Here is a 288,358-nt window from a genome sequence, read left to right as displayed (position 1 = left end):
GCAAGAGAAAGGGAAAGGACAACCTCCACTCCTTGGCGGACACGGAGGGGAACATTGTAACAAAGGATGAGGAAAAGGTAGAGATACTTAACACCTTCTTTGCCTCAGGTTTTACTAGAAGGACAGAACGTCTTCCTGACAGCTGACCTGCACAGCTGGCAGAAGGAGCCAGAGAGGTGCACAGTTTCCCTATGTTCCATGAGGAGATGGTTGGAACTCTCCTCAGCAGCCTGGAGCCCCACAAGTCCATGGGACCAGATGGGATCCATCCTAGGGTGCTGAGAGAGCTGGCAGATGAGCTGGCATTTCCATCATTTTCCAGCAGTCCTGGCTCACTGGAGAAGTCCCAGAAGACTGGAAGCTGGTGGATGTGAGGAGGCCTGTGGATGTGGTCTACCTGGACTTCAGCAAGGCCTTTGACACTGTCCCCCATAGCAAACTCCTGGCCAAGCTGTCAGCCCATGGATTGGATGGGAGCACACTGCGATGGGTTAGGAACTGGCTGGAGGCTGAGCCCAGAGAGTGGTGGTGAATGGTGTCACATCCAGCTGGCAACCAGTCACTAGTGGTGTGCCCCAAGAATCAGTGCTGGGCCCTGTGCTCTTTAACATCTTTATTGATGATCTGGATGAGGGCATTGAGCCCATCATCAGTAAATTTGCTGATGACATCAAGCTGAGGGCAGGAGTTGATCTGCTGGAGGGTAGAGAAGCTCTGCAGAGGGACCTTGACAGGCTGGACAGATGGGCAGAGTCCAACGGCATGAGATTTAACACATCCAAGTTCCAGGTTCTGCACATCGGCCACAACAACTCCATGCAGAGCTACAGGCTGGGGTCAGAGTGGCTGGAGAGCAGCCAGGTAGAGAGGGACCTGGGGGTGCTGGTTGATGGTAGGCTGAACATGAGCCAGCAGTGTGCCCAGGCAGCCAAGAGGGCCAATGGCATCCTGGCCTGCATCAAGAACAGTGTGGCCAGCAGGAGCAGGGCGGTCATTCTGCCCCTGTATACTGCACTGGTTAGGCCGCGCCTCGAGTACTGTGTCCAGTTCTGGGCCCCTCAGTTTAGGAAGGATGTTGACTTGCTGGAGCATGTCCAGAGAAGAGCAACGAAGTTGGTGAGGGGTTTGGAACACAAGCCCTATGAGGAGAGACTGAGGGAGCTGGGATTGCTTAGCCTGGAGAAGAGGAGACTCAGGGGTGACCTTATCGCTCTCTACAACTACCTGAAGGGAGGTTGTAGACAGGCGGATGATGGTCTCTTCTCCCAGGCGGACAGTACCAGAATAAGAGGACACAGTCTCAGGCTGCGCCAGGGGAGGTTTAGGTTGGATGTTAGGAAGAAGTTCTATACAGAAAGAGTGACTGCCCATTGGAATGGGCTGTCCAAGGAGATGGTGGAGTTGCCATCATTGGAGGTTTTCAGGAGGAGACTTGATGGGGTGCTTGGTGCCATGGTTTAGTTGTCCTGAAGGGAACCTGCTTCCATGCTAAGCCCAGGTTCCATTATTCCCTCTTCCCTGCTGTGAAGAGAGGAGACAGTACCCCAACGCTGCCATCCAACTCGACTAGGAACCAGTCCAGCAGCAACCGTCTGCCAGGACCCCCACCTTGCAACAAACAACAGCTACAGAATATCGTCCATGTGCTTTCCATCCACTAGCACTCAGTTCAAAGTATCCGCGTCTAGCAGAGTAAGCGCTGACGCATAGAAAGATTGTAATATTGCTGTGTATAGCCAGAAGCCGCCCGCGGCCCGCCGAGTCGCCATCTAGTGGCCAAGTGGCGGAACTGCACCCATTGTCATATAAATATAGAAATCGTCTGTAACTACTTCAATTAAATCCTAATCATAACACTAAGCCACTTGTGGAATGTATTTCACGAACATGCACTAGAACATGTATATAAGTTGGTGATTGATTGGTTATTAATGGTTTTATAATTAATAAAATAATATTTTCATAATATTTCAAATTAATAAATTTAATAACCTCTTCACCACAGGGACCTATAAATATCATCCTGTCCACCTCCCCTGCTATGGGCAGGGATATCTTCTACTAGACTAAGTAGACCCATCTAACCTTGCTTTGAGTGTTTCTAGCAAGGTGGCATCCACAACCTCTGTGGGAAACCTGTGCCAGTGTGTTACTACCCTCATAGTAAAAAATTTCTTCTTTGTATCTGATCTAAATCTAATCTCTTTTAGTTCAAAACCATAACCTTTTGTCCTGTCACTACAGGTCCTGGTAAAAAATGTATAGAGTGATTAACAAATTTCTAATAAATAGCAATTCTTTTTGAAACTGATAGACTATAATTTCTATTCTGAATAACAAGAATGCTTTACCACCTTCTATTTTATTTTCTTCTTCCCCCAGTAACTAATCTGAAATGGTTGGTATTTTAGTTTCCCAATAATCAGTAATACTTGGGGTTTTTTTTTAATTGCTGTATGGAAAAACTATCTAACATGTATTTCCTCTCTACAGTGTCAGAATGATCTCACACTATGTTTCTGATTAGATAGATGCAATATAGCACTCTACTGTGTTTTTCCACAGCTAGTATTTCACTTATTTAGGGGGTGTGTGTACGCTAAGAAGTTTTTGTTGTCCCCTTTATTCTGTTATACAATATATTTTGGACTATGTGGAGACAAAGAAGTTACATTCCTGAGCTTCCTGTACTTATCCATTAATTTTTCATTTTGCAAGCAATAATATTACTCTAACTTTTTCAGTCACTAAATCCTCTGAGGCTGAGCCCTAGACTTATTATATGGAGCTATGATGGGCAGTTTTGCCAATGCATCAGGTGGGATTCTTGGTAGTTTAACTGTTGTGGACAAAGACACAATACAAGTTCTGCCGATTAAGATAGAAAGTGTGAAGTACACTGCATTTCTAAACACTGTGTTCTAACTAAGAGTAAAAGTAAATATGTGAAAAAAATTGGACTATATTTTGGTAGAAAATGAAAGTGAATACATAAAACATTGACTAAAATAACTGGAAATTCCTGAGTGCAGTTTATTATTCCGTAGGTCATTAATTGGGTAAAAAAACCCACACTTCATGCTCAAACCATTTATTTTTCATGTCTTGTAATAAGCAAGCACTAAGCACAGTTCGCTGTGTGATAGATTTCCTTCAACAAAGTTTAGCGTCCCTCAGTCCTGACTTGTTGACAGAGTTCCATCGAGAAATTTATCAACAAGGGCCAATGACAGAGAGGTCACAACTACAGATACATCTCATGCATTTTTATATAGAATAATTGTCCTCTGAAAAGTAAACAGCTGCAAACATATAGGAAACTCTGAGCAAATATTAATTTACCTAGAATAAAGACTAGACATTAGCAGTCACCAGTAGCTTTATCTCTTGAACCAGAATCTAATTCTTCAATATGAATAGAAAAAGAAAGTTTGAAAGTATTATTTTACTGAAGTGATTATATAAGATATTGTAGAAGAGAATAGACATGTACATGTTTATGTACAAGTGTGTGTCTGTATGATAATATAGTAGACATGTACACACGTACCCCCATATGCACAATATATGCATAACTATTTTTTAAAGCAGACACTTCTGGAGAATCTATTGTTAGAGCACATAATCAAAACCTGGGGACTGACCAAATATTGATAACATCTGAACTTAAGCCACAAACTGTATTGCAGAAATGGAGAGGAGGACCTAGAATTTACCCAAAGGTTTCTATGTAGCTCCTGCTTCAGCCTGTCTTCTGATGCAGCCTTCCTCAGTCATCAGTGAGAACCTGAGAAGAATGCAGGAATATTGGTTGTAAAAGTTATTTTCAAAACAAATGTACATAGAATAGAATTAACCAGGTTGGAAAAGACCTTTGAGATCATCAAGTCCAACCCATCATCCAACACCATCTTATCAATTAAACCATAGTACCAAGTGCCTCATCCAGTCTCTTAAACACCTCCAGTGATGGTGACTCCACCACCTCCCTGGGCAGCTCATTCCAATGGCCAATCAGTCTTTCTCTCTGTGAAGAACTTCTTCCTAACATCCAGCCTAAACCTCCCCTGGAGCAGCTTGAGACTGTGTCCTCTTGTTCTGTTGCTGGTTGCCTTGCAGAAGAGACCAAGCCCCACCTGGCTACAACCTCCCTTCAGGTAGTTGTACAGAGCAATGAGGTCTCCTCTGAGCCTCTTCTTCAAGCTAAGCAACCCCAACTCCCTCAGCCTCTCCTCACAGGGCTTGTGCTCCAAACCCCACACCAGCTTTGTTGCCCTTCTCTGGACATGTTCCAGCAACTCAACAACTTTTCTAAACTGAGGGGCCCAGAACTGGACACAGGACTCAAGGTATGGCCTAACCAGTGCAGTGTACAGGGGGAGAATGACTTCTCTGCTCCTGCTGGACACATTGTTCCTGATACAGGCCAGGATGCCATTGGCCTTCTTGGCCACCTAGGCACACTGCTGGCTCTCATTCAGCCTACTATCAAACAGTACCCCCAGGTCTCTTTCTGCCTGGCCACTCTCCAGTCACTCTGATCCTGTATATTGACTCATGCAGTATGCAAAATTTGAGGGTGACTAATTTAGCCTAGTAACAGGCACAAAAGTTATAGTAGCAGTGTACCATTGTGATATTATTTTCATTACAAAGGGAAATTTATTGTAACATTGTTATTTCTACTGAATTCTTGTCCACAGTGACTTGACTGGCCTAAATGTTACATGTCTTAAACTTAGACAGCCTCCAGACATCTAAGCTAGGGCAGATGAATACTACCTGTGACTGGGAAGCTCAGCTTTGTAAGCAATAGACATGAACACAGTTACTTCCAGAATTAAACTCTATCTTATATGAGGTAGCTGGGATAAGCTATTTTATATTCCTATCTATAGAAAAAGCTGAGCAACTAGTTTAGACAAGATATTCAGCTACTAGATGTTGCAATAATGTTATCCTTAATTTGCTTTTTATCCCTGGCTTGTATTGTATTAGCTATTCTTTCACTTAGACTCAGTGAATGTAGTTCACATATCAGCTGTAACCAGGTTTGTGATGGATTGCAGCCATTAATATCGTCTAGCATAGAACTATAAGCACAAACACATGCACGTGTTATACTTTGGTTCGTTAATCTAAGTGGTTCAAGGAAAGCATTTGGTTATCTAGGTTTCATAATACAATTAATTGATGTACTGTTCTGCATCATGTGGCTTTGAAGGTTTCCATGTATAGACGACGGAGATTGGAGTCAATACAGCTGACCAATATGATCTAGTATTGTTCCTTTATTGTTCCAGTATTGTAGGTCTATAGTGCGCGTATAGCACAGTAAAGTAAAGCAAAGAAGAAGAAGGGAAAGGAAAGGTAGAAGTGCATATCAAGGGAACTTCTACAACTTATATAAACTTGGAGAGCCTTGTTGGCATAGCTTCATTGGCAACTTACGAGTGACCACACATCACACTATTATAGATTATTGGTCCAACTACTAATGGCACGCGAGGTTTGTTAATGCAGGTGCATGTCCTGTTGTCCCAAGATAACTTTCTGTGTTTATAGCTACCAGTGTCTTATTTTAGTTACATGCTGCAGGCACAGCACTGCTTTGCTACACTGCTAGCTGGCTCTGCACTTATGCTGAGCCTAGCCTACCACCATGTCAGGCTCTAGGCCTACATTGCCAGATTGCTCACATTGCTTGTCGCTGGCATTGCCACAGACAAGATGCAATACTGAAAAACAAGAATGAAAGTTAATTTCACAATTACATCATCTATAACTAAATATTATATACCCTTGAACCTAAGTTCACAATTTGCCTGGAATTTTTGTTTGTTTGTTCTCTTGCATTTGTTGTTATTGTTTGTTTGTTTGTAATGCTAGTGTGGAGTAAATCTTACCCTTTCCAAGATGATAATCAAAAGAGATTGGAAAGCAAGAAGCATGAATTTTGAGTGTTTGTATCCCATCTGGTGTTTATTCTGGTTTTTTTTGCATTCTGTATATAGTGCCTGATACCTTGTCAGGCACTTTTATACATAGCATAGGTGTATAAAGATCTGCAGGTGTTGCATATTTCACAGTCCTCCTTCAAGCCTATTCAAGACTTGACTACTTGTGATTAATTCTTTTATTTTGGTTTTTGTTTACCTTCACAGAACATTTCTTAGATTTCAGAACATTTCTTCCCTTTTTGAACACCTCCAGGCATGGTGACTCCACCACCTCCCTGGGCAGCCCATTCCAATGGCTAACAACTCTCTCTGTGAAGAACTTTCTCCTCACCTCAAGCTTGGTAACAAACTCAAGTTTGATGTCTGTAAGTACACGCAGAACAGATGGATGTGTGGACCCCTAGAATGTAAGGATTTTGAGGATTCACAGATTCATAGGTTCATAGAATGGTTTGGGTTGGAAGGGACCTTAAAGATCATCTAGCATTGCTTGGGATACATGAATAGCAGTTACACAACCCAGATATAGGAAAGGACATAATGGAGAAATAACAAGGACTATGACTCTCAAGCCGCTGATTGACAAGCTACTGAGGGGCTCAGCTAGAACTTTGTAAGTAACATGAGGGAGGATAATGGGATTATTATGGGTTTCAAGAGAAAGAACAAACCTGCAATGGGGTATTTTACATTATTTATCAGATTTTGTAAAGCTTACAGAACACTTTAAGGGGATTCTGGGAATATTCAGGTGCAAGGCCATGGCTGGGGTAAAAAAAGAGGCATCAAAGTTATGCCTACAAGCATAGATGGCGAGGAAGAAGTGATTGACACTTCTCTGGCTAAACCCTGCATCTGATCATCTATTTTCAAATTTTATTCTTTACAAATTTTTGTATGATATTGCCATCTGTTCTCCATGTGATATGTGTTGGGGGATGATTTGTGAGTGAAAAAGATGGACTAGCCAATGTATGGGAAGTCACATCTGGACAGGACCTGAGGTCTGATCCAATGTCAAGGCAAGGGTCCCAGGGTCTGGACATGGATATCAGAGTTCACAGTATCACAGTGTTACAGTATCACAGTATTACAGTATCACCAAGGTTGGAAGAGACCTCAAAGATCATTGAGTCCAACCTGTCACCAGAGACCTCATGACTAGGCCATGGCACCAAGTGCCACGTCCAGTCTCCTCTTGAACACCTCCAGGGATGGCGACTCCACCACCTCACTGGGCAGCCCATTCCAATGACGAATGACTCTCTTGGTGAAGAACTTTCTCCTCACCTTCCCCTGGCAGAGCTTGAGACTGTGTCCTCTTGTTCTGGTGCTGGTTGCCTGGGAGAAGAGACCAACCCCTTCCTGGCTACAACCACCCTTCAGGTAGTTGTAGAGAGCAATGAGGTCTCCCCTTAGCCTCCTCCTCTCCAGGCTAAACAATCCCAGCTCCCTCAGCCTCTCCTCATAGGGCTTGTGCTCAAGGCCTCTCACCAGCCTCATTGCCCTTCTCTGGACACATTAAAGCCCATACTAGTGTTTGAGTGGTTATGCAAATCAAGAGAGTGTGGGTACATGCATGTTTCACTAGTTAGCTTCAAACCTGATGAGACACTCAGAAGGAAGAAGCCTTGTTTGTCTGTGCTTATGAGTATGTGAGCACTGCTGGTATTTGTGTGAGTGATGGGAAAAGGCCATGCTGTCCATTTTGCCATGTGCAACCAGTCACATGCCAGTTGTGCCTCTGTCTTTGGGACACACATACCATCTTGCTAAATGAGAACAGAAGCAAAGAGACTGAGATGAGAAATCTCCTGGATCTACAAGTCTTAATTCAGCCTGCCCTTAGCAAAGCCATCTCCGTTTCACTTCTATGAAGGTTATCTGCAAAATATGTCACAATGCTACTTACTCAAGGAAGGGCAATAACTTCTTTCTAAAGGTAATTGAATTTCTGCTCTCTCAAGTGCTGGGGAACAGGCTAGACAAAATAATCACCTGATATAAGTCCCTCCTGTGTAGACATTTCATTTATTTCTTCCATCTGATCTATCCCACAGCAAAATAACTCAAATGAATCCCTAGAGCAAGCTCCTATTGTCTTGATGTCTCCTCGACAAGAGTAAATATTTGGTGGTATTTGAGAGTTATAGGGGAGGGCTAGAAAAATACTGTTTAAATACATATTAACATAATTGTTGTTTTCTTTAACATTTTAACTCAATAGTTTTACCTCTAGTTCACAAAGGATCAAATAACCCAAATTGTGCAGTGACAAAAGCTTTTTCACAGGATTTATTAAGCTTTATCTTGGTATTTGAATACTAAGATTTGCCAATACAGAGACAGCAAAAGTCATTCAGTACTCCTGTCCCTAGGCTTTGCCGTTACTGTTCACTCTCTAAAATATTTGGGCTTCTGCATAATGTGGAATCACATTGTCTGTTCAAGAGCACTAAATGTCAATGTGCATGTATCTGTGTATCACAGAATCATAGAATTTTTAGAGTTGGAAGGAATCTCAAAGATCATCTAGTTCCAACCCCCGTGCCATGGGCAGGGACACCTCACACTAGTTAAAGTTGCTCAGAGCCACATCCAGCCTGGCCTTGAAACCCTCCAGGGATGGGGCTTCTACCACCTCCCTGGGCAACTTGTTCCAGTGTCTCACCACCCTCATGGTGAAAAACTTCTTCCTAACATCCAATCTGAATCTACCCATTGCTAGTTTTTTCCATTCCCCCTAGTCCGACACCCTAAAAAGTCCCTCAGCAGCTTTCTTTTAGGTCCCCTTAAGATACTGGAAGGCCACAATAAGGTCTCCTCGGAGCCTTCTCTTCTCCAGACTGAATAGCCTCAACTCTCTCAGTCTGTCCTCATAGAAAAGGTGTTCCAGCCCTCTAATCACCCTCGTGGCCCTTCTCTGGACACACTCCAGCATGTCCATATCCTTCTTGTAACAGGGGCTCCAGAACTGGACACAGTACTCCAGGTGGGGTCTCACCAGAGCAGAGTAGAGGGGAAGATTCACCTTCCTTGACCTGCTAGCTATCCACTAGTACAAACCCAGCAAACTTCTATGTTTTAACATTCAGCCTTACTAATATGATCAGGTTATCAATACATTTAAAGTTAACGAACCAATTATTCCTTTAGCAAGAAGCACACACACTCATTTTACTGTGTATGTAACTGCTCGCTGTCACTAGCCACTGTATTGTTGTTTGCACCTCTAAATTAGTCTTGGACAATTATTAATAAGATCTCAAGAAGCATTTGCATTGAGGCTTTCTAAAACTGGTTTATACTCTCAGGACATGGAAAGTCTTGCTGAAGAGCATTTTTGTTGATTCAATGTATATCTGTTCATGGTCTGATGTTATAGAAGTTTCAGTAAACTAATAGCATTATATAAAAATTTCTGCAATAACCACAACTAGGAGTTAGTGTTTGCCTAATAGAATATTCCTTAACCTGGATAAATACAGACAGACTTATCATTATGCTTATAAAAGCATGAGATTGACAGCTAAATTCTTGGTTTGTTGAAGATGAAAGAAGCCACAAGAGCATACAAACTGTACCACAAATTCATGTTCCAGAAATATTTCACAGCTTAGTATTATACAAAGAACTTACAAAGAATTTGTTGGTTGGTTGTTTTGGGGTTTTTCTTGGTTGTTTTTTGTTGGGGGTTTGGGTTTGCTTATTTATTGTTCTTTCCTTTTGTTGCATTATACAAATAGAAAATTATGTTTTCTTTCAACTGAGTCAAGTTCTGCCATTCCTGTTACTCCTTACAGAAAGAAGCCAGAGCACCCTTGGTACTGGCAAGTGAATTCTGCAGCCAGAAGTTTTTTAAGCAGCAATTGCAACAATAAAATTACCACATGTGAAATAAACATGATGCAGTGGTAACATAGGTATTTGATCCTCTGAGCAGATCAGATAATCTGGTTCTACATACACCTCTGTTTGTGGCAGCTGTATTCAAAACTATTTGGAAATAATGTTTCATCCTATGTATCAACATAGAATAGAATAGAATAGAATAGAATAGAATAGAATAGAATAGAATAGAATAGAATAGAATAGAATAGAATAGAATAGAATAGAATAGAATAGAATAGAATAGAATTAACCAGGTTGGAAAAGACCTTCAAGATCATCAAGTCCAACCCATCATCCAACACCATCTAATCAACTAAACCATGGCACCAAGTGCCTCATCCAGTCTCTTCCTAAACACCTCCAATGATGGTGACTCCACCACCTCCCTGGGCAGCACATTCCAATGGCAAATCACTCTTTCTGTGAAGAACTTCTTCCTAACATCCAGCCTAAAGCTCCCCTGGTGCAGCTTGAGACTGTGTCCTCTTGTTCTGTTGGTGGTTGCCTGGGTTGCTTCAAGCTTTATACCGCACAGACACAAAATGATTCAAATGCTGCGCCAGGGGAAGTTCAGGCTGGAGGTCAGGAGGAAGTTTTACACGGAGAGAGTGATTGCCCATTGGAATGGGCTGCCTGGGGAGGTGGTGGAGTCGCCGTCACTGGAGGTGTTCAGGAGGAGACTTGACGGGGTGCTTGGTTACATGGGTTAGTTGATTGGGTGGTGTTGGGTGATAGGTTGGACGCGATGATCTTGAAGGTCTCTTCCAACCTGGTTTATTCTATTCTATTCTATTCAGTGTGGTTTTGCACAGATGTTGCATTGCTCTCCCATAGACAACAAGCCATTGTCAGGATTTTTCATCAAATATGGCCTAAATATGTATATCAGTAGAGAGTTATATGTGAGGATTATGCAAGGAAGAATGTTGTATGACATGAAATCACACAGAGCGCTTGTTTTAAAGCTAACTATAGGCAAGCAGTCTGCATGAAATTTGTGTCTATGCTACCACCCACACAGTTCACTTGCAGCTGACCACCATCATTAGGCTGTTAGTGGGTGCTTTCTCTTAGTTCCTTGTGCTGAAGACACTTTAATCAACACAAATTTGGTCTCTTTAAAATGTGTGAATAGCAAGTCATCTTTATTCCAGGTCATTTAGACTAACAGAAATTACAGAGTACTTGTAACAGCACTTCTGTAACGAGATCTGATAGAGAGACGAAACTCAAGCAGAAGGAAAAGGTAGAGTAGAACTATACTAGCAATGGTAACCTTTTCTCTTAATACAGCTGAATTGCAAAGAGGCTATTTATCCACAGGATAGAAGTACAAATAGCAGGTATACAACACCAGAAGTGGGCAAGTGATTCTGGTTGTGACAGGTTAGGAAATAAATGTCAATAGCAATGCAATTCAGAGATCAGCAATGATATAAAGCACTGAATAATGAGACTCAAGAAGAAGCTGAATCATGAAGAGTTCCAGTATTTTCACCAGAATCTGTACTCCCTTGCTATGAGCACATATTGCATTATTAGATAGAGCCAGCTCAGCAAGATGTCAAGGGTGGAGAAAGTCATAGCTGTGTTTTAGTGTGGGAGTGACAGACATAGGTTTAACTGTACCAGATGGGCAAAACTATAGCATCTGAATAGTTCAAGAGTGGATTCGTTGTAAAACTTGTGATGTGAATGGTTGCAGGCAGGCTCTCCTGGTGGAAAGCCTTCTGGATCTGCACCAGAAGTGAGGAAATGAGCCAGCGCTGGATGTTTAAGCCAACATCAGCAGGTCTCTCAGGACTCAGCTGTCTGCTCATCCCACTCTCAGTCAACAATAAAATGTTTCATAAATAACTGTCTAAGGAGTACAGGTATCTTCTGTCTGTGGACTGTTCTTGATTACTCTGCACTAGGATATGTGTGACTTTGGTTTATTGGAAGAGTGTTTCAGTACTGAGGTCTTTGCAAGAAACAATTAGCCATGCTGGAGCTACACATAACTTACACTGTTAAACCATTAAAATAATATAATGTCTCATTTTGCTGTAATATTCCAAGTCGAATCAAAAGGAAAAATAAGGGGGTTTTAATTGTCAATGATACACATTCATTTAACAAAATAAAGGTGATTAGAGACACTTGAATCACTTCTGCAAAAAAAAAAATCAGGTCAGAGTATTTCTTAAGTTCTTAATTTCTTTGTTATTTTTCTATGGTCTTCTCTCAGAAGTGCAGATAACATCAGCAGTGAACACCTCCAGGGCTTAGCACTGCAACAGTGCCTCCAACTCAGTGCTACTGAGTGAAAATCCTACGCTCCACAGACATCCAGATTCTGTTGAGTTTTTTCCCCCCTGCCTTTCATGGAACATATGTGGGGGGTTTTCTTCTCTTTTTAAAACTTTTTGGTGCTAAACTTTTAGTTTTCATGGAAAGAAAACTCACATGGGGCTTATTTAAGAATACACAAAACCCCAAAACCACTGGTGAGTCAATTTGATAAAACATACACTTTTTGCTATTGTGGTTGGTATGGAATTATCCATCAATCTAAGCTCAACTTTGAGTCAATAGAAAGCGCCAAGAAAAATTTCAGAGTGTCCTCATAACTCAGAGCATTTAGATTCCCCAACAAGACAGGCAGATGTGTTCACTGAAGTAAGCTTTGATTCAAGGGGTTATTTGAGTATTCTTTAATCAGTGACCCCTTAAACTTCTTTGCTTTACCTGTTAGTTCTGGGGTTCATGGCACCTTAAATGTGTGAAGAATAAAGTTTGTGCCCACTGATGTACAATGCCTTCTTTCTGTCTTCCTAATGATAAAGAATTACCATGACTTTGTAGCCAAATAAGACAGATTTATTGCTGCCTCTCTGCTGGTGAGGTTGAAGGCAGTTGGATTATACAAATAGAGCTTGTTTTCAGTCTTGACCCTGGAAACTAGGCAGAAAATGCTAGAGAAAAATCAGCTGCACAGAATGGCTAGGAATTGCAATTTACAGAGATGTTGCTGTTTGGTTACTTTATTGCTAGTAGTGTTTGCTTCAGCTTTTTAGCTCATCAGACACTGTGTGCTAGTATCTGAATGGTTGTAAGAATAATCTGTGGAACACAATATAATTTTTGAGTACATGGCTAAAGCTGGATTTTTGTTGTTACTGTTTGGTTAAGATTTATTTGTATTTGTAGTAGCCAAGAGCCCAACAAATTCTCAGAATAAACTGCATGGACCTCACTATACCAACTGCCCATGGCTTAAGCAAAGTGTTACAGCCTTTCACTGGCATTCATTTCTGCCAGGAAAATGATGATACACTGCCAGTATAATGTGCAGATGTTAGTAATCACGAATTCAGTGCTGGACATAAAGAGATACAAAGAGAGAAATGCCAGAGATTGGCCAGCAATGTTGTGTGTGGCCAGAATTTTCCACTGAGTTCACTTGCGTAACGCAGTACTGTTTGTGCACCTTCTGTCCAGACATACTCAAACATACTAGGGAGTAACTTTCCGATCAGATGTTACCTGTTGTCCATCTGCTATCCCAAGTGTCATATGTCCTCTGTAAAATTGACTAATATTTGCTTATGAATCATTATTTTTAGTGTATGCAGGGTACACTGCTTTGCAAAATAATAAACATCCAGTAAAGGTGGTATCCATATCACCTAACCTTAGGCTCCGGAAAGACTGATGCTTAGCCTAGGCTGCAATGCCAGTTCTCACTAGAGTCAAAAGAAAGCTAGCCATCTCCAGAAGTTTCATCAGTTTCTGAGACAGACCTAGAACAGTGATAGTGAACACTTTCCTGTGACCACTTTCCTCTGTTAACAGAGAGTACCAAATATCACTGGTTTAGGTGCTAGATTGTGGTTTAGATGATACAAACCTGCAAAAAAGATTAATATTCATCTGACTAAAGATTGTTGTCTATAACCTCAGGCTCTTTTTATAATCTTTCCGTAGAAACATGTGCAATGCATCTCATTTTAGGATTAGATGTCTGAAACAAGTGAGCTAAATCACATACTGGAGCTGTACCTTGATGTTGTTGAGATGTATCCCACTACAAGTAATACTCTTTAGAGAAGATTTAATAATGATGCCTTTAAATAAAGACAGCTTATCAGTTAGACTTGTGTGCTGTGAATATGATTACTTTTCCCTGTTCTGGACAGATAGTACCTGAAGAAATAATCTTCAGACGCAAATACTTGTTCTCTAATTTCTTGTTAATTGTATTAGAGACTCAATATTAAGGTACTAATCAGCCTAAAGTTCACTGACAATTCCCATTCATTTAAATCGAGTCATGAAAGCAATGCAAGTTGCTAGAGAACATTTTGTGTGTTTGGTTTTGTCTGGGTGGAAGGCAGTTCTGTGGTTATTTGTTTGGTTTTGGTGGATTTTTTTTGTTTGCTTGATGTTGGTTTTGTTTGTGTGCTTTTTGGTCTGGTTTGTGTTTGATTTTGGTTGTGGTTGTTTGTGATTGTTTTATGTTTTGTTTTTCCATTTTCTTTTCCAGAAGAAGAAATGCATATTGCTATTGGGGTTCTTTAGATCTCAAATGTATGAAGACCTAGGTTTAAATCTGTGAGATCACAGCCTGTTTGTGTTTCCATAACAGTGTACCATTACCCTGAGCTTGTGGATAGAAACAGGAGCAGGAATTAGATCAGGAAAATAAATCATATGAGAAGGGTGCTTATTTGCTTGCTTTATTTTTTTCAAGAGATGTCATCTAACTTTAAGGTAGAAAACTCATATTTTGTCACTTAGTCAAGATGACTAATTGCTAAAGTGGCCAGCATTCAGGAATTGTCACCAAAAGTCAGTGTTTCATAAACAATTCTATCAAAAACAAACAAACAAAACCCAAAACCCAACCATTATCTTCTTCTATGTAAAAAGCATTTTTTTTCTTCAGTTAGTCAAGAGTGAATTCTTTACATTTCCTCTCTCCATGCATCCTCGGAGGATATAAACTTGTAGATCCCATCAACTACAACATGGCTATGTAGCTCAACTTAGTGCATCTCACAGAATCACAGAATTACCAAGGTTGGAAGAGACCTCAATGATCATCAAGTCCAACCTGTCACCACAGACCTCATGACTAAACCATGGCACCAAGTGCCATGTCCAATCCCCTCTTGAACACCTCCAGGGATGGTGACTCCACCACCTCCCTGGGCAGCACATTCCAATGGCTAACAACTCTCTCAGTGAAGAACTTTCTCCTCACCTCAAGCCTAAACTTCCCCTGGCACAGCTTGAGACTGTGTCCTTTTGTTCTGGTGCTGGTTGCCTGGGAGAAGAGACCAACTCCCACCTGGCTACAATCTCCCTTCAAGTAGTTGTAGACAGCAATAAGGTCTCCCAGAAGCCTCTTGCTTGTAGGCCTCAAAACCCTCAAAAAGAAAGCCAAGGGGTGCTATCAGAGTCATAATAAATCAGGGAAAGATTCTCATTGGCTCTGAAGGACCTGTGTTAACTCTCTAACCCAAAATCATAAGAAGATTGCTACATTTCTTTTTAAACTCATTGGGGTAGCATATTTGTTATTTAGATTAATGAAAAAGTAATAACATCACTCTCTCCCATGTCTTTGTGTCTAAGCTTACCTCCTCCCAAAAACCTAAATGAAATAAAACAAAGGGAAACTTTCTCTTGTCCAAGCATTAAGAGGGATAAAAGCTAATATGTCTGTCAGCCTGGCAAGTAATAGCAGCTGCACTAGAGACAGTTGACCACCAAATGGTATCCTAGCAACATACAGTAGCATTGTCGTATGTAGTGCTATCAAGCCAAATTTATCCTTTTCAATATCTTAGCTTCAAGAGAGCGAGGATGAATACAGAGCAAAGGATGAAAATGGTGCCTATGAGAAAGACAACATGGGGTTGCAATTTAAGCAGAGGTTACATGGAATGTCTGTGTAAAATGGATAAAGAGCATTGCATTTTCGTGCCAAGGAAAGATACCTACCAGTGGTAAGGCACTTTCAGACATTTATGATTCAGTTTACTTTCAGAATAATCATCCTGTGTATATTTTATCTTGGAATATATGACTTCTCTTTAATTCTATTTAAATGTCCCCATTTAACTGGGGAAGGACAAGGGGAAATATATTTTAATTACTCATAATTTCTTGAATCTCTAGGCAAATCCACCTATACATTTTGACTTTCAAAAGCAATTGTAGCTTTCATTGTTTCTAATATTAATTTCAATAATTGCAGCCCTGCTGATAAACTCAAAATTGAGCAATTTCCTCTCTTTAGACCATAAATTTTCTTCTGTTTTCCTGTTATATTTAAAGCCATTGATCCTACACGGTCCATATAATTTACCAATGTGCATAACAATCATGACTGCAAATAGCCTTGCCAAAGAGGGAACGAATGAACTTATGTACAGATTAATTACAGGATATAGCCATTCTTCAGTCTGGAACAAAGATTAGAAGAACTCAGTAAGCATCTAGGCTTTACAAGCCTGAAGAGGTGGATTCTCCTGTATACCTGAATACTTTCACTGATATGGGGACACCTGACTTCAAGTGGGAGTTTGGCTAAGTTCAGCAAGACTACTGGTGATACAGACAGAATTAAAAGCAGGTAGGACAGGAGTTTTTGTAAAAGTTACTCCTGCAAACATGACCTCACATTGAATATTCAACTCTCCCTTCAGTAGCAAATGTACTGCCAAGTAAGCAAGCCTTGCAAATACCAGGACAGTGAGCCAAGCTACTGATCACTGATCATCAATCACTTCTAGTCTAAACGCTATCCTTGCAGAGCATACACACCCCAGGGAATGGATTTACAAAGCTATGTTTTATGATACGCTGAACATTTTCACCAAAAGATCTTTGTGAAAGGGTTTCTGCATGTCATAGAGGGCTTTTTGGAGACTTAACCGGGGGGAAGAAAAAGAAAAAGTGACTTTTTTAAAATTATGCAATTTTAAGAATGGCATAATTGAAACAAGTTTTTAATCCAATATTCTGTATCTCCCTTAATTTGTATTTTGAATTCCTTTCAGTGATATTGTTTGGAACAGGCTATTTAACTTCTTGCCTTTTGTTATTTAAGCAAATGACAGCAATCCCCTTTCCTCTCCAGCTATGCTGGCAGTCTCTAGTGCCCAGTTGTAGTACTTCTTCATCACATTAGTTGATATCTTCTTTAGCTTCCAAGGAGAGAGTCTGCCCATAGGCATATTTTAACCTACTAGAATAATTTATCCCACTCTATCCAGTTCCAAGGTTACCTTCTACTCTGCCCCCAAATGTCTGTGCATTCATGTAGCCAATTACAGGGGAAAGTAATGTAATCACCCAAACAACAGACACATTTGCTTCTTGTAATCTGGCTCCCCTATGCAGACTGTATAATTCTGATTAGCATTCCCTGAGCAATATATCAAAAGAATACTGGACAAGAAAGAGCTTGAGAGCTGACAGGAAAGCTGCCCTCTGTTAGCCTGCAGCCACATTGGCTTGGAGCAGTAACATATGCTTTGAATATGTGTCTGTGAAGCAAATATGTCTTCAGAAGCTTAGGCTATATCAACAGGACAACAGCTCAGACCCTAGATACAGTCCATAAGACAAGCTATAACCTTCTGTGTATACATGAGTACATATGCAGAGATATTAAACATTTCTCTACCCTACCAAAGCAAGAGTGCATCTCAAAGGGTTGTGTGGATTTCTCAGCGTATTTTCTGCTCTAATTTATTTCACTAGTCTGATCTCTGGGAACCTAAGGGCAGAGTAATCTTCTTCACAAGAAGAATAAGAATACCATCGTCAGTAAGAAGCTAAAACAACTCTCTGTTTTACCTTTTTCTTTACAAAATACCAGATGAAACAGGTAAGTCTCTGGAACTATTGGGCAATACAAATGGAGAAAAATTGAACAGAATTGATAGAATGGAATCAGAGTAAGGCTGTGAGATTTTACTTGACACTAAATTAATGTTCCAGGGATATTAACAACTTGGCAGCTAACTGAGTAGAGCTACTTCAGAGAAATCATATCAAAAAAAGTGCTGGAGCAATCTAGCTTTGTTGCTTAGTTCAGGAATTTATGAAGGGATTACATGATCTGTTTTCTTGTGATTTGGAAGGTTATTTCCATTTCTAGAATTCCATTTTCACCTAAATTTCTTTTAATTTCTGAGCACATAATTGACACAAGACAAATTCCCATAGAATTTGGTGGCATTTCTTAAGCATTTTAACTGAGAATTTTTAAGATGGCAAAGAAGCACATTTCCTTCAAGACTGCCTTTTTTTTTTTCTATATCATGTGTCAGGAAACCAAAACTAGTACAATTTTAGCTGTAATTCTAGTTTGCTTGGCAAAGGAAGTTCCACACATTGACAGCAGGCCTTCTGCCATCTGTGTTAAGTGGGTGCATTGCAAGCACCTGGAGCTACAAGGAACACTTTTGGTTTCAATTCTTTCTTGTAAAACAGATGGGAAAAAGCACAGCTAGTAGTGTTATGCTGTGTTTAAGTATGAGAATACCATAATCTAATCTCACTTTTGCCTTTCAGCCAGATACCTATATATTTGTACTCTGATTCACAGATTCCATTGGGGTTGTAAGGGACCATCAAAGGCAGGAGCAGGGAAGTCATTCTTCCCCTGTACTCTGGAATGGAATAGAATAGAATAGAATAGAATAGAATAGAATAGAATAGAATAGAATAGAATAGAATAGAATAGAATAGAATAGAATAGAATAGAATAGGACCAGGTTGGAAGAGACCTTCAAGATCATCGCGTCCAACCTATCATCCAACACCACCCAACCAACTAAACCATGCAACCAAGCACCCTGTCAAGTCTCCTCCTGAACACCTCCAGAGATGGTGACTCCATCACCTCCCTGGGCAGCCCATTCCAATGGGCAATCACTCTCTCTGTGTAAAACTTCCCCCTGACCTCCAGCCTGAACCTCCCCTAGTGCAGCCTGAGACTGTGTCCTCTTGTTCTGGTGCTGGTTGCCTGGGAGAAGAGACCAACCTCTGCCTGTCTACAACTCCCCTTCAGCACTGGCTAGGCCACATTTGAGTACTGTGTCCAGCTCTGGACCCCTCAGTTTAAGAAAGATGTTGACTTGCTGAAATGTGTCCAGAGACGAGCAACAAAGCTGGTGAGGGGTCTGGAGCACAAGCCCTATGAGGAGAGGCTGAGGGATCTGGGGTTGTTTATCCTGGAGGAGACTCAGGGGAGACCTTATTGCTGTCTACAACTACCTGAAAGGAGCTTGTAGCCAGGTGGGGGTCAGTCTCTTCATCTAGGCAACCAGCACCAGAACAAGAGGACACAGTCTCAAGCCACACCAGGGGAGGTATAGGCTTGATGTTGGGAAGAAAATCTTCACAGAGTGATTTGCCATTGGAAAGGGCTGCCTGAGGAGGTGGTGGAGTCACTGTCCCTGGAAATATTTGAAAAAAAGACTGCAAAAAAGAAAGACTGGATGAGGCACTTAGTGCCATGGTTTAGTTGATTAGATAGTGTTGGGTGATAGGTTGGTCTTGTTGATCTCAAAGGTCTTTTCCAGCTTGGTTAATTCTGTGTAATTCTATAATCTTGTCCAACCACTCTGCAATGGGTAGGGATACCTCCAACTAAATCAGGCTCCCCAGGACTGCATTGAGTCTCATCTTGAATGTCGCCATGGACTGGCCCTCAATGGCATCCCTGGACAGCATATTCCAGTATTTTCCAAAACTCATTCTAAAGAACTTCTCCTTATGTCCAACCTAAGTCTACCCTGCTCTGGTTTAAAACCATTGTCCCTCATACTATCTCTACACGCCCTTCTAAATCAATCTTCCCCAACTCCCAGGATTTAACCAGCAGAAGCATGTCAATGCTCAGACTATGTTGTTATGTGCTATCAGCAAACATCAGGAAAGAGGCTACAGTGACCTAGTACTTATGCAATGGCAGTACCCCCTCCCCACCACGCGCAGAAATAACGACTCAGACAAACGGATTGCAAAAGTGATGGAAAGTTTAAATAGAACAGTGAGTGCGTGCAAGAACTAGAAATACAGTGACAAGAGAGAGAGATCCAAAACAGACCCAGAGAGATCCCATTCCCACCTGAGGGTGCACCCAAACCCCCAGGGCTCCTCCTTCCCCCCGCCACTGCTAGGCTAGTCTCAGCTGGCCAGATCTGAGACTGCCCATCCCCCCCATGGCCTTGGGCCTAACCAGGCCCATGGCCGGGAGATCTCTTCCCCAGTTACCAGGTGGCGAGGAGGAAGGAAAGAGGAAGTGCCAGACCCCGCTGTGAGACTTATAGTGGTGCAAGGGATCATGGTAGGAAATAACCTAATTTCCTGTGTCCACCCACTGGGCTGGACTTCTGGACACAGGAAACACCCCTGTAGCAGAGGGCACCCAGCCCAAACTACGACAGAGGAGATTATAGTTTTATGAATGGTAAGCTCTAGTTTAAAAAGCATTTTAAGGGGAATGCAAGAAATCATGCTCTGTGAATATGTGGGACAAATAGGAGGATTCACAGATAGACAAATTCAAATGCCAAAAAGGTTCAATTAGCCTTGCAAAGCCTTTTGTACACATTGCTGTAGGATTTTTCCTTAAAAAAAAACCCAAACAGATAAAATTTTATAAAGCCCTGTTTTCACAAAGCATTGAAGAGGAATTAAAGTGCCTCTAATTAGGATTCTTAAATTGAAAAGAGCAATCCAGAAAAATCTTGCCCAACACACTTAAGCACTTGTGATTCTGTATGCGTCTAAGGGTTTCTGAGTGAATGTTCCTAACTCAGCTATCTATGTGCATGTAGTAAGCTAGGTTGGTCTCTTCTTCCAGGCAACCAGCACCATACAAGAGGACACAGTCTCAAGCTGTGCCAAGGGAGGATTAGTCTGGATGTTAGGAAGAAATTCTTCATAGAGAGAGTGATTGCCCATTGGAATGGGCTGCCCAGGGAGGTAGTGGAGTTGCCATCATTGGGGATGTTTAGGAGGAGACTTAATGGGGTGCTTGGTGCCATGATTTAGTTGATCAGATGGTGTTGGATGATAGGTTGGACTTGATGATTTCGAAGGTCTTTTCCAACCTGGTCTGATCTATTCTATACTATTCTATTCTATACTATTCTATTCTATTCTATTCTATTCTATTCTATTCTATTCTATTCTATTCTATTCTATTCTATTCTATTCTTCTGAAATAACAATAATCAGTTTGGGACACAAAAAAAATTGCAGTATTAGCAGCTTTGAGTAGACAAAATTATTAGATGTGCTCAAATCCATCCTAACAGAACTAGACTTATTTTGGGTCTCATCGTTTTGCAAAGAGGAGAGGAAATATAGAGGTGATCTTGAAGTTTTTCCTGGAAGAAGTAGCTTGATCTGCAAATGATGGCTAGAATTTCATCTGAGAGGAGAGGAGGAAGTTTGCTTTTCCTGGATTATTTCTATCTTTGCAGTCTAGTCATTGGCTCAAGTAAAATGCACAAGTGCTCCTTGTACTACACATATGTCGGGAAAGATGCAACACTGAGTTGTGAAACCAGTAAATTTCAAGCCTTTACAGTCTGATCATGTCTTAAAAATACAGTTCTTTGGGACAGTTGCTCTACAAGCAAGTAATCATCCAAAGCATGTCATGGCACAGAAAATGGATTCAGGCTCTGAGTTCTAGATTCACAAGGTTTTTTGCTGCATCTTTGAGGCAAATGTTTACATTAATGTAACAAAGTATATCAAATATAGTGTCATACTTGAAATTTCCTAGTGACTTAACTAAGCACCCCATAAGATGGCTATTTTAAATTCCATTGCAGGAGTAAAGGGATTCCTTCATTTTTAACTGCATGGTGCTTTTCACTGATGGGAAGATGAGCATGCAAATTTTATTGGTCACAGCAGTGAACACTGCAATATTTAAGTCATTGGTTCTTTTTATGTCAGTGATATGGAGACAAGACTTCCCACTGCAAAGCAAGTTGACTTATTTTCCCCTTTTTCTTTCCATTCACTGTTCACTAATTTCTTCAATAAGAATAATAAATTGAGTTCTATAGATCTCAGTTTGATTTCCAACCTCCTGAGTAGTTCAAGTGTTCACATGACCAGTGGAAATAGTGTTCAAAGAGTTACCTTATTGATGGATGCAGAGCCAAATTATTCCTTATTGTATGGGAATAAGTATTCTTGTCATAGGATTGTATTATTAGCTTTGGCTGAAGGAAACACTTAGAAGTGTTGATCAAGCATGTTCTTGTATCTGGCAGCAATAAACACAGAATCACAGAATGCTGGTTTAGAAGGGACCCAGAGGATCATCTGTTCCAACATTTCTAGTTAATAGTATAGTTAAAATGACAAGGCCCAGCACCCCAATCAAGATGAGTATTAAAGTGTAGGGGAATCCATTGCTTCCCTTGGGGGATTATTCCAATGTCTAACTGTTCTCATGGTGAAAAGTTTTCTTCTGGAGTACAAGCAGAATGTACCCAGGAGTAACTTGTAGCTGTTATCCCTTGATTTTTTTCATGTGACTCCTTGTGAAAAGGAGGTCTCTACCCTCCTGGTAGCCATCATTTACTTACCAGAATATGGTAATAAGGTCTCCTTTAAACCTTCTCTTCTCAAGGATGAATGAACTCAATTCTCCCAGCCTTTACCCATATGGCAAATCCTCCAGTATTCTAATCATTCTTGTGGCCCTTCTGTGGACATTTTTCAGCCTGTCTGCATCTTTTTTTTTTGTCAGCAGGGACCAAAGCTGCATGCAGTACTCCAGGTGTGGTCTGACAAGCACTCCCAATCTGTGATCTGAAGACCACAGGCTCTGTGGAACTATACTTTAAAAAAATAATTGAAAATTATATAAAGATGATAAGTTGGTTGTGAAAACTTCAGTAAAGTTTATAGTAGCTCGTGGGAAAGAAGAGAGAATGACTACTTTACATCATTGCTATAAGACATTAACAACTCCTGGGTTCAGCTAGGACAGGGTTAATTTTCTTCACAGGGATCTGGGAGGGATAGCTCTCTGAAACATCTCATAGGGTATTCAATAACATAAACATCACCCTCATTATATAAAGAGGGGGCTGTCTGGGCAGGGACAGTGGCTGCCCAGCATCTGAGTTGGGCGAGCATGGCACATTTTATATTTTTCACCTTATACATTACTGCTTTATTATTATTTTTATTCCAGTTATTCATTCACTTATTGCTGGGCCTGAAACCATCGCACAGATGAAGTTTTGATTCATTCCAGGTAAACTGGACAATAATTGACATTCATTCAAGAGAATCCATGAACTAATAAACTTCATAAACTAATAAAACTCTCATTCTAGCCATCTCAACTATATATAGAGATATATTTATACCTAAAAATGTCAAAAATTAAGCACTTCTGTAGTACTTAAAACTGCTAATGATCAAAATCTACTAAGTGGAATGCCTTGATACATCTCCAAACTCATTATTTCTCAAAGATGTCAGGACGGTGGGCTGGACAGATGAAGCAAACATGGCTTCATCTGGATTATTTTCCAATCCAGTTTTGTGGAATAAGAGATAAACACAACAACAATCAATAGATAGGAAGAAATTAAAACGTGTACAAAACACTTCCTACTTTTTGGTACTCGGTTTTCCCAAAATGGGAGGAAGAAGAAGAAAAAAATCCCAAGTAATAATGTTTCAGCTTTCCTTCAGAGTCATTAATGAGGAGCCAGGGATTTTCTAAGTTAAGAATTCTGTGGCATAAGTAGGTGGCAATTGCACAGTAACACCTGGGATTTTAAAAGCTCTTAGCTATTGAGCTACTGACTTAAGAAATGAGAAATACAGTTATACTTGAGAAGGGTGGTCTACTTACTGTTGTATTTAGGCTTTGAAAATTACATTGTTAAATGTACTGCAACCTGTGTTTGTAAGGATGTAAACTACATCATGGATGATCATAGAATCACAGAACCATAGAATCCATAAGGTTGGAAGAGACCTCAGAGATCATCAAGTGCAACCTGTCACCACAGACCTCATGACTTCTAAACCATGACACCAAGTGCCATGTCCAATTCCCTCTTGAACACCTCCAGGGATGGTGACTCAACCACCTCCCTGGGCAGCACATTCCAATGGCTAACAACTCTCTCTGTGAAGAACTTTCTCCTTACCTAGAGCCTAAACTTGCCCTGGCACAGCTTCAGATAGATTAAACACAACATTATTTATAAATGAATTAATTTTTTTTTCAGAAGTACAGTAATTGATAATCCTAACATTATTTTAAAGATGAATTTGCAATACACATGGCGGAACAGAGAAAACCATTAAATAGTAGAATTGGAGTTTATTAATGTTAAAAATATAAATGTGGAGTAGTAATTCACTAAGGGGAATTTAACTTTTTTTTAAAAGCACTGAATTCAGCCTTTGAGAGGTTATTTCATAATCACTGTGGTCATGAAAGAAGACTTCCATAAAAATAATCAAAAATCAGCTGATGTGAAGAGAAATCATTGCTTTAAATCACTGAATCATAGAATCAGTCAGGGTTGGAAGGGACCACAGGGATCATCTAGTTCCAATCCCCCTGCCATGGGCAGGGACATCCCACACTAGATCAGGCTGGCCAGAGCCTCATCCACCCTGCTCTTAAACACCTCCAGGGATGGGGCCCAGACCATCGCCCTGGACAACCCATTCCAGGGCTTCATCACTCTCATGGTGAAGAACTTCCTCCTCACATCCAGCCTGAATCTCCCCACCTCCAGCTTCATTCCATTCCCCCTAGTCCTATCACTACCTGATATTCTGAGAAGTTCCTCCCCAGCCTTTTTGTAGGCCCCCTTCAGATACTGGAAGGCCACAATAAAGTCACCTTGGAGCCTTCTTTTCTCTAGACTGAACAGCCCCAACTCCTTCAGTCCGTCCTCATAGGAGCGGTGCTCCAGCCCTCTGCTCATCCTCATGGTCCTTCTCTGGACTCGTTCCAGCATGTCCATATCCCTCAGTTTCATATCCCACCTCTCTGTATGTACTTAAGAAAAAACAGAGATGCAGTATTCTTCCTGTGCAACAAAGAGAGATTAATATTTATGAATTATGACTCAGATTAAGATTTATGTATTCCTTCCACAAAAAGTAGTCTTACTGAATAACCACCTCTCCTGCAGCTGCCTTTTACTTGGAAGGAGACAGAATTTATAAATATATATTGTGCAGTGGGCACACTAAGCTTTAAAATGTACCTGCTGATGACTGAGTGGCAGCGAATGGCAATTACTATGTTTCTAAATAGAGTTTCTCTCAGGAATAATCTAGTCTTCAAAAAAATTGAAAATAGCAATGACAGGAAAATTTTAGGAAGTTTAATGTCATTTTATAATTTTGCTTCTTATTATTATTAAGTACTCATTTATCATCACTGTTGTTATTACAATTATTATTGAATATTTCTGGGGAAAAAAAATTACAACAAAAACCCCAAACAGCAAAGCTAAAACCAGAGGACAGGGCAAAATAATGGACTTTTTAAATAAAATAGCCTGTTGCCTCTTATTTCTGCTGCTGATTTCTGTGACTTTCTGTGCATTCTTCAGTGTTCCTTCAAGAAGAATATTTAGCTGGTAATAACAAATGTTTAATAAATCACATTTTGGTTTATATAGTTTATTACCTGTTGCATTTTTAATGTATTTTCATTATTTATCATGTATATGCACCCCTCAAAAAAATCAGGAAAAAACTTTGAGTATACACCATCTGTGAAAACGAAGCCAGGTTAAAGCAAGATAAAGATAACACTTTTGTGATCAGTAATGTTTTGAAAATAGTGCTGTTTCTATCATTGGAGGAGGCTCAGGGCAGAACTTATTGCTGTCTACAGCTACCTGAAGGGAGGTTGTAGCCAGGAGGGAGCTTGTCTCTTCTCCCAGGCAAACATCAACACAACAAGAGGACACAGTCTCAAGCTGCGCCAGGGGAGGTTTGGGCTAGATGTTAGGAAGAAGTTCTTCCCAGAAAGAGTGATTGGCCATTGGAATGGGCTGCCCAGGGAGGTGGTGGAGTCACCATCACTGGAGGTTTCATAGTTTCATAGTTTCATTCAGGGTTGGAAGGGACCACAAGGATCATCTAGTTCCAACCCCCCTGCCATGGGCAGGGACACCCCACACTAGATCAGGCTGGACAGAGCCTCATCCAGCCTGCTCTTAAACACCCCCAGGGACGGGGCCTCGACCACCTCCCTGGACAACCCATTCCAGGGTTTCACCACTCTCATGGTGAAGAACCTCCTCCTCACATCCAGCCTGAATCTCCCCACCTCCAGCTTCATTCCATTCCCCCTAGTCCTATCACTACCTGATATCCTGAGAAGTCCTTCCCCTGCCTTCCTGTAGGCCCCCTTCAGATACTGGAAGGCGACAATTAGGTCACCTCGGAGCCTTCTCTTCTGCAGACTGTACAGCCCCAACTCCTTCAGTCTGTCCTCATAGGAGAGGTGCTCCAGCCCTCTGATCATCCTGGTGGCCCTTCTCTGGACACGTTCCAGCACCTCCACATCCCTCTTGTAATAGGGGCTCCAGAACTGGACACAGTACTCCAGGTGGGGTCTCACCAGGGCTGAGTAGAGGGGGAGGATCACCTCCCTCGACCTGCTAGCCACACTTCTCCTGATGCAGCCCAGGATCTGATTGGCTTTGCGGGCTGCAAGTGCACACTGAGAGCTCATGTTGAGCTTTTTGTCCACCAGCACCCCCAAGTCTCTCTCCTCAGGGCTATCCTCCAGCCAGTCACTGCCCAGCCTGTATTTGTGCCTGGGATTGCCTCGACCCAGATGCAGGACCCTGCACTTGCTCTTATTGAACTTCATGAGGTTGGCCTGTGCCCACCTCTCCAGCCTGTCAAGGTCCCTCTGGATGGCCTCCCTTCCCTCCAGCGTGTCTGCTGCACCACACAGCTTGGTGTCATCAGCAAACTTGCTGAGGGTGCACTCAATGCCACTGTCCATGTCCCCCACAAAGATGTTGAATAAGATAGGTCCCAGGACTGATCCCTGAGGGACTCCACTTGTCACTGGCCTCCACTGGGACATGGAGCCATTGACAGCCACTCTTTGGGTGCGGCCATCAAGCCAGTTCCTTATCCATCTAGTGGTCCACCAATCAAACCCATGTGTCACCAGTTTGGAGACCAGGATGTGGTGTGGGACAGTGTCGAAGGCTTTGCTCAGGTCCAGGTAAACGACATCAGTTGCTCGCCCCTCATCTATTAATTTTGTCACCTGCTCATAGAAGGCCACCAGGTTGGTCAGGCAGGATTTGCCCTTGGCAAAGCCATGCTGACTGTTCCCAATCACCTCTTCACTATTCTTTTGAGCGAGTAGTGACTCCAGGAGGATCTGTTCCATGATCTTTCCAGGCACAGAGGTGAGACTGACTGGCCTGTAGTTCCCTGGTTCCTCCTTCTTGCCCTTTTTGAAGATGGGGGCAATGTTTCCCCTTTTCCAGTCTGTGGGGACTTCACCAGACTGCCAGGACTTTTGAAATATAATAGAGAGGGGTTTAGCAACCTCATCTGCCAGTTCTCTCAGCACCCGTGGGTGTAACCCGTCGGGTCCCATGGACTTGAACACTTTCAGGTTCTTCAGATGATCACGAACCTGATCTGCACTTACAATGGGCAGTTCTTCCTCCCTGTCCCTGGCTTTGACTTCCATAACATCAGGAGTGTGGCTAGAGGCCCTTGCAGTGAAGACTGAGGTAAAGAAGTTATTAAGTACCTCAGCCTTTTCCTCATCACAGGTGACCATGTCACCATTTTCTTTTCTGAGGGGGCCCACACCTTCCCTAGTCTTCTTCTTCCCATTAATATACCTGTAAAAGTTCTTAGTATTCCCTTTAATCTCCCTGGCTAGATTCAACTCAAACTCTGCTTTGGCTTTCCTAACCAGGACTCTTGCTGCTCGGGCAGCTTCCTTGTATTCCCCCTGTTCTACCTGTCCTTCCCTCCACTTCCTGTAGAGTTTCCTTTTAAGTAATAGTGTGTCCAGTAGCTCCTTGCCCATCCAGGCAGGCCTCCTAGCATTCTTACCTGCTTTTCTCTTTGTTGGTACACAGAGCTCCTGGACACAGAGGAGGTGGTCCTTGAATACTGACCAGCTGTCCTGGGTCCCTCTTCCCTCCAGGGCTTTGTTCCAGGACACTTTGGCTAGCAGATCCCTGAAGCCATCAAAATCTGCATGCCTAAAGTCTAGGGTCATGAGCTTGGAATACTTCCTCCTGATTGCCCTGAGGATGTTAAATTCAACTGCTTCATGGTCACTGCAGCCAAGGCCGTCTATGAGCCTCACATTGCTTACCAGCCCTTCCCTGTTGGTGAGAACAAGGTCCAGCATAGCACCATTTCTTGTTGGTTCCTCCACCATTTGGAGGAGGAAGTTGTCTTCTATGCAGTCCAGGAACATCCTGGATTGCTGGTGCCTTGCTGTGTTGTCCCTCCAGCAGATGTCCGGGTGGTTGAAATCACCCATGAGGACCAGGGCTTGTGACCTGGAAGCTGCTTCTATTTGCCTATGGAGGGCCTCATCTGCTTGGATCTGCTGGTCAGGTGGCCTGTAGGAGACCCCCACAGTAATATCTTCTTCCCCTGTCCTGCCTTTAATTTTGACCCATACACTCTCAACTAGCTTATCATCCCTCCCCAGTTGGAGCTCCACTGATTCCAACTGGCTATTGACATAGAGGGCAACACCTCCTCCTCTCCTTCCCTGCCTATCCTTCCTAAAGAGTTTATACCCATCTATGCCTACATCCCAGTCATGGGATTCATCCCACCAAGTTTCAGTAACAGCCACTATGTCGTGGCATCCCAGCAGCACAGTGGCACTTAACTCATCCTGTTTATTGCCCAAGCTGCGCGCATTAGCATAGAAGCACTTCAGCTGGGCTGGCCCTGTCCTCCTCTTGTGACAAATCCCCTCGGTTTCCACAGAATGTCCTGGTGGATCATTCGTGGCTTGCCTCAGGGTAGCAAGTTGAGAGCCCTTACCAGCTCTCCTTCTCTCTACTGCTGGTGAGCTGCCCCTCTGTTTGTCACCAGCCAGCAGGAGACTATTAACCCCTTCCCCCTTCAAATCTAGTTTAGGAAGAGACTGGATGGGGTACTTAGTGCCATGGTTTACTTGATTAGATAGTATTGGATGATAGGTTGGACTTGATGATCTCAAAGGTCTCTTCCAACCTGGTCTATTCTATTCTATTCTATTCTATTCTATTCTATTCTATTCTATTCTATTCTATTCTATTCTATTCTATTCTATTCTATTCTATTCTACTTTTGTTAATATCTGTATAGGATATACAGGATATATAAATCTTATAAAATAAGTATTGGGTTAAATTCTAGTCAGAATTCAGTCAGAATTTAGTCTGGTTTATGGTTTGGAGATTTTTTGTGCATAGCATATAAATGTGTGGTGCAAATCATCACAATATAGTATAAACTCTTGCAAAACACTGTTCTTTTCTTTCCTTTGCCTTTTAGAAAACAGAAATTGTAGCTTTGAGAATCCTGATCTTCTTTCACGCAGTATTGCCTATTACTGTGGCCAAGTGGTAGGACTCAAGAGTAAGAAGCGAAACTGAAGTTGTCATCCTAAATAGTGTGTCAGTATGTCAATTAGTTCTGAAATACTGTGAGTCAGGATGCATCTGTCTGTAATTGAGAGTGCATTTCGAGTAGCTCAAGATCTGACTTTTTCAAACTGACATTTTATGCAATATAGCTCTTCAATACAACTTTTTATCTGTGTAAGAGGGGAAATATTTCTGGAGAATTATTGCATTTGAAATTGATATTGGGTGTCCTCTCAGTTTTTAAAGACATCCTACTTCAAAATATGCAGTAAATCACCAGATAACAAAAAGGGGTTTTGGGTTTGGTTTGGTTTGGTGGGGTGGGTTTGTTTGTTTTTGTTTTGTTTTGTTTCTAATTTTTCCCAAATCGTGGTTTTCTATCAAAGAAGTTTTTTTTTCCCCTTCATCATTCCAACATTTTAATGTTGTCAAATAAAATAATGCTATTGTGATATAATGTCTAATGAAAATTAGAGGGGGAAATAGAGCTCTTTAGGAAAAATTAGGAAACTAACTAAAATGGGATAGCTAAATATTTTGCCTAACGCACTGCAACAGTAAAGGATCTTCATAATCTCTTATAAACTCACAATTTGCTGCAGCTTTTGTAGTCAGCAACATATTATCAACCCATATCTAGAACAGAACAGTTGGGATATTGTAGAGTAGGTTACCCAGATTCAGGGGTCTGACAGTTTACTTTCTCCCACAGTGAAAACCATCAGTTACAGATGAAGAATATCCAACTGCTTTCAGCAGCCAAACTGTTGCTTGGGGTTTTTTGGCACAGTAATAGAATTGAAACATGATTTTAAAACCCTTTGAAATAAGCATTCTGTTAAAACAAAATGAAACCAAACAAGCAAAAAAGCCCACAAGTTTAAACACTTAAATGGAAAATAAATAAACAAACCCAAAACACACAAGCAACCCTGTAAATATCTTTGCTTTAGATTTTTCCTCATTATTCCATATGAACTTTAGTTTCTTTTCCTTCCTCATTCCTGACAACATTAACTAGAAAAGAAGCTTTCCATTTGCCTAATAACTTCAAGATTTCAGAATTTAGTTTGATTTCACATTTAAATAAAAATGAGGCTTCCCAATTTTTATGTGATTAAACCTAAAGAAGTGTTGAAAGTCGATAGTTTAACCACTTATTGTTCTGTAAGTAATTCACTCTGTAAATTAATATTTCTTTAAAGATGTTAATAATCAGACTCTCATTTGAGATGTGGAACCTGAACTCTTGGTATTAATTTAAAAGTGAATTTCTTACATTCTAAGATTTGCATCCTGGCCTGCATCAGGAACAGTGTAGCCAGCAGCAGCAGGGAGGTCATTCTGCCCCTGTACACTGCACTGGTTAGGCCACACCTTGAGTCCTGTGTCCAGTTCTGGGCCCCTCAGTTTAGGAAAGATGTTCAGTTGCTGGAACATGTCCAGAGAAGGGCAACAAAGTTGGTGAGGGGTTTGGAACACAAGCCCTATGACGAGAGGCTGAGGGAGCTGGGGTTGTTTATCCTGGAGAAGAGGAGGCTCAGGGGAGACCTTCTTGCTCTCTACAACTTCCTGAAGGGAGGTTGTAGCCAGGTTGGGGCTGGTCTCTTCTCCCAGGCAACCAGCACCAGAACAAGGGGACACAGTCTCAAGCTATGCCAGGGGAGGTTTAGGCTGGATGTCAGGAAGAAATTCTTCATAGAGAGAGTGATTGACCATTGGAATGGGCTGCCCAGGGAGGTGGTGGAGTCACCATCATTGGAGGTGTTTAGGAGGAGACTTGATAGGGTCCTTGGTTGCATGGTTTAGTTGATTAGATGGTGTTGGATGATAGGTTGGACACAATGATCTCAAAGGTCTCTTCCAACCTGGTTTAGTCTAGTCTAGTCTATCCTAAATCCATATTGCTAGGATACATCCCACATATCTGACCAATGAAATTAATTTAGAATACTCTCTTGTTTTCCTTTTTACACCCAACTGTGGATTTATTTGCACTTCTTCACTCTCCTGCTTGAAAACTGCAGCTAATTATAAAGGCATAGCCTGAAACTGTCATAAGTATGAATGTTATTGATTATCTGGTCAATATTTAGCAAAATATTTTTTTCTGTTCACTCCTATATATTTTTTTTTTTTTCAGTAAATGAGAAGAGAGAATTTCCCCAGATGAAAAAGAATATCATTGCATTGTCATTTTATCTGATAAATAAATAGACATAACACATGTAGCTCTCTTTTTCAGAGGAGTAAATTGAGGGTATGTGGAATTCAAGCCACTGCATAGTGAGGAAAACCCAAGGATATTTTACTATCATCCATTTGTTTTCTAGGTGTATAAAAAATAAATAATCAAATAAATAAATACATACATACACACATTTTAAAAAATATCTAAAATACATGAAAAAAAAAGAGTGTCAACAACAGCACCTGAGGGAATCAGAGACATCTTTATTTATAATGGATATATTCTTAGAAAGCCTAGGAGATCAAATTCAAAACAGAGATATACAGTTTCACAATACCAGTGAACATAGAGATAGTTTAATAAACATATTCAGTGTTGCAACTTAAGTGTTAAATGTCTTTCAGTGTCTGTTCCTTCTGCAAAGGCCTAATCTGAATTTAGCTTACAGGAATTTATGTAATATGTATATGGTGACATAGTGTCATAGTTGTATCTGCTTTTCCCTAGTCCTGTATGTTATCTATTATCCTAATGCATAGGGGAGGAGAAATATGAATAGGAATTTTTCACCTCTTTTTATCCTTTGTTATGGTAGGGCCAAACGACCCCAGCACAAACCCAGGCAGACAGTAAGGTGTTCCACTCTCTCCCCTCCTTCCTGCAGGGGAACACAGGAAAAGGAGCAAAGGGGACAGCAACATGCATGTCTGGTAAACAACCCTGTATCTATGGTAAGGGCATCTGTTCTGGCCACAGCCTGGCAGAACCCCTTCCCATTGGGTAACTAGGTGCTGGTTTCAGTGCCCTATTGGCCCAATCGATCTTGGGCAAGATTTATATACAGGCTGATTTCTAGTTGCCTGTTCCTTGCTCAAGCCTTTCTTAGCCTTGCTCATGCCTTGTGTGCTTGAGCCTGCTTGGATCTTGTCTAGCTTGAAATTGCCTCAAGTTGCACATCCTTGAGTTGCCCAGTCCAGCGCCTGGGATAAAGCCACGAGCATACACAGATGCCTCCATTGTAACATGGGTGAGGGTTGCAGTCATTGCTATTCTGACTGCACGTATGCCCTTCCCATCCTTCTTTGCAGATGCAAGAAAAGGAATCTCCACTGCCAACACATGTTCCTCCATTCATGCCAGGGTTTGGAACACAGCTGCTGTTTTTTTGTGGTGTTGCAAGTGCTTCCTACCCATTCTGGAGCACATGAACAGCGGAATGTATCTCCATCATCATAGCACGTTCCACCATTGCTACGAGTATTTGCATTACACTGGTACTCATGTGAATGGCAAGTTTTGCCTTTCCAGTCATTCTTACACTCACAATAGAAGTCACCACAAACTACAAGAGAAGCCATGAGCTTAGGATTCAGAGCCAAGCCTGCTTCCCCTTGCAACCAGGATTTTGCTGTGCCTCAGTTTCCCCAGGACAAAGCAAGTGCCCATCACAAGAAGAATCATTAACAAGCTTCTGCTAAAGCCAGACCACCTATCAACAACCTCATGGCATTCCTGTCAGCAACCAGCCATGCCTGGTACATGAGCACTCCAAAGCCTCTCATACACAGCAGCAGCACTCCCTACTTGGGTACAAGCAGTAGTGAGTAATTAATTCACTGCCTCTTTGGCATAATGATTCTTGTCGAGTCTCCCCCCCACTGTGGTCAAGCATCATTTCACTCCCAGGGTATTTATCTGCTATATTCCTCCCTGTTAAATTGTTAATATTGCCCAAATACTTCACAGTCCCATTGTAAGTATATTCTAACCATACATAGAATCTTTTGATATGTTTGGCAATTTTCATATTAACAAAAGGTTATTAATATTTTTATTAATGTTGCCATATCATTTACAAACAAAGGAAATATTATATCCTTCCAACACCCTTAAAATACACTTCTTTGTAGTTTTGCTAGTAGTCACAGTAAATTGTTTTGGTTTCAGTGATTCACGACAGCCAGCATGGCTTTACTAGGAGAAAATCCTCTCTGACCAACCTAGTGACTTTCTGTGATAAAGTGACTATGTCAGTGGATAACAGATGACCTATGGATGTGATCCATCTGGATTTCTGCAATGCTTTTGACACAGTCCCCCACAACATCCTGCTCACCAAGTTGAAGAGACACAGATATGATGGGTGGACTGTGCGATGGATAAGGAATTGACTGAATGGTTGCATCCAGAGGGTAGTGTTCAATGGCTTGAAGCTCAGATGGAGAGGAGTGACAAGTGCTGTCCCTCAGGGGTCTGTACTGGGACCTGTACTTGTTAAATATTTTTGTCAACGACACCGACAGTGTCAACGACATAGTACCATCACCAGTTTTGCAGATGACACCAAGCTGAGTGGTGTTGTCAATACACCAGAGAGAATGGATGTCATCCAGAGGGACCTGGGCCAGTTGGAGAGGTGTGTTCAGGTGAAGTTCATGAGCTTCAGCAAGAGCAAGGGCAGGGATCTGCACCTAGGCATGAATAATCCTCACTATCACTACAGACTGGGAAATGAGGTGATATAAAGCAGCCCTGTGGGAAAGGACTTGGAGGTGCTGATGGATGAGAAGCTGGGTGTGAGCAGGCAGTGTGCACTTGCAGCCCAGAAGGCCAATCACATCCTGGGCTGCATCAAAAGATTCATTGCCAGCAGATCCAGAGAGGTGACTCTGCCACTTTGCTCTGGTGAGACCTCACCTGGAGTACTGTGCACAGGTCTGGAGCCCTCAATACAGGAAGGACCCAGAACTGATGAAGCAGGTTGTGTCTCTGGACCGAGACACAGGTCCAGAGGAAGGCCATGCAAATGATGAGGGGGTTGGAGCACCTCTGCTATGAAAACAGGCTGAGGGAGCTGGGGTTGTTCAGCCTGGAAAATAGAAGGCTCTGGGGAGACCTAATAGCAGCCTTCCTGTACCTGAAGGGGGTCTACAAGAAGAATGGAGAGAGACTGTTTACAAAGGTCTGTAGTGACAGGATAAGGGGCAATGGCTTCAAAGTAGAGAAGAGTAAATTTAGCTTTAATGTTTGCAACAAGTTGAGGGTGGTGGAACACTGGGACAGGTTGCCCGGGAACGTAATTGAGGCCCCATCCCTGTAGATATTCAAGCTGAGGCTCAACAGGGATCTGGGCAACCTGCTCTAGTTGAGAATGCCCCTGCTTACTGCAGAGGGGGTTGGACTTTGGAGGTCCCTTCCAACCCAGACCATTCTATGATTGTTAGATCACATAGCTGCAGAACATGTCCAGTTTAGAAAAATGCTGACTACATCCTTAAACCTCTTGGTGGGTAAGAGGAGAAAAGATGTGTATGCTTTCAAAGAGACGGTGAAAAAGCACTTGGTATAAATTTGGACACACACTCTTAATCCTAAATATTTTTCTTTTTGTAATAATTCTTATACTAAGATATTCTTCTCTTATGCATACATGCATTTATTACAATGAATGTAATAGAACTTGCACAGATTCATATGAAAGCATTTCTTTGTTTAATTCTCACTGTAAAAACACCCTAGAAGGAGTCAAGTGCAGGGTCCTGCATCTGGGTCGAGGCAATCCCAGGCACAAATACAGGCTGGGCAGTGACTGGCTGGAAAGTAGCCCCGAAGAGAGAGACTTGGGGGTGCTGGTGGACAAAAAGCTCAACATGAGCTCTCAATGTGCACTTGCAGCCCGCAAAGCCAATCAGATCCTGGGCTGCATCAGGAGAAGTGTGGCTAGCAGGTCGAGGGAGGTGATCCTCCCCCTCTACTCAGCCCTGGTGAGACCCCACCTGGAGTACTGTGTCCAGTTCTGGAGCCCCTATTACAAGAGGGATGTGGAGGTGCTGGAACGTGTCCAGAGAAGGGCCACAAGGATGATCAGAGGGCTGGAGCACCTCTCCTATGAGGACAGACTGAGGGAGTTGGGGCTGTTCAGTCTGGAGAAGAGAAGGCTCCAAGGTGACCTAATTGTCTCCTTCCAGTATCTGAAAGGGGCCTACAGGAAGGCTGGGGAAGGACTTCTCAGGATCTCAGGTAGTGATAGGACTAGGGGGAATGGAATGAAGCTGGAGGTGGGGAGATTCAGGCTAGATGTGAGGAGGAGGTTCTTCACCCTGAGAGTGGTGAAACCCTGGAATGGATTGTCCAGGGAGGTGGTCGAGGCCCCGTCCCTGGGGGTGTTTAAGAGCAGGCTGGATGAGGCTCTGTCCAGCCTGATCTAGTGTGGGGTGTCCCTGCCCATGGCAGGGGGGTTGGAACTAGATGATCCTTGTGGTCCCTTCCAACCCTGAATGAAACTATGAAACTATGAAACTATGAAACTATGAAATTATTCATACTTCTCACTAGTAGAAATTAGGTGCATTGCTTAATGCAAACATATTTAACTGTATGAACTGGAAATAAACAGTCAAATGTTAACCAGTTTTCAAACCTGTCTAGTGTTGAATTCCTCTTTATGCAGTAAAGGAGGTTAAAGAAAATTCACACACTTACTAAGGAACCTGTCTTCTAAAACATTATGCAAACATCTTTTGATTAGCCTCTTCCTCCCCCCTTCAGTCTCATTAATAGGGTCATCACTCTTCATCTATGAGGCTGGCATGTCTTCAAACACAGCAGAGTTTACTTACCCAAGCATTTAAATTCTTATCCCCTTTTTGTGAAAGAATAACTTCTTCATAAAAGAGTTAGAAGCCAAATATTTTGATTAGTTAAAGAAATCACTTATTCTACCCTCAAAACAAGGAAAAAAAAAGCATGGGACAGTTTTTGCAAAAGCTAGTAGACCTAATTATTTAAGTAATGAATAAAGTGGATCCATATTTTTGCTTCACTCTAGATTTCTGGCACAGCAAGTATGGATGGAGCTTGAATCTGCTGCATGCTATTTTCCAACATTAACATGAAAAGTATAATAAACCCACTGTTGGCTCCCATGCTGTGTAAGCCATAGCTCTACAGAAGCATGGGGAAACTACAAGGGAGGTTCAGACTGGATGTTAGGAAGAAATTCTACACAGAGACAGTGGTTGCCCATTGGTATGTGCTGCCCAGGGAGGTGGTGGAGTCCCCATCATTGGAGGTTTTTAGGAAGAGACTTGATAGGGTGCTTGGTTGCATGGTTTAGTTGATTAGGTGGGTTGGATGATAGGTTGGATGTGATGATCTTGAAGGTCTCTTCCAGCCTGGTCTGGTCTAGTCTGGTCTGTTCTATTCTATTCTATTCTATTCTATTCTATTCTATTCTATTCTATTCTATTCTATTCTATTCTATTCTATTCTATTCTATTCTATTCTACAAAGCTTCAGGCACTGCTCATCTGAAACATGTCTACTTGCTCCACATAGCCTTTCATTATAACAAATAAAATACTGTGTACTACTTTGACTTTCTTAAGAAAGTTTACTTACTAAAAATAAGTCCTGGATTCTGGTTTTACCTCTAGCAGCTCTGTTATAAGGAACTGTAAACCATCATACCTTGGAAGTGTATCATATCTTGCAAAGACTTCTTAGCTCTTGCAAATTACTTTTTTAACCAGTACACATAAGCTGCCAGCACTGTTCTGTACTAGCTGAAACTCCTATTAGATATTATTTGGGGTAGACATAATATAACTGAACACAAGCTCTGGATATCCCCAGCTGTCTCTCTCACCCCTCACTAACTTCAGAATATGAGGACTATCCATGCAGTATATACCCATTTTTCATCACCGTGTCAGTGGCCTGTCCAAAGTACAAATTGAATAAAGATTGTAATACAGCTGAGTCACATTTCAGCAACTCAGGAGCTGTTCTTAGTGTTCTGGACATGTACTTTGACCATTACAACCCTAAATCAAGCACTAACTGTCACTACTGGCTCTTGCCAATCATTGTAACTCAACGGTAACTGGTCTTTAATTCAAAAAGATAAATTCAACATCTTTTGTTTCCTTCACATTAACATCTAATAATTACTACGAGTTATTCAGTGGCAGCCTGTCGTATTGACCATACAGCTTTGTACAAGTATTTTGCAATGGCTGTAGTGCACTGACAATAAATCTTTTATTTGTGAATGTCTTGGGGCTTTTTAACTAATTCTAAACAATAACCACACAAAAAAAAAGTGGAAAGAAAATTTTCAGAGTAATAACATAAAGTAAGGATTAAACACATTCAAATTTACCATAAGTATGCATTGGGTTATTTTGGTTGGTTGGTTGGTTTCATGGTTTGTTTATTTTTGTGGGGTTTTCTGTTTTATTTTATTTTTGGGGATTGGTTTTGTTTTGGGGGTTGGTATTATTTGGGGGTTGGTTTTGCTTTGCTTTTCTTTGGTTTGGTTTAGTTTTGAATGAGTAGATACAACATACAAAAAGAAAAGTATACTACAAGAAAAAAACTGGCTTCCTGCTGAACCAAGGAATCTTTTCTCTGGCATCTCTTACATTTAAATACTGTTCCTTAACTAAACTAAGTATTATATTAGTGAAATATTGCAGCCTCCAAGGATTATCCTGGCAGGCTCTTCCCAGAACAATCCCCAAAACTCAATAGCTTAGTTTAGTTTTAAGCAGCTAATTAAAGCAATGAATTTAGCAGTGTACATTCACTTTGCAGGCGGTGGAAACAACAAGGAATTCATGGTGGGCAGAACAACCTTTGCAAAGGACTACTTTATTTCTCCACAAACATATTAGGTACAGGATGAGAACAATTATTTCATAAGCAATTATTTTGAATGCTTAATGTTAGCCGTGATATCTTCACACAGGGAATAAACACAAGGAACAAAGATCCTCTCTCATCAGACAGTTCTTAGACTATGTTTTTTAGAATGGAATGGAATGGAATGGAATGGAATGGAATGGAATGGAATGGAATAGAATAGAATAGAATAGAATAGAATAGAATAGAATAGAATAGAATAGAATAGAATAGAATAGAATAGACCAGCTTGTAAAAAGACCTTAGAGATCATCTGTCCAGCCTATCATCAAACACCACCTAATCAACTAAAATATGCAACCAAGGACCCTTTCAAGTCTCCTCCTAAATACCTCCAATGATGGTGATTCCACCACCTCCCTGGGCAGCACATTCCAATGGCCAATCACTCTCTCTGTGTAGAATTTCTTCCTAGCCTCCAGCCTAAACCTCCCCTGGTGCAGCTTGAGACTGTGTCCTCTTGTTCTGGCCCTGCTTGCCTGGGAGAAGAGACTAACCCCCACCTGGCTGCAACCTCCCTTCAGGTAGGTGTAGAGAGCAAGAAGGTCTCCCCTGAGCCTCCCCTTCTCCAGGCTAAGCAACCCCAGATCCCTCAGTCTCTCCTGAAAGGGCTTGTGTTCCAAACCCCTCACCAACTTTGTTACCCTTCTCTAGACACGTTCCAGCAAGTCAACATCCTTCCTAAACTGAGGGGCCCAGAACTGAACACAGTACTCAAGGTGTGGCCTAACCAGTGCAGTAATACCTATCCTACTGAGATGTCTTTCTGATTACTTGTAGAGACAGTTAAAATCTAAAGAAAAAATTGTTAGAATCATGCATTATTGTTGTCTTGGTGACATCAAAAACAAAGAAATACAGGTTCTACTTAACCCACCTTAAATCTTTTCCCTAAGAATGTTTCCAGGTGTTTTTATCACTGCAGAGCTTTCTGTTAGCTGAACAGGCTGGTTAAATAAATATCTTATTGTAAAAAAGTACTCGGTGACTTTGTTGCTATACACAAAGTTTTCTCTAGGATTGCTTTTATTGCTTTTATGGTGAATCCACAGATTATCCCTTACAAAAATGCATTAAGAATTGAACAGTATAAGACTCAGCATTCTATCAAACAGTAAAAATTTAATATGGATCAAGTTAAATACAATCTATGCTATACGAATCAAAAGCTTTGTCTACTTAAATAAAGGCAGGTATTTTGATCAGAAAAGTTCAGACAAAAATCCCTGTCTAAATTTTGTGGTTCAGATAAAAGACCCTTAACTGTTAGTAAATTAAGAGACTCTAGTGGGTCTTTTTCACTGTGTAATATGTGGTCAGGGTCCTTTCTTAGAAGGCCAACATGCAGCCCACTAGTTCCAACTGTGACACAGCCGATCTGAATTTGTGATTTTTGCCATAACTAAATGGTGGCTTACAAAACACTTGCAGCAAAAGACTTTTGAATACTTTTTGAAATCTCATTTCCTTCCATGAGGCTCTTGAGTGTGTCCAGAGAAGGGCAACGAGTCTGGGGAGAGGCCTCGACCACAAGCCCTATGAGGAGAGGCTGAAGGAGCTGGGATTAGCCTGGAGAAGAGGAGGTTCAGGGGAGACCTTATTACTGTCTACAGCTACCTGAAGGGTGGTTGTAGCCAAAAGGGGGTTGGTCTCTTCTCACAGGCAACCAGCACCAGAACAAGAGGACACAGTCTCAAGCTGCACCAGGGGAAGTTTAGGCTTGAGGTGAGGAGAAAGTTCTTCACAGAGAGAGTTGTTAGCCATTGAAATGTGTTGCCCAGGGGAGTGGTGGAGTCACCATCCCTGGAGGTGTTCAAGAGGGGATTGGACGTAGCACTTGGTATCATGGTCTAGCAGTCATGAGGTGTTGGGTGACAGGTTGCACTTGATGATTTTTGAGTTCTTTTCCAACCTTGTTGATTCTATGATTCTATGATTCCTGAAACTGAAGCACCATTCATTCAGTAAAATAAAGTCTAGCCAGCAAAAGGAATCCTGGCTCTGTAGGCTAATTTTGACACATTTAGCTGAGAGCAGAGACCTGAGGCTTCTCCTCTATTTGGCAGTGCCTACATTTTGGAGCAGCTTGGGACAATTGGATTGGGTCTTCAGAGCAAAATAATTGCACAAACTATAAACATTTCCATGACATTACATGAGGCCGGATCTATTCCAGTGGCGTGCATTGAACATTCACAAGCTATTCTCCAGCAGCCTATCTTCCATTTTGGTTTAATCCTAAAATTAATCTAGTTTATTAACCTTCTCATGCTGCACAATAAATACACCCCAATGTGTGGAAACTGGGAAAATAAAAACCCATTCCTGATCTGCACTAAAACACTTATACAGAAGATTATTTGTACATTCATAATAGACAGTTAATGAATAAAAAACAAAACAAACAACCAAAAACCCACCCAAACAACCCAATCTAAGGAAAAAATGTCATGATGCTTTTCCAAGACTTAGAAGTGAAAAATTCTTCAGACTGTTTCATAGAGATACTCCCATGCTGTCCTGAGAGACATATGCACCTATGCAGACCAGTATGCTTTACTAATGAACAGATTATTAACTGTATAAGCACTGTATAAGCTATGCTGTAGAGGGCTCATGAAACTTAGGTAGAAAACCAAGCCTTCAAGAAGATGTCTGATTTAGGATTATTAAAGAGCTGGACATCAGAATGCCTTAGTTAAATACGTGCTTTAACAAATCACCTTACTTGCATTAAGGACACACAAAGTCAGACCTCTGTAGACTTCTCTCCCACTAAGATTTCAGTCAGAGAACTTTACAGGACCTGACCTCGTCTAATAGTAAGGCACAGTTATTGAAAAACCATAGGCTTTCCTGTGTATGAAGACCTTGAGAAACTTATACTCAGACCTTCTGTAAAAGCAGTAAACTACCACACAAGATGCTGCAAAAGTAGCTTCACATAAAACACCTCTGTAATGTAGCCTATAGGTCACATTGGTATTGAATATGAACAGAGACTATTAGTAGATGCTTCTTGTTTTGTAAATTATTCATATCTCAATTTTAAGAGATTTTTTTTAATGTTACTGAAATCTTCCTGCCCTGGAGCAAGTTTCATAATACCATATGTTAATATACTTGCCTGGCATGTTTGGCCTGAGTTTAATCTGGCTCGGGTCACAAGTGAAATTAGTTTAATGGTCTCAAATTAGCCTTTAGTAGGCATTTTTCCATATCACAAAAATACTATTGTACATAATTCAGTGGTAATATTCAATTGTAGAGTACTATTCTCCAAGGGACCAAAAAATGGAACAGAAGGGACAATGTAGAGTAAATTTGCATTTGGCAATATGATATTTAGATCAAGCCAATGCAAATGATTTCTTACTTTCATGAGAATCATTATTCAGCAAATCAATTAACACAGTGAAGATGTCTAAATAAATGACATGTCACTCTTCAATAGATCAAACAACAGGAAAATAGTGGTTTACACTATCATGTCATTTTGGACACTGACAGTCTGAGATGGATTTTGATTCATCTTATTTATGGCACTACCCAGAAATGGTGAGCAAGTAGTGAGTAATTGTAAGTAGTGATTGTATGGGAAATAAACACTTTTGTTTGTTTATTTTGAAGTATGATGATAATTCAAACACAAAACAACTAGGCAAGCCCTAATTAGAGGTTCAAATAAAAACAACATCATCCACATCATTCAACTACAGATAGTTAAATTCAATTAAATAATTTGCTGACCTGCAAGTGAGGAGCTTTATCTAGTATAATAATGAAAAAGGGAAAAGGCATTAACCCAGACAGCAGTAGAGATAGATAATGCACAGAGAGTTTCTTGAGGATTTCCCTTCATAGAGAAATGCCAGGTGAGTGGAAACACCCACCAGAGGCTGGCAAGTCTCCTGGAGCAGGCTGACCAGGCATGGGTGTTACTAGGGCAACAGTTAACACAGCTACACAGTTAAAAGAAGCCCTCAGGGAGTTCATCGTTCTGATCACTGTGCACTGAGCAAGCAAATAAGGAGTGGGAGGTCAGCCAGAGTGTGACACAGCAGTTCACACAGAACAGTGAACAGGGAAAGTACTGAAGTCTGATCAGCTCAACCAAGGAGTGATGGTAGACTTGCTTCCACCAAGTCTGATACAGCTTCACAGACAGAGCTCTGGAGGAAACAATGCAGCCATCCAAGCATCAGGTTGCAGCATGTGCCCCACTCTCATGCCATTGTTAGGTGGCAGTAGTGGGTACATCTGACCGAGGTGTGCCCAGGCAAAGGAGCTCCTCCACTTAGTGAGGAAGCTCTGGTAGGAGGGAATTAGGTTGAGAACGATCATGGAATGTGAGAGACAGATAGACCTATGTGACGACAAAGACACAAGGGTTATTGAAGGGTTAGTGACCACCTGATGAACAGACATGTGAGAATTAAGACTTCTTCCTGAAAAAGAGGTGGTGGGACCATTAACCCAACTGAAGCACATTTACAGTAATGCATGCAGTATGGGAAACTAACAGGAGGAGCTGTAAGTCATTATGTGGCAGGAGAACTATAATATAGTGGCCATCACAGAAATGTAGTGAGATGTCTCCTGACTGGAATGCTTCAATCAATGGCTACAAATTCTTCATAAGGATTAGATAAAGGAGAGGCAGTGGGTTGGCCCTGCATGTTAGGGAGTGTTTTGTCTTGAGCTTGACTATAGTGACAATAAACTTGAATATTTATGGGTAAGAATCAGTGGGAAGGCGAACAAGGCAGATATCCTGTGGGAATCTGTTATAAATCACCCAGCCTGAATGAAAGGACAGGGAAAATATTCTTTAGGCATCTGAGAGAAGTCTCACAATCACTAGTCCTTGTTCTCATGGAGGACTTCAACTTCTCTGATGTCTACTGGAAATACAGAGAGGGAGCAAACCTAGAGGTTCCTAGAGTGTGTAGAGGATAACTTTCTGACACAGCTGGTGATAGAGCCAGGCACAGTGGATGCCCTAATGGTTCTGCTGTTTGTAAACAGAGAAGAATTTGTGGATGATGTACTGGTTGGGGGCATGTCGTTCCATAAATGCATTGATCAAAATCCTACCTTTCAGATTCATACATAAGTGAAACTGTAAGGTTTGCCTCACAGCTGGTTTTGCTTTGGTCTTGCAACACAAAGATCAATATATATGCACATATACTTACATGTATGTACTTGCACACGTACACATCATAACAACTACTGTGTCCAGTTCTGGGCCCCTCAGTTTAAGAAGGACACTGAGATACTTGAACGTGTCCAGAGAAGGGCAACAAGACTGGGGAGAGGCCTCGAGCACATGCCCAATAAGGAGAGGTTGAGGGAGCTGGGATTGTTTTGCCTGCAGAAGAGGAGGCTCAGGGGAGATCTTATTGCTGTCTACAACTACCCGAAGGGAGGTTGTAGCCAGAAGGGGGTTGATCTCTTCTCCCAGGCAACCAGCACCAGAACAAGAGGACACAGTCTCAGGTTGCACCACGGGAAGTTTAGGCTCAAGGTGAGGAGAAAGTTCTGCACAGAGAGAGTTGTTAGTCATTGGAATGGACTGCCCAGGGATGTGGTGAGTTGCTGTCCCTGGAGGTATTCAAGAGGGGATTGGACATGGTACTTGGTGCCACAGTCTAGCAGTCATGAGGTGTTGGGTGACAGGTTGGACTTGATGATCTTTGAAGTTTTTTCCAACCTTGTTGATTCTATGATTCTATTCTCTGATTCTATGAACTATGTAAAATTAAAGCTAATGTCTTGAATGAGGAATACTCCCTCAATGAAGATTTAACAGATTAAATATTTTACAAGCAACATTTCAAGGTGTTGATTGTCCATTATGTGGCTAGATTGTTTTGGTTTTGTTTTTTTTTATTGGCTTGGTTTATTAAACTTTCAAGTGGGAAAAAATTTACCCAATAACATAGTGGAACATAAAGAAGTAACCGCAAGCACGGAATAATTAAGAAATCAATAAACAATTCAGCATTTCTTTGGTGTTCAAATGACCTTCCTGAATTAGAAAGTAAGGCAGTGTATGTGATATGAAATCTTTAGCTAGCTAATGTACCAAGTAAATTTGAGTTGGCTGGTAAATCTTGATTTAACTGTCTTAACTGCTTTGATAGGTTAACTCTAAATATCACTGAATCAGTCAGACCTTAGTCCAGCAAAGAAAACAAACCCAAATGACACCACTTACAAAGTAATAACCATGCAGAGAAAATATTACTGAGTTGTGGGAGATAGGTAGTAAGAGGGTGTCCTGTAGTCATAAAATCATAGAATCGATAAGGTTGGAAAAGACCTCAATCATCATCAAGTCCAACCTGTCACCCAACACCTAATGGCTACTAAACCATGGCTTCAAGTGCCACATCCAATCCCTTTTTGAACACCTCCAGGGATGGTGACTCCACCACCTCTCTGGGCAGCCCATTCCAATGTCTAACAACTTTCTCTGTGAAGAACTTTCTCCTCACCTCAAGCCTAAACTTCCCCTGACACAGTTTGAGACTGTGTCCTCTTGTTCTGGTGCTGGCTACCTGGGAGAATAATGATGCTACTTCTTTTCAAAGTCCATTATTTAACCTCTACTGCAGAATACAGAGTTCAGACAATGCCTAAGGAAAGCCAGCAATGACTTCAGGTTGGGATTGTTTATTTATTTATTATTAGAAGTATCATCTATTTCAGTGTTCACATGAACCACTAGAAAGATCTCATTTCTGGGCCTGAGAAGGGTGGGAAGGAATATGCCAGACCTGCCTTTGTCCTGCAGCAAGAATGGAGTGGCCTCGCTGGAGTCAGTCAAGTCACAGTCTAAGAAAGGCTCAAACATGAAGTTACCACTGAGGAGGGTGGAATGGGAGGTTACAGGTTTGGGTGTTGTGGGTTTTTTGGGTGGTTTTTGGTTTGGTTTTGTTTGGTTTGTTTGTTTGTTTGTATTGCACCAAATGACCAGTCTCTTTATCAGAGGTGCTTTACATGCAACAGTACACTGTAGATGGGTAAATACACAATAGCTGAAAACTAATTTTTCTGACTAGGGCCAAAGATGTCTGCCACTACTGAATGAATATTCTCCTCTCACGAAATCTACCTGCAGCAATCTTTTTAGGGTCATTCTGCAGAGCAGATTTACTGCCTCCTTGCTTATATATTCCATTGCAAATATAGTCCAGATATTCTTCTGTAGTTAGGCATAATATTACAGATTCAGCTCAAGGACTCTGAGACTTTATGAATTGCTGAGTGCCTTTGGCATGCGGGCACTCTCAGTTCTTCACAGAACAAACCTAGCTCCCTAGGAGTATAAATGAAATCACACTAAATGCCTCACCATGTATACAATGTCTGTCATTCACTCTATGTATCAGCTCTTTAAATGAGTCGATGCTCCTCATACACAAAAATAATCTTTTTGAGATGGTGGCAATAGATTTTTCCAAGATAAAAGGGTAGCAGTGAGAGTCTGTGTTCACCTTTTATCTGCCCTTTTCGTGCTGGCTGTGTTGATGAGGTCTGCAAAGCAGTCTGAATTGAAAGTTGGCTTGATAATTTGTATCTTACTCTCTTACCTATCATTATAGTTCATCATTATCTTCTAAAAGATTTTCCATTGCCTCTGAAACAAGTGAAGTCAGCACTCTCTCCCTCCTTGGGAAGCAGTACAGCTGTCAGTATACCAATCTGCCCACAACATGTTGCATCCATTTAACAGTTTGGAGGAAGAACTAAATGGATTTAACTGTTCTTGGTTAAGTTTAAGTTTATTTTTATGTTAGTCAAAGCATTAACAACTTGAGTAATAAATGAGTAAATGGAAAATATTACTAAAAAGTGATATTTCATGAATTTAATAATGAGAATCATCTTGATTTCTAAGGATATTACATTTATGATCAGCTCTAGGAATAGCAAAGATAATCCTGTATTTTTTCTGCCTTCTGAAGTCAGTCAAATATTCTAGCACACAGATGCTTCAGACAATAGAGCAAACAGAGGCAAAATGGATTATCTAAAGCATACCTGTTTGGCCTAGGAAATCTGAGTACAAAACATGGCTGTGAGCTACTCATTACTGAGAAATCCCTAATGGTTCACTGATTACATAATCAATTTCAGTATAAATTGATTGTATAAGTAACAGGCCCCCAAACCTACATGTTATTTACACCTTTTATTCAGTATCCTTTAAAATTAACCCAAATATTAATAAAAGTCATAAATCAAGAGCTCAGAAGTCAATGAGTTCTCTGCTCATTGCAGAGAAATAGCTAGAAGCCATTAGAAAGCTAACACAAATTTACTTAAGCCTAAAACACTGATATCATCTTGAAGCTTGCTGAAGAATTATTGTGAATTTATTTAAACTCAAGTTCAATGCTGAGAACATTGGTGTTCTGTGGAAAGAAAATCTTTAATTCTTATGATTGTCACCTAAAAGATAAGAATTTTGACAACATATCAAAACAAACTTGCTTGTAAATGACAAAGTCTGGACCATGCATCAGATGCAATAACTGGAGAGACACGTCTGTGAAAATTGGCTAGCAGTTCTTTCCAACTATGCACAGAAAGAAAATCCCAACACTAGTGCAAGTGTATGAGCTGTGTACTCAGGCGGTCAGTTCATAAACAATCTGTTTTGTTGGCAATATAAATAACAGCATAGCAATAAAACAGGAGGGGAAAAAAAAGTATAACAAAGCCAAACTGCAGTGGAAGATGAGCTTCTGACTTAGCAGTATTTGGATAGAATAATGTAAACATGAACACTCCAGTTTCTCTTCAGTGTCAGAAATTTCCAGCCTTGCCCTGTTTTATACTTCCACCTTTTGACCACATAATGAGGTTGACTGGAGCAAATTACACTTGACAGAGAATTTTCTCTGACTTTGGAAAATAAAGAAAATATTATATTATCCACGGTGACCCATAAAAATCTTTGATTCTGGCTTTTGACCTAAACTTTTTGATACAAAGAGTAACGCATTAGGAACACTGATGAACAGGAAAATAATGGTATAGGTTAGTACTGCTATTGAGTAAGATACTGGCTGATGTTAATTAGATCTACGATGACATTTTCTACACTGATGAGCTCCAACTCCCATGAAACAAATGTCCATGGACTTTGTTACTGCATTCACAGTCAATGTCCAGCTCTCCCCCCTTGATTGCCAAGGCACTCCACACATCCTCTGCCACAGCTCAGATGTATTCACATGGACAGATCACTGTTTATCTCTTTCCCAATAGGCAACTGAACCTGGAAGCTCCAAATAAAAAATGTCTTTGATTTTTGAACATGGCAGCTAGTCAACCTCCACCTTAAGCCTTTGAGCCTTTTTTTGCCCACTCAGATTCTATTGTCATTAATTTCCAGGACAAACACTCAGACTGTAGCTCTGCATTGACCGTTCCCATTCAGCTAGTATCGGTTTTAAGCCAGTTCTGACATTGTAATGTTTGTTTTCACTAAAGAAGAGAAAAAAAATGAAAGGTTCAGATTTCCATTAAAGTATTCTTTCTTCTCAGAGTCACTGCTCCTCCTGCTTTAAGAGGAAAAGGTTACATAAAGAAATATTGGAAGTGTAGCAATAAAATTACAGAATAAGTAGGCATTTTAAGAAATAAATAATTGTGTAGATTGGTATTAGCAATCTTACCACAGATCTTGAAGAGCTGATAATTTCTAGCAATCATTTTTCACTCATCTTTCAATAAATAGCCATAATTCACATTTAGGTTGTAAGTGTCACCCTAAAGAAGCCAAAGATGCCAAAGAAAAACAACAACAACAAAAAAAAAAAAACCTCCCATAAGATCCTGCATAGGCAGGCAACTGACAGGATGTTATTCCCTCCTGAAGAAATGAAGTGTTTCAAGATAGAACAGCAGACATCCCAATGGCTATGAAAATGGTTGTGACTTTTTCAGATAGAATAGAATAGAATTAGAATAGAATAGAATTAACCAGGTTGGAAGAGACCTCTGAGATCATCGAGTCCAACCTATCATCCTGTGGCAATCATAGCAATAAGTAGTGTGAGAAATCTGACGATATAAGCTTAGAGCTTGATATAGTGGTAGGCCACACTTAGCATAAGTGTAGAAGTAACTAGCAGTTTAGCAAAATAGTGCTGTGCTAGCAGCAGGTAACTAAAACAAAGTACTGGTAGCTATAAACACAGAGAATTATCTTGGAATAACAGGATGCATACGTTGATCAACAACTTCATGTGATATTAGTAGTTCAACCAATAATGTATAACAGTAGGGCATGTGGACAATTGTGGGGAACCAATGAAGTTATGCTAACCATGCTCTGTGAGACTGTGTGTCTATATAAGCTGTAGAGGTTCCTTAATTAAACTGAACAATACTTAGATCGTATTGGTCATCCGTATTGATTCCGAATTCTGTCGTCAAATCATCCAACACCATCTAATCAACAAAACCAGGGCACCAAGCGCCCCACCCAGTCTCTTCCTAAAAACCTCCAGTGATGGTGGCTCCACCACCTCCCTGGACAGCCCATTCCAATGGCCAATCACTCTTTCTGTGAAGAACTTCTTCCTAATATCCAGCCTAAACCTCCCCTGGTGCAGCTTGAGACTGTGACCCCTTGTTCTGGCGCTGGTTGCCTGGGAGAAGAGACTAACCCCCACCTGGCTACAACCTCCCTTCGGGTAGGTGTAAAGAGCAAGAAGGTCTCCCCTGAGCCTCCTCCTCTCCAGGCTAAGCAACCCCAGCTCCCTCAGCTTCTTCTCATAGGGCTTGTACTCCAAACCCCTCACCAGTTTTGTTGACATTTTCTGGACATGTTCCAGCAACTCAACATCCTTCCCAAACTGAGGGGCCCAGAACTGGACACAATACTCGAGGTGTGGCCTAACCAGTGCAGTGTACAGTGGCAGAATGACCTCCCTGCTCCTGCTGGCCACACTGTTCCTGATACAGGCCAGGATGCCATTGGCCTTCTGGGCCTCCTGGGCACACTGCAGGCTCATGTTCAGCCTACTATCAACTAGCACCCCTAGGTCCCATTCTGCCTGCCCACCCTCCAGCCACTCTGACCCCAGCCTGCAGCACTGCATGAGGTTGTTGTGGCCAATACTTGCAGCAGACAATATCTTTGTTATCAGATCCTTGGAGTAGCAGTTCTGCTTTACACCATTATTGTAATAGCCTGTTTGCCATAAAAGGATTAAAGTCAGAGATTTCTTTTCTTGTAGTATTTGACACTTACAGTACCTGTGGTATTTTAGGTATTTAAGTATTCTAAATCTGAACTTTAGCACAGCAAGAGGATGTACTTCTTAGGTGGCTCAATATTTCTGAGAGGCAATAGTTTATTTTCAGTGAACTCATTGTTCATGCTTAAGTTAAGAACTTTGTCATTGATCACAACTACTTTTAGACATAAACCAGGGTTTAAATAATGAAAAGTCAAAGAACATCATGATCTGTTAATAGCAATGCAATTAATTTGCATCTCTCTTCATGAAAATGAATCAAAACTGCAAATTGCTTTCTGGACTATTGAACAAACTAGTTCTCACTTTTGGCAGGCAGTAAGAAAGTATTACAAAATACCATGTCCCACACAGACAGAACTTTCACAGAAACACAGTGGAGAGAAGGGAGAGTGTAAAGACATATCTGATAGCTGTCAGAACTACTGGTTCTTCTGTAAGACCAGAGAACAAAAAAAATGGTGAGAAGCATTTTTGCTATCAGTTCTAGCAAAGAGCAATTCTCATTCATGTCATCTGCTTTTGCTGTGAGGGTTGCTCTCAGAATGCAGCCATGGGGAGGCACATTTTGATCAAGTCCTCCACTTTCCCTTTCAAAGTGAATGAGATAACGTGTCTGTGGAACAGCACCTTTTAATCAGGTCAGCTGGATTCCATTGAAATGAAGTACAATGCAGCTGTAAGTTAGTATTTCCCTAAAACAGGTGTACACTTTTCCCTTTGAAATTGGGAACACAACCCTCTTCCCTTTATCTTAAACTAGGCTTCATCAGAACTGTGCTTAGCATTATCTTTTACTTTTTTGCCCTTTTTTCACATTTTCTTTCAGTGCAAAGGAGATTCATATATGTGCCAAAAAATACTTTTATCTAGCACAAGTCAAATGAGTTATGGGCAATTTTTTTTTCCAAGGGGGAAAGCAGATTGAAAGTTAAATCAACTTCTTGCCTCATTTGCCCATATATTTATTTTCTATTTTATACCTGAACTTGAAAGAAAACACAGTAGAGAATTGTGTTATCAAGTAGATAATCACAGTATCACAGTATCACTTAGGTTGGAAAGGACCTCGAGGATCATCAAGTCCAACCTATCAACACAGACCCCATGACTAGACCATGGCATAATAATCAGTAGATACTTGAGGAAAAAAAAATAGACTTATGAATTGATGTTAACCCTTACACAGACCAATGCTCTCTGTTGCTATTCAGTAAATGCTGTATTATTTGCTGTGTTCCTCCTCTCCCTTCCACATACACAGCATAAAAGATTAATTAACTGTGGCTGATGCATTTGTGAATAGTATAATGATCATGGAGTGTAGCATACAGGTTTTGGAAGTCTGTTTAGGAATAAGAGAGTAGTAGCTACTGAGAGAAAACAAATCAAAATCCAGAGATGTCTACAGGGTTTGACAAAACTAGGGGGGGGAAAGGAAGCATGGTCACACTCTGTCGTAGTATCTTTTAGATCTGATTTTTTGAGATTCCCTTTTAGGAAATGGAAATAGGATGGACCTTTCAGATGTTACGGAGCTAAACTCAAGTGTTGTGATTTGTGTCTTACAAGGAAGTTGCACATGAAGTATTTCCCTGTGTGCACAAAGAATGGCTTAACTGCACAGTTGATGATTTCTGCAGTCCTTCAGGTATGAAACACAAGACTAGTACCAGCAACACAGGCTGAGGCTTGGGACTGAATAAACAAAGGAGTAGGAACAAGTGTGTACCATTTTCATTGTCATATGAAGGGCAGATGAGTAATTTCAATCACCTTGCAGCAGATTTGCCGGAGTTTCAAAACCCCAGCAGCAGAAAATGGTTCTTTACCTAAGAAATGTAACAGCATGAGAGTTTTATCTCGAGAGCTATAAACTCCAGTTGTGCTTCCACTTAAATTTATGGCTGAAAGTTTAGAGACTAATAGAAGGGAAAACATGAGAGTCTCAAACTTAAATTAGAGAGCTGGCCTTCACAGCTGGGAGTTCAGAAAAATTTCTATTCCACAACCACAGCAATGACATATAAGATACTCTTGTACAGAATACTCATCATCTCATTAATCAGAAACTTAAAGTAAGCAAGCTATTGCAAAAAAAAAAAAAGTAATGAAATAAGTCAGTGGTGTGCATTGTAATGTGTTTTTTTTCAAATCTTCACTAAGATTATTGAAAAATGAGAAAGCAGAACTAATTCAAAGAAAGCATAAAAGAGCTGAATGGTTGATTCCTCCTTTCTGTACCATTCCCAGGTGAAAGAACACTATGGGTGGACATTGGTAAGATCGTCTTGAGAAATAGGTGTATTTTATAATACATGTATCTCTGGAGCCTGGAAAGCTCACACATTCACTACTGCCCATGAAACTATGTTTTCAGTTAAATGGGAAGATCTGCTGAACATATTTTATTAAAAGAAAGGAGGAGGGATGGGAGTGAGAGTGTATTAAAAAAGAAATAAATGGCCTCTAGTGAAAATGTAGAGCTGGGGGCTTTCTTACAGGAGTATAAGACCTTAGAAACATATATTAGGCAGTGCTTTAGCCCATACATGTGCTCTTAGCTTCATTCAGATAGGTGGTGGGGTCACCATCATTGGAGGTGTTTAGGAGGAGACTTGATAGGGTGCTTGGTCACATGGTTTAGTTGATTAGGTGGTGTTGGATAATAGGTTGGACTGGATGATCTTGAAGGTCTCTTCCAACCTGGTCTGGTCTATTCTATTCTATTCTATTCTATTCTATTCTATTCTATTCTATTCTATTCTATTCTATTCTATTAATGGGGAAACATAACGAGATACCAGTTGTACATACCCACAACCAATCCACAGGTGATAGCTGTCAGTTTTAAAACTCTGTTTGCCTTGAAGCAGGGTTTAGAAAAGAATAGTTATTTTACTATGAATCTTGTACTGGAATTTTGTACAGTAAATTAGCATTATTTCTTGGGGATTTTTAATATAAGATAGGCTCTCTATACTTTTTAATTTTTGTAAGACTCTTTGTTTACTTTGCCTTCACTGCACCTCTGAGGCTCAAATGCTATGACTGTCCTTTGAAGCTTCTCTCCCAATATAAATTATTTTACCACACAAGAGTAAGAAGTAAGTAGAAACTCAAAATGAAAACTATTTAGCAGAAGATATCTAAACGATAATAGTTGGGAAGAAAATAGGTAAAATTAAATGTAAAATATATGAGGCTCCAAATCAGCCTTGTTCCTGAGAAGCAAGAATAAGTTTGGTCAAAGAAAAACAAAACAAAACAACCACACAAACTACTGGTAATAAAACAAAAGGGTTTCATTATAAAACAGCAGATTTACCTATTTGATCTTCACACAAAATTTTCAGCTAGCAGCTCTAGTCTCTTACAGTTAATGGGAAGAAATAGGTAATTCTGGAGGGCAATGCAACTAGCATATTTTAAATGCATATCTAAAGATTAAATGAATTGTTATCTCTGTGTGCAGATTTTTCTTAATCAGTTATAGAGGAAGTCTGCAGGGCTAGCTCAAATTTAGGTGTCTAATGACAAAATTAAGTGGAAAATATAGTATAAAATTCTGTCAGAATACACTTTAGAGGATTGTAGAGTATACTAAGTAGATATCTAGACTAAAACACAATGACTCTGGGGATCTGATTTCAAAATCTACTGTGATATGAAATTTCACTGTGTGATGAGTTTCTGCCTGGTGGTGTTTTCCTAACAAGAAATGGAGCTACCGGTGTGCCTCCTGTAAGAAACTTTGAGAAAGTATTTCCAAGTCAGACTGACCTCTGGCCAAGGGTGAGCCAGTCAGCAGCTCTTTGATAACAGACTCAAGAGGGAAGATCTGTTGGGTGACTTGTTTTGTTTTGGGAGCTTCTTTTGGTGTGGAAGTTATTTGTTTTGAAGAGTAGGACCTGAGAGAGACAATCATGTGGACACAAAAGTCAGTGAGAAAGGAGCAAAGAAGGTATGTAAGAACAACCATTCTCCTTTGGCTTGAGGCAAGATGGCAGGCTGAGCCCTTGCAGCCTTCAGAGATCAACAGTGGAGAAGAATCCCTTTTGCAGCCCATGGAGGACTCCATGCTGCAGCAGGGAACTAATCCTGAGTTTATGAGTCTGAAGGAAGCTCATTCTGCATCTGTCTCTTGCTGGGAGAATTAACAACAACAAAAGGGACCCACACTGGTGGGAGAAGTTTGTGGAGGACAGTTTTTCTACGGGAGGGACCTGGAGCAGGGGAGGACTGTGAGGAGACCTCCCTCTGATGAATGAAGAGCAGCAGAAACAACACAGGACAGACTGCTTGACCACAACCCCCATTCTCTGTCCTGTCCCATTCCACTGGTGTGTAGCTGGTAAAGAGCTTGGCCTAAAAACAAGGAGGGATAGGGGGAAGCTGTAGTTATAGATCTGGTTATATTTATCACTGTCCTAGTCTGATTCAGTTAGTGAACTGGTGGGTTTTAGCTAAATTTACTTGCTCATGAGTGATCCCGCCCTATGTTTTGTATGGACCCTTGAGCCTTTTGTGATATTTTTAACTCTCCACCCCACTGGATGGTGTTAGGAGTGAGTGGAGCCCTTAGCAACCTGATCTAGTTTAAAGTGTCACTGCTCACTGCAGGCAGCAGCACAAGGTGATTATTTGATGGTCTCTTACAACCCAACACATGCTATGATTCTGAGTGAGCAGCTGTGTGGCTCTTTGTTGTCAGCTGGGTGGGCTCAAGCCACAACAATCCAATTTGGACACACACTGGCTTCAAGTAAAGGACAAGTAAAACTCGATTTCAAAAGACATTCAGAAACATCCTTTCAACTGAGAGTAGAAATTGGTTCTGAGTCCTACTATAATTAGTCCTTAGCTAAGGACTTACCCAGTCCTTACCTAAGTGTATTTCACACTTTTCTTCCCTACTCACAGATTGTCTTACATTCAAGTCCTCTGCTTTATACATTTTGACTGCTCCCACTCCACTATATCATAGCCTATTCTCTTGCCCCTCCCTTTCTTCTTTACTTGTTTGTTTGTTCTTTTAATATTATTTTGTTTCTGTTCCTATTTATTTAGTTAGTTCTTTTTAAAACTTACTAATTTCCAAATCAGTTTAAGGGAAGCCAAATAACTTTAACTTGGATTTACTCCAACAATTCCATCATCTCTTAATCACATAATTCCACTAAGGCCTTTATCTTACTTTTTTTTTAATCTGTGCAGTAAAAAGCCTTCACATAGATGTACACACCATGCAGGCACAGATAGTTTTAAAATACCATCACTTATGCAGTCATTAGATTTTTCACTTTAAATATGAAAGCAACAGAAATTTGAAGTATATCTTTAAAAACAAGCTACTTTCAGGACTTATTTTAGTACTTCAACGCCAACTCCATTGCATCCAAAGACCCTTTCCAGTTCAATTTGAGGACAGACTACACAGATGCACACAGGAGCGTCTTTTTTTCCCTCCAGAAAGCGAACCTGCAGTGCAGTGGGACCAAGTAGGCAAAAAAATAATGGAATGTAATTTATTTCTGGGTGAGAGTCCAAAGATGGACAAACATAAATCTGTTAGCTGCACTGCAACCAATCTGCTCACTGCAAAACAGCAAAGGAGCTTTTCAAATACCTATAGTTGCTTCGTCTATTTCTATGGGAATTTCAGGAAACACAAAGGAGTCAACTTCCAATAAAATTCTACTTTCTACCCTCTTCACTTTTCTGCATGATTTCTTCTTTTGAAAGAAAAAGTTGCTAATAGCTGATAAACTGGCAATTCCTGTTACTTTTTTCAAAAGAATGAATTTTGTTGTAACAGAGTGAACAGTAAAGATCCTTCCCACACATATGCTTTAGCTTGTCTGATCTTTTCATATTAATTGGATTTGTCCCAGTACTCTAACACACAGGGAGCAAAGGGCAGATCCCCCAGTACACCACAATATCACATAGCAATAACAGAAGACAGGCAAGATATATCACATAGAAGTGTATTTTGAATTATTGTTTATTAGATTTTAAGAATGTCTGTTAAGAAATAAAGATTTTCACATGAAGTAGTGCTTAATAAAGTGACAATTTGCTGCACTGTAATGTCCTCTCTTTATTCACTTAAAACTACAGCACTCAAAAATCAGATGAAGTTAAGATTCCCATAAAAAGAGCAGTTCAACATTTGAATGTAGCGATCCTAGATTACTTGCCTGAGACTTCCAGAAGATATGTCAAATAGCAACAGCTGTAATATGTCTTTTCATGAATCAACAGCCATATATCACTAAGCTCATTTCACACAGACCAAAGCAATTCAGTGCCTTCTGAGGTCTAGATTGAAACAGTCACCTAGAAAAGAAGAATACTATAGCCCAATTTGGTACCACTGAACCCACAGACATTCAGTCAAGAAATTTTTGCACTGAATTGTTAGATCTAGCCAAGAATAGTTATTCACCAAGATATAACAGTGAAGACATCTAGCCTGGGGATCAAGCCCCAAAACTGAGAGCACTTTTTCATTAATTACTCTGTTTTTATGGTTTTGACACAGTTTCATATTTTATGGCATGACAGAACAGTGATTACAAGGTTCCTATGAAGTTATTATACGTAGTATATACAATAGGTTTATTTTCACAGAATCACAGAATCACAGAATCACCAAGGTTGGAAGAGACCTCAAAGATCATCAAGTCACCACAGACCTCATGACTACTAAACCATGGCACCAAGTGCCATGTCCAATTCCCTCTTGAACACCTCCAGAGGTAGTGACTCCACCAGCTCCCTGGGCAGTCCATTCCAATGGCTAACAACTCTTTCAGTGAAGAACTTTCTCCTCACCCCGAGCCTAAACTTCCCCTGGCACAGCTTGAGACTGTATCCTCTTGTAATTGCTAGTCTTAATTTTTTAATATAATTACATTTCTTTCTATTCAGATAAACAGCTTTCACCAGTCTTCCTGCATGGGCTTTGTAATCAGTGTAATATCTCATACTTCTTAAACCTAGGAAACATATAGAAGTCTCTATCTTCAAGGGTGACTAGGTAAGGATAAATAGGGACATTCTCCTCATTTATCTTCATGAGAACCTCCTAAGAGATCAGAGTTCCTAATTCCTCAGTCTGCAGCTTCAAACTCAGTAGTAATGTCTGAAATATGGATATACTTTAGCAAAATGCTTTGCAATAGCTTGAATGTTTTATCTTTGAACATATGGTTAATATGTCTTTGGACTTCAAGTTCCAGAGCAGGATGATTTATTTAGTTAGTTAGCTCAATAAAACATTCAAAGGGCAAGTCTATGCTTATCATGGGTAGGCATTTTGTGGAGATTGACATGATCCCTAGGTTTTCAATTCTCAAATTTACTTTATGTTAGACACAGGTGTATAAGAACTGCAATTTCTGTATGCCCCAAGAGAACTAATTATGTGTTAAGAAGAATGTGCATTTTACTATGTAGCATACAGCATAGAAGAATTACCATGCATCAGGCTTTTGAGAGACAGAACTTTAAGCAGGTAATAGATATAGTTGTGCATGGGTTTATTCTAAAGTGAACTCCCTTGAAAGCTTATCAAAACTTTTTTTTTTCTTTCATTTAAATATATTTTCTTCATAGTTTAGAGTTTTGCTTCTCAAAATACTCTGAATCCAGCTGCCATATAAAGTCCTTTACAAAAATCTCAAACCTCAGCAGACAATTCTTTTGTTCCTTTTACAAGCTGTGGTGGGCTATGCCCATCCTGGAAAAAAAAAACCAAACCACAGAGTGGGGAGGGCTCATGAGAGCTTTTTTGCCCTCCCTAGGCGGGGGTGTTTTCTCCCCTAGGAAACTGACTTGGTCTGTTCCACTTCCCCCCACTCCTTGTCCAGCAGGGGTATAAGAGGGAGGAGAATTGCAGCCATTGTCCTCTTTCCTGCTGCTTCCACACTTTGCAAAGGACTGGTGCTGTATGTCATAAGTTTTTTTTCCCTTTTCTTCTCCTTCTCCAATCCATCCTTGTTCCTTACCCTTGTGAACCCTGCGTGTCATTGTTACATATATATATATGTATATATATGTCTATATGTATATACACTGTTTATATATATGTGTGGATATATATATACACTGTTCAAAGAAAATCCTTTGCCTCTCCACTTCCAAGCCGAACCCAAATTATTTCTTGGTGGATTCACTCCCCTCCCTTTCTTCTCTCTCTCTGATGGGGAGAAGGGGATTCTCAGCCTTGCCCTCATCTGAGCTTTTAAGCCCCAGTTAAGGCTCAAACCACCACACAAGCAAAGTTAGCCAAAGGTTAATTTTACAAGAAGTCACAGTATCACAGTCACAGTATCACAGTATCACTTAGGTTGGAAAGGACCTCGAGGATCATCGAGTCCAACCTATCAACACAGACCCCATGACTAGACCATGGCACCAAGTGCCACGTCCAATCCCCTCTTGAACGCCTCCAGGGTCAATGACTCAATCACCTCCCTGGGCAACCCGTTCCAATGACGAATGACTCGCTCGGTGAAGAACTTCCTCCTCACCTCGAGTCTGAACCTCCCCAGGCACAGCTTGAGACTGTGTCCCCTTGTTCTGGTGCTGGTTGCCTGGGAGAAGAGGCCAACCCCTTCCTGGCTACAACCACCCTTCAGGTAGTTGTAGAGGGCAATGAGGTCACCCCTGAGCCTCCTCTTCTCCAGGCTAAACAATCCCAGCTCCCTCAGCCTCTCCTCATAGGGCTTGTGTTCAAGGCCTCTCCCCAGCCTTGTTGCCCTTCTCTGGACACGTTCAGGAGTTTCAATGTCTTTCTTAAACTGAGGGGCCCAGAACTGGCCACAGTACTCAAGGTGCGGCCTAACCAAAGCAGAGTACAGGGGCACTATGACCTCCCTGCTCCTCCTGGCCACACTATTCCTAATGCAGGCCAGGATGCCATTGGCCCTCTTGGCCACCTGGGCACACTGTTGGATCATTTTCAGGTGGCTGTCGATCAGCACACCCAGGTCCCTCTCTGTTTGGGAGCTCTCCAGCCACTTCGACCCCAGCCTATAGCTCTGCATGGGATTGCCGTAGCCAAAGTGCAGCACGCGGCACTTGGACTTGTTGAATGACATCCCATTGGACTCTGCCCATCTGTCCAGCCTGTCGAGGTCCCTCTGCAGTTCCTTTCTACAGCTCTTTGCTGTAAAGCCAGTGTCCAATGATGCTGAGAGAGACTGACTGGCTGTCTGGAATGTCTTCATGTAGAAAATTAGTACGAAATTATATGTTACAGTAACTGACATGAAAACTTAACATTGACTGTATTTGCAGCTGGTTGACCTTAGCTGGATGCCAAGTGCCCACCAAGCTATTCTATCACTCCTCTCCTCAGCAGGATCGGGTGGGGGAGAGAAAACAAATGGAAAAAAACCCAAACACTTACAGGTCAAGGTAGAAGCACTTTAATAATGTAAGAGCAAAGGCTGTGCATGGAAACAAAGGAAAACAATAGATTTATTCTCTACTTCTCTCACATTTGAGTTAAGATCCTGATGTGTGCCTGTCTCAAAGCCCCAGGATTCCTACTGAAACTGTTTGATGAAATTAGCATTTGCCTCTCTTCCAGTGCCTAAATAAGAATTTGCACTGACAGAAATTCAGGAAGTTGAAATAATTGATAGATTTAATTTATTAAAGGACATATTCAACTGTTTCATGATCCCCAGTGATAAATGCACTAACTGCAAGTGATCAGGTTTGAGTTAATAAATCCTGGGTAATGTCTGACAAAGTCAGAGATGCAAATCTTTGCAGTAGAGCTAGTATATAATAGAAGTGGTAATGCTAGAAAAGTAAAACCTTACAGTGAATGTGCACTTCTTATCAAGAAGGCATCCCACTCTTGGATGGAGGAAAAAGATCACAGAACATTGACAGTCCTCATCTCTGCTAAATCCAGTTTTTCCCTGTAAGAGAGGTGTTCCTCTTGTGTTTTATTATATCTTAACCCTGACTGCCTCTATCTTCTAGGTGATGTTTAACATGTTTTGGGTGAAGAGTTGAGAAATGTTATATTTAACATGTAGTTTTGCCTCAGTTTTGCCTGCTATACAACATTTTGAACTGATTGGCAGGATTTTAATAGCTGATGTGCCATTGGGCTGTGCAGTTTTCAAAAGGGGAATTTGTAGGGGAAGATGAGCTGTGCCAGGGGAGGTTGAGGCTGGATATTAAGAAAAAGTTATTCACAGAAAGAGTGATTGGCCGTTGGAATGGGCTGCTCAGGGAGGTGGTGGAGTCACCATCATTGGAAGTATTTGGGAAGAGACTGGATGGGGCACTTGGTACCATGGTTTAGTTGATTAGATGGTGTTGGATGATAGGTTGGACTCTATGATCTCAAAGGCCTTTTCCAACCGGGTTAATTCTATTCTATTCTATTCTATTCTATTCTATTCTATTCTATTCTATTCTATTCTATTCTATTCTAGAGCCCACACCTCAGTCTCTTTCTTATCTCTCATCTTCTCCCCCCCTGTTCATTAATGGGATTTGAGGCAGTGACAAGCACCTACTTCTGCTCCTGTCTTCAGGGCAATTAGTTTCTTTTGTTCTAGCAGCATATTGTTTAGATCTCCACCACAGCATCATGTCTCCCTCTCTCTCATTTCCTCTAATTTTGGATACTACCTTTTGAATTATTCCTGCCCTTCAGATTACAAATACAAACTCAGAGCATTGCTTCATTCAGCAAAGGTTTTGGTAGTTAACAGCTCGGTGGTTCATGAATAACTTAATCTAATTAACCTGGTTATTTCTAAGGTTTATAGCTTGTTTACCTGTTGGTTAGCTTCGTTGTGAAGCCAAGGAGGTCCATCTTGCCACCCATGGTGGCATTGCTGTTTGTTTTCATGTGTATAAGGGTTTTCCAGTTTGTTCCTCGATATTCCAAGTCCTGATTTTTTTAGACTTCTATTCCACTGTTTATTAGCATCCTGTTGCGTGTAATTAACCTATCATCAACCAGGCAAACAAACCTGGTTCAAATTGGCTCAGAAAAATACCTTTCAATATTTAATAAATCATATTCATATGTTATCATATTTCCATCTTATCAATCTGATAAAAAACTATATCAGTAATGGGCTTCAAAATATGATTGTAGGTTTTTTTAATTTATTCTAGCCTTGGCCATCTTATCTTCAAAAGACACCCTCCTTCATACATTTGGCAAGCCCACTTCTTGGATCTTTATTCCCAGAGATAACACAAGTGTCTGCTCTTTGTAAGCATCTCAACCTTTCTACCAAAGTGCACTAAATTAGTCTGCATTCCAGTCCCATAATAAACTAGACAGTTATCCCACAACTTCCCCTTGGTGGGTAATGTCTAGCCACTTCCCAGGAAGTAGAATGTAGTGGTTGCTCTGGAGGACAAACATATGAACAAATACCCTCAGCTCTCTTCTTTCTCCTAGCTTTTATTGAGAAGCAGACACCATATTGTATGGAATATTCCTTTGGTGACTTTGGATTAGTGTGGGAAACAGGAGTTGGAAGATGGTGGGCATGTTAGACTGACCTTCAGACTCTGGGAAAATGTAGTGATAATGGGAAACTGCATTGCAGACATATAAGAAAAGCAGGTTGGGAATCCACCTGCAAGAGTAAGAGGAGTGTGATTAATAAACAGATGATTATGAAAGTTGGTAGGATGTGGGAAGGGAAGTAAATCGTGTAAACATCTAATAAATTTGAGCTTGAGACAGCCTTGATGCTGCGGGAGTATAGTCAAAATACTTGTGTGTTGTCAACACATTTCTAGCTACTACTACAAAGCACAGCACTATGAGGGCTGCCATGGGAAAAATTAACTGCATCTAAATCAGACCAAATAAAATACTGACATCAATGTAATGGTTTAATACAAGGACTGACCTGCCTGCTCCCCCCAACATGAAAGCGAGGGGAAGAGTAACACACAAAATTCAGGGTTGAGAGATAAGAGCTTAATACAGCATATCATAATCACAATGCACAATTACCTTAGCTAATAATCTAATGAATCTAGTAATACAATGCATGATTGCCTTAGTCTATGTGCAGAAGCACAGTGAACTACAGGGGGAAAAAACAGCATAAAACAGAAAAAACCCAAAACACCAAAACCAGTGAGCTACCCAATTCCCACACATTTCACCTCCATGCCTGCAGGAAAAGCCAATCAATACCCAAGCCCCAGAACACAGAAGCAGCAACTGGACCAGGAAGTCTCCCATGTTGCAATCTGAACTTCAAGCCCCGTAACACTTTGCTCCAGACAGCGCTTTCATTTCTGAAGCTGTCATCATGGCAACATGATATGAATAATGGCAGCATGATATGAATAACAGCAGCAGATTCAACTCAACCCATGATAATCAATCACTGTTTTAAATAAGTATTAATCTAAATAAGTATAATTACAGTTGTAGTTTCAGTAACCAGTGTTATATACCACTGAATTTGCCAGGCAGTCCTTTTCCATTGTATTTTGCACTGATATGTGTGTAAGATCATATTTTTTTTTACCTGCAAGGAAGATCCGAATTATAGAGCTTAGAAAGATGGGGCTGCTTTCTCCAAAAGTCTGTGAGAGATGTGGAGATGGCATGTATCACAGTATCAGTATCACAGTATCACTTAGGTTGGAAAGGACCTCGAGGATCATCGAGTCCAACCCCATGACTAGACCATGGCACCAAGTGCCACGTCCAATCTCCCCTTGAACGCCTCCAGGGTCGATGACTCAACCACCTCCCTGGGCAACCCGTTCCAATAACGAATGACTCGCTCGGTGAAGAACTTCCTCCTCACCTCGAGTCTAAACCTCCCCAGGCGCAGCTTGAGACTGTGTCCCCTTGTTCTGGTGCTGGTTGCCTGGGAGAAGAGGCCAACCCCTTCCTGGCTACAACCACCCTTCAGGTAGTTGTAGAGGGCAATGAGGTCTCCCCTGAGCCTCCTCTTCTCCAGGCTAAACAATCCCAGCTCCCTCAGCCTCTCCTCACAGGGCTTGTGTTCAAGGCCTCTCACCAGCCTTGTTGCCCTTCTCTGGACACGCTCAAGTGTTTCGATGTCCTTCTTAAACTAAGGGGCCCAGAACTGGACACAGTACTCAAGGTGCGACCAGGATGCCCAGGATGGAAACAAAAATGCATAATATGGTCCATAGCAGTGAAGCCCCATAAAGGAAAAAACCCACATCAGTCTAAAAACATTATGCTTGTCAGAAAATGTTTTTGTGCAAACTGATTCAGAGTAAGAGTGGTTTTTTTTTTCCTTATCTTATCTACTCTCCATAAAAACCACTTAACTGCATCATGGTCAGGTAATTCATTTTTTATGATAAAAACCCATCCTTGAGTCAGAGGTTAAGGTGTTGTAAGAACAGATACAAACCTGGATATGCTAGAGAATAGGAAAATGTTTTATGATTTTTGAAATGCACATGAGGTGATCTTGTGGCCAAGAAGGCCAATGCCCTTCTGGGGTGTATTAGAAGGGGTGTGCTTAGAAGCCTGAGAGAGGTTCTCCCGCCCCTCTATTCTGCCTTGGTGAGGCCGCAACTGGAATATTGTGTCCAGTTTTGGGCCATTCAGTTCAAGGAGGACAGGGAACTGCTTGAAAGAGTCCAGCGCAGAGCCACAAAATTGATTAAGGGAGTGGAACATCTTCCTTAAGAGGAGAGACTGAGGGAGCTGGGGCTCTTTAGTTTGGGGAGGAGGAGACTAAGGGATGACCTAACTAATGTTTATAAATATGTAAAGAGTACCAAGAGGATGGAGTCAGGCTCTTCTCAGTGATGCCTAATGCCAGGACAAGGGGCAATGGGTGGAAATGGAGGCATAGGAAGTTCCATGCAAACATGAGGAACAACTGGTTCACTGTGAGAGTGATGGAACACTGGAGCAGGCTGCCCAGGGGGGTTGTGGAGTTCCTCTCTCTGGAGATATTCAAAACCCACATGGATGCATTCCTGTGTGATCTGGCATAGGTTATCCTGCTTTGGCAGGGGGGTTGGACTAGATGATATTTTGAAGTCCCTTCCAGCCCCTAACATTCTGTGATGCTGTGATTTTCATAGTTTCATAGTTTCATAGTTTCATTCAGGGTTGGAAGGGACCACAAGGATCATCTAGTTCCAACCCCCCTGCCATGGGCAGGGACACCCCACACTACATCAGGCTGGACAGAGCCTCATCCAGCCTGCTCTTAAACACCCCCAGGGACGGGGCCTCGACCACCTCCCTGGACAACCCATTCCAGGGTTTCACCACTCTCATGGTGAAGAACCTCCTCCTCACATCTAGCCTGAATCTCCCCACCTCCAGCTTCATTCCATTCCCCCTAGTCCTATCACTACCTGATATCCTGAGAAGTCCTTCCCCAGCCTTCCTGTAGGCCCCTTTCAGATACTGGAAGGCCACAATTAGGTCACCTCGGAGCCTTCTCTTCTGCAGACTGTACAGCCCCAACTCCTTCAGTCTGTCCTCATAGGAGAGGTGCTCCAGCCCTCTGATCATCCTTGTGGCCCTTCTCTGGACACGTTCCAGCACCTCCACATCCCTCTTGTAATAGGGGCTCCAGAACTGGACACAGTACTCCAGGTGGGGTCTCACCAGGGCTGAGTAGAGGGGGAGGATCACCTCCCTCGACCTGCTAGCCACACTTCTCCTGATGCAGCCCAGGATCTGATTGGCTTTGCGGGCTGCAAGTGCACACTGAGAGCTCATGTTGAGCTTTTTGTCCACCAGCACCCCCAAGTCTCTCTCTTCAGGGCTACTTTCCAGCCAGATTTTGTGATTCTGTGATGAGGATGGAGAAATGAAGGAAAAATTGGAATCTAGTTCTTGGTGTGGCAGAAACACTGAAAGATTTTCATGTCATTCAAACATGTTCTTTGCTTCCATGCCAATGTATTCTTGTTTCCTGTCTGAAAGGCTTTCTCATTCTCCATATACAACTCTGTGCAACCACAAGTCCACCATCTGAGTCTATGGCCTTCTACAGAGGGCCTAGTATCTCTTTCTATCCCTTTCCCATAAACCCAAGGTTTAGCCCTCAGTGTGGTTTGTTTTTATTTATTTATTTAGTTATGTTTTTAGTGCTCTAGGTTCACTTATTAACTGATCTAGCTCGAATTTTCTTGCTAGCCAGTTATAAGTGTACTGAGGAACATTGAATACTACCATAAAGTCTATACAATGAGGCTTACTTGTGTCTGCTGTTGATTGGAAATTGTTCATTCTAATGCTTCTCCTAAAATCAGGAGCTGAAGCCACGAAATTTCACTTTTAAATACTTTATTTCACCTGCTTTAACCAATCTATTCTTCTCTTGAACATACAAAACAGAGCATTTTCCTAGGAGTAAAAGAATGCAAGTCATGCATATGACAACAATTTCCCTGGAAATTTTCTTGGACCATAGCTCTTTATCTCATTTTCCATATCTGTCAGGATGGATGTATAAAGAACAAATGTACCTGTGGCTTTTCACAGCCCTGCTCTCTCTCCTGGAAAACACCCTTCACAATCTGTCTTCAGTCTATGAGGCTGTGAAGTCCTAGTGTTTAGAAATGGTGTAATTGAAAAGATCTCTTCAAAAAGTTCTCACTCAATTCTGTAGAAAAGTGACCCATTACCTTTGTGCTACTCCACCTGGAAGGCATGTCTCTATCTCTACCACCAGTCCTAGTAGTCTGTTGCCCTTTGACAAATGGCAGCTTCTGATGTTGAAGGTTCAAACTATGCTACAACTGTAGCTAGGACTACAATAGCCTTTGGGGCACTTATTCCAGCAGTTTCCTGGAGTTCAATTTATGCTGCATTAAAGAAGTAAAAATGTAAGATCCTTTAACTGAATCCCAGGAATGAACACCATCTCTGCAAGGAAGGACACCATTTCCTCTCTTTTTCTTCTACAAAGTCAGTCATGCAGCCAATCAAGAGTTTTCATCACTGACAAGTTTTCAAGCCCCTGCACAAGTTTACTGTTTTGTTGTTGGTGGCTTTGTTGTTGTTTTATCCTTTTCAATATACATGTAGTTATAAAACAAAGCAAGTGCTCTCACCTGGGTTTGTAACTATATCTAATATGAGTAAACTTTGGAAGGCTTAGCCCCTAATTCATCAGTAGATACTGGGAATGTGCTTCTCTGTGATTCTGCAATTTTTGCTCTCACCTTATTCCACTTATACAAGACATATTTGAATCAGTTTCTTGCTGTGTCAGGGCAATAAGCAAATGTCTTCAGAGAAAACCTAAACCATCTTCTGAATCTTTTGAGGATTAGAAAGACTAGTAAAATGACATTTTATTCGTGTTTAACCCCCATAAGTGATTTTGATCTTTCATGGTGGATTTGCTTAAGTGAGCCTGAGTCACATCTCAAGCTGTACATCATTCTGCAGTTTCACAGTGCAAGGGCTGATGCCAACATTTTCTCCACCCTCAGTGCACACAGATTTTCATCTACAGCCTTTTATTCTTGAGTCACAGGTTCAAACCAAAACAAATGTTTAAACAAAAGTATATAGATCTGAGTTATGTGGGATTCCTGATACCAAGCTGCCTATTGTGATGCAAAAGGAAACCGCTTAAAAAATACCTGTAGCCACTGAACATGCAGGCCAAATTAATTGTTTGGCCAGCATGATAGTGTTCAAAATACTGAAACTGGTATATTATAGATATTGTGGCAAAGTAGAAAAGTCCAGTTTATAAAAGGGAGAGCTAATGTAACAATTCCTATAAAATAATTCTATTAGAAGATTTTTGATTCTTTTTTTGTGTTTATGAGTTAATTAAGAACTAGAATTACTTTTTCTCCATACATCCGTAGGTAGTGATCTGACACACAATTTCTAAGAGTAGTTAATTGTGAGCCATTTGTCAAGTACTTGAAATTCAAAATAGGGATCATATTCAATTGAAGTTGTGTTGACACTGCTGGTTTTGCATGATGGAAATGTGAATCAGGTTAGTGAACTCACTTTACATGACTATTATCTTCTATTACCTTACTATTATCTATCTATCTATCTATCTATCTATCTATCTGCATATATGTGTATATATATATATATAAAACTTTCCAGTAGAATAGAATAGAATAGAATAGAATAGAATAGAATAGAATAGAATAGAATAGAATAGAATAGAATAGAATAGAATAGAATAGAATAGAATAGAATAGAATAGAACAGAACAGAACAGGTTGGAAGAGACCTTCGAGATCATCACGTCCAACCCACCATCCAACACCACCTACTCGACTAAACCATGCAACCAAACACCCTATCAAGTCTCCTCCCTAAACACCTCCAATGATGGTGACTCAACCACCTCCCCAGGCAGCCCATTCCAATGGGCAACCACTCTCTCTGTGTAGAATTTCTTCCTAACATCCAGTCTGAACCTCCCCTGGTGCAGCTTGAGACTGTGTCCTCTTGTTCTGGTGCTGGTTGCCTGGGACAAGAGACCAGCCCCCACCTGTCATACTTACAGATAGTGAAGACATGTTACAAAGAGAAAAACATAGACACTACTGAAGCCAGTCTGTTTCTTAAAGCAGTGTTACTGTATTAAAGTTCTGGTTTACTTTTTTCAGCTGCAGTTTCACTCATACTTCACGCAATTCTGGTCAGAGATGCAGAAATCCAAAAGCATCTGAAAACAGAAAGAGAAAAAGGGACAACCAACAGCACAAACATTTTTTCTAACACCTTGTATATCAACATTTCATTCCAGCATTCTAACATTATAATTCACATTTTGTGGCTAATTTGATATTTTTAAATGTTTCTGGGTTTAAATCTTAATGTCTTCCAATGTCAAGAAATTAGGTGCTCAGCAAATAGACTCTTCTGAATGAAGACTGGTGCTAATTCCTTCTCTGCATTCCTTCGAGGATAAGAAGATGGGCTTCAACCACTCTGTTCAGTTCCAGACTTCTAAATTTAGGAGATCACACTTTTAACTGCTATATGAAGTTGATGACATTCATACCGTAATCCATTAGAGGCTGAGCTGAACCATCAAATCCATTTTGATTTTAATCCCAAGCACTTCAAATCCATAAGGGAAATTTAAATAAATTATGTCAGTCAAGACCTGCAACTCCTCAAGTGTTTTTAAGTGATCTCAAACCCCCCAAAAATTTAGGAAGAACACATGATGTTTTTATCAGGTAAGAATTAATCTTCCTAGCTGGTTGAAATGCATTGCAGCATTATATGTTTTGTAAGTTTTTGCAGTTCTTTATACAACATCTAATCACTATTCAGCTTCTTTATTGTTTGCCACTATTGATTTTTTTCTTCTGTAAACATAGAGTATTTTTGGTTAACATTTTGCACTATTATCCCTAATTACACTCTTCTTTTCAGCATGCAATTATTCTATGCATAAATGCAAATATAGTTTTCTGACATTTAACTTCATGCACTAGTGAAATTAAAGCAATTATTTACTTACAGTAGTATGGTACACATTATGCCAGGAAATCTAAATCACACTCAAGTTCAAAGGTTAACAGTAGATTAGAAGTATCTCTTCAATGTGCAGCATTGGAGAGTAATTCAAGGTGGCACTGTACACTCCTGTAATGTTGCTTAATGATTGTGAGGCAATCATTTATATAGAATTTAAAAGTCCAAATGTAAGATCACCCAGGGCAAAAGAAACTGAACGGTTAACAGGGAGGTAGAATAGAATAGAATAGAATAGAATAGAATAGAATAGAATAGAATAGAATAGAATAGAATAGAATAGAATAGAATAGAATAGATCAGGTTGGAAGAGACCCTCAAGATCATTGTGTCCAACCTATCATCCAGCACCATCTAATGAACTAAAACTTGGCACCAAGCACCCTATCAAGTCTCTTTCTAAACACCTCCAATGATGGCAACTCTACCACCTCCCCAGGCAGCCAATTCCAACGGCCAATCAGTCTCTCTGTATAGAATTTCTTTGTAACATCTAGTCTAAACGTCCCCTGACGCAGCTTGAGACTGTGTCCTCTTGTTCTGGTGCTGGTTGCCTGGGAGAAGAGACCAACCCCCACCTGGCTACAACCTCTCTTCAGGTAGTTGTAAGACAGCAAGAAGGTCTCCTCGGAGCCTCCTCTTCTCCAGGATAAGCAACCCCAGCTCCCTCAGCCTCTCCTCATAGGGCTTGTGCTCCAAACCCCTCAAAAACTTTGTTGCCCTTCTCTGGACATGTTCCAGCAAGTCAACATCTTTCCTAAACAGAGGGGCCCAGAACTGGACACAGGACTCAAGGTGTGGCCTAACCAGTGCAGTGTACAGTGGCAGAATGACCTCCTTGCTCCTGCTGGCCACACTGCTTAATTATCCTTTGCTGAAGGTCTGAGTTTGTTGTTACAAACACTGAAGGATCATTCAGAACAAGTGAAGGTCACTGGAATTCAGAACTACATATACCTGTTAAAATGTTTTTTAGGCACTTTATCATATTTAAGAGTATTTTTATGCTCCCAAATGGCTACCAGTGCTAGATTTATGATCTGGAAATTCCAGGATTCTCAAAGCCATCTACAGAAAATAAAAAAAGAGTTTAAGCATAAATCATCTGTAAATCAGTGGCATATTTGTGTTCCTGTTTCCCCTCTTTCTTTGGATTTTAACTGCACTGAGCTCTTAAAGATAGTTCAAAGTTTTTTAGAACTTCTTTTCCCCCCCCAACAACTTTTCTATTAGTCTAATTTATTTAAATTGAGCTGCTCCCTTTCCATTCACTAGTTTATAATTCTGCAGAGATAAAGGGTCATAACCCTGGCAGATTAATTTATCTCCAATTAGTCTTACTGAGAGAACAAACAAATAAACAAGACCAAACAAAAATCAGTGCAAGCAAAAGCTGATGAGTTCACACACATGAAAACTGAAAGTACTTTTCTAACTTGTCTGAAGTGGATGTTCAAGATGAAGCAAAGAAGTGCAAGCAAGGTGAGTTACTGCATTGTCTGGGGTATTGTTATGTTAATTTTCTGCCTTGGTATACCAGGAATTTAACTCAGTAGTTAGCTCCAGTGGCACCAGCTACTCTAAAAAGTAGTACACCTAACTCCTCCTTTCCACTCTCATCTTTACAATGAGAGGAAGAAGAGAGCATATATTAGAATTTAGTTCAAAAGTAATAGCTACAGCCCTCATCTCCCTGAGTTCATCAAAAGCTCTAAGAACTCTCAGTTCAATAGAAGTGTGTGCAAATAAAGTAGTTCACTCGCATTTCAACTGGACAACAGTCTTTACTGTATAAATCCCCAAGTAGATTCCCCTTCTGCAGCCTCTCAGCCTCCATGGCACTATGAAAAGTTGTGGTACCTTAAGGAGATATCATTATTTCTTTTATGCTAACAGTGCCTCTTGGTTTTTCAGAATATATTGAGCTGAACAGTAGGAAGAAACAGAAGCAATTGTGTTTATGCTAATAAATTAAATTAATCCACACAAGTCTCCCCTCCTCTAGGATTTGGTCATGTCTTCCACTGAATTTGAAAATGAAGTCCCTCAAATGATGTATTGTGATATTTATGATAGATCTATATTTGGGAGTTAGCAGAGACCTGGGATTATTCTGAAATTGAGAATGCAGGCCTTTAAACGGTGTAGCATGAGATGTTTATGCTGGGTTCGTATCTGGAAGTTAGCAGAGACGTGATTATTCTCACTAAGCAGTTTAGTCATAGTCAGAGAGGTTTAGAGAGTAAGAACTTAGCAGTTTAGACTTGAACATTTCCAAGGCATTTATCCTTATTTCTAGTAAACACTCAAACACAGCTTTAAGTTACTAGCCTAAGATATACCTTCTCTTGGGCTATGACAAGTGAGATGAAACTCTCTCAAAGGAGAAGGTGCATCTTCCCAAGGAGTGATATGGCATACCTTAGTTTGGGAGACTGTATAAGGAGAACTCACAATAGACTGTGACAGCCAAACATGATCCATTAAGTGAGTATGGTCCTGAAGAAAAGCAGACTAAATGCATTTGGCAAAGTCTTGGAAATGACAGAATGGGGTCTCTTGAGACGTTGTCATTAAGGAAAAAGTGGAAGAAGATTATCTGATGTCTTAAAACTGTTTTCACCATGGAGATTCCACCTCTCATGAATTCATAGAATTATTTCATTAGACACAATTTATTTGTTTCTTTTCAATTTCTCACAATGGAAGGCAGTCTAATTAGTAATACTAGTTAAAGCCTCAAATATCTCTCTCATTCTTATAATTGTAATTTCAGTGAGAAAACTTAAATTAAAAACTTTATTACCTCAATATTTTTTTATTTGGCACAAACTGATAGACAAATGTAGAAGCCAGGGAAGGCAGAAACAAATCCCACCAAAGAATTCTAAAGCCTTCTCTCAATAGTGTTTTTGTTTGTTAGAATAGGATAGGATAGGATAGGATAGGATAGGATAGGATAGGATAGGATAGGATAGGATAGGATAGGATAGAATAGAATAGAATAGAATAGAACAGAACTGAACTAGACCAGGTTAGAAGATATCTTTGAGATCATTGCGTCCAACATATTATCCAACCCATCTAATCAAATAAACCATGCAACCAAGCACCCTATCAAGTCTCCTCCTAAACACCTCCAATGATGGGGACTCCAAAACCTCCCTGGGCAGCACATTCCATTGGCCAATCACTCTCTCTCTGTAGAATTTCTTCCTAACATCCAGCCTAAACCTCCCCTGGTGCAGCTTGAGACTGTGTTCTCTTGTTCTGGTGCTGGTTTCCTGGGACAAGAGACCAACCTCTACCTGTCTACAACCTCCCTTTAAGTAGTTGTAGAGAGCAAGAAGGTCACCCCTGAGCCTCCTCCTCTCCAGGCTAAGCAGCCCCAGCTCCTTCAGCCTCTCCTCATAGGGCTTATGTTCCAAACCGCTCGCCAGCTGTGTTGCCCTTCTCTGGACACGTTCCAGCAACTCAACATCCTTACTAAACTGAGGGGCCCAGAACTGGACATTGTACTCACAGTGTGGCCTAAACAGTGCAGTGTACAGGGTTGTTTTATTTTCCCTCATGAAAAATTCTAAGCAAATTAGTTAAAATTGCTGAATATCTTCACGAGACTCTCCCACCTTCAACAGCCTCAATATTTAATAGGAAAACAGAATTGTTCATTTTGTAACCCTGAACAGAGAAGTATTAATATGAATTACACAACTATATTTAGAAGGCAAGAATCTGGTAGTTTTGCCATGGTAAACTGTCAGTTTAAGGCCAGATTTTTCAACTGAAATATATATATTTTCAAGGTACTAGGAATCCATCTGCCTTGCCTGTAGTGGTAAAGAGCAACACAAGGAACATTAGAGTGGCAATCCAAATATCTACTTTCTGAGCTCGTCACTGACCAAAAGGAAATATTGGAAGCCAAGACAAGAGCAAGATCTGAGATCTCACTTGTTTCTGGAAATTACTTTCAAGACCTATGACCCAAAAGCCTCTTCAGAAGTTACCACACAGTGACTGGACCAAAGAACAATCTAGTGGCCTATTAAGACTGCCTCTTAGGAAATTACACTCTTTTTAACTTCTGTATCTTGCCTCACTGATTTTTTTTGTGTGTTACTTTTGTATTCAAAAATAAATTTATAAAATGCCTTAACAATCTTGGTATCTGAGGGCAAAAGCTAGGACCTTAAGCCTGGGACTTCTCAGGATCTCAGGTAGTGATAGGAGTAGGGGGAATGGAATGAAGCTGGAGGTGGGGAGATTCAGGCTGGACGTGAGGAGGAGGTTCTTCCCCATGAGAGTGGTGAAGCCCTGGAATGGGTTGTCCAGGGAGGTGATTGAGGCCCCATCCCTGGAGGTGTTTAAGACCAGGCTGGATGAGGCTGTGGCCAGCCTGATCTAGTGTGGGGTGTCCCAGCCTATGGCAGGGGGGTTGGAACTAGATGATCCTTGTGGTCCCTTCCAACCCTGACTGAATCTATGATTCTATGAATTACATTTTCACTGTTGTTGAAGAAATGTCCTCTGCTAAATTTCTGTGGGAAGTACATATCTGTTGGTGCATGGTTAAGTATGTCTGTAAGTTCCTTCCATATTTATTCTCTCAATCAAAAGATCACACAGGGTGGAGTTAATTTAATTAACTACAGACTCCCTATGCTACCTGAGATGTGCACTCTCAGCTTGTAAATTTCTGTGGGAAGTGCATATCTATTGGTGCATGGTAGGTATGTCTGTAAGTTCCTTCCATGTTTAATCTCTCAATCAAAAGATCACACAGGGTGGAGTTAATTTAATTAAATACAGGCTCCCTATGCTACCTGGGATGTGCACACTCAGCTTGTGTGCTGAAGAATTCTGGTGAGCCACATCTGTCTGTATCAAATAGGATTTGTTTGGTTGAAGGAAGATGTCTACATTTGAACTGACCTTCATGAGCTTCCTTATATAACCTTTAGGAAAAAAATGGGCAGTTCAAAAGCCTAACTCATGACATTCTAAGGTATACAGGTAGATCATCACAATCTACCAGACTAGCCAAATACTTTTGTTTGTTGTTTAGCTGTTTCTTTCTTCCCCAAACTATGTTTAAGAAGCCATATATTGCAGACTTGTGCATCTTTACAGTGTGCATGCCTACATCTGTAAATGGGACAAACGTCTGTAAATGGGACAAACATCTGCAAATGGGACAAACTCTAGCCCTGGCTCTTGGATCTGGTTCTTCAGCAGGAGGATGATGAATGTCCAAGTTTGTGTGTGTGCACAAGATGTCTAGCAATCTGTGGAATCGAGCCAGTCTTTAATTGATAGACAAGGTACAATGTAATCTAATCTAAACCAACATATTTTTGTGAAGGGCCTCTTGCATCTTTGATTAAAAGTGTACTGCTTTTCATTTGTAAGGTGATCTGCATTACACTCCCCTCCAAACAGCATTGAAGAAATGAGGCTTTAAGAGTCAGTAATCACTTTTAAATCTATTAATTGCAGGTCATGGAACCAGCAGATGTTGACAGCTTTCTCAGAGACATTACAGGAAATTGTGCAAAATTATGGAATTTCTAAGTGGTTTTACTGAAAAGAATAAATATATAATTGAAGTGCTATTAAAACTCAGATGTTCCATCTTTTTATTTCACAGATATTATGACCTTGCTGATTCTCATTTGCTTGGAGATACTTGAGCTCACAAACCATGGCTTGCAATAGCCACTCAGAAATCATTATTCTCTTTTATGTTAAACTAGTTTACACATAAAGACACTAAGACACATTTGGAAGTGGAAAATGGCCAGCTAAGGCCAGCAAAGATGCATGAGATGGCTGAGATATATGGCAGAATTCACATGTAATGAATATTCAAAAGATTAAGCTCTTCAGTTATGAAAAAAAGAAACACTGAAAGGGTACTGAACGAGGTTTTAGATACAATATAAAACAGACAGTCTATTCAAAATATACAGCATGGTATAATTAAGTAAAAAAAGTAATACCCTGTTATATGTATCCAGTGTTTTATAAAACAGGCTTCTACACCAAACAGCCTCAAGAAACAGAGAACGGAGTTTGTACTGCAGGGATGTGGGGGTACTGGTTGATAGTAGGCTGAACATGAGCCAGCAGTGTGCCCAGGCAGCCAAGAGGGACAATGGCGTCCTGGCCTGTGTCAGGAACAATGTGGCCAGCAGGAGCAGGGAGGTCATTCTGCTCCTGCACTCAGCACTGGCTAGGCCACACCTGGAGTACTATGTTCAGTTCTGGGCCTCTCAGTTTAAAGAAGATGTTGAATTGCTGGAATATGTCCAGAGAAGGGCAACAAAGCTGGTGAGGAGTTTGGAGCACAAGCTCTATGAGGAGAGGCTGAGGGAGCTGGGGTTCCTTAGCCTGGAGAAGAGGAGGCTCAGAGGAGACCTTATTGGTGTCTACAACTACCTGAAGGGAGGTTGTAGACAGGCAGAGTTTGGTCTGTTCTCCCAGGCAACCAGCACCAGAACAAGAGGACACAGTCTCAAGCTGTGCCAAGGGAGGTTTAGGCTGGAGGTTAGGAAGAAATTCTACACAGAGAGAGTGATTGCCCATTGGAATGGGCTGCCCGGGGAGGTGGTGGAGTCCCCATCATTGGAGATGTTTAGGAGGAGACTTAATAGGGTGCTTGGTTGCATGGTTTAGTTGATAAGGTGGGTTGGATAATAGGTTGGATGCGATGATCTTGAAGGTCTCTTCCAACCTGGTCTGGTCTGGTCTGGTCTGGTCTATTCTATTCTATTCTATTCTATTCTATTCTATTCATTTGTGACTGTAGTAGTTAAGAAAATTGTAGGGCTAATCAGATCTCTTGTTGTAGGATATGATCTAATATCATGCTATAGTCAGGGAGGAATTAATTGTGCCCTGCATAAACTCTAATTTAATGCATCTGGTTGCATGTCCTATGGAGGAAGTTTCTGCTAAAACATTAAGTGAAGGCAGTATTAGAATCTCTCCTCTGCACAATGACTGTGATCCAGAAAAAAACAGTCTTAGCAGTGACATCTACATTTTGTTATGGGTAAGACTGTTAAACACATTAGTGAGCATAATAAAGTAATTATTTTTCCTTGGAAACCTCACTATTTCACTTGTTTTACTATTTTAATTGTTAAGAGAAATTGTTTTCATTTTACTTTGTTTGACTTTTATGCCTTAAATTTAGACTTTTACATAAAATCTGTAGAAAATGCAAAGCAATCTGTAATAAAATGCAAAGCAGCTATGGAGAAGCAACACAAAAGAAGAAAGATGTCAGGCCTGTGCACATTTTTTACCTTATGCCCATTGTAAAAACAATTATTTCCCGGTGTTTCTTATTAATACAGTAATAGGAACTGTAATTTCAATCATATGTACAAAAACCTAGAAACAGAATTGGTGCTGAACAGTAGGAATCCTACACACTTTTTCTTTGATTAAATCACATTGCAAGTCAGCTTCCAGAAATCCAAGTTTATTTAACCTCTTAATTCTTTAAAGTTATCAAACTTATAACCATTCTTAGCTTAGCCTGGAGAAAAGGAGGCCCAGGGCAGACCTTACTGCTCTCTACAACTACTTAAAGGGAGGTTGTAGCCAGGTGGGGGTTGGTCTCTCCTCCTAGGCAACCAGCACCAGAACAAGATGGCACAGTCTCAAGCTGTGCCAGGGAAGGTTGAGGCTGGATGTTAGGAAGAAGTTCTTCACAGAAAGAGTGATTGCCCATTGGAATGTGCTGCCCAGGGAGGTGGTGGAGTCACCATCACTGGAGGTGTTTAGGAAGAGACTGGATGGGGTGCTTGGTGCCATGGTTTAGTTGATTAGATAGTGTTGGGTCATAGGTTGGACTGGATGATCTCAAAGGCCTTTTCCAACCTGGTTAATTCTATTCCATGCTATTCTATTCTATTCTATTCTATTCTATTCTATTCTATTCTATTCTATTCTATTCTATTAACAGAAAGACCAATAGCAAGAATGTCCTTAAACACTGGCCCTGACTGCACCTGTCAGACATTCATTCTATTGTCTTCTCTGCTAAGAAGATAAAGTCATCAGACCATAGAGCCTATCAATCATATAATTCCAACCATGTCTTTTACATAAACATTTGTAAAGAAATGTGCTATTTTTATTTCATTGAAGTTCAGCAATAATGTTTTTTTGTTTGTTTTTTAATGAGTATCATTACCATGGAAGAAAAGTTAAAATTATATCCTTACAGAAAATTTTGTGGTCTGTGAAGGTAGAACTATCATTTAGGCAACTATATAAAAGTCTTTGCTTTGCGAAGTAATTCAGTAGTTACTATGCTTGAAAACACTCTGTGTCATTTAGGCAAGATATGTAGAAAAGATAGTGAGTCAATCTGGGACTTCTCTTTTGCAAGAAGAAGCATGAGGAACAGAATATATGTGTGCAAAACACATTGCTTTTTCAGAATCGCTTCATATATATGGATCTGTTTAAAACCACAGGGAGAAAGTTTATCCCAGACCAGCTTCAACTCAGACTTACTTGCCATATACCGAGCATCTGGGGATGAAAATATTTCTGTGGAAGAAGCAGCTCTACCTCAGCAGTAAGGCTCTTGGTTATAAAACATTTTTTTTATTTTCTCCTTGAGGACAGGGTGGTTGGAGAGGGAATTTCTGTTTCTTCCAAATGTACACTCAAATTAAGTGGTGATAGACAAGTTTATATGAACGTAGGTAGACTGGAGTAGCTAATGCGACTCCATTTACAGTTTGTGGGACTACTGATCACAGTGGGGTCACAGTGTGGCTGAATGTAACATTATAGCCACCTCCACAAAAAAAAAATGTAGCATCACAAGAACATGCAGAAAGAATGAGGGAAGGCAGAAAGATCAAATCGATCAAAATCTAAATGAACTAATTAAATGAGAATAGCCTTGACATAAAAGGTCTCAGGGGAGACCTTATTGTTGTCTACAATTACCTGAAGGGTGGTTGTAGCCAGGAGGGGGTTGGTCTCTTCTCCCAGGCAACCAGCACCAGAACAAGAGGACACAGTCTCAAGTTGCAAGAGGGGCAGCTTAGGCTCGAGGTGAGGAGAAAGTTCTTCACAGAGAGAGTTGTTAGCCAATGGAATTGGCTGCCCAGGGAGGTGGTGGAATCACCATCCCTGGAGGTGTTCAAGAGGGGATTGGACATGGCACTTGGTGCCATGGTTTAGTAGTCATGAGGTGTTGGGTGACAGGTTGGACTTGATGATCTTTGAGGTCTCTTCCAACCTTATTGATTCTATGATTCTATGAAAAGGGAAATTTTCACCTAAAATTCGGAATGGATAAAGAGATACAGGAGTCACACAGTATCACAGTATCACAGTATCACTTAGGTTGGAAAGGACCTCGAGGATCATCAAGTCCAACCTATCAACACAGACTCCATGACTAGACCATGGCACCAAGTGCCACGTCCAATCTCCGCTTGAACGTCTCCAGGGTTGATGACTCAACCACCTCCCTGGGCAACCATTCCAATGACGAATTACTTGCTCGGTGAAGAACTTCCTCCTCACCTCGAGTCTAAACCTCCCCTGGTGCAGCTTGAGACTGTGTCTAAAGAGTCTAAAGAGAGGTGCTGCTGTTATTTCAGATACTCTACATTATTTTATTTGGCTTCCTGACACCCCTCCAAAAGATGTGAGTCACATTTAGAGCCTGTGTCATACCTGCCACTCCTGTGTGAACATTTTATGCACTGTAAGTCATCGAAAAAGACACCAAACACCTGTGTTAGGCACCTGAATTACCTTTCAGATTTCTGTGCAGTGCCCTGGAGAACATGCAGTCAAAATACATTGAGCAAAAAAAAAAAAAAAATCTATCTACATTTAATGTGGAGTTCAGTAAGTAAGGCTGCATCTAAATTGCTTGGTAAGAGTCTCTGTGGAAGGCTGGCAAGTTCTTGTCCCCTTATCATTCAAATCAGAGACCGGTTAGCAGCACAGAGTGGCAGCTTTCACACCTGAGTTCCCTTTCCATAAAAGAAATTGTTCATTTTTTCCAAAGGAATACATTACTAAATTTAAGCTCTTGCCAGGGAAAGTTTGGGCAAAATGTCTTTTTTCTTCATACTAAGAATGTGGCAACTCATAATCCAGTCCAATTTTTAAGAAAACTGTAGGAAAAAGGTGAGCAATAAGACTTGCCTGTGTGTAACATGCATGAAATTGGTATTCATTATCCCAGACTGTCTGTTGCACAAAAAGACACTGATCTAATATGTGTCAGGCCATAATACAGAGAATGGAAGATTGCTTGCACTTTCCTCTTCATGGCTGCTTTCGCTGTACTTTCAATCAGATTTTCTGGCAGCAACTTAAGCAGCAATAAAAGTATAACACAAATTTCTCTCCATTTCAAACTGTTACAATAACAGATTAAAATTCCACACTTTGTCAGCAGTCAAATAAAGCATATAAAGCTAGGTAGTGAAAACACTGCAGGACATGTGAACATTAGACTGAATAAAGTATAAAATATGTAATCTAAATAAAGGTAATTCATTGGCTATGTGTAGCATGCATTTTATCATTCATTTTATTTTTTTTAGATAAATCACAAATTTCAACACATTTATCAACATGTAATTGAAAAAAAAAGAAAACCAAATAAAACAAATAAGAAATCACAAAAATTAAATTAAGGCTGTTATATATTGATAGCAAAAGTTGATTTATGGATTTAGCATAGGATGCTAAAACAGAATAGAACAGAGCAGACTAGACTAGACTAGACTAGAATAGACCAAGTTGGAAAAGCCCTTTGAGATCATCAAGGCCAATCTATCATCCAACACTATCTAATCAAAAATGTATCAAGAAATAGTAAACCAAATAATAATTAATCCAATTAATATTGTAAGGTACTACATTTATTCTAAATGTTTAGTGTTACTCTTGCATCCCAACAGAAAACTGTGCTTCCTTTGCATGTCTTCATTAATCAGTAGATTATGTTGATTTATGCTGATGAAAGCAAATAAAGAATATTAATTACAAGTCCAGTAGTATGCAACCATCAATAAAATATAGGTATACAAATAACTATTGAATTACTTAAATGTCAATGCCGTTAAAAGTTCCTTTCCTATATGTTGAGATTTAGATTAGACATTACGAAGTTCTTTACTATGAGGGTGGTGAGACACTGAAATGGGTTATCCAGAGGAGCTGTAGACATCTGATCCCTGGAACTGCTTAAGACCAGGCAACCAGCACCAGAACAAGGGGACACAGTCTCAAGCTGCGCCCGGGGAGGTTTAGACTCGAGGTGAGGAGGAAGTTCTTCACTGAGCGAGTCATTCGTCATTGGAATGGGTTGCCCAGGGAGGTGGTTGAGTCACCATCCCTGGAGGCGTTCAAGAGGAGACTGGACGTGGCACTTGGTGCCATGGTCTAGTCATGGGGTCTGTGTTGATAGGTTGGACTCGATGATCCTCGAGGTCCTTTCCAACCTAAGTGATACTGTGATACTGTGATACCAGGCTTGATGAGGCTTTGAGCAACCTGGCCTGGAGGTGTCTTGGAACTAGATGATCTTTAAGGTCCTTTCCAAATCAAGCCATTCTATGATTCTACAATGATTCTGTGATATTTTAATGGTAAACTTTTCTTTATTTGTTCAAAATGCAGATGTAAAATATCACAGGAAAACAACTGAGGGGAATAAAAATAAAAATGGAAAAAAAGACTTAAGCCAAAACCTAAACTGCTTCTAATTTATATTGAAATCCTCTAATGGTACAAATACAGATAAAGTGTAATCCCCTTCTTGATTTACAATCAATTTTTGTGTTATCCTCGCAAAATGATAAAAGAATAATAATCATTGTGTCCTATAAATCATAATGGTCTTTTAAGCTCCTTTCTCTGTGATAGTGTTTATCTCATGGGCTGCAGAAAAATAATTTATAACCTGAAAAACTTTATTCTTGACATGCTCAAATCCTTCCTCAGAGAACAGTTCCTGTTAGGACAAGACCTATATTAAAGTAATGGAATGAATTTTCTAACCCTGGTAATAGGGCAAGCTGGGGAATGAGAATTCTGGTTTGCAAAAACTTGTAATTTAAAATATGTTTATACTTTAAAGTGAGCTAAAAGATAGATACTTTTCAGGGGAGGTGGGGAGTGGGGATGGATGTTGTTTATACTAAACAAAAATGTGCCAAAATGTATGGGTTTTTTTTGAAGGAGAAAGGTTCAGTTATACCTCCTTGTTTCTCTCCCTCTCTTTCACATCTTGGTTTCTGCCTCTTCATAATTATTTTCTCATAAACGACTGGAAAGGTTAGGAAATAAAAATCTAATTCTGAAAAGTTCCCCACTCTTCCCCCCCCCCCCCCCCCCCCCAAATGTGAACAGCTCATATAAAAGAATGGACTGAGAAAAAATACACCAAGATGAAAAAGTTCTGATTAGTGTATCAAGCTTAGTGTATCCAGCTTAGCATATCCAAAGAGGCTGGGGTCAGAGTGGCTGGAGAGTGGCCAAGCAGAAAGGGACCTGGGGGTACTGGTTGATAGTAGGATGAACATGAGACATCAGTGTGCACAGGTGGCCAAGAAAGCCAGTGACATCCTGGCCTGTATCAGGAAGAGTGTGGCCAGCAGGAGCAGGGAGGTCATTCTACCCCTAGACTCAGCACTGCATAGGCCACACCTGGAGTCCTGTGTCCAGTTCTGGGCCCCTCAGTTTAGGAAGGATGTTGAGTTGCTGGAACGTGTCCAGAGAAGGGCAACAAAGTTGGGGAGGGGTTTGGAACACAAGCCCTATGAGGAGAGGCTGAGGGAGCTGGAGTTGCTTAGCCTGGAGAAGAGGAGGCTCATGAGAGACCTTCTTGATGTCTACAACTACTTGAAGGGAGGTTGTAGCCAGGTGGGGATTGGTCTCTTCTCCCAGGCAACCAGCACCAGAACAAGAGGACACAGTCTCAAGCTGCACCAGGGAAGGTGTAGGCTGGATGTTAGGAAGAAGTTCTTCACAGAAAGAGTGATTTGTCATTAGAATGGTCTGCCCAGGGAGGTGGTGGAGTCACCATCACTGGAGGTGTTTAGGAGGAGACTGGATGGGGTGCTCGGTGCCATAGTTTAGTTGATTTGACGGTGTTGGGTGACAGGTTGGACTCGATGATCTTGAAGGTCTCTTCCAACCTGGTTGATTCTATTCTATTCTATTCTATTCTATTCTATTCTATTCTATTCTATTCTATTCTATTCTATTCTATTCTATTCTACATGCAAACAGTAGAAAGATTTTAAATAAAACTTTTATGTAATCTATACTATTTCAAGTTCAAAAACAAACAAGCAGACAAAAAATTTCAGAATCACTTAATATAAAGTAACCTAATGATCACATGGGTACTAGAAGATTAATTCTTTGCTACTTATCAGCTGAAACCATTCATTTTGTGAAGCCTTCAGTTCTTTCAAAAGTTCAGGGTACCAGATTGTTCAGTCTAAATAACATTTCAGGTTTCATTTAGGACACTATTTCACAACTTCTCTTTTGCACTAAAAAATAACACCTGAGACATACTGAGTACTTCAGCTACTTCAGTTCTTAAATATTACAGCAGGTAGGACTGACACAGAATGGGCAAGCAGCGCTTCCACTAGATTCCAACGTCTTTTGATAAACAACAACACACAATCTGTCTCTTGTTGTTTAGCCGAAACCTTTGGACTCAATTCAGTGGTTTGTTTCTGACAATGCACCATGCAAATCCCTTAGTTTGTTTCTCAACTGAAGCCATCTATTGGCAATTCCTTTCTTAAGATGGAAATATTTGTTGCCTGGGAGAAGAGACCAACCGCCACCTAGCTGCAACCTCCTTTCAGATAGTTGTAGACAGCAAGAAGGTCTCCCCTGAGTCTCCTCTTCTCCAGGCTAAGCAACCCCAGCTCCCTCAGCCTCTCCTCATAGGGCTTGTGCTCCCAACCCCTCCCCAGCTTTGTTGCCCTTCTCTGGACACCTTCCAGCAACTCAACATCTTTCCTAAACTGAGAGGCCCAGAACTGGACACAGGACTCAAGGTGTGGCCTAACCAGTACTGAATTCAGGGGCAGAATGACCTCCCTGCTCCTGCTGTCCACACTGTTCCTGATGCAGGCCAGGATGCTATTGGCCTTCCTGGCCAGAGGATGCAGTCTCAAGCTGTGCCAGGGGAAGTTTAGGCTGGATGTTAGGAAGAAGTTCTTCATAGAAAGAGTAATTTGCTATTGGAATGGGCTGTCCAGGAAGGTGGTGGAGTCACCATCACTGGAGGTGTTTAGGAAGAGACTGGATGGGTGCTTGGTGCCGTGGTTTAGTTGATTATGTAGTGTTGGATGATAGGTTGGACTCGATGATCTCAAAGGTCTCTTTCAACCTGGTTTGATTTGTTCTATTCTATTCTATTCCATTCCATTCCATTCCATTCCATTCCATTCCATTCCATTCCATTCCATTCCATTCCATTCCATTCCATTCCATTCCGTTTCTATGATACCAAGGTTTACTCGGAAAAACAGCACTTTAAAATGATCCAATATTTATGTGTAATATGAAGTTTCTTTGAATGTCTTTTCTCTGTGTTCATACCAAATTGTGGCAGAAGGATTCCATTTTTTATCAAAAATGTTCCCTGAGGTATTTATGAGGAGCTAACAAGATTTTTTTCATATTCTTCATGCCGAAATTTTGAAGTATATATAATCACGTCTCTGCTTTCCTTTGAAATTGCAGAAGCTTGTTTTTGTTTATGACCTGTCTCAACTCTGTATAACAGACTGTCCAGGCTGCACAACACTTTGTTTTTGAGTCTGTTTAGATGATGTAGTGTTATCTGCAGTTGTTTGTTTATTTGTGTTTCATCTTCAGGAGAATCTGGTTTCCAAGAGACAGCTTTGTCCTGATAAAACCATCTTATTAGAGTTTAGCATTGCTATCTGAGTTTCTTGTGCTTTCATTTTCTTTGTACCACAGAAAACTAAAGTAAGGTTGGTTCAGCCTCAACATTGTTTTAGTGTTATGTATAAAATGTTTCTTGTTATTTGCAAGCTTGGTAATTTAGAATATTGCTACAGAGAATATTTTTGGAAAGTTAGATATTTCCTCTAATGCTTCACTTGTAGTACGTGTTTACATATTTATGCTTAAAACTATTGTTCAACTGTTAGTAAAATTAATTCTAGTCTTAATACTAATACTGATTAATACTAATGATGATACTAATTGATGCTAATTAATATTAATCAAGTTAATAATAATCCATCTTACAAAAAAAAATAAGACTAAACCAATAAACTATCTTTTTTTTCAGACTTATTTTAGATTTACTCTTTCTTTATGGTTTGTGCAATGACAGGATGCACACTGGGGGGGGGGGGGAAATATAAATAACCCTTTATCTAAAGGGGTATTTATACCCCTTTATCTAAAAAAGCCTCAGGATGAAGTTCAAATATTTAAGAAATTAGAATAGAATAGAATAAACCAGGTTGGAAGAGACCTTCAAGATCATCGCGTCCAATCTATCATCCAACACCACCTAATCAACTAACCCATGTAACCAAGCACCCTGTCAAGTCTCCTCCTGAACACCTCCAGTGACGGCGACTCCATCACCTCCCCAGGCAGTCCATTCCAATGGGCAATCACTCTCTCTGTGTAAAACTTCAGCCTGAACTTCCCCTGGTGCAGCCTGAGACTGTGTCCTCTTGTTCTGCTGCTGGCTGCCTGGGAGAAGAGACCAACCTCTGCCTGTCTACAACCTCCCTTCAGGTAGTTGTAGAGAGCAATAAGGTCACCCCTGAGTCTCCTCTCCAGGCTGAGCAGCCCCAGCTCCCTCAGTCTCTCCTCATAGGGCTTGTGTTCCAAGCCCCTCACCAACTTTGTTGCCCTTCTCTGGACTCGTTCCAGCAAGTCAACATCCTTCCTAAACTGAGGGGCCCAGAACTGGACACAGTAAGTTACTTGTCCAGACCTGGTGAAATTTACTGTGTACTTCAGCCTGGTGAAGCTACAGAAAATATTAGCCCAGGACATGAAAGTTTCCAGATGAAGAGGACAAAAACAAAGCTCATCTATAAGAAGGAATAGCCAGAATATTATAGGGCTACCATCACACTTTCAAACACAGAAGATTGCTGGGACAGACTGTCTGTTGGTAAAGATACAGAGGCTAAGTAACAGTCAATAGACATTTGTAAAGAATTAATTGCTGTCATTCAAAGGAAACTTCAATCTGTAGTAGGGAAGAGTAAGTTATGTTGTGATGTACAGTAATGTAAGTATCATATATAACACAGCCACACATCATGTTCTCACTACATGAGTAAAAATCATCTAGCTCATAATATTGTGAACTGAATATACAATTAACTGAAAATCATACTGCAAAAAAGCATGATGGTGTAGAGTCAAAATAGAAAGCCATCTATAGTGGTGTTTCATGGAAATCTCTTCAGATTAAATGATATATTTTGACACATGTGAGGTCATGTGAATAGCCACTGTCCACAACAACCAATGAAATGTAAGCCCTGATTTAGCTGCCCACATACAGGTCCTTAGTGTCATCTGAAGTTACCCAATGTGTCTGAAAGAGCCAGGTGGGACTACCAGGAATGACACAACGAGAAATTTGTGCTTTCCTGAAATGGCACCATCTACAGGTCACTGATTAAATCCCAATGTAGTCTGAAGAATTACTCTTTTGACAATGTGTACATGCCTGTTAAGAAGAAATTCTTCATAGAGAGAGTGATTGCCCATTGGAATGGGCTGCCTGGGGAGGTGGTGGAGTTGCCATCATTGGGGATGTTTAGGAGGAGACTTGATAGGGTGCTTGGTGCCATGGTTTAGTTGATCAGATGGTGTTGGATGATGGGTTGGATGTAATGATCTCGAAGGTCTCTTCCAACCTGGTCTGGTCTATTCTATTCTATTCTATTCTATTCTATTCTATTCTATTCTATTCTATTCTATTCTATTCTATGGGTAGCCACAGCCAGACAAACATCACTTCACAGTTTTCTATTTTTATTAGTTTGACAGAGTAAGAATCTAAATATCTTTGGAGGGAGCATGGGGGTTACAGGTCTTCCACATTTTACAGAAGTAATCACAGGTGCACAGAGATTTTCAAACCAAGCAAAAGAAGAAATAACAAAAGTTAAATCTATAAAAAAAACATATTTGATCAGGACAGTCCTAACTTAGGATTTCTTGAAGATTAATGGCATGGTGAGAGTAGCTGCAAAAATACACTTTGAATGGCTTAATTGGATACACTCAGAGAATGACAACTGCAAATGTACGGTTACAAACATGGCTCTGAAAATATTAAAGATAAGAAAGAACAAGAGAGTATTTTCCACTTTAAATTTTGTTTACAAGCATTTACATTAAACAGTGCCCAAGCTGGGAAAAGTATTAGCTTTTACTTTCTCACTTCCTAATGGTTTTAGGGTCCGTCATCATTTCTTCTTCTCATTAGATTCACAAGGTTTTTTTGGATGTCTGTAACACCAGTGCTGTCCACAGTGTACTGAGGGCACATTTCTGTACATGGAAAACTGATGGGAGTTTACAGTTCTGCACTGAGACATTAACATCAGATCATTACAGGGATTTGCTCTCAGGTCTATCAGTGTGTGGTGAAGCAAACATCTTGTCATTGTGTCTGAAGAAGTCACATTCAGAGGTAAGTCTATTCTTGTGTTTTGAGGAGCATACTTAGGGAACTAGGTGCTCTGTTTCAGAACTCCACACTCATAAAATTAGCCCAACAAATACCAACTGCACTTTGGGTCAAGTTCTGTGACTCTGATGGATGTTTTCCACATTAACCCTTGGTTGTGACAGTTTATCACTGTTTTCTCGTGATCAATAACTCTTCTTCTCCTGTCAAGTGCCTTCACTCCTATATCTTCCCTCCAGGTTGCCTCAGACAGGGTCTTTAAAATGGCCACAAATCAGTTCTGAGTGGTTCAGTTAATATTCCTTCTTCCTCAAATGCAAAATTCAACTTCCTTTTCTAGACTGAGTCAGAGAATCTGTATGTTCTGGAAAAAAAAAAATAGCTGAAACATGAGCTGACATGATGAAGATCATCATGGAATCATTGTCAAGGATGCAATGACTACTTTTACAAATTCCTGGGTGCAAAAATATCGTGCCATATACCAAAAATTTTATTATAACTACCCAGACCACAACTGGAACTAGAGCTCCACCTTATATGAGCTTGTACCACTTTTCAAATTCCTATGTGTAACATTCAGTATTCCTACAGTTCAGATGAGACTTAGGATTATCTGTGTATTTTTAGAGACCTTGATGCTTCTTTTGAAAGACTATGTTTAGAATCACTTTGGGATCTTGATTTTGAGGGAACTATCATTCTTTGGGACTAATTTGTTTTCCCTCATGCCAAAGAACAACATGGTATGCACAAGAATACTTTTGCTTTTTCAGACCTGTAACTGTCATTTGTGTTCTTTATGGAATCATCATCTACCTCAGAAGAAAGATCCTTTCTGAACCAATAGCTTCACAGTCTGTCTCTGTCTCTTGTAAGTATTTGCTAAACTGTAGATGCTAAGGAATGTAGGCTCACTGTGCTGAGCATCTGCCAGGAGCAATTTGGCATACAGTCAGGATGAGACTGCTACAGAGGCAACATCAACAGACAAAACAACTTCTGTAGTAAATGTGCAGTCCTTGCCTTATTTATATGCTGTGTATCTCTATGTGAACTTTACAAGCAATCTGACAAGCAGAAGTAGAGAGACTTTTCCGTATTGTCGGTTGTGATTTTTTTCCTCCAGCAAATCTTAGGGGATCGTCCTGCACAGTTTATTCTAAGTACCACGCTTCTGTCTTCCTGTGCAGATAAAAGGGAAAACTTTAATGTGTTTGTCTCTAAAGACACTGTGGAGCATTCCAGTTAAATCCAAAGGTAGTCCTCGTCTCGGGATAAGCAAAGTATAAGATGCTGTAAAGCATTTCCAGCAAGTTTATGGTGTAGTGAACACACCCTTTTGTTGTGTTTAAAAAAATCATAGAATCATAGAATCAATAAGGTTGGAAAAGACCTCAGAGATCATCAAGTCCAACCTGTCATCCAACAACTCATGACTAACTAAACCATGGCTTCAAGTGCCACATCCAATCCCCTCTTTCAACACCTCCAGGAATAGGGACTCCACCACCTCCCTGGGCAGCACATTCCAATGGCTAACAACTCTATCTGTGAAGCACTTTCTCCTCACCTCGAGCCTAAACCTCCCCTGGTGCAGCTTGAGACTGTGTCCTCTTGTTCTGGTGCTGGTTGCCTGGGAGAAGAGACCAACCCCCACCTGGCTACAACCTTTCTTCAGGTTGTTGTAGAGAGCAATACGGTCTCCCCTGAGCCTCCTCTTCTCCAGGCTAAACAACCTCAGCTCCCTCAGCCTCTTCATCATAGGGCTTGCACTCAAGATCTCTCCCCAGCCTTGTTGCCCTTCTCTGGACACTTTCAGAATTAGACAGAGGACTCAAGGTGTGGCCTAACCAGTGCTGAAGTACAGGGTCACAATGACTTCCCTTCTCCTGCTGGCAAAAAAGCACATTCAAATACTATGGCTGAATTCAGCTACTGAGTGTAGGCTTTTCCACACAATTAATATCAAATAGGCATTTATTCTAACATTGATCATCATCTACAATCAAAGTCTAACTTTTCACAAACCAAAATGTTTTAGAAAATGCTTTCCTTCTGTAAACATAGTGACCATTCTCTGTGTCTTTATTTAAATATTTCTCCCACATCTGGAAATTTCTCTTTCAGCTGATCCAAGAAAAAGGGCATATCAGTTTAACATAAAATATTAAACAGAATTTTCAATGTAAAAATAAAATAGTAATTACCTGACTATTGTTTCTACCCCTGGTCTGGCTAATTAGCAGAGGAATGTTTCTGCTATGCTACTTTCCTAGACTACAATTTTTGAATTGCCTTTAGAAGTTGACATCAGCTCTTTCCTGTGAAAGGTAAAGAGCAAAAGTAGCTAGTCATTAGAGAGGTCTGGCATCTGATTCTTTATTCTGCAGGAAGATCTGGTATGAAAATGAAAGAAAACTACAAAAGTGGAGGTTTTGGTTGTGTTGCTTGTTTTTCTGCTGTTGTTGTTTTGAGTTTTGGTTTCGGTTTTGTGTTTTTCTTTTTTTTTTTTTTTTTTAAATTAGAATAGAATAATGTTAACCAGGCTGGAAAAGACCTTTGAGATCATCAAGTCCAACCTATCATCCAACACTATCTAATCAATTAAATCATGGCACCAAGTGCCCCATCCAGTCTCTTCCTAAACACCTCCAGTGATAGTGACTCCACCACCTCCCTGGGCAGCACATTCCAATGGCCAATCACTCTTTCTATGAAGAACTTCTTCCTAACATCCAGCCTAAACCTCCCCTGGTGCAGCTTGAGACTGTGTCCTCTTATTGTGGTGCTGGTTTCTTGGGAGAACAGCCCAAACCCCACCTGGCTACAGCCTCCCTTCAGGTAGTTGTAGAGAGCAATGAGGTCTCCCCTGAGCCTCCTCTTCTCCAGGGTAAGCAACCCCAACTCCCTCAGCCTCTCCTCGTAGGGCTTGCCATCTGGTTTTTTGGGGGAGGCTTTTTTGTTTCATTGTTGCTTTGTTTTTTTCCCCTGCAGAGCCATTAATTTGTATCTCAGTGTGATTTAACTGAAATGGATTCTACGAGTATATCTAGGGTCCTTCCTGGAGCTCTTCTGAAGATTTACAACATTTCTTACCAACAGTTTAGACAACACATTAGAATTAAAGACAGTTGTCTAAATCTACACATTAAAATGTCAGCAAACTAAGTGCCAAATACCAAAAGGTATTGCTGTATCTATCAGTCAAGACTATAATTTGACATTAAGTAAAAGTAAGACAGCATGATGCCTCACTCTTCTCAAATCAACTCCTGGCCCATAACACACTTCTGAAACCCCTTCTGCACAGCCCACTTAGGCACATATGTCCTCTTCCCCCATCTGCTCAATATTTCACCACTACCTCCGATGTCTGTGTGTCTAACAGCATGATTGGATTTTCCACATTTATCATTTATTCTCCTACTCTTTTTTTTTTTTTTTCCCCAAATGCAGTTAGTTGTAAATTTCAAGCTCTGAAACTCTGTTTGTCATGCTTTAATGATAGCTTAGATGCTTGAGCCTATGCAAGGCAAGAACCTTCACAGATATTGGTTTGCTGGACAACTGCCATCCATCCAAATTTCAGTCCTAAACATAACTAACAGAGGGCAAAGTTCATCTTGCTAATAAGAGGTAATGGAGTCTCATATCTTTATACAAGCTCTCAAATATGCTCATAAATTACAAGAAAAATACATTATTTTATTTCCTTACAGGGGTTTTTTAATGACTTAATGGGGTGAAAAAGAAGGCTAAGTATGGTCTGTGAAAGCAATTGTAATAATTCCTGAAGGAACTTGAAACTAAAATCTGTATGTACAGCTGAATCCATTTTTCTCCTCGTAAAATACACAGACACATTTCCTATTAGAGGCTTGTTCCAGAGGTTAAGGTATATTGAATGAAAGTCCTTCTCAAAAACAAGGTAAAGAAGTTAAGAAAAAAAATCAATAAAAAGGTAAGGACCAAAGTAATGCAAAATTTTGCTTTGACCCGGCAGACAGACCCTTAAAGAAAAGAAATGGAAATTGGCAATCCCTTTATTTATAATTCTGTGAACTAGAAAGAAAACCAACCAAACAATAACACACCACACCCCCAACCCCCCCCCCCCAACCCCCCCAAAACATGACAAACCAAACACATAACTACTCGTTCCAGGCTCCATTTTAATAAGTTGTGTAGGGTGGAAGGCAGAATTGGAGAAGGGCAATACAGGATGTTATGAAATAGGGAAGTGGGCTGGAATGAAAATGCAGCCACTTAAGTGCTGCATGAGTGATGGATCTGACTTACCCCTTCACCAGTTGAAAGCATCTGTGACACTTTCAGGATAATTTCTTGCACTTGAAGCGCCATTGTGGAGAGGAATGCAGTTGTAGCGAAGATGGAAAGGGCAGGTCAAAGTAGTTTCCCATATCTCCTGAAATATTCACAAATTCCTGGTCATTGTGAGACTGAGAAAGAGCTGCTGTCACAGCCCTGAAGGGGGAGAAAAAGGGACTCCTGGCCTACAGCAAGCTATGCCAGAGACAGGGAAAACTGGTAGGGAAAGATAAGAGGAGAGCAGATGTTTAACACTCAGTGCTAGAGAGGAAATCTATACTGTGGCTGTTGAAATGGAGAGATCCCCTGTGAGAACCATGCCTCAGAAAGCAGTTGCCAAGTCAAATAGCCATTAAATCTCAGCAGAAACAAACATCATCACACTATGCAGTGTCTCTTTAGTAGACCCAACAGCAGTTCACACTGGGCTAGTATCAATTGTACCGTACTAAGCCTGGACAAAAACACAGGTCAGAGTGACAAAAGCATGCATTTTTAATTAGGCAGTTTGAAATTAAGTAAAAAAATGTACTGGAAAAAATGAATGAAAAGGCTGGAAAGCTAGTTTGTGAATTGAACATATGCTCTTTTTTATGGGTAACAACTTAGTACTCTGTTTTGGTGTACAACACAGTCTTCACATTGCTCTGAGAAGCATTTAAATGACATTGGACCTTTACTAGTGCAATGTCTTCCAGTTTGGGATTGTGGGGATTCCAGTCCCTGCTCATTTGCTCCTGAATATCTGTGCAAGAGCATATGACATGATTTCGCAGACCTGATTCTATCAGAAAGTTATGGAAATGAGATAAGCATAATGTTTCATTCCACAGAAGTCACTGGTTATATATTTCGTTCAGAGAGAGAAAAGAGTGCTATTCCAAGGCACACAGGTGACTCATTTCTCTCTTGTAATCAACAACCAATATGGAGTAGTAGGAGGGCAAGCCACTACTGCATCAATTCAGTTACAAGAACAGAACAGTGAAAGAGGAGGCTCAGGTTTTGGACTGTGCAGGCAAGTTGTAATAGCTGCTGATGCTGCTGATACTACAACATGTCTTCAAAGACTGTTAAACTCCTATGTGCAAAATACATTAACCAGTTGCAAAAAAAAATTCATGCTTAAAGAGCAAAACATCACCAAAACCAAATCTCAAATCTACCCTTTCTCTTCCTTAATAATCCAGAGTTTTCATACTCTCTGCCTGTAAATTAAAGTCTCTACCCTGCTTCTTCTAACTAGTGCTTCCTACTAATCAGTTGTAGGGAAGAAGAAGGTAGAGTCCTACTGATACCAGTTCTGAACTGCTATTGCAGACAATCCCTTTTTTTTCCATGACTGGCTAATAAGTGGAGGCATTAAGGTCCCTTTCTCAAGCAGGAAACAGGAAGGTGATAAAGGATACTTCTTGAAATGCTGTGACTGTAACTGTGGACCATCATAGCAGATGGCTTGGTGTAGGCCATTTATTCCTGCTAATTTCTGATAAGCTGTCACAGACAAAGTTGTATAAGAAGATCCAGGGTTGAGAAACCAACCAGATCTCGCTGTGACTGGCTTCAGAAGTAGGAATCAGAATGACTAATAGCTCTGTGATTGACAGATTTGAGAAAAATTGTCCTAGGGGTAAGAGACAAATGGAATTGGAGAAGTGTTAATGATAAAATAATAGAGAAATTATAGTTCCTTTGAGATAGGAACAAGGAACTGACGAATTGCTGATGAAGGACAGGAAGGGGCTGACAGACCTTGGAGAAAAGAGACATAATACGGAATTTATAGATATCCTTTGGGTGCATATTATGCTAAGGGCAAACCATGTATTGCTGATTGAGGCTACACATATTTTAAGGAGCCAATACATTACTTGGTTTGAATATAAAGGACATATTCTGGGGAAAAAAGATTGCATGAATAGCATATAATATAAAAGTAACTGTAATTGGGGTAGATGCATGACTAAGGGCAAAGTGAGAACAAGCACTGAAAATGCCAAGGCCCAGAGCCAACAAAATATTTATGCTTTCAACTTACGACTGCTAACATTGGATGGTAAAAGCTCTCACAGCAGGTAAGGTCATAAATCATTTGTTGATTCTAAGCCTAAGGCTGTTATATGTAATCCAATTATTTAAAAAGTAAGGTTTAGCAAACATATTTGCTAATTTTCAAAATGTAGTTATTAGTATCAAAGACTGAGATAACAGTGCTCAGCCTGGAGAAGTGATGGCTTTGAAAAGAGCTAACAGCAGCCCTCCCTTACCTATAGGGAAGTTAATGAAGAAGATGGAGCCAGGCTCTTCACAGTTGTGCAAGGTGGGAGGACAAGAAAGAGTGGGCATAAATTGAAACAAGAAAGGTTCAGGATGGATATCAGGAAAAGCTTTCTCATGATAAGACAGCCAAGTGGAGAAACAGGTTGTTGCACATCTATCCCTGGAAGTCTTTGAGATTCAACTAGCTAAAGTCCTGAGTAACCTGGTCTGGCACCAGAACTGACCCTAGCTTGAGCGGAAGATTGGAATAAATGGCTTCCTGAGATGTCTTCCAAACTCAGTTATGTTATGATCTTATGATTCCTGGAAAAGATTTCACCACTTCAGTGTGTAATTGCTGCCTTATTTTACCTGGGAACAATGATAATTATATATATTTTTATATATATCCTGATGATATGTGGTTATGTGTATCTGCCCCTGCTTAGGTCTGTGCTTTCATGACATGTCCTGTTTAATAATCTTTAGAATAGACTAGAATAGACTAGAATAGACTAGACTAGACTAGACTAGACTAGAATAGAATAGAATTAACCAGGTTGGAAAAGACCTTTGCAATCATCGAGTCCAATCTATCATCCATTTAGGATATGAAGGGACATAAAAGAAAGAGAAAAACTATGAAATGTTTTTCAGTAAACCTGTATTGCCTTGAGTGCAATAACAACAGAAGTAAAGAAAGTTCAGAATGGATTAAAAAGTTAATAATGATATAGAATGAAGCTCCAGATTTATAAAATGTTTCACGTTCATGTGAAGAACACAGAAGACTGAAGAATTAAATTGGCATGTATTGCAGTATTACTAATGTCAATGACTAAGTAATCTCTTACCAAAATAGTAAGCCTCTAAGATGCTGAAGATCAAAGACTCCTGAAGGACCCTAGGTTAGTAAGCAAGAATTTTCTGGACTATTTTCCCACACACAGCTTCTAAGTCCATCTAATCTGCACATTTAAAGAGCCAATATGATGTCTGCAAGTTGACAACTTGGGCTTTATGTGGTATAAATTAAAAAGAGGAATAATGTCAATGATTGTGTCATGTCACCACGAGCAACAGCTGGTCATGAATAAAACATAGAAACATAGAATCAATAAGGTTGGAAAAGACCTCAGAGATCATCAAGTCCAACCTGTCACCCAACATCTCATGACTAATTAAGCAATGGCTTCAAGTGCCACATCCAATCCCCTCTTGAACACCTCCAGGGATGAGGACTCCACCACCTCCCTGGGCAGCACATTCCAGTGGCCAACAACTCTTTCTGTGAAGAACTCCCTCTTCACTTTGAGCCTAAAATTCCCATGGCACAGCTTGAGACTGTGCCCTCTTGTTCTGGTGCTGGTTGCCTGGGAGAAGAGAACTCGATGATCCTCGAGGTCCTTTCCAACCTAAGCGATACTGTGATACTGTGATAACCCTCTCCTGGCTACAGTCTCCCTTCAGGTAGTTGTAGAGAGCAATAAGGTCTCCCCTGAGCCTCCTCTTCTCCAGGCTAAACAACCTTAGCTCCCTCAGCCTCTCCTCATAGAGCTTGTGCTCAAGACCTCTCCCCAGCCTCATTGCACTTCTCGGGACACATTCAAGTGTCTCAATATCCTTCTGAAATCAAGGGCCCCAGAACTGGACACAGTACTCAGGGTGTGGCCTAACCAGTACTGAGTACAGGGCCAGAATGACTTCCCTGATCCACACTATTTCTGATGCAGGCCAGGATGCCATTGGCCTCCTTGACCACCTGGCAAGAACATAGGTGTTTCATATGCATAATAATCGAAAACCAGATTTATTTATTTATTTATTTATTTTAGCAAAGAGTGAGTATTACTTATGTTGTGTCATATACTATGGAAATGCTTGAATACCTGCATTATAAAAATATTCTCTCATTTTTCCCAAATTTAATTGTTTGTTTATTTTTTTAAAGACACAAACTTCTTTTTTTGTCCTCATATACTTCAGTATTAAATATTTCCGTTGTAATTTATATCACTAATATCATCATTAATGAATTATCATGTCATGTCCTGGATTCTAGGCCAAACAGATATTGGTCAGTGGAGATGTAGGCAAAAATAAAGATATTGCCTTCAAATATTGATTGCCAATCATTTGTTCATGAGCAAAAATATTTGAGAGAGGTTGCTGAGCAGGGTGTTGGGCACTATAGATGGAAAACCTCACAATAATGAACCAGACATCTACTCTTCTTCTGTGCAATTTCTAAAGCAAATCAACACCAGATCTTCCTCCTGATCAGTCTTGTACAAAAAAAACCCATCAAACCCTCACTTAAAAAAAGAGAATAAAAACACCAACAAAAATATCATTAGCACATAAAATCACTGAAGAAAAAGTTTAAAAATACCAGTGACAAAGGTAGGATTTAACAAAGTTGACAGATGGACAGTGAAATACCTATGAATGTTTCTAGAGTACATAGAATATTTGTTACAAAATCAAGGAATCTGAATTTCAAATCCAGTGGGTTGCCCAAGCAACCAGCCCTCTATAGCCAAACAAGTGAAATCTACAAATCTAGGAGTCTATGAAAAATAACATTATCTGATACTATCACATGAAGTTTTTTTCCTCTATTTCCTAGTGCAACAATGATAAAAGAAAACAAACAAACAAAACAAAACAAAATAAACCCCAAACACAAAATGCAGCTGAGGTGTTTTAGAGCCCTCAATTCTGAATCTGAACCAGCTATCCCAAAGAGTAGTAGAGAAATGAAGTGGAATCACAGAATCATAGAATCAATAAGGTTGGAAAAGACCTCAAATATCATCAAGTCCAACCTGTCACCCAAGACCTCATGACTACTAAACCATGGCACCAAGTGCAATGTCCAATCCCCTCTTGAACACCTCCAGTGATGGTGACTCCACCATCTCCCTTGGCAGCACATTCCAATGCCTAACAACTCTCTCTGTGAAGAACTTTCTCCTCACTTCGAGTCTAAACTTCCCTTGGCTCAGCTTGAGACTATGTCCTTTTGTTCTGGTGCTGGTTGCCTGGGAGAAGAGACCAACCCCCTCCTGGCTGCAACCACCCTTCAGGTAGTTTTAGACAGCAATAAGGTCTCCCCTGAGCCTCCTCTTCTCCAGGCTAAACAAGGACCAAGTATGTGGAACAGTTCTGGTTCTGACTCTTCTAACTTGTTTACCTTCTTCTACTTCACTACTGTCAGTGTTTGTTACTCTGAAAATCTCTATGGGTAAAGAGAAGGCATGTTTTATATGGATATAAACCCAGGAACATATTGTTAGTATAACAGAAATCTTTACAGAGTAATCACTTTTAGTGCAGATTTAATTGTTACTCGACAAAAAAATGCATAATAATAATGAAATTAAGATTGCTGCATATGCACTTTGTTTCTATCCCTTTTTCTGGCATTATGCTTGCTTTTGCCCTGCTTCCTGAAGTCTTAGGCTCAGTGTTTTATTTCTTGGAGGATGTGTGGGGGAGTTGTTGTGGTGACTTGTCATCATCTGGAGTCCTTCACTGGAAGGAATATGATGTTTACATTGCTGGCTTCTTCCTCACTCTAGGGTTCACTTAGGGTCATTTTTATGTTTGCTAAGCTACTTTAACATCTCTGATGTTTTTTTCTGGTCTGCAACTATATTCAAATTTGCTGTATGCGATACTCTTTATTTATAAGTAGGGATTGCTACAGTTTTTTTTTTTCCCATCCCTAAACTCAGTTTTGCCCAAATCTGAGTTTCTGTAACTGACCAGCAGGAAAAAAAAAAAAAGAAATTATTGTGCAACATTTCGGAGCTTTTAAACTGTGATTGTAAAATATCTGGGAGGTTTGCCAGACTCCGTCAAAAGAAGAACACAGCATTTTCTCATCACTAATAACATGACCCGAAGTCACGTTGAAGATTGTAAGGTCAATTTCCCTCTTTAACTGAAAAAAAGAAGAAACAAGAAAATAGGAGAACAGATGTGGGTAGCTGCTTCTGTATTTATAAATTGCATGACAGCTGGGTTAGGCTATATGATCCCCAGTTTCTGTGCATTTAAGGTGTTCTTATTGAATCACTCATACTAATCAGATAAAAGTGTTAAAGTGCATTCTTAAAGTATTATGCAACAGAGATGATGTGGCCATTCCTAGGGTACATTTAAAGTGGAACATTTTTCTTCATTAAATATGTTCAAGATAAGTTTACCAAGTGGAATGCAGATTTCGAGGAGAACTCTCTGAGTTTGAATCAGCACCTCTGAATTGACACAGAAGGCAAGCATGGAATGATAAAATTAGTGCATTTTAAATAAAAGCTGTAAATTACTTCAAGTCTTAATTAAAATTACCTTCTACTGGACATTTGTTTATTTTGTGGGGTTTGGGTTGTTTGTGGTGGGTTCTTTTTTAGTTTAGTGTTACTGTGTAACTGACACCTTGATAACATTTATTGCATTATTTTAGCAGCCTATAACTCTAGAAATGGGAATTTTTACATATACAGAAATTCTTACTCCATCTGATTTCATATATTAAGCTGTTTTCTCAGATCAGTTCATGATACTGACTCATCATGTCTATGTGCTGAAGCATGATTTGCACAGGGTACACACCACTATTTTTGGCTACTATTTCTTTACATTAAAATGCCAACCATCTGTTTATGGAAGACAGCATCTAGGCACCTCTTTCCTTTATATCCCAGCATTATATTTGGAATCCCTTATTGGGAGAAGCATTTAAATCACATTCCATCTCTTTATACTGAGTAATTCATTTCATCTAACCTACGTTATTGACATTAGACATTAACCTACTGAGCCTTGACCTACGAGAAGCAAAAGGAACCTCATGGGTGCAGTTTATTTGAAGCATCTTAAATGTCTATCACAGAATAAGACAAATCTTTGATGATGCTTTCTGTCTTGACATAAGGAGAGTCTAGGTGAATAGTTAGACTTAAAAGATTAACTTCTAACACTTACATTGAAGTACTGAGCAAGAGCTTAGAAGAGAGGTCTCAATTAACCAAGACTGAGAGCTAAACCCTTTCCTAATCTTCAACAAGCACAGCCAAGCATTTGCTCCAAAGTTGTTTCTTCAACCTACGCTATGAATATATCAATTATTTCAGAAAGGTATTTTGACAAATAAGGTAAAATACTATTGATATTTACCAAACAGCAAGGGACAGAGAGTTAGGTGGCTGTTCAGAAGAGGTAAAGAGAAAAATAAGGGAAGTACAATGAATCAGTTTTAGCATACAGTATTCTTTTTCCTCTGAATTTTAGAAAAATTGGCAAGATAAGTTAAAGCAGCCCTCAGGCAGCTTAAACTTGTGCAATCAGCCTTTACACAGCAGATTGTCCTAAGTCTCTCCAGCCTTGGCAATTCTACAAGGGTCACATTTATGTGTGGGTGACCTGCTTCCGAATGAAGACTGAAATGCCTAGAATTTAGACTAGAAAAAAAACCATACACTTGTTTTACACTACTCTGCACAATATAGTACTCATCTTTTGGTAAGGTGCATTTTAATAATGAGTGGTTGTTTATTATGGTCAGTGCAAGGAAACGACTCTCATGCCACAAACATCAAAGTTCCCAGGTGCAGCACCATGAGCACAGAACCCCTGAGCTGACCAAGGGTCAGAGCTTTGCTCCCTTACTCCATCTCAGTAGCTACAGCTTCTACGGGTAATTGAGAGCAATGAGACTTCCTTGGGTGCCTTGGTTAAGACCAGCAGTGGCATTTCCTCCTACTGCAGCCCTGTCAGCCTCCCAGCTGTGCTACGTCAGCTTTACATTCCTTTCAGGGCCTCTGGGTACTGCAGTAAATATTGAGCATTAAGGGATATAACACGCTGCAAAGTCTAACAGTGTTCATGCGTCACTAATTACCATAATGAGCAACTCGCAACACATCAGCCAAGATGAATTTGCATTGATTGTTTTTTTCTTGTTCTCCAGTTAGAATAGGAAGAATTCCCATGACTCTGCACTTAACCTTGAGGGCTTCTGCTGCTGCTTTTGTGTGTAGATATTCTTTAAAGATGCACATAAGATGGATGAATAAACAGAGATTTAAACTCAGAAATGTCTCCTAATAGGCCTTCCTACTGAATGTATACATAAATTGTGGTTGTGACTACCAGAGAAAGAAATGTTGAAATTTCATCTGATCTCAGTTGGCAGAGGCACACTGAAGAGCAGCTGCTGTTTTCACACTCTGCCCCTAATTCACTGTAAGGCCTTGCTGCATCTTATCTATTGATTTTAGACACTTCTGTTGCTGGCTACAAATACTGACTCATGAAGCCTGGATCCTGCTCCACTAATACAGGGTTAATATTAAAATTACTTGAAGATTAAATGTTCCTGAAGTACTACTATTAGCTAGAATAAATTCTAAACAACAGGGTGTTTTGTTGAAACCTGTCTCCTGTGCTGAACCCACATTTACTGAAGACAAAGCAACAAAGAAGGTTTCCAGAGCATGAGACATTATACTGAAAGGACTCCCAGGTCATTGATTCCTATCCTCTGCTCTAACAAGCATTTCCTACATCCTATAATTCCATTCAAAAATGTATTAACCTCCACTTTAAAGCCACTTAAGTTGTTTCCCTCTGTTATTCTTATTGGAAGGCAGTTCCAGACAGGTGGAAGGTGGCTAGACAGTTGTATTGATCTCTAAATTCCCTGGAAATTCTATTTATAAAATGTTAAGTATTTTGCTAAAGATTTCCAAGTGGGTGTTTCTGATTGCTCAATACATAACAATTGTTCTGCTAATAACAATCCTCTATGTGTTTCATTTACAATGATCCATTTTATTTTCCTTGTCATAACGGCTTATTGCCATTTCATGTAGCTGCTACATGCACTTTATGATTGTTCCCTTGTATTTTAAAGATAATTGACTCTGTCCTTTGAAATGCCAAGCACCTTATCTGTGATTCCAGTGAAAGAGTCTTGAGCAATACCCAAAGGTAAGCACTGTACCCAAGGACCTTGTTTCAGGTAGGCATGATTCTTTTTTAGTCACGTATTTATTTGAAGTGCTCTGTCCCTGTGCATAGATCTGATTAATACAAAGTATTCAGTGCAGCATTTCTAAGATCATCATGTGTGTGGCTCTACCCTACTTGAAAAATTATACCACCCCACTTTTTACAAGTTTTTACCTGTAACTGTGAAGGCCACATTCTGTTTTCAGTTATCTGAGTTTAAATCTGAATTAAAGTGTGAAAAATACACTACTCTAGAATTAATTTCTGTTTAAAGAGAAGTAAAATGTAGCTTGAACATAAGAGGGAAATTAAATACCATGTAGAACAGCAGTGGGTTCATCTCCTGTTACAACACTTCCTGTCGTGACTCATTTGAATTTGCTCATCAGCTCTAAAGTGTAGCTACAGTGACAACAGAGAGCTTCATTGCAGCATCCCTATGAAAGTGGATTCTCACTGTCCCATTGCATCTTTGCCTTAAGAATCAAAATGGAGACAACATTTGGTCTGGTCTCATGTTTGAAGGAAGCAATACTCTTAGGCACATAACACTTTTTGAGAGAAAATGAAAGTCAAGAATGCTATTTGGAACAAAAAAAAAACCTCAAACCTACATATCAGACTTGTGTGGGTACATTCTGCATCTCAGTGGTGTATAGAATACCTGATGATTTTCACTATTCCCTCTCTATATCTGTCTCTGACACTGCTACCATGATGCATTATTCGGGGAAAACCTGACTCCTTTGAAGTTAATGGAAAAAAGCCTTCCCACTTTAATGTGAGTTATTATATTTCAGTAAGGTTGCATGGATTGAATCTTTGAGCTACCACCATGTGCTGTCCCTTGACTCAAAAAGGACTCTGCAAGCATGCAGATATCCATGTTATTATATCCTGCTGAAGGATATGAACATTTTACTTTAAAAACAGACTTTAAAAAAATAACAGCTGGTAATATATCACATTGGATTGCTGTCAGATCATTCACATAGTACAAATTAATAGTTGCACCAAGGAACACCTTTGGATCTTTGCATGAAAGATGATGTGTTTAAATGCAAAGTATTAAAATTCATCTCTGCATGGAATTTTTTGAAGAAAAAATAAAAGGTGAGCAATTCCACTTAATTAGCCAACTAACAAAAAAATTAAACATGCTTAACAACCTCTCAATGGAAAACAATATTATGCTTAGATTACAGTCAAGATAATAGTAGAATGACTGACTCACATTAATAATGACTGGAAATCTGATTACCACAAAGGATCATGCTGCCTTCATACACTTCACGTACCTTTCCTTTTATCTTCTTATTACAGCATCACATTCCTCCCTCTCTGCAGAAGGTATACAGCATTCTCAGTTTCCAGTGCCTTAAAACTGCTGCTTTGATATTATAATGTGAGTGATGGGTCTCAAATCAGGTTTATTGTTTCAAAGAAGGAACTACATACAAGGACAACTGTTTTTAATAATATTATTTACAAGGTGCTAAAGTGTAATTTGTTAGTTGTCAAAACAGTGTGAATTACGTTCTCATTTCATGTGAAATATAATTAGCTAATACTTTCCAAAGGATATGCAAGCAGAAGAGGTACCTCGTATTTTTAGCTTGGTTGCAAATGTCATCATTTTGTTCATTTGCTCCATCCCTCAGAATATAGACTAGACTAGACTAGACTAGACTAGACTAGACTAGAATAGAATAGAATAGAATAGAATAGAATAGGACCAGGTTGGAAGAGACCTTCAAGATCATCGCGTCCAACCTATCATCCAACACCACCTAATCAACTAAACCATGCAACCAAGCACCCTATCAAGTCTCCTCCTGAAAACCTCCAGTGATGGTGACTCCAACACCTCCTTGGGCAGCCAATTCCAATGGGCAATCATTCTCTCTGTGTAGAACTTCCTCCTAACCTCCAGCCTAAACCTCCCCTGGCGCAGCTTGAGAATGTGTCCTCTTGTTCTGGTGCTGGTTTCCCAGGAGAAGAGACCAACCTCTGCCTGTCTACAACCTCCCTTAAGGAAGTTGTAGAGAGCAGTAAGTTCACCCCTGAGTCTCCCCTTCTCCAGGCTAAGCAACCCTAGCTCCCTCAGTCTCTCCTCATAGGGCTTGTGTTCCAAACCCCTCACCAACTTTCTTGCCCTTCTCTAGACACGCTCCAGCAAGTCAACCTCCTTCCTAAACTGAGGGGCCCATAACTGGACACAGTACTCGAGGTGCAGCCTAATCAGTGCAGCTTACAGGGGCAGAATGACCTCCCTGCTCCTGCTGGCCATACTGTTCCTGATGCTGGCCAGGATGCCATTTGAAAGTTTAAGCTACGTCTTCAGTAGGCTCAAAAGAAATCCATTATAAAGAAGTAACATTTCCTCAGCTTCAAGGGTGTTTATGTTCTGTGTATGTACATATCCATAAAGATCTTTTAAATGAAAGAATTGTGAATTAGATTGCATTCAATTAAAAAAAAATGCAAAAAGGCATTTTTATGTTTATATTGTAAAACACAGTTTGTTGTTTTATTTTTTTCCCCAAACAATTTATGCATGACACATTATAAATACATTTTTCTCGGCTAACTGAACAGTTTACAGCTTATTTAGTTAGAACATTGACATACATTATATTTATGCCCTTGCTTTATCTTCAGAGACTCTACAGGCTTATAGTACAAATAAGCCCTACCTCAAAGAGTTTAAAATAAAATGACAGGATGAGAAAGATAGGTGAAATAAAAAGTAGAAAGGGAAGGATAACAGGACAACTTGATGACACACACCATTTTCTAGTAGAGAAAAGTTGAGGGCACAACTTGTATCATCAAATCAGGCTACATCGACTCTTCTAACCTCAACCACCCCAGGGAGGGATGCTTGGCAATCAGCCTCAGAAGCAGTCTCCTCTAGGGTAGATTAACTGTATTTGCTTGAGCAGTTCTTGGCTTTAGATCCTTTCAGGGCCCTGTATAGTTTATACAAGGGTCCATTTGTAAATATATATATGTATATATAAAAATGTATATATATTTGTCAATCTCGCTGTGTGTCTGTGTATATATGTGTGTATATGTATTTATTTATTGATTAAAGGATTGAGAAAAGCACTTTGAAATCCTATGACAACTGTGCTGGAGCACACCTGAAAGGTTTTTTTTAGATCATGAAAATGTGTTCATATGTCACATATCTGAGGGGGTGAGTAAAGACACAGGGGAGTTTAGGAAGGTCCCCAGCCTGGTAGATAATCTAGATGATTTAGTGTGAGATGTCCCTGCCCATGACAGGGGTTGGAACTGGATGATCTTTGAGGTCCCTTCCAACCCTGACAATTCTGTGTGATTCTGTGTAATAATAATTAAGGACTGCTCCAGTGCTGGGGAAGAAAAAAAAACTCTCCTCTGTGATGCCTATTGAAAGCATTTGTTGAATTGTGCAATCCACTGAACCATGCTGGATTTTAATTTAGGAGGGAAGTGTTGGGATCAGAAGAAAATGAACAATATAACAATTATAAACCATGGACAGTCAGTACACAAAGACCAAAACTGAGCTTGAAAGAGAAATTGCTTGACACCCAAATAGCACTAATGAGCCCCAAGAAACCCACTGAAATCAGGCATTTCTATAAGGGTCTACCAATAATTTATACACTAAATATTACAAATAAAATGCCTTTTAAAAAGATGTGCATAACTCATCTCACCTAGACTAAAATGTCTAATAATCTTTAAATCTATATTTTGTATTTTTATAGCTTTAAAACCTGATTTAACAAGTGGCAGGACTTGAGGAAATGGTTTCAAGATGTGCCAGTGGATGTTCAGGCTGGATGCTAGGAAATCCTCCTTCACAGAGAGGGATTATCAACCACTGGAATGGTCTGCCTGGGGCAGTGGTGGAGTCACCCTCCCTGGAGGTGTTTAGGCAGCATGTGGGCTTAGCACTCAGGGACATGGTTTAGTATTGACCCTTCAGTGTTGGGTAGAAGGTTGGACTACATGATCTTTGAGGTCTCTTCCAACCAGATGTTTTCCATGATTCTGTATATGCCTTTCAGATTACAGAGCACGTGTAGATGTAAAACAAGAAAGGGAAGCCACCACATCAGCTGCCTAGATATGGTCAATATATAGCTATGATTACAAGAATCATGGAGGAAGGAAATGAAACAAGGGGAAACCTTATACTGCACTTTAAAGGTCAGAACATAGATCTGACAGGCAATAATTATAAAACCCAACCTTGTTTATTTATGAACATTAGATTTCAACGGGCTGAGTGCTGAAGCAATCTATGGAAAAGAAGCTAAAAGCCAATCTTGTGTTCAAAGTGCCTAGGATGACAAAAATAAGAATGCATATGCAGGTTTCTTGTCCCTTACTTCTCTCCTGATCCCATGGCGCTTCTATTCTTGAGCACAAATATACAATCAGCTTAAGGCAAGGCAGTCACAGATTCACAGATTGCATTGGGTCAGAAGGGCCATCTTGTCTAATCCCCTTGCAGTGAGCAGGGACACCTCCAACTAGATCAGGCTGTCCAGGGCCACATCGAGTCTGATCTTCAGTGCCTCCAGGGACAGGGCACCAACCATATCCCTGGGCAACCTATTCCTGTATTTTACCACTCTCATTGTAAACAACTTCTTCCTTATGTCAAACCTAAATCTACCCTGCTACAGTTTAAAACCATTGTTTCTTGTCCTGTTGCTACAAGCCCTTCTAAATAATCCTTCCCCAGCCTTCCTGTAGGTCCCCTTCAGATATTGAGGTGTCCCCAGAGCCTTCTCTTCTCCAGGCTGAACAGCCCCAATTCTTCAGCCTGTCTTCACAGGAGAGGTGCTCCAGCCCTCTGATCATCTTTGTGGCCCTCCTCTGGATCTACTTCAGCAGGTCCAGGTCTTGCTTGTGTTGGGGGCCCCAGAGCTGGATATAATACTCCAGGGGATCTCTAAATTCATCACTTAGGTGCTTTTGTTCTGAGACGCAATGTTAGAGGTCTCCTAAACAAGACAGAAGATTTGCTTCTTGGAAAAGTGATTTAACCATTAGGACGTGGTACAAAAGCATCTACATCTGTGACTGCTGTGATCTGAACTTTGCCAGACTAAATATTAGCTACGGATCTTGGGCAGAAAGGATATGCTATCTGTGATGGTAACTCTTGGCATGTGTAGTGACAAGATATTAAATTGAAAAAAAAAAAATCTCAAATTGAGAAATTTCAGTGCCTGTCATCCTGCCATTTCCTGAGACTGAAACATCAGAGGTCTACCTAGGTTATTCTTTAGATTCCTGAATACCTTTAAAGATATTACTTTCAGTTACTTTGTGCCTCAGTTTTCTTTTGGGCTTTTTGTGGTTTTTTTTTTGTTGGTTTTTTTTTTTTCCTGTTTCAATAACAGGAAAATTCCCTGGAAACATAAAAGAATTCATATTTGTAAACTCCATGTAGTACAGACCAAACAAGAACCTAGGAAAAAAAAAAAAAAAGTTAAAATCTGAATGAAATTATATTTACCATATTCCTTTTTCTCCATTTATGAAAGCAGAGTTTATGATAAGAACAAGCAAACAGAGCTTTCTGTAAAATCACTTACTGCCTAAAATAATGAGGAAGTTTTTCGATCATACTAAACATATTACTGAAATAATTAGAATAGAATAGAATAGAATAGAATAGAATAGAATAGAATAGAATAGACCAGACCGGGTTGGAAGAGACCTTCAAGATCATCGCATCCAACCTATCATCCAACACCACCTAATCAACCAAACCATGCAACCAAGCACCCTATCAAGTCTCCTCCTAAAGACCTCTAATGATGGTGACTCCACCACCTCCCTGGGCAGCCCATTCCAATGGGCAATCACTCTCTCTGTGTAGAATTTCTTCCTAACATCCAGTCTGAACCTCCCCTGGTGCAGCTTGAGACTGTGTCCTCTTGTTCTGGTGCTGGTTGCCTGGGAAAAGAGACCAGCCCCCTCCTGGCTACAACCTCCCTTCAGGTTGTTGTAGAGAGCAGTAAGGTCTCCCCTGAGCTCCCTCTTCTCCAGGCTAAGCAATTCCAGCTCCCTCAGCCTCTCTTCATAGGGCTCTCACCGATTTTGTTGCCCTTCTCTAGACACATTCCAGCAAGTCACTATCTTTCCTAAACCGAGGGGCCCAGAATTCTGGCAAGAGACATTTTCTATTTGTTACATGAAATATTGTGTGTTCAAGTTGCACATCAGGGCTTGCAGAGCTGTTGCATGTAACTTTTCAGTACCATTCTGTCTAACATTTTAATCTACTTTTGTTAATCCTTTGTTGCAAATCTACCTGTTTTCTTCTGAGTCTCTAGTCAAATTTTTGTGGGTCTAGTTTCATTCCAAGTAAGTTCATTGTGCTTGAAGATACATATGTTAATACTTGTTTAAAATAAACTGGAGAGATTCAGCCATGCACAATTGTCCACTATACAATACACTGTGAAAATGAATCATAGAATCATACAATTGCTTTATTTGGAAAAGAGCTTTAAGACCAAGTTCAACTGTTAACCTAGCACTGCCAAGCCTGCCACTAAACCATGACCATAAGCACCACATCTATATGTCTTTCAGATATCTCCAGGGATGGCAACTCAACCACTTCCCTGGGCAGCCTGTTACAGTGATTTCCAACCCTTTCTGTGAAAAAAAAAAATAAATCCCTAATATCCAATCTAAACCTCACTTGGTGCCATGTAAGGCCATTTCCTCTCGTCCAACCAGTTTTTACACAGGAGAAGAGACCAACCCTCCTCTCACTACAACCTCCTTTAATGTAGTTGGAAAGAGTGATAAAGTCTCTTCTTAGACTTCTTTTCTCCAGGCTAAACAAACCATTTGCCTCAGATGTTCCTCTTAAGTCTTGTGATCCAGATCTCTCACCATCTTTGTTGCCCTTTTCTGGATGTGCTCCAGCATCTCAGTGCCATTTTAGTAGTGAGGGGCTCAAAACTGAATATAGTATTTGCAATGTGGCCTCACCAGTGCCAAGTACATAGGACAATCACTTCCCTAGTCCTGCTGGCCACACTACTTCTGACACAGGCAAGGATGCTCTTGGCCTTCTTGGCCAGCTGGACACACTGTTGGCTCATGTTCAACCTGCTGTTAGCCAACACGTCCAGGTCCTTTTTCTGCTAGGCAGCTTTCCAGCCACTCTCCCCCATGCAGGCTGCAGCTTTGCATGGGGTTATGGCTCAAGTGCAGGACTTGGCACTTGGCTTTGTTGAACGTCATACTGTTGGCCTTCACCAGATCCCTCCAAATAGCCTTCCTGTCCTCCAGCAGATCAACACTCCTGCCCTACTAGGTGTTGTCTGCAAACTTGCTGAGGGCCATTCAATACCCTGATCTAGATAATCGAAATATATATTAAAGAGAACTAGACCTCAGTACTGAGCCCTGGTGGTCATCACTTGAGACAGGCCACCAATTAGATTTGAAGACAGGCAGAAGACTAGATAACTGATAAAATAGATTCCAAATGGAAAATCTCAAATGAATGTTAAAGGATACCAAGCATGTCTACCAATTAAAAAAAAAAAAGAAACAGGAAGAAAACTTTTCTGGTTTCACATAGTCTGTATATACTAACTCATAGTGATAATCTGGAGGGAAAATTAGAATAGAATAGAATAGAATAGAATAGAATAGAATAGAATAGAATAGAATAGAATAGAATAGAATAGACCAGACCAGGTTGGAAAAGGCCTTTGAGATCATCAAACCCCTCACCAGCTTTGTTGCTCTTCTATGGACATCTGCCAGCAGCTAAACATTTTTGCTAAACTGAGGGGCCCAGAACTGGACACAGGACTCAAGGTGTGGCCTAACCAGTGCTGAGTCCAGGGGCAGAATGACTTCCTTGCTCCTGCTGGCCACACTATTTCTGATGCAGGCCAGGATACCATTGGCATTCTTGGCCACCTGGGCACACTGCTGGCTCATGTTCAGCCTACTGTCAACCACTACCCCAGGTCCCTTTTTGCCTGGCTGCTCTCCAGCCACTCTGACCCCATCCTGTAGCACTGCATGGGGTTGTTGTGGCCAATGTGTAGAACCCGGCACTTAGATGTGCTATACCTCATTCTGTTGGACTCTGCCCATCTGTCCAGCCTCTCAAGGTCCTTCTGCAGAGCTCTTCTACCCTCTAACAGATCAATACCTGCCCCCAGCTTGGTGTCATCTGCAAATACACTGATGATGGACTCACTCTCCTCATCTAGATCATCAATAAAGCTATTGAACAGGATGTGGCCCAGCACTGATCCCTGGGGTACACCACTAGTGACTTGCTGCCAGCTATATGTATTTCTGAGGTGGAAGGTCAGCTGACAAGCTTTTATATATCACTCAGTATTTTACTGTTATATTCCTATATAGGAGAAACTTCGTAATGGAAAAGCTACTTTATGTTAGTTGGTGGAATCTAGAAAAAAAATATATTCATACATCCCTGTCTTCTATTTTTTCATAACATAGAAGCATCTGATTTTCACCCTACATTTCATAAACTCTTCCGTTATAAACTATGAGCTGAATTTCTCATGCGATGATATTGTTATCACACAGAGAGTGCGACACTAAAATGTGACTGCTGATGCATTAGCTGCAACTGCTATTTATTTAATAATTTTAAAGATATTTTTTTTTAAAAGCAAGAAAGCATTGGCACCCCTACATAGGGACAGAACCGTAATCTTAACAAGGTATCACCCCTTTACAGCTGTTATTGTTTTAATCTTTTGTAAGCAAACACGAGTTAACCTGATTGCTGACCAGGTGCAGTCAATAGCTAAGGATGATAATATCCCAGTCCTAACACACTGACTCTCTGCCAAGGCATGATGCACTGCTAAATGTGGGGCACTGCAAATCTAAAGTAGGAGCAAAGGTCATGGATTAGAATGAATTAAGCAAACATGGATTAAGAAAGATCAATGAGCAGGGACACAGACTCATCAGGCTCTGTTTAGATAATCTGCTTGTTCCCCACTAACATTTTCTTCTAATGTTATAGCTGAAGAAAATGTACTCTTGTCAGCTCCTGAGAAACTATCAGTAAATCACACAGACAAGATAGTAACCTGAAATGCAAAAACCCTGCCAAGGACTGATATTGACCCTGCTCCCCAAATAACAAGTACCGTGAGTTAAAAGACAGGTCTGCAATACCAGATGACGAAACCATCAGATCAGTTGCTCTAGCTCAGTCAGTGTGTTACTGAGGAAGAGCACAGAGAAGCAACAAATGATACTGCAGTAAACTGTGGAAAAGGGCAACAGGAAAAATCAGAAGGGCATTCTCCAATGTTGTGCATTACTAGTGATGACAGAAATGTTGGCAGAAGAGACTTGTCATTTCAGAAGAAGTGGCTTGTAGAAAAATACAATCCTACAAAACTGATCAGAGAAAGCTCTCAGGGTCACAAAAGCTGTGGGAGAAAGTTGAAATGAGTAAAAGTACCCATAAACCACACATGACAAGTGTGAGCAGAACTATTAGGACATTTACTGACTAAAAGAAGTCTCATAAAGAATTGAATCTGTCAGTCGGTAGGGAAAACAATGTCCTGACTCATGTGCATAAGGTCAAAGTTGCTGGAAAAATAACAAGTCTTACGAAATCTCCCACATGAAGATATGCTAAAAAGAAAATATAATAGATATTATGCTACAGAAACCACCTCAGAAGTGATGGCACGAACATGTCTCACCCTGTTAGACCTCATATGATCTCAGATCCTAAACTCAAGCCACTTTTGCTTCCTTAAGTGACACCTAGACAATGATTATTCTGTAAAATTTAGAAATAGAAGAAACTCCCATAATCAACTTCCTTTTTTCTCTGGCACTGTAGTATTTTTCTTAGTGGCACATCTTATCTGAGTTGCTACACTAGCTGGGCACTCTGAGCTGGGTTAGGAACTGGCTGGATGGCCGAGCCCAGAGACTGGTGGTGAATGGTGTCACATCCAGCTGGCGGCCAGTCAGTAGTGGAGTCCCCCAGGGATCAGTGCTGGGCCCTGTGCTCTTTAACATCTTTATTGATGATCTGGATGAGGGCATTGAGTCTATCATCAGTAAATTTGCTGATGACACCAAGCTGGGGACAGGAGTTGATCTGCTAGAGGGTAGAGAGGCTTTGCAGAGAGACCTCGACAGGCTGGACACATGGGCAGAGTCCAAGGGCATGAGATTTAACACATCCAAGTGCTAGGTTCTGCACATTGGCCACAACAACCCCATGCAGTGCTACAGGCTGGGGTCAGAGTGGCTGGAGAGCAGCCAGGCAGAGAGGGACCTGGGGGTGCTGGTTGATGGTAGGATGAACATGAGCCTGCAGTGTGCCCAGGTGGCCAGGAGGGCCAATGGCTTCCTGGCCTGCATTAAGAACAGTGTGGCCAGCAGGAGCAGAGAGGTCATTCTGCCCCTGTACACTGCACTGGTTAGGCCACACCTCGAGTACTGTGTCCAGTTATGGGCCCCTCAGTTTAGGAAGGATGTTGACTTGCTGGAACGAGTCCAGAGAAGGGCAACGAAGTTAGTGAGGGGCTTGGAACACAAGCCCTATGAGGAGAGACTGAGGGAGCTGGGGCTGCTCAGCCTGGAGAGGAGGAGACTCAGGGGTGACCTTATCACCCTCTACAACTACCTGAAGGGGGGTTGTAAACAGGCAGAGGTTGGTCTCTTCTCCCAGGCAGCCAGCACCAGAACAAGAGGACACAGTCTCAGGCTGCGCCAGGGGAAGTTCAGGCTGGAGGTCAGGAGGAAGTTTTACACAGAGAGAGTGATTGCCCATTGGAATGGGCTGCCCGGGGAGGTGGTGGAGTCGCCGTCACTGGAGGTGTTCAGGAGGAGACTTGACAGGGTGCTTGGTTACATGGGTTAGTTGATTAGGTGGTGTCGGGTGATAGGTTGGACGCAATGATCTTGAAGGTCTCTTCCAACCTGGTTTATTCTATTCTATTCTATTCTATTCTATTCTATTCTATTCTATTCTATTCTATTCTATTCTATTCTATTCTATTCTATTCTATATCACAAAGGTGTTCAACTGTTGTACAGATACACCACTAAGGTTTTTCTCCTAAGTAAAAGTGTATAGCCAGAAACACTACCAATACAATTAGGATAAGAGTTGACTTCTCACAATGTAACTGGTGGGAAAATATTTACTTTCTTGTCAGGGAAGAAGATCTTATAATCTGCAAACATAAAAAGAAAATTAATTATATTATTTAACTTCCAGTCATCTGTTTATGATTCCTTAGGACATGGATGATTCCAGCACATAAATGAAGTACAGGACATATGAAGAAATTAAAATGAGAAAACAATGTCAAAGTACATTCATTATTCACATAGTGAATAAAGAGCTGAATTTGCCCCTTATAGACTGTTAGATTAGAAAGTCACCCATATTAAAAGGAATAAGTAATGTAATGATTCATTTTTGCCTCATGGCTTGTTTTTGTATTTTTCCAGATAGCAAAACCAAACCAAACCAAGACCAACCAACAACAACATAAACAGAAAACCAAACCAACCAACCAACCAAAACCAACCAACCAAACAAACAAAAAAACCCCACCAAACAACAAACACTAATCATAAACAAACAAGCAGAAAATCCAAACTTCTTAAATGCGTTTTGTTTTCTCAGTTTTCCACATTTTGGTTTCCAGGAAGACATAGGAAATTATTAATTCAGTACTGGATCTGAAATCAGTGGAGTGTAAATATTTCCATAAAACAGCAGGTCAAATCAGGTATAGGATTCACTCTATCCCACCATGAGTATGTGGAACAGGTATGTCTATAGTGATCCTTTCTCCTGGCATAATCTTGCAGCAATGAAGGCTCCAGACTTCTGTGTTCAACAGAAGATAGAACAGAATAGAACAGAATAGAATAGAATAGAATAGAATAGAATAGAATAGAATAGAATAGAATAGAATAGAATAGAATAGAATAGAATAGAATAGAATAGAAATAGAAATTAACCAGGTTGGAAAAGACCTTTGAGATCATCAAGTCCAACCTATCATCCAACTCTATCTAATCAACTAAACCATGGCACCAAGTGCCCCATCCACTCTCTTCCTAAACACCTCCAGTGATGGTGACTCCACCACCTCCCTGGGCAGCCCATTCAAATGGGCAATCACTCTTTCTGTGAAGAACTTCTTCCTAACATCCAGCCTAAACCTCCCCTGTTGCAGCTTGAGACTGTGACCCCTTGTTCTGGTGCTGGTTGCCTGGGAAAAGAGACCCACCCCCACCTGGCTACAACCTCCCTTCAGGGAGTTGTAGACAGCAATAAGGTTTTCTTCAGTCCTCAAATTACAATTTTGGCTTCTGCAACATCTTGTACCAGCGAGTTCCACAATTTAATTACAGGTGTGATATGACAAAGTATTTCCTTTATTATATCAAAACTGCTTCAAAACATGAAACCTGTGCAGAGCGCTCTCTAGATTTTGTGTTGCAAGAAATAATGGACAGTTAACCATTCATCTGTGATTAAAAAAACCCAAATTATCATCCTTCAAATAACTTGAGCTAACTGGTTTCTCCTCATTAACACTCAGAACAGAGTACACTTTAAAAATATGTAAATTTAGAAAAATTGTATTTGTGTGGAAATCACACTACTCTGAAAGGGGAGGGGAACCAAAAATTCTAGCAGTTATTTGGTGACAGGTTGAGGGGGGGATTTTTTGGGAAACTTTAACCATTTTCACAAGTAGATTTTACACTACATAACCCTGGGAACGTTCCAAGATATATGCAGTTTTGAAGTGCATTCTGTTAACGTAAGTGCCGAACGATTCCCAAAAGTACAAAGTTCATAATGTGTATGATTACAAATTCCTTTTGCAATCTGTGTACTGACTTATTCACTCCCTGATATTTAAGGGAACTTACTGAGGGAATATAAGTGTTATTACAGTGAGTGACGTACCATATGGCAATCAGGATCAGCTGCAGCTTTGCACACTATTGTCATTTTCCCTCTTGTGCTACAGTTTTACGTGACGCAGTGTTTTTCTGTGATTGTTCAACATTGTACCATTTAAGGCTTCCATATTAGAAAATGTCATTTTAGGGGGTTGCAGCTGAACCTACTCACCATAAGTCTGCTTTTATTTCACAGATGTCTATCACACTGTCACCACGCAGGTGCACGCAAAAATGTCTCTGCGCCTCGGCTTCTAGTGTAAATTAAAATGCACTAATGCTTCTAAGAAAAATGTACTATGCAAGATGAAGAAATGGCAGCCAGAAAAAAAAGTAAATGCTGTTAAATGTCACTTTATGATACAACATGGACATGCAAATGCAAATAACCTTATAGGGTGATAACATTTGCACGCTCACTAAAATGTAATGTTCAAATGACAGTGTAAGGGCCAGGCTCAGTGGGAGTAAAGGCCCTCTCCAGGGTAAAAGAAAAAAAATATAAATTTCCATAATTATAGGAAAAATGTTTGATTTTTTTCCCTCTGCTTTTGTTCAATTGTCATCAATGAAAGCTTTCTAAAGTTGAATTCAGCTGGAGGTTATTTTCTGTCTTCAGTGGAGTTACAGCTGCTTTAAATCACAGAACGGAGTCATGGAATCATTTAGTTTGGAAGACTTTTAAGATCATTTAGTCCAACTGTAAACCTAGCACTGTCAAGTCCACCACTACACCATGGCCCTCAAAGGATATCTATGCATTTTTTTTAAAGACCTCCAGGGATGGTGGCACATTTCTTTGCAGCCTGTTGCAGCGCCTCTCAACTCTTCTGCTGGAGAAAGTTTTTCTAATAAACAATCTAAACCTCCCCTGGCACATTTGAGGACCATATTGTTAATAAAAACATTTTCAATGTACAGCAACAAATAGATTCACAGCCAGTGTTGTTTCTATGTTCAAAAGGACCTTTTGGATTTGACATCTTGAAAATTAAAGAATGGGTAGACATGAAAACAACAGATAAATTAAAATGTGAAGCAAAGGACAAAGCCAAAATACAACTAAAGTTTTAATTAAATAGATGACCATAATTTGTTTACCATTTTGGAGTGCATGTCAATATAGTTCCATAAATATAATCCTGTATTCTGACATCATGTTGGTTTTGCAGAGCTACAATATTTCCAGCAGAGTTACAATAAAATTAGTGTCTTGTTCATTGTTAAATTAATTGAGATTAGATGTGGCCTAATACTTTGGGTAAATACTTCTCTGATCAGTCATTCTGAAATTGCAGTAACAAAACATGGATTTGTTGCAGCCAAAATAACAGAAAACATTGAAACTGTCTTATAACATTGTAACTGTGTTACAGATGGCAGAGTTGCTGAATGCCTTCTTTGCCTCAGTCTTTACTCCTAAAACCAGCCTTCAGAAACATCAGTCTCTGTAAGCAATAGAGAAGACCTGGATGAGGGGATTGAGAGGGCCCTCAGCAAGTTCGCTGATGATACTAAACTGTAGGGGTGGCTGACAGCTCGTTAGGCTGTGCAGCCATCCAACAAGATCTGGACAGGCTGGAGAGCTGGGTGCAGGCAAACCTCATGAAGTTCAATAAGGACAAGTGCAGGTTCCTGCATGTGGGGAGGAATAACAACATGCACCAGTACAGGTTAGGGGTTTCCTGCTGGAAATCTGCTCCATGGAGAAAGACCTTGGAGTTCTGGTGGACAGCAAATTCTCCATGGGACAACAATATGCCCTTATGGCCAAGAGGGCCAATGGTATCCTGGGGTGCATCAAGAAAAGTGTGTCCATCAGGTCTAGGGAGGTTCTCCTCCCCTCTACTCTGCTCTGGTGAGATCACACCTGGAATACTGTGTCCAGTTTTGGGCTCCACAATTCAAGAGATAGGGACCTACTGGCAAGAATCCAACAGAGAGCCACGAGGATGATTAGGGGACTTGAAAGAGAGACTGAAATCCCTGGAGCTACTTAGTCTTGAGAAGAGAAGACTGAGATGGGATCTCATCAACTTGTACAAATATCTGAGGGGTGGGTGTCAAGTGGAGAGGCCAGTCCCTTTTCAGTGGTGCACAGTAATAAGACAAGAAACAATGGGTACAAGCTTGAACACAGAAGATTTCACCTCAGCCTCTTTACAGTGAGGGTGACGCAGCACTGGAGCAGGCTGCCCAGGTTGTGGAGTCTCCTCTGGAGACATTGAAAACCCATCTGGGTGCATTCCTGTATGAACTACCCTACGTGATCCTGCTTTGGCAGGGGGGTTGGACTCAATGATCTCTGGAGGTCCCTTCCAACCACTAATGTACTGTGATACTGTGATAAATGCAGCCTGAAGTTAGTGTTTTAAATTTAGGCCTTTACTACCTGATTTTTCTTGTTTTATCAGAAATGGAAGACAAAGCAGCCTGGTATCACAGTGTTCCCTCATTAATATATGTATTTCATGTCTTATTTAATCTCCTTTAAGTACTCATTTACCAGACTATTTACTATGACTGCACTTGGTTAATAACTAGCAAACAGCACTGGTATATATGCTTAAAATACATATCTTATTTTTTTCTTTTGCATGCAACAAATATGATTATTATAAATCTTCATTGGCAGTAGAGAGTTTTCTCTAATTAATTACACATAATTTTTTTCCCACTTGCATATCTGAAATCTGTTAAAGAAAAAGGTTTTAAAACTGTTTTTAGTCAGAATTCTGTAAATTTTGTAGAGTTGTTGTCACTTTCTTCTGTACATGATTTTATATTAGTTTCCTATTGAAAGATTTGCATTTAAATACCAGCAGCTGTCAAGACTTATGGCTTAAGATATTGGCATAAATATAATGGCAAAGTCTCTTACAATTGAACGAGGTTGGTTATAAACTGTACTTTCCTCTTGAAGATTTTAGTTCCATTGGTTAGCTTACTTGTGATTTATGAAGGAAACAGAAACAATTTCTCTTTACAAGCTTTACTCTCACATTTGTAATGCCAGCTGCAGTTACTGTCCCAGCTGACACAGAAAAGGGTAATTCTTTTTTGTTCACTATGATTATATGATTCTCTGATTCTGCAAAACTTACAGAAGTTGGGAAAAAAAAAAAAAAAAGGAAAAAGAGCTACAGAACAAAAAAGGTAAATGTCATTCTTAAGAAAACAAAGACTTTGTGTTGATTTTAACCGGGATAGATTCAGTTTTCTTCATCTAGGATGGGGCTATGATTTGAATTTGTACAACAAACATTGTTCATAAGGCAAGAACGTTTTTGTTATTGCTGAGCATCATCCACATGGAGTCAATGCTTTTCAAGCAATCCCACTGGCAAGTAGTTGGGAGTGCAAAAGAAGTTGGGAAGGAACACAGCCAGGACAGTTGAACACAACTGATCAAAGGGATATTCACCATACGACATCATATTTGCCATATAAAACTAGAAGAACAAAGGGGGGGATGTTTGGAGTGATGGCATTTGTCTTCCCAAGTAACCTCTTTGAGTCATGGAGCCCTGCTTCCCGGGAAATGTCCAAACATGTGCCTGCTGATGAGAAGTGGTGAATTAATTCCTTGTTTTGCTTTGCTTGTGCATGAGGCTTTTTGTTGGGTGTTTTGGGTGTTTTTTTACCTATTAAACCCTCTTCATCTCAGCTTACAAGTTTTCTTACTTTTCCCTTTCTGGTTTGCTTCACTATATCAACGGAGGAGAGTGAGTGAGCAGCTGTGTGGGGATTAGTGGTTTAACTAAGGTTAAGGGTGGTTGTAGCCAGGAAGGGGTTGGCCTCTTCTCCCAGGCAACCAGCACCAGAACAAGGGGACACAGTCTCAAGCTGCGCCAGGGGAGGTTTAGACTCGAGGTGAGGAGGAAGTTCTTCACCGAGCGAGTCATTCGTCATTGGAACGGGTTGCCCAGGGAGGTGGTTGAGTCATCGACCCTGGAGGCGTTTAAGGGGAGATTGGATGTGGCACATGGTGCCATGGTCTAGTCATGGGGTCTGTGTTGATAGGTTGGACTTGATGATCCTCGAGGTCCTTTCCAACCTAAGTGATACTGTGATACTGTGATACTGTAACTCCAAACCACCACTGTCTTAAAACAATGTGATGACAGAGGGCTACAAAACCAGCAAATACAGTGATATGCCAGAAAACTTCAGGAAAATTTAATTTTTAAAGGTTTATTTGAATGCTTTCCAAGCAAGTTTGTTCCTTTTCTAGATGATCATTAATAATCTTGCAATCTCTACTGAAAATAAAGTATTTTTTTTCTAGTGATTTTCTATTAATGAGAACTTTCTTAAACATGCATTTGCTCTTCATCCAGCTTTTAAGAAGTGATTTCCTTGTATGTGAAATCAGCATTTTCTTAGTATTCACTGAATTGACAAAAAATACTATGTTAAAAAAAAAAAACTACTTTATTTTTACAGTTTTTGCTTTTTTTACACAACATTATGCAAACTATTAGGAATTTAAACTAATATCTTTTAGCAGCTAATATGAGCTATAAAAAATATGATCTATAAAAACAATTTTAGTGTAAACACCAAACAGTTCTGTCTTGTTGACTTATGCAGTGCATAGTATAATGTATACATGTAGCTCAGAATAAATTTATTGCAAGTACTGAAATTAACTAGCAACAAAATACTCAGTAACATAACACATTTATACTACAGCAGTTCATTAAGCTGTCAGGACATATCTCACCTTACTTTAGATGTCTATGAGACATCTGCCTATTTACTAGTAACTTTCTATTGGTTTTGGGGTTGGTTTTTTGTTTGTTGGTTGGTTTTTTTTTTTGAGGGGGGGGTATTTTGGCTTGGGTTTGGTTTGTCTTTTTAATCCATTGGAGTTCAATACATAGTAAAACTGCACCAGGGGAAGTCTAGGGCTGAGGTGAGGAGGAAGTTCTTCACAGAGAGGAAAGATAGTGACTTGCTGGAACGTGTCTAGAGAAGGGCAACAAAATTGGTGAGAGGTTTGGAACATAAGCCCTATGAAGAGAGGCTGAGGGAGCTGGGGTTGCTTAGCCTGGAGAATAGGAGGATCAGGGGAGACCTTACTGCTCTCTACAACAACCTGAAGGGAGGTTGTAGCCAGGAGGGGGCTGGTCTCTTTTCCCAGGCAATCAGCACCAGAACAAGAGGACACAGTATCAAGCTGCACCAGGGGAGGTTCAGACTGGATGTTAGGAAGAAATTCTACACAGAGAGAGTGATTGCCCATTGGAATGGGCTGCCCAGGGGGGCGGTGGAGTCACCATCCCTGGGGGTGTTCAAAAAGGGATTGGACGTGGCACTTGGTGCCATGGTTTAGTAGTCATGAGGTGCTGGGTGACAGGTTGGACTTGATGATCTTTGAGGTCTTTTCCAACCTTATTGATCCTATGATTCTAAAGGATGGTATTTATATGACCAACTCTATACATCTACTTTAGGATTATATGGATCATAGACTGAGTGCCTCTTACTCTCAGCTAATAGAAAAGGAAGCCTATGCTAACAGCTCAGTTGCAGGTATCTACTCAATATGGCATGAAGGTAAATTAAAAGAATCATCCCTGTTTAATGTTTTCTTTATATGGCTCAGATGACTAGTACTCCTCTACAATAAATTCTGATGCTCCAGTATCACAGTATCACACAGTATCACAGTATAACTTAGGTTGGAAAGGACCTCGAGGATCATCGAGTCCAACATATCAACACAGACCCCATGACTAGACCATGGCACCAAGTGCCACGTCCAATCTCCTCTTGAACGCCTCCAGGGATGGTGACTCCACCACCTCCCTGGGCAGCCCGTTCCAATGATGAATGATTCGCTCAGTGAAGAGCTTTCTCCTCACCTCGAGTCTAAACCTCCCCGGGCGCAGCTTGAGACTGTGTCCCCTTGTTCTGGTGCTGGTTGCCTGGGAGAAGAGGCCAACCCCTTCCTGGCTACAACCACCTTTCAGGTAGTTGTAGAGGGCAATGAGGTCACCCCTGAGCCTCCTCTTCTCCAGGCTAAACAATCCCAGCTCCCTCAGCCTCTCCTCACAGGGCTTGTGTTCAAGGCCTCTCCCCAGCCTTGTTGCCCTTCTCTGGACACGTTCAAGTGTCTCAATGTCCTTCTTAAACTGAGGGGCCCAGAACTGGACATAGGACTCAAGGTGCGGCCTAACCAAAGCAGAGTACAGGGGCACAATGACTTCCTTGCTCCTGCTGGCCACACTATTCCTAATGCAGGCCAGGATGCCATTGGCCCTCTTGGGCATCTGGGCACACTGATGGCTCATACTGAGGCAGCTGTCAATCCGCACCCCCAGGTCCCTCTCTGTTTGGGAGCTCTCCAGCCACTCCAACCCCAGCCTGTAGCTCTGCATGGGATTGCCGTAGTCAAAGTGCAGCACTCGGCACTTGGACTTGTTAAATGCCATCCCATTGGATTCTGTCCAACTGTCCAGTTGGTCGAGGTCCCTCTGCAGAGCCTTTCTACCCTCTAATTATTTATGGCGATTATAACTGAAAGTATATATTCCATCTTTATGTAGCAATAGAAATAAAATTGTCCTATATGAACTTTGACTAAAAAGATCTACATCATATAACAGTTACTAAGAACTATAAAATCACAACAGCCAGCTGATGTCTCAATACAGGTGGGGGCTGGTCTCTTCTCCCAGCCAAACAGCACCAGAACAAGAGGACACAGTCTCAAGCTGTGCCAGGAGAGGTTTAGACTGGATTTTAGGAAGAAATTCTTCATAGAAAGAGTGATTGCCCATTTGAATGGGCTGTCCAGGGAGGTAGTGGAGTTGCCATCATTGCAGGTGTTTAGGAGGAGACTTGATGGGGCACTTGGTGCCATGGTTTAGTTGATTAGATGGTGTTGGATGACAGGTTGGATGTGATGATCTTGGAGGTCTCTTCCAACCTGGTCTATTCTATTCTATTCTATTCTATTCTATTCTATTCTATTCTATTCTATTCTATTCACTATCAGTGTCAGTTTGAAGCCTTCTTTTATGGGAAAATTCACATAAAATCATCTAGATTATATTAGGATTTGCCAACAATGCCAAGCACTTTTGGAAAGTTACTTATCTCTACATATGTAATAAAAGCTTGGATGTGTTAGGTAATATACAAAATTTGATACGGTCATTTAACAATAATTATTCATGAAAACTTGGGCTCCTCAGTGTATAAGAAAGTTTAGTCTGTTTAGAACAGGAAAGATTTTGACGATCATCTTCCACCTCCAGTTATGGAAGACACAATAAATAGTAACACTTAAACAAGGATATAAACCCTGTCTTCTTTACTAAAAATACAGTGTTGTTTTTTCCCATGAGCAGTGGGAAGAGTAAACTAGAACAAGTGAAAGAGTAAAACAAATCAATAAATATGAAGACTTGATACAAAACAGAATGAAAAATTAATAGAATGAATTGACTCAAATGATACCAGTTTGTAAGTGAGGAAGACTCTGACATATAGAAAAATATTGCTAATCATTGAGAAAACTAATTAGATTAAGTAGTCCAAGACTTACTAGCAATGTATGACAAGCAGTCATATGGAATCATCCACAGAGTCATACAGTTTCCCTTAGAAAATTGACAGCAGGAAAGTTTCTGGACAGTGAGATGATAAACACAGCCAAAGGAAAGAAAAAGATTCTGTTCATATTTTAGAACTGCAGACAGCTAATAACAACTTTTGGGGCTTGTAGAGGAAAAATCATATAAAACATAAGAAAATAGTCAAATATTTACCAGTGATGTGACAGAACTTAACAAAGTTGACATCAAATCCCAGATAGAATTCTTTTTTGTAGACTTGTATTAGTTCAACAATTGTTAGAATTAAAACTCATTTAAATGAAGAATTATTTATATAAACAGGATAAATATTTTAATGATCTGGGGCTCCTTTTCTAATAATAAATGAGCAATATATTTAAGGAATTTGAAATATTATTAATAATTTAATAGTTTAGGGTTGTTTTTTTTATATTTTGTATTACAGAAGAAAATAATTGAAACCCTATTCTTTAAAGAGTACTTTAGGTCATGTGTGTGGTTTCTGACCAGTGCTAGTACTTGTCAGTGCAAAATGTTCCTGGGTAGGACTTCAAACATCTCATAAATTCTAATGCTCTATTATCATGACTGCACTGTGGTAGTGAGGAAAAGTTCAATTCTCCCCCCACACACAAACCACAGCTAACTCAGTCAGAGAAGCAAAATGGATAAGGCTGTATTTTTGCAAGCAGAAAGAAATGCAATGAACATATTCAAAATATACAGCATTTATAGTATATACAAAAATATACAGCAAGAACATCACACAGAAAACTCCCTCCTGATGGAGGAGGGTTCCCCCCCAAAACCCCCTTTCCCCCCCCCCTTCCTCCTTTTTTCCTAAAAAGGATTAGAGAGAAAATGGATATTAAAGGAAATTCTGTTAGTTCAAAGCAGATGTTAAGGAGAAAAAGTTAGTTTTCTTATCTCATTAGTCCAAGGTCAGCTCCGGCAAGAAGAGAACAAAGACAGCAGCTGTCCAGACTGACTGAGACTGAAACTAAGAGTAAAACCTTAAAGTTACATTCCTACTGATATACCAATTAAATTAATTTGGAATTATCTTTGTTTTCCTTTTTACACCAAAACATTCAGCTAGAGTGGTCAGTAGCTGTCATTTCTTAAAGGCACAGCCTAAAACCGTCACACTGCACCCATCATTACCTCAATTTGTAGCAATCCTGATAGTTTAAACTCAAGTTTTTGCTGCTAGTTAGCCTTGTAAATTTGGCCTGCCACTGAAAAGATCAAGATTAAAAAGAGCTATGTATCTGCTGTGAAAAGATTAAGGAACCTGTTACTCCATCTGTAATAGTACATGGGTTCTACAGCAAAGAAATCTACAAATCTGGGAAAACCGTCTATCTGCTCCAGCAGCTGACTCAGTGAATCATTAAAGTGGCTCATATAAGCTCCAGGATTTCAGAGTTCCTTTTGGTTATATATTGTCTCAACATGTTCTAGAAAAATGCAGAACTCCTCTGTTTCAGTCTGTATTGGGAAAATGCATAAATAAATGTTTTCTTTAGCACTCTTCATCCTAACAATTTTGCTTAACTTGGAAATAGTTAAAAAAAAGATGTGTCACAAAAACTGAGTATACAATGCAAAATATTTTGGATCAGAATATGCTTCTGTATCAAAGTGTCGAAGATGTTCAAGTGTGGGTTGAAAACTTCCAATCAGTTCCAGACACAGTGTCTGTGCCTCATATTCAGCATTAATTGGAGAATAACTGCAGAATACCAGTATATATATCAATTTACCCAGGCTGCCACAAGTGTATACAGCCATTCTCCCCCTCTTGACTGAGACTATAAAAGGATTTCCAAGCTAAAGATAGAATAGAATAGAATAGAATAGAATAGAATAGAATAGAATAGAATAGAATAGAATAGAATAGAATAGACCAGGTTGGAAGAGACCTTCTAGATCATCGTGTCCAACCCATCATCCAACACCACCTAATCAACTAAACCATGCAAACAAGCACCCTATCAAATCTCCCCCTGAACACCTCCAGTGATGGTGACTCCACCACCTTCTCGGGCAGCCCATTACAATTATAAGAATATCCCAAAGAGTAGGAAATCGAGAAAGGGAGCCAGGAGACCTGCATGGTTAAGTAGGGAACTGCTGAGCAAAATCAAGTGGAAGAAGAGAGTCAACAGATTATGGCCACTTGGTAGGGGTATAAGACTGTTGTCAGAGGATGTAGGGAAGCTACTAGGAAGGCTAAGACCTCGTTGGAACTCAACCTTGCAAAGCAGGTCAAGGACAACTGGAAGGGCTTCTTCAAATACACTGCAGGAAAAACTAACACTAGAGGCAAAGTAGGCCCACTGCTGAATGAGGTAGGTGCCTTGGGGACAGGACACAAAGAAGGCAGAGTTACTAAATGCCTTCATCTTCATCTATACTGCTGGAGAATGTCTTCAGGAGCCTCAGACTCCTGAGGTCCCAGAGGAAGACATGGAAAAGAAGGAGTTTTCCTTAGTTGATGAGGACTGGGTTAGGGAACAGTAAAGTAATCTGGACATCCATAAACCCATGGGTCCTGATGGGATGCACCTATGGGTGCTGAGGGAGCTGGCAGAGATCATTGCCAGACCACTCTCCACTATCTTTGGTAAGTCATGGCAGACAGGAGAGGTGCTGAGGGCTGGAGGTACATGTCACTCCAATCTTCAAAAAGGGTAAGAAGGAGGACCCAAGTAACTATAGACCAGTCAGCCTCACCTCCATCCCTTGAAAAGTAATGGAACAACTTACCCTCAGCACTGTCCTTAGGCACATCAAGGACAAGAGGGTCATTAGGAGTAGTCAGCATGGTTTTACCAATGGGAAGTCATGTCTGACCAACCTGATAGCCTTTTATGGGGATATAATCAGGTGGATAGATGATGGTAGAGCAGTGGATGTGGTTCATCTTGATTTCAGTAAGGCATTTGACACCATCTTCCACAGCATCCTTGAATCTGAGCTGAGGCAGTGTGGTCTGGATGATGAGGTAGTGAGGTGGATTGAGAACTGGGTGAAGGAAAGAAGTCAAAGGGCTGTGGTCAATGGGACAGAGTCTAGTTGGAGGCCTGTATCTAGTGGAGTCCCTCAGGGGTCAGTACTGGGACCAGTACTATTCAATATATTCATCAATGACCTTGATGAGGGCAGAGAGTGCACTGTCAGGAAGTTCACTGATGACACCAAGCTGGGTGGAGTGGCTGACACACCAGATGGTGGTACCCCATTCAGTGAGACTTAGGCTGGAGAGCTGGGCAGACAGAAATCAAATTAAATTCAACAAGGGCAAGTGTAGAGTCTTGCATCCGAGAAAGAACAACCCCAGATACCAGCATAGATTGGGGACTGACCTGTAAGAGAGCAATGAAGGGGAAAGGGACCTGGGGGTCCCAGTGGATGGAATGTTGACCATGAGCCAGCAATGTGCTCTTGTAGCCAAGAAGGCCAATGCCATTCTGGGGTGTATTAGAAGGGCTGTGGTCAATAGGTTAAGAGAAGTTCTCCTCCCCCTCTACTCTGCCTGGGTGAGGCCGCATATGGAATCTTGAGTCCAGCTCTGGGCCCCTCAGTTCATGAAGGACAGGGAACTGCTTGAGAGAGTCCAGCACAGAGCCACAAAAATGGTTAGGGAAATGGAACACCTCCCTTATGAGGAGAGACTGAGGGATCTGGGGCTCTTTAGCTTGGAGAAAAGGAGTGACCTCACTAACGTTTATAAGTATGTAAAAGGTGAGTGCCAAGAAGAAAGTCAGGTTCTTCTCGGTGATGCCCAATAACAGGACAAGGCACAATGGGTAGAAGTTGAGGCACAGGAAGTTTCAAGTAAATATGAGGAAAAAATTTTTCACTGTGAGAGCGACAGAACACTGGAACAGGCTGCCTGGGGGCATTGTGGAGTCTCTCTCTCTGGAGATATTCATGACCTGCCTGGATGTGGACCTGTGTGACCTGATATAGGTGATCCTGCTTTGGCAGAGGGGTTGGACAGGATGATCTTTCAAGGTCCTTCCAGATCCTTCCAGCTCCTAACATTCTGTAATTCTGTGCTTTTGCATCAAAAATTTCTTACATCAGTACCAAAACCATTATCACAAGCCATTCCAGCTCTGACCTCAGTGTTAATATGTTCAGTGCTGGATACCCAGAGCATAGACATCCCCAGCTATTCATTTGAATGGGCTGCCCAGGGAGGTGGAAGAGACTGGATGGGGTGCTTGGTGCCATGGTTGAGTTGATTAGATAGTATTGGATGATAGGTTGGACTCAATAATCTCAAAGGTATTTTTCAACCTCGTCTATTCTATGAGTAGAATAGAATAGAATAAACCAAACCAGGTTGGAAGAGACCTTCAAGATCATCGTGTCCAACCCATCAACCAATCCAACCCACCCAAACAGCTAACCCATGGCACCAAGTACCCCATCAAGTCTCCTCCTGAACACTTTCAATGATGGCGACTCCACCACCTCCCCGGGCAGCCCATTCCATAGACTAGTCTAGTCTAGTCTAGTCTAGTCTAAAGAACCTGTGGAACAGATTTGTTAGGATTAAAAAAGATTGTGAATATGGAGTGTGGCACCTACATATTAGTGAATGCAGTGACCTTTTTTTCTTCTTTTTTTCTTTTAGTGGTAACCTGTGAAAGGAAAAAACTGGGCCAGAATTCAGTGAGGAAAACTAATGGAAAAAATGCATGGCAAAATGAACAGACTGTCTGTCTTCCTTGATTAATTAATTGTAATTTAGTCTGATGTGCAAAAAAAGGTAACTATAAAAGCATGGCTCTTCTATATATCTAAATGCTACTGTAAAAATATCATTAAAGAATCTTTTAGTGATGTTGTATTATGTCTCATAATTGAAGTGATCGTTACTCTACAATGCATCTACTGTGCTAGTACACATTAAGCAAACATTAGCAAACCCAAAAAACATTTCAGTGCCAATTATTTTCTTCTATAGTGTATCTTGCAACCCAATATCAGTACTGACTGCATTTCAAATTTTCACTAGCCCTGGAAGATGTCATAAGAATTTTCCAGTTTGGTGAAGGTTTCACACCATTTCATCCCCCAACACCATACCTCAGTAGAAGTGCCCTTGTTTTTGGTAACCCATTGCTGCAGGTGAAAATCCCCAAACATCTTTTCCAAAATAATGCCACTGCTGACCTTGACTACATCTCTTCCATACACCAGTTTCTGCTCATGCATTCCACCTAGGAAAGGCATCTTTTGTCTAATGAAGCTTCTTTCCCAGCACACAGTCTTCTCCAATTTACTTTCATAGGAACCTCTCTCTGTACTATAACCTCTACATAGCCGAGGAGTACATCAGTGTTGCCAAAATATTTTGGATGTATCAGCTGCTTCTGTGTGTAGCACTAGCTCCATCTCACTCCTGCTGGTACTCCTTCTGTCTTCTGTGTAGGTTATCCTGTAATGATCAGTTGTTCCCTTCTCCTTCTCATTTTAACTCCACCTGATAATAAGCGCTCCTTAATGGCACTGAAATTGCCTTCATTTAAAGAAAAGATGTAATTTTTATTTAATAAACACCAGTTGGAGCACAGACCAAGCTTATTCCACTGGAAGAAGCTCATTAGCTTCATGGAATTATTTACAGGCACAAATTATAGTCATCACTACTTAAAAATGGATGGTCAGGTTGCACCCCAAAAGCATCAACCCTATTAATGTGAACCATGCTAGTAAAATAATATATCCAGTTTGTGGCCCTTGTTGTAGTCTCTCCATTCCACATTACCTTTCTGGCTAACAAAACTGCTGTACTACTCTTAGATGTTTTGCTTACAAAAGTATTTCAGAAACTCAGCACTAACAGCTTCTTATCTTCTCACTTCCCTTGACAAAAAATGTGTGCAGAGAAGAGCATTTGGTAAAGAAGTAATCTTTCCAGTGTGTTTTACATTAAGGAGAGTCAGGCTGGTGAAATAATAGCTGCTCTTTTATCTCTGAATATGGAGAACCAAGAGAAAAGATGACTTTTAAAAATTTTCAATCCTTGAAATGGTATATAGAAAAACTGCTGAAATTAGAAGATTGGAGAAGTGATTCTCTGCCTTCTAACTTGAAGGAGTCAGTGGAAGTCTGAAACTAGATTTAAGGCCCCCAAATTATATTACATGGGTAATAGCATAACAAGATATTTAAAGAAAACTGTATATAAGACAGCAGAAAACAAAATCAGCTATTATCTTCTATGATAATATTTAAGGAAAATATTCCCCTTAATTAAAATACAAAACTCATGTTTGACATGCACTTACAAAAATTTCTCCAGAAAATTTCTTGGTAAAAATGTCCAAATACTATTTTAGACAAAAATATTAAGCTTTGTGGTGGTTGGTTGACCTTGGCTGGCTGTCAGGTGTCCATCTAGCTGCTCTTCTAGTTCCCCTTCTCAGCAGAACAGGGGAGAAACTAAGATGAAAAAACTCATGGGTTGGGATAAAGACAAGGAGATCATTCACCAAATATCATTCCAGATAAAGTAGGCTTAATTTGGTCAAGATTAATTTAATGTACAAGATTAATTTAATGTAACCCTTGAATGGCAACCTGGCCTGCATCAGAAACAGTGTGGCCAGCAGGAGCAGGGAAGTCATTGTGCCCCTGGACTCAGCACTGGTTGGGCCACACCTTAATTACTGTGTCCAGTTCTGGGTCACTCAATTTAAGGAGGACATTGAGACCCTTGAATGTGTCCAGAGCAGGGCAATGAGGCTGTGAGAGGCCTCAAGCACAAGCCCTCTGAGGAGAGACTGAGGGAGATGGGATTGTTTAGCCTGGAGAAGAGGAGGCTCAGGGGAGACCTTATTGCTGTCTACAACTCCCTGAAGGGAGATTGTAGCCAGGTGAGTGTTGGTCTCTTCTCCCAGGCAACCATCACCAGAACAAGAGGACACAGTCTCAAGCTGCACCAGGGGACGTTTAGGCTCGAAGCAAGGAGTAAGTTGTTCACAGAAAGAGTAATTGGCCATTGGAATAGGCTGCCCAGGGATGTGGTAGAGTCACTGTCCCTGGAGGTGTTCAAAAAAGATTGGATGTGGCACTTGAAGCCATGGTTTAGTTAGTCATGAGGTGTTAGGTATTAGGTAAAAGGATGGACTTGATGATCTCTGAGGTCTTTTCCAACCTTATTGATTCTATGATTCTATGACAACCAATACATTAATTCACATATAGAACAATTTTGTTTTAATTTAGTTTAGTTATAAAATGTAACAAATTAACAGGAGACTGGCTTTGTCCTCCTGTATGCTGTGATCATGAAATCTCATCAATTTAATTGAAACAGACATTTTCTCACAAATTCAATTGATTTGGATGAAATCCCATTTCTCCGTGAAATACTTTTCTTATTGCAAAGTATCAACCAGCCAATTATTAATAATGTTTTAAGCCAACCTCAGCAGGCTAACTAAGCTTCTTTAATAACAGGAAAGGTTTAGAAAACAATCTGCCATGGAAGTCTTAAATTCAAATTGAATTAAAAACAAATCATGCCAATTTTAATATTTAAATGCAACCAAGAAAGACACTTAGCAATGTTAGTCTCTCCCATAGCAGATTCAGTGATTGTACCCTACCTAAAACACTAAAGTATTATATAAGAACATTTTCTCCATTGTTCAGAGAAAGCTGGGTGCTAGGGTGTCCTCTTTGATGATACTACTGGAGGAAGACAAAAAATTAGATAAGCCCTGGATTTGAGGTTCTGAAGGTAACAACAACTGGGCTTTTTGTGCAACAGTATTTCTCACTGTGTCCCCTGTCTCAGTAGATTACACCCTTATGCAAACACCTTGAACAGGTAGATAGAATACGAAATACAGAATCAGCCAGGCTGGAAAAGAACTTTGAGATCACCAAGTCAAACCCATCACCCAACACCATCCAATCAACTAAACCATGGCACCAAGTGCCTCATTCAGATTCTTCCTAAACACTTCCAGGGATGGTAACTCAACCACCTCTCTGGGCAGCCTACTCCAATGGCCAATCACTCTTTCTGTGAAGAATTGCATCTTAACATCCAGCCTAAACCTCCCCTGGTGCAGCTTGAGACTGTGTCCTCTTGTTCTGGTGCTGGTCGCCTGGAAGAAGAGACCAACCCCCACCTGGCTACAACCTCCCTTCAGGGAGCTGTAGATGGCAATAAGGTCTTCCCTGAGCCTCACCTTCTCCAGGCTAAACAACCGCAGCCCCCTCGGCCTCTCCTTAGATGGCTTGTGCTCCAAACCCCTCACCAGCTTTCTTGCCCTTCTCTGGACATTTTCGAGTATCTCAATGTCCTTCTTAAACTGAGGGGCCCAGAACTGGACACAGGACTCAAGGTGTGGCCTAACCAGTGCTGAGTCCAGGGGCAGAATGTCTTCCCTGCTCCTGCTGGCCACACTATTCCTGATACTGGCCAGGATGCCGTTGGCCTTCTTGGCCACTTGGGCACACTGCTGGCTATGCCTCTGTTTAAGTGGATGCCTTTAAGGAAGAGGATAAGTGATTTAGCTTTTAAAAAACAAAGATGACATAACAATAGTACATATTATAACCAGTAACGGTCACTTTCAGAATGTCTTACAGCCTCAAAGCTCTGTAATACTATCACATAATTAATGTTTACTTAGTAAAATTAACATAACGCCATACGCAAAGATGCTGAAACAATAGAAGAGTTTTAAAACAAGCAAGATAAATCCCAGAGCCCACCTGAGAAGCTGCACAGGTTTCCACTCAGATTCTACACAATCCTTGATGTGACACGTGTGCACAGGGTCCAAAGGCAGTGGTCTAGACCTTGCTGAATAAATAACTTGAAAACCAACAAAGTCCTAGAGGAGATTCAGGCTTTCAGATGGTTCTGCAGAGGGTCAAAATCACACATCATATTAAAGCTAATCATGCTACTAATAGGTGTTTGTTGTTGTTTTTCTTGTGTACAGTAAAAGATTTTACTATTAATTGATTCTTATAGTTTATTCACAGTATGATTCAGCACTTTTATATACTTAGAAGTTCCACTGACTTAAACAGGAGTAGTGAGGAATAGAGAACAAGGCCTTTGAAGTACAGTATCGTTATTTAGATTTCAAGCATGCCTGGAGACAGCACTTTAGATTAATAAAATGCTTTGCTCCAATTAGCTCTGTGTCTCCTGCATCCCTCCCCAATTCCCTCTGCCCTTGTTTAACATACTCCCTTATCCCTTCACATTATCCAGACAGGTGCTCTCTGCTACCACAAACTGCTGGAAGTTTCACAGGGGTGAATATTGGTTTCTTGGCTCTGATGCAGGAAAGGAGTATATGTGAGTCTGCATATGTGTCTGATTCTTTCTCCCTGAGTATTGCTTCAGAGATTCATTAAAATAATCTCTGAAAAAAAATAAATCTTAAAAGAGATTTTAAACAGATATGGTCACTTCTGTGTCTGGCAAGGACACTTTCACAATCTAGCACAGAATATGTAAATCAGAGGAGTATTACTTCTAGCCACTTTAATTCTGGGGGTGAGGGAAGCCTATATAAAGGAAAAAAAATATTATATTCTTTTGTAGATATGAAATAAATTTTTATTGTAGTAGAACTCAGATTTCTGCCATGATTTGCTCTGGTTTTCCACTGTAATAAGCACCTCATTTCAGATTTCCTTGAAAGAGGCTTAGGAGCATAATGCACTGACCACCGAAAATGACACATCCTGCAAAGGGGAAGCAGGAGATTGTAAGTTTCACATGAATTCAATGGGAAAGTCATAAGGCCCTGCTCCTTCTCCCTTGGGGTATTTTCCTATTTTATTGTCAGTACTATAATGGGCAATCAGTTCCTGAAATGGTGCCCTACTGCCTAGATGAAGCATTTATAGGTTTTTTAAGCAGTCCATTTGAACAATGCAGAATAAAAAAAGTCGATCCTTGTATGTTCAGATTTTAGGGCCCTGATCCCATATTGAACTATGTGTCAGCAAACCTCCTGCCCACTTGGAATGCAGTGCAGGATCAGGGTCTTGATGTCTACATTTTCTGCGGCAATTCAGACCTTTATTTATCACAGCTGGAAGCAACATTACAAATAAAAATGCTTCTAAAAACCAAAGTGTCTGTCCTTTTTAAAAGTTAAGTTTCCTAGATTTATGCACATATATTTACATAGCAATCCTCTGAATGGAGATACTGTTTCTAATGAGTTAGGAGATTACCACAAAAATATATAAATCATCACAGATTTTTTCCATGCAGAAACATTTTCGTTCAAAAAACACACACAAAAAAACCCAAACCCAATAAAAAACTAACAAAAATCCCACAACAAACAAAACCAAAACCAACCAAACAACCAAACAAGCCCCACAAACACCAAAAAACCCAACTGTGTTCAAAATTCAAAGGAAAAAAAGAAGCATTTTTGAGAGCCTAACATCACAAACCAGACCCACAAAAGACCTTATGCTCCAAATCCAATATAAAATGTAGGCCTAAAATGAAACCCTGAGAATTTAAGGATCACTTAAGGTCAGTATAAATTCAGAAGACCAAACTGACTACAGCCCAGAACACTATCTAGGCCATCTTTTTTTCAGTAGTGCCTAAACTTTACAATATCTAAATCTATAAAATGCCTTCCTGTGTGTCTTAAAGTCTCCTACTGCTCAAAGTGACCATGCCTGTTCAGAACTGGGTACAAAAGTTATATGTACATTGCCAGATAAATTATAGTTTTAACAACAGGGAGTATGTCAGTGAGCCACCTACTTCTCCAGAAAAGTCAGAAAAGATTGTTGTGTCATTTTTTCTGCCTCTGCTAATGACCAGAACTGTTCTTCACAGAAGCTTGAGGGTCCGTACCAGCTCTGAGACAGCATTAGCCATATATTCCACTCATCTGCTGAGGTGGGACCTCTGTGAGAAGGAAGTCATGGAATTAGAAGCAACAGCAAATTTATAAGTGACTTTCTCCTAGTTGTCATGGTATTTGGTAGGAAAGAGGTCTTTGCTCCCAGGACTATTGTTCTTGTAATCTAATGGCATAAGAAGTACTTAGCTGTTCTGAGATAGAGCTAGAATGTAATTTCTGTTCCACTAGAAAGGCAGCTGGAGAATCCCTTCAATGGTCACTTGACTTTTCTGGTTACAATGGCTTAATTGCAAGAACAAATGCAAACATTTATCAGCAGCTCTCCTCATTAACTTGCTGTTTATGTCTCAGGAGGTCACAGAGTTTGGTGATTAAGGCCACTGCTCCATGGGGGAAACAAGAAGCATCAATTGCTTTTAAGATTTGAAAACCTGCTTACTGGACGAATAGTTTAACTGCCAGCATACAGTTCAAAAGATGGGGAGTGAAATTTATCACCAGTTTTCAATTTCATTCCCTTTGGTGCCTATTCCCCCAAGGTGTGCAGTCTCTGAAAATCAGCATCTTGCTCTTTTCATCTGAATTCTTTCACATCAGAGCAAGAATTTATTCATGTGAACTACCTACTTACTCTCAGCTGAGTGACATATATCTGAGTTCACCATCCCATTTTCATTCTTGGGGTAAATTAACCTTGTCTCATGTAGAATAAAGGATGACAGCATGAACAGGACTGAATTTTCCATAAAATCTGGGTTTGTGGGTTAGAGTTTTTTGGTTGGTTGGTTTGGGGTTTTTTGGTGGTGGTGGTGGTGGGTTTTTTGTTGTAAGGTTTGGGCTTTTGTTTGGGGTTTTTTTGGTTGTTGGTTGTTCTGTTTGTTTTGGGGTTTTTTTGTTTGGTTTGGTTTAATTGGTTGGTTGACTTTTGTTTTGTTTTGTTTTGCTTTTTTAACACAGTAAAAGACTTGATGACATGGCACCACAGACAGACGTAGAGATTCTTACATCAATCTATCCCAAATTTCAGCTGGCCAACTATAAGCTGAGGTAGTGTTAACATGGCATTAAGCCCAAATTAAACGAGCATCAGGAGACTACTGAGAAAATGAGACCACTGGCAACTTTGCAGTGTTGAAAAGCTTGGGACTGTATTGCTCTCTACAAGAACCTGAAGGGAGGTTTTAGACAGCTGGGGGTTGGTCTCTTCACCCAGGCAACCAGCACCAGAACAAGAGGACACAGTCTCATGCTGCACCAGGGCAGTTTCAGACTGGATGTTAAGAAGAAATTCTACACAAAGAGAGTGATTGCCCATTGGAATGGGCTGCCCAGGGAGGTGGTGGAGTTGCCATCATTGGAGGTGTTCAGGAGGAGACTTGATAGGGTGCTTGATTGCATGGTTTAGTTGATTAGGTGATGTTGGATGATAGGTTGGACGCAATGATCTTGAAGGTCTCTTCCAACCTGGTCTGGTCTGGTCTGGTCTATTCGATTCGATTCGATTCGATTCTCTCCCTCAGCCCCAATGAATACTTCTATTCAGTAGCAGGTGATTATCCTTAAGAGCAGGACATATATGCACTCTGACAGAGATCTAGTAGAGACACCCTACTGTGAGTGTTTTTTTGGCAAGTCTCACCAGAAGCATTGGCAGTATCTTTTTTCTCTAAAATGCTACTATGTTTTTGCGTGGTTGCATTCTTCATGCAAATGAGTATCAATGCCAATCCTAAGAACATGAAGAACTTCTAATAATTATTGTTTTCACTGCTCAATAGCAAAGAACAACTGCAACATCAAGAAATGTCATGTTTTCTGTGGCTATTTTTAGAAAATGCATACATTCCCTTTAGCTTAAATAATAAAATCCATTTTTGCTCAACATATTTGAATTGTGTTTTTATTATACACACGTACATTTTGCAATTCTTAATTAAGGCACCACACAGCTATCAGAATAGAATCACACAGAATCACCAAGGTTGGAAGAGACCTCAAAGATCATCAAGTCCATCCTGTCACCACAGACCTCATGAATGAACCATGGCACCAAGTGCTATGTCTAATCCCCTCTTGAACACCTCCAGGGATGGTGACTCCACCACCTCCCCAGGCAGCACATTCCAATGACTAACAACTCTCTCTGTGAAGAACTTTATCCTCATCTCAAGCCTAAACTTCCCCTGGTGCAGCTTGAGACTGTGTCCTCTTGTTCTGGTGCTGTTCCCTGAAAGAAGAGACCAACCCTTTCCTGGCTACAACCACCCCTCAAGTAGTTGTGGAGAGCAATAAGGTCTCCCCTGAGCCTCCTCTTCTCCAGGCTAAACAATCCCAGCTCCCTCAGCCTCTCCTCAGAGGGCTTGTGCTCAAGGCCTCTTCCCAGCCTCATTACCCTTCTCTGGACACATTGAAGAGTCTCAATGTCCTTCTTAAATTGAGGGACCCAGAACTGGACACAGGACTCAAGGTGTGGCCTAACCAATGCAGAGTACAGGGGCACAATGACTCCCCTGCTCCTGCTGGCCACACTATTCTTGGTGCAGGCCAGGATGTCATTGTCCTTCTTGGCCACCTGGGCACACTGATGGCTCATGTTCAGCCAGCTATCAATTAGCACCCCCAGGTCCCTTTCTGTTTGGCAGCTCTCCAGCCACTCCAACCCCAGCCTGTAGCTATGCATGGGGTTATTATGGCCAAAGTGCAGCTCCTGGCACTTGGATTTGTTCAATGCCATCTTGTTGGACTCTGACTATCTGTCCAGTCAGTCGAGGTCCCTCTGCAGAGCCCTTCTACCCTCTAACAGATTAACATCTGCTCCCAACTTGGTATTGTCTGCAAATTTGCTGATGACTGACTCAATCCCCTCATCCAGATCATCAATTATGATATTGAACAGGATGGGGCTCAGAACTGAGCCCTGGGGGACAACGCTAGTGACTGCCTGCCAGCTGGATGTGGCACCATTCACCACTCTCTGAGCTCAGCCCTCCAGCCAGTTCCTAACCCAGCACAGAGTGTTGCTGTCCAAGCCACAAGCTGACAGCTTAGCCAGCAGTTTGCTGTGGGGGACAGTGTCAACTAGCAATTTTTGTGAAACAATGCATTAGAGAACTTTAGAAAAAAATAAAACAAATTAAAACATGGAGTGTCTTAAAGATCACACTGTTTGAGCCCAAACAAAATGCTTTTAAACATTTTATTTATTACTCTATTCCATCCTTGACAATGTGTTGTTAGGAGATATATGTTCATATCATTTCAGAGCTTGAAAATGTTTACTTTCTTGCATTAAAAACATTTCTTACCTGCTTGCATAACGTGGCCTCCTTCACTTCTTTGTGAAGCTTTCATTCTGGGAAGAAGGGCAAAACAAAGTCCACAAAAAAATCATGATAAAGAAAGGCAAACTGAAAGAGACATAAAGGGCAAATGTTTTAGAAATAGAATAGGAGCAATACATCATCTATTCACAATGTTAGCTCTGAAAATTATTTCCAGCTTTGTAACAATGGACTATTGTTTATATAAAACATAATGCCCCATCTAAAAAATCATTTAGAGCAGGCGTCTGCCTAACTTCTGATGTTAACAATGGTTGGGGTGGCAATAAACAGCTTTGTTGCTCATCTATTTGCCCACAGGCTGTAGCTCTTTGCAACACTTTTCCTCATGAACCTCGTTGGCTAAAATCAGGGTAAAATAAGACCTGTCCACAAAAGTGAAAGTCCCTTATCTCTGAAAAAAAGAAGATAAAATGCTCTTGGCAAAATGACTCCAAAGTTTTCTCTGAAGCACTGAAAATTTGTGCTGGCCTGAAGGCTTTTCTCTGTCAAGCAAACACAACTTATTCTGCCTTGTGAGGCATGACACAATGAGTAAGCAGGAAGCACTGAAGTTTCTACAAGGCAGGGTGAGAATTTCCATCTTCTAGTATTTGCGATACAGGGACAGTTTAGATTGCCAAGTATATGTATGCCTTACCTCCAAGATCTCAGTAGCAAATGACTCATCTCAGGCACCACGGTATGTCCTTCTTCAATGACTGACATCCAAAGAAGTCTCTGTCTATTTTGCCTTCAATTCCAATCCATGAGCTCCTGAATCCATTTCCAGAATGCAGCTCCCATCCACCACTGAGTCCAGTCTGGGACTTCTGCTACAGCATCAGTGCTGACAGTGACTGATATCAACAGGGTTGGATTCAATATTGGGATTGTATACACTTATATATATTCTACATTATTGTTATTTTTTTTCTTTAAACTAGTTTTAGTTTTCCACTTCATAAGTCTTTCCAGTTATTCCCTTGCTCTTCCCTTTGGGAAAGGAGAGGGGGTGGTAAAGAGCATCTATCACTCATTTAGTGCCCAGCCCTTACCCTTGAAACCCAACAGTAGGATGTACAATTTAAAAACTTCCTATTTGTTAACACCTTTCCCCCCACAATCTCTTCAAGTACCTTTTCTCTCAGATGCTGTAAAAGAATAACAACAAATTAAACTCAGTGGTGCTGTCTTCAAATTAATTTAAATTCAAATGAAAATATTTCTGTTTCAATACTGTAGAAAGTTCCCAAGTGTGCCTCCTAGTTTACTGGTTATGAATTAATCTATTGTAAGTTGTCACCTCCTTCATATCTGGTCTAACATACTCAGAAGGAATAACTGTCACAGAATCACAGAATGTCAGAGGTTGGAAGGGACCATCAGAGATCATTGAATTCAACCCCTCTGCCAAAAGCAGTATCACCTAGGGTAATCCACATAGGAATGCATCCAGGTAGGTTTTGAAAGTCTCCAGAGAAGGTGACTCCACAACCTCTCTGAGCAGCCTGTTCCAGTGCTGTGTCACCCTCACTGCAAAGATGTTTCTCCTCATGTTAAGGTGAAATTTTCTATTTTTGTGTTTGTATTCATTGTTCCTTATTACTGCGTACCACTGAAAAGAGATTGGCCCACTTGACACCCACCCCTCCGGTATTAACAGACAGTGATCAGATCCCATCTCAGTCTTCTCAAGACTAAAGAGCCCCAGATCTCTCAGTCTCTCTGTGTAGGGAAGATGCTTAAGCACCCTAATCATCCTTGTGGCTCTCCACTGGACCGCAGATCCCTGTTACTCTTAAACTGGGGAGGCCAAAACTGGACCAGGTATTCCAGGTGTGGTCTCACCAGGGCAGAATAGAGGGGGAGAAGAACCTCCCTACAACTGCTGGACACACTTTTCTTGTGTAATGGCAAAAAACTTCTAAGTAAAGTGATAGAAATTAACCAGACCCAAAAATGTTTGTCTCACAAGCTTTCTAAGATACAATGTCATCTTCTCAGAAAAAGAAAAAAGAATCTTAGAATGTCTTCAGAGTCATATTTTCAGCAATTTTCAGCAGTTTGACAGATTTCAATACAAACTAAAATTTCAGAGTTCCTTGTACATTATTATTTCATCATTTCTACTACTTCTATTGAAGTAATTTCACCTGATACATACTAGAGTTGTAACTGCCTTTTGAGATTGCTGCTTCACAAAGCAGTGTTGTTCTATGACTGATTATTACAGCTAATTCTTTCTTTTTCACTCCCATATGATCTAGCTCCCAATTTATTGCTAAAATCATAGAACCACAGAATCAATAAGGTTGGAAAAGACCTCAGAGATCATCAAGTCCAACCTATAATGATACTGCACTTGATTCAAGTAAGTTTTGTTCTCCTACATTAGTCATACGTATCATACATTTTCTCTCATATCATAATCTTCAGTTGAACTGATGATCCCTCCCAGGGCTCTGTAGTTCATGATATTTATGCCAAAGCCATCAATGGAGTATCAATATATTCCCACCCATGATGTTCCTGGATCTTAATATTTTTCTTTCTAATATAAAATCTTTTCTCTAAGGAATGAACCCTTGTTGGTTTTTTTATTCACAGATTTTCAAATACTGTTATGTTCCAAGTGTCAGATGTTACCAGACAATAATCCAAATTACTGTAAAGATTGTCTTGAGAAGAAAAACCCTCTTCAGATATGCAAACAGGTGGCAGCTCTGATATGTCACTGCCTGGATGTCACTGAAATATCCTATTTATTCAGTTGTACCTGACACAAATTTAGCAGCTTAATAAGGGAAGAAAATGTAATCTTTTTTAAAAACAAAAATTGAAGATCCACAACTACCAGTAGCCCATGAACAATGCCTGAAAAATCTAATGACTTTAGAAAAGCTTGTTGGCATGTAAGAAGCTATGTCTACATTGAAGCAGTATAGTGCAATAGGGATGAATCTGTGGAATGAAACCATTAATTCGAGCATTCTGTCTTCTGTATATGTATAAGCATATGTATATACATACGTACATATGTATATATATGTGTACAAGGGCAGCAAAGTTGGTGAGGGGTTTGGAGCACAAGCCCTATGAAGAGAGGCTGAGGGAGCTGGGGTTGCTTAGCCTGGAGAAGAGGAGGCTCAGGGAAGACCTTCTTGCTCTCTACAACTACCTGAAGGGAGGTTGTAGATAGGCAGAGGTTGGTCTCTTCTGCGAGGCAACCAGCACCAGAACAAGAAGACACAGTCTCAAGCTGCACCAGGGGAGGTTTAGACTGGAGGTTAGGAAGAAGTTCTACACAGAAAAAGTGATTGCCCATTGGAATGGGCTGCCTGGGGAGGTGGTGGAGTCACCATCATTGGAGGTGTTCAGGAGGAGACTTGATAGGGTGCTTGGTTGCATGGTTTAGTTGTTTAGGTGGTGTTGGATGATAGGTTGGATGCGATGATCTTGAAGGTCTCTTCCAATCTGGTCTATTCTATTCTATTCTATTCTATTCTATTCTATTCTATTCTATTCTATTCTATTCTAAAATATATGTGTGTGTATATATATACACATATATATACACACATATATATATACACATATCTGTATATGTTAAATGTATAAGCATTTCAGATGCAGTACTTAAGAAAAGCTGCAGTTTTGTTTCATGCTGAAGTGCAAGAGGTGTGCTCCTATACCACAGTTCTTCACCTGTCTTCCATGTAGATCATATAAGGCATTAACAGGTATTCTTCAGCCATCCCTTCAATAATTACAAAGACTACTGCATAACTGGGTGAAAAATCTCCCTTAACGTGACTTATTGTGTGTACTGACTTTTGACATGTGATGAGAAACATCAAAGTAATTCTACATCTAAGAACTCTCCACTTTTACTAAAGATATACCAGTTACGCCCACAATTTATGACATCCTGAAAAAGAACTGTCTTTGGATTTGTGCTAGCTGCTTATATAAGTCAGGACAACTAACATATCTCTTTCTTTTCCCAGAGTCTTATATAAATTTGAATTCTGAATGTTTTTTATTTGACATCTTCCATATAATTGCTATCTTGTTTAAATATCACTGTGCTACTGCCTGAGGTAAATGCAGTAGAAAATCACTGTGTTCAGTGTTAACTGTCTTACAGTTTCATCTCCTCTGTCAACCTGAGAACTTTTTTTTTTTTTTAATTCTGCAGGGAAATTTTTATTTCATTTACTTGTTCATACCTAAGGTGGATGGGTAAGTTGCTGGCTACCTACTTACAGTTATACAGTTATACCCTGGAATGGGTTGTCCAGGGAGGCGGTCGAGGCCCCGTCCCTGGAGGTGTTTAAGACCAGGCTGGCTCTGGCCAGCCTGATCTAGTGTGGGGTGTCCCTGCCCATGGCAGGGGGGTTGGAACTAGATGATCCTTGTGGTCCCTTCCAACCCTGAATGATACTATGATACAATATCAGAGTATTTTCTGTGTCTGTCAACCAAGCTTAAAATGGATCTGTGTACTCTTGTCACTATCACAGATAGTCTTTTTTTCCCCACTGCACCATAATGAAAAGCAGGGGGCAAAAAAAAATTCATCATCCAATCAACTGCTGTTTGTTCTAAGTCAGATTGTCAAACAATGCAGGCTAAGTTTAGGAAAGAATTGGGCACATACTTAAATCAAACTTACGCTTCAGAAGAGCTTCGACTGAATTCCAAAGATGAGTACTGATCCGGAATACTACATTTACATACAACAGCCATAGAACAATACAGTACAATGCTTGAAGTACTCAATAGCAGAAGAAACTGGGCACCAGGTTCTGTACCCATTTTTACATTAAGCTGCCATTAGATAAAAACCTTATGGGGATGGCAAGAGTATGCACCAGAATGCAAATCAGCAGATTGAGAAAGGTGATTCTAATCTGCCACTCCACTCTGCTCTGGTATCCGGCTCTGGAGCCCTCGACACAGAAAGGACATGGACCTGATGGAGCAGGTCCAGAGGACAGCCACAAAAATCATCAGGAGGTTGGAGCACCTCTGCTATGAGAAGTTGAGGGAGCTGTGATTGTTCAGCCTGGAGAAGAGACGGTTTCAGGGAGACCTAATCACCATCCTCCAGTACCTAAAGGACCTGCAAGAAGGCTGGGGAGGGACTATTTACAAAGGCCAGCAGTGAAAGGACAAGGAGCAATGGTTTTCTATTAGAGGAGATTTAGATTGGATGTTAGGAACAAGTTCTTTACAATGAGGGTGGCTGAGCAGTGGAACAGGTTGCCCAGAGAGGTTCGTGGAGATATTCAAGGTGAGGCTCAGCAGGGCTCTGGGCAACCTGATGTAGTTAAAGATGTCCCTGCTCATTGCAGGGGGCTTGGACTAGATGACTTTTAGAGGTCACTTCCAACTCAGGTGATTCTATGATTCTATTAAATGTGTCTCATCCCTAATCAGTGCAGCACCTTATAAAATGGAGAAACAGGTTTTACTCCAAATCTCCAGCTTCTGTGGTAACTGTTCTAACTGTTCTGTGGTAACCACTAAGCTACTGGATGAAAGGCAGACTTCTAAATGAGGTCCAGCCTCATCCAGACAACTAATTGCATCTTCGAATCAGATTCTCAAATTGGAAGGGAAAGTTGAAATCTCCCTGCTCAGTACTTCAACGTTTGTTTCTAGTATTTTTAGGTGCCCAGTTCAGCAAAATGCAGTTCCTGGGATACAGCAAATAACACACAACAGCACACAAGCTCTCCTTTGGAGCTCATCCTTAGGCTACAACTACCACTTTAGGTATTTATATATGAAGATTTTGTACCAGTGACATTTGTAAATCTCTAGTATCACTTAGGAGGTGACTAACATTTCCACTGGTAATATCCCTACTCTAACTAAGCTATTGCCAGAAGCTATGCATATTAACAGTGAGCTTCTGACAGCATTAAATTGGTGGGTGTCTCGATCATTAGATTCAGAATTCATAAAATGGACATCACTCAGTATACTCCATAATAAAGCCTGAAACACATTCTGAATATTTTAGCTATACTGAAATACCTGTTGTAGCTTTGGTAGGTCCCCAAATCAGCAAAATCTTTGAAGTGGAACAGTCTAGATCTTTTCCCTAGAGTGGCCTCTCTAAAGGAGACTAAAACCACAGAAAATCCATACTTCAACAGTTTTTCAAGTAGGACAGATAATTATCTATTTATTTGTTTGTTTACTTGTTTATTTATTCCTCAGACAGAAAAACTCAATGACTAAATACATTAACAATTAAAATTAGTTAATTTATAAATCATTCCTCCTTCCAAGTTCCTCTATGATCTTAAAGGCAGGCCCTTGTTTCTACACTGTATCTCAGTCCATCTGGCAGTTTCCCAGCTGGAGCAAATTGCACAGTCCTCTGCAGGTAGTCAGGACCTTTCTTGCGTCATCCCTGAAAGTCTCTAACAAAGCTTTCTGTTCTCTCAAGACATGCAGGATCCTGATTCATTGCTGTACTTGTTACTGCCTCCTCCTCCCACCCTAGGCAGTGCCCACAAATTCTTTTATGTCCTTGTTCAGGTGTTCTCCAGAAAAGGTCTAAACTCCCCTCCAGAACGAATCCACATGGTCCAATCATTTTGAAGGAAGACAAACATAATTATGAACAGTGAATGAAAAGAAATGTAATCTAAAAAGAGGAAGAAATAAAAAAAGGAAAAAAAAGAAAAATTATCTGAATAATTTACAGTTGTGAGCCTTACCCTAAGAAACTGATTTTTACGGCAGGCAAGCAAACATCCAGGTCATCCCATTTCTTCATGGCACTCTTACTCACCATCTCCTTGCTCAGTGAGCTGGCAGTTTTGGATCCCAGACCTATCAGCCCAATACACCCTTCTTTTACAGAGTAAGGATAACATCTAGCTCTGAAACACTGCAGCAGTAGCCAAAGGCTGCCATATTCATTTGTATTAGTACTGCTCTCTAAGAACGATGCCCAGATGCCTAGAATGCCTCAAGAAAAACTGTATCATGCTACAGAAATGAAGACATTAATTAAGGAAAGATCAAATTTTACCCTATATTCAGACCAGGGTTTTTTTGGTTGGTTTTTGTTTTGGTTTGGTTTGTTTTAGAATAGAATAGAATAGAATAGAATAGAATAGAATAGAATAGAATAGAATAGAATAGAATAGAATAGAATAGAATAGAATAGAACACAATACAACACAATACAATAAACCAGGTTGGAAGAGACCTTCAAGATCATCGCATCCAACCCATCATCCAACACCACCTAATCAACTAAACCATGCAACCAAGCACACTATCAAATCTCCTCCTAAACACCTCCAATGATGGCAACTCCACCACCTCCCTGGGCAGCCCATTCCAACAGGCAATCATTTCTTTCCAGATTTAGTACTGTCAACAGCATTTACATGATTGTTTTCACAAAGGGAGTTTGAAGCCACTGACTTCCTATGGGCATTATTGGACATTATAGGAGCAATGGGAAAAAAAAGGAAAAGGTTCTATGTATAAATGTTTTTCCGTTGGTATTCATCTCTTAAAGCTTTCTGTACTCTGTGATAACATGACCTTTGTATTTTCTATTGACCACCAGATTTGTATGCAATATAATACTGTATTTAAATATTAATGTATTAAAGTTTATAGCTTTACCATATCTTACTTTTTTTGTTCCATTTCTTACTTAACTTGCACTAAAGTGTTTAAATGTAAAAAAACCCGTGAAGTATGTCCTTGAAAACTTGCAACTAGATCTTTATAAATATTACAAAAACAATAATTTTGCATCAGTATGGTGAGCAAGTAGCAAAGTGCCTGAAGAATATAAATGGAATGTTCTCTAGAAGAATCGGCAAAGGTTAAAATTCATCATTTTAACTGATAGGCTTTCTTTGGGAAATAACTGATGCAGTGAATACAAAACACTATGATAATTTTGTGTTTCTCCTCAGTGTTTTTTTTTTTTTTTCCTTGAAAAACAATACCTCTTCAATAATAAAGAACACCTTTTGCCATTTATTCTAGAACAAAAGTTTCCTACACTGCTTGTCTACATACACAATTAACAGTGTGGGGTTTTCACTTTAAATGAAAAACTTCTATCTGAATGAAAATTTCTGTCCATTTCAGGAGAGGCTGAAGTCCTATAGGAAATACACTTAGATCTTCTTAGGAAAACATTTAACCTAGTTATGGTATGATGATGAAACATGATGGCGAAACGTGGGTTTGAGGGGTGGACCACTAGATGGATAAAGAACTGGCTTGATGGATGCACCCAAAGAGTCGCTGTCAATGGCTCCATGTCCCAGTGGAGGCCAGTGACAAGCAGAGTCTATCAGGGATCAGTCCTGGGACCAGTCTTGTTCAATATCTCTGTCAGTGACATGGATAGTGGCATTAAGTGCACCCTCAGCAAGTTTGCTGATGACACCAAGCTGTGTGGTGCAGCAGACACTCTGGAGGAAAGGGATGCCATCCAGAGGGACCTTGACAGGCTAGAGAGGTGGGCACAAGCCAACCTCATGAGGTTCAACAAGACCAAGTGCAGGGTCCTACATCTGGGTCGAGGCAATCCCCCACGAGGATGATCAGAGGGCTGGAGCAACTCTCCTATGAGGACAGACTGAAAGTGTTGGGGCTGTTCAGTCTGGAGAAGAGAAGGCTCCGAGGTGACCTAATTGTGGCCTTCCACAAGGGGCCTACAAGAAGGCTGGGGAGAGACTTCTCAGGATATCAAGTCGTGATAGGACTAGGGGGAATGGATGAAGCTGGAGGTGGGGAGATTCAGGCTGGAGGTGAGGAGGAAGTTCTTCCCCATGAAAGTGGTGAATCCCTGGACTGGGTTGTCCAGGGAGGTTGTCGAGGCCCCATCCCTGGAGGTGTTTAAGCCCAGGCTGGATGAGGCTGTGGCCAGCCTGATGTAGTGTGGGGTGTCCTTGCCCATGGCAAGGGGGTTGGAACTAGATGATCCTTGTGGTCCCTTCCAACCCTGACTGATAGTATGATAAATATCACATTTACTACCGCAGTTTCCATAGTGATTTTCAGACTGTAGCAGGCTGGAGGCCAAACTAGAAAAACAGGCATAAATACACTTTATGCTAGAAAAAAACACAGCAGTATTTAGGAGCACCTGTTTGTCTCAGGTACTGCACCAACGCCAGTAGCAGATTATCTTTCCTTTTCAAAGAATTACTGTCTACTATGTGAAGCAGAAAGGTACTGCCACCATTCTATAGTGAGGAAATTGAATTACGGTGAAATTGAATGACATATTTTTCACAGTCATATAGGAAGACTGTCAAAGGAACAACCCAGGTATGTCAAATTTCAGTCCTGGTTATAAAATAGACTTCAGTTTTCCATCAAGTAACTTTATTCCCTTTAACTATTATTCAAACTACAGATTAGACTTCTATGCTGATAACCTTTGAGCTCCTGACTTGCATGTAAATTAAGTATCAATTTGTAAAAATTAGTTAATTCCAAACAACATTCTTTCTTTCTGCCATGTCAGCAATTCTGCTCAAAAAAGACTGTCAGTACATGTGCTTTGTTAGTTTGGCGTGTGAAACAGTTTTTAATTGCTCTACCAATTTAAAATGTTACTAGTATGATTAGAACATGGTAAAATAGGGGCATACAGGGTTCAGTTCTGTAGTAAGCATTGCTGGCAGTCTGACTAATAGTAGTTTGAACATTTCCAAACTTACTCCATCATATATTTGTCCCCCATTCTGAGTGTCAAGTATCCCATGATCCCCAAGAACATGATCTGTGGCAGACAGACCCCAAAGCTTGGCCTGGACCACTGTTTCAGTGCATTATAAGAGGAGCTACAGCTACATGTACCCAAGGCACACGTGCAGAAACTGCACTATAGTGCTGTAGGTTAGGAATGGATTTTGCATTCTTAATTCACCTTCAGACATATCCCCAGTCCCCTCAAATCTCTCTAAAAGTTCACCACAAAAGGCACAATGACTCCAAGTGTGTGTTCGTGTGAAGTTCACCCCTAATCTTTATATGAGCTAAGAATGATTTCTGTTCCTTTATCTTTCTCTTTCCCTTTTTTTTTTTCCTTTTTGCAGGCTGTTCAGATAAGGATTTTCATTGTCACTGTTCCCACTTTACTCTGAATAAGTGGAGTGTATGAAAAAGCAAAATTCACAAAAGAATAGCTTGCAAACACTGATGCCACCACTGGACTTGAATTTAAATCTATCACACAAGGACACTGTTAACATTTATCCTCCTCTCTGTAGGCCAACAAATTAAAATATTATTTGAATTCTCAGATCAGTTTCTGCTACAGTGTTCCATTTTGACTGATGTCCTCTATTAATACCAGTGATGCTAGTTAGCTTTAAGACACCCCAAAGGGTACTCAACTAGTTACAACTCCAAATGAACCTCATGCCAGCTGTTTAGCCCCCTGAAAGTTTTTCTGAGCAGTGACAGAAGACCTTATCAATCATTACAATTAAGTGCTTTCATACTGTCCCTTCTAAGGGAAGTCAGTTGAAGTACCATCTGCTATTTTGCTTTTAAAACCCACTGGTGTCCTTCTCTAAGGCAGCCATTTAACTTTTGAAATGATGTTGCTTTTGCAGTAGAGTGATGGGCTGATGAAGAATACTTTTTGGTTTAATAATCAGCAGTTTCTATGATGTGACATAATTTTTTGCAGTGCTCAGGGCATTCTGCAAATCAAAAGGAATCCAACTAAAACAGTAATTAATGTCAAATGACTAGTCACATACGGTCCTATTTAATTAAAAAGTTCTAATCTTTTGTTAAACCTCCTCACACGTTCTTGTGACTGCAAACTGTTGTCTGAAAAAGAGAAAGTAATTTGGTACATAATCTATTGTGTCTTCTAACTGACACCTGCTAATTGTCTCGGCAGTAAATGGCAACAATTTAATTTAGAAGGTTAGAAAGTGTATCTTAAATATTCTTGAATATTCACTACACTATTGTTACAGGATGAAAAACAAGAATCACAAGCCACTGAAATCACCTCGCCAGGAATTCTGACTAATTCAGAATTTCAGCTGGGGAAAAACTAGGTGGCTACAACCACCTTTAGCACTACCACGAAGGACTTCGCCCTCTTTCTCATCCATTTAAAACCTCAGCTTCAGTACTAGCAGTACAAAGACTGTTAAGGCAAGAGTGTCTCAGAAGAAAGAATATGCCTTATCAGCTGTTGTTTTTCTTTTTTCTTCTTTAACTTATCAGTGCAGAATCTAAATGTGATTTAGCAGAAATTATAGTCAGTATATTATGTCTCTGATTACTGCTGCGGTGCTCTTGCTTCCTTAACTTATGGCTAATCTTCCAAATACACTTTTTCCTTTGTTAGTTTGTTTCAGGGCTTTTTTTCCTCTGTGTGTGTTTGTCTGTTTTACGGTTTGTTAGTTTGTTTGGGTTGTTTGTTTGTTTTAGTCTTCTATGGCATTATTTAAGAGATTGAGAGCACCCCCCTGTGGAGAAGGATTTGGGGGGTTATCTTGACATGAACCAGTTTCACCAAAATTTAGAAAGTTCTTTCTCATGTTGAATTAATCAGTCTCAAGGAAGGATACAACTACTGTCTTTTGATAGCACAAGTTTCAAAGCTCTGCATAATCACCCAAATCAACTGGCAGGTGAAGTATGTCTGCAAATATTCAATGGCTTCAGAGACAGCTGAGCTCTCACCCTCCAGTCAAAACTACGTACCTGGTCACAATAATTTTCAACTTCCATGTAACTCCCAAAACATTTGGACCTGCTCCAGTATCTGGAACTGGTATGCTGCCACTACAAAGGGACCATCACATTCCAGTGGTGACTGTGAAGATGTCCATGTGGGACGGCTTGATAGCCTGGGGGCATCTTCTAACAGTTCTACAGAGAATTCTAAATCCACTGAACAGTATCTATCCTTTTTCCTCTACAAATGTGCAAATAAAGAACTGCTTTCACTGTTTTACAGACAGATAAACTGTAGCACAGCAAACAGAAATAACCTGACCAAGATCACAGGGCAAATCAATGTTAAGAGTCAGCAAAATAAACCTGTCACCTGATTTCCATATTGCTTCTCTACAGTCAAAGTAAAACCCCAGTTATTTATAAATACATGTAGAGACAGATGACAATATAGATTATCTAGATAGCTTTGTGACTTTTACTACAGTAAATTGGCTGCAGCATGGTAATAGAACAGTAAATAACACAGAAGCAGCCTTAAATACTTTTCCCCTACAAACACATTGGCTTTCAAACATCCAAATTTGGTCTCTTTGGCTAAGTCGTATCTTTTCTCCATCTATGGTATCTTTGTATTTATTTCACTTTTTTCTTCCCTGCCTCACACTCCTATTAACTCTTACCTGCTGTGACCTCTTAGCCAGCACACCGTTTCTCTTTAATCTCCCTCCTCTGGTCCACTTCAAACACTGCAGCTAAGGTTACCTTCCTTGTTCACCACGATGATCATGTCATGTCTTAGTCCCTCAGGTAGTTTTCTCTCTCACTACACTACAAGGTCCAATTTCTCCTCTGCAATTTCAGGGCTTTGCAAGAGTCTATGTTAGCCTACCACTGCACAGGGTCCTTACTTTTTCCTTTTTTCCTTCTTAAGATACAGTCCTACATACTGTGTGTATTCATACCTAAATCACAAGAGGACACAGTCTCAAGCTGTGCCAGGGGAGGTTTAGACTGGATGTTAGGAGGAGATTCTTCAAAGAGAGTGATTGCCCACTGGAACGGGCTGCCCGAGGAGGTGGTGGAGTCACCAGCACTGGAGGTGTTTAGGAGGAGACTTGATGGGGTGCTTGGTGCCATGGTTTAGTTGATTAGATGGTGTTAGATGATGGGATGGACATGATGATCTCAAAGGTCTCTTCCAACCTGGTTTATTCTATCCTATCCTATCCTATCCTATCCTATCCTATCCTATCCTATCCTATCCTATCCTATCCTATCCTATCCTATCCTATCCTATCCCCAAACTGGTTTTGGTGCCTCAAATATCCTCTCTGCTCTATCTTGCCAACCAGCTTCACTTCTCTGTTTTAGGTCTCTCTATGTATTCTGGGTAAATTTGCTTATGAGTGATTTAGGGAGAGAGTCTTGTATTTCAGGTGTAACAATGAGGTTGAAGAAATAGTAATTATGCAAATTATTCTATTATCTCGTATCACATAGAATCATAGAATCAATAAGGTTGGAAAAGACCTCAGAGATCATCAAGTCCAACTTATCACCCAAGACCTCATGACTACTAGACCATGGCTTCAAGTGCCATGTCCAGTCCCTTTTTGAACACCTCCAGGGATGGTGACTCCACCACCTCCCTGGGCAGCACATTCCAATGGCCAACAATTCTTTCTGTGAAGAACTTTCTCCTCAACTCAAGCCTAAAATCACACTGTAAATAAACATAGCTTTATTATATAAACATAGGAATAGAATAGAATAGAATAGAATAGAATAGAATAGAATAGAATAGAATAGAATAGAATAGAATAGAATAGAATAGAATAGAATAGTTGCATTTAAAAGTATTTGGACTAACCAAGCAATGGAAATGTCTCAAATTCTCTTTTCCTCCAGATTCATACTCAAGCAAAGGAATAGGAATAGTGGTTACTTTGTGTGAATCAGACATACCTGACAAATCTGAGTCACTCATCAAATTGCCTTTCCTTTGAAGGTTGACCACAACCAAGTGACACATATTTAAGCCACAGTTTGGACTTTATGATGGACTAAACCATACTTCTGATTCTCATTAAAACAAGACCCCTGACAGCATGATATGTGCTGTGTGGCTTCCTCAAAAAGGCTTGAGCCATACTTAATATTGAAACGAATATGCTGCCTTTCAACCAAACAGTTCCTATTGCAAAAATACAGGTACACCTAAATCTTTACAACAAAAAAGAGGAAAGTGGATAATGGAAAGAAATCATAAGCAAGGTCTGTATCAATTAAAAATGCTGGGAAAAAGTTTATGACAAGTTTGAACTTTCTCCTCTCTCAAAAAAGGCAAGGAAAGAAAATCAAAACACAGAAAAAAGTGAACCAGTGTTACAACAGATTCTTATATTCCCAGGAGTTCCCTCAGGAAAGGGGCATTTCAGTTTATTTATCATACATATCCTTCCCATAATTCAGCTATCAGGCAACAATATTCTATAATTTATTGTCAGTTAAATGAATGTCTGTAAATCTTTACTGCTGGTCTTACTATCATACCAGAAGCATCTATAGGTAACTCTTTTCAGTTTTACTCACAGAAGCTTTTAGAAATGGAAGCAAAAACTAGTAAATCAGTGTATCAGTGATATATATGATCCACAAATTAGCTATGAAAAGAACTAACAGAAGAAATAAAAGAGTAGTAAAAAAACCCACCTGGCCAAACCAGATTTGCATCTTGGTATGTAATTAACTTCATTAATTAACAGTATGCTTCTTAAACTGTACCATGTACATGAGTTATGTGAGGAAAAAAAAGTCCACTCAAACTGTCTGCATCTGATGCTACTATGGGAAAACAATCCTTCTTCCCAATTTATCAAACTAATTTAAACCACAAAAGGGATAAAAATGTGTCACCACAAAGCGATATAGAAATTAATCTGCTTGGGAGCTCAACATATTACACTGATCGCGAGCTGCCTGAATTCAAATACGCTTTCACATTATTTGCGACATATACTCCACATGTCTGGAGACGAAAACTACAATGAATGTCAGCTCTCCATCTCACAATATTAAGAGAAGTTTACTTATTGTTCTTTCTTCGAAGCACATTACCAATAGTAGAAGCATTGGCATATACAATTAAATCACATCTTGTAAAACTTGATCACGTCTGCAAATGCTAGGTGTGATTGCACTAAAGACTCCACTCTCCACTTTGTGGTGCTAGTGAGTCAGTGTTGACAATGAGTGTGCCTAAATATTTTGATTGAAAGTATCTTATCTGAAAAAAAAAAACAACAACAAACCACTGAAATCCACTGGAACAGACTATTTTTCTCTTTTCAGCTTCTCTCTGAACCAAATTAGAGCAGTATTTCAGTGTGGCAGCCCAGTATATTTACATACTTAATTTTAAATAATTTATACTACCTTTTACTGGTATAGTCTTAACTCTGGCTGGTATAGTAGAAATCTTATCAATTATTGATTGCAAAATAAATCATTGCTGTGCTCACCTATAGTACTATTGTTTTTTAAGCATTTTCAGTATTACAGTGTGTACTTTTGCTGTCACAGTAATCAGTGGCAAAATTCTATCTGATGGTAAAGGATGGAGATAATTCTCCATGTTTAAATGTAGCTATCCATCTCCCAGACTTTCCTTTCTAATGAACTGAAAGCATTTATTCCATGCAAATTACTCAAAGTTGTTTATTTGTCTGCAAATAAACAATGTGCAATTGGAAGTGAATTCCCATTTACGCTTTTGCAAAAAGGGTGGTATGGACAGAACAGAGATTCTGATATTTTTACTTAAAAATGGGGAGGGAGAAAGGAAATAGCTATGTGCCATTGGTTTAAGATCTGCCAACAGTCACTACTGGTTTAGCTCACAGGTCTCAGTTTCCTTCAGTTTCCTTCCTTCTCAGTTTCCTTCCTTCTCCTTCCTCGCCAGCATCAAGAATAGTGTGGTCAGCAGGAGCAGGGAAGTCATTGTGCCCCTGGACTCTGCACTGGTTAGGCCACAGCTTGAGGTACTGTGTCTTGAGTACAGTTCTGGGCCCCTCAGTTTAAGAAGGACATTGAGACACTTGAACGTGTCCAGAGAAGGGCAACAAGGCTGGTGAGAGGCCTTGAGCACAAGCCCTACGAGGAGAGGCTGAGGGAGCTGGGATTGTTTAGCCTGGAGAAGAGGAAGCTCAGGGGAGACCTTATTGCTCTCTACATCTACCTGAAGGGTGGTTGTAGGCAGGCAGGGGTTGGTCTCTTCTCCCAGGCAACCAGCACCAGATCAAGAGGACACAGTCTCAAGCTGTACCAGGGGAATTTTAGGCTCGAGGTGAGGAGAAAGTTCTTCACTGAGAGAGTCGTTTGCCATTGGAATGGGCTGACCAGGGAGGTGGTGAAATCACCATCCCTGGAGATGTTCAAGAGGGGATTGGATGTGGCACTTGGTGCCATGGTTTAGTCATGAGGTGTTGGGTGACAGGTTGGACTTGATGATCTTTGAGGTCTCTTCCAACCTTGTTGATTCTGTGATTCTTGTTATGTAACACAGCATCTTCCCTTTTAAAATTCAAATATGGTCTCTGTGCGATTTTCAGGTCTGTGGCATTTAGAAAGACTGACAAAACCTCAATACTTTTTGATTCTGCAGGTCAGTACTAATAATTGCCCTGATACATTAGAAATGTTAGCTGCATTGTTGTTAGTCTTGACAGATGCTATTTGCTCCACAGAAGGAAAGCAGCCCGTTTTCATCATAAAAGTGTGTCATACCAGGAAGGGCCTGTTAAACCCAATGAGAATTTGGTTTACAGTTCAGTAAGGTAGAAGTTAAGCCTTGGTTACACTGTAGCCAACTATGAAGTGATTTTATCATTTTAAATTCATGCCAGTCATACACAATAGAAAGTCTCCCAGAGTATTAGTATTTGCCTAATTCTGTTTTTTAACTACCTCTGTTTCCTTTATGTCATCAGGTGGGAAATCTATTGTCATTTTGCTTTTTGGTTCACTGGCTGGAAGCAGAGCACATGCATTAGAATCTACCACAAAATATCCACAGCTTCAGTTGTAAATTAGTATACTGAAAAAGAATACTTTCACCAAGCAGAATAAGGAGATCAAATATTAATCTACAAATGAACTTTTATTTCTTCACAGAGACTATACACTTTGTGTACGTGGATATTTAATGCTCTATTGCTTAGGTCTATCATCTATAACTTTGTATTATATCTTATTTTAAATTCTCTAAGTTAGACAGCAGAGACAACAATCTGGTCTCTTTGAGGTCCTTCAAAATCCCACTATGAATCAACTCTGTATCTTTTACAATGTTTGTTTTATGTTCTTACTGTATGATAAGTGGCTTTTCAGAGGTTTAGGAGCAATTCCCAGTGTATTTCAGAGAGTTTTTTTTAGACATTTGCTGTTTACTACAAGACAATAAACAATGGTCCCTGTTTGTGGACTCTCTCCCATAAAGTCCATAAACAGAAGAAGCTGCTGTATGAAATGCTTAAGAATAGTCACAAGCTTAAATCTAGTGTTCTCACTCACTGGTTAGGAGAAACAGATAAAAACACTGAAAGAACTTGTGATTCAAAATTAAGTCATGAATTAAATGTGCTTATAACTTTAGTTGTTTGGAGAATTACTTGACTTTCCACATCATATAGGCCAAAGGACAAAAAGTTTATCATGTAGGTGAAGGCTTAAATCTGACTGTGCCTTGGTGAGCATTTAGTAGGAAAACTCAACAGGTAGCTACTTGGTAAAGTTCTGCAAGAGAGTAAAATCAGGAGTACAAACCATAACACTGCAGAGACAATTTATGTCTGCTGAACAAGTGAATGCTATACTAACAAGACTACATACAGCCTTTAAAGAGCAGAGACAATGATCAGGAATACCACTTTCTCTTAGAGAAGAAAATAGCAAAGCAATTTAAAATGCACTTCTTCAGCAGTTTTCCGTATGATTATATCTTGCAATAAGAGCTCAATAATATCTGAATTCAGACATTTTGGTGACCTAATACATTTCATACAGCTTAGGTCCCTGACACCACATACTAGTAGTGATTTTATCTTTCTTTCGGTCATATGCGGTCTTCTCTTCTCCAATATGCAGGTTTTTGATAGACATTCATCACTGCAGCATGAGAACATCTAATATTACTGTAACAATCAGTACAGTATTTGAATGTTGTTCTGCTATCTGTGCTTAAAACAAGTAAGTGTGAGCTGCTTCATCTTAATAAATTAGAATAGAATAGAATAGAATAGAATAGAATAGAATAGAATAGAATAGAATAGAATAGAATAGAATAGAATAGAATAGAATAGAACAAAACAAATCAAACCAGGTTGGAAGAGATCTTCAAGATCATTGAGTCCAACCTATCATCCACCACCACCTAAACAACTAAACCATGCAACCAAGCGCCCTATCAAGTCTCCTCCTGAACACCTCCAATGATGGTGACTCTACCACTTCCCCAGGCAGCCCATTCCAATGAGCAATCACTCTCTCTGTGTAGAACTTCTTCCTAACCTCCAGCCTAAACCTTCCCTGGTGCAGCTTGAGACTGTGTCCTCTTGTTCTGGTACTGGCTGCCTGGGAGAAGAGACCAACATCCACCTGTCTACAACCTCCCTTAAGGTAGTTGTAGAGAGCAATAAGGTCGCCCCCAAGTCTCCTCCTCTCCAGGCTAAAAACCCAGCTCCCTCAGCCTCTCCTCATAGGGCTTGTGTTCCAAACCCCTCACCAACTTCGTTGCCCTTCTCTGGACATGCTCCAGCAAGTCAACATCCTTCCTAAACTGAGGGGCCCAGAACTGGACACAGTACTTGAGGTGTGGCCTAACCAGTGCAGTGTACAGGGGCAGAATGACCTCCCTGCTCCTGCTGGCCACATTGTTCCTGATGCAGGCCAGGATGCTATTGGCCCTCCTGGCTGCCTGGGCACACTGCAGGCTCATGTTCAGCCTACCATCAACCAGTACCCCCAGGTCCTTCTCTGCCTGGCAATAATTAAAGTTACCAACATATAAATTTTGCTATACATATCCATTAAGGCCAACCAAGTAAAGAGAAAAGCCTTGCACCAAAAGAAGCAGCTTGCTGAGGTATAAAATGGTCACTGTTTCTCATGGGATTTCATTCTACTGTATTGAGTCACTCCACTGAAGGTGTCAGCTCTTTGTCCAGATAAACTATATGGCAGACTGCTCTGCTGGGACAAAAAAAAAACCCAAAACTGTTAGTCCCAGTCTTCATGAAGGATTCAGTCTCTTTGGTAATCCTGAATCATTAAGCACCTTCAGATAAGGGTGAGATACTGAATTTGACTGATCCACCATGAGACAGGCTTTGTGCTCTCACACATCAGATGGCAGGCACTGCAGCACCCTGTCAGCTGGAGTTTCCCACGCAGTGAGGGTGTATATGGCCTTGCCATTACAGAAATTGAGGTATAACCGATGCTGGGCAATCATTCAGCATAACATAATGTCATGTTCTTATGTCCCAGAGAATGTTTCCATATCCTTAATTTAGGGTGTAAATTAAGTAACCAATTAAAAAGTAAATTTCACTTCTTTGGCAAAATTTTAAACAGCAATCCTCCTAAAAGCATTTAATTTAGGCTTGACAGGAGTTGCAACACATTAAACAGGAACTAGTTGTTAAGAGATACAGAATAATAAAAGTCAATTATTTCCTACATCTGAATATATTTAAAACAACTGTCCTATTTTAGTAATACAACTGACTCATTAGATCAAAATTAAACACCTGTTGTGTAAACCAAATCTTAACTTAAATATTACCCATCTTAATACAGCACATTTGCCTTTACATACTACAGTGGACACATTTAGTGTAACGGGCAAATGGCAGAAGTTAGCCAATTACATCCCTAATGATTGTGCACATATAAATACAAACTGCCTGCAACATGTATTTTGTAGTGATTTATTTGCAATTCAGATGTTATCTCCAGATGCATGTAAAGACATTAAGTTTGCCAACAGTTTAAGATATGATAATAAAAGAGAAAAACTGTAGCAATTCATTCATGTTAATTTATTGACATCGTAAATTCTTCAGGGCAGTATCCATGAAGACAAATTCCTGTATAAAACTATAAACTGTTTTGGTACCTAACATGTAAAACTTAACAGCAGAAATATTACCTAGGATTTATATTTGCATGGATTTTTTTTCCCTGACTCTCTTTGGGTTTTTTTACATAGCCAATCTAACAATATGTACTTTATTTGTTTATTTATTTTCCACTTATATTTTCAAGACTTTCAGACTACCAAGTGATTTTATGTACTCACCTAGGAGATGCCTTGAAAGATCTAATTTCCAGGATATGGACACTATGCCACTAAAAACTAAACTAAACTAAGCTAAACTAAATCAAGCCTCTTTAAAACATCTTTCATAGGGACAAATAAATTCACTAAGCATTTTTGGTGGTCTCAAAAATACAGTGCTTCATAGTTTATTGTTTATTAAAAGTTTTCTTGCTCTGCAGCAGGTTATAGAATTTTGTAAATGTTAATTTTGCACCTTGGTTATTACATTGGGTCCTGGGGTCTTTATAGCAGTGCGTTCTGACTAATGACTTGTGACAAGGCTGTAAGACAACAGTTTGCCTGCAGAAAGTGGGATGCGTAGCAGCACCATCCCAGGAGCAAATGGAGAAGTGAATTATGACTTTTAAAAACATGATTTCCTCTCTTGCTTGCCCCTGGCTGTAAGTGGGGCACAAACTCCTACTTCTCTGTGCTAGTAGCCAACTGTCAGGTCAGCTTATCTCAGATGGCCAGTGTGTTGAGGGGATGAAGCCAAAGCACTGTATGCCCTTGAGTGCTGGCTGCCAACGCCCCATCAAGACAGAGATCAGTGGCCCCTCGCAGGCAGCTGTCATCACTCCACAGCTTTCACTGTGACCAGCAGTCCCACTAGCTCATGCCAGGAAGCAAGCCCTCAAGGCTGCCTTAGATTTTTGCACACTAGGGATAAGAGCATTTCACAACCCTATTTGGCAATTATGCCACTGAAACCAGTATTGAAGCCTCAATTTGGTAGGCAAACAAAGCAAAGCAATCATCTGATCAGGCAAAGAACCCCATCATGTAATTTCTGTGAGCGCTTGCACATTCATCAGAGGTTTGGCCCTCCCTGGATCCTCACTCACCATCAGAAAAGGAAAGGGAGCTTCATACAAATAAATGGGTTGTGTAGCAACTACAGATGTGTCAAACTTTTAAAACCTCATGCTCTAGACACCCTTGCCTTGCTGCTAATTGGTATGTTTTTCTTTAAAAAGTGAAGATTCTAACCTTTTACTTGACAGATATGTGGGTAAAATGACACATAACATTTTGAAAGCTTATCTATAGCCTTGCTGTTTACGAGTCTTGTTTACGTTGGAGCTCACACAGGAGTACACAAACGAAAAGGGTTAGCAGAAACAAAACTGAATGGTTGGTTTCAAACAGATGTGTAAACTAGTGAAGAAAGGTTTTCACCTACAGAAAGTCTGAAGATGTTGCTCCCTTTTAAAAGGCAACCGTATAAATATGACACTTGACTCAACAGACTTGCTTTTATTATCATTATTTATTCCTAGACACAACCAGAGTGTAGTGTAGAGTTTCATTACCTGAGGTCTGTCTTTCCTCTTTTCTTTTCTTTTCTTTTCTTTTCTTTTCTTTTCTTTTCTTTTCTTTTCTTTTCTTTTCTTTTCTTTTCTTTTCTTTTCTTTTCTTTTCTTTTCTTTTCTTTTCTTTTCTTTTCTTTTCTTTTCTTTTCTTTTCTTTTCTTTTCCTTTTCTTTTCTCTTTTCTTTTCTTTTTTCTTTTCTTTTCTTTTCTTTTCTTTTCTTTTCTTTTCTTTTCTTTTCTTTTCTTTTCTTTTCTTTTCTTTTCTTTTCTTTTCTTTTCTTTTCTTTTCTTTTCTTTTCTCTTCTTTTCTTTTCTCTTTTTTCTTTTCTTTTCCTTTTCTTTTTTCTTTTCTCTTTTCTTTTCTTTTCTTTTCTTTTCTTTTCTTTTCTTTTCTTTTCTTTTCTTTTCTTTTCTTTTCTTTTCTTTTCTTTTCTTTTCTTTTCTTTTCTTTTCTCTTCTTTTCTCTTCTTTTCTTTTCTCTTTTCTTTTCTCTTTTCTTTTCTCTTTTCTTTTCTTTTCTTTTTTCTTTTTTCTCTTTTCTTTCCTTTTCTTTTTTCTTTTTTCTCTTTTCTTTCCCTTCTTCTTTTATGTTCTTTTCTATTTTCTGTCTTTTCCTCTCTACTTTCTTTTTTTTTCTCATTTTTACTTTTCTATTTCATTTTTCCCCTTTCCTTTTCCTTTTTTAGCATCCTTTCCAATTTTTTTTTTTCTTCTTTTCCATCCCATTCCTTTCTCTCTCCTTTCTTATGAAATTGCAACTAGGATAGAATAAATGGGATTCTATTTCTTAGTCAGATTTAGCAACAGAACTGTTTACAGCATTGCAATCAGTCATGTTTAAAGTAGATCTACTAACTGCATGACTGAATGGGGAAACACTTTAGAAACAAAAGGGTTGCATAACAGGCAAATTTAGCTTGTAGAATCTTGGTATGCATTGTTTAAGAAGTTCTGTAAACCCTAGGGACGGTGCAATTTTGTCAGTGGGTGCAAAATGCTAACTTAAGAGAAATAAAATGACAAAATTATGGAAATAACTGACAATGAGAAAGCTGGCTTAATTCCTTTGTTGTTGTTGTTGTTGGTTGTTTTGTTTCCAGTAGTAACTTATCTCCTGCAAATTTATACACAAAAAAGACTTAGTGTTTATTGCTCAGGCCTATTCTCTTCAAGAAACTAAGCACTGCACTTTGACATAAAATGTTTCAAAGACTATCACACCTGGGGAACAACTGCAAGAAAAGAGGCAGAGGTGAATGTCTGTGTTCAGGAATAGGTAGTATTTTACACCTAAATTACTTTGGAGCCTTCCTCAATCCTGTTTCCTGCCAACATATGGAGGTGGTGCACTAGCTCTGAATTTCCACAAAGACACTGGTCTTGATTTCACAAGCAAGTTGCTGATCTGTCTGAAGCTAAAGCCTTCAACTTCTAAACAGTGCTTTGAGAGGAAGAAGTGGTGCATTGAACTCTAATGCAATTCCTTGGCTACTGACAATAAACATTAGCTCTGAAGGATTGTAATACTGAACTACTAGAAGAGGGGGAATAATAAAAACCTCTCGTTCCCTAAGAAGCAATAATTGGATGCTTAAAAATTGGGAAAATGTTTTGAGTAAGTGACTCAAACCTACTGCAGCTTGAAGGTGTGAAATGTGCAAAGCCTGCAACGTTCAAGTTAAAAAAAAGCCCAACCTTTTTGGTTCTGCTACTAGTCAGAAATTCAATTTGACTCAACAACAACATCAGTCTGCTTTCAATAATATTGTAAATTAGAAGGTGCAGGCTTTTTCTTCTTGAAGGACATCCAGTGACACACTATACTGAAATTTCAGTGTATTACAAATTAATAATTTGATTAATACAGTATCTTAATAAGAAATATCCATTAGCTTCCTCAGACTCTGATGGGCCAGTAATCTTGATTGTTTAGTCTCTTTGTTTGGTTTTCTTTTTAATGAGGAGCAGGAAACAGATTAACTGCATACCTAACCTCACTGAACATAACCTTAGTTTACTTGGTAGACCATCTTTTTTGCAGTTCCATGCAGCACATGCTTTTACCCTTAGACTGCTCTCATTAAATACATTTGTCAAGCCTTTCATCAGGGCTCCTTTTTCTTTGACTTTCCCGACCTTTCATATCATCAGATATGTTCTTCTTGAAATGTTACTTGAATTTTGGCTTCTCCAACTCTGTACTCTACCAGCACTCAACCCAGTACTTCTACCTACACAATATATGTCACTTAGCTGGGTCTTTGAGCTGGATTTGCTTCGACCTTTTCCTTAAATTGTGCACTACCACTGTAGTGAATGGTGCTTATGGCCAGGATTGTGCCCCAAGTATTTTCAGAACACGCTTCTGTGTGTGTATCTCAAACACCCTTCATCACAGCCACACTCCCAGAAATGTTTAAACCCCCAAAGATCATATTATACTCCAAAACATTCAAATTGAGACTAGAAAAGGTGTAGATAAACATTCTCTGGCTCATGATGCTGAGGGACAGCAGGTCTGCCTGGCTGTGTGCAGTTTCAATCCAGGCAGCTCCCCAGGTTTGCAGAGTATCACACGCAGTAACCTCCCCAAGTTCAAGAGAACGTTTTCTTTCCTTCCCATTTGAGACCTGAGTAGCAGCTCTGTTCCCTGCTTTCCTCAGCACTTTCAGGAATTTCTGCTCACTCTTGTCTTTTTGTTTCCACCTCCTCTTTCTCCTTTTTTATCCTGCAATTCTGTAAGTTTCTTCACTTCTCAGGGAAAGCACCATCTCACCCCTTTCAAGGGTGAAGCCAAACCCAGAGCAGGAAAAGACAACCACCTGTCCTGCCACATCGCCTTTAAAAGACATTTGGGACAATAAGCTATAATAACTCCAGACAAACTAAACACAATCTACCAAGCTAAGCATATATATAAATAAATAAATAAAACGTAAATTAAAAATATTTAATTCATTATAATAATAAAGAGTGCACATGGTCTAATCTTTAACACACTTGTAACAATTCAAAGAAAATAGATTTTCATCAGTAAAACTCTTATTCAGTGAAACAAAACATATTGTTGACTTCTGTAGAATTCAACACAATTTACCACGAAAGCAAAAGTGGTTCAGGTTTAAGAAAAATCCATAAACTATTTGCTTGAGAAAAGAAAAATTCTCTAAATGCTTCTGAAAATGCATATATTTTCTATCCTACGTTACAAAATCTATTATCTATATTTAGACAGTATATTTCTATCTCACTGGCAGTATCAGTGCATGCATTATGACAACATGTCAAATCAGATGATAAGATCATACTACTGTGCCATATTGTATGCCCAGGATCAGCATAATGCTATGAAGAAAAAAAGGCTAATGTTTTAATTTTGTACTGTTCTAGGCTTTGTAAAAAGTAAGCAAAATATGTAAGTAAACAAACAGGTCACTTCACCATTACTTGACTGTCTCTCTGGTTTTCTGCCTAGAGAATTTCAATTAAATTTGCAAGAGGGATAGACAGTTCAAAGATGGTCACAGCTTAAAGTTCATTCCAGTTGGTGAGTATCTATGGGAGATAAATTCACACCCTGAGAGAAGGAAAAGTAGCTGTTGTACCTTTCCAGGCAGTTGCTGCCTGGCCTAGCAGCATGTTCCTCTCAGCCAGCCACTCATATCTGCAGGATAACCATCACTGAACACACAAGAGGACACTGGTAGTAGTGGCAGTGGGAATACTGAAAGACACACTTGTAGGAAATAATTTTTCATTAGTTTGATTGCTCTTAAATAAATTGCTTTGGGTTTTTTTGGGGTTTTTTAATCATTAAGAAAACTTCTACTTAGTCTGTTAGAACATGGTGTGTTTGAGCTGTGTGTTGTTTTCGCTGTAATAAAAGAAAAACTGTTTCTGTATTCTGTGCTAAATAGTCACTATGACATGCCTGAAAAGAAGCATGAGAATCCAAGTCCCAAGCCACTTATTTGTGGCCTAACAAGTCACCCTTTCTGTTAGCCTAATGAATCTTTGTGTGTTTGTTTCTTTGTCTCCAAAATGACACAGATACCACCCTATATGTAATACTTTCCAGCTAAATTGAAGTAGGTCTCAGCTGTTTCAGTAACAATCTCAGGCTTATCTCCTGCTTGCTAATTTCCTTTGCCTGAAGTCTTTTTCAATAGCCTTATGCCGCATTTCAGCACCCTTTTCTGTATTTCTCTTAGCTACCACCCCCTCCATTAGTCCACTAACATCACTTGCAGACACCTTCTCTTGCCATTAGTGCACTGTTACTCCTTGTTCCCTTTCTCAGCAACTATCCTTTTCACCATGCCTTGCTGGTGTGGATTCACATTTAAATTTCCATAGAACTTTTTACATATCGAGTGACTAAAGTAAATTTATCTGTTTTCTCTTCAACTTCAAATAAACACTAATAAATGGAAGAAATATCCTTTTAAATCTCTGCAACTTGTAATACTTTGCTATTATGGGATCAAATGAAATCAGTGGAAATGTTTCTGGACAGTTCTTCTCTTACATTTCCCTAGATGCCATACAAGTTCTATTTTTAATTATAATTTTAATTACTTTTTCCTAGTACTAAATATAAAGCTTGCCACCTCATACTTCTTTGATCATGCTTTTTAGTAGTTTTAAAAGACAAATAGATTTTGTACCTTTTAATCCTCACACACAGGAACCTATCCTAATGACTGAATATTTTTAACAGTTCATTTACTTCCTTTTCAGATTCTGTAGGAAGGCTGATGACTACCATTTAGTTAGATGCTTTAAGAATCTCCCTGTTGACACCTCAGTACACACCCACTTCACATCTCTGTTACTAAAAAAAAAAGTGGACCTGAGGAAATGTCTTCATTTGGTATGGGTACCAGAGCACAGATTTATTTTATCTGCAACACTTTTTCTTTTACAGCTGGCCGTGGGAGAACTATATTATAACAGCTGGCCAACTAATAGGCTAGCCAGTTCTGTCATAGATTCCTCATATTAGGAAAGCATATGCCTAGGGTTTTTTTTTAACAGGTAGCTCATCCTCTTAAATGGATTCTTTGTTCCTCAAATTTCCTTCTTGCTTTTTCTGATTTTATGTCTTCCTGTCAATTTCAAGATGATTACACTTGGGCTTTCCCAATGACACATTTTAGGCTCAAGTAAATATCGAACCTTTAAATTTAAATGTAAGTATTTCCCTTGTCTTGCCATCCTATTTTATTTGTTTAGGCATGTTTGTTCTGAGATTTTTGTGCTATACTTAAACACCCTACACACTGAGACTGAATATTGCCATTTCAACACTTCTAATTGAGGATTTTTGTTTTCTTTAAAGTAGAATTATTTGCTTGTTTTTTTTTTCTGAGGACAGAAAGATAGATTATTAGATTTCATTATGAACACTTCCCCTCACAAATCTCCATAGAGTTGTATTACATTCCTGATTAATCACCACCTCCTAAAAAGCTGGGTTTGAGTTGCATCTTGTTACCACCTGCTCTTGGGATTGATGTCATCCTACAATTTTCCACAAACAAACATTTCAAGTCTATTTTCTAATTCATAATTTAACCCCTCCATATATAGGTTAGTGTTATAACGTTACATTTGACTTTGCTCCTTTGTTGAGCTTCTCCTCTTCAGTATTTAATGTTTTTCTTGCTCCATCACATAATGTAACCCTATGTTTATTCTTATTATTATCAACATTTTGTCCATGTATTAGCCTCCTCACAGTAGCTTTTTCATCAAGCTGTTGATAAGCATTTTAAAGTTTTATTTTTGTTTTATTGTTTATCAATAAATATATCCTATATATTTGATACACAGTGACAGGGCACAGCATATAATTGACACTCATTGGCATTACCTTAGTACATTTTACTTCTGACACTCCTGTGTTGAAAAATACTGCAAATTCCTGACGAATATATAGGAAATTGTGATGCTAGTCAAAGCTAGCAAATATGTAGTGTGCTACAAATTTGACAGAAAAAGTATTTTTGATATACTGCAAAATTATCGAACAAATAAAATATTCAAGACTTGCACAGGTGGATTAAAATCAATAAATGCCATTTTGTTGTTATAAACTGTCTGATGTAACAAACATCAGCCTGGCAGAAGCACATACTCACATGCAGATAAATTTTTTTATCTGGCTTCTTAAAGTTAGGCACCTAAGTCCCTACTGGGCTTAAAACACACAGCTTTTAAACATGTCAAGATTATATGATTTCCAATAAACCATTAGAAATTGCTTGTAATCAGCCATGCCTGAAAATGAATATTAAGGAATAGCTCTGTTGAAGCCAGCACTAAAAAAACACAGTGACTTGCAGAGCAAGGGGTAAGTGTTTCATTTATGATTGTCACCTGGTAGTCAGCCATAGATCTGGGGATCTAGAGCTAGTGATTCTGATTTTATTTTTCCTCTAAGCATTCCATTCATGCCATTGGTAGCAATGGAATATTGTAAGCTGCAAATGTTTGATAAAAGAAAAACAAAAAGCAAGCAGATTTTACAAGCAAATACTCCAGTTACTTGGATAAAGGTTTATATAGTGTTGTCCTTATTCCAGAGTCCTGAGTACATGTTTTACAAACTGCAGAGTGCCCTCAAATGTATTGCCTTCATTGTGGAGTACTTATTGTGTAATGCTGAGTCATATAAAAGAGAAAGGCATTCACTAGGCTAGAGGGGAAAAAAAAATGGAGACACTAGCCTCCTCAAAAAGAAAAAAAAAATAGAAAGAAAGAAAGAAAAATAAAAGGAAAAAAAGTTAAAATCGTCTTAGGTTTTGTGGCTTTTCTTTTTTTTTTAAAACACGAGTAAACCATAAGCAACATTGTCAAAAATATGTTACACAGCATATGCCACTGTAATAGTGAAATTACCGGGTTGTCCTGCTGGTGCTCTTCTGCACCCTTAAGAAAGGAAACTTGAGCGACGGTGCGTATGCAGAGACAAACGGGGAGTATATACCCCACATGCAGAAGTACCTTGCGCACGCTAGAGGGAGCCAGCACATAATTGCAGTGTCCCTTTTCCCACCCCACCCCACCTCCTCTTTGCAGAAGTCAGCACAGAAAAGCCCTGGACATCCTGCAGGTCTGAGACAGGCTACGGCGTAAGGAGAGGAACGCGCGGGACTGAAGTTACAGTGAAACTAGGTGTCCTGATAGCTCAGGGGCTTGTTCTGGTGTTTGTTCCATTTTTAAGATCGTGGGGACTTCTCCAAATAAGTGACTTAGCTGAATACGACGATTTTTATCAGCCAATCTGAAGCCCTCATTCAGAAAGCAAAGCCCATTTTGTAAACATATCCTTTACTTCGTCTGTCACGCTCACACTGAAAGTTGTCACGTTTCAGAGTAGTGATTTTACGCTGCCACTAATGTATGTACAGTTTATATGTTTCATTTTAACACAGCATTAGTTTTACAATGGCTACTAGCAGACTCGTTCTGCATGGCAAACTATCTGTTTCAAAGCTACAAAGGGGTCCTCAGGACGGAAAGATGGGTCCAGAAAGAAGAGTTATTTGAATTTATAAATTTGTACGACTTTCTTTAAGTCAAATGATATTTATGGACATAATAGCTTAGAAAGGGCTGAAGGTTATCCTATTGAGCGAGGCGAAAAAGCTGCTTCCTTAACTGAACCTTTTAACAGCCCCTCCTCAAATAATCGTCAGGAGCGTCTTATAATTGCTCCAAAGTTGATTTTTTTTTCGCTGTTTTTTTTTTTTTTTTTTCCTTTTTTATTTTTCTTTCCCCCCTAAATGATTCATGCTACTTACACGCTCGTCACTCACAGCTCACAAATGGCAGCTTCATTTCGGTACGCACGGGTCGGCTTCGGCATTCCCAGCACTCACCTTTCCAGCCTTCGTCCTCTCCCCGCGCCCGCCGCCCCCGGCCGAAAGCCTCCCGCCGCGGCGGGGGGGGGGCGGAGGAGGGCGCCGCGCCGGGAGGAGAGGGAAGGGGAGAGAAGCGCAAGGCGAGGCGCTGCTGCAGCCGCGAGCCCCGCACCGCGGGGCTGCCGCAGGGTCCGCCGCTGCGCCCGCCCCGGTTCCCCCGCATCGCGGCCCCGCGGGCAGGGGGGATGCTACTGCACCTCGAAGAGGGCGAGACCCGCCCGGGGAGGCTCTCGCAAGGCCGGGGCGCGGGTGCCGGGGAGGCGTGTCCCCATCCACATGTGTCCCCTCTGCCATACCTCCCTGAGGCGGCGGGAGGGGTACGCTGGGCCCCCGGGGGACTTGGGGATCGTACCGCGGAGTCAGGTCCTCTCCCTCCCCATGTTTTGAGGGAGAGGGGGAGTGTCGCATGCCCCTGTCTTCCCCACCCCTCATCATGGAAGACCTGTTAATATGTTTAAAAAATAAATGTACAAAGGGAAGGGTATGTGATAAATAAATATGTAACGCATGAACGGGATGGGGGGAAGGCCAGGGGCGCGGCGCTGCGATGCACGGCGACGAGACACCGCAAACCAGCCGTCCGTCCGCCCGCCCGCCCGAACCCTTCGCACGTTGCGCGTCTACCACCGAACCGATCTAATCAATGACACCCAGAGCCCGCCGCAGCCCCGCCCTCTCTGCCCGCCCGCCTCCTCCCATTGGCGGGTCGGCGTCGGGGCCGGTCGCAACCGCTGCCGACGATTGGCTGGCGGGGAATCCGTATCAATGTTTAAGCCGCGGCGTGAGGTGAATAGAGGCAGTCGGCGAGCGGCGCTGGGTGAGCGCGGCGCGGCAGCCCCGCGAGTGCTGCAGTGAGGGAGGCGAGGCGGAGAGGAGGGGGGGAGAGAGGCAAAGAGCGGCTCCAACTGTTGAATTTTCACTGAATTCTCTACTTACCTGCGGGCGGCTGGTGAAATGGATCTGTTTTATCGGGGATCGGCGTTCATTTCGCGTGCTGTCTGGCTAAGACTGGAGACCGTCTGTTTGCAAGGGGCCACCCATCAATGAGGCAGAGAAGAAATTTTTTTTTTTGCTTTTGCTTTTGAAAGCCCCTCTACCACAGGTTGCAGAATTAACTGTGTACGTTGGGTCCGGACTCAAAATAAAGGAGAAAAAACAGTGCAGAACTGAGACTTGGAACTAGATCTGTGAGATATGTATTGGGAACCTATGTTTTTGTTGGTTTTGTTGGTTTTTTTGTTTTTTCTTTTAATATGAAAGATTTCTGATTTATTTCACACATAACACTGAGGAAAGGTGGTTAAAAACACTCAGCAAAGCAGGAGACAGACGCGCCTCTGTGCCAGTGAGTGGATAACAGCCTTGTTTTCCTGATCCTCAGTCTCCCGGAGAAAGAGGTATAGTAAAAGTGTAGCTGGATCAGCCACCCCCCACCCCCACCCTCTCTTATATTTTTTTTTTTTTTTTCTCTCCCCCTCCCCCCCTTCAGGATACAAATCTGATTAATTTTTTTCCCCCTGTCTGTAGAGTAAGTCAGAGAAGCGTTAGGAAGGAGCTGCAACTAATGTCTGTGAAGGAAGGAACATGAGGCGATAGTGAATGTGATTTGTTCCGCTGGATCTGACTCATCCAGCAGATTGAAACACTTGCATTTCTGGATGTGCCATTCATTTATTTCTGGTTGTTGAAAAAACCTGAAATAAAATTTAGTTACCTTTCCCCAATTTTTACCCATACACTGTATTGCTGGAAAATGTATATCAAAGAGAGGGAACGCATCTGACTTTGCTGCCGCTCTTCTCCCCTGTACCAAGATGCCCAGAGAGACTGGTAAAGCTTGAAAAGACTGCAAAAAATGCATCGCACCAATCGCTTTACTGCATATGTTTTGATATAAGTGAATTAGTCGATTAAAAGATTTCCCACTTTTTTCATAGCCAGGATTGTTTTTCCTCTTCTCCCCTCCCCTAAATGAAGAGGACTGGGCGGCAGTGTCATTGGAAGGAGATGCTGAATAGAAAGAAAAGAGAGGCACTTGATAGCGCAGCCCTGTGAATACAGAGACTGTTTCCCTTTTAGCGAGAGACTAAGAGAGAGAGAGTGTGTGTGTGGTGGCTTTTCTTTTTCTCCCCCCCCCCCTTCCACCCTGCCAGCCCTCCCTTCTCTCTCTCTTGCTCTCTTTTTTCTTAATCTATGCGTCCAGCCATGGGTTGCCTGTTGATTTCCTCTCGCCTGGAGAGAAAAGCAAACTGGAATTAAACTGCATCGAGAAAAGTGCAGCTCCTTAGACACGCATATGCACACACACATAGATAAACGGAGAGAAAGGATGTGGTGGTGGCGGCGGCTACTGGCCTGTCTTAAGGAAACCCAAGTGTGCATCTGATTGAGTACAGCCTCTGATTTCTCTCAAAAGAAATTACTGCTAATGATGACAGTTAAATGGTGGGTTTCTTAATTCACCCCCCCCCACCCCCACCCCCCCAAAAACAAAAAAAAAGACGAGTGGGAGGCTGGTAGTAGAGGGAGAGAAAGGAAACTACACATCCGGACACTAGTGTTTGCTGGGTTTTTTGGTGTGCTTTGCCTTCCCCTCTTGCCCTGCAATCCCCGTTCCCTTTCCTGATTCAGGAAGGAAACAGTGAGGGTGTACGAGACAGAGAGGAGGGGAAATACCGATGGCAGCGAGATGCAGCTCTCCGCCGCAAGCAATGCAAGATTAGATCTCTAAATGCAGCAAAACACTCCCTGAAAACCAACGACCCCGCGGTGCAATCAGACCTTTCACTGCCTCTCACTGCACGCGAAGAGGGCTTCAGCAACAAGCCGAGACTTTTTTTTTCCCCTTCTGTCTCTCTCGTACCCTTCCACTCCATCAATCGCCTCACAAGCGATGAGTAGCTAACAAGCTTTTCTACCCCTGCTTACAGACCTGTGACCACCCTCTTTTCCTATGTATATATAAATACACATATTTTTTAAAAACCTTTTTGATAATTTTTAGAAAAAAACAAACAGCCACTGCCGCCGATTTTTTATTATTATTATTATTTTTATTATCCTTTGTACATCTGCGGGGATTCAAGGACCGGGAACGCTTCGCCTGCCCGGAGGAGAGGATCTTTTGCAAATTTTCTGATTTTTGAAACCCTCCCACTGCCGAAGTTGGACAGCCGAAGTAACTGCGAGGGGACTGCAAGCCCGGCAGGCGCTTGTTAAAACGCTGCCAAAGCTACTCCCCCCACTCCCCTCCCGACCCCCCCGATCGCTCCCTCCCTCTGAGCTACATGGTCTATTTGCTGCCTCTCATCCTGTGTCTCTGCAGATGTTTTAAAGCAACAGGTTCAGGAACTTAAAATACAGGGGTGGGGAGAGAGAAGAAGAAAAAAAAAAAAAACCAACGGAGAAAAGAGAGAGCCGACAGGGGAGGAGGAGGAGGAGGAGGGAGAAGAACAAACCCAGAGCAGGAGGCAGAGAAGACGGGGACAACCCTGGTCGACGCCGCAGCTGCTGCCACCCCCACCCCTGCTCGGGGATGTACCTTTCCATTTGTTGCTTCTTCCTCTGTTGGGCTCCCGCCCTGTCGCTGAAGAACCTGAATTACTCGGTGCCGGAGGAGCAGGGAGCAGGCACGGTGATCGGGAACATCGGCCGCGATGCGCGCTTGGCGGCGGGTACGGCGGGAGGCGGGGTGCTGCCCGCGGAGCGCGGCTCTCCCGGCGGCAGCCCCGGCCGCGGCCCCAAGTCCACCTTCCGGGTGCTGGAGAACTCAGCCCCACACCTCCTGGACGTGGACGGAGAGAGCGGGCTGCTCTACACCAAGCAGCGCATCGACCGGGAGGCGCTGTGCCGGCGCAGCGCCAAGTGCCAGCTGTCCCTCGAGGTGTTTGCCAACGACCAGGAGATCTGCATGATCAAAGTGGAGATCCAGGACCTGAACGACAACGCACCAGCGTTCCCCTCTGACCAAGTGGACATGGACATCTCAGAAAATGCTGCACCGGGCACCCGCTTCCCCCTCACCAGCGCCCACGATCCAGATGCTGGGGACAACGGGCTGCGCACCTACCTGCTCACCCGTGATGACTACGGCCTCTTCTCCCTTGATGTGAAGTCTCGTGGTGATGGCACAAAGTTTCCAGAGCTGGTCATCCAGAAACCATTAGACCGTGAGGAGCAGAGTCATCACACCCTGGTACTGACAGCTCTGGATGGTGGTGACCCACCACGCTCAGGCACAGTGCAAATCAATGTGCGCCTCATTGACTCCAATGACAACAGCCCCATCTTTGAGGCAGCCTCCTATGTGGTAGAGCTGCCAGAAAATGCACCACTGGGCACTGCTGTCATCGATCTTAATGCCACTGATGCCGATGAGGGTACCAATGGAGAGGTGCTCTACTCCTTCAGTGGCTATGCACCTGAGCGTGTCCGTGACCTGTTTAGCATTGATCCTCAGAGTGGCCTCATCCGTGTCAAGGGGAACTTGGACTATGAGGAGAGTGGCCTCATTGAGATTGATGTCCAGGCTCGAGACCTGGGCCCTAATCCTATTCCTGCTCATTGCAAGGTCACTGTTCGCCTCATCGACCGCAATGACAATGCACCCACCATTGGTTTTGTCTCCGTTCGCCAGGGAGCACTGAGTGAAGCTGCCCCACCAGGCACTGTCATTGCCCTGGTGCGGGTCACCGACCGTGACTCAGGCAAGAATGGGCAGCTCCAGTGCCGGGTGCTGGGTGGTGGTGGTGGGCCCGGAGCAGTCCCTTTCACCCTGGAGGAAAACTATGACAACTTCTACACTGTAGTCACTGACCGGCCCCTGGACCGCGAGGCACAGGATGAATACAATGTGACCATTGTGGCACGTGATGGGGGCAACCCCCCGCTCAACTCCACCAAATCGTTTTCTGTCCGTATTCTTGATGAAAATGACAATCCACCCCGCTTCAGCAAGAACCTTTATGTGTTACAGGTGCCCGAGAACAACATCCCTGGAGAGTATCTAGGCTCCGTCTTGGCCCAGGACCCTGACCTGGGCCAAAATGGGACAGTCTCCTACTCCATTTTGCCCAGCCATGTGGGTGATGTCTCCATTTACACATATGTCTCCGTCAACCCCACCAATGGTGCTATCTATGCCCTGAGGAGCTTCAACTATGAGCAGACAAAGCACTTTGAGTTTCGTGTTCTGGCCAAAGACTCGGGTTCACCCCACCGTGAAAGCAATGCCACGGTGCGCGTCACTGTGCTTGATGTCAATGACAATGCACCCCTCATAGTCCTGCCCGCTCTCATCAATGACACTGCGGAGCTGCAGGTGCCACGCAATGCTGGGGTGGGCTACCCTGTGGGCACTGTACGTGCCCTGGACAGTGACTTTGGGGAGAGTGGTCGCCTCACATATGAAATTGTGGAAGGCAACGAGGAGCACCTCTTTGAGATGGACCCCACTAGTGGTGAGATACGCACCTTACACCCCTATTGGGAAGAGCTCAGCCCTGTGGCTGAGCTGGTGGTGAAAGTCAGTGACCACGGCAAGCCCAGCCTCTCAGCAGTGGCCAAGCTCATTGTCAGGGCCTTGGCAGGGCCCCTTCCTGAGGCTGGGGAGCCACAGGTGAATGGCGAGCAGCATCGGCGACCACACTGGGACTTGTCACTGCCCCTGATCGTGACACTGAGTACTGTCTCCATCATCTTGCTGGCTGCCATGATCACTATTGCAGTGAAGTGCAAGCGAGAGAACAAGGAGATCCGCACCTATAATTGTCGCATTGCCGAGTATAGCCACCCTCAGCTGGGAGGAGGGGGAGGCAGTGGCGGGGGAGGAGGAGGCAGTGGCAGTGGAGGGAGCAAGGGCAAGAAGAAGAAGATCAGCAAGAATGACATTATGCTGGTGCCCAGTGAGGGTGAGGACAGCCGGGGCCCCCTCAATGTCATGAACGTGGTGAGCAGCCCATCCCTGGCCACCTCACCCATGTACTTTGACTACCAGACCCGCCTGCCCCTCAGCTCTCCCAGGTCAGAGGTGATGTACCTGAAGCCCGCCTCCAACAACCTGACTGTACCCCAGGGACATGTGGGTTGCCACACCAGCTTCACAGGGCAAGGGACTAACGCCACCGAGGCTCCCCCGAGCCGGATGTCCATAATTCAGGTAGGAGACTTTTAGAAATACCCTGAACCTCACTTTAGACACTGGTTTAACTCTACCTTTTGTCTGCAGTGAAATCTACTGTAAGGCATCACTGAAGGGACCAACATAACTCACTAAAGAGAGGTGGACTTAGGCAAAGTGGGACCAGACTGCATCTGGTGGGTCAGGTTCTGCTGTAACACTGGTGTTTCCTGTGTGATTCAAACGTAAATGCCCACTGAAACAGAGTGAGTTATGGCAGTGCAAATGAGGTGCATGCAACAGTGCAGGCAGGCATTTAGTATATCTGGGGCACACTGGGGTATTTTCCCAGGATATCATCCGAGAGTGCTGGGTGCTGCCACAGGTTTCACTTCACTTAGGTTTGGGATGGAGAAGACTGAAGGGGGTTTCTGAAGTAGCTACATCATTTATAGTAACTAAGAAGACGTGGGAGAAACTCTACACACTGAGGACATCTATTGCAGCAGTGTATTATAGCCCTCCAATCCTATGTGTAAATACGAGCTTTCATTCCAAGATATATGTTTTTATATTTTTTTTTCTCAAATTTCCTTCTTTAGAATATATATGCATAAATATTTATTTTGTTCTTACACGGAACAGTATCATTGGGTCCCCATTGCCTCCTCCTCTCCCTATAAAAAAAGCAATCCTTCAGTGATGAAATTTCTGCTTAGTCAAACAGAAAGAAAATGTATGTGGTGAATCCCTCCTCCCCTTAAATGTTAACAAAACTCACATCCTGTCATAAAACAGTGAAACAACTAGTCAGATTTCCAGTAGCCTGAGTCAATATTGATGATTGCATTATAGTGAGAGACTTACATGCTCTGTCTTCTCAAAATGACCAAAGCTCATATAGAAATTACGGCTGGGCTGCATTCTTCTGCCAGTCATATCCACACTGTCCTCTACCAACTGTTGTGAACGTGAGAAATAGCAGAATTTGGACCATTGGAAATAGGGTGCTAATCAAAGAAAGAATTAATTTTTAGCAGGTAGTTTAAAGTCCAAACTCAGAAGATGTATGCCAGAGTGGTGAACTTGCAGAGTGAAGGGGACGGCAGAATTTGGCTCCAGTTGATTGGCTCCAGTTGATTTAAAGTATTACTTGATTAATGCAGCTTAATGTTTGAATACTACAGGTATGTTCCAAAGTGATTTTTCACGTTTGGATTGAAAGCAGGCTCTGGATAATGACTATTAAATATATTTGAAATGTCATATCTGCTTTGTCCTGTGGTTCTCCTAATACGCTGTTCTGAGTCATAGGGGAATGAGCTGAGTGTATCAGAAGTGACACAGACTCATTTTGTGTATGCAGCAAGTGGAACAGAAGTTGCACTGTAGACACTTGATGTACCAAAAGAAAATTCACAGTACCTTGGAGTTATCATACCCTGCGGTCTGTGAACGCTGAATGTTCTAGCTGCCAGCTGCATTTAATGTTTTAAGCTAAATAGAAGTGGCTATTGGTAACTGACAGGTTAAGTAACCAAAATTCCTGTAACTAATGGCCTGTAAATGGAGTATTTATAACTGGGAAATAAAATTTAAGAAAAAAAAGAAAAAAGAAAAGAAAAGAGAAGTAAAAAAAAAGGAGAAAACCCCAGACTGTCTGTGCAAGGTCACTGCTGTGAACTAATCCTCAAGCTACCATTGAGCTGTGTCATGGAAACAGTTTCATTTTATGCCTATCATGAATTTGTGTTGCTATCAATTAGGTGAGTGGAGCAATACTTAAAATCTGAAATTGATTCTAACAAAAAGTGACGCTTCAGGAAAGAGTTTAGGTTAGGGCACAACTGGAAATAATTGGATTTATAATTCATGCTTTAAGAGACAAATAACTTTCAATGACACTTGTTTAAGTAATGTCAACTTTTTTTTTACTGTAAAATGGAGTTGTCAGAATGCTAAGAAAAAACAACCCAAACAAAACACACACACACTTTTTTTTTTCCTACTAACAAGTGTAAGAGCTACTAAAAGATGGAAAATTATACTTTTTTAAAGCTATGTAATGTCTATATAAAGCAATTATTAATTCATGTATTGGTGCTACTGAGTAGTAAAGATTCAATTGTAGTATAAAATCCCTATGGAAAATATGATTTATTTATTATTTTTTTTTACAGTGTTTACTGTATAATATCAGTCATGATTTTTTTTTTTCTCCTGAGATCTATATAAAGTTAAAAGAGGAATTTTTCCTCCCTTAAAAAAGTGTGTTGTGGTTTCTATAAGAGTTTTTATTTCGATAACTGTGGGAAATGTTGACCGTAACTCCTCATAGCACATACTGCTATATCTAATCTTGTTTTTGCTTTCTTTGCCAACACAGACTGTTTTGGATGTTTAGATGGTCCAGCCAGAAGATGAGGAAAGATTAATTTTCCCCTAGTGAACAACCTGTTCAAACATACTTATTGATGCTATATTTTGTAGTTGCATTGACAAAACAAATACACTGTATGAAACCAAGTAGTTGGTTTCTACTTAAGAAAGGCACAGACACGGACTAGCTAGATAGGAAAATCTCACCCCCTTCACTGTAATTCTGCATTATTAAAATACATTTTGTGTTCTCCATTCCCACATCCTTGGAGTAAATTTTACACAAAAGTTTTTCATTTTGAATATAGATACTACTTTGTGTCTGGTCCTATATGTCTGACACATGTAAAAGTCAGACTGCAGACAGGGAGAAATAGTAAAGGGTCAGCTCTTTCTCTGGGTTTACTGCATCCTTAATCACTTCAGGAAACCTGTGTCTGGAAAAGTAAATTGCACAGTTAGGAATCAAAGCTCCAGCCAGTGGAAAAAAACCATACAGAACCCAAACAGTTCCTTTATCATCTCCTTTTATTAGTCAATTCAGAAAAGCAGTTTTCTTTATTGCCTCAGTAAGGAAAAGGTAAACGATGGTGGAAATGTTCTCTAGTGAATATTCACTTTAGTTTTTCTAGATGTATTACTGAACCATGATAATCTCACAGTGTACAATTCACACAATAGAACTCCTTTTCTTCACTCTCATTTTCTCAACAAGTGTTGAATGACAGAGTTCTCTAGTAGGAGCCTTTTATTAAAACTTCATGTATGTGTGTGTATATATATGTCAATTCTTACATATCTATGGATATGTATATTTATATATACACACATTAAAATTATATTATTAATTAGAACATTCAATGGAATCTATAAATGTTTAAAATCAAATAAATAATTTCCTTACCAGCAAGATCTGAATTTTCTCACTCTTATTAAGAGTGCCTGACAACTTTTGTTGGTTTGCTTTGCTTACTAGTAAGAGCTAGAAAAGTCAACAGGCTTTATGATTCCTTTCTTTCTCATTAATGGTATTTTGTTCTACAGATAGCCCAATTTGTAATAATTAATACTTGTGGAGTAAAGTGTTATTTAGAGACTGTGGGCTTCAGACTGACCCAAAATGACCAGCAGTTGAATAAAACACTGCCTAATTTGTGTAAGAGCAATGCAATCCTGGCTCTTTTTAAGTGACTGCTTTTACACATTAGTCACAGTGTAACAACTTCTGTGTTTACTCACTACTTTCTAGCATCCAGCTGTGTGCTATGATTGTGTGTGTAACACATATGAATCAATGAACCTCTTCACTACCCTAAAAATGAAATTATTTAAACATATATGCATGCACATATGTATAAAGTTTCAGATGGATAGCCATGGATGCCATGTATTGACACAAGAGTCATAAGGCCTCTAAAATTCTTGGGACCTCTAAAAATAGGCCATTTGTGACATGAGGTTGATGTGTATGAAGAACAATGCTTAATAGCATGCTGGGAATTTACAACCACTACACTTTAATGTGTTTCCTTGCTTTTAACTTCAGCATTCATATTCTAAACATACATTGGAAACAGTGCTTTCGAATGCAAGTCTGTTAAAAACTTTGAAATGTAGTCCAGTGATACACAATTGTCATTGCTAGATTCAAAATTCCATGTAATCTTTGAAGCACTTAAGGTCCAAACTGTTATTTTCCACTGGGGAGAAAAAAAGTGGAAAGCAGGAGAAAATGCAAACTCTACATGGCTGAAAGAAGATTTCTGTTCATTACAGATCTTAAAGACCAAATTCTGTTCCTTTCATTCTGTTGAGTAAATCAAGCTGACCTACTCATCTAACTAAGAGAAACAAAGTTCAGCTTTATTTTGAGAGTCGGAGGTTGAAAAAAGAACTATCATGTACAATCATACACATATGCATTCAGGTCTCTCCCAACACAAAGTTTTCAGTTGATGAGTTTGCTTTTCCTGTAATGCGCAAGTCACAATATTTTCTTGTAGGTTTCTAATAGATAGAGGTAGATAAAAGGAAGTGCAAGTAGTGTTGATCATCCTAGGGGTTATTTATTACTATATTTGTGATGCAGCTTGGAGAGGTTTGTAAATGTTTCAGGAAAAAGGCAGGCATGAATAAAGGAAACAGTGGTTCCAGCTTTTGCTGAAGGGCAAGTAAAAACGAATTACTGTGTTGCAAGAACATCTCAGCCTGGGAATCACTGTAGCTGCTATACTATGCAGTCCTATAGCATTTCAATATAAAGTACAGATCATTCTTAATACTTCAGACACCTGGTGTTTATGATGTGTGAACAGTCAAGTCCCAGTGCAACTTCATTGCCAGGTGTCTAGCAGTACCTAAGAGTCTTCAGGGGAAATAAAAAAACATAAGCTGTATTAGTGCTACACTGTCTTTAGATACGTCCAAGCTTCGCTCTGAGAAACTTAAGTAAGATTGCAAATAGAAGTCTGAGGCTTCTGCTGTGTAAGGAAAAGCATCTTTCCTCACTGCAGTTGCATTCGTTTTCAGTGAAGAAAATCCCTCTCTGAAAACTGAGGTGTTCAGGGTTTTTATTTTACTGTTATGTTTTCTGCTGCAAATGAAACAATATACTTTCTCACTAGAACGTAGTAGAAGTTGAGATTTTGCTCTAAGAGGGTACTGGGACAGTTCTACACTTTTGCAGTTTGCAGGGTCATAGTCTATCATTCCCAAAATGTTGTGGCTGCATATTCTAAGGTTGTATCTAAAGATAATAAATTGTCATCAGATGAAACTGCAGAACTACCTGGCTAAGATGCATTATAGTAGCTTTTACAGTGTTTTACAAGGTTAGATATCTTTCACCATATCTCCTGTGAATGTGAATATGTAAATACAGTCTGCAGTTAGCAATATTTTGTGTTACATCACTCTGTAGCTTTAGTTTTACTTAATCAATTAACTCAATACCAGGGTCAACTGTGTAAGAATTTGAGGATAGGTGTTTTTTTTTTTCCCTGTTGTTGTTTTGAAGCTTTTTTTTTGGTCAAGATCACTGCATAATACTGTGACATAAAATACTTGTACTTAGGACTGGATACGACAACATACTGCTCACTATGGCATATACTCTCGCTGCTGAAGTAAGCAGAGGAAGTAGGATCAGTCTCCTGTTTTCTGTTACATTTGCTCTGGTCTTGAACTGCAGCCCCTTGCCAATATTGGTTATAGCAGCACTATATCAAAAGGATCATTCCCTAAATATAAGTCTATATGAGATCTAAAGAACTTTCCAAGATGAAACACTGTCATATAGAACCGTAAAATTAATGAGTTTGAAGTAGAATATTGATATTATGAGAAAGAAAATTATATTGCCAGAACAGAAATTCTTGCTAACCAAGAATAATAGTCAGTGTAGAACCTGCTTTTTTTATAAAGTACAAGAGCTGAAGACACTTAATTTAGCCGTTAAAATAAATGACATGAAGCAAATCATGCAGGATTTACTGGATCACAGTTCTTGACAACTCAAAGTTTTCTGAGCTTTCCTCATCTTGATGCTCAGTGTCACTGCTAAATGGGAAAATCCACACATATTGGTGATTACCAGTGCAATTTTGATGACTAATCCTTTGAAGAGATATTTTTTAACAATAAATTTGTTCACATTTCTGTTATCCTTGCACTGATGAAAAGACCTATTCTTACTCATATTCCAATCAATATAATTTTGACTTCATCAATGATTTCAGTGATTCAAGAGTAAATTGTGGCTAAGAGCCTTAGAGAGTGCAGCTAAGAATAGTATTATTTGGCGCTTTGTTTTTATATTTCACCGTTTTGTGACATTTTCTTACAACCCCTTTTCAAACAATTAAGGGTACTTTAATTTAGATGACCTATAATTTGAACTGCAACACAAAACCATAGAATTATTTAGATTGGAAAAGACCTGAAAGATCATCAAGTCCTACTGTTAGCCTACGATAATCAGGTGTGCGGATGAAAGAAGAAATCAAAGACTCTAGTGAACCTATTGTGGAACACATATTTTCAAGTTTTCATATAGTTTTGAAAGTATGCATAATAATAGCATTATCTTAAAACTAAGCAAATGATGTTACATGGGAAAAAAATCACAGAATTCTAGAATCCTAGAATGGTCTGGGTTGGAAGTGACCTCCAAAGGTCATCTAATTCAACCCTCTCTGCAGTAAGCAGGGTCATCCTCAACTAGATCAGGTTGCCCAGAGCCCAGCTGAGCCTCATCCTGAATATCTCTAGGGATGGGGCCTCAATACCACCCTGGGCAATCTGTTCCAGTGCTCCACTACCCTCATGGTAGTGAGGGATGTGTGAAATATTCACAAATATCACTTGGTATTAAGAAGGCATAGATTGAACTCAACTTCTCTAGTGAGGCAAAAATGTAATTATAACAAATAAAACTTCTTCCCAAGTTTTATTTGCCTGTAAGCAAGTTGGGATTTTGTTTTCAAATTAAACAAACAAAACCACACAAACCAAACCAAAACAACCCCCCCAAAACAGACAAAAATGCAAAACACACACACACACAAGAAGTTTCCCCAATAAATGTTAATGCATTTGATAATGTTTACACATACGGGTTTAAAGATCCTCCTTGGCTTCTCTTTGTTTTGTTGTTTCTCCAAAAGTTAAAATGCCTTCTCAAATTAGTTTTAGGTTTCACTATGCAAGACACTTATTCTACCTATTCAAGTATATGTATAGCTATTGTTTTCTTTCTGAAAAAAACATAGGGTGCATGACAGAGCTCTTGGGCTACCCCTTCAAGACCAAGAGTGCCTGCGTGTGTAAGGAAAAGACATTTTGACATAAAACTAGTATTTTTCAGCAGGTAAGAATTTCCTGTGGAAAGAATTTAAACAATGATTTGTTGACTGGAGCAGAAACGCCGTTCTGTTTTTATCTTTAAAAGTACAGAAGTGGTCTTTTGATGACAATAGGTCAGAGTTGGGACAAATTTTTCAGCTGATAGCCTGAGAGCTTTATGCTTTCAATTGTACCTCAACTGTGAGAAGTGATGAAATTAATGCTAAAGGGTTTGAAAGTATAGGAAACAAGTGAAAAATCTTAGGGGACTGCAGTCTCCTAACTAAATAGGGGGAAAAAAAAAGAAACAACACCACCAAAAGACATCAGAAAGAGAGTGGTAAAATCATTTTGGGGAAAAGTTCCTTGAGTTCAAGTGTTTCATTTGTTATGTTTTTAAGGGGGCAATAAGGAGATTAACTAGTTGCTGCTTTTGCTGATACGGTGAGATGAAATGGAGTAGTCTACAGCCTGCCATAAATCTTAGCCAGGATGCGTTCTAAGCCCTGGTAATATGTTTGTCAAGATCTTTTTAGTTCAACCTTTGTTTCTCTATCTGCTGTAGACATTTTATTTTATTTTTAAATTTTATTTTCACAGAAGATGATTCTGGATTAATTACTGTAAATCCTAAGAGAAAGAAAAAAATAGCTAAATTACGAAGCATTTTAGATAAAATACTCAGTATTAAGTACTACATTAAAGAATAAGCAAATTCCAATGAATGTCCCTCTTAATTAGGATATTAGGCAGTGCTTTAAATAACCTCCTTGAGCAGTCATATATTTTTCTAGCCAAATTGCAAAGGCTGCTGATACAGTTCCTGCTTATTAACATCACATGAGAACCATCTCTCTCTTCTACTGAATTGCTTCTCATAGTTAGTGGTGCTACCTGTACAGAAAGGAGAGCAGGAGAGCAGTTCATCTCACTTGCTTGAGATGAGAAGATAGCTATTTTCACCTAGTGATGTGTTCTCAAAATTGAGGAGTCCCTCTACATGTAAAGATGTAGCTGCATAGTTTCAGCCAATTATTAGTGTTGCTTGCACAGAGGGACAGCATAAAGATCAATTTGCATCTCACTTTTGTAGAGTGAGAGCATATCTCCTCTTTCAGCCCTCAAGACAACCAGTCCCATGCTGATCTATTTTCAATTTAGTACGCTGTAAGCGATCTAGGTGAGCCAAAGCCTTCAAATTAACAGTATTTTATTTCAGCCATGGACCTTTCAACTGACTTTGTGATGTATGTATCAGATCACAGTTTCTCTGGTTCGTGGAATACTTTTACCAGTAATAGAAAAGTTTCTAATCACATCCTGTTCCCTGCTGGGTGGCTGTGTGCTGCCATCTCTATGGCACGCCAAAGGAGGACTGCAAAGGGGAAAGGAAAAGTCTTGTTATAAGATATAAATGCATAATTTCAGCTGTGTAGGTGGGACCTTTGATCGATGCATTGTAAGTTCTTGCAGTGATAGACGTACAAAATTAGTTTCAGGCAGTGTTTCAGACCATCTATTGATATATGTGTGACACGCTTGTATTTGCCTGTACCAGTTCAAGTGACACTATGATTACTGGTATTTTCAGTCCTTGCTCTGGAACACTTCCAGGCAGTTTTATTGTATTGAAATGGCTCTTACAGTTCATTGAACATCCAGCATAACATTGCTGAATATGATTGGCGCGTTTGCATATATTTATTAAAAAAAAAATCAGGCAGTTAAACTGCATAATTATGGGAAAACGAATCATAACAATAAAAGACCATTTGAGTTAACAAGCTTTGTGATCAAAGGATAAATACAGGTTGGATAAATGAGACTCTAGATGTAACTAATCTACATAAATAAGCTTTGGTCTGATTAGAGGAAAGGAATATATTAAAATAATCTAAAGGTGTTTTAAAAAGTGTTTTACTTCAGTACTTTTATAATGTCAAGTTTTATTTCCTTGCATTTTTAACATTTCTACTCCGCAGAAATAGCTGTGTTCAGCGATAAACTACTTTTATGTTTTTCTTCCTTGATTAACAATGTTTACAGCGCAAGGAAAGTCTAAAATAACACAACTAAAAGTAACATTGTGAGCTTTCATTCTAGTTTGCATGCATCATGTGTCGAAACCCCCAAACATTTTCTTTTTTTTTAATGTCGTCATTTTAACATTTTTAATATTGAAATGTTTTTGATTGATTTTTAATTAAAGAAAAACATTAAAGGGAACATTTAAAGGACAATTTCTTGTTTACTGTCTTTATCAGCAGAGAGCAGCCTTTGTAGTGTTCGAAAGCTGGTGCATTAAAAATCAATTTCAAGTCTTCAAAGCCATAAACTCTTGCTTGCTTTGTAGATATACACCGGTTTTAAAAAGCATTGGAGGCACACTTGACAAATGAATTAGAAACAAAAGGTAAATAATGCCTTCCTCAAAACTTGAAGGATTTTAATGTATTTGTAATAATAGCTAAAGGAATTTTGTATTATTTTTCTTTTTACAGACAGCAGACATGTGAATCACAATTTGTAGCCTTTAAATGCATAATTTGTTCCTAATGACAGTATTCTTTTATTAATAGAATTTTGTTTTAATCTTTGGTTGGTGCTATTCTGTTGTTTGCAAGGAATGCCATGATTCAGACACAGAACATGTCAGTCAGTGTCTTTACTTACTATATTTCTGTCTTGTTCTCTGCTGATTGCTAAGCAACCACTTATAATTAAGATTGTTTTGCTACAACTCAGCTTAAAAAAAACAGGTGAGCTGACGTGTACTAAACACATTTTCATTAATTCTTAATGAGAATGTAAAAACATCTATAAAAGGTAAAGGTGGCAAAAAAAAAAAACCCTAAAATTGTTTTAATAATGCACCTCAGATTCAGGACTTGAGTTTGGTTCCTGCCAGTATTCAGGATAAGACTGCTTTTCCACAAATCTAGAAAGAACAGGATCATGTGTGGTGTCCCTGCCATGGCAGGGGGGTTGGAACTAGATGATCCATGTGGTCCCTTCCAACCCTGACTGATTCTGTAATTCTATGTTTTTAAATCAGTGCATAAGTACTTTTGAGGCCTATGGAAACTAACTTACACTATATTCCTGTTACGGCTTTCAAGGCATGATCCTTAAAACTTTTATTCAGTGAGTATTTTAAATTAGGTCAATAGCTCCAATGAATTAAGTAGATCACTTACAGGAGTTGGTGCTGCTGATGTGCACAAGCACGTGAGGAATTCAGCCCAGAATTTTTCTTAGCTGAACTGCTCCCTGTTGCTTCTCTCCTTTGCTTTAAAAACACTGTAATGCTGCAAAGGCTCTTCGTTTCACTCAGCCTCCAACTGTATTTTCTAGTACTCTATTGAGATAGTCCTGATAACTGAGTAGTTTATATTTTTTTGTTTTGTTTTTGTTTTTGTTTTTTTTCTTTTTGTGTGTGTAGACTTACATAATTTGATGTGCAGATTTGAAGATCATCAAAACAATTAGGCTTTGATGATTGTGAGCAAGATTATCCAGCCACAGTTGTAAAGTGCTAAGTGTGGTCTTTTCTGATCTTTTCAACATTTCAGTGGATCAAGTGACTGAGAGAATATAGTGGTATTTAGAGTGCTTGGGAAATAATGAATTTAAAAGCCTTTAAAAAATGGCAGACATGAAGCCTCAGCAACTATTTGAATTTTTAGACTACAGGTCAAATAATATAATATATATAATAATGATATCAGGTTGGACTCGATGATTTTTGAGGTCTCTTCCAACCTTAGTGATACTGTGATACTGTGAGAACCACATGTATGGATCCGTGTGTGGCGATACATGGATCAGAGAGCATCATGACTTGGAAAGGATTATCTGAATAAAAGGCATTATTCATTATTAGAATAAACCATTAGAATAAACCAAACCAGGTTGGAAGAGACCTTCAGGATCATCGTGTCCAACCCATCAACCAATCCAACCCACCCAAACAGCTAACGACCAATATTTTTATATTGAGTATGATCCACACAGAGCTGTGTAACCGTGTTTTGGAAGATGTTGTCAGTCTGCACCTTTTTCTGCAACCTAGAAAGCATCAAGTTTAGAGACAAATTCTATTGTCTTTTTTACTATTATTTTTTTGTCTCCTGAGGCAAGAGTATAGGTAAGGAAAGACCTCATTTTCTGCTTGACGGTAGACGTTATATATCTTGCTTAAAACTGTGTATCCTGTTTTCAGACTTCAGGATTAAGAGTAATGATGAAAAGGAGGCATAAGTCATGTGACTTGCAATAATCATCACTCAATTGCTTCCATCAGCTGTGTAAGGTATTAAAAAGCACATGATAATTTGCATCTCATAGCTCCAAGGCAGGGAATGCAGCAGTCAGTTTTATAGCCATCGGGTGGCTATAAATGGTTTATGTTATTTCTTTCTATGCATAGTCTTCATTTTGCCTAAATGTGTAAATGTGATTTGTCTGTTTCAACCACCTGTGACTTCCTTTCAGGCCCAACAGCATATAGTATTGAAAGATGCAGAAGTATCTGGATTAATTTATTTTATTATTTGGTCACTGGCCCTCGTATGATCTTTCCCAACTGCATACATCATATTACCACAATAATACAACAATAATGAAATAATAATTCCTTCAAGCATGAAATAACTAGTTTTAAATACTTTCCTGTGCTCATTTCTTTCAAACAGGCTTCCATAATTTCAAAGGAAACTTTAATTTCAGTTCAATTTTAAACATACGTAGACCACACAGAGGCTTTTTTCTTTGTCCTCTCATACTGTGAAAGGAAACTTGGGAAAGAATGGCTGGATTTCTAGTTTTTGACCTACTTAGCCTGTTTGAATGAAAGTAAAGCAAGAAAAAGCTGTTCACATTAAGTAAATATAAGCTTCAGGAATTGTATTTAGCACTGGCAAAGATCTTTAGATAAAGATAAATTATTTGCAGTCATAGTGGTCTTGCTGATACCAGTTAATGAAGAAACAGACATGTATATTGAACAGCCATGGGAGAAAATTACTTTATTTAAATGAAAGGTTTTGTCCTGATTTAAATTTTGGGCCATAGGTTTTCTATAGTATTTTATAATAAAGACAATTACACAGTAATTTGGGTTATAATGCATGTCCAGTTTCCCATCTCAAAACCCAATTTGTTACTACCTGTGGCTATTTCTATTAAAAAAGAAACATAATTACTATGAGTCTCAGCAGTCTAAGAGTAAATTTTTGCAATTACAATACCTCCCTTGGGCAGATGTGTGAAAATGGCAGATTAATTCCTGCCAGTATCTGTCTATTCCTTGCACATTCTTAAGATTGCCAGTAGCTTGGATTATCATTATATTGGTCCTGTTTGTTATGCTGTGGTTAAGGGTAAAGTAGCAATTTTATTATAAATCTTTAGTAATAGGGCTCTACAGCATTACCTTGGAAAGTTTCTAGACTGAAGTTTGATATACAATGTCCTAGCAATAGGATCCTTATTCTATTTTCATCGGAAGCAAATTTACTCTTAGAATACTTTAGAAGGCTAATTCCCTTCTCCCCCCCCCCCCCCCCCCCCCCCCCCCCCCCCCCCATTATTTTATGCCTGTAAAGATGTGAAGAAAACCAACCAGGACAGTGAAGTTTACTCATTCTTAGGAATTTGTGATGAAAGTAATACTGTTGCATGTGAACTGAAGGACGTGTATGAGTTCCTTAGTACTGTACGGCTTTTGTTTTAGTCCCAGTGGCACAATGGTGTGTTTATTTAGAAAGAAGCATCAGCAGCTTAAGATGGACCTGAAATTATGTAAATAACTTTCCTTGGAAATAATATAACTAATATCCTTACGAGTTTTTCTACCTGAAAATAGGTTTTGATGACATATATGCAGGAGAGATGCATGCAAAGGCTATGCAGCTTATGATCACTCTCTGGAGCTGAGAGCCTAACTCCATATTGAATTCCAGTGAAGTTGGAACATGATGTGGCTTCATGTGGGCTCATGATCCACCTGCAGAGAGCAGCATTAGTCTGTGTTACACATTATGTAGTTTAAATATTCAGGAAGAACAGTATGAACAATCTGAACTAGTTATTTTCATTTCCCTTCCTCCCTCCCCCCTCCCCCTCCCCCCCCCCTTGCATGAATTTCTATTTGCAACTTCTTGTGTTGTACTTCTTTCATTTTTATTTCTTTTTCCATTTTGAAGGAAACTTTCTTCTTCCTCTCCTGAATTCTTCCAAATGTTGTCTTGGGGACCTCTCTGACATGGACATTATTTAGAGGAAGTTGCATTAACCTTTGTATTTGAAAGATCAGGATTGAAATAAATACATAAACTAAAATGTAAACATAAACAAACAAACAAACAAATCAAGATGCATCCTTCAGTTGCCATAGCATGCACTGTCTCTTGTAAAAAGTGCTCACATAGTTGGTGAGCATTCTGCTAATTAGATACAGAGGTAAATCCATAATACAATCACTTTATTCTAACTAGCCCCTCAGTCAAATATTAACATTCTTGGTCAATCTCTCCATCCTTGGTAAAACTTGCAGCAGTGTCCTAGGGGTTTGGAGCAGAAAGAGGACTTTTTGTCATCTTGGAATCTTTGCGAAGAACATTTCTTATGTGGATCTACTTTATTTTAACAACAAATCTGATTTGAGAGTCTCAGTAGAGCAAGATGTAATGAGAGGGGTAATCCAGAGCCTTGTTTTTCCAGGATGTTAAGGATTTACTGGTCAACGTCCATCCTTAAACACCTGTGAGTTTATAGTTTACCTGTGGCATGCACCATACATAAGCGTGTGCTGCGTTCTAGATGAATTGATCCTCTTGAGAAAGATAGCTAATTTTTGTCTCCCTTGTTCTCAATCAATTAATATAGAGTCCTGTATGAAGACATTGTGGTAGGTTAACATAGTTGTGGGTGGTTATACACAAACCTATAGCTGAAAGGCTTTATTTTTTTTCTTTCTATCCAAGCTTTCTTGACCACTGTCACTCTGTTCATGGTGCATTTGATCAATTTTTCCTTTTTATGAGGTACCTCATCACAGGCACATGACTGTTATGACTTTAAAATATATTTAGGGACAGAACCTCTTGCTAAATTTGTGCAAGCCTAAATTATTTATCTTATGTCACAAATAATAAATCAACTCATCACATTTTACAGTTGAAAATCTCCTTGCACAGGCATGTGAGGCTGCAATGTTTGATGATCTACTATGCTGTCATAAATTCAGCCACTATTTTGGCAGCATATTTAGTGGTGTGTCTTTTTCTAGTGCTAAGGGGAAATAATTATGCCAAGGTATTTCCGTGAAAGTAGGGCTTTGTATCCTGACACAAAATGTTGAATACTTATTGGGGGATTCTTAACAAAATGTTGAAATAAAGATTTACACAAACTAAAGAAGAAATTAGACAGAAGGCAATCATTTTAATTTTAACACTTGTGATTTTCTTCCTGAGGAATTCAAGGGAAGCATTGCTTTTCTAGGGAATGATTTTAGGAAGAAAAAGGGGATAAAGTTGCAGCTTTAAAGGGAAGGAGGTGATCTAGATTTACCTTTGTTCGGACCGTCTCCTAAGAAGAAAACTTTAGTGTTCCTCTGTGTGCTTGCTGTGCAGGCAGTGTGGATTCAGAACCAAGTCCTGCTTTATCTTTAGCTCGTGTTTTATGTTTTGTTTTTCCACTCTGCAGTGAGGAAATGTAGAATGGAGTTCTGTGCCACATAGAGGTTTTGTTAGCTTTTTCTCCCTAGCTAATCACCTTTCCCTGTAACTGCCATTACAATTCTGTTTAAGTGCTGTCCATAGAGAAGACCATATGTTGGGGTAAAGGAATATTACGATTAAGAGGGTTTTTTTTCTCATTTTCTATCACTGCTGTAATCTTCCTGCTCCTTTGCAGCTTTCTTCAGCATACAGCATATTTATCTGTGAGAATGTTGCATGCTATGTCATTGAAGCAAGCAGACTGATGCCAGGTCTATTGAAACCAATTTGAAAACATCCATTGATTTCAGTGGACCTCAGGTCATGGCTTGTGGGAATTTTATTGTTGCCTTTAGTTAGGGTACGGGTTGGACAGAAGAAAGGTAAACATAGTGGATAGATGTTAACAGAAACTTAACAGATTTAACACATCCAGTTTCTCTACTTCCCTTTACTAAATATCATGACTATGAAACAGTTTGTAAGTGTTAAAAGGACGTAATTTGATCTCCTCCACCATATAGTACTTGCTGTGTTTATAAGCTTTTATCTCTTCAGAAAACATTTGTGATATGTTGCTCTTAGAAACAGGAAAACAGCAGTGGTAAGAGTAGGACAAATTCTATGTTTAATGGCTTCACTGAGAACTCCTGATGAGTAAGATCTTTCCTAGATGTCTCAAAATTAAAAATAAAGTGCCAGGAGCTCACAACTGCACTGCAGAATCTGCATCTGTGTGCATGAAAAGAAAGGAAGAAAAGATAAGGTTGTTTTCATGTGGAAAAAAAGGAGTTCCAAACATAAGGAAAGAAAATAATTTTTGAAATGACAATAAATACTTTGATTATCCCTTTAAATTTCAAGGCACTGTTGTTTGTTTGCTTTGTCTTTTGTTTTGTTTTGTTTTTAAGTTTCCTTCTGATTTGAATGTCTTAATTTCTAGACTGCATGGAGGTTGAAACAGAAAATCGAAACTCCACAAATGCTATGATGTTCTTAGAATAAGCTGGATGTTGTGATATGTGTGGATCTCATTTTAGTTAGCTAATTGTAGTTGAGTCTGTTAGGCAGTGAACATAATATCTGTTAGGAATACTAAGGTAGATTCAATGTAGTGGGAGCCACAGATAAAAGGTGCACTAAAGCAGTTCAAAAGAGTCGCCATCACTGGAGGTGTTTAGGAGGAGACTGGATGGGTTGCTTGGTGCCGTGGTTTAGTTGATTAGGTAGTGCTGGATGATGGGTTGGACTTGATGATCTCAAAGGTCCTTTCCAACCTGTTTTATTCTATTCTATTCTATTCTATTCTATTCTATTCTATTCTATTCTATTCTATTCTATTCTATTCTATTCTGTTCTGTTCTGTTCTGTTCTGTTCTGTTCTGTTCTGTTCTGTTCTAATAGAAAATCATGAGATCCCCAAAGAAATTCAATCATTAGGTTTCATTGTACCTATCTGCTACCAGAAAATATCAGTTGGCAACTTGATTCATTGACCTTTAACTGTCATTTTGGACCATGTTGGTTTTTTGTTTGTTTGTTTGTTTGTTTCAATCTGTATTTCTAAATTAGTCCTAGAGAGTTAATAAGGGAATACCAAGTACATTTTTAATAACATTACCTATTTATTTATTTTTTTTCCCTGTCTTTTTTTAAGCAAAATATAATTTTAAAAAATATAATCAGGTTTAATGGTCTCTTGTATATTCTGCTAATCCAAAGTAGTTATTTAATAATTAATGTGTTTAAAAGCAACTAATGTTCAACTTCATTGCTGAACTTCAAGTGTTTTTTAATGCACGAACAACTGCCTCTTATTAATTGTTTCCAGAGGTTTCTGTTACATTGGGATTATACAAGCTTCAGCCCCACCAAGATTATACAGGACAGTACAAGGGCTAAATAAGCACTGAAATGGTGGAATGCTTCATATTTTGTTCCTGAAATGTCTTGAACCTCTTTTGGTATTTGGACCAGATATTGTCTTGTGAAGGTGGAATGGAGTTCATATATGTCTTCTATATGTGTGGCACCCAGGTAGATTGTCTTATAGAATAACGATGTTTCTTAGAGCAAGCACAAAACATAACATGATAAATGAGGATGAGTTAATGTTTTCTCAGCAATGGTGGACAATTACACTGTCCTGTAATCTCAAGTTTGTGTAACAGGAAAAAAAGCGATTACACGTTTCTTCACACAACAGGATACAACCCCTGGAATATTTATGTAATATAGAGACAGATGTATGCAACTTAACCTTATAATCCCATTTCACAGCTTTTCCAAATACTTGGGAGCTCGATAAATAGGAAGCTGATTATATTGGCAGTATAACTCCATTAATAGGATTCAGATTTGCCTTATTGACAAGCTGGTACTGTTAATATGATCCAGTATATTAAATTGACAGGAAAACTGGAGGGATAGAATGTATCTGCAGCCTAATTGACAGGGAGGCTCTTTCAAAAGGTTCTTAATGTGTTTTTTATTGACAGAGTAGCTTCAGTTAAGTACATATCATTGGTGAACAGTGTAAATATATTGGATACAACTATACTAGCAGATTCAGGTGAAGTGGTTATTGTTCTGTTTTGCCAAGCTTCCATCTTTACATTGCTATAAGTTGTATCATGCTGTCTTGTAGCATCTTCACAAATGTCTCTTAAAGCAACGGTGTAACTGCACTGCTCAGCTTTTCGACAAGTTGTGAATGATTTTAAAAGTGTTCATCATTTTTAAATTAATAGAGGCAATGCAATAATGTGTCATGAATTTCATTATGTTTATTTATTGACGCTGTGATAGCAGAAGCAGAGCTATTGTACTTTCAGCTCGAACTCTTTATGTGGTGTGATGTTTGGCACCTCTTTCTCTGTTTAGATCTTTCACCTTCTCTACAATGTAGTTCATCTCAAGAGCTCACGTTATAATTACTTTTTCCTAGTTCCATTTCACAGATTCTATATTACCTTCCCAGACCATGCTATTTTCATTAGATGCTTACATTTCATGTTTCTTCTCCATTGCAAAACAAAATGAGGCCCTGAAACCTGAAACCACTGTCAGAGACAGAACATTTTGAGTTTGGTCAAGAAAGTATTTTTGTTTCCTATTTCAATGAGGTGAGAAGAAACTTGTCTGGGCCCTGTGACTTCTAGTACTCGCAGCATGTGAAATACCTGGATTCTAGGCTTTTGTCTTTAGTGTTTTGGGCATTGCAGAGTAAAGTCTTCCAAAAATTTAAGCAATAATGGTTTTCAGTAAGACAGTAGCACAAATACAACTGAAATGTCTGCAGAGGATTAATATGAAAGATTAAGCAATATTTTATATATATTTATATATATATATACACACATATAGGAGGTTCTTCACCATGAAAGTGGTGAAACCCTGGAATGGGTTGTCCAGGGAGGTGGTCGGGGCCCCGTCCCTGGAGGTGTTTAAGACCAGGCTGGATGAGGCTCTGGCCAGCCTGATGTAGTGTGGGGTGTCTGTGCCCATGGCAGGGGGGTTGGAACTAGATGATCCTTGTGGTCCCTTCCAACCCTGAATGATACTATGATACTATGATATATATAAAGTTATAATTATGATACACACTAGCAGAAAATAGTGCATGGACTAAGCCTTTTTGTGATTCAGTGATTTATATGGGGAGAGGCTCAATTCCTTCTCTTAGAAGAAAAGATGGTAGTCTCTGTCCCAGAGTTCCAGTTTTCAGAAGTCAGTCTGTGCATTTAACTGAAAAGCTCAGGACCTCTTTCTCTCACAATTCTGCTTTCCTCATTCAAGATAAAGAGAATACAGGATCCACCAACACTCGTCAGTAAAGAACATAGCAGCCTGGTGAACAATATTGCCTTATTCATCTGACTGGTTCCACTGTCCTGTCTTTTTAATGTGCTTTTGAATAGTGTTATATATGTTGGAAATTAACACAAACACACTGTAGGTCTTTTAACACAAAAATACACATTTTACAGCAAGTGTGAACAACTTATTAGGAGTTCATGCCTGGTTGTTTTTGCTTTTTGTTTTGCCTTTTTTGTTTGTTTTGCTATTAGGCTGACACATTTTCTTAATGATGTAAGTTTTGTGAAATCAAAACCTGCTACTTCAGGTTAAACACATACACTTCCTGGCACCCTAATACTGGGGAGTCTTTTTGAAAAATTCTGTTAGGTTGAACCTGAAACTGCTCTTAACAAAATGAAGACAATTGTCTGCTCTTTCAAAAATAGATTGGGCAGAATACAATTCTTTTGTCTTCAAAAGCGATTACCATTTCATGGGGGAAGGGTGAATCCTTGAAATTCAGCTTTTCCTCACAAAAAGTTACAGAAGATGCTCGAGTTAGGTATTAAATGGCAGTCTGATAATGGGGAGAGATGTTTCATTTCAATGCATTTAATATTTAATTGAAAAGAAGTTAGAGTCAGCAAGGACATTTTTCTTTATTATCGTTCAGGTATGAACACCTGTATAAAATGGAGTTCCACTGAATCGTTTCTGAAAATGTGATACTTGTTCTTGTAATTCTGAGAAAAAATTATTAATATTCTAGTAGTCTAATCCTCATAAATCTGATTAATGCCCAAGTCCTTCCCCCCCCCCCTACATTTTAGAATACATCTTTCCCTAACATGACAATTATTTCTGAGCATAATTTATCAAGAATACCTAACTATTGCATTTTGCTCTCTTGCTCTCCCCTCCACTCTTTCTCTCTCACTTTCTCCATATCTTCCTGCTTAGCCTGGAGAGGAGGAGACTCAGGGGTGACCTTATTGCTCTCTACAACTACCTGAAGGGGGGTTGTAAACAGGCAGAGGTTGGTCTCTTCTCCCAGGCAGCCAGCACCAGAACAAGAGGACACAGTCTCAGGCTACGCCAGGGGAAGTTCAGGCTGGAGGTCAGGAGGAAGTTTTACACGGAGAGAGTGATTACCCATTGGAATGGGCTGCCTGGGGAGGTGGTGGAGTCGCCGTCACTGGAGCTGTTCAGGAGGAGACTTGACAGGGTGCTTGGTTGCATGGGTTAGTTGATTAGGTGGTGTTGGGTGATAGGTTGGACGTGATGATCTTGAAGGTCTCTTCCAACCTGGTTTATTCTATTCTATTCTATTCTATTCTATTCTATTCTATTCTATTCTATTCTATTCCTTTGCAGTCATGTTGACTTTAAGTTTTGCTTGCTTGTTTGTTTGTTTGTCTGCGTATTTTTAATAGTTAGTTTGGTTGGGTTTTTTTTTTAGGAAATATACCTGTTGGAAAAATGTTTTATTTTTCTCTAATTTTATTAAAACAATATGGAATGCACCAAAGATGACTGAAAAATCTTTAGAATTGGAGATTTTTGTTAAAGAAATCCCACCAACAGCAACAACAACAGCAAAAATCCCACAACCAAAACCAAACCAGAAAATAGGTAGGAACCTTTAATTTGTGATAGATGCTCTGATTTTTATAGGAATTCTTAAAACCAGCAGCTTCATCAAGTCCTCTGTATTTGTCTTACTGAGGAACAGTATAATCCTTGAGAACATTTATACAGAAATAAATACATATACCTTGTGAACATGAACTTATGGGGGGAAAAAAAATTAAAAGACAGGATTAATGTGGGTCATCGCTAAAAATAATCCCCATAAATCATTGTGTAATGCTTTGCCCAGTCTGGTTCAAAGTGTTTTCAGTCATGAAGATTTCAATTTTTATTTTTTTTTTCTTCTGATATGTTTAAGGTTAATGAATTCCATGAGGAATTTGTTTCTCATGCTATAAATGAAACTTTTGGAAATTAGTTATTCTAGAATGACTGGTAGAATCTTAAAGTCTTTCAAACTTCTCAGTGTTTCTATTTTGAGTTTATCCTATTCAGTATTTCACACTCACCATATGAGAGCAATATTTAGCAACAGTTACAGTTTACCTAGTCCCCTGTGTGGTCTTAATACACAAGGCTTAGTACATGTGATAGAATGAATGAATAGAATAGAATAGAATAGAATAGAATAGAATAGAATAGAATAGAGCAACGGAATAGAATAGAATAGAATAGAGTAGAATAGAATAAAATGAACCACGTTGGAAAACACCTTTGAAATCATTGAGTCCAACCTATCATCCAACACTATCTAATCAACTAAACCATGGGACCAAGCACCACATCCAGTCTCTTCCTAAATACCTCCAGTGATGGTGACTCCACCACCTCCTTGGGCAGCCCATTCCAATGGCCAATCTCTCTTTCTATGAAGAACGTCTTCCTAACATCCAGTCTAAACCTCGCCAGGTGCAGCTTGAAACTGTGTCCTCTTGTTCTGGTGCTGGGTGCCTGGGAGAAGAGACCAACCCCCACCTGGCTACAATCCCCCTTCAGGGAGTTGTAGACAGCAATAAGGTCTCCCCTGAGCCTCCTCTTCTCCAAGCTAAGCAACCCTAGCTCCCTCAGTCTCTCCTCATAAGGCTTGAGCTCCAAACCCCTCCCCAGCTTTGTTGCCCTTCTCTGGACATGTTCCAGCAACTCAACATCTTTCCTAAACTGAGGGCCCAGAACTGGACACAGGACTCAAGGTGTGGCCTAACCAGTGCTGAGTCCAGGGGCACAATGACCTCCCTGCTCCTGCTGGCCACACTATTCCTGATGCAAACCAGGATGCCAATAGCACTTGGAGGGTGTACTACCTGGTGTTCATGGAAACACTGGCCAGCAAGTGATTCCTCAAGTCACATTATTAGACTGTAGCAATTATATTGTCACATCCGAAACTCCATACCAGTAAAAGTGTATTTTGCACAGGTTTAATTTGTCTATTCTTTCACTTACCTTCTCCTCAATTACCTGATGAAAAAGGTAACATAATCAAATTGTAAGGTACTCCCTAAAAAGTAGTAACCTTCTTTCTTGGTGTTTTGGGTTTTGTTTGTTTGTTTGTTTTATTTTGGCAGCTTTTGAGGGATTTATCTGCATTCTGATCTCTTTCAAAATGGCATGTTCTATGGCTTCAGCCATCTGAGAAACCTATATTAAACTTGTGTACAGAAATCCCAGGGAACTTTTCTGTAACACTGCAGTAACGGCTGTGCTCCTAAAAGTTCTGATTTACTCTAATGTCATATATTAGGACAGTTAGATGAAAGAATTTGTAGGGTTTGATAGCATACTCTCATTGGAAATGAACTAGCTCCACTAATCTGTGAAAATGAGTCATAAAAACAGGACCTCATCTCTAGCAGAGTTGTGGACAGTTGGGTTTACATTGCAGACTCTAATTCTCAAGATTCTAACCAGGGTGGAAGACAGTTTTGCTTTTGCTTTAGTTTTAGAGACCATTTGTTTTAGTATATTTTCTTTCTATTGAAGAACTTGTGTCTTAGTATTTGGTGACCTAATTGATACTCCAACCCTCAACCTTGCATCACAGTGACAGAAAACATGTCTTTATTATTTAAGTGTGATGACTTTTAACAGCAGATAGTTTTTCATAGGGGAGGGTGATTTTCATAGGGGAGGGTGGAACTTATTTTATCAGGTAGTGATAGGACTAGGGGGAATGGAATGAAGCTGGAGGTGGGGAGATTCAGGCTAGATGTGAGGAGGAGGTTCTTCACCATGAGAGTGGTGAAACCCTGGAATGGGTTGTCCGGGGAGGTGGTCGAGGCCCCGTCCCTGGAGGTGTTTAAGACCAGGCTGGATGAGGCTGTGGCCAGCCTGATCTAGTGTGGGGTGTCCCAGCCTATGGCAGGGGGGTTGGAACTAGCTGATCCTTGTGGTCCCTTCCAACCCTGACTGATACTATGATACTATGACATTATTGGTGCTATTATTTGAATAATTTTTTGCTATTTATCAGGATTGGAATCATCAGATTAGAATTCCATGTAATTCACTTCTGATTCCATGCATCTTAGCTTTATCTATTACATTGAGCATTGTGCTGGTCATCTACATTTGCCTGTAGTTATTAGTGAAAGTCATTTCCAGGAGCAGTATGTACCTAAAGCTCAGTGTCCAGTATGGGATGAATTATCTTGTATGTCTCTAATGCTTATAGAGGGATTTTAGCTGATTAGCTTAGAGTAGGTGATTAGCTTTTAGATGGTTATCTGCATGTGAACTGAAACCTAGCTTAAAACTGGAGGCAAACAAAGAGACACAGAGGTCCCGATTTCCTCAGAAGGGCTGCATACCAGTGAAGAGCAAAGAGTTTGTTTGCTTTTGATAGATATTTAAAGTAGCACTCATATCTTAGTGTTATGCAATGTAAAGAGGTATGATTAATGGATGAGCTGAGATGTGTAATACCGCTTCTGTAGACATTAAGTTGTAAAAAATCAAAAAATATGACATATCACTTCACCTGGAATTAAATTTTTTAAAGAAGTGTTAAAGGAAGTTAGACATTCATATCTCTTTGTAATCCATTTTCAAGTGGGTGCTTACCTTTCTAAGATTCCTCTATACTGCCTAGCCTTAGAATTAAGTGTTTGTTTATTTGCTTATTTGTTTGTTTGCTTGCTTATTATTTATTTGCTTATTTATTTGTTTATTTGCTTATTATTTTTGCAGATATTCTCATATGGGAAGCATCTCTTTCTTTGCTGCCTGTATCTCAGAGTGCTCTGTTACAGTTCAACACAAGCATCATACTTTCATAGTTCATAGAAGTAGGTCTAACGCTTCTAGAGCAGAAGACAAAGAATTTGGCTCTGAGTGCTATGGCTGTGTATGGTTATCGGGTATTTATGTTTGTTCTTTTGCAGCAATGAATTCCCTGTAAAATAGCATCCAACTGTTTGTATTGTTGCAAAATGCAGTATGAAGGAAATTGGTCAAATTATTATAGAGGTAAAGGTTATTAATGATTCCCATTAACACAGAATTTCTCAGAAGCTGCTCCCATTTTTAGAGTGGCAGCTAAGATGTGGTCATAACTTCTACTTTAAAGTTTATATCTTGGCTAGTCCAAGGTGTTTATTTAGAATAAACCTTTATTTAGAATAAACCAAACCAGGTTGGAAGAGACCTTCAAGATCATTGCTTCCAACCCATCAACCAGTCCTAACCCATCAACCAGTCCTAACCCTAACATCCAATGGCTGGTCCTAACATCCAGTCTAAACCTCGCCAGGTGCAGCTTGAAACTGTGTTCTAGTTATTTATTTAGCTATGAAAAAGCAGAAACAAAAAGTATGACCAATTCTTACTGTGGTCCAGATTATAGACTTGTAATCTTTAAGGAGATGCTATAATTAATTTCAGGGGGGAAATCTGAGTTATCTAATAGCAGAGAAGTGATGAAAAGACAGTTTAGAGAAGGCATTTTGCCTGACAATGACATTAAAAATTGAAATGTTGATTCTAGTGGCAGCTGTGTTTAGGAGGAGGCAGAAGTCTTACATAAGTAAAAGCATAAGGTCAGTTTTCCTGGGTATCTACAGATGAGATATTAGACCTAGGAAATAGATGTGAGTTTTGTAATTGTAAAGATTTATTTGAGTGGGGAGTCATTGGGCTCTGGGGGTGTCCTAATGATTATATGTGTGTGTGTATATATATATATGTGGGGTAGATCAAGAATGCTGAAATATTTCTCTTTATGTCTCCATTCCTTTTTTTTTTTATTACACACACACACCCCCCTGCCTTTAATGTTTGTTTTCATAAATTGAAACATGTTAAGACAAACTTTTATTCTAATTACATATATTAAATCAAGGATCTTGTCTGTTTTTAAGTGCAAAGCACCAAACTACGCCCTAATTGAATTAGACAGGTTTTGAAAAGTTTTTGGTACCTATAGCTGAAATCATCAGCTTCAGAAATGCTGACTTGGAAAAGCAATGACACAACGCTGAGTCTGATGTCCCAGGTCTTAAGATTTCTTATTCAGTAATAAAGTGTAGTGTTTGCATTTCTTAGGCAGCATTTGAGAACTTTTATAAGCCCATCTTTCAATAATGCTGCTGAAAACCAAGTCCCTAACTGGACACAAACACCCAGCTTTCCAAATTATGTGTAATTTTAATATGATAAAAAAATAATTTAGAAGTGCTGTGGTTTGAAAACAGATGAGTAAAACCTGATTCTGTCATGCAGTTGATCATCAAAGATAAGTCACTGATAAAACCTTAGATTATTTTTGTAATGACATGTGCAATGCTTTGTACTGCACGGCCTAACTCAGAAACATCTTCAAACTGTGAACATGTGTATTAGAATCTTAATTTTGAACCAGAGGTTTTAGACAGAAAGAAGAAGAAAGTACCATGTAAATTGGGTTCATACATGCCAAACAGAAGATAATTCTTAACCTTCTGTCTCTTCCCTAAACAACACAATATATGCATGGTATATAAGCACATCTATTTCACGTGTACCTTGACGGTGGCAGATGGCTATCTACTTTCTGTTGCAAATGGCAATGACACTTAAATTTCATACGTAACTTCACACATATTTTCCAAACTCCAACATTCCACCCATAAGAGCAGCAAATATTTGTAATTACCACCTACCTACAGAAACCAAAACAAAGCTGAAAAAATGTGTGTGGGGAGTAGCAGGGAAAACCAAATATCTAAGAGACTAGTCACTCGTGTAAACACTTGTGCAACATTAAACCTTACCTGGGCCTTCTGCTCCATTAATTGAGCGCTGCCTGTGTTACTGATACTGATACACTGAATGCTCTTACAAAACTCATAGCTGTTGTGAAGCGTAGTGGTGTGATATGAAGTGATGCAGAAAACAGTAGAATCTTTGTCATTAGGTCAGCTGCAAGAAGAAATGACGTGTGTGAATGTACAGTATATGGAGTTTTGTGAAAGATGCAGTCTCTCTCCCAAAAAACTTCAGCTGATGATACAAGGGGAATTCAGTTCCCTTTGGCAGGACTCCACGCTGGTCTGGATGCTGTAAATACTTCTGCTTTTACAGTTACTTAGCTCATGCTGCTAAAAATATACTCATGGCAGACTTAATGAAAGTATCTTTTAAAAACTACTTGTCTACAACAATAATTTAATGTTCTGGTTTGCATGTGTGGTTCTCATTGTTCTGACACAGCTATTAATACTGATGAAAACTACAGAGAGAAAATCCAAATATTTTCATATTTGTACTTCTCCAGCAGCATTTAAAAGCACCTCACGACTAATCAGCCACATTTTTTTTATTGGTTTTTTTCTTGGTTTTTTTTTTTCCTCATTTCAAGAGTAATATAGCAATATATGAAATTGCATTGAAGCAGTAAAGGCTTCAGAATCCCAGTAGATGATGTAATTATGGTTAAAAATTAGTATTATTGAATAACTCACTTTCGTAATATGCCGAAGTAATTTTTTCTCTCATTTTCAATAACCATCAGTCTTAATATCTAACTAATGAAAAAACATAAACAGTGTCATCTGTCAGGTTGCTAACAGAGAATGCCACTGATTGGAGCCTCATTGTTTACTTTAGCAGGTAATTTGTGGACCGGAATCATTTAATTGTTCTGAGCACATAATTACATGCCGGCATTTTCCAATTTAATTAAAATGTACAAATCTGAAGATTAAGGGAATTTTTGAATTATTAATCATTTCTCCTCTAGGAAATCTTGTTGCTCTGCAGGAGATTTGTCCAGTGTACAACTATACGTATTTTTTTCCTTCTCTTTCACAGACAGACAATTTTCCCGCAGAGCCCAATTACATGGGCAGCAGGCAGCAGTTTGTTCAAAGGTAAGGCCTATTAAATAACTTTCTCGGCTTCCCCATTTGCATTCTTGTCAAAATTGCTTTGCCACAGAGTACAATTCTACTTAGAACAAGTAAATACAACTCTTTCTTTTTTCTTTTTTTTTTTTCTTTTCTTTTTTTTCTTTTTTTTTTTTTCTTCCCAATATATATTTCAGTAGCTCCACGTTCAAGGATCCAGAAAGAGCCAGCTTGAGGGACAGCGGGCATGGGGACAGTGATCAGGCTGACAGTGACCAAGACACTAACAAAGGCTCCTGCTGTGACATGTCTGTTAGGGAGGCACTCAAGATGAAAACTACTTCAACTAAAAGCCAGCCACTTGAACAAGGTGAGTGAAACCTCCAGTGCTTAAAAGTGTAGAGTTTCAGCCATCATTATAAACCTATTAGTGCTGCAGTTGTTGTTTATCAGGGTGGAATAGCCCACTGATAATACTATCACAGAAAGCAGTAAATCTGGTAGCTAGCCTAGAGCAAAGAATGTTGAGTATCTTTTGGATATGAACATGAAATGAAACCACAAGTATCAAAAGTAGATTAAAAAAAAAAAACAAACCAAAAAAAAAGGAAAGAAAAAGTACTCTTCACAAATGATTAGAATATACTTTATCTCTGCTGGCATTGCCTGTGATATGTTATGTACAGTTCTTCTGCTAAAGGATGATTTAGAAACTCAAACTAGACACGGCTGCAGCAAATCAAAGAATGCCAGTCATTTACATTTTTCACACAGTTTGGAGGAAAGAGAAAGAAATGATGTTTGGCATATCAGACTAGAGTGAAAGCAGACCAGAAGATGTTTTCATTTCATTGCTGTATTTTCCTAATTTTTTTTTTCACAAGTGTCAGATAATAACATCATTTGATTGTCAGTATAATTACATTCACATCCTGTGCAGGTACCAAATATGGAGGTACCTGTGGAGGTACCAAAGGTGCCAGTCATTTACATGCTTCACATAGTTTGGAGAAGAGAGAAAGAAAAGTCTAGAGTGAAAACAGACCAGAAGATGTTTTCATTTCATTGCTGTATTTTCCTTATTCTTTTGCAAGTGTCAGATAATAACAATTTGATTTTCAGTATAATTTCATTCACATCCTGTGGAGTTACCAAAGATGGGTGTCTGTGAGACAGCTAAAATGACTTGTGTCTGGACAATGACAGTGCTCCCTGCAAGCATTCATTCTGACAAATAAGCCTGTTTATTTCCTCAAACTCTGTGTCAAATTATTGCTTACCAGATTTGTTTTATCTAAGAGACAGGGGTTTTTGTTTGTTTGTTTGTTTGTTTGTTTGTTGTTTTAAAGCATGAGAGGGAGTACTCCAGAATTGTGTGTTTGTGTTTTAGTGTAAGCAATAAGGAAGGGCACCACTGAATTATTTTTAAAGAGTTTGTACCTTCCCTGTTATTTTATTTTGTTGTGGGGAAGATGTTCCCGTGTTAATGACAGTTGAAAGACTGTTAGATAACTCTGCCTTAATAAGAAGCTATATTTATAATAAAGCAAAATGTATTTTGCAAAGCAGAAAGCTTTTGTGCCTCTTAGCCTAGACTCATCTGCAGTACAGTCATGAAGAAACACACGTTCAACTTCATTTTACTGATTATGTCGAGGCTGCAATATAAATTTTGCTGTGTAGAATATTTAGAATGATGCAATATAATTTATTCTGTATATATTTGAGGTCTGACCTCATATATGACCCTATTTTCCAAGTAATAAATGCCAGAAAGATTATTTTTTTTTTCTGACCTTTTGCCACAGTAACTCTGTGCTTATAATTGGACATTGATCTGTATAAAGATGCAGTATTGGACTTTTTTTCCCCTTCTTTCTCTCTTTCTCTCTTTCTCTCTTTCTCTTTCTCTCTTTCTCTCTTTCTCTCTTTCTCTTTCTCTCTTTCTCTCTTTCTCTCTTTCTCTTTCTCTCTTTCTTTCTCTCTTTCTTTCTCTCTTTCTTTCTCTTTCGTTCTTTCTTTCTTTCTTTCTTTCTTTCTTTCTTTCTTTCTTTCTTTCTTTCTTTCTTTCTGTCTTTCTTTCTTTCTCTCTCTCTTTCTCTCTTTCTCTCTTTCTCGCTTTCTCTCTTTCTTTCTCTTTCTTTCTCTCTTTCTTTCTTTCTTTCTTTCTTTCTTTCTTTCTTTCTTTCTTTCTTTTCTTTCTTTCTTTCTTTCTTTCTTTCTTTCTTTCTTTCTTTCTTTCTTTCTTTCTCTTCCTTCCTTCCTTCCTTCCTTCCTTCCTTCCTTCCTTCCTTCCTTCCTTCCTTCCTTCCTTCCTTCCTTCCTTCCTTCCTTCCTTCCTTCCTTCCTTCCTTCCTTCCTTCCTTCCTTCCTTCCTTCCTTCCTTCCTTCCTTCCTTCCTTCCTTCCTTCCTTCTTTTTCTTTTCTCTTTTCTTTTCTCTTTTCTTTTCTTTTCTTTTCTTTTTTCTTTTCTTTTCTTTTCTTTTCTTTTCTTTTCTTTTCTTTTCTTTTCTTTTCTTTTCTTTTCTTTTCTTTTCTTTTCTTTTCTTTTCTTTTCTTTTCTTTTCTTTTCTTTTCTTTTCTTTTCTTTTCTTTTCTTTTCTTTTCTTTTCTTTTCTTTTCTTTTCTTTTCTTTTCTTTTCTTTTCTTTTCTTTTCTTTTCTTTTCTTTTCTTTTCTTTTCTTTTCTTTTCTTTTCTTTTCTCTTTTTGTTCCAGTGTGTGCCTAATTTTATAAGTTTTGTGTCAGAACAAGACAAAATCTCCGGAGTATTATCTATCAAGTATAGCCACAAAAAAAGTTCTACACTTTTACAAGTTTCATTAGGAAAATCATTTACTACTTACATTTAAAATGTCTGTTCTTTTGGAAAAGGATGATGTGCCCAGAGTTTGTAGTGCAGTTTGGCCAACAGCATCAAGCCCAATATGGGTCTAAAGACAATAAATCTGGTAAGCAGATTAAGCCAATCATTCCTGTTGCTTATTTTCATTGTAATGCAAGTAGTTAGATGGAAGCTTACACTTGGCATTTTACCTAGGTGGAGGGCCACATTCATCAAGAAAGGACTTATCACAGAGGTTCCTCTAAATTCCTCACGTTTTGATCAAACATATTATAAATTGGGCATGCTGAGTACAGTCAGCCCCTGAACTGCAATAGCAGGAGTTCAAGTAAATTTTCAATAGAATCATAGAACAGTTTGAGTTCCAAACACTGCCATGGGTTGGAACACCTTCCATTAGAAGAGGTTGATTAAAGCCTCAACCAACCCAGCCTTGAATTATTCCAGGGATAGAGGGTTCCCAGCTTCTCTTTGGTAACCTGTTCCAGTGCCTCACCAATTTCACAGTGAAGGACTTCATATCTGAGCTAAATCTAACCCCTTTCAGTTTAAAGCCACTAACCCTTGTCATATGATTACATGGCCTTGTAGAAAAGTACCTCTCTAGCTTTCTTGTAGGCTCCCTTTGGGTACTGGAATGCTGCAATAAGGTCTCCATGGGACCAGCTCTTCTCCATGTTGAAGAATCGCAGCTTTCTCAACCTGTCTTCATTGTAGAGGTTCTTCAGCCCTCTGATGATTTTCATGACTTTCCTCTAGACATGTTCCAACAAGTCAATACCATTCTTATGTTGGGAGCCTCAGAACTGGATACAGTACTCCATGTGGGGTTTTATGAGATCAGAGTAGGTGGTGACAATCACTTCCCTTGACCTGCTGGTCACAATTCTTTTGATGCAGCCCAGGACTGCTTGTCTTTCTGTGTTGCAAACACACATTGCTGGGTCACGTCGAGCTTCATAGCAGCCAACATCCCCAAGTCCTTCTCCAAAAAGTCCATTCTCTGACCAGCCTGTATTTGTGCTTGCAATTGCCCTGGCCTATGTTCAGGACCTTACACTTGGCCTTGTTGAACCTCTTGAGGTTTGCACAGGCCTAGCTCCCAATCCTGTCAAGGTCCCTTTGGATGGCATCTCTTCCCTCCAGCTTGAAAACTGTATCAAACAACTTGGTGTCATCAGTAAACTTACTGAGTGCATTTGATCCTGCTGTCCATGTCACTGATAAAGATGTTAAATAGTGCTAGTCCTAATGGACACAGTCTTAAGCTGTGCCAGGGGAAGTTTAGGCTTGAGATGAGGAGAAAGTTCGTCACTGAGAGAGTCGTTAGCCATTGGAATGGGCTGCCCAGGGAGGTGGTGGAGCCACCATCCCTGGAGGTGTTCAAGAGGAGATTGGACGTGGCACTTGGTGCCATGGTTTAGTCATGAGGTGTTGGGTGACAGGCTGGACTTGATGATCTTTGAGGTCTCTTCCAACCTTGGTGATTCTGTGATTCTGTGAATCCTTGAGGAGTGCCACTCAATGCTGCTGTCCACCTGGACATCAAGCGCTTCACCACAGCTCTTGGAATGCTATCATCCATCTAGTTCCGTATTCACTGAGTGGTCCACCAATCAAATCTCCAATGATATCCATGTGTTTACTTGTACAAACTCATAGCAAGTGTGTTGTAATAAAATCATTGACCTATTATGAAAATTGAACCTGCAGCGAGCACCTTATGGGAGTTACAGATTACTGCAGTAACAAATGGGGTGCAATATGTTGTTCCCACTGAAATAAATGATTTCTTGTCACGTTAGCGCTCTTAGCCCAAAGTAACTTTCCTCTTTTGAAAGAAAATAAACAAAATTACTCTCTCAAGTCAAGCCAAGCAAAGTTGAAGCAGGGTGAGAAATATGATAAATGTGATTAGGATAGAAAAAGGATTGCATTTTCTTCAGAAGAAAAAAATGTTTTCTGGGAAAAGGAAATGGATAGCTTGCTAAAAACAATTGTCTGTGGCAGTGCCTGAAGCACTATCAGAAGCTGTGGTTCTGTGCCTATTTTAGGCTGTGCACAGATATCAGAATTTATTATTTCATAGCAAAGTTTCAGGCTTGATAACTGTTCTTTAAAAATATTCTGCTTTTGGAACAGTAATAATTATTAAATCTCCTGTCATTTTTGAAATATGATCAGGAGCAACTGAATTCAAGATCTTGATCTGAAAATGTGAAAATGAGTTAAATTAGAGTCTGACATCCTCTATGTGTAATTCCAAACACTGTTGTCACAGGTCCAGTAATGAAAGTGTTATCAGCTCCAGTAGTTTAACTACAGTTTTGAGTAACTCTAGCCTAGACAGCTTGAGAATTAAATGGTCATACTGAGACAAAAAAAGGTGTCAATAACACTACAGCAATTGTGCTTTCTATCAGTAATAAAGTAGGAAATTTTATGAAAAAATAATTTTTGTAGACAAGTTATCTGATTTCAGCATGGGATGAGGGCAATCAATCTTACTTTATGATATGAATAAAAATAGTGGAAAAATAGTGGATAGTAAAGCCTCGGTAAGTTTACTATTAAAATACCTGATTTCAAGGAAATATATCCAGATAGCAAGTTTTGTCTGGTGGTGATTGCAAACAAAGTAGGAAGGATTACAAAAATTAGTCATCATTGTAAAGGGACCACAAGGATCATCTAGTTCCAACCCCCCTGCCATGGGCAGGGATACCCCACACTAGATCAGGCTGGACAGAGCCTCATCCAGCCTGGTCTTAAACACCTCCAGGGACGGGGTCTCGACCACCTCCCTGGACAACCCATTCCAGGGTTTCACCACTCTCATGGTGAAGAACCTCCTCCTCACATCTAGCCTGAATCTCCCCACCTCCAGCTTAATTCCATTCCCCCTAGTCCTATCACTACCTGAGATCCTTATGAAAGGTCATCACTTGGAAAGAAAGGGAAGAAACTCAACCCAACAGAAATTCACACACACAGAATCACCAAGGTTGGAAGAGACCTCAAAGATCATCAAGTCCAACCTGTCACCACAGACCTCATGACTAAACCATGGCACCAAGTGCCACATCCAATCCCTTTTTGAACACCTCCAGGGATGGTGACTCCACCACCTCCCTGGGCAGCACATTCCAGTGGGAAATCACTCTCTCCATGAAGAACTTTCTCCTCACCTCGAGCCTAAATTTTCCCTGGCACAGTATATCACAGTTATATACAGTTATCACAGTATATCCTTTTCCTGTGAATCCCAAGCCACTTTCTGTGTGAAAATAACCTAGCTGTCTCTTAAGCTTAATTACCCTACCTGCTGTCTTACCCTACCAGCTTACTTACCCTACCTGAATCAGCTGTCTTACTAAGCAGCTTGCTCCGTGTGCCTGCTACTCTTTCAATGGAATGATTTTAGATAGATTTGCTTTGTTTATCTCTCTTTAATTTTTCGCTTGTGTTGCTGAGACTTGAATTCCCATCACTAGTTTGGACATTTTGAGATCATCCCACTCAGAAGTCTTACAACAATTAAGTTTTGACTACATCTGGCAAGTTGCCTGTTTGTTTCATGGAGTAAAATACATTTTGCATTTATATTTAAGTAATTGGTTTTTGTTGTGTTTTGGTTTGGGTGTAAAATCAAGAGTCTGTATTTCTTGGAAAATATATCCAAAGCTGAAACAAATGTATATAAACTATAAAACTACAAAGCAGCAGTGTAACAGCAAGATGTACATTTTATACTTTCCTTAGTGAAGCTTGACTATATTTACCTTATCATTAGTAAAACAATATAGAGTTATGGATTTTTTCTGTAGTTACTCATAAATCATTTTCTTTATTAGATTTTCCTGGAAATTTTTTCCTTCCTTCCCACCCCCTTTCCTGTCTGCGTTTTCTTGCTGTAACATAAATCTGCATTTTCGTGTCAGTGTCAAAAATACCCAAGGTACATAAATATCTCTAAATTTGGTTGCTTTGTTGTTCAGTTTTTGTTTTATCACTGTGCATTTTCTCTTTCCACACGTTTGCTTGCCATTCACACCTGCATCCCACAGACAAGGTATTTCTGCATGTGCTGTTGCCTTGTTAGCAGTAGCACAGATCCTGAGAATAAAGGAAAAGCAGAAAGAACCTTCTTGGAGGAAGGGTGAAACAAAACTCTATATGATTGGTGTCAGAATTTCCTCTAGGACTCTAGCTCACCAGGCTTTTCTGTAGAACAACACTGTTTTGATCTAAGTGACTATTATTGCTTTTGTAAATGACCATAATGTAGCTTCAGGGAGGAAAAAAAAAGGGGGTGGGGGGAAGGAAAAAAGAGAAGATATTGAATATAACTTTAAAATATACTTCTTCCTTCATCATCACAACAAACCCACATTTTCACCACAGCTGATGCAATCCTGCATGCGTGTGTTTTAGGAATAAAAACTATCCTTATGAATATTCAACTCTTTGAGTTTGTCCACTGAACACGTTCATACTCGTATCTTCAGTTTCTAAATGAGAATGATCCCTTAAGTCAAGTAACCTGTATTATCTATCTGCAGCAGAGCAGAAATTGTAAGACTTTCCAACCAAGATTTTTTCCTGAACTATCCATCGATTTTGCTGCCATAATCTTGCTGGTGTCTGTAGGATAATTAAAATCCATTCTGTTTAACTGAGTGAGAATCAGTCTAGACTGATAAGTGCAGAAAGTTCATCAAGCATATTTCTGTTGTCTGACATCATCACCAGTGCTTTCCATGCCATTGGGGATGATGGATTATTTTATGAATTCATCAGCTTAGTGAGATAATGGAAAACGAATATTGTGAAGAAATATTGCTATTCAAAGTTCTCACAGCTAGTGCTGGCCACTGCTGAGGCAATGATGGAGTCTGGGAGGCAGAGCTGACACAGCCTGTGAAATGTTTTGTTCAGTGTTGCTTCCTTCCATAGGTCTTTTTCCCCTAGACAGAACATCTCCTATCACATTCTCTCTGTGCCCAGAATGTGAATAGCTTTCAGACTGCGCTACTTGTTCTGATGCCACTTAAGACTCTTCATGTCCGGGACTATCGTCCCTTCCAACTCACTTACCCCTAACATGGTCAGATAAGATGCTAACTTGCTGTTCCATGTCAGGACTTGCACGCAGTACCCATTCGTCACTTTCATCTGATTTATTGTTATCCAGGCAAGCCACAATATAATTTAATTGTACTGAGAGTCTCTGTTCTTTCTGTAGTCTGACTTAGTAGTAGTATATATTTCTAGAACTGTAAATTCTGGAAACTGTTAAGTGAAGCCCATGCACAATAAGAAGAAGAAAAAAAAAAGTTTCTTACCTTTCATTTGTATTTTATTTGTTTGTTTGTTTGTTTGTTTGTTTTATTTCCCAACTTTATTTTTCTCCTTTTTTTTTTTTCTCTTCTCTTCTTATGCAAACGTGTGACCCTAAAACAAAACTAGCATAGGTCAAAGATGAACTTCTCCAAACTGTATCCGATTCTGACTGATCAAATTTATTGTTATCCCTGAAGTTCTGTGCCCCTAAGTTTAGGAAAGATGTTGAGTTGCTGGAACATGTCCAGAGAAGGGCAACAAAGCTGGGGAGGGGTTTGGAGCACAAGCCCTCTGAGGAGAGGCTGAGGGAGCTGGGGTTGCTTAGCCTGGAGAAGAGGAGGCTTAGGGGAGACCTTCTTGTTATCTACAACTACCTGAAAGGAGGTTGTAGTCAGGTGGGGGTTGGTCTCTTCTCCTGGGTGGCCAGCACCAGAACAAGAGGATATAGTCTCAAGCTGTGTCAGGGGAGATTTAGGCTGGATATTAGAAAGAAGTTCTTCCCAGAAAGAGTGATTTGCCATTGGAATGTGCTGCCCAGGGAGGTGCTGGAGTCACCATTACTGGAGGTGTTTAGGAAAAGACTGGATGGGGTGCTTGGTGCCATGGTTTAGTTGATTAGATAGTGTTGGATGCTAGGTTGGACTCGATGATCTCAAAGGTCTTTTCCAACCTGGTTAATTCTATTCTATTCTATTCTATTCTATTCTATTCTATTCTATTCTATTCTATTCTATTCTATTCTATTCTATTCCGTTCCGTTCCGTTCCGTTCCGTTCCGTTCCGTTCCGTTCCGTTCCGTTCCATTCCATTCCATTCCATTCCATTCCATTCTATATTATAAGATTATATTATATAAGATATTATACCCTGAAGATATTCCATTTTGGCTTAATTCTAATTGCAACATTTCTAATTTTAGAAAAAAAAAAAAAAAAAGCATGTAGAATTAGAGGCTTTTAGGAAGAATAAGACCATATTTATATTTGTTTGATGCCTATTCCAGTGTGAGTAGCAAATTCATTATTATATTTAATTCACCGCCAGTACTTTCTGCTTTTCTTCTGTGAGTAATTTTTCAGTGAAACAGCACTTCTAAATTTGAAGAGAATTAGCAGCGTTATTATTGGTATCATCCTTCTTATGATCTTGGTGAATGGTAATATTGAGACTTCTATTGGTATTAAACTTTTAAATTAATATATTACACTTTTAGTCAGAGGAGTACTCATAAAAAATTCAAATGTTCTAAGTGCCTTGATCTCAAACATTCATTTAAACATGGTCTAGGTAATACTTCTGCAAGTGTTCCTCACCTGGGCTGAGGTGAGGGCTATGTGAATGTTCTCTACTGCCCTTTTTTGGAGATATCTGAATAATATTCTCCCTCTGAGCCTAAGTTAATGGACTAGAAATACAGGTCAGTTACCTTTGCTGTGTAGATCGGTGTCATAATCTTTTTCATGTTAATACCCAGTAATCCATGACCTATCTGTCCCTGTATTTTATGTTGAGCAAATTTTATGATGGATTTGGGCAAAAGAAAGACAAAACTTTTATATCTCATTTATTTACTCAGAGTATTAAAGATTTTGTTTTTTCCTCTGTTGCAGTTATGATGAATAACTTTCTTCTTTTAAGTTTCATTTTTAGATTAGTAGGCTACTAGTCAATTTAGGTTGACTTTTTACATTTCAATTATTTCAATACCAGGTCTGGAGTCACGAGTGACATTTTGTGTCATCAGGTGGAACAATAATTAGGTGTGCATGGAAGAGGAGACCAGTTCATTTGGATAGAAGAGGGAGTGTTCCCAGGTGCAGCTGCCCTCTGTAGTGTGGTCTTCTCACATGTATGAGCAGCTTTGGAGAAGTTTCAGGAAGCAGGTGTTTGTCAAAAAAAAAAAGTCAGAAAAGGAAGCAAAGTGGCATCTTAATGGAGAAGGGATTATCTTAATTCCTTAACTACTTACTTTTCTGCCTTCATTGATACAAAATAGGAAAGCAGTGCAAACATTCTGACAGCTGAAATGACAGTGAGTACACTTTGCATCCAAGTATCTTAACCTATTATTGCTGCTTGTTACTGCTTTCAACTGGAGCCAGCTTCTGCCCAACCATTTCTACTATCAGGGGCATGTTTGAGCATCTGGCAGATTATTACCTTCATGTATCTCATAGCAGTGAAGTTTTGTGAGTAGCATATTCTGCATTTAATTAATGTATTTAGCCATAAACTAGGGGGGGAAATTTCTATAACTGACTTACAAAACATGCAGAAAGAACTTTCTGCATCTGTACACACAAAAAAACATATGTGAGGTGTTTAAGAAGAGACTGGATGGGATAGTTCGTGCCATGGTTTAGTTGATTAGATAGTGTTGGATTATAGGTTGGACTTGAAGATCTGAAAGGTCTTTTCCAACCTGGTTAATTCTATTCTATTCTATTCTATTCTATTCTATTCTATTCTATTCTATTCTATTCTATTCTATTCTATTCTATGCTATGCTATGCTATTCTATTCTATTCTATTCTATTCTATTCTATTCTATTCTATTCTATTCTATTCTATTCTATTCTATTCTATTCTATTCTAATTATCATTGTGACACAAAGAAAGGAATATAACCACTCAGCACAGCTTCACCTCTGCACCATTTGGTGCGTTATGCTACATTTTTCAGGTAATTTAATTTCTCCTCCTCATTATTTCCATTTATTTTATAATTACAAAATAATTCAGTAGTTGAAAATTATCTGTATTTTTGTCCTGTGTTTTGTTTTCATCAGAAGCTTCTTCAGCAAATAAATTTAGATATATTATTACTAACATATTAAAAGTTTGAGACTTTGCCAGTAAAATTATAAATACATTTCAGAGGAGTTTTCTTTGATTAGCTTATTTGCAAATTAATGAATAACATAAACTTCAAGATCACAAGTCTGTTACCACCAACCTCCTATCTGAGATGTGCATAAATTCTACTGTTTGAATGCTGTAGCTGTGGGTGCTCATTTCTTCCTGCTTTACTTTAGAGGCAACAAAGCAGAATATCCCTCCCTTGTCTCTAGTGCAAATCTCTTTACTTCCTTTCTGTACTCTCTGTTTTGACACTGCCTTTCCTGAGGCTGAGCACAATCATTGTACTGCAGTTTGTTCTTGGAAGGCTTAGAATCCGTGAGTTATCTTTTTCTTTATTCCCACTAGAAAAGCAAGAGAAGGATTTGCAGTTCTCAGTAAGATGAGGCTCTTCTATGTCAAAATCATTATCTTCAGCTAACATTTCTTCTTTTCAGATTCCTTTTATAAATTGAAAGAAAAGTGGGGGCATGGAAAGATCAACAACTTTTAAAACAAGGAAATCAGAAAATAGAGAGTTTTCATTGTTCCAGCCTTTAAGCATTTCCCTAGGTGGTAAATGGATATTCTCTGCCTGTGCTTACTTTTGTTAATGAAAATTTTAGGGCACATATTCATATATTGGATGGATACTTAATATCATGAAAACTGTTGTAATGAGACTAGAGAGTCTATTCCTGACTCTTAGACTGTGTCTGAAAATGTTCTTCTGTGATGTACTTATAGTTTTCTTTTAATTAAACTTGCACAGAATTACAGTTTAATAATCATAAATATGTGATAGGGTGTGTATTTAATCAGTTATATAAAGGAGATGATTAAAATAAATACATCTTCTCTCTTTCTTGTTTTAAATCATCATTGTATGAATCTATCTCCTCTTATTGACTCAGCAGAAACTACAGAGAGGATAAACGCCAATAGCAGTCAAGTTTTAACACAATGTCATTGCATATTCCAGCCACATTCTTGGTATGAAAAGGAAGAAATATTCTGCAGATGAAATTACTATAAGGCTGATGCCTATTAGTTGGAAAGATGAACTTGCACTGTAGCTATCAAAGTTCTGTGTCTAGCTGGGTCAGAAAACACAGAAGTGCCTTAAATAAGAAATGAGAGTTAATTATTCCATTCAGCAATGCTTCAACTGGAATAATAGTTATTTGCATTTCATTCTGCCAGGACAAAATATATCACCTAATTTCTGTATACAGTAATCTAGTATGACCCTTTTCTTGGTTCTCTTCCTGTGTACATACAAGTCTCCTATGCCCTGGTTTCTAGAGGGAGCAAAGTGGTGTTGTTCAATTTTAGGCGGAATTACAGCACTGTACTCAGTTTGTAGACACACTTTTAAGGATGATCTGGACAAATTCAAAATCAAGAAAGAGGTAGAATGACAGCAAAAAATACAAGTTTATGGAACGTGGCCTGTGGGTGAAGTTTGAAAGAAGTATTTGTTTAGAATTTGTGTTGGTTTAAATGAACAAAGACATAGTAGAAGCATTTGTGTATATGAAGTTGTTTAATTTGTTGGAAGAGCTATTTTGTTATATGGGAGGGAGAAACTTGCATTAAAGATAGCTAGGCATTGAAACAGGCTGCCCATGTAAGTTAAAGAATAACCCTTCCTGTCAGTTTTTAAAACAGGTTGAATATACATTTTTCAGTGATAACCTAGATTTATTTTAACCTACCCCAGACAAGATGATCCACTCGAGATCTGCTTTTCATGATGCCGTATTTAAATGTGAGGATGTGATAGACTATCTAGTCCAGAGTAAAATACAGTGAAAGGTAACACTGTCACTGAGCTATTCAGTTTCTTGTCTGCCAACATATTTATTTATGGGAAGAGATCACTGTGTTAAGAATCACAAGGAATGTGGATTATCTAAAGTTTCACAACAAGAATTCCTCATATAATATAGTAGCACTTTGTGTGTAACATGGACTTTGCTTAAAGACAGAGCTGCATCATGATTAACTAATAACTGCTTAGTAAAACATTGTCAAGTCTCTGTACATCAGTGACACGTGTATGCTGTATATCAGCCTCTGTGCACCTACTACCCATCCTGATTTCCAGAATGGCAGAACAGCTGGTTTCCATTCCCTGCTGCTGCTTTCTCCTACCCCAGCTGCCACACTCAAGTAACCTCCCTTCCCCAAGTGGGCTTCACTTGGTTTGAAAGGGACTTAATGTACCTCAGCGCATACGGAACTTTTGATGCATATTTCATCGTGTTTCAGTTCTTTCTACAGGGAACACTGCATGTATAACAGATGTTCCCCTACTACTACTCTTTCCTGAAGGTGACATGCTCTTTTTTGTGTTTCATCTCTAATGTATATGGGCTGGTAGTGCCTGGGTGATACTAAAAAATACTGTTCCATGGCTGCCCCTGTGCTGCGTGCCAAGCTATATTTAATTCCATCTGCTCCCCTCTGCAGAATGAAATAAAGAGGAGCATATGCCCAGTATAGCCAAATCATACTATGGCACAGAAAAAAAACCCTTTATTTAAGACAAGCAAATATTTAGTTTTAATTTAGGACCCTATTCTTCCAACTTCTTATATGTAAATCATCTCATATAAATAAGTGAGCGTGTTCATGTGATTTCATGTCAAAAGTTCTTTTATCATTGCTTTTAATGCTATAAATACTATGTATATATTTATTTTAATATTATAAATACTATGTGTATATGTATAAACACACATCTAATATATGTGTGTTTATGCATGTGCATCTGCATAAATACAGAAATAAGACATCATTAACTGATTGGGTAATAGATGCAAAACTGTGTCCTAACAGAATGGAAAATGTAAATCTTTAAAACATTTTATGTTTACCTAAAAACTGCAACCATAAGAGCAATTCACAAATTTGTTTATATAAATCACTATATTTTCATCATACTTGTTTTGAGAAAGTCTAATACTACTGAGGGAAAAGCTACCAATATAAAATATAATATTCAGTTGAAAAAAAAGAAAGGTTTATATATATATGGTTACTATTGTACAGTGCTATACATATAACATATATATGCGTATATATACATATTTAACATTTTATATATATAATACTAGTGACTGCTTAAATATTATGGGGGTGTGCACCTTGTGGTTTTAGAGGACAGCCTATCAAGTACACTGGTGTCATTAGGCCACACCTTGCGTATTGTATCCAGTTCTGGGCCCCTCAGTGTAGGAAAGATGTTGACTTGTGGAATGTGTCCAGAGAAGGGCAACAAAGCTGGTGAGGGGTTTGGAACACAAGCCCTACAAAGAGAGGCTGAGGGAGCTGGGGTTGATTAGCCTGGAGAAGAGGAGGCTCCCTGAAGGGAGGTTGTAGACAGGCGGGGGCTGGTCTCTTCTCCTAGGCAGCCAGCACCAGAAAAAGAGGACATGGTCTCAGGCTGCACCAGGGGAGGTTCAGATTGGATGTTATGAAGAAATTCTACACAGGGAGCATGATTGCCTATTCGAATGTGCTGTCCAGGGAGGTGGTGGAGTCACCATCATTAGAGGTGTTTAGGAGGAGACTTGATAGGGTGCTTGGTTTAGTTGATTATATGATGTTGGATGATGGGTGGGACGTGATGATCTTGAAGGTCTCTTCTAACCTGGTCTATTCTATTCTATTCTATTCTATTCTATTCTATTCTATTCTATTCTACTTCTGAGAGTATTGAATTAAAATTTTTATATAGAATTTTATTATGTGACCTAGTTTCTGATTGAACAAATTAATGTAGTTTTTAGATACAAAATGCAATTTAGGTTGCACATTGGGGATGATGTTTAGGCAGTTTACATAGTCTAAATAACCTTACAGGCTCTGAATCAAACATACAGACTAAGACCAACAGAGATTCAAGTGGAATCGTGTCTGTTCTACTGTGAAGAGACTTTTGCAGCACATCTGTAATAGCATATATTGGATCTGTGTGCGCTACTGAACATGAACGGTCTACACATCATGTTTGTGATTAGTTTTTGCATGTGGTATTTCATTTCTTCCTTACCAGTAGAATTGAAGTGAGAATTCTGGTCCTTATGCCTATGTTATTTTGTGGAATTTTTTTGTGAGCAAAGTTTTTTTGTGAGAAAGGTGAACAGAATAGCATAGAATAGCGTAGCATAGAATAGCGTAGCATAGAATAGAGTAGCGTAGAATAGAGTAGAGTAGAGTAGAATAGAATAGAATAGAATAGAATAGAATAGAATAGAATAGAATAGAATAGAATAGAATAGAATAGAATAGAATAGAATTAACCAGGTTGGAAGAGACCTTCGACATCATTGCGTCCAACCTATCAGCCAACATTATCTACTCAACTAAACCATGGCACCAAGCACCCCATCAAGTCTCCTCCTAAACACCTCCAGGGATGGCAACCCCACCACCTCCCTGGGCAGCCCATTCCAATGGGCAATCACTCTCTCTATGAAGAACTTCTTCCTAACATCCAGCCTAAACCTCCCCTGGGGCAGCTTGAGACTGTGTCCTCTTGTTCTGGTGCTGGTTGCCTGGGAGAAGAGACCAACCCCTACCTGGCTACAACCTCCCTTCAGGTAGTCCTAGAGAGCAATAAGGTCTCCCCTGTGCCTCCTCTTCTCCAGGCTAAGTTATATGTTTATCCAAAGTTATTTCAAATTTAAAGAAGATTGTTTTTTCCTTTTTATTTTGCATATTCCTCCCTTCCCCCCTCAAGATGCATAAAAGGTGATTTGCACCTTCATAATAATTTCACAAAGCACTAGTTTCATATATCATTTTAGGAATATTTTATCTAGAGTAGAAATTTGGAACATGTAATGTGGGAAATCATACAGTATGGCACTATTGATATGGTTGGATACTCCTAAAAAGGACCAGTATTTATGGAAAAGGTGCAAACTAGCCTATGAAATCAATTTCTGTCAAATTCTCACTGTTACTTCTCTTATTGACTTAGTATTTGCCCAGAGGCAAATAGTTTTAAAAAAAAGTTAAATTAAACAATGCCTGGCTGTCACCCAAGTAGGAAAACCCAGGTGCATAGGAAAGGCAAATGTTTGTGGGAAAGCATATCGAGAGCTTAATTTGGCAGTTCACTGTGGCTGCTTTTTGCTTCTCAGGAGTACCACAGAGTAGCCAGAATACACTACTGAATTGGACCATAATAGTTAATATAAAATGATTGTGGATAGTTGACACCACATATCCTTAACTCACTGGAAATACCATATAATGGCATTAAATATTTCCTTTTTCCTTTGGAATTCAAGCTTATAATAAATGAGTAAAGCTTATAATAAATGAGTAAGGAAATTCACAAAATGTATATTTGGATAAAATTACACTGGAAAGTTCACATAGTAATATAAGGCAAAATATAGTACAGCTCGCAACTGTCCCCAAAGCAAGCACTGCTATTAACTCAGAACGTTAACATTTATTTAATTTTTCAAAGAATAAATAAATAAATAAATAAACACAGAATCACAGAATGTTAAGGGTTAGAAGGGACCTCGAAAGATCATCTAGTCCAACCCCCTCTGCCTGAGCAGGATCACCTATGACACATCACACAGGAACACATCCAGGTGGGCTGTGAAAATATCTAGAGAGGGAGACTCCACAACCCGCTTTGGGCAGCCTGTTCCAATGTCTGTCACCCTCACGGTGAAAAAACTTTCTCCTCATGTTTATGTGGAAGTTGTTCTGCCTCAGCTTCCACCCATTGCCCCATGCCCTGTCATTGGGCATCATTGAGAAGAGCCTGGCTCCATCCTCTTGCCACTCACACCTTACATATTTATAAACATCGATGGGGTCACCCCTTACTCTCTTCCAAGCTAAAGAGCCCCAGCTCCCTCAGTCTCTCCTTGTAAGGAAGATGTTCCACTCCCTTAATTATTAAACGGAAGCATCAAAAATGCTGAAGCATGGGCTAAAATAGTCTCAGGGTTTTTTATTTCTTTTTCTTTTCTTTTTTTTTTCTTAATATAAAAATAGAATTTAAATGATTTGGACTTCTGAAATTAATCTTACCTTCAAATTTTCTGGCTTTGTGATGCTTATCGTGAAAACAAAATCCCATGAGATGTTAAAATATCTTAAACAAGATGTTTAAGCCTAGTTTTTGCTATATAGTTATGAAAGTTGTGAATTTTGCCTATGAGTACCATATCTTTATACAGAACTATTTATAATATCCATACTTCGTTACATTCAGAGCCTGGTTATTAATTCTTTAACATTCTTTAAAGAATTCTTTAATTCTTTAAACAATAAAATTGTTTAATTTTATTTCTTTATTTTCACTTTTGTTTCTTCTGTGCACATCCACATTTTTTCTTAGGATAAGTTCTTAGGATAAGTTGGTGAGGGATTTGGAACACAAGCCCTATGAAGAGAGGCTGAGGGAGCTGGGGTTGCTTAGCCTGAGACTCAGGGGTGACCTTATTGCTCTCTACAACTACCTGAAGGGGGTAGAGGTTGGTCTCTTCTCTCGTGTGGCCATCACCAGAACAAGAGGACACAGTCTCAGGCTGCACCAGGGGAGGTTTAGGCTGGACGTTAGGAGGAAGTTCTATACAGAGAGAGTGATTGCCCATTGGAATGGGCTGCCTGGGGAGGTGGTGGAGTCACCATTGTTGGAGGTGTTCAGGAGGAGACTTGATGGGGTGCTTGGTGCCATGGGTTAGTTGTTTAGGTGGGTTGGATTGGTTGATGGGTTGGACGCGATGATCTTGAAGGTCTCTTCCAACCTGGTCTATTCTATTCTATTCTATTCTATTCTATTCTATTCTATTCTATTCTATTCTATTCTATTCTATCAACAGCAGAAATATATGTATTGCTATAATTGTGACACAAGAAAACTGTCACTCAAAACCACATTAGATGATCAGTGAAAATTTGGAACTCACTTTCCCCTTATTTTTAAAGAAATCTCTGCCCATTGCTAATTCACCATTATTTCCCAGTGATCTCAGCAGATGTGCAACCTCTTTCAATAAGACAAAATAAGCTACTATTTAAAGGCTAAAAATATCTTTGCTATTTCAAACCTAAACATTTCTTTAATTTCTCTGAAGACACAGCTTCTGAGACCAGTAGAATTACTGCTCATTGTAAATGTATTTTATTTCTCCAGCTTTTCACAGGTATAGATGATAATAGTAGCTGGCTCATCATTTATCAGAAAGAGGATTCATAGATTTAAGCTTTTTACAAACATATTTGAAAAAGAAGTACCATGCAGCTGCTGTCCTTATTGATTTTTGTTTTCTGACTTGCTGTATGAAGTATGAAAAGACAGATGAAGAGAAAGAAAAAAAATTACAGGTTTAAGGTGTGGGAAGATAACATATAATACAGGGATTTAAAAAAAGCAAGTAATCAAAACACACTCAGATTTCTTAAGAAAGAAGAAACTGCCCTATTGTTACAAGTTCTGTGCTCTTGTTGAGTTTAATTTTCTGTCAAAAGTGATCTAACCCTGTTTTTTTCCTAGACACCAGCTGCAATTAAATAGTCCTAAACTGGAATACATTCAGTATCAGACAGGTCCTTGCAGTTCATCAAAGTCAACAAAGTGGAACCACCTTGCCCATTCTGAACCGACATGATATTGTATTTGTTTCCTGCTATAAATTAACAAAACATAACTTTTTATTTTTAATACAGAGGTAGCATCATGCTTTTGCACAAGCTTTTGTAGCTGGACAAAAAAGCAACACTTCCTCAGAGTAAAGAGGATGATGCTTTTATTTAAGGTTTTAGTGCCTTTAGTGGCAAAATTTAGGCACAGAGTACTCTGGAAAACAGTGAAAATATAAAACTTGTTAAATTCAGGGTGGCTGAAATACTCTTAACATTCTTATTGGGATTCAAGAAGTACAAATTTGTGGAATCTTCATTTACTGTGAATTTTACTTTTCCAAAATACGTTCAAAGCTAAGGCTCAGATTTTATCCTACATATTCAGTCCTTTATTAAGTACAAGGAAACTGGAAAACCTGGTCTTTTTTTGTTAGTTAAGAAAAGAAAAAGAAAGTTTAACATCCCAAACCTCTATGCATTCAACCCTGTTGGGCAGTTCACAAGTTCTCAGTAACCTTGTCCCTACCATTTCACCTACTATCTTATCTTAAGGCTGGAGGTTAGGAAGAAGTTCTACACAGGGAGAGTGATTGCCCATTGGAATGGGCTGCCCAGGGAGGTGGTGGAGTCACCATCATTGGAGGTGTTCAGGAGGAAACTTGATAGGGTGCTTGGTTGCATGGTTTAGTTGATTAAGTGGGTTGGATGATAGGTTGGACCAGGTGATCTCGAAGGTCTCTTCCACCCTGGTCTGGTCTATTCTATTCTATTCTATTCTATTCTATTCTATTCTATTCTATTCTATTCTATTCTATTCTATTCCTGAGCTAGTTAATCTGATTCTTTATAGTTAATGAGTTGATGACCACTTTGGAATTAATGAGGAGCACAATAAATATTTCTGGACCTATTTAAGATTAATCACACCCTCAACTGCTCATTCCTCTCTACTGTCAGTAAAAGATTAGTAGCTCAGATGTAGGTCAATAATTGTAGATGGCTACAATTGATGAAGGATCAATTGAAGTTTAGTGGTTTTGCAGAACAAACTTTTGGCACACTGGCTCTTATTTATACAAACTTTCTGGCTTCCATGTCTCTTACTCATCTTGTATAGATGTGAATGGTTTTGGCTGACGTTTATTCTGGAAGCATCATCACTGATTTATTCAGAAAATCCTTCTCATTTCATCAGAGTCATAATGTGGAGGTGGTGAATCTCTCTTCCATGTGAGAAATATGATTTATCTGTTTGCACAGCTGTTGTTGCCTCTTACATGTAATTGCAATTGGGAACCATTTCTTCCCTCACAGAATTTGGTGCCTGTGTAAGGTTTATAGTTTTCAGTGCTTTCCTTAAGTACTCATCTATTTGGCATTTCTTGTGAATTCTTATGGCCAAATTGCTGGTACTAGAAGCAATAAAGAATAGTGTGTTGGAGGTTTAAAATTAGAGTCTGAGATCAATCCGTACTTTAGCTTCTAAAAAGCCATATATGCTGAGATGCTTTACTGTAATGACTCACATAAAAGGATGGCCTTAGATTGCATGGACCTCTACTTAAAATCAAAATAAATCAATATATTTATCTGACTGCTGGAACTATTATAATTTATGTTAATTAAATACCACAGAATGACTAAAATGATATTAATTTAAGGATTAACCTTTACAGAAGATGTCTGTACCTTACATAGCATTAATCATAAGTAAATTTTTATCATTTGTTGAGTTGAAGTAATTAATAATCTTATTAAACCTAACTTCTTATTACATCTAAGACAGTATTGTATGTTCATTAAATAGCAATGTATTCTGGAATGGCTGTTAATCCTTGGCAAATATATTCAAGAATCAAGTGGCATTTCATAAACATACAGTAGCAATCCCATTAAGTCTAAGTAAATATCTATTTAAGATACTTGGGGTTTATCCTGTTATATCACACCCAGTGTAGCATGTGCCATAGTTGGTGATAAGGTGAGGTTTATCTGCAGGAGTACCCAAACTGCAATTGTCATCTCAACTTCATCAGTAGAGCCAGCTTCTGGAGATATTGCACAAGCTGGCAAAGAGGTCTCCTAACCTTTCTGCGCTGTATCCCCAAAATAGATACACTCAACCAATTATATATTCATATAGCCACATGAATGCCAGAGTTTTCTGCCTAATAGCTGTGTGAACTGGGGTTGTCAGTTTTGGGTGTTTTTTTCACACTTCCAGATGACATAGCTTTGCCAGCAATACTTCACCGTATAGATCTGGTCTTACAAGCTGCTATTCAACAGCAGGGTTGTTAATAGTGTACACAGTCTGCTTTCTTACAAGGCTTACACAGATAAAGACTGAACTGCATTTTTGGCAGATTGAACCAGATTGTCAACAGTGTGCTGTGTACCTTCTCAAGTTCTGAGTAACCTTAACAACAACTAGTTGCATTGAAAGTGCTCCTCAGAAGCAGCTCAGAGAATGAGTCATGTGCATACATCAGTCAACATACCTTTGTCTTTGCTTTTGTATTTGCTCCTTCATTTCTATTAACTGATAAACATGTAATGGACTAAACTTCTCATCTAAAATTTTTGTTTTCACCTCAAGGTAGCCAGTTTACTTTTGGATGTTTGACCACTTCCTTCTGATGGTTTAGTTTCATTCAAAATAGAAAAGTAAAGTTTAACTACTTATACAGACAACACAAGCAAACAAACCCACACGTTTAATAACTGAAAACCTCCAGATTTTTTATGAAACACTTAAGTAGACAGATTTAACGTCTATAAATTTCTATTTGCAATTCAATATAGTTAAATGTAGTTCAGATTAAGATCCTATTATACTAATTTATGCACTGCTATTCACAGTTAATCTACAGTTTGCAAAATATTCCGTGTTTATCTAGTTTACAGAATGCAAAGGCAAAATGTGCATGGCTGGGAATAGTATCAAGCTTACTTTAATGTACACTTCTTTTCTTTTAAACATTGTCTTCTACTATTACTCATCAACAGAGTTGGACTCCAATTTTTTAAAGAGTTTGGTTTTTTTTTCCTTTAATAAAAAATAATCAGAAAACTTAATTCCAATTAGCGAGACTAAATGCTATGGTTATTCTATTGCTGAAAACAAAGGGAAAGCACATATCAGATTTTGAGAAGGAAGTTGCAACAATAATTTAGTAATAATAAGTGGCCATGTTAAAGTGCTATTGAAATGGTGGCCAGGTTTTCTAATTGGACCTTTGAAACTTTTAACTTCATCTTTTTTTTTTGACTTCTCAAAACCCTTGTCCTATCTGTCTTTTTCTATATCACTATTCTAGCACAGACTGTAAGACGGTGCTCCTCTGAAATATATCTTGTCTGGAGCAGACGTGCAGTTAGCTACAAATGCATTTGCTTTTAGAAATTAAATTCTTAATAAGGAATTATTTTAGTTTTTTTTTTTTCTGGTGAAGATATTTTAATATCTTTTATTAAAGTAAACGAATCCACTACTTAAAAATAGCTCCCTGACATTCAGAATAATGGATGTGAAAGTAACAGTAATATCAATTGCTGGGAAGGTGCAGTGCAAGCAGTGATTCAGCAGCTTCCACACTGATTTAAACATTTTCCTTAGTACGTAAGATATTAATCTGTGGGAATATAAAAAGATATGAAAACAACTGTGTCTTGTAGAGGTTGAGACATCAAAGTTACTGTGAAGTAAAAAAACTACATTCATCATGCATATGTATGCCTTATGCCAGCTGAAGTTAATTCAATCATACAGATAAATGGAACATGTGAGTCACCTTGCGGAATCTCCTGTCACTCCAGGGATTGCACAAAGACTTCAAGACATTTGCACCTCTGTGCAATTAAGATTCTTAAGAAAAGAATGCAAGAAATTAAAGAAAGGCATTTTTTCCATCAAACCTGGGTGGATTTTTTTGTTCCATGAATTTGTCTAATTGTGTTATGGACTCTTTGCATCCATAAGCTCCTGAGGAATGATCTCTACAGCTTATTTCTGTGTGTGTGTGTGTGTGTACAACCATAACTCTGTTGACTGAAACCTGCCACCTAGAAGAAACAGCAAATAATTGTTTTCTATTAGCCTTCTCAGTGGCAATCACTATTAAAAAATCTTTTCATATTTTCCCTTTGTTGTATTTCCTTCAAGCTAAAAAAAAAAAAGTATATCTTCGTCTATTTAATCTTTTCTCTTATGAAAGCCTTTCTGTTACTTTGATCATCTTTGCTGCCCCTTTTTATCTTTTTGTTCTGTTATAATCTTTTAAACATGGAACGAACAGAACCATATACAGAAGTCTAGACACTGCAGTATGGGTTTAAGCAGGGTAATGTTTTGTGTTTTAAGCTATACTTCTTATCTATGATTTCTTATTTAAACCGATCTCTTGATGAGCTAAATGCTGATGCCTTCCTTTTGCTGTCCAGAATAACACTAGGTTAGAGCTGGTTTAGAATCTGTTTTCAGAGTTTGTGTATTGAGAGTTTTTACTGGTTTTCATCATGTACATTGCCTGCACTTGTTGACACCAAATCTCAGGGGCCATTTTATTGTGGTCATTCAACAGCATGACATCTAGCTGCAGCTTTTCAGAATCACTCTGATTTTACTACTCGCTTTTGTTTAGTATGAAGGCTAATTTAAGTAAGAGTGTTATGGTGTTCCAATTTGGTATTTGAGTTTCATATGGTCTGCTGGTTTCTTAAGAGCCATTTTATCCAGTTTCTCTAACATTTAGTCTATTAATCTTACAGTTGAAGGCAGTTTTTTATGACTCACTTCTATCCCCAAAATAACCTTATTGTGGGAATCTCCCTAGGCTCCTTCTTGTCAAACCTTTCCCCCCCTTTTTTTAATTTTTATTATTATTATATGCTGATTTTCTGTCATCTGTACTGATCCACCAATTCTCTTGCAGGTTTTAGTTTTTTTTCTGATGTGTTTTTTTTCTTGGTAAAAATTCTCTTCATTACTTACTATGCCGTGAACAAATTGTCTTCAAAACATTTTCCATCCTTCCCTACAATATTATAACATTTCATTTGCTTGACTTTATGCATTTTTCTCTCCCTAATTTGCACATAATTCCCATTTAATTAAGACGACCATTTTCCTTCTAATGATCTTCTTTACTCTGCTGTTTCACCCTGCTGGCTGGTTTTTTTGCCCTTTAAAAGTCTTTTTGACAAGTAGTATACAGTTACTCTGAACTCCCAATACAGAATCTTTTTGCAGTCTGTGATACTATCTGCAATCTGTCATTTCAAATTCCTTTTAAAAAGCTTTGTCATGTTCAGGTAGTTCCCATTAAAAAAAAAAATAGAAGGAAATAAATTCTGTTATAGTATTTTCTTTATTCATTATTTCCTTTTTATTTCAGTTTTTCTGCAGTCACTGAATTTGAATGCTTTATAGCCAGCATTACAGCATAGCACATAGATAGTTGCATTCTCATTGTGTTTTGTTGAATGCTAAAAAGTAAATCAAGAAAGTGACGCTTCTCCTCTTATGAACTCTTCTATTAGTTGTTTTAAGCGCAATGTACTTCATCATTCCTATATAATTTGGCATTATATTTGCACTATCTTCCACTGGGTGTTTTCCTTTTGCTGCTTCTGTGAGGCATATGTTACATCACATTACTTGATTTAAATCAGCTGCTGCAGTTCTTATCCTTTAGACTTGCAAAATGTATAGAGTTAAATAAATACTGTGTTTTAGTCTGGTTACCAATTTTGATGTGCCCTGTTCTATTGGGATCTTAGTTACTGAAGTTTTTCTTCGCTATTGCTTCTCCAAAAATTGTTATCTTTTAATTATCCTGTTTGATTTGCTTTTTGGTTGGTTTTATTTGTTTGGATTTTTTTTTGAATGTACAGTTTGTGATTTCACTCTAGCTGACAAATTATCTGGGATCACATGCATGTCCCTTGTCTTTAATTTAAAAACATCCTATAAAGAATTCAGACATCAGCAGCCTTTTTTCTGCGCTGGCTTGCATGAGGCCTACCCTTCTCGTATGTGTTCCATTCAATACAAGCTTTTTCCTTGGTTACTGTTTAGAATAGAAAGAAGAAGTACAAAAATTGCATAAATGTGGAAATGTGATATTTCCAATTTTCTGTTAGGTCATAGCGGAAAGATGGGGGGAGGGTGTGTGGAGAGAAAACAAAAGAAGACATAGTCGTTCCAAATCTATTCTAGAGAGATCCATAGCTATCTCATTTGCATCTTGAATGTTATTTTTCACTTACAATTCAGTTGACTCATGTCTGCCTCTTCAGAATGAATTTTTATGAGAGACTTGATAGTTATACTTGTTACTAATATTCAAGTAAAACTGCTTCCTTTTCCCCACATTATACAGGCAGTCTACTATAACTGCCATCAATTTCTTATTTCCAAGTCCTTCTCATTTTTATTCTCACACATCATGCTGTTTTCTGGCAAATAGGAATAACTTTTTTAAGTACATGTAGTAGCAGTGTTCTGTTCTCAGGGTATATTAGTAATAATGATTCTCAAAGACAGTAATTTAATTATATTTTTATTATTCCTTTGTTATATAATTAGCCAAATGCCTAATTTCGAGTCATTCCTTACTCTGTTGTCATTTTGACTTTCCTCACCCTTGGAAAAATACTTGAGGAGATATTTCATAAGTTGTTGCAGAATTCCACTCTGGAAGGCAAACTTCTGTTATTATCACTGTCTTTGATTTTCTAGCACAAGCCTTTATGTTTTTATCTTTTTCTACACTGAGGCAGCAGTGAAAATGTGTCCAAATTACTATTAAAGGTGGATTAATCAAATAATTTTAACTCTGTGCTCAAAAGTTGTGGCATAGATGGTTGGTCCATTAGGTGGATTGAAAACTGGCTTGACAACAGAGTTCAGAGGGTTGTCATCAGTGGCACAGAGTCAGCTTGGAAGCTTGTGGCTAGTGGTGGTCACCAGGGATCAGTACTGGATCCAGTTTTGCTCAATATCTTTATCAGTTACCTGGATGAGGGCATTGAGAGTACCCTCAGCAAGTTCACTGATGATACAAAACTGGGAGGGTGGCTGACACCCCATCGGGCTGTGCTGCCATCCAGCATCACCTGGACAGGCTGGAGAGCTGGGTGCAGGCAAACCTCATGAAGTTCAATAAGGACAAGTGCAGGGTCCTCCATTTGGGGAGGAGTGGTTAGGGGCTGGTTAGGGGCTGCCCTGTTGGAAACCAGCTCCACAGAGAAAGACTTTGGAGTACTTGTGGACAGCAAGTTCTCCGTGGGAGAACAATGTGCCCTTGTGCCTAAGAGGGCCAATGGTATCCTGGGGTGCATCAAGAAGAGTGTGTCCAGCAGGTCTAGGGAAGCTCTTCTCCTTATCTACTCTGCCCTGGTGAGACCACACCAGGAATATTGTGTCCAGTTTTGGGCTCCCCAGTTCAAGAGCGACAGAGAATTGCTGGAGAGAATGCAATGGAGAGCCAAAAGGATCATTAGGGCACTTGGGCATCCCCCCTATGAAGAGAGACTGAGAGACCTGGGGCTATTTAGTCTTGAGAAGACTGAGAGGGGATCTCATCAATGTGCATAAATATCTGAGGCATGGGTGTGAAGTGAAGGGGGCCAAGCTCTTTTCAGTGTTGCACAGTAATAAGACAAGAAACAATGGGTTCAAACTTGAAAACTGAAGATTTCACTGTGGAGACATCCAAAACCCACCTGGATGCACTGCTGTGCAGACTACCCTAAGTGATCCTGCTTTAGCAAGGGTGTTGGACCTGAGGATCTCATGAGTCCCTTCTAAATTCTAATGTACTGTGATACTGTGTGATATCTTTGCTTGGGTTTAAAATACAGTTACTTTGGCAGAGCTTAAATCTGTTTCAAAGTGAGTGAGTAAAGTGAATCAGGAGCATTTGATTCCGAGGAGGAGTAAGAATAGAAATCAGTAAAAGAGTAAGTGTAGAACAATAAGAATATCCACACAGTGGTTTAATGTTATTAAACAAATCTTTAAATTCTCCTGTTTAATTGCTAAGGATGTTGCAGTGTAGCCTCAGACAGAAGTAAATAGAATCTTATATGCTCTGGTGTTGATTGATGCTCCATGGAGGTCTTTCATCAAATACCTTAGGCTGCTTGTTCACTTGGTGTCCAGACTGTGGTGGGATCTCTTTGGCTTGCTGTGTCTCCTAATCAGGCTGAATAGTGTCATGGGGTTTGCTGAAACTTCATGTCTGGATCTGGTAAAGGGGAAGTCACAAGACATGAAGGAAGTATTTTAGTAAACCATCTTTATTCGTCATTGCTCAGATCCTGCCAGGTGACATTCTCAGAGCCTTATTTTGTACAAACAAACCATAGGGACTCTGAATGCAAGGGTTCCCTGGCCTTGAAACTTAGCTCCATGGTCTGGTCACTGACATATTTGTAGTCTCTTTACTCTGCAGTACAGAAAAATCATCTGCTTTTGTAATTACCAAAGCTCTTTTTCACATAAAATTTTGGGAAATGTCCAAGTTAAAATTCAGAAAGAGCATTATGCTAAGCAGAGGGATCACACAACCATGATTCCTGACTGGGCTGACTTTTGAATCATGTCTGAAACAGCCTGAGATAATAATACATGGTGCAGGCCAAAGGTCTGCCTGATATCATTCCAGCTGCATGGATATTATAGGTAGAGTAGCTGAACAGCGTAGACAGTTTCCTGCTGTGGCATTTACAAACCTACATTCTGCCAAAGAATCCATAGAGGAGGAGTCAACATTTGGAGCTCTGTAGAGTGTCACTCACATCTCTTTTTATTGATTGATTGATTGATTGATTGACAAGGCTAGGAGGTTTTAATTTTTTTTTTCTTAGATTCTCATTCAATTGTGATAGGTGACTACTTTAGGTTCCTTCATCTGGAACAGCCTGCTTTGTCTCTGCCTCTGTGTGCCCTCTCCAAAGTCACTATGTACTAGCCACACCAAGCCATTCCATCCCTGGGCAGCCTTCTGCATGGTGCTGTGGTCCTGCCCTGCTGAAGAGGGGAGGATGTTGAGGGTGTGAAACAGCTGCTTTGCTGGGCAGTAAGTGGAGGGGGCTGAGCTCTTTTCAGTGGTGCATATTAATAAGACAAGAAACAACAGGTTCAAGCTTGAACATCAACATGAGGAGAAACTTCTTTACAGTGAGGGTGACAGGAACAGGCTGCGGAGGCTCTTTCTCTGGAGACTTGCAAAACCCATCTGGATGCATTCCTATGCGGACTACTCAAAGTGATCCTCCTTTAGCTGGGGGTTTGGACTTGGTGATCTCTGGAGGTCCCTTCCAACCTCTAATGTACTATGACACTATGACACTCCTAACCTTAGGAAGATCAAACTTCTTTCCATTTTTTGTTTCAAAAAGGTGTTATGATGAAACCTGAAGCTTGTGGAATATTTACCTCAGTTGTGTCCCATTAATAGCTTGCTTACTGATTCAGATGAGCAATGCCATGAATCTTATATTCAGGATTTTCTTACTGGAAAGAGCAAACCAGGTCTGAGTGTAAAGCCATGGTACACTGCACTGTCAGGGTGAACAGCTCAGAGGTAGACAAGGATACCTGCAACTCTGTTCAGCTGAGCTTGAATTCCACCCTGATTCATGCTGAGAATTAGCATTATATGTTTTATTCTCAGTGTTGACTGCCAGCCATATAACTCTTCAAGCATACCCTGCCATTTGTTCTATCCAGCAGAAAGGGGTTTGATTCCAAGCTAGCTTTTCCATCTATTTTTTAGGAATAGTGTGCAAGGAGTGGTTTGGGGCAAAAATAATAAATAAAAATCGGCATTAATATTATATGAAGGGGAAAATATTTCTTCCACTTCCTTGTAAAACACATGAGGTTGTGAAAAATGTTAAAGTTGTATTTCTAGTGAAGAGATGAAGAAAGTTACAGCACATTTATTTTAAGTACAGTATGCTAAAATGCATGGGATTCAGATCTTAACTACCCCTTAATCACACTTCCAGATGCCTCTTATCACAACATGTGAGAATCAACATCCTCAAATCATTTAGACCAAACTGTGAGACCTGCTTGTGCTCAACTGTTTACTGGGCCAAAATCCAAGACGGAACCACACACACCACTGTTGAGTTAATTTTTGTCTCAAGGCACCCTGGTTTCCATTAGGAGAATAAGAATTAGGTATTAGAATAGAATATAATAGAATAGAATAAACCAGGTTGGAAGAGACCTTCAAGATCATCGCGTCCAACCTATCACCCAACACCACCTAATCAACTAACCCATGTAACCAAGCACCCTGTCAAGTCTCCTCCTGAACACCTCCAGTGACAGCGACTCCACCACCTCCCCAGGCAGTCCATTCCAATGGGCAATCACTCTCTCTGTGTAAAACTTCCTCCTGACCTCCAGCCTGAACTTCCCCTGGCACAGCCTGAGACTGTGTCCTCTTGTTCTGGTGCTGGCCGCCTGGGAGAAGAGACCAACCTCTGCCTGTTTACAACCCCCCTTCAGGTAGTTGTAGAGAGTAATGAGGTCACCCCTGAGTCTCCTCCTCTCCAGGCTAAGCAGCCCCAGCTCCCTCAGTCTCTCCTCATAGGGCTTGTGTTCCAAGCCCCTCACTAACTTCGTTGCCCTTATCTGGACTCGTTCCAGCAAGTCAACATCCTTCCTAAACTGAGGGGCCCAGAACTGGACACAGGACTCGAGGTGTGGCCTAACCAGTGCAGTGTACAGGGGCAAAATGACCTCCCTGCTCCTGCTGGCCACACTGTTCTTAATGCAGGCCAGGATGCCATAGGCCCTCCTGGCCGCCTGGGCACACTGCAGGCTCATGTTAAGCCTACCATCAACCAGCACCCCCAGGTCCCTCTCTGCCTGGGTGCTCTCCAGCCACTCTGACCCCAGCATGTAGCACTGCATGGGGTTGTTGTGGCCAATGTGCAGAACCTGGCACTTGGATGTGTTAAATCTCATGCCGTTGGACTCTGCCCATCTGTCCAGCCTGTCGAGGTCTCTCTGCAAAGCCTCTCAACCCTCTAGCAGATCAACTCCTGTCCCCAGCTTGGTGTCATCAGCAAATTTACTGATGATAGAGTCAATGCCCTCATCCAGATCATCAATAAAGATGTTAAAGAGGATGGGGATTTGGAGAAAATGTGTGTATTCTAAGACATGGCAGTTTCTATTTACTATTGTTTATCTTCTGGATTGTTTTGTTGTTGTTTTTTTTCCTACTTTTGTTATTATTTCTGTCTTTGATTACTTCCTCAATGTAGAGGAATCTGACTGGGGGGCCCCGGTTCATTTCTTGTGATGTGCCTTTTCCATCAAATGACAACCATCGACTGAGAACATTTTATTTCTAGTCTTGAGAGCTTCACACTCATGAGAGTGGCCTAGAGGGACACAGCTGTCTCATTGTGCAGTGAACAGAGAATTATTTTCAGATGCATCCTGTTCAGCAAAGCCTTAAATAGTATAGCCAGGTTCTTGAACTGGCATTGAAAGTAAATTGAGAATCAGTGAAAAATATTAATTGTTGACATGATATGTTATGGTAACTCATAATTTTAAACAACTACTTTTCTTGTTCTGTATATATTATGCATGTATCCTTAACTCTGATTTCTGCATAATGCTAATTACATCGTTAAGAGCAGGAAGAGATTATCACAATAACAGTTTCTATCAAACCCAATTTAAAATTAAGAAACAAAAAATATTTTGGGGACAGAAAAAAAGAGGGATTCCTATATCTTTTTAGGTCTAATGAGATCTTGAGACTTTGTACTACCTGAGTAAGCATATGGTACATAAGTTTAAGGAAACACAAGAAATTTCTAGCACATAGATAGTCAAAACGTTCATTTTTCTGCCATTATCACATCCTCCTTCATCTGGTTGGCCTTGAAATCAGTTTCTACCCTTTAGACTTTGTGAAACTCTTGTGATGACAATACTTAAGAAGCAGATGTAATGCTACTATCTCTTAGTTAGTGACTCATAGCAGCTATTTTAATGCATGTGGCAAGCATGTAACTTGTGGTCCCAGTTCCAATGGGGACTGTGCAGAATTTTCATGCTAGAAGTGCCCTCATTGGTAGCAGAAGCAGCTGGGGCTTATCAAGGACAATTCCAAGGATTGCATTAAATATGTTTAAAATGAGAAAGAAACCTTTGATATTAAAGTGAGAGATAAAAATGTGACTGTCCATAGCAAGTGTTATCTCCACGTGAGCATGCAGTCTGTCACTATCTCTCCACTGTTACAAAGTGACTTTCTGTTAAAGCACAGTCTCCCAATTGACTGGTCTATATCAGTTAAACAGTCCTGGCTCCATCAACATGGAAAGGGCTGCCCAGAGAGCTGTTGTAGTCATCTTCTCTGGAAATATTCAAAACCCTCCTAGATACATTCCTCTGTGACCTACTCTAGGTAATCCTGCCCTGGCAGTGGGTGTTGGATTAGATGATCCTTCAAGGCCCCTTCCAACCCCTGATCTTCTGTGATTCTGTGATTCTGTAACATTGTATATTCTTCATCTGGGGGGTTTCAAGAAGAAATAGCTCACATGATTCTGCAGCAAGCCAGGTCAGGAAGGTGACCTAGCAGAAACTATTTGCTCTTTTAGTAATTTGTTTGTTTAACCTCTTGAACCTACTCACCATACCATTAAAATGGGATAGAAACAAATTCAGAGTGGGTGCCAGGCAGGACTAACCTGTCTTAGCTTTACATATTATGACTCCACAGCCTAAAGAAAGGAGAACCTTGCTTCTGTCAAAACTGGGTCTTGTCTAATGATGTTTGCTGGGTGAGGAGATTGAGTCCATCATCAGTAAATTTGCAGATGACACCAAGTTGGGAGCAGGTGTTGATCTGTTAGAGGATTGAAGGGTTAGAGGGACCTTGACAGGCTGGACAGATGGGCAGAATCCAACATAACGGCATTCAACACGTCCAAGTGCCGGGTGCTGCACTTTGGTCACAACAACCCCATGCAGCACTGCAGGCTGGGGTCAGAGTAGCTAGAGAGCAGCCAGGCAGAAAGGGACATGGGGATGCTGATTGACAGCTAGCTGAACATGAGCCAGCAGTGTGCCCAGGTGGCCAAGAAGGCCAATGGCATCCTGGCCTGCATTAGAAATAGTGTGGCCAGCAGGAGCAGGGAAGTCATTGTGCCCCTATACTCAGCACTGGTTAGGCCACACCTTGATTCCTGTCTCCAGTTCTGGGCCCCTCAATTTAAGAACAACATTAAGACTCTTGAATGCACCCAGAGAAGGGCAACACAGCTGGTGAGGGGCCTCAGACACAAACCCAATGAGGAGAGGCTGAAGGAGCTAGGATTGTTTAGCCTGGAGAAGAGGAGGCTCAGGGGAGACCTAATTGCTGTCTACAGCTACCTAAAGGGTGGTTGTAGCCAGGAAGGGGTTGGTCTCTTCTCCCAGGCAACCTGTGACAGAACAAGAGGACACAGTCTCAAGCTGTGCCAGGGGAGGTTTAGGCTGGATGTGAGGAGAAAGTTCTTCACAGAAAGAGTGATTGGCTGTTGGAATGTGCTGCCCAGGGAGGTAGTGGAGCCACAGACCCTGGAGATGTTCAAAAAGGGATTGGATGTGGCACTTGAAGGCATGGTTTAATAGTCATGAGGTCTGTGGTGACAGGTTAGACTTAGTGATCTTTGAGGTCCTTTCCAACCTTATTGATTCTATGATTATATGATTCTACGAACCAGCACTGCAAAGTTGCTTAAAACAAAGCAAAATTACAGCTGTTCTTATGGTTTTTTTGTTTTACACCTCTAGGTAAAAATTGTGGCTTTGTCCAAATGAAGAGGTGGAACCTTACTTTAGACAGTTAAAATTTATACAGTTTTCTGGAAGTGTACAGAAATTTTAAGTGCTGGCACTCCTCATGTCTGATTTTTTTTTCATGTACATTTAAGCACAGAATTTTTAATGTACATTCTCACAGATGCTGCAACAGAATTAAAACAAAAAAAAAGGTCTTTATTCATCGTCTAAAAATTCACATCCTTTGAATAAGTGTTCCTGCTAGATATAGGCCAGATGTTGCACGATAGTCTCAAACTATTTACAATATCTGTTCCTGCAATTTTGTCCTACTTTATTTTAGCTTTTTAATGTGAGGTACTCATTTTGCATGCAACATAAATGTGCCTGCTTTGAGTATGAAAAAATGTAGGTCTTAAAAGTTTAAGCAGTGGGTTAGATTTTCACACTACCAAACCAGAATTACAGGAAAGTGGAAACTATCATTGTGTAAAATATGAGACATCAAAGTCTTAAACTGAATGGATTCATATGGAATACTTACGGCTGGAGAGCGGCCAGGCAGAGAGGGACCTGGGGGTACTAGTTGATGGTAGGCTGAACATGAGCCTGCAGTGTGCCCAGGAAGCCAAGAGGGCTAATGGCATCCTGGCCTGTATCAGGAACAGTGTGGCCAACAGGAGCAGGGAGGTCATTCTGCCTCTGTACTAACCACTGGTTAGGCCACACCTTGAGTCCTGTGTCCAGTTCTGGGCCCCTCAGTTTAGGAAGGATGTTGACTTGCTGGAACATGTCCCAAGAAGGGCAGCAAAGCTGGGGAGGGCTTTGGAGCACAAGGCTATGAGGAGAGGCTGAAGGAGCTGGTGTTGCTTAGCCTGGAGAAAAGGAGGCTCAGGGGAGACCTTCTTGCTATCTACAACTACCTGAAGGGAGGTTATAGCCAGGTGGGGGCTGGTCTCTTCTCCCAGGCAACCAGCACCAGAACAAGAGGACACAGTCTCAAGCTGCACCAGGGGAGGTTCAGACTGGATGTTAGGAAGAAATTCTTCATAGAGAGAGTGATTGCCCCTTGTAATGTGCTGTCCAGGGAGGTGGTGGAGTTGCCATTGTTGGAGATGTTTGGGAGGAGACTTGATAGGGTGCTTGGTTGCATGGTTTAATTGATTAGGTGGTGTTGGATGATGGGTTGGATGCAACGATCTTGAAGGTCTCTTCCAACCTGGTCTGGTCTGTTCTATTCTATTCTATTCTATTCTATTCTATTCTATTCTATTCTATTCTATTCTATTCTATTCTATTCCATTCCATTCCATTCCATTCCATTCCATTCCATTCCATTCCATTCCATTCCATTCCATTCATATTGCATCATATTTTAGAGGAGACATCTCAATTATAAGTCGTATTTACAGACAAGAGTGTAAAAGTTGCAGTATTACTCATTTTTTGTTCTTTTAAATTTGTACTACAGGTCTAATAAGGTTACAGTGTCCCATTTTGCTAGTAACTACCCAAGCAAATGCATACTTTCATCATTCTGGACTGAACAAATGGTACTGATTTCTGTTCAGTTTTTACTTCTATTTAGAATACAGACTTCATGCTCTTTCGTCTTAATCGGGCAGTTACAAGATAGATATCAAACCATAATGTCTTTTTCTTGACACCATGAATGGCTACTGTGAAATATTTTATTTTTTTTTTCCCCAAGAGAAATTTCAAACTTGCACCAAAACAAATTTAAAACAATTTAAAAGATTCCAACATTTATGGCGGTCAGATTTTGGAAATGTTTTATATGTGGGGATACAATGCACCTCGTTAAATGTGTTAATAATCCCAAGGTGCTAATATCAAACTTTATTTTTATTTAATTAGTCTAGAGAAAGAAGGTAGACAGTCCACTTCTACAGCATGTGGGGTCTCAATCTTTCTAGTATGAGAGGAGACATTTTATGGAAGAATTCTAAATGGAAATATACATTGGAAAGAGTTTCTACTTCCAATAAAGGTGCAAGACCAAAAAATCTCTGGCATGAGGACTGCCAGTACTTAAATGAATTTTAATTATTCCCATGTCTCTAGCTGATTGACATCTTCAGTCAGTTGGTAATGATCCACTCCATTTGCTTTAAATGAGCCTTAAATTTTTAGATCTGGTGTATTTTTGTAGGAAGCAGGAATTAAGTAGATTTCATTGCCTTTTTCACATTTTGCTTCTGTTTTTGCAGTTCATCATTCAATGGAGTGGTACTCGTTGCCATCACAATAAAGTTTCACATTAGTTTTTGATTTGAGTTCTACCTGTAAACCTGTGTACTGCTTAAAATGAATCAGTATTCTTACTCAAGCTGCACTGTGTGTTAGGTAGCAGTTGTTCATAAGGCTTCTTTCATGCTGACTTTCAGTGTTTTAAAGTAGTAATTTAGTAGCTGTCTCGGATAGGGCTGTGAGCACATTCGAAATCAAAGATGACTCTGGTTGTGTTCATGAGATGGCTTGGTACTGCATTTTTATTAGTGTATTTGCTTTCCTTGTACTTTGATAGTTTTATTTCCTGGGGCACAGAGCTGAGAAATATAGATTGTAGCTATCGTGCCAGATAAGGAAAACAACGTAAGTGATGATGCAAAATGTATTGTCTCTGACAGTGAGCAATCAGAGACTGACTTGGGTAAAACAGATTTTTACAGTCTGCCTGTAATGGGCTATTCTCACCAGACTGATACCTGCTGAGAAGCTGTGTCATGTTTAGTTGTATTGCAATAGCAATTCTTTGAAGAAATGAATTGCATATCTGTAGAGAAGTGGTAGTACAGGTGACCATGGCTGTTAGTATGCAGTCAGCATTTTGTATTCAGGCATGAACAACTATATTGGTGCCAGACACTGGCTAATTGGCTGTGATGGAAGAACTATATTGGCAAGATGAATGGGAAGAGGGGAGCAGGACATCAAAATTTCTATCAGCATAAGACTTTATTGCTTCAAAATGAATAGCATTTGATTGTTCCCCTGTAGGAATGAATAAAAACTTAGAGGATATTGTAAGTAAAAAGCTATTCTACTTCTGTTCATGTTGGACGCCTCTTTGGGAAGTACTTCGCGATATGAAATCTGAACTCAATATTCTGATCCAGGCTAATAAATAATACAGTCCCTGAATCCATATGCAATCAGCTTTCTGCAGATATTTATGTTGGTCATATTTACATAAGGTGCAGTATATACAACTGTTTTTTACATATGAAATATGGGAAATGGTGCTGTATAAAATCTTCAGCCTTGGGCAGAGATTCTCTTTGCCCATCTGCATAACCTCTGCAGTTAATACCTCCCTTCAGAAGGAGGAGAGCTGTGGATTGCACTTATCTGGTAGACCACAGTTTAGCCACTGCACTTTGGAGAGAAGGGAGTACACCGTTAGCTGAGTTAAAATGAAATACAATACCTGGTATAAAGTAGTCACTGTGCTCTCTGTGACCTCATCCCTGCAAGGCAGCAGCTAATGGGCATTATCTGCTGGGGTCTTTCTATTATGTCCCCTCTCTTACAGTTTGTATCTGCTCAACAAATGACAGGATACTTCATCTGCCTTCATGCCTCAAACAAGCAGAAAGTCTGATGGTGGGGAAAGTGGGGGGGGGGGGAGGGGGTGAAAGGAGGAGAAGGAGGAGACTAACCTTTTCAGCTCGATTAAAGAGAGAACAATTTGGTTTTGTAATTAGAGCTCAGCAGTGATCTCTATTTATTTCACTGATACTCAGCTCGGTGTAAACAGAACTCAATTTTGACAACTGTTTAGCTCACGGCAGAGTTTTAAAGTATTAAAGGATAATGCAAGGCTTATTAGATTAGCTTTTGCCATGATCTTTTAGTGTCCCAGATAATTATTATTTGTGATACAGCTCAATAGTTTAGGCTTGTATTATTATTCTCCAGGCATTTCTGTGTAATACTTTATGTACTGTTGATGGGTGCTAAAATATGCATTAGGAAATATACGTTTAGTCACATGTCACAGATATTGGTGATATTTTCAAGTGGCTCAGATTGCTCTTCTTGTGAAAATTAATTTCATCTGCATTAATAAGGGGAGACCTTATTGCTGCCTAAAACTACCTGAAGGGAGGGTTGTAGCCAGGTGGTGGTTGGTCTCTTCACCCAGGCAACCAGCACCAGAACAAGAGGACCCAGTCTCCAGCTGCACCAGGGGAGGTTTAGGCTGGATGTGAGGAAGAAGTTCTTCCCAGAAAGAGTGGTTGGCCATTGGAACGTGCTGCCCAGGGAGGTGGTGGAGTCACCATCACTGGAGGTGTTTAGGAAGAGACTGGATGGGGGGCTCGGTGCCATGGTTTAGTTGATCAGATAGTGTTGGATGATAGGTTGGACGCAATGACCTCAAAGGTCTCTTCCAACTGGGTCTTGTCTTGTCTCTTCTCCTCTTCTCTTCTCTTCTCTTCTCTTCTCTTCTCTTCTCTTCTCTTCTCTTCTCTTCTCTCTCTTCTCTTCTCTTCTCTTCTCTTCTCTTCTCTTCTCTTCTCTTCTCTTCTCTTCTCTTCTCTTCTCTTCTCTTCTCTTCTCTTCTCTTCTCTTCTCTTCTCTTCTCTTCTCTTCTCTTCTCTTCTCTTCTCTTCTCTTCTCTTCTCTTCTCTTCTTTCTCTTCTCTTCTCTTCTCTTCTCTTCTCTCCTCTCCTCTCCTCTCCTCTCCTCGAGTCTCCTCTCCTCGAGTCTCCTCTCCTCGAGTCTCCTCTCCTCTCCTCTCCTCTCCTCTCCTCTCCTCTCCTCTCCTCTCCTCTCCTCTCCTCATCCTCTCCTCTCCTCTCCTCTTCCTCTCCTCTCCTCTCCTCTCCTCTCCTCTCCTCTCCTCTCCTCTCCTCGTCCTCGAGTCTCCTCGAGTCTCCTCTCCTCTCCTCGAGTCTCCTCTCCTCTCCTCTCCTCTCCTCGAGTCTCCTCTCCTCTCCTCTCCTCTCCTCTCCTCGAGTCTCCTCTCCTCTCCTCGAGTCTCCTCTCCTCTCCTCGAGTCTCCTCTCCTCGAGTCTCCTCTCCTCGAGTCTCCTCGAGTCTCCTCGAGTCTCCTCGAGTCTCCTCTCCCTCGAGTCTCCTCTCCTCGAGTCTCCTCTCCTCGAGTCTCCTCTCCTCTCCTCGAGTCTCCTCTCCTCGAGTCTCCTCTCCTCTCCTCGAGTCTCCTCTCCTCGAGGTCTCCTCTCCTCGAGTCTCCTCTCCTCGAGTCTCCTCTCCTCTCCTCGAGTCTCCTCTCCTCTCCTCTCCTCTCACTCTCTTTTCTCTTCTCTTCTCTTCTCTTCTCTTCTCTTCTCTTCTCTTCTCTTCTCTTCTCTTCTCTTCTCTTCTCTTCTCTTCTCTTCTCTTCTCCTTCTCTTCTCTTCTCTTCTCTTCTCTTCTCTTCTCTTCTCTTCTCTTCTCTTCTCTTTCTTCTCTTCTCTTCTCTTCTTCTCTCTCTTCTCTTCTCTTCTCCATTCTTACTTCCTTGCATTTTGTTTTAAAATAAATCAGTTCAATCATCTTCATCATTATTATTAACCTTAATCACTCTTAGTAGCACTTGTGTGACTCCTACCACACTTCTTTGATCCAGTCATTATATTACAGTTTCTCCCCCAGCATTTTACTTTTAACATTTCCTCCGTTTCATGTGTTTCCATGTTCTTGCAAATTTTTTCCTTGCATTATCAGATTTTCTATCTTTCTTATTTAGTATTTTACATCATCCCTGCTAGTCACATACTGTTTTTCACCTTACTATTTGATTTTCCCTTTTATTACCTCTTAATTACAGTATGTTGCTTCTATCTATGATCTTATAATTAGGTTGTTACCTTTTGATCACTTTTTTTTCCCTATTTTGGGTAAGGCATGTCTTTTTAATCTTTTTGCCACTTTCCCCTACCTAATTTTCCTTTTTTTCTTTCCATGCCTAATCTCATTCCATTAGTTTGACACTCTCTGATCAGAAAAATTGCTTCTATTTTTTATTTTTCTTTTAATTTCTGGCAAGAATTTTATGTACTGCTTTCTTCTTGTTTAGAGCTATGAAATTTTTTTTTTCTGTTTATTTGTTTTTAGAAGTCAGTGTTTCCAACTTCCTTGGCAGTTTGCCATATATCAGACAACACATTTAAAGGTGATAACATTGCCATCCTGGACATTCCCTCTCCCCCTGTACACCACACTGGTTAGCCCACACCTTAAGTACTGTGCCCAGTTCTGGGCCCCTCAGTTTAGGAAAGATGTTGAGTTGCTGGAACATGTCCAGAGAAAGGCAAAAAAAGCTGGTGAGGGATTTGGAGCACAAGCCCTATGAGGAGAGGCTGAGGGAGCTGGAGTTGCTTAGCCTGGAGAAGGAGAGGCTCAGGGGAGACCTTATTGCTCTCTAGAACTACCTGAAGGGAGGTTGTAGACAGGTGGGGACTGGTCTCTTCTCCCAGGCAACCAGCACCCGAACAAGAGGACACAGTCTCAAGCTGCACCAGGGAGGTTTAGACTGGATCTTTGGAAGAAATTCTTCACAGAGAGAGTTATTGCTCATTGGAATGGGCTGCCCAAGGAGGTGGTGAAGTTGCCACCACTGGAGGTGTTTAGGAGGAGACTTGATAGGGTGCTTGGTGCCATGGTTTAGTTGAATAGATGGAGTTGAATGATGGGTTGGACGCGATGACCTTGAAGGTCTCTTCCAACCTGGTCTGATCTTGTCTATTCTAGTCTATTCTATTCTATTCTATTCTATTCTATTCTATTCTATTCTATTCTATTCTATTCTAAATAATTGGAGTACATGGGAAAACAAGCAAAAAATATCCAAATGAGAGCAACAGAAAAACCCCAACAACAGTAACAAAACCAAAGCCAACCAACAACAACAAAAAAAAAACCCTAGAAAACCAAAACTCAAACCCCAAACCAAAACAACAAGAAAAGGGCTATTTACATTTGAATAATTGCAGTCTCTCTTAAGGTGCATTGAGAAAGTGAGTTTATGTCAGTGACTGAGTGGGTACATTTAACAAAACATGAGTACTAGTCCATGAGTAAAATATAGTTGTATTTTCATCTCAGTCTCCAAATGAACATTGGTGGTTATGAAAGCACAACGATTGCTTAGGGCAAAGAGAGCTCTGTCAAGGTTAATGGCCCCAAATCCTTCCTGCCCTAAACATCTTTTAGTGTTGGAGGGGTTTTTTGCATATAATTTTTTAAATGTACTCTTCAAAACAAGAGTCCAATTGGAAAGAAGTGTTACAATAATTGCCCTCTGTGATCCCCCTCGCTGTTTATCTTTTATGCATTAATCTTTATGCTGCACTCATTCTAGTGTACTACCATCTAGCAGGATGGTTTGTTGCTGGTTTTCTTCATGTTAGCTATTTCATGCTTATGATTAATATTCTTGTTTGTTCAGGCAAAATGTAGTCACTTAAAAGCATCCAGGCCTTTCAATTCTATTTTCAATTTGAAAGAGAAAGGCATGTGTCTCTTCCTGAAAAATACAAGCTTGTCAAATGGGCATAACACCAAAGAGGAGATTGCTATCATCACTGTGTAAGAGGAGGAAAAAAAAAAAATGTATGTAGGTCTTGCATATATGCTGCCAAGTGATCATGAAAAGAGCATGTAGTTCTCTGAAAGTCAACCTTTTCCCACATTGCTTTTATTATGTATTAGATATTGCTATTCATTCTGTTGATACTAATCACAGCAGTATCTGAGTACCTCCCAGTGGTGTATTAAGCTCTTGACTTAAGATCTCTCATTTTCTCTCCAGAAGGAGGGAACAGCTGAGTATCTCAAATTTAAATTAATGCATTTTTAGTAGCCTGTGTCCCCAAAGACTCCAATTCTAGTTAAAATTTTTAATTCTAGTTCAACTATGAAATGTCATACTGAAATATGTGACATTTCATCTGAGAAATGAAAACCCAAGCAAGGGCAGATCATTTTCTGCTTGGCTGAAACAGTTTTGTAGCCAACTATCAAAAAGGGAAAACACTATTTATGGTTTGTATTTTGTGACAATTTCATACTAGCAAAGAACACAAAAGTTAATATACATGCAGGACCATGTGTTTGACCTTGTTAAACCTCATGAGGTTAATGATATTTTCCTCATTTTTCATAGCCAAATTTAAGAGTGATTAGTCAAAAAAGTATGTTAGCCTGTATACTAAGTACTTAACCTGAATTATCCTCTGAAAGAGCCTCTATTTTTCCATTTAGGAAAAGGTAGGGTGCATAAAAAGGCTAACTTCTTAATTTACATATGTTCCCTTCCCAGAACATAGATTATTTTATTCTTTATACTGGCACAATTTCAGCCCCAGGAGACTACAGTATAGTCATGAGAGCTTCACAATACTTCTGTGAGTCTTTTAGAAGCATTTACTCTGCTAACAAGTAAGTCTTTCTTCATGAGTTGATTTGGTCCAAGTATCAACCAGGGAAAGGTAGCATAATTGTCCTGAGATAAAGAGAGGTAAAACTGTATGCTGCAATGCAGCTGATATATATGATATGTCATCCAGTCATGATGGATGGGTGTGGTGGTGAGAGGTGGGACACTGATAATTATGCTGTTCACCACAAGTGCAGGTTTCAGTTGTGGAGGGGAGGCTCTGTTATGGTATATTTCTGACCAAAAGGTACGGTGCATCTAGATCAAACAAGCTAGACAGATCTCATGGTTGACAGTATCAAATACTGCATAGATACAGTAATATAAAAATAAGAAATGTCTTATCTTGCTCTTTAGATCAACTGCTATGAAATGATCCAGGTCCATACAGAATTTCCAAAAAGTTGCTAGTAGATTTTTCTGTTAACATCTGCCTGAGCTTGCTCAGGATTTAGATGATTGGATAGTGAATGTCAGTTTGTTGCAGTTGGTGCATATCTTACCATTTATTAGAACACTGTTATTGCAACGAAAGATTACTTATGTGACTATTTTAGTGAGGATCAGTACCAGCCACCTCTAGCTGTCATTGATAGTCTTCCTAAGATACAAAGTTCGTAATACATTTGGATCACCATTTTCTTATGGTGATTTCTTTTTTGGGGTGAATACTTACATTGAATTGTGGGACTTTTGGTAGATGCCAAGCTTTCAGTTATTGATGAAATATATCAAACAGTCTAGGAAACAAAAATTTTGACCCGTGTTTTTAACAAAAGTTCATTATAGTTCTTTGGATCGCTGACTACAATTCAGTTATGTATTGTAGGCATTGGATTGATTATGGAGTTCATCACTTTGATTAGTGACTTGAGGTGAGATATGACTGGCCTGGTAAATGATGGTGGAAAAAAAAATTTTAAAAAGATTTCCTAGTCAGCCAAAAAATACCAAAAGCAGTCTTGAGGGTGTGGTGGTTTGAGCCTTAACTGGAATTTAAGAGCTCAGGTGGGGGCAAAGCTGAGAATCCTTCCCCCGCTCCCCCCCTCCATGTTCCCAATAGAGAGGAAAAAGAAAGGGAAAGAGCAAATCCACCAAGAAATAATTTGGATTCGGCTTGGAAGTAGAGAAGTAAAGAAACAATATATATTTATGTATCAATAATGGGTAGGGTTCACAAGGGTAAAGAACAAGGATGGATGGGAGAAAAAATACGAATACAGAACCAGTCTCTTTGAAGAGGTGTGGAGGTAGCAGGGAGAGGGATCAGGCCCAACCATGTGGCAGAGAAGCAGGGAGCCACCAGCAGTCCTCGTCCAAGCAAAGGCAGGGAGGCAGGAGCCAAGAGACCTAATGGCTGCAGTATCCTCCTTTTTATAGTCTGGCTGGGCAGAGAAGGGGAGTGGAACAGACTAATTTAGTTTCCCAGGGGGAAAACCCCCTGCAGGGAGGGCAATGCTCTCACAAGCCCTCCACTCCCTGCTTCCAGGATGGGCGTTAACCCATCACAGAGAGCTAATAAAAATGATGAGGTTTTTGGAAGTATAGGCTGTCAGTGGCTGAGGCTCAGATACAAAGGTTAGTTATCTGGTGACCAACCACCTTTCTTTTTCTTTTTTCCTTTCTGCATTAGCCTATGGCATTTCTTAGAGAGTCATAGATTTTTATTTTACTTTTTTAAAATCAATTTAATTTGGTTTGGTTTGTTGTTATTGTTTTGGGTTTTGGTTTTATGTGGGTTTTTTATTTGTTTGTTTGTTTCTCCCTGTTTGCTGAGAAGTATTTGTTCACTATCATAATGCATACAGTCAATCCAAGTCATATAGAGGTTAAAATCCTCCAGCATGATATAGAGGACCGAAGATCAGATCATCATAATCTGTAATGAAGTGGTTCATGAAAGGTGGCAAAACTAATGCCGGATTCGGACCGTAGTCACAGCAAAATGTCCCAAACCCATGAATTGTGCATTCCATTATAAATTCCTTTTTCAGTCCTTTAATAAAATACCTGCAGAGAGGTATTATTATTTTAATGAAATTATTGTTCTTAAAATATGTGTTTTATAACACTAATATCATGGATGCAGAGCTTCACAAGCCCTATGAGGAGAGACTGAGGGAGCTGGGGTTGCTTAGCCTGGAGAAGTGGAAACTCAGGGGTGACCTTATTGCTCTGTACAACTACCTGAGGGGAGGTTGTAGACAGGCGGATGTTGGTCTCTTCTCCCAGGCAGCCAGTACCAGAACAGTCTCAAGCTGCACCAGGGGAGGTTTAGGTTGGATGTTAGGAAGAAGTTCTATACAGAGAGAGTGATTGCCCATTGGAATGGGCTGCCCAGGGAGGTGGTGGAGTCACCATCATTGGAGGTGTTCAGGAGGAGACTTGATGGGGTGCTTGGTGCCATGGTTTAGTTGTTTAGGTGGGTTGGATTGGTTGATAGGTTGGACGCGATGATCTTGAAGGTCTCTTCCAACCTGGTTTATTCTATGTATTCTAACTGTATGTTTACAAGACTACAGATTCAAGCATCAGATACTAGATAAAACTTTTTTTCCTGAGAACTTTGGCAACAACGTCTGTAGACTCTGAGGTGATGAAATCTTGCAATAAAAATAGAAATCAGATCTCCTGGTGAGGAAGACAATTATCACGCTATATAGAAGAGCACAAATACTGAAAGCAGAAAAAAAAATATAAGCCCTTTAAAAATAAACCAGAAAATAAAGGAAGTGAAAAAATAAAGAATTTATGATAGTTCAGGAGGAGTTTTGTCATGTGAAATATCAGTCTGCGTGTGGGTATCCAAGAAAAGAAGATGGAAATCTTTCTTTTAGATTCCTCTAGTGAACCACAAGCTTAGTACAGGGCACACTGGCAGATGGAAGAAGAAACAAAAAAATACTGTTTTGTCTAATTGAGGCTTGTCAACTTTGTAAGTAATATATTTTATAGCGAGGAATATTTCCCTCTGCAAAGATATGAGGACATTACTTTCTTCTGACAGCTATCATGTCTTGGTAGTGATGTCTTGAAGTGATGTTGTGTACACAAAATAATCACATCTTTACTACCGCACATGAAAAAATATTGAGCGGCACCTACAAAATCTCTGTTGTTGAATAATATGGGAAAAAAAAATGCTGAATTTCATGTACAAAAAATATTTGTTCTAACAAGAAATACTTTTTCTCTGCTCTAGTGTTTTAAGGCTAAGAAGAATTGTTTTTGCATGAAATAAATTCCCCAAAATTAGCCTAGCATACAAGCAAAGAATATATAAAGTTTAACAAGTGGACATCCACTGTCAGTAGCAGCACTGTGAATTGCTCTTCTGATATCGTGAAGTCATGTCCTTGTGATCTCTTGAAGTCATCATCCTCGTGGTATCATCAATTTTAAGAAGATATAATTGTGCATTTGATTCAGATAAGTATAGTAAGCAGTGGGCCAAATACAAAGCTGTAAGTTTCATAGTTTCATAGTTTCATAGTTTCATTCAGGGTTGGAAGGGACCACAAGGATCATCTAGTTCCAACCCCCCTGCCATGGGCAGGGACACCATACACTAGATCAGGCTGGCCAGAGCCTCATCACTGTAGCCATGTACTATAATACTCTGTTTAGTAGAATCCATGTCAGCAAATGTAACACTGAAGAAAGGTGCATGATGCTTGGAAGGGGTTACATGAAGCTAGTTGAGGAGTATCTAATTTGCAACACAACAACCCAGTGTTGCATTATTCTTTTGTTCATATAGACGATGCTGGTGTGCAGAAAAGCTCTTGACATAAACCATAGCATAGTGAGAGATTTTTAAGATAGTATTGAAGATGCTGTTCTGTTTATTTCCTTCTCCCCCCTCTCCCAATAATCTAATAAATTTCACTCTAAATTCTGGTCTGGCTGAATTAGTTCCAAAAATCCTAATTTCTTATGCTTACGTAAGTCCACAGTAAGAAGCAATACACTACATGGCAGGTAGTTCTAATCAGACTTCCAGGATAATTTGGGGGTGTACCAGATGCAGGATGTCATTCAGGTTCTTCTCACAGTCTTTAGCATTTCCTACATGCTTCCAAAGTTTCTCTTCTGCTTTGATTTCTTTGCTGGGAGCAGGTGAAGACAGCGTGGAGCAGAAAGAGTTTTCTGCAACTTCAATAATATAAAAGTGAAGCTCTAAAGACAGCCTTTTCATGCATATAGTGAAGAATTTGTCTATGTAAATACTATTTTTTTCCCCAAGTGAAATTTTGCATTACAAAAGAATCTCTGATACATATCCACATATTTACAGCTAACTTGACTGGGCACATTGCAAAAGCTATCCATGTAATCTTTCCTTACTAAAGCATCTTCTAGCATTGGGTAATGTTGAAAAAAAAAACATCCAATGCTTTATATTGCCTTAACACAAATGGAGATTTGGTTTAGGTTGATGCTTTTTCTTGTTTTGTTCTGTTTTGTTTTTTTTCTCTTTTTATTCTTCATTTGAAAATTATTTTAAACCTTCTGCCTGGGAGTGAAACCAAAGGAAAATGAAATAATCTTATAATCTATCCTACTATCTTACTATCCTACTATCCTACTATCCTACACGTAACTTTGCCCAAAGAAAATATATTAATCTATAACTTTTTGGTTTTTTTAATGAATATTTAGTTAAGAAATATGGGTTTTTTTAATTCATCTGTGTCCAACATACTGCAATGGCATAATTTCTCCTTCACTTTAAAACCTACAGGTTAGAAGCTACAGTTTTGTGACCCTCAGAACAAATGTTTTATAGATAAAGTAGGAATTTCCATGTGCCTTCTGTGCTAATTTTTAACTATTCATCACCTCTTGTGAGACAAATAACAGATAATACTTTTCCTCCAGCAGGAGCCATCAGATTGTGTGGTGTCTCATTAATAAAAGGTAGTATCACATGCAATCCTAACGCAATAAATCTGTGAGTGAAACTCCACCTAAACGTAAAAGTTTCATGCAAAGGCAGGTTGTAAAAATACTAAAAACATCATTTTTTTGCACAAGTCTGCCAACAAACACAGAAATATATACAATTGATGCCTAAAATACTAAGAGTATAAAAATATACCTATGACAATTTGAATAAAGACTAGATTATTCTGCCCTCAGAATGCAAATGCAAGGAGCTATACATTATTAAACCCATGGAGAAAACATTGACCCTCATCAGGCTTGTTTGGATTTGGTCTTTAAAAACCAATCCATTATTCATGCAATAATTGCTGTTAAGGTATTTATGCAAACCTGAAGATAGAATCCTTTAATTACAATAGGTTGTACATCAAACTGCAGTTACTGTGCTTTGCTTGTTTACATGGCCCACATAAACCAAAATCCATTCTGCCTCTGCATAGTATTGTCTTCTGTAATTTTTATCTTCCTTTTTTTTTTCCCTAGTTGGAACTACAGTTAAGATTTGTGGATTTTAGTACTTTTGTTATTTCCCCCCCCCCAGTCAATGATGGCTGTTTTAAACATTGTTTTTCCAGATGACTTAGGATCCTTTATCTTAATCAGTGAACTCTTTGGGCATTCAGGGGAAAGTAGCATCTTGTACTTGTTTCTGCATGGAGCAACTCCTATATTTTAGTGGACCTTTTGAACACCTGTCAGTAAAACATTTTTCCATCTCTTTTAGGCTAAATGTCAAGTGCTAATTACTGAAATGAAGTATTGCAAGATCGGGAGTGTTTATCATGGAAGCATGATTACATTTGAGAGGTGTAGTGAGTTTATATCAAATGTAGAAAAGTTAAGTGAATTTATTTTGGAGAAAAGATAACACATACATAGGAGTACATTGAAAGACAGTCAGCCTTTATGTTTATAAAGGTCTGGAAGTCTTTGAACTCCTCCTGCTTTTAACTGAATAAATAGTGAATTTCACTCTGTCCCTTGAAATGCACTACCTATCAGAATAGAATAGAATAGAATAGAATAGAATAGAATAGAATAGAATAGAATAGAATAGAATAGAATAGAATAGAATAGAATAGTATGGAATGGAATGGAATGGAATAGACCAGACCAGACCAGGTTGGAATAAAAACCATGTGAATTATGAATTATTTTCAGGTGCTTTTATATGTTGTGAGAGTGCACCTCAAGATTAGGAAGGAAATTTATATGAATTAAATGAGAAGCCAAAGGGGAAAAAAAAAAGAGAAAGACAGAAAAAAAGAAAGAAACATCTGCAGGGCATCAGTGTGAAAAAAATATTTAAGCTGCCTGTTATTAACTGCTCAACGTGCTTTATACTGGTTTTCTGCATAATTATGTTACAGAGAAGGGAGAAAAGAACAGATGTCAAATAAAGATTGAAAATATGAAAACAACAACAACAACAACAACAACAACAAAACCCAAGTAGTTGTGGTTGCTCTCAGCTAGACATTTTCTGGCAAGAATTTTAGACAGCAATCCATTTCTCAAATTCATTGCCCATTTCTGCAAGATTAATGTAAAACAAAACATTTCTTTTTAAGTCTGTTCAGATGAACAATTATACAGCTCCAATAATCCCCAAGTCAGTCTTTCAGAAAGCAGTTGAATGTTTCCTCAAGCAGTTTCATAAATTAGATTAAATGAATATGATATCAGGTCAGAAACCCTATGAGCTCTTTTCATGGGAAGTTGTTGGTAGCTTATGTAGTTAGCTGGTTTTTTCATGCTTTGCAAATATCCAAATAATCCATAGGAGCTAAATTTTTCACAATCTTAATGGGAAAAAAAATATAAACATACTTGTATCTTTTTCTGCCTCCTTTTCTCAGATTTGCATAATACTTTAAAGTGAACTGAACTGTCATTTTAAAAGAACAGCTCTATATTTCTCTCCACTTAGTTGATGTTTTCTGACACTGGGTTTGAAAACATTATGATATCACTGTCAGGATAGAGCTATCTAAAAAGGGGGGCTAAAACTGCATGCAGACATCCTACACTAAACCATGTACATCGCCACTCCACTGTACAACCCATTTTACCCTGAGCAAAATATTTACCTCAGTGGAAGTTACTTCTGAATACGCTCTGCAATGGCCCTAACTGAAAGAATCATGCACTTCAATGCAAGTGCTAGCTCACTTTTTCAGAGCTGGCTATTCATACAGTTAAGTTGAAATCAGAGGCCATTTTGTGATTCAGATGTGAAGCGAATCCTGTCCCAAACATTTAAATTTTCCTTTAACTAAAAAATATTTTATTTTTCATGCATTCCCAACTCAGCTTTCCTTTGCTATCCTCATCCTACATACCATCACAAGTAGACTTCAGTCTGTTGAACTGCTTCGTTCAGGTGGCAAATACTTCATCTGCTAGCTGTCTTCTCTTGTGATCCAAACTTTACATGCGGGATTATGAAGCTGTATAGACTTGTTTTTTTTGAGAAGTCTCAGCTTAAAATGTCACATCTCAGAACTGGATAGACTATGCTATTTCCTGAAGAGCTTACAAATAATTTGACGAGGAAAGCACATATTTCTACATATATTTTATTCAAAGGATTTGGACAGACATTTCCTTTGAAAAAAGTATTCAGAATTATATCACTGTCTTACTCCATTCACTTTGGTTGTAAAGAGCATCTAAACCAAAGTATATCATTTGGAAGAGGTACAGATATGAAATCACAGAATCACCAAGGTTAGAAGAGACCTCAAAGATCACCAAGTCCAAACCATCACCACAGACCGCATGACTAAACCATGGCACCCAGTGCCACGTCCAATCCCCTCTTGAACACCTCCAGGGATGGTGACTCCACCACCTCCCTGGGCAGCCCATTCCAATGCCTAACAACTCTCTCAGTGAAGAACTTTCTTCTCACCTTGAGCCTAAACCTCCCCTGGTGCAGCTTGAGACTGTGTTCTTTTGTTTTGGTGCTGGTTGTCTGGGAGAAGAGATCAACCCCCACCTGGCTACAACCACTTTTCAGGTAGTTGTAGAGAGTAGTAAGGTCTCCCCTGAGCTTCCTCTTCTCCAGGCTAAACCATCCCAGCTCCCTCAGCCTCTCCTCATGGGGTTTGTGCTCGAGGCCTCTCCCCAGCCTCCTTGCTCTTCTCTGGGCATGTTCAAGTGTCTCAATGTCCTTCTTAAACTGAGGGGCCCAGGATGATCAGAGGGCTGGAGCACCTCTCCTATGAGGACAGACTGAAGGAGTTGGGGCTGTACAGTCTGCAGAAGAGAAGGCTCCGAGGTGACCTAATTGTCGCCTTCCAGTATCTGAAGGGGGCCTACAGGAAGGCAGGGGAAGGACTTCTCAGGATATCAGGTAGTGCTAGGACTAGGGGGAATGGAATGAAGCTGGAGGTGGGGAGATTCAGGCTGGATGTGAGGAGGAGGTTCTTCACCATGAGAGTGGTGAAACCCTGGAATGGGTTGTCCAGGGAGGTGGTCGAGGCCCCGTCCCTGGGGGTGTTTAAGAGCAGGCTGGATGAGGCTCTGTCCAGCCTGATGTAGTGTGGGGTGTCCCTGCCCATGGCAGGGGGGTTGGAACTAGATGATCCTTGTGGTCCCTTCCAACCCTGAATGAAACTATGAAACTATGAAACTATGAAACTGGACACAGTCCTCAAGGTGTGGCCTAACCAGTGCAGAGTCCAGGGGCACAATGACTTCCCTGCTCCTGCTGGCCACACTATTCTTGATGCAGGCCAGGATGCCATTGACCATGTTAATTTTTGTTGTAGTGTGATGGTGCCTAAACTGTCACAACTTGTATTATTTGGAGTGTGTGGTGTGTGCACATTTTCTAGATACATTCTTATTACAGATCCTTACTGCGACTGCAAGTCAATAGTGGTAGCTCGGTGTTGTAGAATGTTGAATATTTTCAACTACACCATTATGACCAATCACTCTAGGAAAGCATGGTTCACAGCTACCACCAGGTTGATGGATCTGTCTTTGGAATCAGAACAAATCTTTCTTATGATTCTTTTATTTTTTTTTTTATTTTTGGCCACAGATAAGCCATAAAATGCAGACAGTAGATTGATGGAGGTTTAGTTTTCCTGCTCTTGTTTTAAACAGTAGATGTAGAACAGGTTCTTCTGTTTTATAGCCTGGAGCTGAACTGTCAACATAAAAGATGTACAGGCTTAATACCTGTGAGCTAGGCAGAAGAATTACTTCCCGCTTTTTAGAGCAGATTAAATACCGTACAATATAGCTCATTACTACCTAGTGTAAATTTAGTGAAAAAGCAGTTTTTGCTAAAGCATGAAACACTTTGTCTTATTATTATGTGCTTTACTGCAAGACACGGATTTCAGCTGCGAATGAAAAAGTTTCTCATTTATAATCTTGCCTGTCTATATCGTGAGAAATTCTAGACCAAAAGCATAAAACTTGAAATATTATTTCTGCTTTTTGTCTATGTGAGTGCACATAACTGACTCCATGTCTCACTTGGTGTCATGTAACTGCAGTCAGTATACAGTTACGAGTTTATTAAATCTCTACTTCATGAAGAAAATAACCAGAACTGATTACAATATGAAGATGAAAAGGCAGTAATAGTTCAGGTTTTGTTTAGCCTTGGAGATTAATTCTGTGGCTTATTTTTAGTTCTGGATACTTTTATTTAATGAAAAAGTAAAATTGTGAACAATTCAGAAAACTGCATGCCAGCTATCTAAAGAGAATTGTATTGCATGTTTTGATGAGGAACAAATTGAAGAAAAATATTAAATAATATTTCTTTTTACCTCAGTGAGAAAAATACTGTTTTAGCAGAAGAACTGGAAGTATTTTTATAATTGCTGATTTTAGGATAGGATAGGATAGGATAGGATAGGATAGGATAGGATAGGATAGGATAGGATAGGATAGGATAGGATAGGATAGGATAGGATAGGATAGAATAGAATTAACCAGGTTGGAAAAGAACTTTGAGATCACCAAGTCAAACCTATCAGCCAACATTATCTACTCAACTAAACCACGGCACCAAGTGTCCCATCCAGTCTCTTCTTAAACACCTCCAGTGATAGTGACTCCAGCACCTCCCTGGGCAGCCCATTCCAATAGCCAATCACTCTTTCTGGGAAGAACTTCTTCCTAACATCCAGTCTAAACCTCCCCTGGTGCAGCTTGAGACTGTGTCCTCTTGTTCTGGTGCTGGTTGCCTGGGAGAAGAGACCAACCCCCACCTGGCTACAACCTCCCTTCAGGTAGTTGTAGACAGCAATAAGGTCTCCCCTCAGCCTCGTCCTCTCCAGGCTAAGCAACCCCAGCTCCCTCAGCCTCTCCTTAAAGGGCTTGTGCTCCAGACATCTCACCAGCTTTAATTGTATTTTATTTTGCTTATAGTAAGATTTTGTCTTTAAGGAAAACAGGAATAACTATATCCAGGTGATATTTTTTGTGAGCTGAAGGTTTATATTTTAGAGCATGCAGAAGAATGGGAAGTCTCAACTTGCAATTCTGATTTAGAGAAACAGTTCTCAGCAGATGTATTATAACATATTGCCTCAGCTTTTTGCCTTTTTTCCATTCATCTTTATATTTTGATGTGATAGAAATATGTTGGCCTCTCACATTTAATTTTGTCCTTTAATTTCTTGAAACTTCTTCTTTCTTGTCCTTTACTCAAAGTGTTAAAAGTTAAGCTGTTTGATTTTTTTTGAAGTAGTACTAGAAGATCTTTATCCTCATGAAAGATATTGGAGTATATGCAAGTTAAAATAGTTCTTTCTTGAGTGATGTAGGATGATATGATTTTCATTAGTCATGTGTGAGCATGTTGTTGTGTGATGTAACACAGCTGGGCACAACAAGCTGGAGCATGTCTTCCAAGAAATTTCAAAACAACTTTCTTGAAAAATGCTGTGAAAGAAATAGCATGTTTTGGTAGCAAGAGTGATTATTCAAAATAGGCCTTTCCTAAAAGAGAACAAAAAGAATCCAATTAGATGTCAGTTCTGCAGCTCTGCTCCTAATCACTGCCAAAATTCCATGTAAAGTGTCTTGTTATAGAAGGCTAATAATGCTGTATTTAGGGTAGGGAACCAAGTATTTTCAAATATTTCTCCCTAAAGATGATAACCTACATCTTTATTTAGACATTTGGAGTGCAATTTTTATCCACATTCATACCGTTAATTAGCATTGGGATTCAGATCAACTGTAAATATTTACATTAGGCTGCACATTGTGTTCACTCTCTTAAGTAGGTCTCCATGTACTAACTATAATGGGAAGTTAGACACCTATGTGACACATGGACTCCTTCCTTGGAGGCACACAAGTGTCAAAACCTGGGGCTATATCCTGCAAACATTCCTTAGTTAACTGTAAAAGCATACACCTGTCTCTGAACACCCATGATGTTCAGTACAGCATGCCAAGTAGAACTGTCTGGGGTAGTTCACTGTCAGAATCAAAATTTGCAAATAGAATAGAATAGAATAGAATAGAATAGAATAGAATAGAATAGAATAGAATAGAATAGACCAGACCAGGTTGGAAGAGACCTCCGAGATCACCAAGTCCAACCTATCAGCCAACACCATCTAATCAACTAAAACAAAAAGTGCCCCATCCAGTCTCTTCCTAAACACCGCCAATGATGGTGACTCACCACCTCCCTGGGCAGACCATTCCAGTGGCCAATCACTCTTTCTATGAAGAGCTTTCTCCTAACATCCAGCCTAAACCTCCCATGGCACAGCTTGAGACTGTGTCCTCTTGTTCTGGTTCTGGTTGCCTGGGAGAAGAGACCAACCCCCACCCATCTGCAACCTTCCTTCACGTAGTCGTAGAGAGCAAGAAGGTCTCCCCTGAGCCTCCTCTTCTCCAGGCTAAGCAACCCCAGCTCCTTCAGCCTCTTTGCACAGGGCTTGTGCTCCAAACACCTCACCAGCTTTGCTGCCCTTAGTTCTGTTGCTCATGGAACTATGCATCATATTTAGCATATTGTCATTGCAGACAGTGCAGGATCTAGTGAACAGAAATGGGTAAAGTTAACAGAATTAAGTACAGGGAGACCAACAGCCATGTGGAGAAGCTTAAGAAGGACAGCCCTGTCATGAGGAGAAGTATTAGTGGAACAAAGATGATGGAAATCTGGTGGATGTTTTGAAAAAAGTTTACATTCCCTTTGGTGGCAGTTGGAAAGTCAAAAGATGGAACTGCTAGTGAAATATGCAGGAATATACAGTGAGAGTGATTGCCCATTGGAATGGGCTGCCCAGGGAGGTGGTGGAGTCACCATCATTGGAGGTGTTCAGAAGGAGACTTGATGGGGTGCTTGGTGCCATGGTTTAGTTGATTAGGTGGGTTGGATTGGTTGATGGGTTGGACACGATGATCTTGAAGGTCTCTTCCAACCGGATCTGATCTATTCTATTCTATTCTATTCTATTCTATTCTATTCTATTCTATTCTATTCTATTCTATTCTATTCCATTCCATTCCATTCCATTCCATTCCATTCCATTCCATTCCATTCTATATCACACCAAAAAACAAGGACAGTCAGTCTGATTTCTGATAGTCTTGAAAGGCTAGCTGGACATTTGATTTGCAAATAACAAAAGAATGTGCATGCTTTTAAACAAGGGGGAGTTGTCTTTTTCTTTCCCTTCTCATATTCTTTAAACAGAATAAATTAGAGACTACTAATAGCTCCTCAGCTGCTTCTAGCTGTTCCCAGGTTCACCAACAATTCAATCTACATACTTCTGGGAGGTCTCCGTAAGAGAGAAAATGCAAATACCACCAGTATGTTTTGAGAATGCTACAGATTTTGCTCCATGCATGCAAGATAAGCAGGTGGTTTCTGGTTAAATTATGAATTACAATTATCACTAACTATATTCTTGGGACAGCATACACTTCTACAATAGAGTAAGATTCCAATATATGTTCTGTAGGATGCTTTATAGCATCTTATTAAATTATCTTCTGTTGGTGGTGCTTTACCTGCTTGTCCTCAAGTATATCTAAAGCTGCTTATTAAGACGAAGCAATTTAACAGATGTCCTTACACTCAGGGATGAATACATGAAGGATATAGAATTATCTTGACACTTCTTCCAATCACCTCTTTTCACCTCTTCATGCAGTGAACACTTCCAGCTTGTTGTCACTGCACGTGATTGCAACATAGAAGGTTTACAGGGTCAAAGCTAGTCTTGTATCTTTTGTTTTGTCATACAAGCCTTGGGAGCTCTACTCTCCTACTTTCAACTATAGCTTTCTTTTTCTTTTTCATTTTTTTTCCTTTTTTTTTGTCTTTTTTTTTCCTTCCTTTTTTTTTCTTCTTTTTTCTTTTTTTCTATTTATTTTTGCTATTTTTTTTTGCTATTTTTTGTCCTTTTTTATTTCCTTTTTTAATTTTTTTCATTCCTTTTTTTTTTTGTTCTTTCTTTTTCTTTCTTTTTTTTTTTCATTCCTTTTTTTTTTGTTCTTTCTTTTTCTTTCTTTTTTTTTTTTTTTTTACTTTTAGGATTATTTCAATAATTATTAATAGGGTAAGTAAGTATTTGCTTGCATTTGTGCAACAAGTGTATGAAAATATATGTATCATAGACACATCTTTGTCTCTATACTATATATTCAACAACATCCTTGTGAATTTGTATGTTCATGTATGCACATGAAGGTGATCTCCAACAAACCATCACTGGGCTACAATAAATTACCACTGTCCTGTAACTTTGCCAGACTCATCCACCCCCCAGCTCACTACTCCCTTTTGTCAGCATCTGTTCTGCAATTATAAAATATATGTGTACACCAAAGAGACACGATTAAAAATAATTAAACAAAAATGTCAGATAATTATGCTGCAAAAATTTGGGAAAGGTTGGATTTTCACAGATGAAATTAATGTCAGCACTAATAGCAGCTTTCCTGTGTAAGCATGTGTCACTATTATATGCTCTAGTTAAAAATGATGGTGTATTCATATTTGATTTAATCATGTGTGACCCTACTAGAAGTAAGGGAAGTGGTATATTCTTCCTGAAAAACCTATCAAAACTGAAAGATTAAAATAAACACTTTAAACATTCAAGCAACAAACTTCATTTACCCTAGTGAGTAGCCAGCACACTTGAAGGCATTGAAAAAAAATATACAGAATAAACACCATGTTTTAAAGTGATATTTTTTTTTTCTCCTGTCCCAAACATTTAAAACTTCCCATAATTTTTGTGGGTAAAGAAAGGCTTTAAATTCATCTGTGTTTTAGCACCCAGATACTACATTTTAAGATAACGATATGGCACAAGTTAAGGGTTTTATCTGTATTAGAGATCTGTTCTCAGATGGCTTTACATTCCCCATTGCAGCCTTTGATAATTCAATTAGTCCCTCCAAAAGTTGGGAATAGCTGATAAATTCACTTTAATGTTAAATCAAGTACCCCAGCAGGTTTCTCTTAATATTATCACTTCTCAGGGAGCTTAGCTGTAGACATGAAACCTCCCAAATACAACTTTCTTTAAGGAATGTATGGGCCTTTGGAGCAGATTAAAAGGACTGCCTGCACCAACATAGCTTTTCACCATTAATAAAGTTACTTCACATTCTGACAGCATTCTCATTCACTCAATGACTGTCCATCTAGTTTAATTTATTTTAATTGGTAGCCTTAGGTCCCTCCATGGAACAGATTCCATGAATATGGTGAATGATCTCAGGAACAGAGAACGTCGTTAAACAAGGTGATTTTAACCCTTCCCTTTAAACACTGTCTTCTGGGATTGCCAAATCCTACAGGAAGACACTGATTGCTGAATAATAAGTAGGAGGGGATTAGCTAGATCTGCACTGACAATGTCTTTGGAGAGTACTAACAATAACACCAGTTCTGTTTGTCTTCCTCTAGGAAATGAACAAAGAATATGTTAGATGCAAAAGATGAACAACAGGATTTAATGTTGTAAATAGATGCACATCCTTGCAGTAATCAGATAGAAAAGCAGAGAGAAAAGTCCTAAAAAGAAAATACTTCTTAGTACTTACAAGCAGTTTGCTTTAATACTCAGATTGTCAATGACCTTCTGTAGAGGATTAGTTTTGCTAGAAGGAAGACTTGAATTTTAGATGAATTTATCCATGTCATCAAAGATGCATGTTGTCATCGTAGTCAGAGCAGGCTAACTGTGACACTGAAAGCTCACAGAAAAGACTGTATTTTCCTCTCCAAAGGTAGAAGATAAAAAGTGACAGAAATAGACGTTCTTTCTGCCTGAAATGTTTTATTCTATATTTTTACTCCACTTTGCTTTCCTGTTTCAAATTAAATAGGCAATTATATTCAAGGATTGCTGATTGTTTTGTAAAACAGTTTCTCATGGTAAGCAAAATAAATAAATTACTATAACCAGGATTTTTTATTTTTTTTATTGCATAATTTCTAATTGTTCTTAGGAAACTTTAGGGAAGACATTTCATACAAACATTTAGATTTAATATATGATTTCTTCCTTGTGGTTTTGGACTTGAAAATCCGACTTCATCAGATTAAAAAGCTCTTCTTTTTTTATTCACAGTAACTAACCTGTTAAACAGTTGCCCTTTAGTTGTATATTTTTCATATAATTTAAAAAATATTTCTTTAATAGCCCATGTCTTTTTATCTACCAAAAATAATAAAAAAGCATACTCTAAACCTGATAATATCTATCCCAATATATGTTGTATCTCTCTCTGTGTGTATATATACATACACACACGTATATATATACATGCACATATATATACATGTACATACATACACACACACATACATATATACATATATATATATACATATAGAATAGAATAGAATAGAATAAACCAGGTTGGAAGAGACCTTCAAGATCATCGTGTCCAACCTATCACCCAACACCACCTAATCAACTAACCCATGTAACCAAGCACCCTGTCGAGTCTCCTCCTGAACACCTCCAGTGACGGCGACTCCACCACCTCCCCGGGCAGTCCATTCCGATGGGCAATCACTCTCTCTGTGTAAAACTTCCTCCTGACCTCCAGCCTCAACTTCCCCTGGGGCAACCTGAGACTGTGTCCTCTTGTTCTGGTGCTGGCTGCCTGGGAGAAGAGACCAACCTCTGCCTGTTTACAACCCCCCTTCAGGTAGTTGTAGAGAGCAATAAGGTCACCCCTGAGTCTCCTCCTCTCCAGGCTAAGCAGCCCCAGCTCCCTCAGTCTCTCCTCATAGGGCTTGTGTTCCAAGCCCCTCACTAACTTCATTGCCCTTCTCTGGACTCGTTCCAGCAAGTCAACATCCTTCCTAAACTGAGGGGCCCAGAACTGGACACAGTGCTCGAGGTGTGGCCTAACCAGTGCAGTGTACAGGGGCAGAATGACCTCCCTGCTCCTGCTGGCCACACTGTTCTTAATGCAGGCCAGGATGCCATTGGCCATTGGCCAGGATGCCACTGAACATTGTGTATATATATATATACACACAGTGACTATTAGTCTTACTGCTCTGTCCAGTAATGACTGTGGAATGCTTCTTGAAAGTATACAAATGCAATGAACTGTGGACAAAAATGTTGAAGGCACTCTGGAACATAAAGCTGCAATTGAGTGTATTTCTGTATCGTGTTGACCAGTAGGCTGTAGTGGCTAAAGGTAGTTGTGGTAACATATCATGGGAACATTTGATAATGAAAATGCTCTCCATGGGAACACTGTCATTTGTTTTCCACATGATTATATTGGAAGAAAAATTACCTGTGAAATAGGTGTGTTGGCTTTTCAGAGAACTGTGACACATGCTTTATGAAGAAAGTTGTTGAAAATTGTTTATCATCCTAGTCTGGCTCTGAGCAATACCCATTTAACATTATGGAATCAAAAAGCATATGCCAAATTTAAACTGAGAATTTATTTTAAAAAGAGATGTTTGGGTTGATGTTGAAAGCCACAGACATAACCAAAGGAAGAACTCAGTTATACTCAACCTTAGACATTAGAATGTTGAGACCAGAATTGTTTCTGAGAATTAAATCGGTGCCTAGTGGGAATTCCAGGTATGCTGCTCTGTATCAACAAATTTTATTTTGTCCTTGGACAGGACAGTAGTGACACACTATGCTTTACTTTTGGGCATCTCGGGTAACTAAACATCCAGCTGCAAAATCCAAGGCTAGGAATTCTGTACTTTCAGGACAGGCAGGTAGGCCTAAACATTCTGGCACATAAATAAGAGCTACAATTCATGAATGTCTCTTACTAGTTAAGCAAAATCTAAACATATGCTTTGGTAATACTTGCAGAAGATCTGTAGTTTTGAACTGTAGATGAAAGGGAAAACTAGAATTTAGTGTCTTTGCAAGGTATCCTGTACTCTGCTGTTTCATCTAGGTTTCTGAGCCAACAGAGCCTTGTCTGCAAAAGCAAGGACAGAAGAATTGTTAAGAAAGAGTCCCTCAGTTCTAACAAGAATTTATTCGCAGCCAGAGCTGCAGCTGCTAGAAAGGAGAGCATCAGCTGCTAGAAAGGAGAGGATCAGCTACAATTTGTTTCAATGAAGAGTAGTAGATCCCAATGTGTTCCTCCAGGCATTCAAAACGCAACACTCACCCTGACATAAATTTTAGCTGTGTAAAAAAATGTAGCAGCTTGGTATAAGCATGGGAGAAGAGTATTAGGGGAGAAGGAAAGTTGATTTATTTCCAAATAAAAATAGTTCAGTGAAAACATCCCAGGAATAATGATATTGAATTAATATTCAGTGGAAATCCCAGAAGTTGCATGTAGTCACTAAGTTACTAGTTTGCTAGGGAGGACAGTGTGCCTTTGAAGCATATCTTGGAAAAAGGGACTCATGATGCTAAGTTACATACCTAAATCCCATGTACATTAAATTAGAGAATATTGGACCCTTAAGCTCAAAACAATTTTCTTAGTGCTGAAAAGCTTAAGATAACTAACAGAAACAGATAAATCAATGGGTATGTATCTCTAAGAGCTAGGTAACTTCAGGACATCAGCTCCATGCATATTCTATGAAGACAGACAGGCCTATCTGGGAAATGTTTTCAATGTGGAGCCAATCACCAGTACTCTGAATGGTTTGCTGAAGCTTTCTTTATGGCCTGTAGAGACAGCATAAGAATCCTAGACTAATATTAATTGTCAGAAATTACATTATGTGGCTATCACTGCTTCCTGAATGAAACTATTCTCTCTCTTGCAGCTGCTGTTAGGCATTTTATGAAACTAATATTCAACATCTCAGCCTACCTCTTGAGGAGTTTTTTTCAGTCCCTTTCTTGACAAGAACTCTTAGATTATATGGAAGTTCTTTTTGGTTTGCTTCCCTAATGCATGATAATTAAAAAAAACTCTGGCCTATCTTCCTGCTTACTAGGATTTAGTGAACGTGATAGGAGGAAATCAGGCTTTTCAGAAAACCTCATCTGTAGGGATACCTTTTCCCTGAGTCTTAAATAGGCTTAGGTAGGTAGAGTTGTCTTAGGAAAAAATAAGAATTATAGCCTTGCTCAAAGAAAACAAGTGTCTTGCTTTGGTAAAGGAGGCATCTTGAGCTATAGTGAATGACGCCAGATGTTGAGTCACCAGCATTTTTTATCTTGCATTACAAGAAGAACACATTTTTGTATGTTTTCCCAATTAGAAACTTTCCTTGTTCTGTTTTGCTTTTCTTCTTTTTTTGTAGCATTGCTGAGAGTTTGTGGGTGGGTTTTTTTGAGATGAACATTGACACAAAGGTTAAAATAACTTCAAAAGGCCTTCATTTCAGTGTTAGTTCTATGCAGCTCCTTCCATCTTTTATAGTATTACTGTTCTGCATGGTTTGTTTAACCAAAGAACAAGATTTGCCATGCTCTTTGATCTTTTAAAATATATTGAAATCTGAAATCAAGTGCTTTGCCCAAGTCTTGACTTCACTGGCAACAGTGAGCTGAATAATGTACTAACATACGGAGTCCCCCTATTATCACTTAAAATAATAAATCACATACCTTGAGAATCAGTCCGGCTATGTCTGACAAATGATGAAGTGCTCGGAAGTCTGACGTGGGTAAAAGAAGGAGAGTAAACAATTAAAATATGGAAAAGGGAAAAAAAAAGAAAGAAAAAAAAAGAAAGAAAGAAAGAAAGAAAAAAGAGAAGAGAATAAATGGGGAAAACAGAGAAAGATTTCCAGCTAAAGCAATTTGGCTTGATTAAGAGACTGTGCAAAGTGACGAATGTCATACTAAGAAAAGAACGTAGTCTCTATTGGAAGTTATTCAGAAGGCAGAGCTAAAATATTTTGTTGAGAGCCACAGTGAAAATCTCTTTGCATAGCTTGACAATAATGCAAAAGTAATTCCACCAAAATCATACATATCCTTTCATTTATTTCTTTTCCATTAACCGTCTAGGTTAGAGGATTTTTGCACAGCAGTACTAGGGACAATTAAGTATGTTTAGCACAGAGACAGGTGCCAGATGTATGCATGTAACAGTTACAGCGGAAGCATATGCATAGAATCAGCTCTGCAAATAGCTGGGTTCCCTAGGCATTCAACACTTTTGAAGCTAAGGGAGGGAATGTTTTTATGTTATAACATTTTCCCTTGGTGGTAGCAAATTAGCGGCCTTGTATCCATCTTCAGCTGGAACCACAGAGAGTCTCTTGAGAGCTTACAAATAAGTTTAGAGCTGTAGTAAACTGTTTCTTAGATACATGAGAAGTGGGATACATACCATGCTTGTACTGTAACAGGTGGAATTAAAAATAAGTTTGATTTTTTTCCCTGTAAGACTTTTTTTGTCTTACTTTACTTCCTTGCAGAACTTGTTCAAGGTCAGACTGAGCCATAAGGTACTGCACGCACACACAAATTTTGTCTCCTTGGGAATGAAAAAAAATTCTTTTTCTTAAAAAAAAAATAAAATTAAAATATATCTTTAAGCTACATTTTTATTAGAAAACCCAGAGGCTGTTTTTGGAAAACCATGCAGTAAATATTGGGGCTTAGTTTTCTCTGCTTTGCATTATCTGTGATACTGAGAATTCAAGCCAATAACTGTATGGGCCACTTGGCTTTTCTTACCAATAGCACAAAAAGGCTGGGAGGAGAACAACCCATTAAAAGCAAGTCATGATGGAAAGCATGCATGAGACTCTAAATCAAGTAAATATTATAGTGATAAGTTCCAATAAATGAAAAGGTCTTTTTAAATATCTCCCCAAAATTGATCATGATTCATGTCTAGAATAGGCTTTACTGCATTTTATGGCATGTCTGCTCCAATTCTACAGGCGTAATATCTTCATCATCTTAACAGACTAAAGTCCTTCATAAAATAAGTCAATAGATTGACACTGACTGACATATTATGAATCCTTCAGCACCTTTAAAAGTGGCAGCTGCATCTCTTACTTCATTTGCCAGAACAGTGTTTATCTTATCTAATGACTCACTGCTGGATTTCCTTTGTAGGGTTTTCAGACAAGTAAGAGGGCACAGCTAAGAGAAATTATCCTGACTGCACCTTACTTGGCAATGATGTTTGTAACCAGCCTTTAAGTCTATCTCCAGGACTAAAATACACTTTTTGTAAGAACATGGCTCTGATAAGGAGTTGCAGAGACCAGGAAAAAATAGCTTCTATTAGCATGCTTAAAAAGAGAAGGTATTAGTGAAAACAACGAGCACATAATAACGACGTCTTTGAAAATAGTTCCCAAACTACCAATTTTTCTTAAAGATAGATTTTGTCACATCTCAGTACTGTGGCATCAGTACAAAAGTTGAAACTATAACAAATGCAAAGATGACAAGTAAAAAGGTGACTATCAGTTGAGCAACTCAGTTGCTGCAAATCAAAGTAATAAGCAGGAGAGATTTTCTGTAGTAGTAATCTCCTCAATCCTCGAAATATAAGAAAATTATCTGGCATTTAGGGTCCTGGGGATAGGATGATGAGAATATTCTGAAGTTATCTTAAGTAAGTGTCTTTCAGAAATTCGTTTACAGTTTATGGAGAACCTGAAAATACATTGCTTAATCTGTTTACATGTACAGTTCTTTTTGCCACACTAGTTGCATTTAAAGAGTCAGATTTGTGGGGGAAAGAAAAGCATCCTTAATTATTCTTTCTGATTGATTTATTTGGGGCACTATCCTGATACAAAGCTAAGCAGAATAATGTTACAAAACACACATTCCTAAGAGAATACAGGTGCTTTATAAATTGGCATAAGTATAGTCCCATTCTGCAAATTTCTTTTGAAGGTGGTAATAAAACACCACATCAGCAATATGCTGATGTCTTGGGTGCTATCTAATGAAACACTAATGAATACATTATTTAGCATAGGGGAAACTCTATATGAAGCTCTTAGACAATTTCTTGTCCTAAGAAAATAATTTTCACAGAATCATAGAATCACCAAGATTGGAAGAGACCTAAAAGATCATCAAGTCCAACCCGTCATCACAGACCTCATGACTAAAGCATGGCAGGGTCCCAGTGGACAGAGGGCTCCAAACCACTTTATGCAGCAATACAATTCCATGACAGGGAAGCTTAGTCTTCGATTTTATACTGGCCACCGATGTAGGGAACATACTGAAGGATCAGTTTCCAGTCTGTGAACCGTATCAACCCATTAACACCTACCCCACCCCAGGTGACCAGGGTGGGAGTCCAGTTCTGGAGGAGCTGGACATAGCGCAGCCCCAGGAGCTTCTTCAGCATGGCGCTGCTGGCCGTGCTCAAAGTATCTGTATGTCCAATTGAGAGTTCCTTAAGATGCCAGGACAACTTCAGGGTTTTTCTGAGAACAGCATCATGAAAAGTGTTTTTTTCCTCCTGTTCTGTCAGATGCATTGTACCTCCCATAAGGTCCAAAGTATATGACCCATATACAACCTTTTGAAGCAGAGAACGATACCCAATGGCATTTTCCATCTATCAGTATAAACCAGACATGGTCTCATTATGTCTGGTAAAAGACATTGTGAATGTAAATCCAGGCATGCTGTGGAGGAACTGCGGAGGAAACTTCTCTTTTTCACCAAAGTGAGCAGATTTTAAATGGTTCAGCATCTATGCAGCCTTAGGTATTTGTTTGTTTGGATGTTTTTGGTGTTGTTTTTTCTTTGTTTGGTTTTGTTTGTTTGGTTGGTTTTTATTTCTTTTTGGTGAGACTTTGTAAAGGAAAACATATAGCATTGGAAAAGCTTTACTATGCTGATTTTTTTTTTGACAAAAATCATGCCTCCATACAGAACCTGACAGACTTCCATTCAAGAGAGTCTACCTATAGTCAGGATGTAAATAGAACCATCAAAACAGCGTAGAGACAGATTTCTTCAGAAACCTTTCATGTCTGTCTCCTCAATGACACTCTCATCAGTTAACATCTCTAAACAAGTTGTCACAACTGAATTTAAGACAGGCTTAAAAGCAAAAAGCTTGGTGCCTTCTAAATAAAGATTTGCATACTGAGATAATTGGCAGCCGGTGAGGAAGAGTCAGTAGTGCAACATATAGCTAATTGTTGGTGTTCTGATGGTGTGACAGACTGCTATAGCTTCTTTATATTATGGAGCTTTTATGTTGGTATTTTCAGGAAATGTCAACAGCATGTTTATATTTTCATTAATGTTAACTTTTCATTCATTGCTTTTGTTAGTCCTAATCACTTGTTACCTCTTGTCTCTGTACAATCTATTAATATTTGCCTAGGGTGCCTCAAAATGGGCCTGGTTAATAAATGGATACCAAAACATTGCCACAGGATAATGCACAGTGCTAGTATTTACTAAATATTACAAATTAGATAGGGAAAATATTGGTATTGTAATTATGACCAGATCACAGTAAAGTTAGTAAAAACAATGTGAGTATCATGTAAATTCTTCAGATCATCACACAAAGTAAGTTAGCTTTCAGATTTAAGAATCCGTGTGGGTTTGGGTGCTAGCACTGAAACAAATCCCACTCTACAATCTGTGGAAATGCCTTGATCAAGAGTAGGAAAATGTGTTATATTAAAAATGGTTTTTCTAACAGATCCACAAGCCTGTTCTTTTCTGTTAATTGCTGCAGGGTTGTTTTTTTTTTTTCCTGTCTTTTTTTTCTTTTCTCTTCCAGGAAACAGCTTTTGGGCTCTACAACAAAGATTGCTGTTTAAAACTATCATTTTGTCAGATTATTAAGGTTTCCCTGTAGCTTTTCAGCTAAGTGTAGGGCTGGCATAACTAGCCCTTTTATGTTTTCTCCCTGCAGGCCTGGGCTAGGAAGAGTGTTTCATGGTGGGATGGGGAAGAACTCAAAATATGTTTTCATGACTTTCGTATTGTCTTCTTACTGCAAATTAGTGCAAATTGCAGACAAACCCTGGAAATCAAAACTGGGTATCCATTCTCAGCCTTTCCACTTTCTTCTCTGATAGGAAGAAATGAGAGACCCTTTTTCAGTTGACTGCCAAATCTAAACCTATGTGTGTGTACCTTTGAGAAGTACAGTGAAAAATTTCAAGGACCATGAGCTATGCCTGGGGCACAAAAAGAAATTGTTTTTCTCCTATAGAAGTTTTGACATTGTTGTGAATTTTGGGAGCAGAGTCTATTCCTGTCTGTGACTCACAGGTCTGATTTGCCTCCAGAACAGCAAGGCAGAGGCCAAAGACCCATTGTTGGGATCTGTGGACCAGCCCGCTGTGAGGATGGAAAATTTGCAGGTAATAGAAATGTTTTCTTGCTCTTACACTGTCTTTAAATAAAAATATAAGATTGTCATTAACTTATAAGCATTAATTTAAAACATACACCTGTAAGAAAAATGTTAAATGTTCTATAGTGCTCCATGAAATATTGAAGTATTTCTCTACTATTTATGATTTGGGACAAATGTGAATTGAAATGAAGTCCATAATGTCACCGTCATTTTATTACTTTAGAAATGTTTGATGCCATGCCAATCTAAAAACAAAGAAAGAAAGAAAGAAACAGAGCAAACAAGCAAGCCAGAAAACAAGAAAGCAAGCAAGCAAGTAAACAAATGAAAAAGCAGATAAACAAAAAACCCAAACAAAAACAACCAAGAGTGGGGAAACTGTGGAAGGATTATTTCAGAAGCTTCTAGTTATAATATCATAAAAAGACCACGAGATCCAAGTGGATTTAAAAAAGTGGCAGTCCATTCTCATTTTACTGCCAGTCAGCTTGCTAATCTGAGCTGCTTAATTGCTTTGCCTGACTGAAAGGAGCCTTTAAACAGACAAGCCAATATAAATACTCAGAGTGGAGACAGCTCTGTTTAATAACAGCAAGCATGTGTATAGAAGTATTTGTTTACCTCTGCTCATTTATGTCAAAATCAATTGTAATTAAACAGGACTCCAGCCACAGAAGTAGTACTTTAGATGATTGTTCTCATCAGAAGTGTCATATAGCCCCAGTGTTTAGGACATGTCAGAGCAGCCCATTATTTTTCTCCTATACTAAATTCCTGCTTAAAGTCTTTTCAGCTCTTTAGTGAAGCCAATTGCCTGTCTCAAAAAAAAAACCAAAACACATAAAAAAAACCCAAAACAAACAGCAGCAAACCAAACCCAAAAAGCAAACAAAATAAGAAATCCCCAAAAGAACACCACCCCACAAAAAAAAAATAATAATCCAAAATCAGAAAAAGGGAAAAACCCCAAAACTAAGTAAAACACCATTTCATATCGATTCAGTTCTGTTTTTTTTTTCTTCTTCTTTTTTTCAGTCATATCAGAGGAATTACTGAAGTTCAGAAAAGCAGAGTTATTTATATTCTCTAGACATTAGATGCCATTTATTGACCATCTGTTTATACATATGTACAGAAAATACAGGCTTTCCCTAATTGTTCATGGTATTAAACTACATTGAAAAAAATAGTTGGGTTTTTTTTTTAGTATCTCTTTTACATAGTGCCTGCGTGAAAAATATAAGCTACAGAGGATTTTACACCTTGTTTTAATGTCCAGTGAATTCTAAGTGGAAATATTTTCAATAACAAACACAAATTCACAATATGAAAAAAGGAAATGAATCAATCTCCTGGGAAAACCAATGTGAACTCCAGACAGATCTTTTTTCCTTGGGATGTGAAACAAGAGTCAGGCAAAATGTGCATTACCATTCGCTCTGTAATGCAAGAAGAACAGAGCATTTCAAAAGTGAAGGTAAATTGTTAACAGCACTGTGAAGCTGCATGCTTCAAAAAGAAGAATAGGTCCTCCATTGTATTTTTCATTTGGAGCTGTTAGTTGATATCTATTACAGTCAAATGAGTCAACCAGTGAGCAATCATTGACAATTAATCATTATCTTTTTGATTTCATATTTTTAGAGAAGAAGACAGTTAGAAGAAGGTATTTATACAGTAGTTAAAAATTAGATGACACTTGTTGAAAGAGGAAAAAGTAAATAAATATCTGAAAGACATACTAGTATTAGAATAGAGTAGAGTAGAGTAGAGTAGAGTAGAGTAGAGTAGAGTAGAATAGAATAGAGTAGAATAGAATAGAATAGGATAGGATAGAATAGAATAGAATAGAATAGAATAGAATAGAATAGAATAGAATAGAATAGAATAGAATAGAATAGAATAGACCAGGTTGGAAGAGACCTTCAAGATCATCGTGTCCAACCTATCATCCAACACCATCTAATCAACTAAACCATGGCACCAAGCACCCTATCAAGTCCCCTCCTGAACACCTCCAATGATGGTGACTCCACCATCTCCTTGGACAGCCTATTCCAATGGGCAGTCACTCTCTCTGTGTAAAACTTCCTCCTAACCTCCAGCCTAAACCTCCCCTGGTGCAGCCTGTGACTGTGTCCTCTTGTTCTGGTGCTGGTTGCCTGGGAGAAGAGACCAACCTCTGCCTGTCTGCAATCTCCCTTCAGGTAGCTGTAGAGAGCAAAAAGGTCTCCCCTGAGCCTCCTCTTCTCCAGGCTAAGCAACCTCTATTTCACAGGACAATAAAATATAACAAAAGTTATGGACATTTTAACCATATTGGGGGTTTTGCCTTCATTGATGATCACAATGTAACAAAAAGCTACTTTTATATTTCTTTTTTACATTTTTCGTGTAAAAAAATCTTAGAAAGGAATGCACATGAGTGAACATTTTAGCAGGCCAAATCTTATAAATTAGAATTATCCAAATGCTGTTTGCCTTGTTTAGCTTAAAAATGCAGTTTGATAACATCATTTAAAAGTTCTGTAAGGAGTTCCTAATTCTATTGGAATGGAATGGAATGGAATGGAATGGAATGCAATGGAATGGAATAGAATAGAATAGAATAGAATAGAATAGAATAGAATAGAATAGAATAGAATAGAATAGAATAGAATAGAAATAGACCAGGTTGGAAGAGACCTTTGAGATTATTGAGTCCAACCCATTGTCCAACACTTTCTGATCAACTAAACCATGGCACCGAGCACCCCATCCAGTCTCTTCCTAAACACCTCCAGTGATGGTGACTCCACCACCTCCCTGGGCAGCCCATTCCGATGGCCAATCACTCTTTCTATGAAGAACTTCTTCCCAACATCCAGCCTAAACCATTTACATCTAGGGTTTGAACTTGTGTATAGGGGAAATCAGATTTTTAATATATTTGCATAGACATATATTTACATAAATATATACATACATATAAGAGCATATATGTGTATTAACATGGAACCACAGCATGTTAGGGATTGGAAGGGACCTTGAAAAATCATCTAGTCCAACCCCCCTGCCAGAGCAGGATCGCCTAGAGTGGGTCACACAGGAACATGTCCAGATGGGTTTTCAGAGAAGGAGATTACAACCTCTCTGGGCAGCCCATTACAGTGTTTTGTCACCCTCACAGAGATAAAGATTTTCTTTATGTTCATGCAGAACCTCCTATGCTCCAGCTTGCACCCATTGCCCCTTGTCCTATCACTGGACATCACTGAGAAGAGCCTGGCTCTGTTCTCCTGACACTTGCCCTTCAAATATTTGTAAACATTAATGAGATGACCTCTCAGTCTCCTCTTCACCAGGCTAAAGAGACCGAGCTCCCTCAGCCTTTACTCATATGGGAAATGTGGATGTGCATGTACAGATATATAAAGTTTACTTTCCCCTATACACAAGCCTGGACATTTATGATTATATTATATGGAGTACTATGTTACAGGGAATAGTATTATTCATCTTCTTATAAACATGGTATAAAATATATCACAAAAATATTTGTATGCTGATGTTTTATGCACATGGATTGTTTACTTTTCATTTGTTTTTTTTTTGCTTTGTACATGTATATGATTTAAATAATTAGAGTCCATTTAAACTAGGGGGAAAAAGGTATTTATCAACTCAAATTTGCTACATTGAGTCACTGTTTAAAGAAATATAATTATTGAGTTTCTTTGTTATTGTTATGCAAATTTCATGTAATTAGCGATTCAAACGGAGATATCTCAGTTTTAGCCATTGAAAGAAGCCAACTATCTTAAGCATTCATTAATTAACTTTATAGTACAAAACAGTTAGAATGTGATCAGTACTCAAAATTAAATCTGCTCAAAATATTTATGGGTAGGAAATTAAAAATAGCATGGTAAAAGTATCTTTTCCTATAAGCTTGCTACAGGATGCAGATGTTTAATATGCTTCCTCTGGTAATATAAAATAAAATATGTAAGTATGCCTTAAGTTGCACCAAAACACATATCTTGCATTGCATTTTATATGCTGTGAACGCAAGTTTCATCCTACACCATCTTGAATTTCTATCCAGTGTACATTTTCTAGGTAGGTGATTGTTGTTTCCAGATATCTTGTTTCCTTTTCTTTCTATGGCTGATAATTTAACAGTTCTATTTTAGTCTCTATTCTCCCCTAAGTGCATAAAGCACTTCTGACTGTTTTCCCTTAAAGCTCCAGAGAGTTAGGAAAACCTCTAGGCTGCTTCTGTTTATTGTACACACTTGCACTGTTAAGGGTTTATTTTCAACAGAAGGCAGACAAGTATAAAGACTGATGGTGCATATCACTCTACCAGCACATCTTGCTGTAGAGCACAGTGCATGACCTATTTTACATATATATATATATATATATATATTTATATTTATATATTTGTCTTTAAATAGATTCTTTTTTTTTTTCATATATAGTGATTCAGCCCTTGGTGGTGATAGTTTGCTTTGTGTTTATAGTTCCTCCTGCTAATACAAAACTGCCTGTTCGATTTTCTTCACTGTCTGCTAGCTGTAGCAGACAAAATTACAAGCTAATGGGGAGATGAGAAGCTTATAATGTATGATAATCAATACTCAAAATCAGTTTCACATGATGTGGCATGAAAGAGTGAAGGGAAAGGACAGAGGTTTTCAAGACTAGAGCACCAAACCTCATGCAATGCTGCTCATTTTCACTTCAAGGTCATTCAGTATTCAGTTTTTTAATCTTTTTGGCCCCATAATTAATGCAGTCTCTGCTAGGATACCCAAGGAGGAGAAACAAAAAGTTAGTCAATACTGTGAGTACGAAGCAAGTATAAAAACTGTTTTAGCAAATGAAGAAAATGATAAAAGGAAGGAAAATATAGCCTGGAATATATGTAACATATATACAATAAATATATCTCTTAGAGATGGCCAGCAAACTTTGTATTTTTATTGACAATAAATAATCACAGAATCACAGAATCACCGAGGTTGGAAGAGACCTTAAAGATCATCAAGTCCAACCTGTCCGCAGAGTTTATGACTAAACCATGGCACCAAGTGCCACATCCAATCCCCTCTTGAACACCTTCAGGGATGGTGACTCCACAGCCCATTGCACAATGGTGAATGACTCTCTCAGTGAAGAACTTTCTCCTTACCTCAAACCTAAACTTCCCCTGGTGCAGCTTGAGACTGTGTCCTCTTGTTCTGGTGCCGGTTGCCTGGGAGAATGTAAACACTGTGAGAGTTGTCCTCATACCCAGTGTATGTGTATGCACATCCATAAGAGCTAAGCATTTAAAATCTTAGAACTTAATTTGGTTGCAAAAGGATAACCAGATCAGTCTCAAAAATCTTAAATCTGGTGTAGTTAGATTGTTTTCAGTGCCAGAGAACTTCTCTGATCCTTATCTTTCATCTGAAGTTTATTCATTTTAATGTCAGTTGTGGTGGTTTTAGATTAAATCTAAATCTACCTTCTTTCAGTTTATGAAGCCCAGGATACAATTTCTTTTCTGGTCTGCAAGCACACATTACTGGCTAATGTTGAATTTCTCATCCACTAATATCCCCAACCCTTCCACAGGGCTACTCTCAATCCATTCGTCTCCCAGTGTTTATTGATACTGGTAATTTCCCTTTTGGTGAAGCCATGTTATCTGTCTCTAATTACCTCCCTGTCTTTTACACTTTTTGATATATCTTTCAGAAGATCTTCTCCATGATCTTACCAGGCACAGAGGTGAGGCTGACTCGTCTGTCCAAATTTTACTTTAAAAACTCTTACATGCTTTTCCTCAAAAATCATTCTGTGTTCTCTTTTCCCTGCACCTCATTCTCTCTTGATTTTGGTATCTTTTTAAGGGCTCACACCAGTCCTACATTTTAATCTCTTCAGGGAAAAATGACACTTTTTTCACAGAACTGTGTCACCCACCAGTGAGGTGGGTATCGGTCTCTCCTCCCAAGTAAGAAATAATGGATTGAGAGAATATGGCCTCAAGCTGTGCCAAGGGAAATTTTGATGAGACATTGTAAAAAAGTTCTTCACCTAAGGCTATTAAGCATTGGAACAGGCTGTCCAGGGAAGTGGTAGAGTCACCATTCCTGTAACCATTTAAAAGGTGTGTAGATGTTTAGTGACATCACTTAGTGGTTGACTTCGTAGTGTTAACAGTGGGACTCAAGGATATTAAAGGTTTTTTTCCAATATAAACTATTCTATAATTCTATGATTAACTAGTATCAGTCCTGAGTAAATCATCTCACCTTGATTTAACTGACATAACACAATTTTGTTTAAATTTAAGTCACATGTTAATTTCTTATTAGAAATGTGAATAGTCAAAGCTGTTCACACTGCTAGATTCTCCTAGATCACCTTTGGTGTTTCTTCTGTGTCAGGTTTCTGCAATGCAACTGTCTGAGAATCTAGTAGTGATATTATAAGATGAGTAGGAATTTATTTTCTAATTTACAAAGATAATAGAATAGAATAGAATAGAATAGAATAGAATAGAATAGAATAGAATAGAATAGAATAGAATAGGATAGAATAGAATAGAATAGAATAGAATAGAATAGAATAGAATAGAATAGAATAGAATAGAATAGAATAGAATAGAATAGACCAGGTTGGAAGAGACCTTCAAGATCATCACGTCCAACCCATCATCCAACACTATCTGATCAACTAAACCATGGCACAAAGCATTCCATCAAGTCTCCTCCTAAACACCTCCAGTGATGGCGACTCCACCACTTCCCCAGGCAGCCCATTCCAATGGGCAATCACTCTCTCTATGAAGAATGTCTTCCTAACATCCAGTCTAAACCTCCCCTGGTGCATCTTGAGACTGTCTCCTCTTGTTCTGGTGCTGGTTGCCAGGGAGAAGAGATCAGCTTATGCCTGTCTACACCCTCCCTTCAGGTAGTTGTAGAGAGCAAGAAGGTCTGCCCTGAGCCTCCACTTCTCCAGGCTAAGCAACCCCAGCTCCTTCAACCTCTCCTCATAAAGCTTGTGCTCCAGACCCCTCCCCAGCATTGTTGCCCTTCTCTTTACACTTTCCAGCAAGTCAACATCTTTCCTAAACTGAGAGGAATAGAATAGAATAGAATAGAATAGAATAGAATAGAATAGAATAGAATAGAATAGAATAGAATAGAATAGAATAGAATAGAATAGAATAGAATAGACCAGACCAGACCAGACCAGGTTGGAAGAGACCTTCAAGATCTTGACATTCAACCCATCGTCCAACACCATCTAATCAACTAAACCATGATCCCTTAAGGGTCTTTTCCAACCAAAATAATTCTGTGATTCCAAACTTTCTCTATCTATGAGTCAACAAGTTCGTTCTGCTTTTCTGAAGACCTGCTGTGAATGTCTCTGTGCATGTATTTCACCCTTACATTTAAAGAAATGCTTGTAATTTTTTTTGTCTACTGGAATGATAGCATTTTATGTCCAGTCTGTGAGATAAAATGCTTAATAGCTAAAGACCAGTGTATATCTGATTGAAACCTAGAAGTGCTGAAGGGATTTATTCTATCAATATTTACTAGAAACTAGTGAGAATGAGAAAAAGAAATCAACTTGTATAACTGCTGTGATTGTCTAAAAACAGATTTAAGAGATATTTCTAGAATATTTCCTTGTCCCTGACATTGAGTTAGATTCATGTGTATGATTATAAAATGGTAAATGGTGACCCAAACATACTGTTAGAGTAAAATCACAGATAAACTGAGAGTTTTAAAGTAGATTTTTAATCTGAACTGTAGAAAAGGAGTTGATGGGGAAAAGAAGGCTCCGAGGTGACCTTATTGTGGCCTTCCAGTATCTAAAGGGGGCCTACAAGAAGGCTGGGGAGGGACTTCTGAGGATATCAGGTAGTGATAGGACTAGGGGGAATGGAATGAAGCTGGAGGTGGGGAGATTCAGGCTAGATGTTAGGAAGAAGTTCTTCACCGTGAGAGTGGTGAAGCCCTGGAATGGGTTGTCCAGGGAGGTGGTTGAGGCTCTGTGCCTGGAGGCGTTTAAGACCAGGCTGGATAAAGCTCTGGCCAGCCTGATCGAGTGTGAGGTGTCCCTGCCCATGGAAGGGGGGGTTGGAACTAGATGATCCTTGTGGTCCCTTCCAACCCTGACTGATTCTATGATTCTATGATTCTAAGTATGAAATTTATGTTTTAAAAATGTAATGAACAAAAACGTCCTATTCGACTAGATTATTAGAAAGAATTAAGACTATAGAAATCCTATCTGACAATATTGTCTGTTCAAATAATATGTCATGGTCTGTCATTCTTGCAAACTGTATATATTGAGCAAATCCATTTTCACTTACTTGCACTAAGACAAAAAAGGGGAAAACTGATTACATGATCCATACTCACGTCTAATAAAATTGCAATATGCACTTTTTGACAAGCTTCTGTTTAATGCACCCTGATGGAAAATTCTAGTTCTCTACTCTCAGCAGGAAAATCAGGCTTTTCAAAGAAAATCTTTTTATTTTTTGACTGTCACACACCATAACAATTATACATGGAATGGAGGTGACAAAAATGAAAAGCCAGCTTGCTGATTTTTATGAAGTGCTTGTATTACTAGGAGGGCAGTCACTGCTCAGTTACTTGATTTGAAAAATTAATCCTGATAATGCCTTCTGAGTTCTTTAAGTACTGTTCACTCTTTTCTAGGATGAGTTCTACAGAACAAAGCCTAACAGATTTCTCCAGCAGATTAGTTTACAGATGAAGCTCAATTCCACTGAGAATGATTCTCTAATGACCCCTTTATACTTCCATTGTGCCGTGTGAATGCTTTAATGTATAAAGAATGGAGTTAAATAAATGTATTGTCTCAACTAACAGGTTTATGCAGTCCTTCTGAAATATTTTAATTATAGCTTCTTCTTTTTTCTCCATGATTAAACAGATGTCAAGTAAGCCCATCATGTCTAGATCATAGCCTATCCATTAGTTTAAAGAAATCCACTTGTAATTAGAGTTTTTCTCTTTCTCCTTTGTTTTACAGAGCAAGAAGAATGTGTTAACTGCACAGATGAATGCAGAGTGCTTGGTCATTCTGACAGGTGTTGGATGCCACAGTTCCCTGCAGCCAGTCAGGCTGAGAATGCAGATTATCGCACAAATCTCTTTGTACCCACAGTTGAAGCTAATGTTGAGACTGAGACATATGAAACTGTGAATCCCACTGGGAAAAAGACTTTTTGTACATTTGGGAAAGACAAGAGAGAGCACACTATTCTCATTGCCAATGTTAAACCTTACTTAAAAGCCAAACGTGCCCTGAGTCCTCTGCTTCAGGAGGTTCCCTCAGCATCGAGCAGCCCAACCAAGACATGCATTGAGCCTTGCACCTCAACAAAAGGACCGTTGGATGGTTGTGAAGTGAAATCAGGAGCCTTGGCTGAACCAAACAGCCAGTACTTGTCAACTGACAGTCAGTATCTATCGCCTAGTAAACAGTCAAAAGACGCTCCCTTCATTGCATCAGATCAGATGGCTAGGGCCTTTGCAGATGTGCATTCCCGAGTGAGCCGAGACTCGAGTGAGATGGACTCTGTTCTGGAGCAGTTAGACCGTTCAGCCCGGGATCTAGGCAGGGAGTCGGTGGATGCGGAGGAAGTTGTGAGAGAAATAGACAAGCTCTTGCAGGACTGTCGGGGAAGTGACCCTGTGGCCGTCAGAAAGTGAGGGGGAAAATAAGGACAGGCTGGCAGTTACATTCCTCTTCTGCTGATTAAAAGTAAATAAATAAATCAATCCCCTGGTTGTAACAGTTTTACAGGAATGAAGGAAGACCAATGCTGCTTTAAGGCTTTTAGTGAACATCTGAAGTGCCCACAAGTATGTTCTTTTCACTGCTCTTTCTTTTTGACAGATAACACTGGTTTCTTTTTGACCTAACTTTCATTAGGACAGAGTCAAGTACACTAAGAACAAAACAAAAGAAGGAAAGACGGTGCCATTTTGACAATCTGACAGGAAGGTGTGAGAAAGATGGAATGGAAATACACCTGATACTTTAAGACTGTCCTCAATAGCTGATGCTAACTTTACTGTTTACGTATAAACCCCAAGAAAAACAGGGTTGAATAATTCTGCTCTGTGGTGGATTTCCAGCAGTCACCACAGGCATCTACTCCTAAAAAGAGTTCTTGTAGTAGTCCAAGTGACACCAAACATTGACATTCATTTGTGGTAAACATTTATGTACAAAGTTACCTGCCACAAATAGGAGAGAAAAAAAAAATAAAAAGAAAAAAAAAAGGAAAAAAAAAGGAACAAGAAAACAAAAAAACCCATTCCAGATCATTATTCAATAAAGCATATCCTGATCATTAATAAAACACTTCATATCATATTAAGGTTAAATGTAAAATGATAGAGTCCATCTTGTCCTGTACACACATAAGCTAATTCACTTGGTAAAAAAGGAAAAAAAAAGGATTTTACTATGTTTAGCATTTTAGTGTCCAACAAACCTATAAATACTTAGCAGTAAGTTTAAACAAAAACTAAAAAATAAAAGAAAGTAAAATGTTGGAAAAAACAAATAAATAGTTACCTTTAAGGGTAATACACAAAAGAAATTAACATTATTAACACTTTTTTTATTCATTTGTGGACACTAAAATAGCTCAGGAAAGTCAAAATGTCTTAGACATCCACAAAAAAAATCACATGATCATTTAAATGTGCAAATGTAAGAAGATTCAGTGTGTTTACATCAAATGACATATTTTTATTGATTTATTGCAGATTCAGTGCATATGAGCCAAATTGTTGAGTGTATAAGAGCTATATTGTGTATTTTATTAAATTAATATATAGTTGTGTTGCAAAAATATTTGGGCTTATATTGTAAATGGCAAGTGTTGCCTCGGTAGCTGTCGAACTCTATGAGTTTTGTTTTTTCCTGCTTCCTTTTCCCCATGGATTGTGGGAAGCAGCGCCTCAGAGCAAAGTCTCTTGTTTAATGTATGGTCTACGAAGTACTGCAGTACATAATCTGTTCAAAATGTGTTTGAGTGAGCTGATGGAGCTAACTGAACAGCCTACAAATACATCCATCAGTCACCATTAAGTGCAAGTCCTTTTAGAAGATTTTATTACAAACCTCTGTTTAGTAACAAAAATTACACTCGAACCAACATCTGGAATCTCCTGGGCTGTTGTTTTGTTTTGTTTTGGTTTTGTTTTGTTTTGTTTTGTTTTTCCAAATACATGCAGCCAGACTGTTTAATGTAGGGTATTTGATTAACTTCTTAAGAGATGCCACCTTTTCAAAGTTTTACTGTTAAGTTCATAAAGCTGAGAAACACTTCAGTGCCGATGTGACATGGGCAGTATTTTATCAGATTCTTTAGGATGTGCAATTGCTTACTGTAATTCTAGATGTACACTGCTCATTTTGCAGAGTGTTCTCAGTTTGGTTTTCATCTGTTCTGAAACATATTTTAAGAATAACTTGGGATGAAGTTTCTACTTTGTTTATTTTTTTTTTCCTGAGGGTGTTTTTATTCCATTTGAAAAATTCAAAATTGCCATCATGTGAAGGTTAAGAAAATAGCTCACATTCAAGATGAACTTGCACAGAACAAGAAGAAGCAGAAAAACAAAATGTTTAGCTCAGGATTTTTTTCCCTGGGAAAATACCACTCTGGGAAATACCACTATGGCACATTGTTTTAAAATGGTGTATTTGGTTTATTAAATGTAATGTGTATTATAGAAAAAACATATATAGAAGAGGCTGGCAATCTCAAATCTCACAAAACCCTAGTTTTCATTAGTTGAAGAAAGCAAGCTGACCCAACAGCCGGTTTTGATGTTGGGATTGAGGTTAAATTATGATTTTAGCTAGTCAGTCCTACAGTGAATTTTCTTTGGGAGACAACCATTCTAATAGTTTGCTTCTGGCTTGTCCTGTTAAAAAAAAAAAGTCTATGTGTGGGGAAAAAAAAAAAAAAAGAAAAAGAAAAAGAAAGAAAAAAGGGATCTTGTACGTGTTTTATCAAGCTACTCTCCATGTTTTGGACAATTTATGTATCTAAAATGTGGTGTTGTCTGTGTTATATAATTAATTACATTTCTTTTGGCCAGGAGACTCAAGATTGGTTTTGCTTGATAGCTTGATAGCTTGAAATTCCATAGTGGAGAGGATTTCTTATTGTTTGATCAGTCTCTTATACGTATTTCCATGGTGCCCATCACTTCAATGTCTGTGCACCAAGTCTTTAGCTCTGCCAGTGAGATCCATTATTCAGCAAAATCTAAGCCAGTATGTAAATGCAGTCAAGTGATGGAGATTTGTGTATTTTATAGATGATCTTAACACTGAGTAACCAATTGTACAATTCATTGTATGTTTCTGAAGACATAAACCCACAACATTCTGAGAAAGGGCTGTGCCAATGTAAGAGGAATTTACCTTAAGGCTCTCTGTCACTAGTGATTTACTAGCTTTAGCTGTTTAACACATTATCTGTACTTAGTAGTGATTATTTATTTACCACTCTGAGGTAATTCAGGATTCATGACTCACAGCTTTATAGAAGAGTTTAGGAAATCTTGCTTTTATTTAATTTGGCTGACAACTGCCTTGTGTTTTAGATCTCTGGCGTACTGCTTCCAATAAGGATATCCCAAGTTAAAAGATCTGTTTCACAATTTTGAAATGATACATAAGGAACCAATAAACCAGCAGAGCTTATGTAATGTCAGTTTTGCTGGTTCAGTCAAAATTGACATGATTGTGTGTGAAGGAAGTACTACACAAACAAATTCATGAAAAAGGATTATTTTATTTTTCCTCCATGATATCTCTACTGTCACAACTAGAGAAAGAGGCAGCAATGAAAGACACAGGTTATGAGTTTCTCTCATTCCTTACATATTTTATGAAATTGAAAAAAAATACATATCTGTGCACTGTGAATAGCGAATAAGGCATTCTCCCTCTCTCTCTCTCTCTCTATATATATATATATGTTAATAATGAAAACCAGCATCTGGAAGTTCCTTAAACAATAGGCCAATCAAATTAAGAGTCAAAATCAGACTTTTTTTTCCTCCTGTGTGCTTTTACTTGCCGTATTTATCAGGGAAGAGATTGTCCTGAAGTGTGATTTGCCACTTGAAAATATGTTTCCCAAGCCGAGTCACCCTGAGAAGTGAAACATTGCTCACAGTAGAGCAAGATATGTTATTCAAACTTTCGAGCTGCTTGATGCCTGATGGAAGGGAAATTGCTGAGGTCAACAAGGAGTCAAAGCCTAGCATAATATATGCCCACTCATTATTGTTTAATTACTTTCTTTTGACATCAGACAGTGATATTATTGCATTAATTCAAATGGGAGTTTTAGCTATCAAGATTTGTTGATCTGAAGTGTAAGTGAATGAAATCTGGTTAAGGTTTTGACTTCTCTGGCCCGATTGTGATACAGGTTAGCATTCACATTTATCAGCCCCTGTCTACCCATATGGCTCAAAGTTGCACCAATGACTGGTGAATGACACAAGAAATCCCAAACAAAAGCAGCATACATTGTATGGATTATCTCAACCGCTATTGTTTAATGGCTGTGTTTAATGTGACCTATCTGGAAAATGAGGACTACGAATAAAAAGCAATTACTAATAGTGATGTTGCCTGCTTTTGCATTCATTAACACAGAAGAAATGTGTTAAACACTGCATACCACAGGGAGCTTGATGGTAATTACTTTGGAAAAGCAACTTGTGGCAATGCAACTGTTGCAGCTAGTTATCAGTTTGCCAAAAAAATGACAGTCCCTGCTTCATTTATTAGAAATGTGTAACTGTTTTCTCTCAACGGGAAGGTGGTAAAGATTTTCCAACAAGCTGGGTAGGTTTATCTTCTAAGCAGTTGATATGCTGAATCCCTAGAAGCTGTTATTTGCTTATAGAAATATAGAACCAAATAAAGGATAGTTGACTCTAATACACTGGCGTGAGTTCACCAAAAGCTCTATAAATGTACAAGGTCTGAAAGTCTGTCAGCCAACTTGAAAGATAAAAACATGGCTTCAGCATACAAGTGGAGAAAAAAATAATACAATACACATAAAGGGTTAGGATTATTTTATGTTGTTGTTTTTTTTTCTTTTAAATGCATCTTTTTTAGGAGCCCGAGTCAATAATTTTATTCATGTTGATGTAAACAACATGATAAAATGCTGGGAAAATGTGAGTAAATTCTGTCTCATTGTTTGAGCTTGTTGTTCTAATTTAACACTCTCTCTTCTTTTTTTGTCTGTTTGTGTTTGCTCCACTTGAGCATCATAATCGATCCCTCAGAATATATGGCCCTGTAGCATTGGCATACCAAACAGTGCAAAGCCTTCACAAGAGATTTTATTTGGTTTTAGGCAGGATTTGTTTTGAGGGTTTTTTCCTTGCTTTGGTTGGTTGAGATTTTTTACTAGTAATTAAGTAAATAGGCATTGCTTTTGACAGCTAACTAGAGTTTTAGTTCGTTCAGAATAGTACAGGTATTACGAAGACATGTTGACAGTGCTGCAAGAAGAATTGTCTTTTAACTATTGCGTGTTTACTGCAAGTCTCATTGCCAGAAACCAAACCAGCCTACATCTGTCTAGCTGGCTGTCTTAGTCACAGAAACCCCCTGTTGTTTTCTTCCCCTTTTTTTGCCATTCTGTGAGCTGAATTCCAAAATCTAGCAAGCCACTGTCTGTTCAGAATCCTGCCAGGAGACACCGTCTGCTACTGAAGGCCTCACTGGACATGGGATGTTGCTCTTAATAACGTTTTCAACTGTGTGTAATTCAGGGCTTGGCTGGATCCACAGTATATGTAGAACAAGTCATAAACTATCCTGGCTTTTCTTTGCCTAGAATACAGAGTCATTGATTTCTCATTTGGAAAGTGGTCAGTCTGTCAAGCAGAGATTCTTAGATCTCCTTTAAGCCAACCACGTATAACTGCTTCAGGGTGTTCACTCATGGGATAAATACCCTATCCTTATCCTTTATTGAGTCTAAGACATGAAAGCAGCTGCAAGTTTATTTCTTCAGTTAGTAATGTTTCCCTAAAAATTAAATTTCTCTAGAGGAAAGAAGGAATGACTGCTCTATGTATAGCTTGATTTGTGAAAGGTCACCTTAGTATCAGTAGTGCATGCAAAATGGAACAGGGAATTAATGAGCCATCTAAGAATTTTCTGAGATGTATATTCCATAATGCATATGTTATGACTCAGGGAAGAGAACACAGTTTCTTGGTTTATTTATTGCTGATGGTTCCCGATTATGCCTGAGTCGCAAAACCATTTAGTTCAAGATTTGGTTAACTATTTTTCTTGCGGGCCCTTTGTTAGTCTGAAAATGAAAACAGTATTCTGACATGGTTCTTTCCCTATGTTTTTTTGGGTTAAGACATAATATGTTTTATTTGGACAGTACTTGAAAATCTCAACAAACATCCTGTGATTTATTTGGATAAGAAGCAAGAGTATGGGTATGGCTCAAAACATGGATTATTTAGCAACAGATTTAGATTTTGACCTACTGAGAAGTGAAATAATTAAAATTCCATTTCTGAAAAGGCATTGTATATAGTGCCTTGAACACTAACTCTATGGAAATCTTATTAAAGTGCACCTATTGAACTGCTGCCAGAGAACTAGGGAAATCAGTCAGCTACCCTCAACTTTTTCCAAGTCAAAACCAACACTGAAGTCAATTTCTTGTTCAGTACAGAAACCATATTTGTAATATGCCTGCAAGAAGAAATACTCCTTAACAAGCTTGCAATTACATTTTCAAATAGCTGCAAATTTTCCACCTTTTTAGGCACAATTACAGATGGAACTCTTTTCAGTGTTTTGATTTGAAAGTGATAAAAAAATGGGTTGCTGTGCTGGCATCAACATTAAAATAGAAACACCGTGTCTCCTCGACCATTATAAAATGGCATTTACTTATTTATTTCCATTATTAGGAAATAACATTTCCTAATAACATAAGGAAAATATTCCATGCACCAATGTTTTAAACTCTTTTATGACAGCCATTTTCTGTAGTGCTACATGTTATGATTTCTGCATGTGTCCCTTTTATTAGTCACCATTTTATCCTTTCCATATGTCCACTTAAAATATTTTGCTTTGCAAATTTGTCTCGTGTGGAACATATAGAGCAGACTCCTCATCTATTTTCAACTATGTTTCACACTTCACACTACAGAGTTAAAAAATATGAATCATAATTTATTTTCTACAATTATTTGGGTTAAAATTTGATCACATTAAAGTGGCTAAAATATTTTTAAACCTTTTGTTTGTTTATTTACCAATTAAAGTACTTTTAATGAACAAACTATCCACTGTAGTGAGCTCTGTAGGAGATCCTGTTAAAAGGAATTTCACACTTAGTATACTAATCAGCTCTAATTCATGATGTTTCTCTGATAACTAGATTTATAACTGTTTCATGAAAATTATTTTTTAACTTCTTTCTAACTGAAATTATCAGAAAAAAATCAGATATGTATATTTTTTATAACTAATACATTTACTATCTTCTAACTACATTTCATAACAATGTATTTCATTATGAGTAAATGTTAGTGACTGTCTTAGACTTGATGAGAAACTGTGTTTACTCTGAATACTACAGTGGCAGTATGTGCCTATTCTTAAAGCATTACTGGCTATATGAATGGTTTTCTATTCCTGTGTCTCATTTTAGGTTGAGAACAAAATTAATATAAGACACTGCTCTATCATTTAATAAGGATTTGTGTAACATCAAGATAACATCATGAAGAACCTCATGGTGAACCTCTAGCTAGAGGTGGGGAGATTCAGGCTAGATGTGAGGAGGAGGTTCTTCACCATGAGAGTGGTGAGACCCTGGAATGGGTTGTCCAGGGAGGTGGTCGAGGCCCCGTCCCTGGGAGTGTTTAAGAGCAGGCTGGATGAGGCTGTGGCCAGCCTGATCTAGTGTAGGGTGTCCCTGCCCATGGCAGGGGGGTTGGAACTAGATGATCCTTGTGGTCCCTTCCAACCCTGAATGAAACTATGAAACTATGAAACATAGTAAATACACTGGAAAATGTTATGGTGCTATAAGAGATTCAAAATAGAGATTAGCAACTGTTAATAAGCCTTTATCATTGACCACAACATGAGCCGCTTAAAAACATTGAGGCTTTGCCTCAGTTCAAAGTCTGTAGTAGTGGAAAGCTCCAGAGTAAAAGTGCTGCCTGGACTCTGGGCTTCTTTCACAATATTGTCTTCTGGAAGCGGTTGGTAATTCTGTTTCATAGTAACGTTTTTACTTTCATACACCAGTGTTACTGAGTGAACCAACTCCCTGGTATACACCAACTCAGTGCTCCAACAGTACCTTAGCGGAGTCTGTTTAGATGACTCATTTTTAGGGCTGCAAGGTGAATAGCAAGTGACTTTGTTTAGTTGGCTCAGTCTTTTGGTACGTAAGACCCAGTAGTCCTTTAAAAGGAAAAGAACAATTACCTCTTGAAAAAATAATAGTCTTTGAAAAGTAGACTCCAGAGCCCAAAAGAAGAAAAGAAAAGAGAGTGAGAAGAAGAAGCAAAACAAACAGTATAAATGGCAAATATAACCTTGTTCATGGACACTTGTTCCTCCACAACTCAGTCAAGTAAAGCTGTTGATGACTATAAATAAACCACCACTCTAAATACACCTTTCCAATGGACTAAAATAACAGAGAGGAGTGTAAGATGCAGAAACTCAGGTAAAGTCTGTGGAATTCTAGTAATTCAGTGTTTTACTTTCCAAATACATCACCCTTTAAAAAAAGATTCCTTCTCCAGCATTTAATAATAAGTTTCCCTGGACTGCTACTATGTAAAACCACTGCAAATGCTGAAGCTACTGTTGGTGAAAGTAAAAATCAAGAGAGAGGAGGAAAGAATATGATGCTTTGGGCAGACTCTCAGTTCCTATTGCTTCTTATCCCTTTAGCAGAGGGAGCCACCATACTACTGCAACAGCAGAAGAAGTAGGAACAATTGGAGAGCACCTGAATTAAGCACTCCTGTTTCAAGAAACTTTCATGGAGATTTGCCAAGCTTACTGTGGGATCAAGAATGTAAACATGAGACAGCTCTGCTGATAAACAGTAAATCCTAAGTCTAGGTGCTGTTCACACCACCTCTTGCCTGGAATAAATTCAAGATTCTATGGGCAATGACAACACTCCACTGCAAGAAGCCACCAGGTGCTGCTGCCAAATTTTTAATCCCATAGCTTCTTGAAAGTGGATGCCAGCTCGCCTCTTTCACTTTATTTCTTTCATCCTGAGTGCTTGTAAGGCATACCAGCAAACGCTAATCCACTTTTCCAAGTCTTGAAGGGTGGTCTGGAGAAAGACCAATGTTTATTCAATGTATGTGTTGGTTAACACAGGATGCATTTTTGCAGCCAGATAAAACTCAGTTAGAATTACATTTGAAGAACCACCTATTTGCTAGGTTTGCAAATTTCTTTAACTTTTTTTTTTTCCTGTTTCATTTTATAAATAATGCAGAAAATCTTCAACATCAATGAAGCTAAAAGCATGTTCATTTTTAACAGCAGCATAAATATTAATCATAATCACTAGCCCAGACTGAGGATTTTATTTGGCATAACATGTACAACTGTGCAACAATTATGTAAAAGTGGAAGTTATTATGAGCTGTAATTAATATACTGTGTTACTAGCCAACTCAAAGCACTTTGCTAAGCATCCTTAGCTTTATAACTGCATAAGAGCGATGGCAAAATGTATACTAGATTCAGTAAAGCACATTAGCAGCCCTAGAATTTATCTTCTAGTGGTGACTAGTATCGCCATCTACAACATGTATTGCCGAATTGTTGGGTTTTATTTGTGTTGGAATCCTGCTATTTAAACAAACAAAGAAACAAACAAAACCACCAAAAAACCTGAGCATATAATTGCTGATTTACCACCATTGCTTAATCTAATTCAGTTGTTAATGGTCCATTTGCATAGCAGTATTTGCATACTGTTTCACAGGAAATGTTATGACTCCACCTGCCTTAGTTCAGATAATGTATCAGAAAGGAAAAACAATTGTACAGACAAAGGAGTGACATATCACTTACCTTTACTAAAACAAATTAAATATTGTCAGAGAAAGAACATACAAATGCATCACCTTTGCATATGAACCTGCAGTTGACCAACCCCCGCCCTCCACCTCAGTTCCAAACCTCAGTTTCCATTTTAATTGGTTTCCACAGCTCAGAAGATGTAATTTTCAAATGTGCTGCTGTCACATGCCACTGTCCTCGTAAAATTTTATTGATTGTGATCACTGTGACAGAACGTGCAAAGATACATGCAGACATATAGTGCCTTATAAAACTGTAACATCACTGAACATAACTGTCTTCCTATTGACTTGGATGTAATCCAGACACGAGAGATCACAGACACATCACAAGCTATTACACTCTGCCCACAGTGAGGTGATCAAAATAATAACAAATTAAGGATATTTTTTTGATCAATGTTTCACATGTATTTCATTATATTTTTGCACTTCCTCCAAGGCTGAAATCCTATGGGTGACAGCTGTCATTTTAAAGGTGACATTCATTTACAGAGTCCCCTAACAGATGGGAAGGCCTTTGTTTCCCAAGGAACACTGACAGGTTATGATTTGAAGGGCTTTTAATCATTTTCACAAAACTTATACACATCTGTCAATTACTCTATTCAGTTCTGTTAATAATACAGCAATCTGAGAATGACAAAGAACATTTTCCTTTTCCCGGAACCACAACTTTTTCTACTGAGACGGGAAGAGTGGGGCAAAAGCACTTTTGAAGAGCGTTTCTCTTCCAAAGAAATGAGTATGAGTACCACTATTTACAATAACAGTAAACTTTTATTTTTCTGATACCTGTCCACAGAGCTTTCCCCCTTTTTTCACAAGCCGCAGTGAAGCTATAAATCATTAAAACATACAACAGATAAAACATGACAAGCTGGAATCACATGAATAATTAAAACCAAAATCACTGTGCAGAACTGATAATTTTGGTCAGGTACAGAATAAGGGCCTTCACTCTGTTGCTTTTTCTGGTCCTGACAGCAAGCACTTCAAGCTCCCAACGCTTCAGAATTGAGAGAGCAGATGTATATGTACCAGTAGCTGTGGTGGCTCAGCCTCATGACTAAAACACAGCTCATTCATTCATTATAGACCTGAGGCCACAGTTCCCCTATGTAAACCAGATATTTATTTCAAATGATATTATGTATTACATTGCTTTACAGAGCAATGACCCTGAGTTTCTTTTTTAGATCTACAATGTTTAATACCAGTAGATAAATAGTAAATAATAAATAACTAGAAAAAATGTTAACAAAGATATTTTCACAACAACTTATACTTTTATTCCTTTTAGAATTAGAATTGTTGTTGTTTGCTTTGTGTTTGGCTCTTTGTTTTATTCTGCTACCTACTGCAAAAACTAACCCAGCCATAATTCTTTGGAATGTGATCACAACTTAATGCACCTCAGTGACAGAACCCTTCCAGCTTTCAAAGTAGCTGCAATTCTAAGATGTCTCAATGGAAGACTTTTGTGTCATCAGACAGTTCTTAGAACTATTTAATATAATTAAAATAGAATTTGAAGACCCCAGTGAAGGAGTCACATCTTTTTAAGCATTACTGATAACAGTGAAATAACTTGTAGTGCATAGATAATCACAGAATCACAGTTGGAAAGGACCCTTGAATGTCATCTTGTCCAGCCCCCCTGAAGTGAGCAGGGAATTGTCCAGCTAGATCAGGTTGCTCAGAGCCCCATCAAGTTTGACCTTGAATGACTCCAGGGATGATGCTTCAACCACATCTCTGTGCAACTTGTATTTTGCCACTTACATTATAGAGAACTTCCTCCTTATGTGTAACCTAAATCTATTCTGCTCCACTTTAAAACCATTGCCCCTTGTCCTATCACTACATGCCTTCTAAACACTCCTGTCCCAGCCTCCCTTTAGGTCCTCTTCAGATATTGAATACATATAATATAGAAGTAAAGCAAATAATAAGGAAGGAGCACAGAACAAAAGAACACAGTGTGTTTGAGAGAGAATAATTTTATTATCTCCAGACCAGTCACAGTTGTAGTAATAAGACTGAGAATGTATGGGTTGCAGTCTACACAGGCAATATGCGCTGGAGACGAGAATTGAACTTGGATTTCCCTAGAAGTCTAATCCAGACCTTGAACTACTACAACCACTTTTACATCTTCTTCTGGAAGCCCGATATATTTTGGATCAGAAAGGCAGTTAAAAGAATTTAACTGTGCTCCACTACATTTTAACCTCAGCTTTAACCTCTTTGTATAATTCTGTGAAATTTCTCTGCAATTCTTCCAGTGACAGGAAGGATGTTTCCCAGCATTTTCTCAGGGCCCTTCTAATTCTAAGGTCCTTGACATCTCTGTATATATTCTTTTGGAAAGAATGCAGACTACATTCAAATTTTATTCCGTAAAGTAAAATAAGTGGCTGCTGGCACCATACAGTTTTGTTATAATGAAAACATGAGGTGGTTACCATTACACAGTCCTGCACTAATGAGAACAGTAGGAGTCTAGCCTTACAATGGTCTAATGAAAACAGGAAATGGCTGGCATTAGGTTGGTATAATGAAAACAGGAGGTGGCTGGCACTACACTTATGCAATAAATAAATTAAGATTTCTGGCCCTACCAATCTCATCTACATTATATATGATTCCAGCGTGCAAGAGAGAGGTTTATGCAAAGTCAGGGCCGGTGGCAATATAAAGCAGTCTTTGCTACAACACTCCAGGAGCAGAGGGGCACCATTTTCTTGAAAATTTTTATTTTCTTTTTGCTGGTTGCCCATCAGTAAAAGCTATTAGTTTTAAAAGTTGATACACAATCTGTACAGACTCTTACTTTTGTTTAAAAAATAATCACAAGCAATATATAGTTCCTGTTTCCTGTCCTGCTAGAATGTGAAAAGCTAGAAGTAACTTTTTGAAAGTGAAATTCAACATGGAAGAACTTTTTAATTAGGCTCCCACTTACCTCTCCACAATTTGGGCTATGTACCTAATGGATAAAAATACTTTAGGGTATTTCATATAATGTGGAGAGTGAGCTGAAGAGGAAAAATACATACTGGGGAAAAAAAGAAAAAAAGCACAAAATCAATCATTCAGCTAATGGGCCTTCTCCTAGGAACAGAAGGGTCAGACAGTTTTTGTTCCTTGTTTTTCAAGCTAACCTCTCTAGTTGATCCTTTTTAATTATTATTGCACAAGAGGGTCTTCTGTATAGCTCTTAGACAATAAATGCACAACCATCTTCCCTTTTATTGCAACTTTTAGAGCCATCAGAAACTGATTGATTTTCACTCTCCTTAATCTGTCTGAATTCACCATCAAGTTTGTACAGTTCAAGGCCAGTACATTAAGACACTGCATCAATCCACTCGTACAGTACCTTTCAGCCCCTCAGTCTCCCATTTCTCATCTTCAGACTCAACCACATCGTTTCTGGACGTGTTCCATCAAAACCAAGAAACGAAATGAAGCAAGAAAATGTCTGGAGTATGATTTTCAAAGCAGTAATTAGAGTGCCGGAATGTTCCAGGATAAAACACTGTGCTTCCTGCAGCCTGGTATTCTGCCGATAGCTTCAGTTTCCATACTCAAATTGCAGTGAAAATATTCCAGTCAGGTAGCTCTGAGTGAAAGAGCTCTGTGATGCAAATAAGGAACAGATAATCAAATCAAACTTTCTAATCAAGTTTTGCTATGCTGACTCTCTTATTTCTCTCTAGCCTGCCGTTTGCATGTTGTTTTACAACACTGCAGAATTAGTTTAAAGAGTAAATACTTGTGAGTTTATAGAATCCTGTCATGTCTCACATATACTGAAGAAGGAATGAAGGAAAAAATAATCTTCCTGTGCTGCTTCTGTTATTACTTTAATTTCTTTGCATCTTTGGTGTGGTAGAGCTCTAATCCTTTGGAAAGAAGGGAATAGGATGTGAAGAAGAAGCCGGAGGGGTAAAATGGGGTGAGCGCTGTTAATAAAGTTTTCCTTTCCTTTCCTCTTTATTATTATTTTTTTAAATATTTCTTCATCAAACAACTGAAGGAAAAAAAAGACAAGAAGTAGCCATAGCTTACAGACCAGATTTTAAACTAAGACGTGTGGCACTGGAAGCAGCATATGCCTTAGAAAATCTGCTATTATGCGTTGTGTCTGTGCAAGCCACAGACATGGCTTAATCGAGATAGAAGGCGACACGTGCCATGCATCTGAGATTAGTGCCTGGCCCTCAGCCATTAATGCTGGCATCCCAGGAACCGACTCAAGCCTTTGCCAAACTTCAACTGGGATTTGGATTCACTGAATCCGACTCACAGTCTTTAATTCCCCCAAAGCACTAGCTCTGAATTGTGGACCTTGCAAAAGATGCAGGTGGTGGTGCAGCCGTGACAGTCCCTGTATAAACACAAGAAGCAGCGTGTTCCAAGTTGCTTAAGAAAGGTATCATAGAAACATAAAATTGTTAGGGTTGGAAGGGACCTCAAGGACCATCTACTTCCAACCCCCCACCATGGGCAGGGACACCTCACACTACATCAGGCTGCTCAGAGACACATCCAGCCTGGCCTTAAAAACCTCCAGGGATGGGGCTTCTACCCACCCTCCCTGGGCAACTTGTTCCAGTGTCTCACTACCCTCCTGGTCAAAAACTTCTTCCTAACATCCAATCTGAATCTACCTATTTCTAGTTTTCTTCCATTCCCCCTAGTCCTATCATTACCTGACTGCCTAAAAAGTCCCTCACCAGCTTTCTTTTAGGCCCCCCTTCAGATATTGGAAGGCCACAATAAGGTCTCCTTGGAGCCTTCTCTTCTCCAGGCTGAATAGCCCCAACTGTCTCAGCCTGTCTGCATAGGAGAGGGGCTCCAGCCCTTTGATCATCCTCGTGGTCCTTCTCTGGACACGTTCCAGCACCTCCAGATTCTTCTTGTAATAGGGGCTCCAGAACTAGACAGAGTACTCCAGGTGGGGTCTCACCAGAGCAGAGTAGAGGGGGAGAATCACCTCCCTCAACCTTCTGACTATGCTTCTCTTGATGCAGCCCAGGATGCGATTTGCTTTCTGGGCTGCAAGTGCACACTGGTGGCTCATTTTGAGTTTCTCATCCCCCAGCACCCCCAAGTCCTTTTCTTCAGGTCTGCTCTCAAGCCAGTTGCTGCCCAGCCTACATCGGTGCTTTGCTCAGGTCCAGGTAAATGATGTCAGTTGCTCATCCTTCATCTACTAATGTTGTGACCTTGTCATAGAAGGCCACCAGGTTTGTTCAGGCAGGATTTGCCCTTGGTGAAGCTGTGCTGATTGTACCCAATCACCACTTCATTGTTCTTCTGCCTCAGCAGTGCCTCCAGGAAGATCTGCTCCATGATCTTACCGGGCACAGATTTGAGACTGACTGGCCTGTAGTTTCCTGGTCATCCTTCTTTCCCTTTTGGAAAATTGGGGTTATGTTTCCCCTTTCGCAGTCAGTGGGGACTTCCCTAGACTGCCATGACTTTTGGAATATAATAGAGGGCAGTTTAGTGGTTTAGCAACTTCATGTACTATGCAGGAAACTTCTGTCTCTCTACCATGCAGCTCTGAATGTCAGAGTTCATGCCTCTTCTTTTTCTCATGCTCAATATACTGCAGAGACAACAGTCATATCACTTATTGCATAAGCCTTCCAATCTTTTTGAAATATTTGAGATCTTGCAAATGTTGTATGCTATAAATCTACTTGATTGGTCTCATCATTCTGTAAGCAATATTTTTCATTAGCTTCTCAATATAATGGCATTCTGCCCTGTTTTCAAGCTAACAAATTTTGTTAGGCTTGGCATCTTTATTACATTACCAAATATATCAATCAGTACCACCTGGTGTAATTGTGTCTTGTTATATGATTCAGATAGTTGCTTAAACTATGGATTTTTTTTTTTAAGTCAAATGTTATAACAGAAAGAATATTGTTTTAATAGCATTTTAGATAAATGGAATGGAATGGAATGGAATGGAATGGAATGGAATGGAATGGAATGGAATGGAATGATTGGAAGAGACCTTTGAGATCATCATGTCCAACCTATCATCCAATACTATCTAATCAACTAAACCATATGTAGTCTTTCACTGTAACTGCTAGTACTGATTTCAGATAATTAATTGACCTCTCCATGTATAATATTCAAGGTAATTTATAATTGTGGTGCACTGAAAAAAGTTTGTATAAAAGCCATCTGATTATGCCTGATTTCTATTTCATGCTGCATACCCAAACTAGCACTTGACACTCACAGCAAACCATGAATGAGTGAGACAGTGAAGTCCCTACAGAACCCAAGGTTTTTAAGTTGGTTTAAATAATAATAGGGAGTATGGTCCCTTCTGGTTTTCTAAGCAAGTAAGGAAAATGGCATCATGGAAAAGGTGTCTATATTTTAATGGAATGTGGAAATTAAAGTTTAAAAAGTCTAGCCACTAACACACAAGGAGAAAAAAAGGCAGAAAGTAAAAGATTTAAAACTGAGCCACACAGTTCAACTGAACTACATTTTGAGCCAATTTCCACCCCCCCTCCAGATGTATTAACTTATTACAAAGAAGTAATTCTATGTTACTTCACAGTTAGCTAATTAAAAGGTTTCCATTTTCATGTGCATCTGTAATCTCATTTTGGACAGTCCATTAAATTACAAATATTGAAATGGCAACTAGACATTATTTATTTCCCTCTGTTTTCTGCTTGTATTTGCAGATTAAAAAATTACTTGTAAAATCTAGATAAGTAACAGAACACTTTCTGTCTTTTTCTACATTACTACTTCAATTTAATTATATTCTTATAATTTTCCTGCCATTCCCAAGAGAGATGAAATACAAGATTGTGTTCTTTAAGGCAATGTAATTTTTTTTTTTCCTGATAGGCACTGAAATTTTATAAATTGTATATGATCATGAGGGTTTTACACCTTAGGCACATCCTAAATTTTCAGTGTCCACAGAAACTATTTTGCTACACTATATAGTTGTGCCAGATCCAATCAACTAAGTGGAACACACCATAGGCAATTTTTGGGACATCTCCAAGAGAAACTACTAAGTAAACTGGACTGCTTACTGGGTGATGCTGTACTTTTCTCCTAAGCCAACATTAAATAAATCAATATTAATCTAAACCATTTTACCTGCTAAGTTTCTTGCACTTTGAGAGCTTATGGCACGAGCTTTGGTCTCATTATTCCCCTTCTTATGCGATGATAAATGCATCGTTTTATGCTAAGTTTATATGGACCATTTCCAAATGTTCTGTGGTATTCCATGGCCCTGAACATCTACTACGTGGCTGCCAGAGGTAGCAGAAACCGAAACTGATGTTCCAAGTGGACTCGTCCAAAGCCACATTTCCATTGCCATCCTGGTTTTTGGCAACAGTGGATAGTTTCTCTTGCCTTGAGATTCTTCTTTTTGGACTGGAGATGAAAAACATGGCATTGACTATAAACAGCTCAATGGCAGTTTATTCAGATATACTGTTTACTCATGGGCAATTTTGGACCTAGAAGTGATGCAGGCAAGCAGAGATGGAGTACCTAAAACATCTCTGGGCAATTTCTCCAGTGTTTCATAACCCTCATTGTAAAAAATATCTTCATTATGTCTAGCCTCAATCTACCTTCTCTTCAGTATCACAGTATCACAGTATCACTTAGGTTGGAAAGGACCTCGAGGATCATTGAGTTCAACCTATCAACACAGACCCCATGACTAGACCATGGCACCAAGTGCCACGTCCAATCTTCCCTTGAACCCCTCCAGGGTCGATGACTCAACCACCTCCCTGGGCAACCCGTTCCAATGACAAATGGCTCGCTCGGTGAATAACTTCCTCCTCACCTCGAGTCTAAACCTCCCCTGGCGCAGCTTGAGACTGTGTCCTCTTGTTCAGGTGCTGGTTGCCTGGGAGAAGAGACCAGCCCCTACCTGGCTACGACCTCCCTTCAGGTAGTTGTAGAGGGCAATGAGGTCACCCCTGAGCCTCCTCTTCTCCAGGCTAAACAATCCCAGCTCCCTCAGCCTCTCCTCACAGGGCTTGTGC

At 39.5% G+C, this 288,358-nt stretch overlaps 1 protein-coding gene, 1 long non-coding RNA gene and 1 pseudogene across 5 annotated transcripts; 1 reads left to right on the top strand and 2 right to left on the bottom strand.

The window, feature by feature from the left end:
- Nucleotides 1–124,638: 124,638 nt before the first annotated feature.
- Nucleotides 124,639–155,822, bottom strand: LOC137451442 (uncharacterized). Its single transcript, XR_010989830.1, has 5 exons — nt 155,788–155,822; nt 135,038–135,236; nt 134,362–134,463; nt 128,913–129,063; nt 124,639–124,816 (listed from the first exon to the last, which is right to left on the bottom strand). It is a non-coding gene; the product is annotated as an uncharacterized lncRNA (long non-coding RNA).
- Nucleotides 155,823–164,567: 8,745 nt separating this feature from the next.
- On the top strand, nt 164,568–274,779 carry PCDH17 (protocadherin 17). Of its 4 annotated transcripts, none has more exons than XM_068158911.1 (6): nt 164,568–165,112; nt 166,802–169,872; nt 196,455–196,513; nt 196,687–196,859; nt 252,000–252,074; nt 261,002–261,076. In XM_068158911.1, the coding sequence occupies exons 2-5, from the start codon at nt 167,251–167,253 to the stop codon at nt 252,029–252,031; spliced, it is 2,886 nt and encodes a 961-aa protein (XP_068015012.1). In that variant the 5' UTR covers nt 164,568–165,112; nt 166,802–167,250; the 3' UTR covers nt 252,032–252,074; nt 261,002–261,076. The 4 variants fall into 4 exon arrangements, with proteins under 4 accessions (XP_068015012.1, XP_068015010.1, XP_068015011.1 ...); XM_068158909.1 differs by lacking the exon at nt 252,000–252,074 and adding an exon at nt 270,139–274,779 and having other exon boundaries at nt 164,569–165,112; nt 167,041–169,872; XM_068158910.1 differs by lacking the exon at nt 252,000–252,074 and adding an exon at nt 270,139–274,779 and having other exon boundaries at nt 164,569–165,112; nt 196,690–196,859.
- Nucleotides 258,916–259,086, bottom strand: LOC137451436 (cytochrome b-c1 complex subunit 10 pseudogene; annotated as a pseudogene).
- Nucleotides 274,780–288,358: the final 13,579 nt, after the last annotated feature.

Source organism: Melanerpes formicivorus, unplaced genomic scaffold (assembly GCF_026170545.1).
Source record: "Melanerpes formicivorus ecotype bairdi unplaced genomic scaffold, bMelFor1.0.p_v2 SCAF_44, whole genome shotgun sequence".
Classification (NCBI taxonomy): Eukaryota; Metazoa; Chordata; class Aves; order Piciformes; family Picidae; genus Melanerpes; species Melanerpes formicivorus.
Note: the sequence above shows the minus strand (reverse complement) of the source record. Positions and strands in the feature narration are given on the sequence as shown.

Bases quoted from the DNA above. Each gene is read 5' to 3' on its own strand.
- PCDH17 (XM_068158909.1), top strand. From the start codon at position 167,251: ATGTACCTTTCCATTTGTTGCTTCTTCCTCTGTTGGGCTCCCGCCCTG. The intron at 196,514-196,686 runs GTAAGGCCTATT...TATATATTTCAG, and splicing joins AGGCAGCAGTTTGTTCAAAG to TAGCTCCACGTTCAAGGATC. The intron at 196,860-261,001 runs GTGAGTGAAACC...ATTTGCCTCCAG, and splicing joins AAGCCAGCCACTTGAACAAG to AACAGCAAGGCAGAGGCCAA.